Genomic DNA, 210,345 nt, shown 5'->3' on the forward strand with positions numbered 1-210,345 from the left:
TAGCCAGCGACACCCACATCCCATGAATGAATAAAAATTAAGCTGATTGTGGCCTCAACTCAATTTCCTATCATCTGCCAACATATTGACTGCCTTACAATCAAGAATCAATTTAAAATACTAAAGGATCTAGCCTCCATTACTGTCTGGGAAAATGAATTCTGCAGGCAAACACTCCTGAGAGAAAAGATTCTTATCTCCATCGTAAATGGGAGACATCTTGGAATCAGATTTTCCACTGGCCACACAGCTGTTTTGTGGGTGTAGATCAGAGTTACACATGGGAAACCTGCAGAATCCCCTTCATAGCACCCTCCAGAGGAATTGTCCGGGAAATCCACATTTCCTGTAGGCAATTCTTCTACACCTGGGACCTTCTGAAAGTCTCCACAAAAATTGAATATTTTAGATAGTATTTCACTTAATTCCATTTAAACTAACTCGGGAGAGGTTAAACTATTAAATATGTTGTCTAACTCCTGACTAAATGTTAAAGATTCCATATTTACCTCACACTTGATTCTTTTGCAAATCAATTCAAATCTGTGCCCTCTCATTCTTAATTCTTTTATGAGTGGAAACAGCTCTTCCCCACCTACTGTATCCAGTCCCCTCATGATTTTAAAATTTCTACCAACTTACCCTTCTTCTCTTCAAGGAGAACAGTCCCAACTTCTCCAATCTATCTCCATCTGAAGTTTCACATTCTTGGCACCATTCTTGTAAATCATTTCTGCACTCTCTCCAATGCATTCACATAGTTTCCATATTATGGCACCCAGGACGGTACACAATACACCAGATGAGGTCTAACAAATGTCTTATGCAAGTTCAGAATCACCTCTTTGCTCTTGTGTTATATGCCCCTGTTTCAAATATTGTGTGCAATTTGGGACGCCTTGTTTAAGGAAGGACTACAGAATCATTGCAATACAGAAAGAGGCCATTTAGCCCTTCATGCCTGCCCCAGTTTTGTTATCTAGTGCCATTTTCCTGTCTTTTACCCATATCCCCCAAAAAATCCAGTGTCTTCTTGAACTCCACAATCGAACCTGCTTCCACTATGTGTAAAATATTTTTCTCACATTACCCCTGCTTCATCTGCACATTACTTTAAATTTATGCACTTTGTTGTTTCTCTTACAAACAGAAACTAGTTCACACTATCTACTCTTTTCAGTCCACTCACTGTTTTGAAAATCTCACCCAGACCTCTTCTTAATCTTCTTCTCCTTGGGGAGAACAGTCCCAACTTCTTCAATCTATTTTCATAGCTGAAGTTAGCCCGGAACCATTCAAGTAAATCATTTCAGCACTCTACAATGTGTTCCCATCTTTCTGACAATGCTGCATCCACACTGTATACAATACTCTAACTGTGATCTAACAGGATGTAAATATAATAGAATCAGTCCAGAGGATTATGGTAGAGGTTGGTTAGGCCACAGTTTGAATATGGTGTGCAGTTCTGGAATCTGTAGGAGGGATGTGTTTGCATCGGAGAAGGTGCAGAGGTGATTTGCCTGAGTTGGAGAGTTTTAGTTATGTACAGGGATTGGATAGACTGGGGTGTTTACTTTGGAGCAGAGGAGAATGAGGGGGTCATGATTGAGATGTATATAATTACAAGGGGCATAGACAGGAAGAAGCTTTTCCCTTTGGTGGAGGGATATATGACCGGCAGGCATAGATTTAAGGTAAGGAACTGGAGATTTGAAGGGGGTGTGAAGAAATTTCTTTTCATTCAGAGGTTGGTGAGAATCTGGAACACACTGCCTGTAAGGTGGTAGAGGCAAAGACCCTCATATCATTTAAGAAGTATTTGGATGCACACTTGCAGTGCCAAGGCATACAAGACTATAGGCTAAGTGCTGGAAAATAGGATTAGAAAAACTAGGTGTTTTTGACTGGTGCAGACGCAAGGGGCTAATGAGCCATTTTCTGTGCTTAAAATTCTATGACTTTGACTTTTATATTCCATTTCCCTTGCAATAAATAACATTCCCATTGCTTTCCCAATTACTACCTGTAACTGCACACCAGTAATTGATATGAATCATGTACCAAGACACCCTCTGCACCACAGTTTTTAAAATTTTGCCCATTCAAATGTTCTGTTTTTCTAATCTACCTTGCTTTTTAATTTGATTTTATTTTTGCAGACGACACAGCCTGTAAATCTTGGTTGAGTGAATTGAGCAGAACTGCAAATCTGTGGGGTGGCCAGTGGCAAGACATTTGATAATCTTCTGATTGCAAAGATAAGTTGTAATGATCGGTTGCTTCAAATTGACAACCCACATGGGAACAGGAGTAGGTCATTCAGCCCCTCAAGCCTGTTTCACCATTTAATGAGATCATCGGTGGCACGGTGGCTCAGTGGTTAGCACTGCAGCCTCACAGCGCAAGGGACCCGGGTTCCATTCCAGCCTCGGGTGACTGTCTGCGTGGAGTTTGCACATTCTCCCCGTGGTCTGCGTGGGTTTCCTCCGGGTGCTCCGGTTTCCTCCCACCGTCCAAAGATATGCAGGCTAGTGGATCAGCCATGCTAAATTGCCCATAGTGTTCAGGGGTGTGTGGATTATAGGGGAATGGGTCTGGGTGGGATGCTTCAAGGGGCAGTGTGGACTTGTTGGGCCGAAGGGCCTGTTTCCACACTGTAGGTAATCTAATGGTGAACTGGGGCCTAAATCCATATACCTGCCTTTGGACCACCCAAACCCCACACTCTTGGAATCACTAGAAATCCCCCCTACACCTCCTGCTCACCAGCATTACCTGCTTCAATTCTGATGGTCTAAAGGTCCCTATTTTTTCCTGTTCAGGGTTGGTCACTAAAGGGTGAACAGCAGCAGATACTCCCCAGCCATCAGTGGCTAGCCACTTAGACCAATGAAAGGTCTAATGGGAGAGAGAGCGCGAGTGTACACTCCCCTGGGAACTTGCTCACATTGCCCAGAGGGAAAAACCAGTAATACTTGGAGATGAATGGACTGATCCTTCAATTTGAAATGCACAACACAAGCGCAACCAATATATTTCATTTGCTGGTTTGCCCATTTCTCCTCTTGCATGGAGCAGACTCCACTGAGCCCAGCAGCCATTTTGGCATTGTCTTCTCAGCAAACTGGGCAGACATCACAGTTAGGGATATAGGGAGCGCTCAGAGTTGTATTGATTCATGCTGGGATGACAAGACCATGGGGATGAAAGGCCATACTCTCCGGAGGGATCTCCCATCCACTCAGATGGCCCGATCAGTTCCAAGCCTCTGCACCTTTGAAATTATAAATCACGCTTCTGAGAGGTCTCAATATTGAGGCATGCTGTCTCCCCTTGCCAGAGTCAACCACAGCAGCTCTCACCTTCCCAAATCTGCAAGTTCTCTTATTGTGCTTTCATTCCAATTTAGGAATCTGCCTGCCCTCAATTTTTGGTCACTCCACTTCAGTTGACACCAGAGGATCAAGTATTGGCTCTTATAGGATCAGAACGCAGAAAAGGCCCTGAAAATATTCCATCAGCATCATTTACCTGACAAAGGAATATTGAAAAAAAAACCCGCCAACAAGACATGCTGCATGCTTGCTAGTTAAGAAATAATCTAAAGTACATAGGGCCTAAAGAAAAAGACAGTAATAACCGAATAAGACATTTACGGATGAGGCATTTAAAATATTGTTAACATTGCATGAACTTGGCATTTGTTTAGATGTTTAAATAAACCCCAGACGTATTTCTAAGATATTTATGATGCATGTTTGCTCCCCTTCAACCATGTCATGATTTTAAAACATCAATTATCTCTCCGCTGCAGGACAGATGCTAAAAATGATTGTACTTCGTGTATAACTGATACTATGATAGCAAGCGTTCATATGTCAGGAACAAGAGCACTGATCATTTATTAATGCATATTGGCAACACACCTTGTGATTACTCATGAATTGGCTCTTCAATGTAACCAGGAACTGGTTTATTATTTTTAGATTTTGTTTTAAATCATGCTCTTCAGACATGGTATGACAAACCTCTGACGCAGGTAGAATTGAACTTGACATTTCTGGCAAGTCTTGTGTATATCACTTACTTCAACGTGGGAATGTATTCTCCAAAACAGCAATCAAGCAATTTGTTGAGAATAAAGAATAGGAACAGGAATAGACCATATATGGCTTATTGAGCATAATCTGCCATTCAGGTTTAGCTCCACTTTCCCATGTACTCTTTATATTACTAAATTAATTCCTTGAAAGGTCAAAATGAGAAGCTAAGATAAAGGAACAGAATTAGGCCATTTCACCCATCAAATTTGTTCAGCCATTCAGTCCTGGCTGGTATGTTTCTCAACCCAATCTCCTGGCTTCTCGATAAAAGCCTTGATTCCCTTGTACCTTGCTCCTTTTATCTTACCTTATTTAGTGATATCCTTTGTAATGTTCATGTCTAAGGCCTTCTGAAAATCCAAATAGATCACATTCAGTGGCACTTCTTTGTCTAACTTGCTGATTTACTGCCTCAAAGAATTCTAACAGATTTGTCAGGCATGACCTCCTTTTGACAAAGCTGTGCTGACTCATACTTATTTTACTATGCACTTCTAAGTATTCCACAATCTCATTCTTTATATGGATTCTCAAATCTTACTAATGATTTAATTCAGGCATACAGGCCTTTAATTTCTTGTCTTCTGCCTCCCTCTTTGCTTAAACGGGGGTATTACAATTGCCATTTTCCAGTACTCTGGGACTCTCCCCGACTCCACCGATTCCTGAAAGATCACCACCGATGCCTCTTCAAAGTCCTCAGATATCTTCTTCAGACCTCTGGGGTGTAGTCCATCTGATCCAGCTGATTCATCCACCTTCAGACCTTTCAGCTTCCCCTGCACCTTTCTCCTTATAGATGGCCAATACACTCACCTCTGCTCCTTGATGCTCTTGAATTTCTGGTATTCATCTACTGTGAAAACCAATGTAAAGTACCTATTCAATGCCTCCGCCTTTGCTTTGTTCCCTATTACTACTTCTCCAGCATCATTTTCCAGCAGTCCAATATCCACTCTTGCCTCTCTCTTATCTTTTAAAATGTAAAAAGAACTCTTGCAAACTTCTTTTATATTACTGGCTAGATTAATTTCACATAGCATCTTCTCCTAGCTTATTGCTTTTTTAGTTATTTGCTATTGGTTTTTAAAGGCTTCCCAATCATCTTCACCACATTGTTATGCTTTTTGTTTTGTTTTTATGCTGGTCCTGACTTCCCTTGTCAGCTCTAGTTTTCTCATCCTCCCCTTAGGATGCTGCTTCTTCCTTAGGATGAATTTCTGCTGTGCCTCCTGAAATACTCCAGAAACTCTTGTCATTGCTGCTCCACTGTCTTCCTTGCTAGGCTCTGCCTCCAATCAACTCAGGCCAGATCCTCCCTCATGTTTTTATAGTTACCTTTACTCAATTGTAATATTGTTACATCTGATTCCAACTTCACCCTCTTGATCTGTAGGGTGAATTCTATCATAGTATGGTCACTGACCCCTGGGGGTTGGGATTTTTCACCTTCAACTCTCCAATCAAATCAGTATCATTACACCAGATCCAGAATTGCTTGTTCCCTAGTGGGCTATACCACATTAGATGCATTTGATAATGGAGACTCCATGACCTTTTAGTGTAGAAAGCTGCAAAGATTCATCAGCCTTTGGAATGAAGCAATTACTCCATATCTCAATTCTAATTGATCAGCCCCTTTTCCTAATATTGTGCCCATGATTTTTTATACACATATCAGCAGAAACAATCTCCTGGCATCTAATCTATTAGGGCCCTTTCAGAATTTTGTACATTTAAATAAGATCACATCTCATTCTTTAAATGCCCAATTTGCTCACCATCATAGGACAATCACTTCCCTCATCCCACAGAGTAACCTGAAAAGCCTTCAATGCATCGACTCTGGGGAAAATATATCCTTTCCTAAGTACGGAAACCAAAGCGGAGCACAATATTCACCAAAACCGTGTACACATAGCAAGGTTTCTTTTTTTAAACCTGAATTCCAGTACTCCTGCAATAAATGCCAGCATGCCATTTGCATTCCTAGTTGCTTGCTGCACCTGTATGCTAACTTTTTGCATTCTTTGAACATCAACACTTGCACATTTCACAACTCCTAAATATTTATTCTGCTTTTCTATTCTGCTGACCAGATTGAATAATTTCATTGTACCTACGATATATACTATCGACCATCATCTTGTTCACTTATAAACTGGCGAGACTTGTTTGCAGCTTCTCTGCATCCACCCTTTAGCTTGCTTTTCCGCTTAGTTTGGTATCGTCAACAAACTTGGGTATATTACTCTGTTTCTTGATCTAAGTCATTATAATAGACTGTAAATAGTCAACACCCCAGGACTGTTCCTTGCAGCACTCCATTATTTGCTGCTTACCAAACTGCAAACATCTCATTTATGCTCACTCTCCGCTATTTACGTCTTTCCATGCTAATTCTATCGTAACTCCTGCCAGTCAAATCTGTAACATCTGTTTACCTATGACTTAAATCTCCCAGATTCTGATTTGCATTCCCATGATGTTGTAGTCTCACTTTGCACAAGCCTGGTTCAATCTTCCTCACTAATAATTGCTAGAGTTCCATTAATGTACAAATTGCAGCAATAGCCAAATCCATTCCAGTGAAAGTGGGGAATGTGAAATGCACAAATAATGAAGACCATACAATGGCAGCATAAGACAGAAAACAAATTTAGCTTCAATTTCTTTTTATTGAAAATTGAGAATAGCCCATGTAAAACAACAGGAAGTGATACAGTTTTGCTGAAGACAGTCTCTTCATAGAAATCAGATTTACTGATTCAGAACATGCCTGAAATCTTCAAAGACTTCCTTGCTTCTAGTTAAGAATTGCAAATTTTCTGAAATACAGCAGTGTTCTCCAATTTATTTTAGCAACTGTAGCCCATGCATTCACTGTGTACAAGCAGTCTTTTCATACAAAGTACGCACCGAGAATTGCTAGCATAATATCCCTTAAATGTCAAGTTGAAATGTCCAGATTAGCCATATATAACTGTAGCATTTACTGTGTAAGCTTTTGAAGTACAGTAAGGCAAACAGGTTAGGTAGTGCTGCGTTATCACTGCAACTAATGGTTGGAAAAACTACAAATTAACCAGTGGCTTTCATGGCTCAATTCAGAGTCATCCCATACTAAATAGCATTCCACACGTTGCAAGGCCTTCAACATTAAATAATGCATTGTGCTACCATCAGTTTCTCTCACACTTGCAGCTAGTGCAGTCTAAGCAGAAATATTGCTTGGTCTACATTTGGAAAAAAAGCTTTTAAAATAGTCAATACTTTCATAGACATCCTTGCTTTTCTTCTTGGAATTCCTGACATTCCAGAAATTGTAATACACAAACAAAGACAGTCACACATTAGAAGTGTAACCTTGTCATACACAATCTCGTTCCCAACTCACTTACAATAATAGCCTTCTAAAGTTCTATCTGAAACCAGCAGCACTGGTATTAACTGTTAAACTTCCCATGTAACTAATTCCTGTTAAAAACATATTGCAAAGAATGAGGTTGTAGATAATTTGTTACATGCAGTACGAGAAAATAATCCTTGCAGTAGAAAACACATTTGTCCTGTATTGTACAATTTTAATATAAATTAAGAAACGTTGTGGGTTTTTAAAAAAAGTTCATAAGTCCATTTATGGACACCCTGAGTCTACAGTAGACAGACAGACAGACAGACACACACACACACACACACACACACACACACACACACACACAGATAATTGGGAATCTGGTGGTGTCTAAACCAGAGATGCCAATTCTCCTGATTCTGATAGGAATCCTGGACAGTTTCCTTTACAACTAGATTTCAGACCTGTCCATAAGTTTCTGCATGTTTTAGCAAAATTAATAAGCTTGCTTTCCATTTGTTGCTCGAAGACAGTATTCCTATAATTTTGAAATTCACTGATAAAACATCTCTTGCTGTCTGTTTTAGCCCTGCCTTTCTTTTATGTTAGGCTGCTAATATCCTTTGGTCAAGAGCTCAGCAAGTGGCATTCTACAGATACCACTGGGTATATGCTCCTCAGAATTCTACAGCAAGGTAGGCAATCAATCACCTCATTGCACCAGTGAGGAGGAGTTAACAACTGAGTCTCATTGCAAACACAGAAACATATTTTGCTCCTGATTATATTTTCGCTCATTAAAAATGGGAGGAAAATATCTGTAATAATGCAGTACAAACATGCTGGGAAACATAAGACAGCAGTCAAAACTTAAATTGTTCTGTTTTGCTCACCACAGCAAGACAATACCAGAGTCTAGATGCAAGAAAAAAAAGAAGCAAGCTAAATGTTAGGGCAGTTTTAAAAATAAATAGGTAAGTATAAGGAATCAAAATTAAACAAAAACAAAAGCACAACATTATACAAATGTGCAGCAGTTGACAGATTGCTTTTGTGGCTTTAGTCCATTGAGATCACAGTTTGGGGTTGGAAAGTTGGCATCTCTGTTAGGATTATGGGCGGGGGGGGGGCGGCACAGATATTGGGAAAAGTGTCAATTACTAAATCAGAATGGCAAAGATCATTCGCACTGCATTTGAAGCAGCTTTTATATAAAACTACTACCAGCAAGCTTAGATAGAAACATGTAGAGAGTGACCACTCTTTCTTGAGCATGCTTTTATACCCAATGTCTTGGACAATTATGTCTGTGTATGATAAGTAGGTCAAAAACAAATTACCTCCAATCCCGTTTGGGTTTGCTCCCACAGAGGCAGGACTGTCTGACTTTCTTTTGGCAAATTGAATATTCAGGTATAGACATACTGAAATGTGGAGTTGTTTGATTTAACATGCCCTTGGAGCACTGTTTAAAAACACAATAAATGCAGCAAACTGTGCACAATTTTATAGATCTCATCTGCTCATGCATCCTAGATCCTGATAGCCTAGTTGTTTTCTATTTGCTCAATGTCTAGTTCACCATCCAGCTGAAACACATCTTGTCCAGCTTCCTCCTTCCTCCATGAGCCTTTATCATTCTTCTCACTTGGCCAGCTTTGCTTCACAACTCCAAACCCTTTAGAGTTCTGCCTGCCAGTTTCCCCTTTGCTAGTAGAGGGCTTTTCTGAGTCTCCATGATGTTGTGGTTCTGGACTGCAGGCGGGGGTTGTGCCTGGCATGGGAGCTGAAACATAGACGTGTGGTGTCCAAGTCTTTGCTGCCATTGAGTTCGCTGAGATGGTCTGTTCCTGCTGGCAGCAATCATTCCCAGTGGAACCCACTGAGCAGGGGCTGTGAAAATTCCTGAGATTCTATAAAGAGAAATCACAAAACAGCAGATGAAAAGGTAATGCTTTTAAAATTCAAAAGCTTAGTGACCTCCAGCTTTACCCGGATATTTTCCTCTATTCCCAGCATGAATGATTAGCACTGTACAATGTCATACTTGTTAGTAAAATTACACAAAAATAGAATCTCTTACCAAAAATCAAATTGCCAGGTTTGATTAAATTCCAAAGAATGTGCCTTTGAGAAGATTGTATCTTTTTATTTTTTTCAATGTTTTTGGTTGTTGACTGGGGTGGGAAGTGGACTGCTTTGAAAACCAGTGATTGTAGAAATTATTGCTACGTGTTTCTTTACAAGCAGATTACCAACACTCCCTGTAAGTAGTGTTTGTATTGATATCTTTGTTCAACCACTTAATTACAGATGGGCTGGCACCAGAGGATGCACATGATAGTGAAATTAATAAGTAACCGATTGGAAACTGGTCACAACTCCACAAAATGATGACAAATACCTGCCAAGAAATAAGTGTTTGGTTCCTAGGCAGCTGAACAGCTTGTGGTTATGAACAAACCACCAGAAGCCATTAGATCTCTGAAAGGGGATGTGCTGCTTTTCTCTCTATAATAAAAAAATCAAAAACCTGAAAACAAAACAGGATATTTTTTCCTTCACCAATTGTTGTAAACTGTGGCTTTTAACTAGTAACTAACAGACTTTGCAAATTGTGACCCAGACTGGGCCTCCTACGAAGGAGTGAAAGTACCTTGAGAAAAAGATGAATAAGTTCTGACAGCAAAAGGATAATGTCAGGAGTGTGTGTGAGTGAATGTGTGCATAACTGAGTGAGTGTGTGTGAGTGAGAGTGTGCGCATGCATACATGAGTGTGTTTGCGTGTGTCTCTGTTTGTAGGGAGGTTAAGGAACTTAGAATTTTAACTTGTAGAGTTATATATCAACAGTTCATATGTTCTAGCTATAAGTAAGAATCTATTTATTTGCAATAAATAAATAGTAATTCTTGTTAAGTACTGGCCTCATGTTTTCTGTTAACCTGGATCTAAAAAGAAAGGTAAATTTGGGAATTTTGTGTACATTGATAAAATCCTCAACCTTTGCAACCGCATTGGGAATAGTGGGCCTTGATCCCTAGCATGCGACCCCAGTGAGATGTTCACCTTGGTTATGGAAAAAGGTAAAATCAGATTTACACAAACACAAACTCCTTCTGTCCCTTTCATACAACATTCTAGCCAGGGTACAGTGTGTCATGATTATATGGGGACTGAATACAACATGCTGAAGAGTCATAAAATGTAAATTGTACCAGCTACCTCTATTAGCCAACAATATTAAAAATTCCTACGATGCAACCTTAAATGTAAATGATCAGTAAGGTATTGCTTCACCTTAAAGTATTTGTTTCCTCCATGAAATAAAGTTTTGATGTTAAACATGCAATTTACTCAGGACTTCTGCATACTTCATCCCATATCATCACACCACCAGGCTGATATCTCCAATTGTATCAGAGCTCACTTTAATAGTAAGTGGCACTTTACAATGTAAAGAAGATAAATTTTTTAAAAAGTAGTTGATTAATAAGTGTTCTTGAAGGGAGTTGCACAAGAATTGAGATAAAACTCTTGCAAAACCAACTTTAATGGACTGGACACTGTTCAATTGGCTAAGAAACATGTCTCCAGCCACGCCCCATTTCTCAAATCTCATTCCAAGACAAGACATAGAAAACACCTCAAACACACTGTGAAGCTCTCCTTGAAGCATGGCAGCACTGGTGTTAATGACTGGGAAAAATTTGCTACCAAAATAGCAACTACTCATCCATCAGGCTTCATCATGTTTTGAGTTACAACATCTTAATGTTGAGGTTGAGCCACAGTAGAGAAGAAAATGCTGCAATCCAGATACCACTGTATTTTGGGACATCCTGCCACTTACATCTAAAGATCTGTGGATTGAGATTCAGCCTGTTCAGTCACATGAAGACCCATGGCAGAAACCCACATTCCTGAGTAGACATTAATCTTGACTTAAGGGTCAGCTGATTGTGTCCTTTTCCTCCCCCCCCCATTTAAAAAAAAAGTTTTAAAATAGAACATTGAAAAGTTTACAGAACACTCATGCCGACTGAGCAATTTAGTTCACCCCATTCCTTCACCTTACTCTATTGCCTTGCAAATCATCTCTGCTGGTGCTTGCTCAACTTCCTTTGGAAGACTACAATTAAAGCTGTCTCCAGTGCATTTTAGACCCAAACCACTTGCTGCGTAAATGTTTTTCTTCACATTATTGTTGTTTCTTTAACTTTGAACATTAAATTGGCATCCTTTCGTTCCCAGACCTATCACTAATGGGAATATAGATTTTTATATCTACATACTTCCAGATTTAAATACCCGTCTCAACTTTCTTTTCACTGAGAACAACCCCAGGCTTTTCTATTCTATCCATGTTACTTAAGTCCTTGATCTCTAGAATGATTTGAGTAAATCCTTTTTGCACCTTCTCAAAAGACTTCACAGTCTCCTAAAGTAATATGCCTAGAATTGGGCACAATATGCCAATTGAGGTTGAAACAGTGTTTAATAAAAGTTCGTCACAAAACTTCTTTACTTGGGTACTCCACGTTTCTTCTTATAAATCCCACCTTCAATGGGATTTATAAAAATAACTTGTGGACATACATCCACAGGTGTCTGTTTCTATATCCTTTCAAATTATATCCTTTACATTGCACAGTCTCTCCTTAGGCATAAAATGTAATCCATCATATGTCTCCAAATTTCACTGTCTACGTGGTCCTGAAGAGTAGCACCATCATATATTAGTGCGAACACCAAGGGAACCCCATTATGTGCCTTCCTCCAGTCAAAACATCAGCAGTTTACTACTGGCCTTTGTTTCCTGTCACTCAGCCAACTGCATACCTATGCTACCAATGTCCATATTCCTCCATAGGCAATAAATTTGCTGCCAGGTGTATCATGTGGCATTTTATCAAACATCTTTGTTTCAAAATTTAAGACCACTGTAAAACTGGTTGGATGAAATATTTAATTCAGCTGTGATAAATTAACCCAAATTCTATTCATTCCATTTTCTTGGAAACCACTAAAATCTGGTTCAGGTGATCTTATCACAGCTGAAATCAAACTTGAATTACCTCCAAAAAAAAACCAAAATCATATCTCTGATCTTGTAAAGGCAAAGACCCAAACAGACACAACATTCATTTGCTTCATTCTTAGTGTGATGTTTTTGGGTTTACGCACTGTCCTGGCATCATATTTTTGCACCAGAAGCATCTGTTTATCATCACAGTAATTTTTCCAAGATTACGTGAATCACTCATTGTAACAATTCTTGTCAATGTACTAGCCTAAAATAATTATATATTATTCACTATTATACTTTCTACACAAAATGCACTGCAAAATTCTTCAAGAATGTTTAGACAGCACCTTCCAAACCCATAACCGCTTGCACCAGAAGAAAAAGGGCAGTAGATACCTGGGAACACCACCATCTGCAAGTTCCCCTCCAAGCCACTCACTAACTTAGAAATATGTCAGCAGTCCTTCAGTGCCACTGGGTCAAAATCCTGGAATTCCCTTTGCAAGGACTTGTGGGTCTACCTACAGCATATGGACTGCAGTAGCTCATCACCACCTTCACGAGGGCTGCCAGGGATGGGCAATGAATGCTGGATAATCATTGATACGTATATCCCAAGAATGAATAAAAAAAATTATACTCCAAATATCTAAGAATTCATACAGAACAAAATGAACAAGATCAAGATTCACATTGTTAAGATTGGAAATTTGAGCACATGCTGCTGTCAGTTTCCTAGTCATTTAAATTAAAATAATCAAGATAGCTAATGGAATGCTGGGTCTTGAATCTACAGGATTGGAGTATATGGACAAAGGTAATGCTGCAAATATACAAGACACTAGTTCGACCCCATGTGGAGTCCTATGAGTAGATCTGGGCAGCTCAAAGGATATATTAGCCTTGGAAGAAGTACATTATGGTTCACAAGAATGAAACCTGGACTTCAGGAGCTAACTTATGAGGACAGATTATACAAATTAGGCCTGTTTTCTCTCAAATTTAGAAGGTGCTCTGATTGAACGCTTCAAGATAATAACAGGAAAAGGCAGAGTAGGTAAAGATAAACTATTTCTACTGGTAGGAGATGCTAGAACTAAGAGTATAGCCCAAAAATTAGGACCTGATCATTTAGGACAGATGTTAGGAAGCACTTCTATACACAAACGATAGTAGAGCTTTGGAAATGACTTCCTAAAATGGCAGTGGATGCTAGCTTAGTTGTTAGATTTAAATCTGAGGTCAATTTTTTTTTTGTCAAGCACAAGGTATTAAGAGATATGAGCCAAAGGTAGGTATATGGAGTTAGACCACAGATTTCTGTGATCTCAATAAATGACAGAAGAGGTTCAAGGCCTAATCCTGTTTCTAAATTCAAAAATTAGGTACTATGCTCAACCAAGTTTCAGGTAATGCTTCCAGCAGGTAACTGAGCACAGAGTCGAAAAATGTTCCTGTGCTGTCTCATGTACAATCTTCGGTTAACAACTTAAGTAAGGAGGTAATAGTAAGTATAATTCAGTCAGTGCTTTGCCTCAAAAACGAAGCACCAACAGTGTAGATTAGATGGGCTTCAGATCGGTATGACAGGTCGGCACAACATCGAGGTGCGAAGGGCCTGTACTGTGCTGTAATGTTCTATGTTCTATGTACCATTAATGGTGTTCTGGTCTTGTTGCCACTATCCTGACACTCTGATGGTGGCTGAAAATAAGTCCATAAGACATAGGAGTGGAAGTAAGGCCATTCGGCCCATCAAGTCCACTCTGCCATTTAAATCATGGCTGATGGGTGTTTCAACTCCACTTCCTTGCACTCTCCCCATAGCTCTTGATTCCGTGTGAGATCAAGAATTTATCGATCTCTACCTTGAAGGCATCTAACGTCCCGGCCTCCACTGCACTCTGTGGCAATGAATTCCACAAGCCCACCACTCTCTGGCTGAAAAAATGTCTCCTCGTTTCAGTTTTAAATTTACCCCCTCTAGGAAATGACATCACCAACCCAAGGAACCTAAACAGATAAATAGAAAGCAGGACATAACACCAGCGCTTCGTCGGAGGCTCACTGATGACGTTACCTAGAATGGTGACGTAACGTCTGAAAACTAACATTCCAGCTCAGCCAGCAAACTCACATCCAGAACCTCAACCTGAGCTACAAATCTTCTCAAAACTCGCTACCCCCTCTAATTCTAAGGCTGTGCCCACATGTCCTAGTCTCCCCACCTAACAGAAACAACTTCCCAGCGTCCATCCTTTTCAAGCCATACATTATCTTGTAAGTTTCTAATAGATCTCCCCTCAACCTTCTAAACTCTAATGAACACAATCCCAGGATCCTTAGCCATTCATTGTATGTTAAACCTACCATTCCAGGGATCATCTGTGTGAATCTCCACTGGACACGCTCCAGGGCTAGTATGTACTTCCTGAGGTGTGGGGCCCAAAATTGGACACAGTATTCTAAATGGGGCCTAACTAGAGCTTTATAAAGTCTCAGAAGCACATCACTGCTTTTATATTCCAACCCTTTTGAGATAAATGACAACATTACATTCGCTTTCTTAATCACGGACTCTACCTGCAAGTTAGCTTTTACAGAATCCTGGACCAACACTCCCGGATCCCTCTGTACTTCTGCTTTGCGAATTTTCTCACCGTTTAGAAAATAGTCCATGCCCGTAGTCTTGTTTCCAAAGTGCAAAAGCTCGCATTTGCTCACATTGAATTTCATCAGCCATTTCCTGGACCACTCTCCTAAATTGTCTAAATCTTCCTGCAGCCTCCCCAACTCCTCAGTACTACCTGCCCGTCCACCTATCTTCGTATCATCTGCAAACTTTGCCAGAATGCCCCCAGTCCCTTCATCCAGATCGTTAATATATAAAGTGAACAGCTACGGCCCCAACACTGAACCCTGCAGGACACCACTTGTCACTGGTTGCCATTCCGAAAAAGAGCCTTTTATCCCAACTCTCTGCCTTCCGTCAGACATCCAATCCTCAATCCAAGCCAGTAGCTCACCTCAAACACCACCTTGCTCAGCAGCCTCACCATATGAAAGGCCTTTTGGAAGTCTAGATAGATAACATCCACTGGGTTTCCGTGGTCTAACATACTTGTTACCTCTTTAAAGAATTCTAACAGGTTTGTCAGGCACAACCTCCCCTTACTAAATCCATACTGTCTTGTTCTAACCTGACCCTGCACTTCCTGGAACTTAGAAATCTCATCCTTAACAATGCATTCTAAAATTTTACCAACTACCGAGTTTAGGCTAATCGGCCTATAATTTTCCATCCTTTGCCTTGATCCTGTCTTAAACAAGGGAGTTACAGCAGCAATTTTCCAATCATCTGGGACTTTTCCTGGCTCCAATGACTTTTGAAAGATCACAACCAAAGTCTCTGCTATTTCCTCAGCCACCTCCCTCAGAAGTCGAGGATGTAGCCCATCAGGACCAGGAGATTTATCAATTTTTAGACGTTTTAGCTTTTCTGGCACTTTCTCTTTTGTAATGCCTACCGTACTCAACTCTGCCCCCTGGCTCTGCTGAATTGTTGGCATACTAGTCATGTCTTCCACTGTGACGACTGATGCAAAGTACTTATTAAGTTCTTCAGCTATTTCCTTATCTCCCATCACTAGCCTTCCTGCGTCAATTTGGAGTGGCCCAATGTCTACTTTTGCCTCTCGTTTGTTTCTTATGTATTGAAAGAAGCTTTTACTATCATTTCCAATATTACTAGCTAGCCTACCTTCGTATTTGATCCTCTCCTTCCTTATTGCTCTCTGTTATCATCTGTTTGTTTTTGTAGCCTTCCCAATCTTTTGATTTTCCAGTGCTCTCGGCCACTTTATAGGCTGTCTCTTTTTCTTTGATACATTTCCTGACTTCCTTTGTCAGCCATGGCTGTCTAATCCCACCTCGGATAATCTTTCTTTTCTTTGGGATGAACCTCTGTACTGTGTCCTCAATTACACCCAGAAACTCCTGCCATTGCTGCTCTACTGTCTTCCCCGCTAGGCTCTGCTTCCAGTCGATTTTCATCAGTTCCTCTCTCATGCCCCTGTAATTACCTTTATTTAACTGTAACACCATTACATCCGATTTTGCCTTCTCTCTTTCAAACTACAGACTGAACTCGACCACGTTATGATTGCTGCCTCCTAAGCGTTCTCTTATTTTAAGGTCTTTTATAAAGTCTGGCTCATAACATAGCACTAAGTCCAGAATAGCCTGCTCCCTTGTGGGCTCCATCACAAGCTGTTCCAAAAAGCCATCCTGCAAACATTCCGTGAATTCCCTTTCTCTGGATCCACCGGCAACATTATTCACCCAATCCACCTGCATATTGAAGTCCCCCATGATCACCGTGACCTTGCCTTTCTGACATGCCCTATCTATTTCCTGGTGCATCTTGCGCTCCTGGTCCAGATCACTGTTAGGAGGTCTGTACAGAACTCCCATTATGACGAATGCCATACAGTGATCAAATTATAAACTTGGTAAAACAAATGCAAATCACTTTCTATAATACAGAGAAATTGTACTCATCTATTTCCTTTTCCACTCTCTCACCATCCAATGATAGACAGCAAAACAGGAGCAGCTTTTAGCCTCACCAGAAGTTTTACTCAGGCATTTTTGGATGCTGAGCTTTCTCACTTTGATAATTTTTTTTGCTCTTTCTATATCACCACAGAAAAGTAAATAAATAAAGGGATAGGTTACCGGCAGGAAATCCCACAGACAAATGAGTCCTGAAAACAGGACTGAAAGGTAAATTGTTGGGTAAGAAAGAAAGAAAAAGGACATAGAGGGAAAATTAATTCATGTTTTAATGTCATTTTTAAATGTAATGTAACTGTGTTCAATAGCTTTCCCTCAAAATGATGCAAATAAGGGCCAAGTTTTTGTTTGTTCATGGCATTGTGAAGTTTTGAAAGTTCGTGTTCCACCCAATGTATCATTAGACTATGCTTGCACATTACATGGCCAGATATTTTGATGAAATACATGCTCCTTGCAAAAGTATTGCATTTGGACAGCTGGTACAGTCTGTTCTTGGCAAAGGTAAGCAGAGTAACATAAATCTTCTTTTAAAAATCAAAACAGGTGAAGCATTAATATTGCTGAAGAATTGGGAGGATATTAGTTAACCTTTCCTTCAGCTGGAAACTGTGTACAGTCTGCTGTAGAACAGCAGAGTAGGAGCCTGCAGAAAATCAAACTTCAAATTTTGTAAACCCTTCTTAATCCCACACGACATCTTCTGAAATTGAATGGCTCTCAATTCAGTACTTAAACGAATCCAAAGCAAGGAGGTCAAAGAGTTTATTTCCAAAGCCTGCCTTTCTAGACTCCAGACTCAGTAAGTTAATTTTCAATTTCCCAAGTTTTGTTATTAAAGAAGCTGGTTTGCCCTAGTTTTGGGGCATGGTTGTTGTGATTCTTCAAATTGAAATGGACAGTAGACTACCTTAGTATAGCCACCTCATCTAAACAATTTTATCTTTATCCTGCACTGATTTTCTATCCTCATGCCTGCAGCCTCTGCAATCTGCAAAAAGAGCTCTGACAAAATTGCCCACAGTCCATAGTCCAGTAAAACTAGCCTACACTGCTTAAAGGAAGGCTGTAGCTTATAGGAAAACTGCACTCAACAATATTGTTGCATTGTCAATTATTGCAAAGTACACACCAGGGCAGAGAGTGTGATTCATCATGATAGACCTAGGAGTGGGTGTGTCTGGGGTGCAGCTGGATAGGTGGAGAGACACCATGTTTCCACAAGGGCTTAGGAGACCCACAAGGAGAGGGTGCATGTGGAGGACTGATGCCAAGAGTCTGATCTCAAGATCTGGCAGAGACATTAAAAGAAATCTAAAGTCCTCATGGGGTAATCATGATCAATGAATAAATCCTCACATGACATCTTCTAAAAACCTCTTGTATTGTTCAGTCCACCACACGTTCAGCACCAGTCATTGCCATTTGGTGGCACTGGCAAAGTCTATGTTATCCAAAATTACATTCCTATCTTCTGTCTGTTCTCAGCTCCCAGAACAGACTCACCCTGGGGAACTAGTTGCAGATGGTATTACCCTGGACACTGCCCTTCCCACTCACACCAACCTTCCCATCATCAGTTTACATTTTCCAACACGCAAGAACCACCATCTGCCCAGCCACAATGATCCAGGCAGAGAAAAGAGAACAAACAAACACAGTCTGAACGAAGAGGCTGCATCATTTAATTTGACATTAACAGCCACTATCTCAGTTACAGGCACTGCATGAACTCTGGGGGCTAGAACAGGGTAGAGCATGTAGCAAGTCACTGACATGAATGAGCTGCAGCCAGGTCAGCAGTAAAAGAGTGATCCATTTTCCAGCTTGCAGGGAGCCAAAGTGTCAGATGAGTCCGGTCATACAGAACTCAGATATGGATCTCAATAGGGTAGCATTCAGGTGAGTGCTGATGGGCATACACACAGCATGCTGGGCATTCTGCCTGACCTACCAGGCAGTCTCCTGTCACTGCTAAGGAGTGTGGTGTAGTCCAGATCCAAATTAACACAGACTAGGGAGCAGACCTTGTTGCATAATAAATCCAGAGGCACTGGTATCCCTACTCCACACCTTTGTGTGCAAAAGGCCCCTACACCTTTGGCACCCACCAACACTTGCCTCATGTCCTGTAGATACAGCAGGATTATTGTGAAGACCTTGAACTCATCAACACACCTTCAATAACATACCACTGTCACTTTCCAATAGAAAACATGCCATAAACTTATTTAACCCATAAATTAAGTGCTGTCCTTTTAAGTAACTGGCAGTTTCAAGCTTGAAGTTTACAAAGTGAACAGTGAAGATACAACCTACATATCTATTATGCAAATTTGGGTTCTTGGAGTTACATCAGGTAATTGGGCTGTGTGACCCCAAGATAGTGGTCAAACAAGCTTTATGGTGGGCATGGTGGTGGTCACTATTCAGTGCCAAATAAACTCACATAAAGTGGCATAATATCTCTCCATAAAGTAGTGGTAAGCCTCAGAGTTGCTGCTACTCATGGCAACAAATTTCTTCCCCTCAGCCCACAAGTAGGCCCATACTCAAGGGGGAAAATATCAGACTTTAAATATTGTACAAGGAATCTCCACCAAATATTCTTAGCTTTCTCACCCGAGCTTTGGAAATTTCTGTCAGGTTGCCAACGGAAAAGGATGCTAGCATCACAAAAATTCCCATGAGGTGTATCCCAGGCTGCAGGGACGAGACTGCTGGGGGCCTTGGCAGGGATACTTCACTGTCCACAGATGAAATTCCAGCTGACTGGAGAATCGCCAATGCGGTTCTTGTGTTCAAGAAGGGCAGCAGGGATAGGCCAGGTAATTATAGGCCAGTTAGTCTGATGTCAGTGATAGGGAAATTATTGGAAAAAGTTGAGGGACAGGATTAATCAACTGTTGGAAAGGCAGGGATAGGAAGCACAATTTTTTTTTAAAAAGAGGGAGATCTGTCTAACTAATTTAGTTGAGTTTGGAAGGTTGTACCAAAAAGTAAGAACCTGTGGGATCCAAGGCAATTTGGCAGACTGGATCCAAAACTAGCTTATACATAGGAGGCACAGGGTGATGGTGGAGGGTTATTTTGTGTTTGGAAGCTTGTGACTAGAAGTGTACCACAGGGATTGGTACTGGGAACCTTGCTGTTTGTTATGTACATTAACAATTTCTGGATGTGAGTGTAGAAGATGCAAGTTAGGAAGAGCAATAGCAGACTGAATTTAATGAATGATAGGTCCCTAGGGAGTACTGAGGAACAAAGGTAACCTAGTGTACAAGTCCATAGATCCATGAAGATGTTAGCACAGGGAGGCCAGATGGTGAAGGCGGTATATGGGATGCTTGCTTTCATTAGACTGGACATAGAATATTGGAGCAAAGAAGTCTTGTTACAATGTTATAAAACATTAGTTAGGCCACACATGGAATACTGTGGAATTCTGGTGGCCACACTATTGGAAGCATATGGTTGTACTGGAGACGGTGCAGAGGAGATTTTCCAGAATGCTGCCTGAGATAAATGTCTCAATAACGAGAGGAGACTGGATAGACTGGGTTTGTTTTTCTTGCAGCAGAGGAAGCTGAGGGTTGAGTTGTACAAAATTATGAGAGGCACAGATTAGGTGGTGAGAATATTTTCCCCATAGCAGACATGTCTTAGACCAGACGGCATAAGTTTAAAATGAGGAGTAGGTGGTTTCGAGAAGATCTGAGAATTTTTCTTCCCACCCAGAGAGTGGGAGAAATATGGAATGTGCTGCCTGAGAGGGGGGTGGAATTAGGTACTCTGGCAACATTTATGAAGTATCTGAATGCGCATTTAAAATGCCAGGGCATAGTAGACTATGGACCAAATGCAGGTAAATGAGATAAGCGTAGTTTGGTGTTTGTTGATCGGCATAGTGGGCTGAAGGGCCTGTTTCAATATTGTATGATACTATGTCAAAGTTCATATGCAGCAACAGAACTAATCCACTCAAGAGTCAACAGATGGAAGAAATCTAACTATTGTCAGGATCCTATTTCAAAACATTTGCTGTGGAACAATATAGCAACTTCTCTTTTAACTTGGTCACTGTCAGGTTTTGTTAAGAGAAATAAAGTTAAAATATTACCACACCAGATGGGTTGCTCCTGGGGAAATGTAGAAAAGCACTTTAAATCTAAATTTTAAGCACAATTTACATATATAGACTGACAAAAATGGATAATAACGAGAATGCACAACAGGACAGTAGCATCTGAAAGCAAAAATGCTTTAGCCAAAATACTTGACCATAATAAAGCCTCAGAATACTTTTGCACTTCCAATTTACAACCTTCATGGCTTCTCCTCGTGTCTACAAATATATTTTTCAACATTGCCATTCAAAGTATTCATCCTTTGCATGCCTCAGCTGCTTTTAAGAAATATTCCAAAGAAAGATTTAAATAATGTCATATTTATGTGGACAACCAGAGCACAAACAAATGAGGCCTGGATTTTCCTGCGCCATTTGGATGATACAGAGTGGGGGGGGGGGGGGGGGGGGGGAGCAGCACAAAAGACATTGCCAACAGCTTATGTGCCAGTCTGCTGCCTCTGTTCCTGACCCTGATGGTATTTCCGAGGATGGGGAATAGTAGGGCCAGCCAGGAAAGTGAGGTCATCCAGTTAATTGGATGGCTTGAATTCATAAGGGAGATCATTAGAACATCACCTTCGAACATCCTGAGGTTATTATAGGAGCACGCATCCATAGGGAGCTCTTGTGCAGCTGACCAGATACAACTTGGCAGGAAGAGAGATGGCAACCCTGAAACTGCTTTACATAATGCCAAAAATTTTGCATGTTCAGATGGAAAACTACAGGGTAGCAATAAACTTTTACCGATGATCCTTTCCCTACCATATCCAGTCTCAGCTCTCCATGTACCCTGGCCACTTTAAGGATGAAGATCTTACCTTTAATGCTATGCAGACGGTTGTCAAATTCAGCCCTGAATTTGACCCACATTTTTGGTGTCTCGCCTCCATCCTGTACTCTTACTGTTTTAAGAGTTTTGTTACTTTAAGAGCCAGAGATGCTCATGACCAAAAAGGCCAGATGTAAACCACATGACCAACCTCCATGTGCAGTCCAGCAAAATGTGGTGGGATTTTTCTCAAAAACAAGGCAGTGATGCAAAGCTCGAGAAAAAAAACCGAGAAGTTTTCAGACATGGCATAAAGCAGTGCAGAAGTTACAGCTACACAGGAATCCCAGAAAAAAAATCACTACAGATACACTGAATACTTAATTTGTCTCAAAAAGAAAAGCTAACACTGCTGCTGAAAAGATGGAGTTCAAGAAAACAAACTCTAGACATTGATAGCGTTTGCAAAGATAAGGAGCACCAGAAAGAGTTCAAATTAGCTTGCACAAATTGGAAGGCCTCAGATGTCTTTTAAAAATCATACATTCACAAACACAAAATGACATTTTACTTTTTTGATTTCGCTATTGCAGAACTAGATGAGCAAGCAATAAAACTAAAGATTGCCATGGGAACAAGTGGTCAATGCCTCAGACATATCTGAAGAAGATCAGAGAGACCCTACTTAGATTTTGGAAATGTTGGAAGATCAGTTTCATGTAAAAGCACACTTTTGCATTCACCACTGAGAACTGATATCTTGCAGGCAATAGCCACAGAATCAATTCAGTCATTTGTTAATAGGTGCCGTGGCAAAGGTAAAGGAGAAAGGGTAAAGACTGATTATTTAGACACTGAGCTGTTTTAGAGGGTAATTGAGCTGGTTATAACTTCAATGCCTAGCAAAGTTTTCCAAGAAGACCACTTGGAGACAAAGAAAGGTCACTACAATGAGACACTGTTTAAAGAAGATAAAAAGCCATTGCAGTCAGACAATATCTGCAAACATTAAGTGCAGTTACCAACATTGGTACAGTAGCACACTTGCTTTCTGCGTCCTGGCTATGTGGCAAGAATAGCCTGTTGTACCCATAGCAAAGTTACCCTGTGTTCCAAAGCCTTTGAAAGTCATATAGCGCAAAAGAACACTGAGACCATCTATGCACAAAATATGGTACTAGAAAGTAATTGGAGACCACAACAGGATGTACCAGACAAAAACATGTGCAGCATACTGGTAGCAACAAGGATTGCATCAGAAACATGCAAGAAGCTACTGATGTTAACAGGAGGACAGACCAGAGTGAACATTTAGTGTGGAAGACCCTTAAATCAGAAGGTGAACAGGCTTCCCACGTTGTGAATGGGACACAGTGTGTGGATGAAGTCAAATAGTTCGAAGCTTTTCCTAAATAATATTACATACCCAAAGAAAATCCCAAAATTTGACCAAATCATCTGTATGTTAAAATCTTAAACACTTCATTCTTTCAATTCTTGTTTCTTTTTGTTAGTTACAAAACTATTTACAATACATACATAACTTCAGCATATGAAATTATATCTTGAAAAAGAGACGCATTATTAATGTAGGTGCTATGTTACTTTGACAGCTAAATATGTTAATGAGCCAAAGACAAAGAGGTAATGCACATGACCAACTGCCATGTAGACTCCAGCAAGAAGCATGCCAACAGGAAATTGCATACACAATTACCTGTAATTGCCTGTTTAGCATAGAAAATAGGAGCAGGACTAGGCCATTTGGCCCTTCCAGGCTGCTCTGCCATTCAATGTGATCATAGCTGATCATCCAACGTTGCATCCTGTTGTCACATTCTCTCCATACCTTTGAACTTTATAGACCTAAAAACTATGTCTAACTCCTTCTTGAAAACACGTCATGGATTGGCTTCACATGCTTGTTGTGGCAGAGAATTCCACAGGCTCACCACTCTCCAGGCAAAGACATTTCTCCTCATCTCAGTGCTAAAATCGCCTACCCTCTATCCTTAAACTTTGACCCCTAGTTCTGGACTTGCTGGTTATTGGGAACATTCTTCTTGCATTTACCCTAATCTATTCCTGTTAGATTTAATGGTTTTCTACAAGATCCCTCCAAATTCTTTTAAACTCCAGTGAATATCGTCCTAAGTTGTAGTCTGTAAATAGACTTGTTTGAACTTTCTGAGAAATGGAATCCACACTACTCGTCCTGTGTTACTTAACAAATAACACAAAAGAACAGAAAAGAATTCCTCTCCTACCCCATCCACTAACTGGATGTAGTCCTGTTTTACAGACGCTTCAATTGTATTAAGATCATAGTACATCGAAGATAGAGGCAAGTCCGTGACCCTGAACTGAGCCAAATCTCCCAATTCCCATTTCCAACTTGAAAATCCAGTCCATAGACTGTTTCATTGAGGAGTTTGGAAGTATTGGAAAACAAAGCATAAGACCCTACAATTTGTGTCCAGCATCCAGAGGCCCTCAGCTTCACAGCTGCAAAGTGTCAAGCAGAAATATAGTTTTATTGGATAGCTAACCTACCTCACCAGCTCAGACAGACAATGTGCAACAGGATGGCTATGGGGAAGTTAAAATACTTGTGCAATGAAATTTCACTTCATTTCTGCTTCTGCCCAACCCCAACTCTGTACTTTATAAGCTCAAGCTAATAGGTATAAAGAGCATAATGGAAGGGAAACTTAAAAAGCAAAATTCAAAAATTAAAATAGGTGTGGATTTATGTTGTAGTTGAGGAATTAGTGAAGGTTGAAGTGAGACTTACCCAAATAGTTAATTTTTAATAAAGTTTTCTACTTCTTCCATTCTTTATCAAGAAGAGCATAACGATGCACCATCGTCACATTAATAGTTTCAGTATCTTTCTTAAGTGGGCATTTTTTATTTACTGATCAGGAAATGAACTATTCCACCACAAACAGCGTCACAGTAAACCACTCACAATGGGGGAGAAAAGCAATGCTGTTAATGGTTACAAAGGAGACATGGTCAGGATCTCTCTATATTGACAACTACTCCCACTGCAATAAATATGGCACTCTTCAACTGGACTGTCCTGTCTCTTTGGTGTGAACACAGTCAACACACAAACCCAGTAGCATGCACTCCCTCAGCTGACAGCCAGATCGAGAATCAACTTCTCAAATTCTCCCAGAGTCAACAGTGGAGGTACCCAGCTGGCACAGGTTTAATTACTTACACCAAGAAGTGTTATATGCCAAATGTTCACAAGGAGTCAGTAAACAGCCATGAAGAATGAGAAATCTGTTCCTGAATATTCCCCTGCCACAGAACATGACTCTTGCTAGTCCAGGGACCATGAAGTAAATTGTAGGATCCCAAATGCTCCCTTGGTTGATCAGCTTATTGAACACAGACTGGGATGTTCAATATTACATTTCAAACTCTAGTTTACTTATTAAATCTTCGACTTGATTTTAAAAATATAATTTAAGTATTCAAGATGTCTCCCCATTGACAACACCACAGTGGGAATGACTGTCAGAGCTGCTGCTACCTTCACCTCAGCCATACTTCGAAATACTGTATGTGCTGCTCTCACTAGGGCTGAGACACAGACTGAAAACATCTAGTTCTTTATTTTTCCAGCATGGGTATTTCAAAGGGATTTATCTGTAGTTAATTTTAATAGTGGTAAATAATTAGAACGCCCACTGGCAGCTCACCACACAGAGTCTATAATTCACATGTTGATTGGTTCAGTAATGCCTGTACTAGCCTGAAGTAAACAGCAACATTGTTATTGGCACAACTTTAAACCATACCATGGAATACCGCATTTCAACTTATTCTGTGTTAGCTCGCCGAGTTCTGGCTTGCTTGGCTTGACTATCTGCAATAACCTAGGCTGATTTAGAACCCTTGCATTGCAAAACACCACAAATATGTCAGGACAGCATGAATTTATTAACATATTAATCTCACTCAAGCTGTAGCCAGTAACAATGTCATTATTTACTTCATGCTAGCATAAGGCACTTGTAAACCGTTCAACATATGAATTACAGATTGGCTGTACTGGGTGGAGTATAGACGTAGGAAATTGGGCAGTTGATTCCACTGTGTAAAATTAGCACCAATAATCATTATTTATTCCCCAGTGAAAGCAACCTTTAATAAACTTGTCACTCTAGAATTCACTCCACATTTATTCTGCTGCATCTTTTTTCACTTTCCTGTCAACATGCATCTCACACTCTCAAACAGAAAAAGGCATTTAATATTTTGCTCTTTTCAAAGCTGCAAGATTCGGAGGAATCGATGCTGTTTTCATCTCCCTGGTATGTGCCGAGTAATCACAGTTTCAAAGTTCTTGGCTGGAGGTCAAAGCCTGACTATGAAAATAAGTCATTAGCGCAAAATCAGTTTAGAAAGAGTAAAACATTTGAAACATACACACACTGCACTTTTATGATTTAATAGCAAAAATAATTGTTTACTTTAATGCTGTCAAACTTCTTACGGTTAGTTAGTGAAGGGGGAGGCCAAACATCATTCTTCACTAAATTTTAGATTTATTCACAAAAAGTGAAACATTACAAATCTATAGTTCCTAACTTTACAACCACCTACTACTAGCATCAATAGAGTCTCTTCATATGTTTTTCGGTGTCCCTCCCTGGAGATACTTAACTTTAAAGTTTATACCATCAACAGAAGAGGGGCCCTTGTGGCACAGTGGGACACTACCTCTGAAGAAGATGACAACTGGCTCGATCTCTCCATTGCCTTTCTTAATCCTCCCACTATCATGGTGCTCAAGATTGCTTGTCTGACATCCAATTTTGGATGAACTGCAATTTCCTCTGGTTAAAGCTTTCAAAAACTGAAGCTGTCATCTTTATCCGAGCTACCAATCCCATTAAACGCCACAGCCACTGTTAGACTGAACTAGATTGTTGAGAACATCACCATGCAATTTGACCTCAATGTGAACTTTTAATTCCACATCCTCCCCGTTACAAAAACTGGCCACATCCACCATAACCTGCTTTTACATTAACCCATCCATCATTAGAACCGTTATCTCTGTCTTTATCACCTCCAGATTTGATTTCTTCAGTTCTCTCTCAGGCTGCTGCTCAGACTCTGTAAATTCTGATCAATAAGTTTAGTCAAAACACCACTGCCCAGATCCTGTTGTATACAGGTTATGTTTCTCCTATGTGTTTTCATGATCTACATCGATTTTGCATGACGTCAAAATTTAACATTCTAAGCTTTGTGTTGGTATCACATGACCTTGTCCCACCATATCTCTCTTATTATAGCATTATAGCCCCACACCTTTGAACTTTGTTTGTGACTCTAGTTTCTTATGAACTGACTTTCCTTAGCCCATCCCACTAACTGTCCCATTTTGCCCTATCATTAGAGGCTTCCTCCAAAGACGCTTAAGACCTCTCAAGACCTGTTATTTCACATCGTCCTGTAAAACCCAATCTGGTTGATCAAACTTTTGGTTTAATCTTTTAATAATCTCCATCTTTGACAACACGGGAAGCTTTGATCACTGCAACTGTGTAAACTGATGAGGAAAAGCTTATTCTCAAAATTTAGTAGTTTTCATCACTGGGGGAAGAGTTGGTAGGATGCCATCTCTGGCCAAGATTAACCATCATGCAAATTTAGTGACTGTATAACACAAAGTTTTATGCAGTGTCCATGCCTTCACAGTTCCTTAAATGAATGACAGATTCAACACTGCAGTTAGCGGAAAGAACCATCAGGAGGCTGCCTGCTTTCGGATGTCTGTTAGCTTAAAAAGCATGTGGATTGAACACAGCAACAAGATTATGCCATTTACTCCCTCAAGTCTGTTCCGTCTCTCAAATGAGATTTCTGCTGATTTCCGAACCCAAGTCCATTCACTTGCCTTGGGTCTCCAGCTTCCAAGTCCTTCTTTAGCAAAACCCCATTGACCTCAGATTTAAAATTATTAATTGTGCTAACACCTGCTGTTTGTAGAGGGAGGAAAGAATCACAGTTTTATCATCCTTTGTGTGAAGTGTTTCACAACTTCGCTCCTGACTGGCCTGATTCTGATTTTAGAGTTATGTCTCCTTATCCTAGACTTTTACCACAAGTAGAATATGTTTCTCTCTATCTTAGCAGTTAATTCCAAAACACTTTTTAAAAAAAACTCTCAAATCACAACACCTTTGAGAAAATTATCTGGCATTCCTTTGGCCAGTGTATATAGATGGCAAAAGTTTATTAAAAATATGAGGATGGGCTTTGGAGTGAAGGAAAGTGTGTTGCTTGCACACCCAATAGAAAAGGTTGGTTGCAAACCAGCTGACTTTAAAAAAGGCTGCCCTCACGGCAATGTAACACTGGGGAGGCAATTGGGAAGGGTAATTGTGGGACTTCAGGCCCATTCCTATGAGCAGTCAGCTAATTCAATTGACCAACAGCTGAATAGTCACTGCTGCTTCATCACAATGTGGTTGGTGCTGGGACTACATAAGATGTCGAGGAGGGAGATCAACGGCAACCACACTTTACAGCCAAGTCCAGGGAGGAATTGTAGATGCAAAGGGGAGGAGTTTGGGTCCTTTCTCTCACAAAAGATACACTGATGTTGAAGGCAGTCCTCAGAAGGTTCATTAGACTGATACCAATTATGGAGGGACTGTCTAATGAGGGGAGGTTGAGTAGATTGGACCTGTGCTTGTTGGAATATAGAGAAATGTGAGGTGAACCTTATTCAAATATACAAGTTTTTCAGACAATTTCAGAGGAGAAGTTGGTTCCTCTTGCAGGACTAGACGGCATAATCTCCGAATATGGGGTTGCACATTTAAGACAGAGTTGAGAAGGAATTTCATCTCTGAGGATTATGAATCTTTGGATTCTTTACCACACTGGGCTATTGAATCTAGGTCATTAAGAATATTCAAAGCTGAGACAGTCAGATTTTAATTCAGTAAGGGAATGCAAAGTTGTGGGAAAAGGCAACAAAGCGGACTTAAGGGTTATCAGATCAGTCATGATATCACTCCGTGGCAAAGCGGACTCAATGGCCAAAGTAGCGTACTTCTGTTTCTATGTCTATGATCGAATGGATTAAACAAAAAAAAGTGGGAGGAGGTTGACCTTTGAAGACTCCCAGAAGAAACACAGAACCGGTTAATATCTTGGGGTGGAGTGTCCTCAGTGGATCCGGGCATACTCACAAAGAAGTAATCCCAACCCCTCCTTCCTTGCACTGTAGATGGTGAAACAGTAAGCTGACCATTTAGTCTGCCTTTCTCCAGCTATATGCATTACAAGCAGCAGAGACAGAATCAGGACCTTAACTGACCACTGCTCTCCAAGCCTAAGGTCAGGCAGGTTGGCTGACACTTTACCTGCTCACTAAATTACGGGGTAGAACTCAGGGGTGGGCAGGAGGTAGTGGGTAACCCACCCATCCTATTTTATGTGCCCCCCCACCCACCCACAAATGCCCTGGGGTGGGGGATGGGGGGCTGTAAACTGCCCCCATGATCTCCGAGACAAAGATAAATACAATTTGAGTTTTTGGTTTTCCTACTGCATGTTCCATTAACGTTGAATGCTGGGTTTATTAGCGTCCCAACTCTCTTGCAGCGTTTTAAAAAGACTTCAACACAATTGCTGAAAATACTGTTCAAACATGCTTATAAAATTCCTGAGAGTAACTAGAATAAGGCCAGCCTTTATTATTCATTCAATGTCTGCAAAGTAAGAATGAAAATTACATGAAATACATATTTAGTGGGTCTGACAGCATCTATGGAGAGAAAAGCCTGAAACAATAATTTTGTTCCTTCCTGGTGACATTTTTGAGAGCACAACACATGTTTTCACATACATTACCCACAGTCAGTGCTACCACCCTACCACCACCCCACTCGGATCCTCTATTGTTCTGATATTATTAAACTGTTGTGCTTACATCTAGTACTGGATCAGGAGAAATTTCCACCAAATAATCAAACAGAAAACTGAAGCCTGCCCCAAACTCCATTCCTTGCTATCTCGTGACACTACCTCTTTCCCAGTGTGAAGTTAAGCTAGTGTGTTCAAAGCCTGATGTTACATGTGAGCCTGAAATGAGCTTTCAACCCTAGTTATGCAACATCACTTAAGACCACCTATTCCATGTCTGTAGCTTCACTGGACATCACCCATTTGAGATGACATATCACTAAAACCCTCATTCTTGCCTTTGTTACCTCTGCATCTCAACACACTCCTGATCATTTCCCATATTTCTATCGCTGTAAACCTAAGGTTGTCCAAAACTCTGGTGCACATGTTCTAAGTCATGGCTACTGTTATTATGCTCACTGACCTCCATAGCCTTTTGAACAAGCAATCTCTCATTGTCAATTTCAAATCCCTCTACGGCCTTGTCCTGCCCTATTTTAAATCTCCTCCAGCTCAAAAACTCTCTGAAATAACTGTGGTCATCAAATTCGAGTGTCATGAGTATCCTTGATTTTAGTCATGCCCTCAGTTGCCTAGGCCCCCAAGCTTTGGAATTCCCTCTTTATGGGTCTCTGCCTTTTTACCTCACTTTCCTCCTTTAACACATTTCTCAAAATCTACAACTTTGACCAAACTTTGAGTCATCGTTTCAAAAATGTATTATTTGCCTTGGCATCATATTTTGTTTTATAATGGTCCTGTGAAGTGCCTTGGGGTGTTTCATTACGTTAGAAGCTTATACAAGTTATTGCAATTTTTATGATATTTTACTTATAAGTGATGTGTGCTCACAGTTTAACAATGTTAATTTGCTCAGCAATTTCATCCATGTCAATCACCAAGTACAAAGCTGATCATGCACAGTGAGCTGAGCTTCTCCAAGCTCTATGTTCGCAGGCAAATCAACAAAATGTAAATTGTAAAAGCAAGAAGGAAGGCAATCCACTCACCAGATTATTGCCTAAGAAATAAAGACAAAAAAAACCCCAAAATATTGTTAAAGCAATTGAGGTAGTGCTTTAATTTATCAATTAAAATTAAGCTATAGCTCATTGAAGGACAAAATCAGCACAGCAAAATTAAAACTGTTGTATGGAGGCAATAAATTGTTTTTTTTGTCTCTCTCTTTTAGGCTGTAATTTAAAAATCTGATAATGTTAAGCTTAACTTTACTGTTAAATTGTGCAAGATCAATGAGAAAAGCAGGGTATTTTTAAAACTGTCACTTTTGAGAAGTTTACAATAAAACAACTACAGCAGATACATGGGAACACCACCACCTGCAAGATCTCCTCCAAGCCAGTCACCATCCTAGATTGGAAATATATTGCAGTTCCTCATGGTCACTGGCTCAAAATCCTGGAATTCCCTCCCTAAGGGCACTATGGTTCTAACTACTGTACATGGATTGCAGCAATTCAGGAAGGCAGCTCACCATCACCTTCTCAGGGGCAACTAGAGATGGACATTAAATGGTGGCTAGCCAGCAATGCCAACATCCCTTCAGCGAAGGAAACAAAATCTTTCTCCAGCCTTGCAATGGTCTCCTTAACCGATATTGCCAACCTACCTTCTTTCCTTGATAATAAAATGTGAGGCTGGATGAACACAGCAGGCCAAGCAGCATCTCAGGAGCACAAAAGCTGACGTTTCGGGCCTAGACCCTTCATCAGAGAGGGGGATGGGGGGAGGGAACTGGAATAAATAGGGAGAGAGGGGGAGGCGGACCGAAGATGGAGAGTAAAGAAGATGGGTGGAGAGGGTGTAGGTGGGGAGGTAGGGAGGGGATAGGTCAGTCCAGGGAAGACGGACAGGTCAAGGAGGTGGGATGAGGTTAGTAGGTAGCTGGGGGTGCGGCTTGGGGTGGGAGGAAGGGATGGGTGAGAGGAAGAACCGGTTAGGGAGGCAGAGACAGGTTGGACTGGTTTTGGGATGCAGTGGGTGGGGGGGGAAGAGCTGGGCTGGTTGTGTGGTGCAGTGGGGGGAGGGGACGAACTGGGCTGGTTTAGGGATGCAGTAGGAGAAGGGGAGATTTTGAAACTGGTGAAGTCCACATTGATACCATATGGCTGCAGGGTTTCCAGGCGGAATATGAGTTGCTGTTCCTGCAACCTTTGGGTGGCATCATTGTGGCACTGCAGGAGGCCCATGATGGACATGTCATCTAGAGAATGGGAGGGGGAGTGGAAATGGTTTGCGACTGGGAGGTGCAGTTGTTTGTTGTGAACTGAGCGGAAGTGTTCTGCAAAGCGGTCCCCAAGCCTCCGCTTGGTTTCCCCAATGTAGAGGAAGCCGCACCGGGTACAGTGGATGCAGTATACCACATTGGCAGATGTGCAGGTGAACCTCTGCTTAATGTGGAATGTCATCTTGGGGCCTGGGATGGGGGTGAGGGAGGAGGTGTGGGGACAAGTGTAGCATTTCCTGCGGTTGCAGGGGAAGGTGCCGGGTGTGGTGGGGTTGGAGGGCAGTGTGGAGCGAACAAGGGAGTCACGGAGAGAGTGGTCTCTCCGGAAAGCTGACAGGGGAGGGGATGGAAAAATGTCTTGGGTGGTGGGGTCGGATTGTAAATGGCAGAAGTGTCGGAGGATAATGCGTTGTATCCGGAGGTTGGTAGGGTGGTGTGTGAGAACGAGGGGGATCCTCTTGGGGCGGTTGTGGCGGGGGCGGGGTGTGAGGGATGTGTTGCGGGAAATACGGGAGACGCGGTCAAGGGCGTTCTCGATCACTGTGGGGGGAAAGTTGCGGTCCTTGAAGAACTTGGACATCTGGGATGTGCGGGAGTGGAATGTCTTATCCTGGGAGCAGATGCGGCGGAGGCGGAGGAATTGGGAATATGGGATGGAATTTTTGCAGGAGGGTGGGTGGGAGGAGGTGTATTCCAGGTAGCTGTGGGAGTCGGTGGGCTTGAAATGGACATCAGTTACAAGCTGGTTGCCTGAGATGGAGACTGAGAGGTCCAGGAAGGTGAGGGATGTGCTGGAGATGGCCCAGGTGAACTGAAGGTTGGGGTGGAAGGTGTTGGTGAAGTGGATGAACTGTTCGAGCTCCTCTGGGGAGCAAGAGGCGGCGCCGATACAGTCATCAATGTACCGGAGTAAGAGGTGGGGTTTGGGGCCTGTGTAGGTGCGGAAGAGGGACTGTTCCACGTAACCTACAAAGAGGCAGGCATAGCTGGGGCCCATGCGGGTGCCCATGGCCACCCCCTTAGTCTGTAGGAAGTGGGAGGAGTCAAAAGAGAAGTTGTTGAGTGTGAGGACGAGTTCAGCTAGGCGGATGAGAGTGTCGGTGGAGGGGGACTGGTCGGGCCTGCGGGACAGGAAGAAGCGGAGGGCCTTGAGGCCATCTCCATGCGGAATGCAGGTGTACAGGGACTGGACGTCCATGGTGAATATGAGGTGTTGGGGGCCAGGGAATTGGAAGTCCTGGAGGAGGTGGAGGGCGTGGGTGGTGTCACGGACGTAGGTGGGGAGTTCCTGGACCAAAGGGGAGAAAATGGAGTCCAGATCGGACCTTCTTTCCTTCCTTGCTTATCTTGCCTTGAATCCTGCAACTTTTAAGACCTTGGCCTGCTCTTCCTTTTGACAGGTCTCAATTATAGCTACAACATCATAACGCCATATGGCAATCTGCATCTGTAATTCGCCAGTTTTATTTACCACACCACATGCATTCACAAACACACTCAGTAACCTGGATTTAGAATGTTTTAATTTCTCCCTGATTCTGAATTCATTAACTTCCCATTCTCTCGTGTTAACTATCTCTGCAATTGTTGTGTACACTGTGATATTCCACCTAGATATTCCCTCCCAGCTCTCGAATCCTGCCAACTTAACTTAAAGCTTTCCCAGCTAAATACCCCAAAAGGAACTCAAACTCTGCCTTATTTAAATGCTAACTGTCAAGCTTGTACAAGTTCCTTCTCTTCCAGAGCCAGTACTAGTTTAAAGCACTCCCTGCAGTACCATCTTTCTAGCCTTACATTGATGTGTCTCATCCTGCTAGCTCTGTACTCACTTGCAAACTGGCAAAGGTCTTAACAATCTGCCTAGTTTTCTTGGACTGTCAGTCAATCACCCGTTCCCCAACTGTCTGCATGCCTGAGAAGTAATTAAGGTCAGAGGTTATATGGAAGTGGGGAGGTGGGGCTGGATAGGGAGATAGCAGATGGGTGAGAAGTTTATTTGAAATTGGAGAACTCCTCTGGGCTGTAGGGTGCCTGGGCAGAAGACAAAGTATTGTTTTTTTAAAATTTGCATTCCGATTCACTGTGAAATTGGAAGCCACGGACAGACCTGTCGGAGGGGAAAATCGGAGTTGGGGGAGGCAGTTGAAATGGGCAATGACCATGTTAGGTTGGCTGTTACGGGCCAAGCGAAGATGCTCGACGAAACAGTCACCTAGTCAACATTTGGTTGTACTGACGTAGAGAAGACCAGATCCCGAGCACCGGATACAATAGACTAGGTTGGAGGAGATGCAGGTGGAGCTCTGTCTTACCTGGAAGATAGGGCTTAGCTGCTCTGATGGAAAGTTAGTGCAGCTGGCAATGCCAAAAAATTAATCTGAGCATTTGCTTCTCAAACAACCTTGTGAATCAATTACAATCAATTGCATTCAGACTTAGGATAAAGGAGATCCTTCATGGACGTATATATTTTTTCCCTTCACCGAATATTGAAATTAGCCCAGTGGTTTCTCATAGTAAATATACAAAAGGAAGACGATAAAAAGGTCACATTTTACCTTTGATATGAATTTCATCCTATTCTCATCCATCTCCCAGTGAAAATGACCAGGAATTTGAAGCTGGGCATACCCTTCAATAGCAAGTAATCTATACCTAAGATTATATCAACTTATAATTGAATGGCAGGTTTTCCAGGTATTGACCTTTGGTGAGGACCTCATCCATCAGGAAATAGCAGAAAACTGCAGTCAAGATGGATATTAAAAGAAACCAACCAGGTTTCCATGGTCATTCACCAACTTGGCAGAGAATTTTCTCTAAACAAACATCAATAAGTACAACAGAACAATATTGATTTTCATTGTAAAAGACCAAAAACAGCAATTTTGTGCATAGTTTTAAATTATACCCATTGATCTTCATCTGCTATCAATTCAGTGAAACATCAGTCAAAACTCTCATGACTCCTTAACCCTCATAACTCCACAAAACATAACTCTCCACCCACACAAGTACAGGTCACACAAGTTGTGCAAATTTACATAAATAGTGAAAGTAGGATTGAAAATCATTTTTCTGGTGTTTTTATAAAATTTCATGATGTTTTCTTCCTCATTAATATCTATATTACATTTTGTTTTATATATTCATTTAAAAACTTCCACAGCTAAACAACCTTTGTTATTATATTTCATATTTTCTTGAACTTTTTAAAAAATATATTTGTTCCCAAGACACGGCATCACAGAGTCAGAGTTACACAGCATAAGAAACAGGCCCTTCAGCCTACCGTGTCAATCGGCAAACACCAAGTTACATTAATCCCATTTACCTACACTTAGTCCATAGCCTTCTGTGCCCTGGTGTTTTAAGTGCCCATCTTGGCACTTCTTAAATGTTGCTCAAGTACCTGCCTCCACCACCCTCTCAAGCAACACATTCCACATTTCTACTACCGTCTGGGTAAAAAGGCTTTTCCCCAAATATCCCCTAAACCACTTACACCTTATGACCTCTGATCTTAGACACGCCTGCTACAGGGAAAAGCTTATCAGGATCTACATTGTATGTGCCTCTTATCATTTTGTATCTCTCAATTAGACCTTCCCACTGCTCCCCCTGTTCCAAGGAAAACAAACCCAGCCTATCTAGTCTCCCCTCATAGCTGAGACTTTCCATTCCAGGCAACATTTGGTGAATCTCCTCTGCACCTTCTCCTCCTTGTAATCACATCCTTTTGATACTGGATCACTAATGAATACCAATAAGAAGTATTCACTTAAGATCCACCCCACGTCCACTGGCTACATAAAAAGTTGCCTCTTCGGCGTCTAATAGGTCCCACCTTTTCCCTGGAAATCCTCTCACTCTTAATATACTTATGAAAAGCCTTGGATTTCTTCTTGATCCCATCTACCAAAGGTATTTCATGGCTCGTCTTTGCTGTCCTAATTTCTTATTTTAGGCAACCTTCTACACTGTATTTTTGAAGGAGTCCCCTGTTTTAGCACAATGTTCCTGACATAAGATTCCTCCTTTTTCTTTACTAAACCCTCAACATACCTTGACATCCAGGGTCCTCTGGACCTGCTGGCCTTGTCCTTCACTTATAAGAGGAACACGATGGCCCTGAACTCTCACTGTACTATTTTAACAGACTCCCACTTTCCAAAGCACAAGTAAATGCTCCCAGTCATATTTGTCAGACCTTGTTCAATGATATCAAAAATTAGGCCTCCCCCAGTTCAGGCATTTTATCTCTGCACTACCCTTATCCCTTTCCATGATGACTTTGAAATTTAGACTTATAGTCCATATCCCCAAAATGCTCACCCCACTGAAATTTCATTCACTTTTAGTGAAATAACTTCAGAGAGGCCGGTATCCCATAACCAAATCTCCCTTTATTTATATGTCGAGAGTCCTTGGCACTGATTCAACTCCCTCAGAGCCAGCTCTCAGAGTGAACAGAATGTCTGAGACTCCTGTTCTTATCTGTCAGCCAGGGTTCCCCGGTTGGACCAGATTAACAGCCCCTATCGGGGAACTCATTTTCTATGAGGTCCACTTGGCTGACCGCATTATAATCACTACAGATTGCCCTTTTTGACTATCACTAATTATTATCTAGAATATGGTAGTGAACAGCTTTCTTGAACCACGCATCCCATGTACTATATGTATACCCATGTACTGTTAGGGAATTTGAGGATATGGACCCAGCAATAGTGATAAGACAGTCATTGAATCATGTGCGGCTCAAAATGGAACTTTTTCCGTTTTAGTTATTCAAGATGTGGAAGCTGCTGAGCTAGCATTTATTGCCTGTCACTAATTGTCCTACAGACAGTTAAAGGAATCAACTCTATGGCTGTGGATCTGGTCTCATATAGGCCAGATCAGGTAAAGACAGGAGAATTTCTTCTCTAAAGGACATTAGTGAATTTGCAACATTCAACAATGGGTACCATTACACTAGTTTGTTATTAATCTCAGGTTTTTATTGAATTTGAATTTCACCATCTGTTACAGTGGCATTCAAATCTATGTACCCAGTACATTAGTCTGCAGCTCTCAATTACTTGTCCAGTAACATTACCAGTTCAGCATCATTTTCCCCTGTACGCAGCTCTTCTCGGTGGTAGAAATGATACTTTGGAAGATACTGTCAAAAGCACCTTAGTTCCATGAACTTCAGGTTTGCTTCGGCTCCTTGATACCACACTCAGTTAAAACTGCTTTGAAGTCAAGGGCAACCACTCTTAATACACTTCAGGAGTTCAGCTCTTTTGACCAAGCTTGGATCTAGGCTACAATAAGGCCAGAGCTGAGAGTTGCTGGAGGAATCCAAACTGATTAGCAATGAACTGATTATTGCTGAGCAAATGCCACTTGATAGCACCAACAATGTAGCCTTCCTTCACATTTTTGGGACAGTAACTGCCCATGTTGGTTTAATGTGATTTTTGGAGACAAGATAATTGTGGGCATTTGCTACATAACTGGGCAGATGCCAGTGTTATAGCTGTACTAGAACAACTTGGTAAAGGGCACAGTTAGTTCTGAAACAGAAGTCTTCATTCTTGTTAAATGATAGTGATGGCATCAACGTTTACAGTCTTAAGTGAAAGAGGCAGTTAAAAAAGCAAGGTAACAAAGTGTAGAGCAGGATGAACACAGCAGGCCAAGCAGCATTTTAGAAGCACAAAAGCTGACGTTTCAGGCCTAGACCCTTCATCAGAAAATGCAACAAGCCTTTGCTTAACTGCACACTCTCTGTGGGTTTATAGTCATTTCCACTCATTTAAGAAAGGATTTTAATGCTCCACAATATGGTAATGAGATCCTCAAGAAAATCTCAGGGTAACTTACCGAGTTTTAATGCAGGACATGGAAAGAGATTGCCTTTGGCTACTTTTCCTTATGTATTGACATGACTTGCAAGGTATTTTTATCACTTCAACAAGCAACTAGGATATTTGATTGGGGATATTCAGGAGTAAATCATTACTGTCGATTAACAGCGTATTGAAAATTTCAGCTTTAATCTAACTGTGTAAGCAGCCTCTTCAGACAACTAGAAAATTAACACCAGAAACTCTGGAAATAAAACACATACTTCTAAAAAGCTGGAAATGAAAATGATATATTAACCTTTTTATGGCTATGACTGACTGCATTTGTAACATCTGCAGCTGCTTTATAAAATTCAGTGAAACAAGGATTATCATTTAAATAACACACCTAGTAAAGGCACAAAGTCAATCGTATGCCATCACCTGTCCACATCACAGGCTCTAACTAATGTGCTTCTGAGCAAAGGAGTAATTATTGACATAGTATAACAACGGAAAACATCAGAAACTAATTCATCATCTGTAGTTTAAGTAAATGATTAAAGTAACTGATACGTATGGTGCAAAGGTTCCAATATGCAGCCTTCTGCACCCTCAGGGGATGGAGAACAGAGATGCATTCTGGCAAACCTCTCAAAGCAAATTTATATTATATAACTAATATAAATCCTCAAAAATATGAGCCAAGCTAGTATGTTCCATAACATTATTCACTACTCTCGCATTTCTCAGACAACACTTGTAAAATGTCTCAGTTCATGCAACGTGTTTAGACTGCGAACAGTAACTGGGCTAATCTAGACTTGGGTAAAACAAATCGTAAATAGCTGGCAATCTTTTCTCACAAAAGCTGCTTTGGAAGCCTTGATACTATTCCATGTAGAATGCTGAAACTACCAGAGTAAAAACAAGGTCAGAATATTTAAAAGAATTCACAATGAAACCATGGGCAAAGCATCTTTTGTTGTCAAGTGTCATTAAAATTTATATTTTACTCGCATCTCTTGGATTATTCTGCAGTTATTTCTGACCAGAGACAGCAGGAAAGGAGTTTCTCTCAGAACAGCTGCAAATATCAGTTTATGCTTCACTGCCCAAGAGTATACCATTCTGCACTGTTTTACTCAAAGTACGAGTGACCATCTAGAAAAACCTATCCAGTGATAAGCCACCAATACATTCCTGATATGAGAATAACATTAATCAAATTTCAGCAGCTTTGTTACAGATAAATTGATGGAATAGCAGTAATCTTTATTAATTAGTTACTAATTATTAATAAAAATGTGACTGCTCCTAACCAGAGAGAAATGTAAAAATCCTCTGTTGTCAATATGTGACTTATATTTTCAGCATGCTCACTGGAACTTTTGATAGAAGCCCATGAAATGCATTTCTCTATAGTGGGAGCACAGCACCAGTCAAGCACATGGAGCCTTGCTTTCTTACACATTTACCGACTAACAATAATGACAGAGTCACGGGAACTTTACATCTGGCTGTGCAGTACCTGACTGGGGAATGATTCATGGGCATTCAAAGTGGGAAAATGTTCCCTTCCTCAGCAATGAGATCCTTCATCTATATCAGCATAAAGTATACAAAGAGCAAATGAAAGTGCAGCGTGATCAGAGGTAGAGATTACAGAAAGCAATTCAAACACCAAAATACTGACTGAATGCCAGGCAGAATCAACGGCACTCCCAAAATATATTTTCTCTCATGTTAGTGAGAACAAGTTAGTGTATCAGCTCAAAGCGTATTTTTAAATTAACATTTAAAATACATTAAACTAAAATACATTTCTATTCGATACAGCCAGATGCAGCTTGGTCCCCTGCTGGACCTTCTACTACCTACACTGTCTGAATCTTTAAGAATAAATTAGGTAATCTGACTATGTAATTTATAATATCACATGATTGGAATGGTTACACGTACAATCAAATGTAAAAACAGGCTCAATTGTTTGGAATGATAATCCAACAAAAATTTAACATAATCTCAAGTGACATAATTAATTGCCTATGTTTTTAGAAGCAAAAGGTTAGAAATGCATCAGATAAATGATCTCCAAGTAATTCTGGGAAAAGCCTTCAGCACCTTTTCCCATCAGCAGGGAAACACTGCTGAAGGCTTAACACAAACATAGCTCAGTTACACTGCTTTTGAATTTGCTTATAAAAGTAAAATTGGAAACTTGTGTTGATTTTTATCCTGGGATTTTAGCCTCGGAGGAGAAGCTCTGTTCCAACACTTCTGAAGTTGAGATAAATTCCCATCCATGTGTTTCTTTTGGCCAAAACCTGGCCTTTTTTTAAAGTAACAAACATCAATCCCACTATAAGTATGCTTGTAACTCTTTCAGTACATTTTTGTTCTAGGGATTCTATGATCTCTTTGACTTTATGAAATATAGCGAATATATTTAACAGATGATGAATATGTATTGTCAAAGGCAGTGGATTATCTTTATGTTAAATCTTCAATAACATAAGAGACTAGGTGAGGCAAGGATATCTACTATCAGCAAATTTGCCCTCCTTCACATCCAGACAAGGTTAGTCAGAGAGGAGCAAATGCATTAAAATAACTTGTCTCTTTCACAGTTTCTGTATATTATCTGAAAAATCCATCTCTGAGGTTGTTACAAATTTCACAAGATTTATCCCCGTACAAATACGCTAGCAATAAAAGGAACAAAACCAGCAGTTTTATTTTCCTTAAACAGAAAGCTAAAAGGCGTCCCCAGATCCATGCCAATGGAAATTTCAGCTAATTTAGCACAGATTCAAATTGAATCTGGGAACTTCCTAGCTTGTATGCAACTCACTGCATAAAGTCACTCAGCCATCGGAGGGAGCTATGTTTTTCTCTGTTAATCCTTGTCCTTGATCACTCTGGGATGGGGACGTGTGGGTTAATTAGGTAAAGCTTAGATTAGGGCTGGAAATATCTGGGATTTTATAATCCAGGCTGGAGCAGTGCAAGGATGAGAACAACTCCTTCCATATACTGCATGATGCAGAGTCACATTAAGAATCTGCTTCAGGCTGCTGTCGTATTGTACACATGTAATCAATGATTAATTTTGGACCAGCACCTAGTAAAGAAAGATCACTGGTGTTAATACAATAATCTCAGCATGGCAGCCTGTGTACTAAAACCTCTTCAGAAAGAGTGTGCTTTTAATACTTTCAAGAAAATAGCTTGCCTAGATCTAATGAGAGAGAGTTTGTACTTGAATCAGACTGAGCTTTATAGTTAGATTTAAAAATCCTTATGACAAGCCATTATTGTGACTCTCAAAGGCAAAAAACGACATTGGAACATCTGCCAATTTCAAAAATGACATTGTCTGTAAGAAGCAAGGTGAATCATAGGCAAAACTGCACAAATTCATAAATGAGGAAAAGAAAGGTGCTTTTTTTTAATCCAAGGTAGCTGATTTTAAGAAGTGTCTTACCTTTGCAGTGAGCTACATGCACATCAATAAAAAAAGTACCTGAGGTTTGTTGATCCTCAGCAATATGCAAAACATATTGAAGAAAACATAAGGATTGCATTTTTATGACTCCCTCCAGTTTGAAGATTGATTTCAGAAAATGGTCTCTGCTAACTGAGGAATAAGTAGACAATAATTTTAATGAGTTTATTAGGCAATCAAATTCCAGAAGTAAAGTGCACATGCAGTCATGTTAGCTCAGGTTTAATTAAGAGTGAAGTCAGCGTCTAGTAAAAGCAAATCTTTCCTGAATCCCAGTTTGCTCATCAATTTGTCTGCAGCAGGTGGTGAGGCAGGGGCTCATAGGACCCCAGTCAAGTGAGTTTGCTCACAATTGGTTACTTTGTTCGGTTTATAACAAGTAACATGATGCTGTTACAACAGATCACAATCTAAAAGGGGGATATTGCAGCTGTAGCACATGCAGGAAAGAAGGCCAGAAAGACTAGACCTATGTGTTTGTTGGAGAATATCTAGAAAGTCCAGGACTACATGTTTATTAGCAAATATTTAGAAAGACCAGATCTAAGTGTTAATTGGAAAATACCTAGAAAGGCCTGGCCTCCTAATGTGGAACCAATGGACTAAACAACCTTGCGTGAATTCAATTGATTCACACATCATTCCAAACTAATTGAATATGTTTAAATAAGATTTTTGACATTGTGACCCCATGAAATTCTGCATATCTGCAGGAATTAAATATCTGCACTTAATTAGTTGTCTGATTTTCATTTTAATTTACACGTAGTAATGAAAATGTACAGAACAGACTTCAGGTTCTGCACAATTTACCTTGAGCATCCTGACCAAAGTTTTTCTAATTTCTTTTAGAATGCGCAGATGATTTAGTTAAGTGTGCAGCCTCGCATTTTGGGTTGTTAAACATTGGAGGGAACACCAATGTTGTCTACATGATAAATTACAGGATCACTTAGAAGAGGGTTTGCCGACACGGGGGTCCTCAAATAGAGTTACAAGCAAAAAATTCTGGGTTGCAAGATGAGAGGCAGTGATGACCACTATGGAGCTGACCCAAGCAGAACACAACAGCCATGTTCCCAGCCTAACAGACCCTCATTCACACAGTGCTACATGAAGGGTCACAATACCTTTCAAGTCTTGAAATACAGTCAAAGTGGGATAAAGTTTGGAAAACACTGGTTTAGAATGGCTTTGGGACTTTATAATTAAGAAAGTCAATGCAAAATTTCCTTGGATTGCCACTGCAACACCATGAGTTCTCCAGATGTGCAACAAAAACTTTGGTCAAAATTACTGCAGGAAAGCCACATAAAGCTTCAGAAAATTCAGGGCTTTAATGAAATCAAGCCATTAAGATTCACAATGAGTATAATTGAGTTATACAATGAACAATGAAAATCTGGACTATAATTATGTAAGAAATTGCATGATTGATTTACTTCACTGATTATGCTTCTGGGGCGCCGTATGGATCCTTTTCCTAATGTTAAACGTTATATAGATTATTCTCAGTCATGCTACTGTATCATGAGATTTCAAAATATAGATAGCTCAAATATCATGAAAAAGAGATTATTTACTCCAGTAGCATCAGGTCATTGAAAATATGAAGGTAATTTAGGGTTTAAAAAGAAGGCATAATATTTACATGGAATTAAGCCAATGTTTTACTTCTTGTTGAGGAAATCCTTTTCTTTCTGATCCTTCTCCCCTTGAGACCAGTTTTCCCCGAAGACACCCTTCTCTTCAGGGAGGATACATTTGACTGCTCCAGCTGTTCAGGGACCTCCCCAAAATCACCACATGCTGCTGATGCCCAAAACAACTGCCCAATCTCTCCAACACAGTGCCCTCCTTTCGCTGTTGCCACCTGCTGCTGGAAGCTCCATTACACTACAGAGCAGGATTCCAAATAGAAACTTTGCAATTTTAACTGGGCTGCCTATGACTGGTTAAGGCAAGGATAAGGTAAACAGCTAATAGGAGTTTAGTATATCTTCCTTCCTTTACAAATCCTGCTCCTGCACCAAATATCAAATATCTGAAGCATTAGATGTTCTAACCTTTACATCTCCAATGCAAGAAAGGGTTGTTTCCAAATAATGACCTTTCAGTTACTACCATGCAACTTCTTCACTAAGGATTCATGATATTTATTCTTCTGCAGCTGGTGCACAACTACTGGAAGTATGCTCGAGGGGACAGGATCTCCAACCTTTGTCAATATCTGAAGCCTAAAACACGCTGCAAATACTCAACAATTCAAAAAAGGAAGATGAATTTAACATTCAAAACAGCAAAATCAGTGGTGCCTTAAAAATGACCTTCTTTTCCTCTTTACAAGGCTGATTCTGGGTGGTGTTTTTTGGTAACTCATGATTTATTTCTTAATAGATTATGGTTTTTGGAATTTCTTGACTTAGCATGTTCTGGATGCAGCATGATGGACTATATTCAAGGCTGAAACTGACAGCTTTTTTGCAGCTTTATTTTCAATATGGTGGTTTGGAACCCAATGCCCAGATAGTTTGAAGAGTGCTAGCCAACAACTCATGCAATCTTCAAGTGTAGGTAACCTAATCAAAGATGGTAAGAACCACCAGAGGGCAGGAGCAGCAAAGCTGGATGCCAAGCATGAAGAGCGTACTGGCACACAATAGAAAGTACGGCTAAAATAGCCCTTCGAGCTCGCTCAGCATTCAACATGTCATGACTGGCGCTGGGTTACAACTTCATTTTCTTTTCACAATATCCCTTGATTTCTTGAGAGACCAAAAACCTGTTGATTTCAGCCTTAAATGTAAATAATGACTGAGCACTGATGACCCTCTGGGGGAAAAGTATTCCACTGATTCGCAAACATTTGAGTGAATGAATTTCTCCTCCTCATCTTGGTCCTAAATGATCAGCCCCCTTAATTCAAAGGCTGTGCCCCAAGTTCTGGTTTGCCCAATCAGTGCAAACTAACACATTGTGTAATCATGCCATTGCTTTGACCCTCTGAGAAGCAGATTTTAATCACCTTGCCAAACAGCCAAATTAAAGATATTGCACACGATCTATACCAGACCCTCCAAAGAACCTAATAATTTCGGTTGTGCACCAGACTATTCAGGTTTGGCAATTTAAAAATTGAAAATAGCCTCCTTGCACACTCTGACCTGTCAAAAACTCTAGTCCCAATGGGAAAGTTAAAATCCCAGCCTTAGTTTCTCCGGAAATTAAGGGAAATGGGGCATGGTAGGGAAATGAAGTTCAAATAGAAGATCAACTATGATGGCAGAGCAGGCTCAAGGGGCTGGACAATAATCTTAATTATTACATTCTTGTAAATGCTCATCCCCTGTACACAGAGATAATGGGAACTGCAGATGCTGGAGAATTCCAAGATAATAAAATGTGAGGCTGGATGAACACAGCAGGCCAAGCAGCATCTCAGGAGCACAAAAGCTGACGTTTCAGGCCTAGACCCTTCATCAGAGAGCTCTGATGAAGGGTCTAGGCCCAAAACGTCAGCCCCTGTACACAGTACCAGTCAGCACAGACACAATCAAGACAATTATTCTTGGTCAAAGTGCTGGTACATCTCACTAGCTATGATAAAACACATTATGGTACCTTTGCACTGTACAACCTGACCATGCTCAAATATTCAATGTAGGCTGACAGATGGTTAGGATAGGGCACTGAAGCTTTAGTTCTATTTATGATATTTTTATAATGATCTTATTTTAATGACTATTTTATGATCAATTGTATCTAAAAGTTAATTTAGAATTTTGATGTGCAGAGTCTTTTTGCAATTTATTGTCATTACGCAGAAAATCAGCTCATAAATCTCAAAACTGCTCTAATTTTTCCTTTCAGGTTTGTGGGCCTTATTTGTAATTAGTGCTTTATTACTCTATGTTTTAATTTGAATCTTAATTTATTTTAGCAGCAGTATAAATTGCAATAAAGCAATCTAGCTCCGAATAAAGAGTTTTAAGATTTATGCTTCTGTAACATTTGGGTTCATAAGCGAGATTACGACTGTCCTGTGTCCTGTGGTTAATCACGGTGCATTGTAAGTTTAAGACAATCTCATCTTACTCGTCAACAGCATGATTATAAGTGTTCATAACTGGTCAGGCTATCATAGTACATGAGTTTGACATTTTTGTTTCCCATGTCTCACTCTATCCCATCTCCTGACATGTTCATTCTTCTGGTTTTTCTGTATTGCTCACTTGGAAAGCCATCCAGCTGGAGATTACCATGATTTGGTATTTTGTATCCAAACTTCTCCATCTGCCTCTCACTTCATTAAAACCTCTCTCTTTGGCCTAGAAATTGGTCATTCCTTTTAATACCCCCTTTTCGTGTTGGTGCCCATTTGTTTCTGATTAAGGAAAAAAGTGTGACTTTTTTATTGTTAAAGATACCGTGTAGATTTAACTGATCATTATTGCTGTCTTCTGAAGGTGCTCCCCTCCATTTTAGGTGCAGAAGATTTGTTGTTGAGTTACATAGGAATACAGATCATCTGCTGTGCAGGAGGCAGCCATTTGGCCAATGATGCCAAGCTGGTTGAAAATCTATTATTCATGTTAATACCACTTTTTAGCATTTGGCTTGACATCCTGTCAGTTTCAGCACTGCAGGTCTCATATACAGGACATTTTACTAAAAGAAGTACGATGAAGAATTGTGTCTTTGGCACCCTTTCAGACAGTGGGTTCCAGGCTTCAGCACCCTCTGGGTGGGAAAAAAAAAATTTCATCTCCCTTTTCCCAGCCCCCTAGTCTTTTGGCCAATTAATAAATCATACACTCTCATTATTGAGTTCTCTGATAAGGGAAGTGAGTCCTTCCTATTCATGCCATATTCCTCTCCCTTCTATCCCAGTTCAGAGGCCAATTAAAGCACCAACAACTACTACAAAGGGAAATTAACTAATTCAACTCAGGCGAGAGACAAAATAAATGCATCACCCTAATTTTACGGAATGCCAAGCTTTAAAGCATTCCATTTTCTATTTCACAGAAAATAAAAATGCTTGTCCTTGTCATAATGTATTCAATTCTAATCCTCTCACATTTTCTTTCTGCTTCCATTTTAGGAAATTTTACAATCAAAGCTTGGAATCACAATTTGATTTGTCTTCTGGGTTTACTCATTTCAACCCGAGTGGTATCGTTCAGTGCAAACTCTCATCCTGCCTGTACTCTCCTTCTCATTTAAAAGGCCCTCCAAAGGCAACAACAGGGCCATTTGCTCCACTTTCACTTGAGGCATTATACTCGCTGCTTTAATAACAGTGTGTCAATTTTTCTGTTCTGTGCTTGAGTGTCAGTGCAGAAATTTCCTGTTCGGTGAGAAGCTCGTTTGTAAAAACAGTGTTTGGTTAAAACATCAACAAAGATGTCCTGTTGCACCAACCACACCCCCCACACCCAGCATTTAATTATTCTTTTTGTTGTGGTAAATTGTAAAAATATTACACCAGCTGATTTATACAGACGACACTTCTACCCTGTACATAATCTGGGGTGAAGACTGTACAATATCAGATCTGGACAAAAGTTTAAAAAAATCACATAATAGGAGCAGCTAACTGCACATTTCATTTAAGCTAAACCCTCTGTCAATAGAAACAGGGTTAGAATTTTCAGTTTTCAACAATTAGCAATTTTCAACTATTTGTGAGAGTATTGCAAAACTGACAGAGTGTATATGACAGATGTCAGGTGGATAATACAATTGAGCAGTGGACTGAACAGAGGGGAAGTGAGAAAACAGCTTGTGGAAGGGTCAGTATGAAAAGCAAACGATAACTGACATAAAGGGGAAATCAAAAAAATATGCTACAGCCACATAGTATTAAAAGGGTGTTAAAAGAAGTGGGACGAAGTAGGGGTTTACACATGGAGGCAGTGAGCTTTGCATCTGTATCTACCAAGGAAGCTGAGACTGCCAATTCATAGTGGTTACGGTGAACGAGGAGGTAGCTAAGATGTTGGATATAAAGATATTGAAGGGGTTATTGGATAGACTTGAAGTGTTTCAAGTTGATACAACCCCTCAACCAGTGGAGATTTATCCATGGAGATTTATCCATGGAGATTTGGAGAGGGCACTGGTTGCAATTTTCATTCCTCTTTTGATACAGGATTAGGGTCAGATGACCAGAAAATTGCAGATGTCACATCTTTATTCATTAAAAAGGTATAAAGATAAACCCAGTAACTACAGTCCAGTTTATTGTAGCCCCATGGTGAGAAAGCTTTCAGAAACAATAATCCAGGACAAAATTAACACGGTCAGCACCAACAATGGCTGTATCCAGCAGCATAAATGACACCAAATCCATCACAATCTGTTTAAAGTATTTTCACAATTGCTTCCAATTAAGTGCTATCATGAGCACTGCAGTCAGCTTTCTCTCATTGTGATAAACCACTCTGCATGGACTGCTCCTTACTTAAAACATTCTTGTCAAACCTTTTGCCACTGGAAAGTCAGAACAGGTCGGATATGTAAATATCATTTCATCAAAAGATGTCACGTACAACAGGTATGGTGACGTGTTTCAACACTTTTTATATAGTAATAGAGTTTAGGTGCTTAGAAAACTGACAAGAAATCCCTCCTTGCTTTAAACTACATCAATTTGTAGCTGAATGCAAAGGAAATGGCAACAACAAATCTCTCACCATCACTCAAATAAATAGGTGGTTGTACCACCATCCACAGGGCAAATGCAAATGGATTAATTAACTAAAAACAAATCTTAGCAACAAAGAGACGGTTGGACCTTGTGACTTTGTTGCATTTAATGCAGGGCTTACCAAAGTGCAGTCAAGACCATGACCAGGGTCTCAAGTTGAAATCTGGGGGTTGAAAGTTCTTATGAAAAAAATGGCTGATCATTCACCCCACACCCCTCACTCTCATAAAGGGTTCCCATTACCACCACCCTCTCCCATCACCCATCACTGCCACCATCATTCACATGGACTTGCAACAATTTTCAAATCGTAAAATTGGGTCACAGTGGGAAAAGGTTTGGGTAACACCGATCAAATGTTTGAGCTCACATAGTTCTTTCATATAGAGTCATAGAGTTATATAGAACAGAAACAGATCATTTGGGCCAACTTGTCCACGCCGAACAGATATCTTAAATTGATCTAGAACCATTTCCCAGCATTTGGCCTACATTCCTCCAAAACCTTCCATTCACATACCCATCCAGATGCCTTGTAAATGTTGTAATTGTACCAACCTCCACTACTTAATTCTCCTGTTGCTCATTCCATACACACATCACTATGTGTGAAAAAGATGCCCCTCTTTTAAAGCTTTTTCCTTTCACCTTAAACCCATGCCCACTAGATTTTGGCCTCACTATCCTTGTTGTATTGCTCATGTCAGGGTTTATAACAAGAAACTGCTGCTGAAATGGAAGACATGAAGATGCCCAAGAACATCAGTAGAAGAGGGATGCTAAATCAGTAAGAGGATTATCAAGTTTTATACACTGTACAGATGCACTCTATGTGCATTAGTTGATATTTGACAAATCCCTTCAATCTTCCTACTTCTCCGACCATTTAGCTGACTTTCTTATTTACAAGAAATAGACAATTCCAAATTCCTGAAGGCAAATGCTGCATAATGGAAGTATTGTCCATTTATCTAATGGCTCAGAAAGTAAAATTTGATCCTGCCAATGTAGAGTGTATCATTACAGTTCCAATCTGGCATTCACCAGCAAGAATTTGCTATTCATACTGACCTTGAGGCAATTCCAACATTACGACATGTAAATCGCTTAAAACACTGCTGCCAGATAAATGCCATTCAGTTTGCCCAGGAATGCCAGAATAGTTTTGTTCTCGTGTTCCCAGCCAATTTCATAACTCCATTATGAGCCTTGGAACCTGGCCAGAGCAAGAGTACTGATATCAGAATCCCACATGCCGCAAAATCTCAGCACTTACAGGGATCATTGTTGAGTTCTGTAGGATTACTATGGGATCAAAGTTGTTCATTTCCTTCAAAACGTTAACATGTCTATTTATAGTACCAAAAAAAGTAATAAATCTATGACTAAAAAACACAATAGGAATAATTTCCATCGCCTAGCATTGCCCAAAGGTAACTTAAAGGAGACATTGCATAATTCGACTTGGGATTTAATACTACTGCAGTCATCAAGAGCAGAGGTCTTAACAGTACCAGCTCCTCTAAAAGGTCAGGCTTTGTTACAATCTCAAGTTAGAGACAAGTGGATTTTTTTTTAAGCAGGTGGAAATTTATACAGCATCTTGGCATGGAAAACATCTCAAAACGTTTCACAAGTAATGGATTCAGAAAATCAATGTCAACCTAAAAGAGGGAATATCAAGGGGATTGCAAGTATGGTCAAACTGCTACTTTTTAGGGAGATTCTGAAAAGTAGAAGAGGGAGATTGACAGACAAATTAGGAAGGCAATTCCAGAGCAAGAACTGGGATTGGTGAGCAATCATACAGCAAAGACAGAAAGTCATGCACAAACAAAGAATTCAGAGGGGGTTACAAGGCTAGTGGTGGTTAAAAAAAATTAGGGAGGAAAAGAGCACAAAGAGTTTTGAAAATGAGCATGATCATTTTTGGCAAGGGGTTAAAGCAGGTCAACAAGGAGAGAGTTTGGGTGAAGGACAGGAATGTGCAGAGCGATTTGGATCAGACGAAGTTCATGGAACACTGAGGATTAGCGGCCAGGGAACATTGACAATAGTTATGGAGCAATTTCAGAAGCATGGCCATGGTTTTTAGCAACAGCTAGGCCAAAGTAGGGATACAGGCAGGTCCAGGGTGGACATAGCTGTCTTCAGTGATGAATACAATACAGAATCAAACACCCAAACAGATGAGTAAACAAAGCACAAGTTAGAAGCTGTGGGTTGTATGTGTTCATGTTTATTTTAAAGATGTCACCTTGTGAATGAGCTTGCAATACTGTGAAAGACGCTGAGCAGCGCCCCAGAAACAATAATCTGCAGTCTACCTTAGAATATGCTGATGACAAACAATGTTTTGAAGATCAGGAGAAACAGGTGAGAGTATCAGAAATGATGGTGCAGGGGGAGGAGGAAGTGGTGCTAGTTTGACTGTATCACTTTATTTCTAGTAATACAAGGCAGACCCACAGTCAAGGTGTACGAGATTCCCGTTCTGCAGCTGTAAACAATTGTTGCTTTGAGACATGCAAGCTAATGACTTCAGTTGGTCTCAAAGGGTGTTAGTGATTCTTTCCTCTCATTGAGGCATACTGGGAAAAATAAAGGAGGGGTTGCTGCAGTGGGGGACAGATTGCAGAGTATTAAACACAACTACCATTAATTGCCCGAATCTCCTTGAAGTGATAATCACTTTTGGATTGTTCACTGCTTTCCTACTTCAATGGAGTTTAACCAGCACAGAGCTATTATGCTAACCTCTTCAGAAATGCAAAGATGTCACCTTGTTTCACTGGAATTATTCTTTATAGCTTTGAAGTGTCAGGAAGCCATGCCATGCACTCTCTTCCAATTTACAGCTCTAGCTGCTGTCTTCTGATCTGCCTTCAGTCACTAACACACACTGACAAACTCTGATAAATTTAATCCATCTTTCAGTACAGCTGTGAATGAGTGTGGGTGAAGCAAATGGGTACGGGGGAAGGGTGGGTAAGGTAAGTGGGTAGGGTGACAGTCATGTGGGTAGGTAGGAGAAGTATGGTTTGGGATTTTAGGTCAGAGCATTGAGGCTTGGGTTGGTGGGGGGGTGCAGGGTTAGTGAGAGAATAATCAGGAGGTGGGCCAAGCAGGGTCAAGTTCACGGCACGCGGTTGGGTAATGGGATTTAATCACATCAGGTCAGGCAGTTGATCATTGTGGGGGGGGGGGCGGGGGGGGGGGCACGAGTTGGGAGTTGTGGGTGTTGTCTGTTGTATAGCTACCCAAGAATTAGAAGGTTTTAGTTTGTTTAACAGTTCTTGGACAAATATCCACAGAAGCAAGTCGGAATTGTACAGGGCCTCTGATTCTAACTTGGAGTTGGAGACATTTTTGGAAGGTCCTGGCAGGGGTGGTGCTGTGTCTGCTCAGCAGAAGTCCAAAACATCCCATGAATTCCCATGAATCTGCACACTGGGACTTCCATGGGGTCGCAACACGCATTTTGGATCACAGGCCAACTGAAAGATCTGGGCCAAGGTAAAATACTTAAAGGCTTTTTTAGAACAAGTACTGTAACAAAACCAATTTTCATTTATTTGAAATCTAAAATAAAAACCTTCCCTTGATGATATCGCTTGGAGCCATACAGTATTGTCACATTTTTAGTAAACGAGGTTTTCCCATCCTGCGAGGTGTTAGTAAAGAAAATGGCTATTTAAAATCCCCCTGATACTGATCTGTATTTAAATTGTACAGTTACACCCTTTTCAGATCTATAAGGTAAGAAGGAAGCAAGTTTAGATCAGTCATATTTAGGGACAGAAATGATGCAAAGGATTAAGCAACTATCCTTAAAATTGCACCCATTTGACAGCCACAATTTGGAAGGTTTAAAAGGTCACTAAGTGAACTGTATTGAAGTGATAAATAAAGATTTAATCAAGCATTGCACTCAAATGATACCTCAATAGAGGCGTTGCCTTAAAAGTCATTCCCATAATATAATGAGCAGGAAGTAACATTATAAAGCTCTAAATAATCTTTTCACAATCATTTGACTGTAGATTTTCAGCTAAAACGTAGGCTCTGCAGCAACATATGACACATCTTCAAGAGGAAGTGAATGCAGATGATCTTGTGAAAATTGACTCTATTATTGACAAGTTCTTTCCAGGTAAACTGTCAAATTGAATTTGGGGTGGCGGGTGTGCGGGGGAAGATGTGGGAGGTTCTCTGTGGAATTGAAGTTCAAATCTCATTGGTAAGTTTTTGCATTTGGCTCAAAGCAACATGAATTGATTCAAAAGGAAAGATTCACAAATTGGCAGACTCGCTGTCTCCCACAGATCTGAATATTGCAAAGTGCCTTTCGCTATTTGAATTATTTTGAAGACGACTTCAGAGAACATATGCTTAGTGATAGAGTAACATCACCACGTTCAACCAATTTAGTAATACAGCAAAATAGCTTATGTAACAAATTAAACTCATGACCATCGCGTGAATAATAAAAATCTCAAGACAAGTATTGTGAGTGAACAGTTTGACTCATACAAGCCTGCAGCACACATTTTCCAGAAACTCCTGAGGTTATACAAGGCCAAATAATCATTCTGTTTATTTCTTTCCAAATTGTGTCTCCAGGATTCCCAAGAAAGACAGAAAAAGATCTATGTGAAACACATCTCATTATTACCCAGTCCATCATGATGCAATTACTTTCAGATTCATGAACTTTTCTTAATTTTCTTAATGTAAGGGGAGTTTTTTAAAATTAAAAGCCACTGAAGTATATTAAGTTTACCCAAAAGCTCAAAATATCTTTGTGAAACTATGCAAAATCAGAAGTGGCTTGTATACTCACTTTATAGTGGAGGTGGTGTGAACTCTGCCAGTTTCTACCAGATAATCTTCAGATGGTTACGGTTTTTCAGACATGGGAGTAAAGAAGAGATTTTGAACATAAAACCCTGACAGTAATTATCCTTGCATGTGGTAAGGAGGGGCAGAAATATAGGGTCAGTATCATTGTGAAATATTACTATGGCTTTCTACATCTGGATAGATATTGTGCAAGATTATGTGACAATAAAGAGCGCTGTATGCCGAGTCTGTTGCATTGTGCATTCTGTTGAAAGGCACTGGAGAAAAATGCATGTTGTACAAATCATTGCTTTCGAATCCAAAACAACTGTTCGATACTTAATAGCAAAAAGGAGGCTGTAGCAGCTGTAATCTAGGTATCACATTCAAAGTTCAAAAGGATTGCAAAAGCCGAAGAAGGAAACAACAGTTATCCAAAGACAATGACAGAGCCTGGAAACCATGTTTCAGACAGTCATGGAAACTCAAACACAGCAACCCTTTTGTAGAGATGACAGCCCTGCACACATTGGCTTGAATAAAAAAAACACTGGAACCCATCAGCATTGCTCTATATTTCAGCTCGTGCTGCTGCCTTTAATTAACCATTTTTCTAATCTATTGTCTGCACATCGGTCAGCAAGTAACAAGGACTTATGATGCCAACACACAAACACATCAAGAATGCAACAAAATTCACTAAGGAGCAACCCATTACAGAGCAAACAAAAGTGACCTTCAAGTGGTATCACATCACATTGTGGTTGCTGTGAAGCATTAAATACTTGTCCAAAACAAAGAATACACTGGGCTGGGGAAGGGTTTTAAATGTCCTCAAAATTTTGTACTAAATGTATGTATTGGACAAATGGTTATGCATGTCTTAACAAGACAAAGGGATTTGCTGGATTAGCCAGATCAGATTGAAACCCTGGAAATACTCCTTGAGCTGGTCAGTTCCATAATCATTGCAATTATGTTTGTGTCCAATGACAGCTTGCTGCATTTACCCATTTAAATTTACAAGTTACACTAAATGTCAAGAAGTCAAAAACCTTTAAAATTATTTTTTCACGGTTACAAGTAGATGTCCGCTTGGCAATCAGAATCCCTGAAGAAAAACTCAGTTAGGGGTATTCTACACAGTATTTTGAGAAAGGTAACGCAGTTCACTTCATACTGAGCTTTGCATTCAGCACTTTATTGGGTTAAAAATCAAAACCTCTAATTGCAATTTTTTTCACTGATCCCAAGAGCATGTAATACAACTCAAATGCATATGGCTGAAATATCACAAACCAATTTTTTAAAGGATTAGTTTTTTTTAGTAATGGAATGGATAAAGTTAACAATCTATAAATATAAAATTAGCCAGGGGGGTGTCCAGCTGTACGTATGATTTGGCTTGCTGTTTAAATCCCCAGTTACACCTCACTTCATAAGGCAGAAAGTGTAAGTTCACATCAATTCAGTGATTTCGAATTGACTTCCATCAGCAAGCTCTTCAACAGGGTGTCCTGCTTGGGATTTCTGTGAGGTTGCACAGATACAGATGACAGAAGATGCTGTCCCTTTGTCAGTGAACTGAATATGTTCGGATGTGAATGTGTTATATGTCACTGAAATATATAGATAAGTAAAATGGGGAACTTGGAATGACAACATACAATGATGCACGGTAAATTCAAGAGTAGCTTTCTCTTCAACAGATTGCTTCAGACAAAGCTGATCAGCTGAAGGTTGTTATGAATACTCAACAACTTTTTATTCCCCTAAATTAGCAGTGAAAGGCTAGGCCTGCTTTGAAGGATTGTATGGCTAAACATGAGAAATCATTTACAGGTGCAAAGTAATTAAGGCAGCAACAACTGTCGATGTTGACTCAGCATTCAAAGACTTTCAGAACAAAGACAAAATAATAACAACAATCCTGAGCTCGACACTTGATGCTTCAACATCACCCACAACTCAGCACGAGCTGATGGACTGTAAATGCTCCTGGGAATGCAATTCGAAGAGTACATCCACGTGACCAACACAGCTCAACTGACTGTTTTTGTGCACATTGTTTTTTAGGACATAACAACTAAAGAGGATCTTCACTCCCTTTTGCTCTTAAAGAGAGAACAAGGGGTGAAGATATTCTACAATTAATTCAAAAAGATACGTGCTTGAGAAAAAAACATTCCAATCAAGAAATTGGTTTCCGTCACAACTGATGTTGTACCTGCCATGCTAGGTACAAACGTAGACTTTGTTGCATTTGCAACAATGATCTGGATTTCCACTCTTTTGTCAGTTACCATTGTATAATCCAACAGCAAGCATTCGTGAGTAAAGTTGTGAACTTTTCTCAACTCAAATGACTTGTCACTTTTCTTAAATCAAGGAATGAGTGAGCTGTTAGACAATGCGCAGTTGCTCAACCTTTAGATTCCTTCCGACATAGCATCAAAATTGAATGAGCTGAACAATAAACTCTAGGGAAAGGACGGAGACTTTGCACATATTATCAATGTAGCGAATGCATTCATATTAAAGCTGGGTCTGTGATCCTCCCCATTACAAAATAAAACATTTCAACACTTCTCAAGTCTGGAAAAAAACTCAGAAAAATAACAAAGGAAAATGCTTCAACCCAGAAATTTCTGTGCACACTTGAGGAAGTTAGAAGAGGAATCAAACAGATAATTTCAGGAATTAGATATGATGGAAAATACTGTCATGTCTGTCTCAAATCCATTCCTTTAAATTGACATTGATGAGTTGGCTGCTAATTTCTACAAGTGTTTGATTTACAAAGAGTTGGAGTCATACAGAAATAATCACTATGCAAAATTATATAGTGAACTGAAAGTCAGTTCAAGGTGCAGTGATTTTTGGGGACTTGTAAACAGAAAAGTATCCACTCCTATTAGCTTGTACTTTTAAAGCAAAAGCTTACTTCCACAAAGCTCTACAAGATAGCGTTCTCCCAAATGGAGATAACCAAGTCCAAGTATTACATCTTCCTCACAGCACTAAGAACAAACTAGGGTAGATCCTGAGTTATACATAAATTGAAAAAAAGTCATCTTATGCTGAAAAAGGTTGGAGACCACTGCTTTAAATCGACACTCTCAGTTAATACAGCAGCTGTTCACTTGGATAGCTAGCAGTTAGTTCTATAATCCCAGCAGCAGGTGACAGCAATAGTACTTCACCCCTAAAATCTCAAACAGGTCACAGGCAGCAGTAAGCCATTCGCTGGATTTCATGAACCTGCCAGTAGGCAAAGGTGAATTCCAGCCCATGTAAACCCCAGGAAGTGCACTTTATCCTAGAAGGATGCAGAGGCACATGCATTTCACAACTGTAAATGATTTATGGTACGAAAAATGTTGTAAAACATGAGTACTCTGATGTTTCAACAAACCAATTAACAACTGTAATGCCTCTTTCCCCTTTTGCCTGTTGCACACAATCCAAAAATTTCAAAAGTCCGTAGGCTACCAAGGAATTCCGATTAACGGTTTTACAGCACTCAAAGTAACCAGCACAGCCCGGAAAGGCTACAATGAGAAAGAACAACACTGTATGTAGTTCTTACATTTATAGCCATAGTTCAGGACTATTATACAGCACTAAATGGACCAGTAACCTTCGCCCAGCTTGTGGAATTTATAGAACTGGTGCTTTGCAAAATAAAAGCAACACAAGTGGAAGGAGACACAAGAATAGATGATGCCCGTGGCAAGGTCTTAGACATAGCTTTACTAGTAAATATATTGGGAATCAAGATTTTCATACTTGGTGCTTGCTGAATGAGACCTTGAATTCACTCAATATTACTACTCAAAGTAGACAGTATTGTCACAGCAGTTGAAGCTTTCAAACTTCATTGTTATCAGTTTCAAACACCTGTCACAAATGCTGAATTTTATGAAATTTCATTCTGCAATCTAATAATTGTATCATAATATTGTACTATATGGTGTGAGGTATGAAGCAAGAATGCTTTTAGTTACATTAAAGTTCCCTGAAAGGTTCCAGTTTTCATCAGATTACAGAATTAGCATCATTATTAGTCATATATATCCCACTTCCTACAGACCAAGGGGGTGGCCATGGGCACCCGCATGGGTCCCAGCTATGCCTGCCTCTTTGTAGGTTACGTGGAACAGTCCCTCTTCCGCACCTACACAGGCCCCAAACCCCACCTCTTCCTCCGGTACATTGATGACTGTATCGGCGCCGCCTCTTGCTCCCCAGAGGAGCTCAAACAGTTCATCCACTTCACCAACACCTTCCACCCCAACCTTCAGTTCACCTGGGCCATCTCCAGCACATCCCTCACCTTCTTGGACCTCTCAGTCTCCATCTCAGGCAACCAGCTTGTAACTGATGTCCATTTCAAGCCCACCGACTCCCACAGCTACCTAGAATACGCCTCCTCCCACCCACCCTCCTGCAAAAATTCCATCCCCTATTCCCAATTCCTCCGCCTCCGCCGCATCTACTTCCACGATAAGACATTCCACTCCCGCACATCCCAGATGTCCAAGTTCTTCAAGGACCGCAACTTTCCCCCCACATTGATCGAGAACGCCCTTGACCGCGTCTCCCGTATTTCCCGCAACACATCCCTCACACCCCGCCCCCGCCACAACCGCCCAAAGAGGATCCCCCTCGTTCTCACACACCACCCCACCAACCTCCGGATACAACGCATCATCCTCCGACACTTGCGCCATTTACAATCCGACCCCACCACCTAAGACATTTTTCCATCCCCACTCCTGTCTGCTTTCCGGAGAGACCACTCTCTCCGTGACTCCCTTGTTCACTCCACACTGCCCTCCAACCCCACCACACCCGCACCTTCCCCTGCAACCGCAGGAAATGCTACACTTGCCCCCACACCTCCTCCCTCACCCCTATCCCAGGCCCCAAAATGACATTCCACATTAAGCAGAGGTTCACCTGCACATCTGCCAATGTGGCTTCCTCTACATTGGGGAAACCAAGCGGAGGCTTGGGGACCGCTTTGCAGAACACCTCCGCTCGGTTTGCAATAAACAACTGCACCTCCCAGTCGCAAACCATTTCCACTCCCCCTCCCATTCTTTAGATGACATGTCCATCATGGGCCTCCTGCAGTGCCACAATGATGCCACCTGAAAGTTGAAGGAACAGCAACTCATATTCCGCTTGGGAACCCTGCAGCCTAACGGTATCAATGTGGACTTCACCAGTTTCAAAATCTCCCCTTCCCCAACTGCATCCCTAAACCAGCCCAGTTCGTCCCCTCCCCCCACTGCACCACACAACCAGCCCAGCTCTTCCACTCCACCCACTGCATCCCAAAACCAGTCCAACCTGTCTCTGCCTCCCTAACCTGTTCTTCCTCTCACCCATCCCTTCCTCCCACCCCAAACCGCGCCCCCATCTCCTACCTACTAACCTCATCCCACCTCCTTGACCTGTCCGTCTTCCCTGGACTGACCTATCCCCTCCCTACCTCCCCACCTATACTCTCTCCACCTATCTTCTTTTCTCTCCATCTTCGGTCCGCCCCCCCCCCCTCCCTATTTATTCCAGAACCCTCACCCCATCCCCCTCTCTGATGAAGGGTCTAGGCCCGAAACGTCAGCTTTTGTGCTCCTGAGATACTGCTTGGCCTGCTGTGTTCATCCAGCCTCACATTTTATGATCTTGGATTCTCCAGCATCTGCAGTTCCCATTATCTTTTAGTCAAATATACATGTTTTAGTGTTATCATTCTGCATTTGCTGCCCTTGTAAATAGCATTGGCACTTAAATTATTAATGGCTTTATAAATACTGGAGTTAACAGTAGTTCATAGTCAAAGCCTTTCAATGTGCATTTCTAATGTTTCCATCATTATCATAACCAGACGATAATTATTCAGAAACTACAGAAAGGTCAGCAAACAATTGATTACATGACAATGCTGCCCATTTCTGTTTACTGAGATAACAGAGTAACGTGTCTCCTATCGAGTTCCACAGGAATCTTCAAATGCCTCAGACCAAAGGTATTGATTAAAACCTTTTTAGCATGTGTGAAAACTAACCTTGACCCAATGAAACACATCTGTTGTGAATGCAAGCCATATACAAAGAGCTAACTAACTGTACACTCTCTGCACAAACATAACCATCATTTTGTATACAGATAAGGAAAAAAGTACAAGTGCATTTTACTGAAAAACGTACCACTATTGCTGAATTTCCAACCACTGTATTAATTTGACACCTTTACTAAATGTATTCGCTATGAAGAAAACATATTTTTGTTCAGCAAGACTTTTGACACATCAGAAAATATCTTTGTTCATAGTATACTCTAATCTAAAAAGCATTTGATGATGCAGTGATTACACTTAAACAGCAGTGGAAAAATGTCTTGGATAGCTTCAACAATGGCCTTAAAAATAGATGCACCTCTTTAAAAGAATACTGCAAACCAACCTAACTTGAACTGAATGAGGGGGAAAATTAAAACTATGAATATCTCTGAACCGTTCAACCACCCTCCGCCAACCATTGCCAAATTAGCTATGCCAATAAGAGGAGAGGCAAAATTGGAGAATACAAGCTGTGCTGAAAAGCAGACAGGTCTACATGAAAATCATTGCATGAGTGACAAGTTATGGAAAAGGATGAATTATTTCTGTATTTTCTAAACAACCATTAATAGTCCAATAATTTAGCAAGCCACGCCCAATGGAAAATACCCTTATGACTGTAGACCAGTAAATACAATGACATACAATGATGGAAACTTTATGACATTAAAGGACTTTACATTTCGGTTTGCTATTGCAGATTTTCCAATTCCAAGGTGGTTTTCTGAAGCTGAAGATTCAGAGGAGCCTCAAAAGGTGGAAAGTGCAGTCAAACCTGGAGCACAGGAACTGCTTTGGGTCTCTGAAGCTTCATTTTCATACAAATCTGGTGTAAAATATCTCAGATAATGAGTAATAAAATATTAATGATAAACTAAAAAGGTAGGAAATTATTCAAAAATGACAGAATTTTATGAGTTGCTATTGCAATATTAAATATCTGAACTTGAATGCTCCTTGAATACAAAATACATGGGAATTAACTTGAATCATTTTTAAGTATGAGTTCTAAAAGAATTTTGTCCCTAGGTGGGTCCATAAAGTGTTTTTCTTGGAAATGGTCATGAAAGTATTATATAAACTCAGCTTCAAGACTATCTGTTTCAATTTGATGGATCCAATTCATAAGAAATGTTGCTCACAATTATCACCTTGGTTACAAGCTCCAATTTCTTCTTCAGTTTTCCTTCCGCTGGTATAGCCACTTTTCAGGGAGTTTATAATCTACTCACATCACTGTTTCATGGAAAGAGCAAGAACTGCCGATGCTGGAGTCTGAGATAACACAGTGTGGAGCTGGAGGAACAGAGCAGGCCAGGCAACATCAGAGGAGCAGGAAAGCTGACATTCTGGGTAGGGACTCTTCTTCAGAAATGGGGAAGGGGGCTCTGATGGCACTTGCTACTCCCCATTTCCATCTGTACTGATTTTACTTCATGATCTTCTGAACAAGGAGTCTGGCTCTTTACTGTTCTGGTGTCAATCTTTACTAACAGAGCTAAACCTTCTCATATTCCATTTATGGATTTTTGTAATGTTGGACAAATTAGAATTGTTTTCCCCCCCAACTGTGGTCATGTGACATATGCAACATGGTTAGATCTAAACTGTTTATCCCTGTTATTTATTCTTCCACTAATTCAGCTGTCTTATTACAGATGTTTTTTATCTTCAAGTAAAAAGTATTTAATATTATTTTACTATTATTATTTCCATGGACCTTATTTGCTGATTGACTTATATTGTTAACTTTCTGCCATTTCCTATCACATAGCGCTCGAGTTTATGCATGTTGCACTCTCAAAATTTTCTCTTTGGCCTTCTGAAATTGCCTGTACGTGAGCTCTTCACCCAACACTAACTTAAAAGCCCTGTCCAAGCAGAAAGTTCAAATTGGAAAAGCAGAAATATGTAGGATTCCTTTATCCTAAGCACATTGCATAACCACCAACATGACTGACTATATTGTTTTGCAACTTTGCATAAAAAGTTTAACACGACTTACATATTTAAAAAAAAACTGTATCAGAGATAATGGGAACTGCAGATGCTGGAGATTCCAAGATAATAAAATGTGAGGCTGGATGAACACAGCAGGCCAAGCAGCATCTCAGGAGCACAAAAGCTGACGTTTCGGGCCTAGACCCTTCATCAGAGAGGGGGATGGGGGGAGGGAACTGGAATAAATAGGGAGAGAGGGGGAGGCGGACCGAAGATGGAGAGTAAAGAAGATAGGTGGAGAAGGTGTGGGTGGGGAGGTAGGGAGGGGATAGGTCAGTCCAGGGAAGACGGACAGGTCAAGGAGGTGGGATGAGGTTAGTAGGTAGCTGGGGGTGCGGCTTGGGGTGGGAGGAAGGGATGGGTGAGAGGAAGAACCGGTTAACCCCACCACACCCGGCACCTTCCCCTGCAACCGCAGGAAATGCTACACTTGTCCCCACACCTCCTCCCTCACCCCCATCCCAGGCCCCAAGATGACATTCCACATTAAGCAGAGGTTCACCTGCACATCTGCCAATGTGGTATACTGCATCCACTGTACCCGGTGCGGCTTCCTCTACATTGGGGAAACCAAGCGGAGGCTTGGGGACCGCTTTGCAGAACACCTCCGCTCAGTTCGCAACAAACAACTGCACCTCCCAGTCGCAAACCATTTCCACTCCCCCTCCCATTCTCTTGATGACATGTCCATCATGGGCCTCCTGCACTGCCACAATGATGCCACCCGAAGGTTGCAGGAACAGCAACTCATATTCCGCCTGGGAACCCTGCAGCCATATGGTATCAATGTGGACTTCACCAGTTTCAAAATCTCCCCTTCCCCCACTGCATCCCTAAACCAGCCCAGTTCATCTCCTCCCCCCACTGCACCACACAACCAGCCCAGCTCTTCCCCCCCACCCACTGCATCCCAAAACCAGTCCAACCTGTCTCTGCCTCCCTAACCGGTTCTTCCTCTCACCCATCCCTTCCTCCCACCCCAAGCCGCACCCCCAGCTACCTACTAACCTCATCCCACCTCCTTGACCTGTCCGTCTTCCCTGGACTGACCTATCCCCTCCCTACCTCCCCACCCACACCTTCTCCACCTATCTTCTTTACTCTCCATCTTCGGTCCGCCTCCCCCTCTCTCCCTATTTATTCCAGTTCCCTCCCCCCATCCCCCTCTCTGATGAAGGGTCTAGGCCCGAAACGTCAGCTTTTGTGCTCCTGAGATGCTGCTTGGCCTGCTGTGTTCATCCAGCCTCACATTTTATTATCTTAAAAAAAAACTGTAAATGGTTTTGCAACAGACCACAGATGGCATCTGGGATCCATTATAAACTGCCTGGGCCATTGATGATTTAGCCATTGGCTCAGTCAATCCACTTGCTACTAAATTATTACCAAAGGTCTAGAGATCATGGACTTTTTTGTTTTATGCTTGATTTTGATGGTTTCAGCTTGGTTTCCAAAGCTCAATCCAATCCAAGGAACATAGATTCAGCATCCACCCAGCTGAATTTCACTGAAGTCACAACACTGTGTTCAATACTTAGATTATTGTAATAAGCTTAGAAGGAGCAAAATTAATACTGAAGAAAGGAAAACAACTACAATTTTGACTGAACACAGAGTGAAGAACATGATTTCAAATGTACAGCAAGTGTAGTGTTTGAGGCAAAGGTATTATGTTTAGATAATACAAGGGTGAAGACATTACGCATTCCTTTCATGACATGGAAACCCAACTCAAAAATAAAGGAAACAGCGCAGTTTATTTCACACCTTTAGATTTGTTTGCTACCCAAGTGCCTAAAATAAACACTGATCCCCATAGGTTTTAAAATTCAAACGGTCTTTTACTTTCCTATTAAAAGTTGACATAATTGTCTCTTGGTAACTCAATGTCATCTTGGGAAGAAGTCAAGTGATCACAATCAAACTGTATATGTTTAATGTACGATAGAATTTGGTGCACAAATCATATTCAATAGCCTGGATTTTGCAGTCAACGGCAAACTAACTACACTTGCTGTTGACTTTGAAGAAAGTTGCTCACCATGATCTAGCAATATCTGAGGTGTAGATTTTCCCTTTCTTGACCTCCATTTGAATCAAGTTCTGAGTCACGAGAATCAAATGCCCAGCAACAGGAATGTAATCAAGCAAAATAAGCAGCCAATAATACTGAAGTATTCTCAAAGACAGCAATGCAGGAAGTAAAGATGGCCAAAATCTTTCCATTTTAATTTAAATTTTAGTGATAGCAGGATAAATAATCGAGATATACTGGTCAGATTAAGATAACAGTTAGGACAACGAGAAACTTTATAGGAGAAATGTTTTGGAAATCATGTGGACTTAGTTTTTAATCACAACAGAGGAATTTATCCTTTCCTAAAAAAATTATTCAGGGTCAATAAGACTGTTTCACAGTAACTAGTGATATTATTGCTGGACTATTAATCCAGAGACCCAGGAAATGTTCTGGGGATCGGGGTTTGAATCCTGCCACAGCAGATGATGGAATTTGAATTCAATAAATATCTAGAATTAAGAGTTTAATGATGACTGTGAATCCATTGTCAATTGTTGGAAAAACCCATCTCGTTCACTACTGTCCTTTAGTGAAGGAAAATGCCATCCTGACCTGGTCTGACCTACATGTGACTCCAGACCCACAGTAAATGGTTGCCGCTTAATTGCCCTCTGGGCAATTAGGAATGGGCAATAAATGCTGACTAGCCAGCAACACCCTCATCCCATGAACGAATAGAAAGAAAAAAAACTTAGTACACCAATAAACCTCAGTTCTAGCTCATTCAACAAGATGTTACTTTTCAGAAGGCTTTCATCGTGAGACAAATAGCTAAAATGATTTATTGTCATGGCGTGGAGGTGTCAGTGTTGGACTGGGGGACAAGGTCAGACATCACATGACACTAGGCTACAGTCCAACAAGATTGTTTGGAAGCACAAGCTTTCTGAGCACTGTCCCCTTTGTCAGGTCATCTCAGTCAGGTGATGAAGGGGCAGTGCTCCGAAAGCTCGCGATTTCAAATAAACCTGTTGGAGTATAACCTGGCAATGTGTAACCTCTGACCTGGTTTCTTGTCAGCTCAAGCATTTTTTTCTTTTATCAATTGCAGCCCAGGAGACCATCAACAGAGAACTACTGACAGTAACTTCTGGATATTTATATTTAACTCTACGCACATAGGCACCAGAGGCTGCAATTTCAGAGGAGTAAAGAAGGTGAACACCAATTGTCTTCCCTTATTACTACAATATAACATAGGCCAATGTGTTTATATCATGGCGTAATATAGACAGTAGCGTATACATCAATGTGCTTTATATTCCATTATTACTCCAGTTTGCTTTGTGCTTTTAAGAGTGAAAAGAAGTTAAAAATGAAAATCAGCCTGAGCCTATAGCCTGCCACATTGGCACCTCATACCTGAGTCATCTTGGCAAGGTCAAGTGATGGTCTTTGATCTTCATCTGGTCTACGGCGTTTCATCCCAACTTTCTGATCGTTGTGGACACATGGCTGTGACCTGCTGCGGAGCAGTCGGTTGGTCTGCTGCACAGGTTCTGGAGTTGCAGCAGATGTACTCATTGTGGACGGCGTGCCAAACTCCAGCACAGATATCTGCTCATGAGATAAGGAAAGGGGTCGCAGTAGATCAACCCCGGACACTACTCCTGAACTGGAATCAGGACGCAAATCATCTTGAAACCTTCCAAAAGTAGGTGTGGTCCAAAAGCCCTTTCCCTGGGGGCACACAGAACTGTTACTGGTAGCCAAGGGTTCACATGAGAATGAAAAAACATTGGATCTTGAAGGCAGACTGAAACTTGAGCTCCTCTGCATGGTAGAGACCCCATTTGAACAATGTTGAACACTGCTCCCACTGTGACAGCGCCTTTTGTCAACTGGAGTCCAGACCTTTGACCCACTAGGTTTCCATGGTGACCGACAGCTCGTTAGTTCATCTGAAAATGACAATGACCTACATTGCCGTTTGCTGGGAGGTGCTGATGGATGGCCATTTCGATCACTAAGACTGAGGTCTTTAATTAAACTGGTCACAGTAGATGCTGGATTTGAATCACTTGGCCAGACTGTATTCACTTGACAGTTCTCCGAACCAGTCAAACAAGTCCAAGGTGAATCCAGATTATTGGTGGTGTGCTCAAGGTCAATTTGACACTTCCTGCTGATGTCTCTCCACCGATCCCCCTCTTTTTATTTTAAATAAAACAAAACACAAAAGGTTTTCATTAGTCTGAACCCTGATGCCGCAGCATGGATTAGTTCTAAAAGGAAATAAATACGTCAAAATGAATGATACATCTTAATCTAAATCTGTTTTGTAAGCACAATTTTATACTTTAATCCTTCAAAAGAGTTTTATATAAACTAAGTAAGAATCAGGAAACAAAAGGAGGTCTTTATGTCCCTTGAGTTTGTACTTCCATTTGATCATTGATCTATTTGCTCCATATCCCATAATACTTGTGCTCACTGAAGATTTGATCAACTTCAGTTTAAAATTTAAGAACTGCTCAAACATTAAAAACTGTGTACAGATGAGAATTATTTTCTACCATCCTGTGAATAAGGGCTTCTTTATGTCACTCCTGAAAGGATTACCTTGAATTTTTGACTACACCACCAAATCTGATAGCTGAATATTCAGTCCTGGAAGCAAAGCCAAACCCCTTGGTGAATTCTGGGTCTGGCCACCAGATATGTGGCAGCCAGAGCTGAGACTGATTTCCAAGGAGACAGCCAGTCTCCTTGGAAATCACTTGGGTCCCTACCGCTGTGAGGCAGCAGTGCTAGCCACTGTGCCAACCCACCTCATACCCATTTCTTTCAATAGCACCGATCTGGATAATCAATAGTTCGGATTTGTGGCTGTATTTATTTGTTAATAAATATTGTGCTTGACATCCCTTAATAGAAATTGCCAGGTAAGACTAGTCACACACTGCTATTTCGATTATCTCTTCATTATTCCTGTCGCCTTTCAGCCAGCCAATTTCCCAGCACAGTCAATAATTTGCTTCTATTCTATGACCTTCAACTTAAGTTAACAGCTATTTACCAGGGACTTTGTCAAGCGCCCTCTGAAAGTTCTTATGAAAAATATCGAAGGACATTCCCCAGTCCACAACATTGAAAAAAAATCGAATCAGGTTCATCAGACATGATTTGCCACTCACAAACCAATTTGAATACTTAAAAGGTTAGGCTAATATTCTCCATGCTACATTCCACCAGCAAATTATGAATCAGATAAGGAAACTCACCACGTTAATTGTTTCATTGATCATCAGCAGCAAGCCGATAAATGACAGCAGTTGTGTTGAGGAAATGCTACTTATAAAAGTTCCTTCAAAAAGTAAATAGCTTCAGCCTACCCACACTGAAATGGGTTCCTTGGCTGAAAATAATTACTAAATATTTAATTTTCCTTTCCTAGCAACAGAATCTCCGTGTTAAATAAAAGCCAAAAGAACCGTGGATGTTGTAAATCAGGAAGAAAAACAAAGTTGCTGGAAAAGCTCAGCAGGTCTGGCAGCATCTGTGAAGGACAAAACAGAGTTAACGTTTCAGGTCTGGTGACTGGTGGTGGCTGGGAAAACGTCAGTTTATATGCAGAAAATAAGGAGGTGGTGGGGTAGGTAGTAAACGATAGGATAGAGCCCAAAGAGACAGAAAGACAGTTGGACAGACAAAGGAGTTGCTAATGATCTGGCTGGGAGCAGGAATAGTTGTTAATGGGGACTGTTAGTGACTAACAACGGCGGCGGCGGAGGGGGGGGGGGGGGGGCGCTGTGCTGTGTAATGGCAAGCTATGTGGTAACAAGGCCTGGTGTATGGGGTGGGGGGCTGGGACATGGGGGATTTCACGCCCTAAAATTATTGAACTCAATATTGAATCCAGGGGGCTGTAGGGTCCCAAAGCGGGAAATGAGGTGTTGTTCCTCCAGCTTGCGCTGGGCTTCACTGGAACACTAGCAAGCCAGAGACAGAGATGTTGGCCAGGAAGCAAGGTGGTGCATTCAAGTGGCAGGCAACACGCAGTTCAGGCTCTTTTTTGCAGGCAGAACGTAAATGTTCTGGAAAGCGGTCGCCAAGTCTACGCTTTGTTTCCCCAGTGTAGAGGAGACCCCATTGTGAGCAGCGAATGCAGTAGAGTGGATTCCTGGAAGTGCAAGTGAAGTGTTGCTTCAGTGTTAGTGGTTTTCCTACCAACACATCAACAAGCATACTATTCTTGGTTGTGCCACGATTTGGTGCAGGTCACCTTCACTGATTTATTTATTTTATAAAGGGAAGTACATTCCCCCCCTAACAATCCTGTGATCATAATACATCAATATGCTTAACAGCAGCTCTCAGTAATCACTTATTACCTGGTTTTCAGTTGTTTTAAAATTACTGTTAAACAGGATTTGGGACCAAGCATTTTTGCACAATCTTTTGCCACAACAGTGGTAGATACCTAGAAGCTACATTCATATTGCCATGATTCTAAACACTAGCGTTAATGTATCAGAGAAATAAGAAACAACGAAGAGATGCTGCTAAGTGTAAAGGCATTTCTCTTTATTACATTTAGAATTTTTAATTCAGTGAATGTATTTCTTCTTTTGGTGATCTCAATTTAACAGAATCTTAAATAACCCTGTCCTGCCAAAAGTGGCAGCTTAACAACATTTATGACTAATGGTTCTGTGAAACAAAACATTCCATAACCAACCCTGCAAATTTTGACACATGCTTTATATATTAAACTTGAACATTCAGAGTCAAACAGTATTTTAAAAGTCCCAAAGTGCTCTGAACAACACTGTTAGTTTGGACTAGTGACTGGACTCTCAGTTCCAAGTGGCTTCAACCTACACAATGGAGAATAATTTATACTAACACATCAGCGAAGTATTACAGGAGTCCTACATTGTTGAAAGTGTCAACTCTCAGAGGAGATAGAAACCAATGCCTCAGACATAAAAAGGTTGTATGGCTCTAGACAACGAATTTTAATGAATTCTTGTCTAAGACCAAAATAATTACAGTGAGTATTTGCTCACAACACAACAATAATGGCATACCAAACAGTGCGAAATAAGAGTATCATTTTTCTCCCTTATTTCTTGCAACAAAAAAGAATCATAATGGGCGAATATCGTGCCTGGAAGATGCTTTGTGGCGAAGATCTGCATTTTGAAGAAAGATTAGAGAAATTTAAGTTTTTCAAACTTGAAAGGAGGCATTTATGAATGTAAAGTGTTGTTAGAGTAATAAAAAAACAATATAGACTAAACCAGGTGCAGAACTTTATTCATTGTTTCATAAATCAAATCATTATGCTCTATTGGGTCAAAGTGACCAGCTGAGCTTCCCCTATAGAGAACAGCATTCGCTTGTCAGACATAGAACATAGAACATAACAGCACAGTACAGGCCCTTCAGCCCTCGATTTTGTGCCGACCTGTCATACCGATCTCAAGCCCATCTAACCTACACTATTCCATGTACGTCCATATGCTCATCCAATGACGACTTAAATGTACCTAAAGTTGGTGAATCTACAACCATTGCAGGCAAAGCGTTCTATTCCCTTACTACTCTCGAAGTAAAGAAACTGCCTCTGACATCTGTCCTATATCTTTCACCCTTCAATTTAAAGGTATGCCCCCTCGTGCTCGCCGTCACCATCCTGGGAAAAAGGCTCTCCCTATCCACCCTATCTAACCCTCTGATTATTTTATATGTTTCAATTAAGACACCTCTCAACCTTCTTCTCTCTAACAAAAACAGCCTCAAGTCCCTCAGCCTTTCCTCGTAACACCTTCCCTCCATACCAGATAACATCCTAGTAAATCTCCTCTGCAGCCTTTCCAAAGCTTCCACATTCTTCTTACAAATGCGATGACCAGAACTGTACGCAATACTCCAAGTGCGGCAGCACCAGAGTTTTGTACAGCTGCAGCATAACCTCTTGGTTCCGGAACTCGATCCCTCTATTAATAAAAGCTAAAACACTGTATGCCTTCTTAACAGCCCTGTCAACCTGGGTGGCAACTTTCAATGATCTGTGTACATGGACACCGAGATCTCTTTGCTCATCTACACTATCAAGAATCTTACCATTAGCCCAGTACTTTGCCTTCCAGTTACTCCTACCAAAGTGCATCACCTCACACTTGTCTGCATTAAACTCCATTTGCCACCTCTCAGCCCAGCTCTGCAGCTTATCTATGTGAATAGACTGAATGACCTTGTCTGTACTGTAAACGCTTTTTGATTCTATCTATCTAGAAATCTGTAAATTACAGCTTACAAACAATTTTTAAATGATTCTGGGGTTTAAATTTGAGTTCAGGATGAATTTATATTGCCAAACTAATAAAAAAACATAACTTTAGGGTGGATACCAGGAAGTTGTTCTTCAACCTACCCGGCAAGAATAGAAATAATGGGAACTGCAGATGCTGGAGAATCCAAGACAACAAAGTGTGGAGCTGGATGAACACAGCAGGCCAAGCAGCATCTCAGGAGCAGAGGAGCTGCTTGGCCTGCTGTGTTCATCCAGCTCCACACTTTGTTGTCTGGCAAGAATAGAGTTGGTTCAGATCTGACAAATTTTATGCTCCGTTGAAATCAGGTGAGGTGTAAATTTGGGCACCTAACCCAAGTCCACTTAATATTGCCTGCCTGGCAACAATACAAAGGTGGGCTTATGGAGCATTCAATACATAAAAATAATTCATATATTGGTAAAATATTAGAAGCAAAAACCCTGAAATCACTCAAGGTCAAGTTGCTTGCTCCAATTGACAAAGTTAAAAACCATTTTAGTTGGATGATCCAAAGTGGCCTGTATGGTCTTCCCTATCCATAATTATTTTACATCATTGCGAACAACTATTACTAATCTCATTATCAAGTGACATAGCCAGTCTTATATGCAAGAATACTATAAGACTGTTTCTCCTTTACTTGAATAGGAATTGATTTGTTTCAACAGCTGAATGAATGACTGACATACAACAATAATTAATGCCTTCAGCAGTTGTGAGTTCAACACAAGTTATTCTAAATCAAAGGCAAGATATTAGCTCACAATTGAATAATTTATTACATTGCTAATATTGTGTTTATTGGTTTAAAATAATAGTTATCATGAATGTTTCGTTTAAATATTAACTTCAATGAAGATGCATGGTGCTTTTATCATGCCTACTATCTGCCCTCGTCAAGTGTGAATTCAAAATTTTTCCAAACATTGATAGTGTATTCAACTCAGAAAGCTCTCTCAATCCCTAATATAATTTAGGAGTCAAACAAGAGGTTATTTTAAATTTTCTGCTCATCTGCTTAATTCAATTCAACAAATGGCTCTGAAACAAATTGATTCTAAAATTGATTGCAACATATTATAAAGAACAATCAAGTGGTACAATGTGACAAGTCAAAAAGGAGACAGGACACTGCAAAACAGTATTCTATTGCATTTGTTACTTGATCCAGAACAGAATTACAAGGTTGATTAATGTGTAACACAGCACACAGTGCATTCATGCCACAACATGTCCAAGCCTGTAACTATGTCATCATGTGGCAAACTGACAGTTCTGGATAAGCCACTGGAGAATGCACTAAATAAAGCTAAGATTATTCTTCTTAGAAAAATCAGTCCCAAAATCACCCTGGGCTACTCCTTTATACTGGCTGCAGATGGATTGGAAGGTATCTAGGAACAGATTACTTGCCTGCCAGTTAAAGCAGGGAATAATTCATGACAAATTACTGAAGTGACAAGGAAAAATGTGAATCTTGCACAGGAGTGTAAAAAGACAATCCAACTCTCCAATATACATGCATGGAATATAATCTGAATGGAAAAGTCGACAAAAATTATTCAGAAAGGATAGTAAAATTCACATTTACACTAGTGAATCACAAAATAAAGTGTGGTTGGATACTTTTCAAAATCTAAGCATGAATTTTAAATGTGAGATAGGTTAATTTTGTTGGCTTGTCTTTAACAGCAGAAAAGTAGATTTAGGTTTTATGGTATTACCCAGATTGTAACCACTGACATCTCATGGTATCTGCACCATTTGTGGTGTCTAGTTCAGACGAAGAGTTGTTTGAGGTAGTTTGCTGCCATCAATCTGCCCTTGCCTTTACTTTGTCCAGATTGATCTAATGACCAGTGGTACAGAATACATCACCATTTTTCGTTTACAAGATGGGTTAGTGAACAATAGCAATACGTGTACCTACATACTAGTTAAGCAAAATTATGAGAACGCCTAGCGTATAGAAAATACTTATGCTTTATAGGAAGGTTAGTGTAGAACACCCCACCCTTCACCACAGATTGTGACACGAAAGTAAATTCAGCATGACCGCTTTCAGAAACTAACTTATGGAGTAGTTTTAAAAGCAAGAGGAAGGGTACAAAATTTTAGTTCAGTTTTGTCCATTATTGCTAAGTTTCACTTACATTACTCAGCAGTGCCAAGTACTGGTTTCATAACACATAATTTGAAGGAAATTTTATATTGTTCCTATTGTTTTCTTCAATTTGGAATTTTATTTTCAAGCTGCATGGTCAGATGACCTAACAACAGAGGAGCACTATCAGAATAATTAAAGAAAACAGGGCACTAAACAGCATTAGATATTGAACCAATTTTGCTCCTTCATTTTAAAGATAATTTCCTGTCCGTTGATCTCAAAATCCTTCCTGGAGGAATGAAATCTACTTTATTAAAATGAACATACGATTGTAGGATAAATGTGATTAATAATTGCAGTACATAAACTACCTTACAAGCACTTCCATATCAGTGTTAAATAGCACAATGGGAATATAGTTCAAAACATGCATATCGATAAAATCAGCTTGCAGTATGAACATTTATGAAAATACATTTTAACATCATAAGAATAAGTTCAATTTTTAGCTTGGTTTCTTTAACTTTCCTCATAATATGCTTCCCTTCCTGATTGAGGTAGAGTTTTAGACTGCCTTCATGCATGCAGTCTCTATTTATGTCTAGAGTCCATTCAAACATCGAAGGCATCAGAATTGAACGCAATCTTCAATTCAAAGGTACATGCTCACTTCTCACAGAAGTCACTGAATAGCAAGTCAGAACTGGACGCACAGTTGATTTGCTTCGACCTAGCACAGACAAAAGGGCAATTGGAAGGTCTCATCTCACTGCTGCGGCAATAACAGCTAACTCAACTGTGATTGGGGTTTTGAATCTTTTTGCTGTGGCTTAACTGTTCATTGGCCCAATACGCAAAGCTAGTGGAAGTAAGGTGAGATAACAAGGTCCAGACCCGAAACATCAGCTTTCCTGCTCCTCTGATGCTGCTTGGCCTGCTGTGTTCATCCAGTTCTACACCTTGTTATCTCAGATTCTCCAGCATCTGCAGTTCCTACTATCTCTCAAGTAAACTTGGAAAGGCTTATGCACTGGTGCAACTCAAGTGCTTTCTAAGCAATTTCCCTTTGGGGTTGACTCCTGATCTACAAATAAGAAAGTGTTCTTTAAAATTGCATGTGTCCAGAGCACATTGTCACTTACAGCGCTTCAAAAGAAAACAGGCACTTTTCCTGACCTGTAACCAAGATCTATGGCCCAAGGAAACATTTTCAGGCAAAACAGAAGGATGTTTTTGTCATCATCTAGACAGAAACCAATTATATTAGTTGAATTATACAAATCCACCACATTCTATCAGGCCCTCTGCTAGGACTACTGATCACATCACACTGCAACATCCACCCTGAAACTCTCTTCAAGGTTAGAAAGCAACAACCAAAGCACCACTAGGAACCAAATGGAGTTACACTAATAATCTTGATACCAAACTTGACTTGGTTAAGATGCAGTCTTGATGTATACAGAAAACAGGTCCCAAAGTTGTAACACTGTAGAAAGCATGAGGAAATTCTTCTGGCTGACACATTTTGCCTTTTCCAGCATTAAATATTTTTTTCTCTCATAAGTAAATCAGTGCATGGTATAAACAGATGTTGTGCATATCTAGTTCATGATTCATGTGTTTCAGTATATGATGTTTAGTTTTAGGAATCTTTATAGGAAAGACATTATGCTGGTGAGGGCACGGAAGAGACCAACAGGATGTTGCCGGGTATGGAAGATTTGAGTTATAAAGAAAGGCTGATTAAGCTGGGACTTTCTTCACTGGAGGGAAGGAGGTTGAGCGTGACATTATAGATATATAAAATAACAAGAGGTATCAACAGAGTTAATGGTAGTCATCTTATCCCTAGGATGGGAGATTTCAAGATTGGGGCAAATTTTTAAGGTGAGAGGAGAGAGATTTAAAAAAGACACGAGGGATGATATTTTTTAAATGGAGGGTGGTTCATATGTGGAATGAACTTCCTGAGGAAATGGTGGATGTTGGTGCAATTACAAATGCTCAGAAGACATCTGTGCAAGTCAATTAACAGAAAGGTTTGGAGGGATATAGATCAGGGGCAGGCAGGTGGGACTAGTTTAGCTTGGAATTATGGTCAGCATGGACTAGTTAGACGAAAGCATCTGTTTCCATGCTATGACTGTATAACAATAGAAAGTAAGATAACTGCAGTTAAAGCACTTTGAAATCTAGTTTACTTAAAATGTTGGAGAAGTTACCCATGTTTAATAAGGTCAGGATAGAAGAAATTGTTTCAGGAGTTCAAGCTAACGCATCCAGTGATCTAAAAAGTTATAAAGAGATCATGGGAACTGCAGATGCTGAAGAATCCGAGACAACAAAGTGTGGAGCTGGATGAACACAGCAGGCCAAGCAGCATCTTAGGAGCACAAATACTTCATCAGATCAAAGTATAAATTGTAAGTGAGGATACTTAACACAAAAACTCAGGTTATGCAAAGCCCAAACCAGACTAAATTGTCATCACATTGCGTGGAGATTCTCGTATTTTAATTTATCTTTGTGACTGCAGGGAGCCACTAGTTGCAGCTTTGGAGTTTGGAGGGTGCTGCAGCAACAAGAGTGCTGTATTTGGCAGACTCTAGGCAGTTAGGGAGAAGAGGGGAAAAAAAATGATGGTTCAGTGCAGCTGAGAGTTATGTGAAGGATGTTCACAACCAGTATTTGCTTGGTCCAGCTGAGAAATATTGGAGCTTAATGAAACCCCAGGGGTAGTGTCAACTTAGTCAAGATAGCTGTCTGCAAAATAACTGGAATTGTATCCAGGAGTGGATACTGAAGTTTAATTTAGTGATTTAGTGGAATTTAGCCTGAAGGAAGCAGATCAAAATGCATTCACAGAAGCAGGCAATGAAGCAATCCATAGCAGAAGCATCTTGTGAGAGACGTTTGAAGCTAGATCTTCAAAAGTGAAGAATGAAATCTCCTGTAAAGGAGATGACATTTTAAAGAGGTTAGGTGTCACAGTGTCACTAAGCTCTGGGGGTTACTGAGAAATTCATGGGATGGCTTGACTGCATTTGCTATTTAATGTGCTCTGTGTGGTGTTCAACGACTGTTTATCTTACCAATATTTACTCATGTTAACTGTGGATGTAGAGTACATTATATAATAGATAGTTATATTGTTAGAATCTTGTATGGTTGTGAGTTTGCTCGCTGAGCTGGAAGGTTCGTTTTCAGACGTTTCATCACCTTTTTTTTAATTTGAAAAAATATACTTGATTTGTAAGATGTACAAAAAATAAAACATATTTACACACCTACCCAGTCATGCAAGCCGCTCCAGGTTACCCAGAGGGTACATACACCAACTAAAGGAAAAAAACAAAACAGAGAGAAAAAAAAACAAAGCAAAGAAACCACCCCGGCAGTCGTCACCCCGCACAGTCCCAGTTGGCCCCCTGACCAGTTGGGGAAGGCGCCAGCTGGGCCCAGTTACCAGATAGGGTTCTTTTTCGTATTTTGGGCGAGGGGGTTCATACGGTGGTCTTTCCCCACCACGCCTTGGCGGCGGCTGCCCCAAGCTTTAGCGCGTCCCTCAGCACGTAGTCCTGGACCTTGGAGTGCGCCAGTCTGCAACACTCGGTCGGGGTCAGTTCTTTCAGCTGGCAGACCAGCAAGTTGCGGGCAGACCAAAGAGTGTCTTTGACCGCATTGATGGTCCTCCAGGCGCAGTTGATGTTGGTCTCGGTGTGCGTCCCCGGAAACAGCCCGTACAGCACGGAGTCCTGCATCACGGAGCTGCTCGGGACGAACCTCGACAAATACCACTGCATCCCCCTCCAGACCTCCTGCGCATAGGCACGCTCCAGAAGGAGGTGATCGACAGTCTCGTCCCCCCCGCAGCCACCTCGAGGGCAGCGTGCAGTGGCGCAGAGATTCCGGGCATGCATAAAGGATCTCACTGGCAGAGCCCCTCTCACCGCCAGCCAAGCAATGTCCGTGTGCTTGTTTGAAAGTTCTGGCGATGAGGCATTCTGCCAAACGACTCTGGCAGTCTGCGTGGGGAACCACACGACAGGATCCACCCTCTCCTTTTCCCAAAGGGTCCCGAGGATACTACATGCTGACCACTGCCTGACGGCCTTGTGGTCAAAGGTGTTTCCTTTCGAAAATTTCTCCATGAAGGACAGATGGTACGGAACGGTCCAACTACTCGGAGCGTTCCGTGGCAACGAGGCCAGGCCCATCCTTCGCAACACCGGGGACAGGTAGAACCTCAGTAAGTAGTGACACTTGGTGTTTGCGTACTGAGGATCTACGCACAGCTTGATGCAGCCACACACAAAGGTAGCCGTCAGGGCGAGGGTGGCGTTTAGTATGTCCTTTCCCCCATTTTCCAGGTCTTTGTACATGGTGTCCCTGCGGACCCGGTCCCTCCTCGACCCCCAAATGAAGTGGAAGATGGCCCGGGTGACTGCAGCGGCACAGGTCCAGGGAATAGGCCAGGCCTGCGCCACATACAACAGTACCGAAAGCCCCTCGCACCTGACAACCAGGTTCTTACCCGCGATGGAGAGGGACCGGAGCGTCCACCTGCCCAGCTTCTGCTTCAATTTGGAGATACGCTCCTCCCAAGTCTTATTGCACGCCCCAGCTCCACCAAACCAAACACCCAGCACCTTCAGGTAGTCTGTCCTGACGGTGAAGGGGACGAAGGAGCGGTCGTCCCAGTTCCCGAAGAACATGACCTCGCTCTTACCCCTATTGACATTGGCACCCGAGGCCAGTTCAAACTGGCCGCAGATGTCCAATAGTCTACTCACCAACCGAAGATCGGTGCAGAAGACGGCGACATCGTCCATGTACAGGGAGGTCTTGACCTGAAGGCCTCTACTGCCTGGGATAGTCACGCCCTTCAGGCTCACGTCCTTCCTGATGGAGGCGGCGAAGGACTCCACACAGCACATGAACAATGCAGGAGAGAGCGGGCAGCCCTGCCTGACTCCAGATCTAACAGGAAAACTGTCTGATTCCCACCCGTTGATCGAGACTGCGCTAATGATGTTGGCGTAGAGCAGCCGGATCCAATTGCGGATGCCCTCCCCGAACCCCAATTTGGAGAGGACGTCCCTCATGTAAGCATGAGAGACCCTGTCGAAGGCCTTCTCCTGGTCCAGGCTAACGAGGCAGGTGTCCACCCGCCTGTCCTGTACGTAGGCGATCGTATCCCTGATGAGAGCGAGGCTCTCAGTGATCTTCCTGCCCGGCACAGCACAGGTTTGGTCAGGGTGAATCACTGACTCCAGGACAGACCTGACCCGGTTGGCTATGACCTTGGCCAGGATTTTGTAGTCCACGTTCAAAAGTGAAACGGGACGCCAATTCTTAATTTCTTCCCTCTCCCTCTTCCTCTTGTAAATGAGGGTGATGATGCCCTTCCTCATGGACTTGCACATTTCCCCTGCCCGAAGTGCTCTATCGTACACCTCCAACAGGTCCTGGCCGACTAGGGCCCACAGAGCGGAATACAGCTCGACCGGTAAGCCGTCGCTTCCGGGAGTCCTATTCCTCCCCAAGGACTTGAGGGCTCTGGTCAGCTCGTCCAGGGATATCGGCCGGTCCAGCCACTCCCTCGTGCCGTCATCTAAGACCTCCGTGATAGACGATAGGAACGACTCGGAGGCCGTGCTGTCCGTGGGCTTCGTGTCGTACAGTCCGGCATAGGAGGATCTGCTGATCCTCAAAATGTCGGGCCAAGACGACGTCACCGAGCCGTCGTCCTCCTTCAGCCGGCTAAGCACAGAGCTCTCTTTGTGCACCTTCTGAAAGAAGAAACGCGAGCACGTCTCGTCCTGCTCCATGGAGCGGATCCTGGACCAGAAGATTATCCGGGAGGCCTCCGCGGCGAAGAGCGAGGCTTGCTGGCCCCTCACCTCGCGGAGGTCCTCCGTGACATTGACCCCCATCAACTGCAGAAGGAGCAGGTTCTGCACCCTTTTCTGGAGTCGCGACAGCTTTCCCCGCCTCTCCCTTGCCTTCTGAACACCCTTGAGGACAAAGAACCTCTTGATGTTCTCCTTCACCGTCTCCCACCAGTTGCCTGGAGACTCAAAGAGGGGTTTCACGGTTCTCCAACCGGCCTACTCCCTCTGAAGCTCCTCGACGTTCTCTGGGGTCAACAGAGTCGTGTTGAGCTTCCACGTCCCCTTGCTGGCCGGCTGGTCGTCCTGTAAGTGACAGTCGGCCAGCAGGAGGCAGTGGTCAGAGAAGAACACTGGCTTGACGCCGGTGGACCTGACCGAGAACGTCCGTGACACAAACAGGAAGTCTATCCTTGAGCGGATAGACCCGTCTGGCCGCGACCAGGTGTACCTCTGCTGCGCTCCGTCTGCAGGGGTGCTGAAGACGTCGAGCAGCTTGGCGTCCGTTACCGTGCCCATCAGGAATCCGGACGTGACGTCCAGTTGACTCCCCCCACCCGCTGTCCCCACGCCGGATCTTCCATCTGCATCGATGATGCAGTTGAAGTCTCTGCCTAGGATGACTGGCCTGGATGTAGCCAGCAGGGATAGAAGCCGCTGCAGGACGGCCAACCTCTCACTCCATACCGCTGGGGCGTACACGTTGATCAGCCTCAGGGGAGCGTTCCTATAGGTGATGTCAGCCACTAGGAGGCGCCCCCCCCCACCACCTCCTGAACTTGAGAGATGGTGAAGTTGCGCCCCCGCAGCAGAATAGCCAGGCCCGAGGAGCGACAGTCATTACCCCCCGACCAGATCGAAGGCCCACAGTTCCAGGCGCCGGACCATTTCCCATACCTGCCGAGGTGCGGTATCCCGCACTCCTGCAGAAACAGGAGGTCCGCCTTGATGGTGGTCAGGTAGGCCAACGTGGACACACATCTTGCGGTTGACTTAACGCTGCGCACATTAACGCTCACAACTCGTACCCCCATTGTGGGCAGTGACCGCAGTACTCTCCCCGAGTCCAAGGTCCAGCCCCTCCAGCTGTCCCTTCATGCCCATTGCCCGGGCTAACTGCTGGATGCTCTCCGGGTTCAGGAAACCGTCCGTGCTGCCTTCCGGGTGGCATCCCCCCGTCAGCGGTGCGGAGGCAGGAGGGTCCGGCTCTGGGTCAGGCTGGGGACGCGCTGTTTCCTCCTTCCTGCCTGGAAGTTCCGGGGGCCCCTCCAGTGCTCCAGCGGCACTTGACTGGGTGTCAGAGGGAGCCTCAGGACGCCTCCTGTCACCTGGAAGCGGGGTGCTGCTTTCCTTCCTCATCGAGATCTTTAACATCTGCTTCGGGTGGGCCCTCTCCGAATCCCCCTCATCAGAGGAGCTCTTATAGCCCCCCGTGTAGCTGCCTCTTCCCGCCTGATGGTTGCGGTTCCTGGGCCCGCCGACGCACCTTCCTCCTCGCTTTCTGGACCGTCGTCCACTCCCCTGGGTTGCCTGTCGCCGCCTCCATCGACTCCGGGTTGTCGGGGGGGATCGGAGCCTGCAGGGGTGCTTTGCTGGCCTCGGGCCCATCCTGCGGGGCTGGGCCCTCCTGCACGGCCTGGCCCTCCTGCACATTAGTGGGGTCCTTGCTGGGCCCTGGTGCCTTCCTCTCCTCCGGGGGGGCTGGCCCCACATTGCCCCTGCCGGCGACCTGGGCGTAGGTGGTCCCCCGCCGCGGGCATGCCCGATAGAGGTGGCCCGCTTCCCCGCAAAGGTTGCAGCTTTTCTCTCGTGGGCATTCCTTTGCAAGGTGTCCCTCCTCCCTGCAGTTCCTGCAGATGGTGGCTTTGTAGTCGGCCGCCACGTGACCTGACCTACCACAGGCATGGCAGACTTTAGGTTGCCCTGCAAATGTCAGGTAGCCCCTGCTCCCGCCGATCGCGAAGCTGGACGGTGGGTGTACGACATTCCCGTCCGCGCCCATCCTCAGCGTCACCTTGACCTGCCTCTTACTGGTCCAGATGCCAAAGGGGTCCACGATGTCAGTTAGGTCCCCTTCCACCTTCACATACCTTCCGAGGAAGGTCAGGACATCAACTGCTGGCACATGCGGGTTGTACATATGTACAGTCACCATACGGCTCCTCTGTGCTGGCATCACAAACAGCGGTCAATACAGAGAGGGGGCCCTCACCTCCTTTCTCCTTGAAAACCTCCAGGAAGCACTCGCAAAGCTTGGCACTCCTGAAGGTCACGTCGTAAAAACTTCCTCCGGGGAAGTCCTGCAGGCACTAAATGTCTGCAGCAGCGAACCCACAACAGTCCAACAGGACCCTCTTCACGAAGAAGGTGCGGTCCACAGGTGCACCTTAATCCACCTTCTTTACAGAAACACGGATGGTGTTCCGGACCCCCTGACCTGGGGCACGAGCACTTGCCGCAGCCATCGTTGCAGGTTGGCTGCTCCCCTGAACCAGCGTTAGGCCGAAGCCAGCATTAAGAACCACTGGTCGCAAGGGGGCACAGCCAACCCGACGTCTTCCTTTCACCTCCAAGACAGCACTCTCCTCCTCTCGGTCCACAAGAGGTGTTCGAGATGTAAGCTGGTTCACTGAGCTGTAAGGTTTGTTCCCAGATGTTTCATCACCATTCTAGGTAACATCATCAGTGAGCCTCCGACGAAGCGCTGGTGTTATGTCCCGATTTCTATTTATCTGGTTAGGTTGCCTTGGGTTGGAGATGTCATTTCCTGTGTTGGTGATGTCATTTCCTGTTCTTTTTCTCAGGGGATGGTAGGTTGGCTCCAAATCAATGTGTTTGTTGATGGAGTTCTGGTTGGAATGCCATGCTTCTAGGAATTCTCGTGCGTGTCTCTGTTTGGCTTGTCTTAGGATGGATGTGTTGTCCCAATCAAAGTGGTGTTCTTCCTCATCTGTATGTAAGGATACGAGTGATAGTGGGTCATGTCTTTTTGTGGCTAGTTGATGTTCATGTATCCTGGTGGCTAGCTTTCTGCCAGTTTGTCCAGTTTTTTTAAAACACTACATTGGCCAAACTGGCAGGAAGTTAGCCACCAGGATACATGAATATCAACTAGCCACAAATAGACATGACCAACTATCACTAGTATCCTTACATATAGATGAAGAAGGACACCACTTTGATTGGGACAACACATCCATCCTAGGACAAGCCAAACAGAGACACGCACGAGAATTCCTAGAAGCATGGCAATTCCAACCGGAACTCCATCAACAAACACATTGATTTGGAGCCAATCTACCATCCCCTGAGAAAAAGAACAGGAAATGACATCACCAATGCAGGAAGTGACATCACCAACCCAAGGAAACCTAACCAGATAAATAGAAAGCGGGACATAACACCAGCCCTTCGTCGGAGGCTCACTGATGATGTTACCTAGAATGGTGACGAAACGTCTGAAAACTAATCTTCCAGCTCAGCGAGCAAACTCACATCCAGAACCTCAAACTGAGCTACAAATCTTCTCAAAACTCGCTAGAATCTTGTATTGTAAAATTTATTTTGTTGCTCAAAGCCATGGAATTTTGTGGCATAGTTGGTTCAAACCATGACTACATTAACCAAAAAAAGTTAACTAGTTCTTAACCAGGCTGTAACTTAAAAATTACAGGCACATCCAAGATCATAACACAGGGCCAGTGATCAATAATGGGAAGATGCTACAAATCCTCACTGCAACTTTTCAGTTCTGTTCTACTAAATGAAACATAATTGATTGATGGTGCTTCCATTGCTAACATCAGGTAGCCTACACATGGGCAAGCGAATGAACTCAATGACTGTTTGAGCATTCAGCCCTGCAGGTTCCATGTTGGTTTGTTTTGGTGATTTCAGCTGTGGCAGGAAAAGTGTGTTATAGTTAGGGTTAATGCTCCAAGAACAAGCAAATATGCGTGCAGGATGGAACAGCCAGAAACTGGGCAACAAATGTATGGAAATTAGACAAAAACATCACTGGGAAGAGCTTCCACTGTCAAATAGGGCAATGACACATGTGGCAAGTTCAGAAATGCATGACACGAGAAAGTTACTTTTGTGGGGGGGGCACAGTTCTGCTACCTATGGAACTATAGACCCTGGAAGGGAAAGTGCCTTCAGAAGAATGAAAATATAAACTTGACAAAGAAACAGATGATGGCTGAAATAGAAGAAGTGGAACCACAGCTGATCACACACACAAAAACAAAAATCAACCAGAAATCAAGATTGAAATGTTGTGAAAAAAAAGCACAGAAAGGGATCATTTTTTAAAAAAATCACAAGCATACATTTTCAGAAGGCAAAACAATGTTATAGAAAAGTTTAAAGGACTAAATTGTAGAAGAAGTTAAGTTAAAAAAAAGGGGTCAAATCATAAAAGTACACCAGGAAAACAATCAGATTGAAACATTGCAGTTAAGGGTTACACAATAGCTGAAGCAAAGTAGGATTTTGAAGGGACTCTGCTATTTCTCTTCGCTGCATTAGGGATAGAGGTAATCCTTCAAAATGTAGTTCGGATTTTCCCTGTTCATTCAGTAAGTCAAGATCGGACTAAAAAAACATTTCAGAGTTGCTGCTGAATTTGGAGGCAAAAAAGGAAATAAAATAAGAACTAGCGAAAGATTAAAAGCTAAAAATGACTGAGCACTATTTAATTTCATGTTCCATGAAATGTTTTCACTGTTACTTGACAAAAAATAACCAGCTGGGCTGTAGATCTAAAACTGCCTCAACCTGTCCACCCCTCTCACCCACTCCAACCTCTCCCCTCCGCTCCAATCCCAACCTCACCATCAAACCCGCAGAAAAGGGAGGCACAGTTGTAGTATGGCGCACTGACCTTTACAATCGCTGAGGCCAGATGCCAACCCTCCGACACCACCTCCTATTGTCCCCTTGATCATGACCCCACCCCCGAGCACCAAACCATCATCTCCAATACCATCCATGACCTCATCACCTCAGGGGACCTCCCACCCACAGCCTCCAACCTTATTGTTACCCAACCCCGCACTGCTCACTTCTATCTCCTTCCCAAAATCCACACACCCACCTGCCCTGGTCGACCAATTGTCTCCGCCTGTTCTTGCCCCACCGAACTCATCTCCATCTATCTGGAATCCATTTTCTCCCCCTTGGTCCAGGAACTCCCCACCTACGTCCATGACACCACCCACGCCCTCCACCTCCTCCAAAACTTCTAATTCCTGGGTCCCCAACACCTCATTTTCACCATGGACGTCCAGTCCCTATACACCTGCATTCCTCATGCAGATGGCCTCAAGGCCCTCCGCTTCTTCCTGTCCCGCAGGCCCGACCAGACCCCTCCAGCGACACCCTCATCCGCCTAGCCGAACTCGTCCTCACCCTCAACAACTTCTCTTTCGATTCCTCCCACTTCCTACAGACTAAGGGGGTGGCCATGGGTACCCGCATGGGCCCAAGCTATGTCTGCCTCTTTGTAGGTTATGTGGAACAGTCCCTCTTCCACACCGACACTGGCCCTAAAGCCCACCTCTTCCTCCGTTACATTGATGACTGTATCGGCGCCACCTCATGCTCCCAAGAGAAGCTCGAACAGTTCATCCATTTCACCAACACCTTCCACCCCAACCTCAAGTTGACCTGGACCATCTCCAACACATTCCTTACCTTCCTGGACCTTTCTGACTCCATCTCAGGCAACCACCTACGAACTGATGTCCATTTCAAGCCCACTGTCTCCCACAGCTACCTGGAATATACCTCCTCCCACCCACTTTCCTGCAAAAATTCCATCCCCTATTCCCAATTCCTTCGCCTCCGCCGCATCTGCTCCCAGGATGATGCATTTCACTCCCGCTCATCCCAGATGTCCTCGTTCTTCAAGGGCCGCAACCCCACAGTAGAAAAGAATGCCCTCGACCGTGTCTCCCGCATTTCCCGCAACACATCCTCACACCCCGCCCTCACAATAACCGCCAAAAGAGAATCCCCCTAGTCCTCACATACCACCCCACCAACCTCCGGATACAACGCATCATCCTCCGACACTTCCACCATCTACAATCCAACCCCACCACCAAAGACATTTTTCCCACCCCACCCTTCTCTGCCTTCTGGAGAGACCACTCTCTCCATGACTCCCTTGTCCGCTCCATACTCCCCTTCAACCCTACCAGACCTGGCACTTTCCCCTGCAACCGCATGAAGTGCTACACTTGCCCCCACACCTCCTCCCTCACCCACATCCTGGGCCCCAAGTTGACTTTCCACATCAAGCACATGTTCACCTGCACATCTGCCAATGTGGTATACTGCATCTGCTGTACATGGTGTGGTTTCCTCTACATTAGGGAAACCAAGTGGAGGCTTGGGGACCGCTTTGCAGAACACCTACGCTCGGTTCGCAGTAAATAACTGCACCTCCCAGTCGCGAACCATTTCAACTCCCCCTCCCATTCTTTAGATGACATGTCCATCATGGGCCTCCTGCAGTGCCATAATGATGCCACCCGCAGGTTGCAGGAACAGCAACTCATATTCCGCTTAGGAACTCTGCAGCCCAATGGTATTAATGTGTACCTCACCAGCTTCAAAATCTCCCCTCCCCCGACTGCATCCCAAAACCAGCCCAGCTCGTCCCCACCTGCCTAACATGTTCTTTGTCTCACCTATCCCCTCCTCCCATCTCAAGCCGCACCTTCATTTCCTACTTAATAAACTCATCCCGCCCCCTTGACCTGTCCATCCTCCCCGGACTGACCTATCCCCTCCGTACCTCCCCGCCCATACTCTCCTCTGCACCTATCTTCTCCTCTATCCATCCTCAGACCGCCTCCCCCTCTCTCCCTGTTTATTCCAGAACCCTCTCCCCCTCCCCCTTTTCTGATGAAAGGTCGAGGCCCAAAACGTCAGCTTTTGTGCTCCTGAGATGCTGCTTGGCCTGCTGTGTTCATCCAGCCTCACACTTTGTTATCTTGGATTCTCCAGTATCTGCAGTTCCCATTATCTCTGAGCAGGGTAAAATATTTGATGGTTTTTATAGCATAGGATGTGAACTACACTTTCAAATCTTCTTTAAGGGAACTAACATGTGCAATGTAAAAATTCAGAGTCAATATAACTTCTTATTTAGAAAATCAATTACTTTCTGTGAAATTGCCAATTCCAAACAAGAAATTTTCACACCAAAGAACCTGGGGATTGAGATTACATTTGATGACAATTTTATTCCTAACTTTTTCAATAAAATTAATAAATTTAGGTCTACCACTCTGGACATGAAATAGAATGAGAAATTCAAAAATTAAGAAGAAAAAAGCTAAAATTGAAAGTAAACAGAAATTATACTTCATATGTTTTACTACTATTGAGTTTAAACGTCAAGGCATCCTTTTGAAATTTTATCCGTTAAAAGTGTGAGCAAACTGCATTACTTTATAAAAGTTGATTTGTTATAATGTGGTAGCATTGTGTTTTTGCATTTTTCCAGCCTCTCCACAATATTTGGGGACAAAATCAAAGTTGATTATGCTATAGATTGAACGGTGTTGAAGACTTGCAAATGGGCAATTTTTGTAACCGAACTGAGGTGGGCCGCAGTGGCGTGGTGGTAATGTCACAGGATCAGTAATCCAAAACCTTGGACTAATGCTCTGAGGACACAGATGTGAATCTCACTATGGCAGGTGGTCACATTTGAATTAAATAAAACCATGGATATAAAAACAGGTGATCTCATGATGATCATATAACCATTGTCAATTGTCAATAAAACCCATCTTGTTCATTATGTCCTTTCAGGAAGGAAATCTACCATCCAACCCAGTCTGGCCCACGTATGACTCCAGACCTAGAGAACATGGTTCAATCAACCTGCATCTGAAATGTCATAATTTTTAATTAGAATTTTTTAAAGTCTATCATTAGATATTCTAAAACAGACACCAATGAGACTAAGCGGCCAGGCGTGTTCTGGTTAGAACAGCTTCCAAGCCAAAGCAGTGAGAAATCCAAAGGTGGAGTTTCTGTTTGCCCAGCATTAATTAACAGATTAAATTGAATTAACAGATTCCAAGTTTCCAGCAATCTCAGCTGTTAATTGTACTGCACTGGAATACTCCACAAAAATAAAAGAGAGCTGACTTCTATCATCAGAATATCATTGAGCAAAGCCCATTTCCCTCTGCGCTGACTGAAAGCCACAAATTAGCCATTTAACATGTGGTAACATTGGTTGTCTTAGCGAGAGAGGAGAATGATGTCCTACAGGAGTAGAATTTGCTGTTTTATGTGGAGAAATTGAGTGGACAGAGCCTATGCTGTCAGGGAAATGAATGAGATGATCGTAATGAAATGAATAAATGTCTCAAAAAGACTCAACAGGGTAACCAGGGCAGATGCCAAGGCACTAATTCCTGGACAATCTAACAGTACAGATGACAGTAAGAACTGAGATGAGGAGAATTTTTTTTTTAAAACTCAGAGGATTTTAAATTCTTAGAACATTCTACCTAAGAGAAGCTGTGGGTGATGAGTCAATGAGTGCAAGCTGGGCACATATGAAACTGAATAGGAAAACTCAGGTAAAAGTTCAGCCATGATATTTTTAAATGGCAGAGTAGGTTGGAGGGGCTGAATGGCATGCTCCTGCTCCTTATATCCATAAGGCTTCAATCTATTCTATTAGAATAGATAACTCTAAGAGTCTCTCACAACTTTTCACCACTTAGCTGGATGAGGCACCTCCAATCTCCTCAAGAAGCTCAGCATCTTTAACCTTCACTTTCTCCACCACTGACACATATACCAGTATCAATGTATACCGCTTACAAGAAATACTGCACCAATTTAGCAGGGCTCCTTAAATAGCACCATCTAAATAAACCAGTTCTACTGTCTAGAAGGACAAAGGCAACAAACACATGGAAACAATACCACCTTCAAGTTACCTTCCAATCCAGGTATCATCCTAACTTGTAAGCATATTGCTGTTGTTTCCTCACTGACTTGAAGACAGACTCCTACAACTCCCTCTCTAAAAGAACTTTGGTTGAACCTACATCACATGAACTGCAGCAGTTCCAGGTGGTAGCTCACTGCACTTTCTCAACAACAATGAAGGATGGGCAATAAATGCTGGTCTAGCCAGCAAAGTCTGAATGAAAGAATAAAAGTCAACAAAATGCATTTCGCATTCTATTCTAGGAGAGCAAAATGCATCTTTTAAAAAATGCGAAAGTGCATTGCAACTTTCAACCAAATCATTATGTAGCCTAAACACTGAATGATGAATTGCTTGGTTTGAGCCGCAGCTGCTTGACTTTCTACAATCCAATCCCATCAATATAGTGTTTTGTTACCCTCATGCTAAACCTTCAGCAATCCCTGTCAGCTAATCATCAGACAGCTGCAATCAGAGGGATAGTGGTATCTGTGTTGGGCAATATGGGTTGTTCAAGTTAGCTTGGTAGTTTAGATTCTCAAGTTGTGTTCAGTTTACCAAGTTTATTCATCTTTTGACAAACAGATATCCAGTCATATGCCTGGTTGCCTGGTTTCCCATCCATGCTACTAAGCAACTGCATGGCATTGAACAAAGCCCTCCCTCACCTTACAACCTTACCTGCTCTGCAGTGGCTGTAACCAGGTCAGCCAGGTGGACCTCATAGTGGTTGTTAACCTAGTCCAATCAGGTAGCCCTGGCCGACAGGGAGAAACAGGATTGTCAGAGGTTCTGCTCACTCTGACAACTGGCCTTAAGGAATACAGACCAGTGTCAAGTGCGATGCGCATGTAAATGAAGGGTGACCTGGTGACAGGATACTGACCTGTGGAGTTATTTTACATTCTTTACGATGATTTCCTTCTCATAAACTGCTTCTAAACCTTCAGTATAAACAAAAGAAAGCCCTAACACCATATCCCTTGAAGTTAGGAAAGACAAGAAGAATTAATTGGATGCAAGTCTGCTTTCTGATTGGATTAACAATCTAGCGATAATACTGAGACCCAAGTAATGTTCTGGGGAACCACCACAGCAACTGACGGAATTTGAATTCAATAAAAATAAATCTGTAATTAAAAGGTCTAACGATGAGCATGTATCCATTGTTGATTGTGATGAAAAACCCATCTGGTTCACTAATGTCCTTCAGGAAAGGAATCTGCCACCCTTACCTAGTTTATCCTACATGTAACTCCAGCCCCACAGCAACGTGGTTGACTCTTAATTGCCCCTCTGAACAATTAGGGATGGGAATTATATGCTGGCCTAGTCAGTGATGCCCTTATTCCGTGAATGAATAAAATAAAATTACTGGGACTCTGGGGAGCTGTACAGAATGCGCCTGTTCCCTGTGAAGGTTCCTGTAGAACTCACCATCTCTACTTTCAGGCTGTGTAATGACATCAACAGAATCATGGAGCTCAATGACACATGAACATCAACTCTCCAAAACCATTACTGAATATACCAGAAGCAGGGTACTTGGTGGTTTGGGGCGAGGGGAGGATGCGGTAAAAGGAAGATATCATGGTACATCTCTTCTTAGTGCAATGACAGCACGGTTTGTGCCTGGACTTTTGCAATCTTGGCAATTAGAAGGATGTAAAAATGAGTCAGGTTGAGAAAAGGACAATTATTTTATTGGAGTTACAATTTTTAAATGACCATTCCCCCATGAAGGATGAAATAAGAGTGACGAGAATACTAAATGAGTATTTTGCACAGAAGGGCATAATCAAGGTGAAATGAGAAGATTCAAGAGAAGTGGAACAATTAGATCAGAAAACTGTAAACTAAGAGGTTGTAATCCTATAACATTTTGTTGAAATTCAAATACGAATAAACATCAGGCCATGACAGAACACACAAGAGGGGGAATGGAGATAGCAAATATTTAGATCCCAATCATTCCAACATTCTCAGCTATGGAAGCTGTGCCAGTTAACTGGAGGGCTACAGTCATAAGTTTTGTTAAGAAGTAAAACATTGATCAATAAGTTTGCAAATGACACAGAAATTGATGGTGTGATAGACAGTAAGGAGGAAAGCTTTATACTACAGGACGATATAGACAGGCTCATCAGGTCAGAAGAGTAGAAGGTGAATGTAATCCTGAAAGGTGCAACATGATACATTTTGGAGGATTAACCTGGCAAAGAGTACACAACATATGGCAGGACCCAGGAAATATTGAGGACCAGACAGACCTGAGTGTGCACATCCCTAGATCCATTATGGCAACAGGTCAAATAGACAGGGTGATTAAGAAGAAAGCATACGGGGTACTTGCTTTTAATTAATCAAGGCATTGAATAAAAGAGCAGAGAAGTTACAATGAAGATGTACAAGATGTCAATTAGGCCTCAGCTGGAGCACTGTGTGCAGGTCGTGTTATAGTACGGGTGTAATTGCCCTGGAGAGGGTGCAGAGGAAATTCACCAGGATGTTGCCAAGGATGCAGCTTTTCAACTAAGAAGAGAGATTAGATTGGCTGGATTTTTTCCTGAAGAAGGGTCCAGATCCCAAAACATCAGCTTTCCTGCTCCTCTGATGCTGCCTGGCCTGCTGTGTTCATCCAGTTCCACACATTGTTACCTCAGATTCTCCAGCATCTGCAGTTCCTACTATCTCTTAGATAGGGTGGTGTTGTTTTCTTAGAGCAGAGAAGGCTGAACAGGGAGATGATTGAAGTGAGCAAAAGTTTGGTGGCATAGGTAGGTTAGATAGGTAGAAATATTTCCCCCTATTAGAGGGATCAATTACCACAGGGTACAGATTTATGCAAGGGACAGGAAGTTTACGAGAAATTCGAAGGGAAAGTCAAAAGTTGATCCAGTGTGTGGTGGATATCGAGAACTCAGTGCCTGAGAGGGTCGTAGAGGCAGGAAACAATCACAATATTGAGTAATATTAAAGATGAACATCTGAAACACCATAACATACGATGCTACGGGCCAACTGCTCGGAAATGGGATCAGAGCACATAAGTGCTTCAATGGCTGGTGCAAAATATTATGCAAGAGAGACCCTTTCCATACTGTAACACTGATTTTGTCACTAGGTGTGAGGAGAAAAAAGCAGCAATAAAGGGATGTTGGTAGCATAGACAGAAGGAGCACAGAAAACAGCCATTAATGAATGTTTCTCAGACTTGGGTGATATGGACAATGGTAGTCAATGGATGTCAGTGTTAAGACTATAATGCTTTTACCCTTTCTACATTCAGCACTGTATTTAAACTTGCAATGTTGCATGGACATTTACATTCAAAGGGCCATAAGGAACTGGCACATGGAACAGTTTGGAGATTCTGGATTAAAAGGTTTTTCGAGGGACATGATTTCTTGAGATGGTTCAATAGTAAGGTGAGCCATGACCCACCTAATTAATGAAAAGTCAATAAAATTGGAAGGGAGACAAACAAAGTTTGAGAGAGAAAGGGAGAAGGACACAGACACAAGGAAGTATTTCTATGGTTAAAATGCTGGACAGACTTGTTTTGGAAAAGATGAGGCTTAGGTGCTTAAAATTATCCAGCAACACTCTTCCAGAGTAAATTTCTGTTTTTCCAGGACATGTATATGTTAATAGATGAAAAAAAAACCATCGAAGTATGCAGTCGACAAGTCTCTCTCTCTCTCTCTCTCTCTCTCTCTCCCCCCTATAAAAAGTAAGAAACAATTTTAATGTGTAGAAATGTGAAATGAGTCAGGGCAATGAAAGGAAATGATAGCCAGTCCTGTCAGCTAGCCCTGGTGAAATCTGCTACCAATGCTGCTTATGGTCATTGATCCTATATCAGAGACCAACTAAATGACACCCACCATTACCAATCTTTTTATTTTAAAAATTGCTAAATCACAGTTTCTGCTCTACTTGAGTTCCCAGACTTCATTCAATATTTATTATTTGGTTATTATTTTGCATATTTCCATAGATACCATTATCATAGAATCCCTACAGTATGGAAACAGGCCCTTTGGCCCAACAAGTCCACACCGACTCTCAGAGCATCCCACCCAGACCCATCCCCCTTTAACCCCCCTAATCTAGGCATCCATTGAACACTACAAGCAATTTAGCATGGTCCATCCACCTAACCTGAACACCTTTGGACTGGGGAAGGAAACCGGAGCACCCGGAGGAAACCCACGCAGACCGGTAGACAGCCTCTCAAATTCACCAATTTTACATTGCATCATTGACCAAGTTATTTGACAGAAGGTAAAATCACTCCATCTTCTCCCACTTTTCTTTATACAATAATACATTGAAAAGGCTGGGATTTCAGAATGCATTATGACAAGGATTTAACTTAAACATGGGAATCCATTCTGTTTCTTTGTGACAATACAACTGCAGCTCTTGTATGGAAGCACACAGCCTGTTTTAAAAACTGAACATTATCAGGATTGCCTGTGTACACACTGTAGGAGCCTCAAACATTGCAAAAAATTCAGCCCGTCACACTCCTTGAAACAAGGCTTCAATTTTCATGCAAATTTAATTTCTTTTCTAAAATAAAGTTATATTTTTGAAACAATTTTATTAAGATATAAAAAAAATTTCTGAGTATATTCCTGAACCAATGTGCTCCTTCAACCAGTTAATAGAGGTTAAGTGTTCCTTCCTCAAAAGGGTATCACTAATAAACTACTGAAACACATAATTTAAAGAAAACATCACTCAAAGGGAATATTGTTGGGACAAGCTGATTTTTGAATCTTTTCCGCTGTCCGTGACTTACAGAGGAAGTAGGTCTAAGTTGCTGCCATCTTGGTACTTCTTCCCCATTCTCAATGAGCAGGCATTTGTCATTTTATTTTCCTGACCAGGAATGGTGCAACTTGAGGTGAAGCAATAACTTTCAAACGCTGGCTTGACTTCATCCAGCACCCACTTCCCAATTGTTGGAGCTGACACCATTAGCATCATCACCTACCCCACCCCAACCTTCTCCAAGCACAGGTTCATGTACATGGCACCTTGGCACCCTACCCACCTGATACCCAACCTTTTCCAGCTGGCATACTACCCCATGCTTATCTTACATACTTACCTTTTCACAAAATGTGCCAAAAAGTGTCTGGCTGTGCTGCTGGACGTTTAAAATCATGGTGTATGCCATGGTGACTGCTGTAAAAAGGGGGCACAGATTCCACAGTAATTCTCTTTACTACTGGATTTATCATTTACTGAGCAGGTTTGCAGAAGGAGGCCCCTATCCAGCCCAGAAGATATCTGAAGGCAAGTGGGTCATTTTTAATCTGATAAAAGGTCAGAAATAGTATTTCTGACACTGATTGGAATATCTGGGCCATTGACCTATTTTCACATTAGCTCAGAATTGGCTGATTTGATTGCGATTCCAGCAGCACATTAGATAGTTACAAACACAGTCAATAGTTTACGCTTAGCAGTTGATGAGCTTAGACAAAGCTAAATGCACACAACTGTCAAGAGAACCATTATGTGTCTGATGAAATCCCATGACTTTTAAACTAATTAGGTGCAAGTTCCTCTTCCTATTCAATTAAAGGGATGAGATAGTTACACCCTTTGTTCCTTTCAACACAGTGGTTTTACATTTAGAGGTTATGTTACATCCAGTTTCAGGAAAGCAATTATGCTGTACCTCTTATCCATTTTTCGACCCGGGTGTGGGGCTAGTCTCTGTGAAATGCTAGGCTCTGACTTTATACAGGAAAACAAACTTACACAAGTAGCTCCCTGCATTTATGTTACTAAAATCAGATTACTTACCTAACCGACAGGATTATCAAGCCCTATTTTAATTGTTTCATTGGGAAACAGGAGGAGGTGGGTTTATATCCTGGACTGGATCTCCCTCTGGGGCCTACCATCACCAAACAGCATCTTTAGAGACGCTGAGCTCCCAACAGCCACCTCAATTTGAAGGTAACAATCCAGAGTCACGGCTGCAATACTATAAAACTAATTCTGATTCACATTTCTACCCCCACCCCAAGCTCAGCTCAAGTCTGGAAGTACAAGACTGAAAAATTTATTCTACAGTTTAAAAACCGCCCCATGACACTTTCCACATTGCCACTGAGGTCTTGAAAAGATCTAAAGCAGTCTCAAAGTAATTGTAATATATTACATGTTTCATTAGATAACAAGTTTTAGAGGTATGATTCCAAGCTTTTAAAAAGGGCTTGATCATTTCCTTTCAGCATTATAATATTGCTTTTGGAACTTACGTCCATAAAAACTTCCCTTACCAACAACTGGGAAAGCTGACTAAACTCCAGAGAAAACATCATGTGCACAATCCTAAATCTGTGGAATTAGCCTCTCTAATAAATCTTATTAAAGAAATATCAGCCTCCTTAGTATTGTGTCCTAGGAGATCATTACTGACATATGTAATGCCTATTTCATTAGCTTACCCATGATTCCACATGAGAGGAGGGTAGGCCCTTTACTCATCTTCTTTGGATGGTGCTGTAAATAATTTTTAAAAAAAGATTGTTAGGCCAGAATTTACAACAACTATCAGTTAAGGCACTTTTAAAATATCAAAAAATGCACTTACCGAGAGCTGACTAAAAAAATGCATTAAAAAATATTATTACAATTATGTCATGAAGTAAACCAATCACAACTCAGGAGAAAAGACAGGTAATTGACAAAAATCCTGATGTAATTTGACATTTTACAGCAAGTGAAATTACCCAATCACAACAAGCGAATTGCATCATGTGATGATATGACATTATGACACCACTAACTGACTTGATTTTGAATATCACCAATGTGAGAACTTTTAAATAAACAATTTTTTTTAGCTTGAAAGGCAAAGCCACAAAAGATCTTTCAAAAGATAAATATTTCCTTACTGAGCACAACTGTACAGTCCTGTTTAGAATATACATTTATTTGTATATTATAGATGTTAAATAGTTGATACTTTTTAGTATAGCTTTCCTGTGTAATTCATTTAAATGGAGTTAGTCTGTCCCCTGCGTTCAAAGCATTGCATACGCAAAGAAGCTAACAATTACGCCTGATCATTTGACTACTAGATTTAATTTGGTACTGCAGCACAAATCTACACTATTTTTGACATGGCAAATATTATAACACTGGAGGTGTAGAGACAAAAATAACTAATATCTTAATTTACAAAGGTAGCACTATGAAGCACAGTAATCAACTTGTGTTAGTGTTATATATGAATACAACAAGAATTAGTAAAAGATCAAATATACTTCATACATCAGCTTCTAAATGAGTGCAGGAATCTGTTAATTTGTTATGGTACATGGAATTTGACTTCTTCCTGTTCTGTGTCATACTGCTGGACTCTTGAGCACTGCTTATTTTTCCAAGGTCCCTTGTTTAGTTCAGTCAACTTCTGTTGCAACAATTTGTGCGTGGTTTTAAGCTCACCAAATGATATATTCTGAGAACTAAAACCAGCACCAAACTGCTTCGCGATTAGAAAATCAAGAAACTGGATTAGCTGACCTATGCCAGACCAGAATCTATGGCCTTTTGCCATGGATTTTGCTGAGACCAGGACAACTTGACAGCCCTTTAAAAATGGTAGGTGGGACAAGGTTCCAGAATTCCTGTTCCCATTCCGAGCACAGGATTAATATGCAGACAGCCATCTGGACACAGCACTCACATTTTGGAAAGTTTAAACACCCCCATCCCACAATCTTAATGACGTTAAAGCCCTTATGGAAAGAGATCTGGCTCACAGCTTGTCCAAGGAGGAGATGTCAAACATGAGGAACCCCAGACCTGAGTAAGGGCCAAAAGAAGTCACCTTCTCCTGGAGTTCTCAGAGTGACAGAGGTTAAAAATACAAACAGTGTTCTTTCATTTGGAATGAATAGGTGCTGTACTGTGAGATGTATTTCTTTAAATTTAGAAACTGGGATAATCTAAAATGCTTTAAATTCTCAGAGTCCTTTCAAAATAGAATAAGCCTTCATCAGCTGGAAGTAGAGAGAAAACAAAGATCTCTACCGGATCTCTATTTGGTAGCTCATCTGAAGTACTTTACAGATAATAACCATCAGCTTTTGCAATTTCAATAAGCACCAATGTTTGTGACAGTGAATGACTTGTGATCTGGAATAGATTTTTAATGACAACTGTGCCTATTATGAATGCTTGATTAAATTTCAATAGGTCCACTTATCTCAGCAGGGACTGCAGACATTTGGCTTGAAAGTTGAGAAACACTGAAAGGTTAAACCACTTTTATGCGACTAGCAAAACAGTGTTGGCATTTACAACAGAATGGCCATTTGACAGCATTTCTTTCTCGGAAGGGCATTTTGAAGAAGCGTCCTTTTTATAGCATTATGTTTTTAAATTAGATTGTTTGAAGGTTATTGATTTTAAATGTCTAATTCAGACATCAAACGTTTTCTTCGATTTTAAAGAGAAATAGAAAGAGAGATGGAAGATGGAGTATGAGGGAAAATGCACGTATGAAGGGTAAGGGTCCGAAGGCCTGCTATACATAAGTAAAACTTGGCCAACATTCCAATGAAGAGGGTTCTCTCATTCCAACCCAGCGATCTATCCGGCTACATTGCCACTTTTGGCCTGCCCACAGAGGTGATACACCCAACTCCATCCCACTCCTGCCCTCATGCTGCAGAAATTTGCTGGAAGGGGACTGTTTCAAAGTTAAAAGGATCTTTTGGGTCACAAAAGTTTCTGACTTGATCTTCAAGCCTCCTTTATTTAAGTCCAGCCATCTTCCTATATTTTCCAGGGTAAGATCCTTCCATTCCTCTAAGCTGACTACGATCTTATATTTAAAATCTAAATTCTGAATCTTGACTCTATGTCTCATACACACACAAAACACATTCATAACACGGACTGTTACTGAATCAGTCAACATTGGTTTCATTGCTGAACAGCAGCTCAAAAGTAAACATATTGTGTCGTAAAGGTAATTCGCTCACTAACATGAGATCAGCAGCGACTGGGAGTACAAAAGCTGAAACTCTTAGAAATTTCCCAACTCATCACATGCTGCATCAACCTAAGCTTGTCATGTGATGGTTATCTAATGAGATGCTTGACCACAGAGGACAATTCTAGCTGGTTGCATCATCTAGAAGGTGGCACCACAAGGTAGCCCATATCTGAAGCACATTTCCTTACATCTGTACACTCCCTTGTCTGAATTGATTTAGGATGATGGGGTGAAGTCATTGCTTCAATGAGGTGAGAAAGTGAAATCTATCAAAAACTTGCCAAAGGTTAACATTTATAGAGTCATAGAGAAGTACAGCATAGAAACAGACCTTACGGTCAGACTCATCCAGATGTCCTAAATTAATCTAGCCCCATTTGTCAGCATTTGGCCCATATCCCTCTAAACCCTTCTTATTCATATATCCATCCAAATGCCTTTTAAATGTTGTAATTGTACCAGCCTCCACCACTTCCTCTGGCAGTTCATTCCATACATGCACCATACTCTGCATGAAAAAGTTGTCCCTTGGTCTCTTTTAAATCTTTACCATCTCATCTTAAACATATACCCTCGAGATTTGGACTCCCCTACCTTGGGAAAAGACCTTTACTATTCACATTATCCATGCCCCTCATGATTTTATAAACCCCTATATAAAGTCACTCCTTAGCCTCTGACGCTAACAGGAAAATAGCCCCAACCTATTCAGCCTCTCCCTATAGCACAAACCCTCCAACACTGTCAAAATACTTGTAAATATTTTCTGAATCCTCTCAAATTTAACAACATCTTTCCTTTAGCAAGTAAATCAGAATGGAACATAGTATTCCAAAAATGGCCTAACCAATGTCCTGTACAACCACAACATGATCACCCAACTCCTATACTCAATGCATTGACCAATAAAGGCAAGCATGCCAACTGCCTTCTTCATTATCCTGTCAACCTGCAACCCAAGGTCTCTGCTCGGTAACATGCCTCAGGACCTTACCCTTGAGTGTTTAAGTCCTGACCGGATTTGGTCTAACGATATGTAGCACCTCACATTTATCTCGATTAAACTCCATCTGCCACTCTTCGGCCCTTCGGCCCATTTGATCAAGGTCTTGTTGTACTGAGGCAACCTTCTTCGCCGTCCACTGTGCCACCAATTGTGGCATCATCTGCAAATTTACTAACCACACTTTCTATCTTCACATCCAAATCATTTATATAATAAATGACAAAAAGCAGTGGATTCAGCATCAATTGCATGCAACTTTAACAAGAGCTAACTTAAACTAATACCTTAGCACTTCAGTTAAGTGCTATGTTAGCATCCCGACTACTGTTATTGCTGAACAAGTCAGATCCCTGACTGAAATCAGGCTAAATAGACTTTTTAAAACATTAATAAGGTGGTCTTTTTCAGTAAAACATAAACATACAAAACTGTAAATTTGTTTCAACATCATATAATTATACAAGGAAAAGACAAAAAAATAGAATAAAACAAGCAATTTACACATACACAATTGGAAAGAGTTTGAACCACATACTTGGAACTGCATTTTTACTATCTGAAAACAAAAATTTCACAGCACTCAAACACCAGACAGAATCTGCTTCTCTGTCACAGCTATAGAAATACTTAACTATTGCTTTCAATTTCCAGACTTAATTTTGTAACCTCTTCTTTGATTAGTCACACAAATGAGCTTAGACTTTCTCAATTTCAAATAAACCCTCAATTTTCACGCTAAACTCCTTACACTGAAGTAACCTATGCCATGACAGTTCTAAACTGACTACTTTCTTTGGGAGAAATGGTCTTGTACATCTATCTTCAATCAGGAGCTCTGAAGTGAACAAAAAAGAAATGCCAGCCTGTAGGGTCTCCCCAGCAGATATAAAATAATACACAAATCTTTTAACCAGAAAATGAGACAACTCTCCTCAATGTTCACCATGCTCAAAAAAAGTTTTCACTCACATTAGCTTTAAACAAAGTTATGACCCCAGAAATGCTGCCAAGTTAATCATTAAACTCTTTCAAACACAAAGACCAAAACCCACTTGCTGCTAGTTCCAAGTCCAATATCCAAAATAAATTACATTAAAAAGATACATATACACATCACAGCTGGGCAAATGAATGTCAAAGACACAAATTAAGTTCTTCTTTATTATAAACACAAAATGTAATTTCTAAATTATGTCTAACCGCAATAAACTTAGCAATGAGAAAAACCATTTAATCCTTTCGGATAACTTCTGAAACCAAGCGTGGATACCGTTTCATTAACTGGGGCATGTCTTCCATGTCCAGGCTTAACAGTTGGCAGAGCAGAAATGTTCATTGCAAACTAGGACACAGGCAGCTGACAATTTAATGAATGGAAAATCATGAGCAACTTGTGCCCAAATTTGTGATAAATATTTCCACCTTGTCAAGCCTTGCGCCAAGGCACTGAAGAGGAAAATCTGCTCTGTTACAAACAATCAAAAGATTTTCCATGATGTGAGAAGTGCATCAGCAATGTTATTCTTGTCTGAGTTAGATGAGGGTGACCTAGTCAAATCTCCTGGAGCTGCTGAGCAAAATTATTAATTCATTTTGAGTTCCAATCGCTCAATTCACCAGTCTTGCTGAGTTCACACACTTTGAGATGGGATATCTTGTTCTGCTGCAAGTATTTGAAGGTCTGCAAAATTCTTTTGAATGGAAGGGACTGGTGTCTGGCAAAAATGAATTTCAGAGTTTTTGCAGCATATGTACAAAGAACGAATGAGTTCACATTTCGAGTAGTGTTAACAATCAAAATGTAAACTGATCTATTTATTGTCTCGACAGATGCTACCTAACTGCTTAACTTTCCTAGTGTTTTACCCTTTTATTTCACATTTCCAGCATCAATAATTGTTGAACCAAAGAATGCTCAAGTTAAAAATAGATTGGTTAAGGAATACATAGAAGCAAAGGAGGAATAGAAGATTTTCCCTGATTGATGCTTCACTGCACACTTGCAAACTGCTATGACTGATGTACATCACTTTTAAATTTAACAGGAATTCAATGGTCATATAGATTCAGATGTTATACCACAGGTTTAGTCCATTGTGTCTATGCAGATCAACTGAAGGCCTGATTACACTATCACTATTTTCTAATTTTTGGCTCATAGCCCTGGAACCTACAGAAATGCAGTCTTATACATCTCTACTAGGTCTCCTCTAATGCCTTTCGATGATCCTGTTCAATCTTTGCTCATTGCACAGATCCTCCAGTCCAGACTGCATCCTAGTAAATCTCCTCTGAACCCTCTCTAATGCAAACACATCCTTCCTATAAATTGGTGACCAGAAATGCATTCAGTACTCCAGTTGTTGCCTAACTAGTGTTTTGTACAGTTCCAACATGACCTCCTTCCCTCTTGAAATCTACTCCTTAGCTAACAAAGGCAAGTATTCCATATGCCTTCTTAACTACCTGATCTATCTATCTATCTTACTACCATTTGCGCATATGCACACCAAGGTCTTTATGATCCTCAATACTTACTGGAGTCCTATCATTTATGGTGTAAACCCTTGCCTCGTTAGCCCTCAAGTGTATGATCTCACCATTATTTAGCTTGAATTAACTTGCCACTACTTTGTTCACCTAACTCGCCCATTGACATTCTACTGCATTGCATGGTTATGCTTCGTCATTATTGACCAACTTAATAATTTTCATGTAAGCTGTGAACTTCTTAATCACACCATCTACATTTAAAGTTCAAATAATTAACGTATGCCACAAACATCCAGGTCCCCAGCAACAGTCACAGAAGAATACCACTGGAAACAAGCTTCCTGTCACAAAGGGCTCTTACTTACTTGACCAGTCTGCAATGAGGGACCTTATCAAAGATCTTGCTAATGTCCATGTAGATCATATCAATGTCTTACCCTCAGCAACACTACTGCTTACCTCCTCAAATAATTAAATCAAGTTTGTCAAAACTGATCTTCCCTGAGCAAATCCGTGCTGATTATTCCTGATTAATCCCTATTGCTCTAAATACAAATACATTCTGTCCCTCAATTCTTTATAATAATCTCACCACCGCTTAGGTTAGACTGACTGGCCTCTAATTTCTAAATTTATCCTGTTCTCTTCTTTTTTAAGTAATTGGACAATGTTAGCAGCCATCCAGTCCTATGGTGTCTCACCTATGAGCAGAGGGGATTTGAAAGTTATTGTCAAGGCCCTCAATGCGTCTTCTTTTGCCTCCCTCAACAGCTTGAGATACATTTCATCCAAGCCTACAAGTTTATCCCACATTTAAGGCTGCTAAACCCGCAAGTATCTCCTCTGTGGTATTTTCTTCTAACATTTCACTGTCCAACACCCTATATTTATACCCGTGTCATCCTTTTCCATTGTGATGACTGTGTTCATGGAGGACTATGCCCATGCCTTCTGGGTACACATACACATGATCTCTGTGGTCCCTAATGTGCACTATTCTTTTCCTCTCAGTTTTCTTTCTCTTTATACATATATTTTCTTCATTCTATCTGCCAATAATTTACTATACATCTCTTATTTTTCCTAATTTCTTTAAGTTCCACCGGCTCTTTTTATGCTTCTCCAGGGACTCTATTGGCTGTTGCCGTAAGAGCTTTTTTGCTTAATTTTACCTTTAATGTCCCTTGACAGACAAGTTTTTTTCCTGTGTTGGTCCTACCCTTTGTCATTATATGAACATATTCACCCCAAGATAATCAAGCTCTTCTGGAGATACCTACATGAACAGATGGGACTTGAACCCAGGCCTCCTGGCCCAGAGGTAGGCACACAACCACTGCACCAGAACAGCCCTCTGCATTTACCTTATGCTCTTGTTCTTTTCTACTTGAGTGCCTCCCACAGCTGACAGTTTTACCTGCAAATAGCTGCCATCGGTCTACTTAAGCCAAATCAAATCTTGTCTTATTAAAATTGAGCTCTCCCCAGTCCAGAATTTTTATTCCCCTCACACCATCTTTTCTGATAACTATCCGAATTTAATTGAATTACAGTCACTATCTCTAAAACTTGCCCCTTCAGTTATGCCTTCCCATTGGCCAGGTTCATTTACGAATATTCAATCTAGAGCTACCTCTCCCATCTTTGGCTTTTTACATACTGGCGAAAAAGCTAGGCACTCAGCTTATCTGTCTTATTCCTCAGGCTACATGTATTAAAATATATTACATTTAGCCTTACTGACTTCATTACTTTCTTATCCACCCGGTGTATCCTCTACCTTCCGGACTCCCTCAGTTATATTTTTACATCTAATCTCACTTCTGAACTATTTGGCAGGATTGGATACCCCTGCCAATCTAATTTAATTCTGCCCAACACATTGGCAAACCTCACCATGAAAGTTTTGGTCACATTTCTGCTCAGGTGTAATTTGTCCACCCGAGAAACAGTCCCAATATCTCATGAATCTAAAGTCCTACCACCTGCACCATTTCTCCAGCCATGCATTTATTTGCTGTATGCCTCTACTCCTATACTCACTACTCCTTGGCACTGGAGATTCCAAATGTGGTGATCACTACCTTTGGAAATCTCGCTTTTCAACTTGTCAACTAATTTCCTAAATGCTGCTTGCAGGACCTCATTTCCCTTTCTTTGTTTGTTATCAGTCCTAATATAGACATCTAGCAGTTTACCTTCCCCCTTCAGAACGCTCCTGTTCATGACATCCTTGATCTTAGTATCTGGGAAGCAACAGACCGTCCTGGAGTCACATCTATAGCTGCAGCATCTCCATTCTCATTGTTTCTTCTAACCTCACTGGTGCTACTCCAGGGTCCCACACAGCTCCAACACTGTTAGTCAGTTTCTGGCACCACTCTGCATTGACTACTCCTTTAAACCTTGATACCAGCATTCCCAAATCCCACAAAACTCCACCACAAGTCAGTTTCTGGGACTTCTCTGCTTTGGCTGCTCATTTTAACTTATAAGGCCCTATGGTCCTTGGACTCATGGTCCTGAAAAGTGCCATGTCTACCTCCAGTTACCCAACAGTTGTGAACAGATTGTGGTGCTCTTGTGGATATTGGAGGCTACGTATGTTAATACAAGCGCCCTGTTCTTTTCAGGCTCAAAGACCATGTACATGCACTGCACCTGTTTACACTCAACAAAATAGTTGACAGCTATTTGTTGATTCAATTCTCAGGGAAATGCCTGAACCAGAGTTAACCTGCCTGGTTTAACTACCAACGCATCATCCTCCGACACTTCCGCCATTTACAATCCGACCCCACCACCCAAGATATTTTTCCATCCCCACCCCTGTCTGCTTTCCGGAGAGACCACTCTCTCCGTGACTCCCTTGTTCGCTCCACACTGCCCTCCAACCCCACCACACCCAGCACCTTCCCCTGCAACCGCAGGAAATGCTACACTTGCCCCGACACCTCCTCCCTCACCCCTATCCCAGGCCCCAAGATGACATTCCACATTAAGCAGAGGTTCACCTGCACATCTGCCAATGTGGTATACTGCATCCACTGTACCCGGTGTGGCTTCCTCTACATTGGGGAAACCAAGCGGAGGCTTGGAGACCGCTTTGCAGAACACTTCCGCTCAGTTCACAACAAACAACTGCACCTCCCAGTCGCAAACCATTTCCACTCCCCCTCCCATTCTCTAGATGACATGTCCGTCATGGGCCTCCTGCAGTGCCACAATGATGCGACCCGAAGGTTGCAGGAACAGCAACTCATATTCCGCCTGGGAACACTGCAGCCTAATGGTATCAATGTGGACTTCACCAGTTTCAAAATCTCCCCTTCCCCTACTGCATCCCTAAACCAGCCCAGTTCGTCCCCTCCCCCCACTGCACCACACAACCAGCCCAGCTCTTGCCCCCCACCCACTGCATCCCAAAACCAGTCCAACCTGTCTCTGCCTCCCTAACCGGTTCTTCCTCTCACCCATCCCTTCCTCCCACCCCAAGCCGCACCCCCATCTACCTACTAACCTCATCCCACCTCCTTGACCTGTCCGTCTTCCCTGGACTGACCTATCCCCTCCCTACCTCCCCACCTATACTCTCTCCACCTATCTTCTTTTCTCTCCATCTTCGGTCCGCCTCCCCCTCTCTCCCTATTTATTCCAGTTCCCTCTCCCCATCCCCCTCTCTGATGAAGGGTCTAGGCCCGAAACGTCAGCTTTTGTGCTCCTGAGATGCTGCTTGGCCTGCTGTGTTCATCCAACCTCACATTTTATTATCTTGGAATTCTCCAGCATCTGCAGTTCCCATTATCTCTGGTTTAACTACCAAACTCTATTTAAATGTAAACTGTTAGTCATCATTAATTCTCCATGGTAATTTCTCTACAAAAAGAGAAAACCACATGCTATCCAATCAGCACTCCCCTCATGCTATTTCAAAATTGGTTTTCCCCTTAAATTCCCCTTCAACATCATGTACCTTTTTTTTCCAATGATATACAGGTAAATTCTAACTTATGCTCGACCATGCCAAACTCACAATTGGTTAAACACTGAGGAAAGGAATGTTAGACATGAGTTAAGCTTTTCTCCATTAATATTATGAAATTTAATTTCTAAATATGCCTACTTAAAGATAAATTACTCACTCGATTTGTTTTGTCATGTATAACCTTTTTTCAGAAACTGGGAGACTATAATTAAAGAGTAAACTTATACTAAAGTTTTGACAAGTACAAAGGTGTTCTTTACCTGCAAACATTTGAAACTGGATTTTCATTGAGTAAAATGGTTGCTACAGATCATGATTCAAGAGTAGGCTACAGTTCTAAAAACTTCCAAGTAGACAAAGCCAAGCCATTGCCTGTATGGAATTTCACATCTACAACTGCACAAACATTGCAAAGACAGCAAAACAATGAAGGTACAGACTTTCCATCTTTAAACCTGAACTGCTAACATAAGAGAGACACTGAAATGTCATTAAAGTTGTGAAGGTGCTCATGGCCACATCTTTCTCCTGAGATGAACAACAGATCCTTGACTAGAGAGATAGGGACTTGTTATAAAGTTAAAATGGACTCTTTAGTGGCACAGTAACATGACCAAAACTCTTCTAGTCTTTGGAATAATTTTAAGTTGCTACATTTCTGAACCCTTGTCTTACTTTAAGAGTCTAATGTGCTGATAATACCACAGTCAGAGTCCAGGCAAGCAAGAAGTCTGCCTCAAGTCTCAGACAACAAGGTGTAGAGCTGGATGAACATTTCTGAAGGGTCTAGGCCAGAAACATCAGCCTTCCTGCTCCTCTGATGTTGCTTGGCCTGCTGTGTTCATCCAGCCCCACAACCTTGTTGTCTCAGATTCTCCAGCATCTACAGTTCCTACTATCTCTGCCTCAAGTCTTAGTCCGCTTTTAACTTCAGAACAAAAATAGTAGGCAGCACTCTGACTTATAGATAAGCCTATCTCTAGTCCATAATTCATTGTAACCTAGTCACAAAAGGTCCTGTATTCACCTGCAAAGTGGGCCAAATCCCTTAAATCAAGATCATCTTGCTATTCTATCACCATTGTTCAGGTAATGATGTAACTACTGCCATTATTCCTCTGGACACTCAAAATCTTAAGTCATAAAAGGAAGGGGCATTCACTAGACTCAAATCAATATGAATAAATAGCTACACTTCTTGGTAATATTGTTAGATATGAAACTCTTCTTACTGGTGTTTTTCCTTTGTGCATTTTTGCATATCTAGGAAGTCATGATGGCTTCACAGGGTTTGATGAATGTATGAATAATACTCGGTTTAAAACGGAGTGTTTTCTGAAGGACCAAATTTGTTTTTAAGAAATTACTTTACAAATGGGATTTGTGATAGCTAAAACAGTCTATTTGAAATTAAACCACTCTGCTTAGGCAGAAGATGAGGAGAATAACAAATTACAATTATCCTGTCTGCCCATAACTATCTCCCATTTCTGACAAAGGGACTAGGCCTGAAACGCTCCTCTGATGCTGCTTGGCCTGCTGTGTTCATCCAGCTCTACACCTTGTTATCTCAGTTTGCCCATAACAAGACTCTTTTTCTTTCTTTTTAAAAATAAGGCTTCTCCATTGATATCCTATGGCTGCAGGGAAATGCCATTTGCAGTTGTTGAGTGAAGTATATCCTCCCACCTCAATTTAAGTTGAATTGCTGTAATATTGGAAATTTATTGAAACAATCTGGTTTGTCTTCTTCAGTCTTTGAGACTTATTCTTAGAAAGCCAATACATAAAGTGGATTTTGGAAATATTCATACTCAGAATTATCATTGCAATATCCCTATGGGATAATAATGAACTCTGTTTATCTATTCAGCTGTAACTGAAGAACACAGCTTAGAATGTACAGTGGAATACCCACAGGACCAGGGAGGATAAGCACACAGACTTACCATTTGGAGATTGGATAAACATACAGATTTTGTGGGAAAACGCATGTTGACCAACTCTCAGAAATGACTGGCAAAATTGTCAACATTAAGTATTTTCTGCTGCTGCAGACGGAGCTTCAGCTCTGAACAACATTTCTGCCATTGTTATACGTTCATCTGCGAGTTCAAAAGGAATACCATATTCCCCAGAAAGCACACATGAAACCTTTGTGATGCTTTGCTTAAACTATGGTAGTGTTTCCTCATATACAACGATCTACAAATTAGAAACTTAGTTTGAATCAACTTTTATAAACATTTTATTTCAGAAGCTGTTCCAAGAAACAGGGCAGCAACTGTATTTAATACATGGCTTCTCTTTTGATTACAAGAATAATCTTCAATATCATTGTTGAATAAGACTCTTAAAACAAAACTGCAGCCAATTCAATGAAATCAAATTAACATTGTCCAGAAGAAAAATAACAGATTGGAATTAAAATGTACATATTCAAAGAGACGCGATGTAAGGAAAGCCGGAGAAAGAACTTATGAGGAGTCCACAGAATTGAAATGAAGTTGCAAAATTACACAATTTTACCTACCTATAGAAGTTAACCTCTGAAAGATTTATATTGCAAGCACAAAGCAAGCGTTTCCTTTTTTTAAAAAATCCACATAATTTGCTTAATTAACAAGCTTACCAGTTCAGAGCTGAAGGTGTTGCATGTACCATAACCCAAGTTCTTGTTTTCCAGACCTTTGGTTAAAAGAGTCACCATGGTAACTCTTTGGATCCACTACATTGGGGACAATAGTCAGTCAGTATCATTTTAGGCTGCATCTTCCATTTTAGGTCCGCACGAAAACTAGCTGCGAGAATATCACTGTCTTCATTACTATCCAATACCACAAAGGAGGAAATAAAAACAAAGAGGGGCAGATTAGTTTAGTGTTCAATAAATCAAGAACTCAAAAAATTAAGTTATCTACTGAATATTGTCTAAGAATCTTTGGTGAATTTCTGCCGAGAGCCTGTAGATAGTACCCACTGCTACTTCTGAACTTTGGTGGTGGAGGAAGTGGATGCTTGAGGATATGGTGCCAATCAAGTGGCCTGCTTTGGTCTGGGTTGTGTCACACTTGTTTCTTGAGAGTTATTGGAACTGCACCCGTCCAGGCAAGTAGGGGAGCATTCCATCACACTCCTGACTTGTGCTCTGGGGAGTCTGGAGAGGAGTTACTCGCACAGTGTTCCCAGTCTCTGCCTAACTCTTGAAATCAACATGTGGAGATTCACAAGTGTGAACCAGATACAACACTCAATTCCATGGCATTGTAAATGATTAATATGTTGTGCCAAATAATGTTGAATGGAAAGAAAAATCAAGACTAGCTGCTAAATAGAAACAATGGAAAATATTGGCATTAAAAATTTGCAATACATTGTATTTCATGTGACTGCTTTGTATGTGACTGCAGGGGCAAAAGTTCCAAAAGGATTACGCAGAATAAAGATCATATCTTGCATCCAATTTCTCTTCCAGTAAACTAACATGAGAGTAGATTGTTTTACATGCACACAACATTTCATAATGGTTTAATATTCTTTAACAGATCTGTAGCTAGATTTTCTTGAGGAAGTATACAGCATAGAACATAACAGCACAGTACAGGCCCTTCGGCCCTCGATGTTGTGCAGACTGAATACTTTGCTTATGCAAGAGGTTTGGCATCTTTTGTGCAGATATTTAACCTACAATAGAACAAAATATGGCAACTCCGTTATGTAATTAGCTAAAATGTTCTTTTTCCCTACTTAACTGAGGTTAATGAGTTCAGTTAAGTGGTTAAATTGAAGCACTACTACCCATATTCTTAAACTCTTTTCCTCTGTCACCTCGACCCACTCGGCCAACAGGAAATGTGAGCAGGTCATAGATTTCTTTGCTCAGAAAAAAACATTTCACCAGTTACCTCTACTACTTCCCCTTCTCACTAGGCCAAACTTTAAATTTTCCCTGCTCTAGCTCTGAATTTGCATTTTTCTATTGTTTCTTTCCAATCTAAGAACTCATCTTGTCTATGAGACAAACCTCCTTGCTCTGTTGTTCCTATTCCCAATGTTGATCACTCAACTTCCTTTTTCCCATGTTAGCTGACAGTGTTAAGAATGATAACTACCGCCAAGTATTATTCCTTTCTCTTAAATTCAGGCAGCCATCACCCACTCCTCAAGCAAAAGGCTCCAGTGTCCACCTCTAACATCTCTTTCTTCTCCAAACCCTTAATGTGTTGTTGCCCACAAATCTGTACCCACCTTTCCCAGCATATTTGAATCCCTCCAGTCAGATTTCTATATATCGTAGTATTCAAACATCTCTTATCAAAGTTATGAATGACATCCTATTTGACAGCAAAGATAAACTTTTCCTCCTTATCCTTCCCAAGCTTTGGCATAGTTAACAGGCCATTCTGCTCAAATGCCTCTCAACTGTGATCCAGCTGCATTGAACATCTCTCTCACCTTGTACCAATTTTCATAGCACATAGGGGAGGCAATGGCCTAGTGGTATTATCACTGGACTGTTAATCCAGATACCTTGATAACATTCTGGGGACTTGGGTTCAAATCCCACTGCAGCAGATGGTGGAATTTGAAATCCATAAATATCTGGAATTAGGAAGCTAATGATGACCATAATCCATTGTCAATTGTTGAAAAAGCCCATCTGGCTCACTAATGTCCCTTAGGGAAGGAAACTGCCATCCTTACCTAGACTGCACGTCACTCCAGACCCACGACAATGTGGCTGACTCTTAACAGCTCGCTGGGCAATAAACGCAGCCTAGCCAGCAACGCCCTCATCCCTTGAATGATTTTTTTTAAAAAATCCAGCGTATTGACGTCTCTTCTGGCACAGAGGTAGCATCCCCACCTCTCAACCAGGAAAGCTGGGGTCCAGTCCCACCTACTGCTGAAATGTGTAAACATCTCTGTTCAGGTTGATGGGAAAATGCTCAGACTATTATTTGGTGGTCTTGTGGCACAGTTGGAAAGTCCAAACCTCTAAGCTAGGAGGCCAAGGTTCAACTCATATCTGCTCCTGTTGTATGTAATATCATCTCTGAACAGGTTGATTAGAAAATATCAAGTATTATTTATGGGTCTCTTGTGGTGCAAGTATTGTTCCTATCTCTGGGCTTTGTAGGCCTGAATTCAAGTCCAACCTGCCCCAGAATGTGTTGTAACATGTCGAACAGGTTGATTAGAAAATAAACAGAATATTGTTTGTTCTAACTTCTCTTCCTACTCCTTTACCAGATGACCTCCAAGGAACTGTCCTTGGTGCCCCACCCTTTTTTCTCATACATAGCATTCGGTTATTGACTTTGTCCAACTTTACAGCATCAGCTTTCTCCTATCTGTTAGACACCACCAAGTTCTATCCTCCGCTGTCACTAAATTATCAGACCGCTTATCCAGCGTCCATTACTAGATGAACAGAATTGTTCTTCACTTAAGAATAAGGAAGACCCAAGCCATTATTTTTGGCCTTGGTCCAAAGGTCACTCCCCAGCTACTGAATTTATCATTCTCCTTGCAATAGTTCAAAACTAAACCAATTTGCTAACCCATTAATGTCAAATTTGACCCAGATAGGAGCTTCCATCCACATATATGTGCTATCACTTAGACTGACAATTTCTACCCCTCTCATATCAGACAAATTCATCCCTAATGTTGGTATAAATTCTGCAGAAACCCGAAACTATATCTTAATTCCCCCTGGACTTGACTGTTGCAATGTACTCCCCACTGGCCTCCCTAATTCCCATGGGGTGAGGGAAGATGTGAGTGGAAAAGTGGTGACAGAGCCCAGAGCGAATATAGAGAGAGACAGGCAAACAGAGACAGAGAGAGACACAGAAACGAAAGGGGTAGGCAGATGAGGGGATTATCGATAGAAGACCAGGACAGAGAAACTGAATACATGATATGACAGCAGACAGTGGGAGAGAATGGGTAGGCTGTGTTGAAAGAAATGTAATGTGATAATAGGACTAAGAATGGGTGAAAATAGATTGGTTGCCTAAAAGTACTGCCTGTCGTGACCAGTACAGGATGCGGGTAAAAAGACGTGGAATGACAGAGGCAGGCTACAAAGCTGTCAAACTCAATGTTGAATCCAAGAGGCTGCAGGGTCCCCAAGCAGAAAATAAGATGTTGCCCTTTGAGGTTGCGCCGCAACAGCAATGTCAGCCAGGGAGCACGAGTGGTGTGTTGAAGTGGCAGACATCTAGAACTCAAGGAATTATTTTTATTGACAAAACACGGGTGTTCGACAAAGTGGTCACCCAAGCTACATTTCTTCTCCCCAGTGTAGAGGAGACCACACTGTGAGCAGTGACTATAGTAGACTAGATTGAGTGAAGTGAAGGAAGGGGTGTCTTGGACAGAGAGGAGGGACAAAGTAAACGGGTAGGTGTTACACCTTCTACAATTACATGGCAAGATACCAAGACAGTGGAGGAGGAGCTTACTACAGTGTCCCAGAGGGAACTGTCCATGCAGAAGGCTGACAGTGAGGGGGGAGGAATATGTCTGATGGTGGCATCCAGTTGAAGGTGGTAGAAATGACAGCTTACGATCCTTTGGATGCAGAGGTTGGGAGGGTTGATAAGTGAGGACCATGGGGACCCTATCGCTGTTGTAGGAGCAAAGAGAAGGGGTGAGAACAGAAGTGCAGAGGATGGGTCTGTCACAGCTAAGGACCCTATCTACCACAGAAGCAGAGGAAAGGAGTAGACACTTCTGAGGCACCGCGAGGAAGGTGGCATCATCAGAACAGATGCAAAGAGGACGGAAAAACCGGGAGAATGGGATGGAATCTTTACAGGAAACAGGGTTTGACGATGTACAGTCAAGGCAACTGAGGGAGTTTGGGGCTTGTGATGGATATCGGTGGCCAGTCTATCCGCAGAAATGGAAACAAAGAAGTCAAAGGAGGGAAAGGGAGAGTCAGAGGTGGACCAGACGAAGGTGAGAGCAGGGTGGAATTTGAAAGCAAAAAATAGATAAAATTTTCCAATTCCAGACAAAAGATTGAAGCAGCACTAAAGATGTCATCAACATACCAAAGACAATGTCGTGGGTGGCAGCCAGAGTACAGCTAGAACAAGGAATGTTCTACAGAGAGACAGGCATCACTGGGACCCATGTGGGTACTTATGGTCAGCTCTTTGATCTGAAGAAAGTGAGAAAAGTTAAAGGAGAAGGTGTTCAAAGTGAGGACAAGCTCAGTCAGGCGGAGGAAGGTAGAGGTGGATGGGAACTGGAAAATTTGGAACTAATGTAATGCAAAGTGTCAGAAGTATCACAGATTTAACTGGGGAGGGAGCGAACAGGGAAGAAAAAAAATTCAAGTTGAAGTAAGAGGAAACAAGTTCCACAGGGCAAGAGCAGGCCCTTTTCACTGATTACCCCTATCGCTTGCTGGCCTACATTGGCTTCCAGTCAAGCAACATCTTGATTTGAAACTCTCATCCTCATTTTCAACCTCTTAAATGGCTTCCCCATCCCCACCTCTCAACTTCTCCCAATGCTATGACCCTCTGAAATGTCTACACTTCTCTAAATGTGGCCTCTTGTGCATTTCAGATTTTAAATGCCCCATCATTGGTGGCCAGGCCTTCAGTTCCCATGGCCTCAGGATCTGGAATTCCCTCTTTCCATCTTTTCACCTCTCTGCTTCATTTATCTTCTTCAGGAGGTTTCTTATAACCAACCCCCAACCAAATTTTTTCGTTCTCTCCCCTAATATCCCCTTGTGACTAGGTATCATACTTGCTGTTTTTAAATCCTTCTGTGAAGCATCTAGCGGAACTTTATAATAAAGGCTATATACAAATGTAAGTTTTTGTTATGGGATTTCACACTGAAACATAGAGGAATGAGTTGCCACCTCAAAATGTGACTGAACTCCAATGGTGAACTTCTGCATGATTCAACTTATAACAAGTTTGTTAAGACAATATTAGGCATTTAAGTTTTAATGTATAAAGATGTTTCACTGTATACATGATTTTATCAGAAGAAATACTTGTCAAATTCATGACATTGTGTATCGTGCTTGTTGCTTACACCACATGGAGATACCAAATCACTGTTTATACTTGAAGTAAATACACAACTTTTGAACAGAAATTCTACATTAAATAGATGCTAATAGATTATGTTGCTTCTTTTCAATAAAAAATGTGCAACAAAAAGGGTTAGTTTTTTTGGCAGGATGTGTTAACAGTGTCAATGTAAATTGATCTACCATTTATAAAGAATTACCTTCCACATAAACCATGCCTTATTGAGGAAAACTTGGGACTTCATACTTATTCTACCCAATACTGGATTGGTCAGTTTTATTTGAAAGTGAAAAGAAACACACATGGTGTTTTCTAACCAATCGCTAACAAAGTAAACAGAAAAGCCTGAAGTTTTTAAAAACATCATTCTGCCTTCATAGGAAAGCACCCAGCTATCCACCAGAGGTTAAATCTGTCTGTTTGTATATTCATGCATATTTGAAGGGCTTCCAGGAAAAACATGCTGCTCGTACCTCCACTGGGATTCTGCGCCTTGCTAGGATAAGATTTCATTTTTCACTCATTAAGTACTAGGATTCTTCACTGCAAAGCCACATTATTTAGGTACATGATAGACACAAGGAATGCCAGAACTGAAGAATCTGTACACATAATGGGCAAAAATGGAAGATTTTGACTTGGAAGCAAGATTCTTGAAACACTCTTTCCTTTCGCACACTGTCCTGCTGCTGGAAGCGTCCAATGATTTAGCACAATACTCAGGTAACTGCAGTCATTGATGATACTCATGCACTGATAGACATGACTATCAGGCAAATTATAAAATGATCAACAGGAAGAAATTCTCCTAGAGTGAGCGAGGCGAGAACCCTGTGACAGAGCATCATTGAGAGGAAAGGACAAGGTGAGGACTCTTGCAGTGAAGTAGCCAGACCAGCAGTAGATCTGTAAGGGATGTGGGAGCAGTGGCAGAGAGAAAATAAAGCAGCTGGGAGTAAAAAGGTACCTGGAAGCAGGCCAGGCCAGCGGCTCATTTAGGGAGGACTCAGGAGTGGCAACAGCGTGTGTGAAGAGGTCCCTGAAATAAATGGGCTGACAATGGAGCAGCAAGAATGGAGAAGTCCCTGTGACAAACTGGCAATAGAGCTGCTTCACAAAATCAGTGACAGGACAGCAGGGAGGTAATTGGTGGTCTTGTCTCATGTGACTGGATATTGGTTTAAGTTAAGGTTATAAGTGCCACTTAAAACCTTTATGTGGATAATTAATATTTTAGAACTTCAAATACACAAATAAGACTTTTCTAGTCTAAATGTAAGTAGAGTAAAGGTAAAATAAGAATGTCAATTTTCTACGTTGTTAACACATGCCTGGGGAGGTCAGGCTTGAGAATTGTACATGCTGTGGGAAATACTAGATTCTCCTGGGGGTCTGTATGATCACATATGCAGGAGGTGTCTTCAGATGGAGCAACTTGAGCTCTGGGTTTTGAAACTTGAGCAGCAGTGAGGGCATTGCTATACATTCGTGAGGCTGAGAGGTTTGTGGATAACATGCCTGAGGGCAAGGTCACCTCACAGCTAAAGCAAGTACTCACCTGCAAACTGCTTTTCTGCTTCAAGAATGCTCTGTGGGAGCCAGCCAGACCAAAGGCTTGGCACTGTGTTGGTCCAGCTGCTCAGGACAGAGAGATGAAGAAGCATGAAAGGGCAGTAGAGGTAGGGAATGTGTTAGGGAGGTGGGTATGCAATTGAAAAGCAGGACTTCAAAAGGTAGTAAATTACCTCCAGATTACACTTAGTGCCATACAGTAGTGAGTATAGGAGTTGAAGGATAATAAATGAACATGTAGCTAGAGCAATGGTGCATGAGTGAAGGCTTTAGATTGCTGAAGCATTTGGACTGTTTCTGTTTCTAGGTGGTATCTGTACGTTCCCGTGGAGAGGTTTACTAATGCTGCTGGGAAACAAGTTAAACTAGTTTGGCAGGAGGATGGGATGCTGACAAGTAGATCAGAAGGGAGTGAAGCTGATATGCGATTAGAAACAAAAGCATGAGAAAGTGATGCTGGAAGGCAGAGGGAACGTAAGTTAAATAAGAAAGTAGTGAGTTCAGCAAAGAACATGACGAGCAAGATAGACAAGGTAAAGTCACAGACAGCTACAATTGCATATTCCTACGTGGCCATGACAGAGGCTCAGCTGAAAGATGAGCAAGACTGACAGCTCAACTTTCCTGATGCGATGAGACAGGGTGCGGAGGACAAAAAGTCAGGGGTTGCACTATTAATTGATTCCCTGATTAAAGCAGTAAAGTGGGATAATATCTTGGAAAGATCATCAACTGAGGCCATACACATAGAAGTAAAATGCACAAAGAAGCAAAAACTCTGTTGTATGTGTACTATAGGCCCTCAAACACTCAAAAAGAGAGGATCAAATACGTAATCAAATTTCAGAGAATTGAGAGAAAAGTAAACCAGTAACTATAACAGTACAGAATTTTAACATGGTGGCTCAGTGGTTAACACTGCTGCCTCACAGCACCAGGGACTTAAGTTCAATTCGACCTCGGGCAACTGTCTGTACGGAGTTTGCACATTCTCCCTGTGTCTGCGTGGGTTTCCTCCCATTGTCCAAAGATGTGCAGGTTAGATGAACTGGCCATGCTAAATTACCCATAGTGTCTGGGGAATCATAGAATCATGGAATTCCAAAGTGTGGAAACAGGCCTGTTGGCCCAACAAGTCCACACCGAACCTCAGAGCATCCCACCCAGACCCATCCCCCATACCCATTTAACCCACCTAATCTACACATCTCTGAACACTATGGGCAATTTAGCATGGCCAATCCACATGCCCTGCACATCTTTGGACTGTGGGGGAAAATCAGAGCACCCGGAAAAACTGACGCAGAGACATGGAGAATGTGCAAACTCCACACAAACAGTTGCTCGAGTGTGTAATCAAACCCAGGTCCCTGGTGCTGAGGTAGCAGTGCTAACCACTGAGCCACTTTGGCGCCCTATAAAGATGTACAGGCTAGGTGGGTTAGCTATGGGAGATACAGGGTTACAGAGATGTGGTGTTGCCGGGGGGGTGGGGATGAGTGGGGTCTGGGTGGACAGCTCTTCTGAAGTTCAGTGTGAATTCGATGGGTAAATGGCCTGCTTCCAGACTGTAGAGATTCTATCATTCTAATATTTACTGGGACAGTTCCGTGGGCTTAATATTTGGAAATGAGCCTGAACAGGTGGAAAGTGTATCAGTGGCGGGGGCTTTCTGGAGATAGCGATGACAGAACTTAGTTAGACTTAGGACAGTTACAGAAAAAGGTAATGATGTGCTGGGAATAAACATTCTAAACAGGGGAGAGGCTAACTTTACTAAAGATATGACACAATTTCGCTTGACTGGACCAGTAGCAGTTACTGGGGAGCAGAGAAAACTATGTCAGAGATTGGGAGACATTTGAGGAGGAAGAAGTGAGAACATCAGGTAAATATGTTCCCCTAAAGATAATGAAAAAGACAAAGACCAGAGAACCCTGGATGTCAACAGACCTAAATGTTATGAGAAAAGAAAACAGAAGAATACGGCAGATAGTGAGGGCTCAATACAGCAGAGTCCATAGACGTTGTTGGCTGGTTCATTCAGCTGACGAGTTTGAATGCAAATGTTTCATCCCCCGTGCTGTCTAGCTTCCATTGAAGCACTGTTGTTCTGTCCCGCTCTGAATTGATATAGTCCGGTGTGTCACGGTGGGTAGTCCTGCTTCTGGTTTTGCTCTGCAAATGGTTGTTTATCACCCCAGTCATTGAAAACCAGGCTTCCAGGAATTCTCGTGCTTGTCTTTGCTTTGTTTTTTCTAGTACTCTTACATTGTCCCAGTTAAACTACTGTCCTTCTGTGTCGGAGTGTATTGAAACGAGGGTGAGTTGGTCACGCTGTTTTGCGCAAGTTAGTGTTCATGTATGCTGGTGGTGGGTTTTCTGCCTGTCTGTGTGGTGTACAGTTTCTCACATTTGCTGCATGACATTTTCTATATCACTTTTGTCTGCTCATTGTGGGCATAGGATCTTTCGCCTTTGACAATAACTGGCAATGCGTAGCTGTTGGTTTGTGTGCTATCAATATTCCAAGAGGTCATAGGAGTCTGGTATGCTGGGGCTTACAGTGTCTTCCTGGTATTGATTATTTGCTAGGCATTGGCAGATGAAGCTATTGGGATACCCATTGTTCTTAAAAACTTTGTATAAGCGATCCTTTTCGTTTTTGCATAGCTCTAGGTGTTGTAGTGTGTTATCGCTTGTTTAAACAGAGTCTTGATACAGCTCTGTTTGTGGATGCTGGTATAATTCAGGATTTGGTCTGTGTGTGTAGTCTTTCTGAATATACTAGTAAGGAATTGACTGCTGTTCGTTTGGTCGTTCCACCAGTACATATAGAAATGGGATTTGATCGTTGTTCTCTTCTTGCTTGGTGAACTTGATCCTGATGGATGCGTAATTAATAAGGTGGTGTGTTTCTCCTAACTTCACTTGTTTAATAATCACAAGGCATCGCCCACGTACCTGAACCATAGTTTAGGCTGGATTACAGCAGTGACCACCCAGCGTCCACAGAGCTGTGTCAAGGCTCCGTTTAAATGAACGATAACACACTGCAACACCCCACAGCTACGCATAAACCAAGAGCAAAACCTGTACAAAGTCCTTAAGAACAATGGGTATTCCAACAGCTTCATCTGCCAAAGACATAAGCACCACAAAGAAGACACTGTATGTCCCAATACATTGGCACCGCACCCTTTATTAGAAACATATCGGAATTGACTATAAGATTCTTATGATCTCTTGGAATAATGCTAGCACACAAACCTACACCCACACGTCGCCAGTCATTCTCAAAAGTGAAAGGCCCTATACCGACAAAGAGCAGAACAAATGTGATGTACAAAATACTAGGCAGCAACTCCGAGAAACTTTACACAGGACAGATGAGCAGGAAATTCGCCGCCAGTATATGTGATCACCAATTCACAGCAAAATGGCAAGACCAACTCTCCCTTGTTTATATTCTCTCCAACAAAGAAGGACATCAGTTTAACTGATACAACATAACAGGACTAGGACAAGCAAAACAAAGACAAAGACAAACACGAGAATTCCTGGACGCCTAGTTTTCAACAACCGGGGCGATTAACAAACATGTTGAAATAGATCCCATCTGCATACCGCTATGCAGCAAAACCAGAAGCAGGACTACCTGCCATGACAGACCGGACTGTATCAATTCAGAGTGGGATAGAACAACAGCGCTTCAGCGGATGCTAGACAGCAGTGAAGATTTCACTTAGAAAGGAGATGAAAATGTTTGCTCGAAAACCAGCCAGCTCAGCAAACCAACCAACACTCTAGCCACAACCCGAGTTACAGATCTTCACTATAACATTAAAGAGTCTATAGGAGTTTAGAAATATGTTGGGGGTAGGTGGAGAATAAAAAAGAAAATTAGGAAAGCTAAGAGATTGCATGAGAAAGCATTGGTAAGTAGAATAAAGGAAAATTAATGGTGCTTTTTAAATATATAAAGGGGAAGAATAGGGTCCCATTTGATAGCACTGTGGCTAGTGCAGAGCCAAAGAACCTAATATAAAATGTTAAATGGAGAGCAACAGGTATAAAAGAGATTACTGGGGATTATTTCCACTGGGAGAATCATGCTACTAAGTGCACAGAGACCAATTTTGCATTGGTAATAGGGCGAATATCACTTATCTACAGCACATCTTCTAGTTTTTGCTAGCGTTAAATATCACATCATAACGAACTGAAGTCCTACGCTGCCAGATTCACTGAAGTTAGCCATTCTGGGATGGAGATACTAGGAGATGCTGATGATATAGTTGAACCACGATCTTGTTGAATGGTGGAGCAGACTCTAAACGTGAAATAGGCTATTCCTGCTCTTATGTTGTGTTTCAATGATTCAACAATTGTAATGGGAATCTCTCTCATTTTCCAACAAGAAATACAGATGGACCTTGGAAAACACTCCTATTGAGCTATTTACGTAACTTTTCCCCTTTATGCCTTCCTAGGTATGGTTTATTAGGTTTCGGAAATAACTACTCCAGACTAGCCCTGATAATTGGATGCCCATATGGGTTAAATACCAATGCAGGGATGTTCAGGGCATGAGAGCTAACCCGATGTTTACTTCAAGACATTTTTGTTCTTATCTATTTACCCCACATGAACTGGTGCTACAATGGTGTCTGCAATGCACTAAATCAGTGTTTGGCATTTATTACAATACCAGTGGCAAATTTTACCCTTGATAGTGTGCTCTACTGAGAGAATGCAATCCAAGTTAGTACATGTACAGCGACTGAAAATTTTTTTAAAATGTGTTAAACTTATTAAAAAAAAAACAAGTTTCCAAGAAGGCCAACAGCTAGATATTTTCAATTAAAGGATCATAATTTCCCTCTATCTTGTGCATTCTACCTTGGACCTATCCATTTACTCATGCTTACAGTATACTTTCAACAAGTTTTACGTTTCTCTCATACAATTTAGAAGTATTCTCCGCAAACAAATACAAAGTAATCTTGTATTTTGCCTTCTCTAATGTGAATGAATGAGTTTCATAATGATGAATTTGAGCTTTATTTCAAAAGGTATTTTGTGTCCTACCAAGTCATAAGGGTCATTTTTTTTTGGTAAATGGAATTGCCTAGGAACTCACGAAGGCAATATTTAATATCATACACCACTTTCTGGGAACTAAATTGCAGAGCTTCCAGGGTTTGAGATTCTATTACTTTGTTATCATGGGCTAATGAAATATGTTCATTGATAGCAGCAGTCTGCATTGACAAGTGTAGGAAATCTAATATTCATTGCACCTTAAGCATCTAAGACACGAGCATGGTGTTGTTTGAAGTAAAGCTGAGAATCAATGAATAAGAATCTCCTCCACCTGGAGAAGAACTATGCAATATCAGTTTGTGCATCTTCAACAAAAATACACAGGAAGCAGATATTGTTAACAGCATAAAACTGGTAATCTCAAAAATCAAGAAAGTCCATAACATGTTTAGTGTGGTACCTGGAAAATTCTGCACTGCTACAAACAATGCTGCCCTTCAGAGCTAGAGACTTGTGCAAGTCACACAGACCGGGCCTGGTAGTGCTTAATTTGGACGTGGGCTGAATTCCCAGCACTAGCAATAATCATCTGAATGACTGTTAAAAATTACTCACTCTTTGGAGCACAGTTCTAGACTAGCCAATAATCTCAGCTGGTGGAGGCCACCATGGGAGGAGGAAATAACTGCTACTAATATATTATAAAACTGATGTACATGACTACAGCTTGCTTCTGATTTAGGTGGTAGAGTATTTTGCTGATTTGATTATCAAGGAAAATTTAGAATCCGGTCAAAACTTTATTGTATATCTTTAAATTAATTGTGGTTTTTTATGGATTCTATCAGTATATTTTTGTTTCTGCTAATTAGTATATTGCACTTTAAACCTGCTCATACAGCAACATCAATATCCAGCTTCAGGGGAAAGCCAGAGATTAATGGTACTATTGTGTCGAGTTGTAGTTGTGGTCTAGTTTCATGCTGTAGTCAGCCCATATGTTGGTTCTTGTGACGTCAGAATATTTCCATTATTTGAATGTTAAGAACAGTAGCATTTACAGCTCCAATTCTAGTAATCGTCCCAGTCTGCTTTAATTTATTTTCTCCTACAAGCCACAAGTTTATAATGTTTAATATCAGGGTGATCAAATTCTATTTTTTAACATACCAGAAACATTTATCATTTTCAGACATACTTTTTGGAGGGTGTAAGGATATATACACTTTGTAGGGGCTTTGTTTGAAATAAAAATTGCATCAGTTTCCATTTACAAAAACTCACACGCTCAAAGTGAATATTCAATGTGGATGAGGTCAGGAGGTTTAAATCTACCTTGCTAAAATAAAAGAAGTTGGTTAAAGCAGTAGATATTGATTTGCATTATCAGGTTTTGCCTTACCATGATTGAAATCAACAAGGAAATTAGCTATGTGCATAGACAAAATCATATTGTAGTTATTAGCTTAGGAGGCGGTTGGTATTAATTGCCTAAATAATTTCATCCTGCAAAGCTGGTGGGGGTCTTCTCTTTGAATCAGAATTTTGAATGATGATATGTGAGAGCACCTTACTACAGTTCGCGCTGACTGCTCTCCTATAACTTTCCCAATTGTCTAATATTTCTTGACAATACAAGGATATTCAGGTTTTCCATCTAGAGTTACCTGAATATTTGCATAAACCTGTTTTAATTGAATAAGTGACAGCAGTTTGAAATCTAGGTTGAAGCACTGGTAGGATTTCCAACTCTATTCCATTACAAACTATTGTTTTTCAGAAAAATCTAATAGAGATGCTGACGGCCACCTGTAGTGTTCCACACATTACTTGTGTTGTGTCCAGCTGAGGATCAAAGCTAAAGCACATGTTGAGAACACTACAGTCACAACATGTAAAAAAAAAGTGTTCTTTATACAAGATAACAAGGTGCAGAGCTGGATGAACACAGCAGGCCAAGCAGCATCTTAGGAGCAGGAAAGCTGGCGTTTCAGACCCAGACCCTTCTTCAGAAATCAACTCTGCTTTTTTGTACCATTCTCCAACCAAGAATAAGAGAACCTATTCCTAGACTGCAAAGTGTGAAGCTGGATGAACACAGCAGGCCAAGCAGCATCTCAGGAGCACAAAAGCTGATGTTTCAGGCCTAGACCCTTTTGGAGAAGGGTCTAGGCCCAAAACGTCAGCTTTTGTGCTCCTAAGATGCTGCTTGGCCTGCTGTGTTCATCCAGCTTCACACTTTGTTATCTTGGATTCTCCAGCATCTGCAGTTCCCATTATTTCTATTCCTAGGCTGTGCTGTTTTGAAGATTACATGAACAAGACAGTGTGAGTGAGCAGCAATTTCCTGTTCAGTAACTAATCATCTTGCCTGTGACAGCACTAGCAGTTTCTGCGTGCAGCGACAGTATGGGAAAATCACAGGTCAAGCTAACTTGTCACTCAGTCCAAAATGCAATGTGCTACACTATCATATCTTGCTCAGTTTGCAGGTGAACAAATCATACCATGTATGGATTGAATTCTGGAAACTCTGTTTGGATTAAAAATAACCCATTTACTATTAAATATCTTGAGTGCTCGAGGCTCCTGGAGGGGCTTCCTGCTATGAACCTTTCCAGGAATTCACAAATTCAGCAATGAGAAAGCATCCTCCTAGAAATCAAATCCCCTTTTGCAGCAGTCAGTGTGCCACATTATGAGATTTTAAATGTCCAGCAACACAGCTGGCCACATTAACTTCTGGAATGAAAGTGTAAGTATATAAGGTTAATGTCAGATTAGAGTGCCAGTCGGGTAGGTGCCATGGAGGTCAGATTGGGAGTGGGGGTGGGGGGGGGGGGGTGCGGGTTTCAGTAGTGGGCAGTGGTGAGTCAAGTGACAGCTGAGAATGGTGGACCCAGAGGGGATGAGGGAGGTTGGTGTGTTAGGGATGTCCAGTCTCTAAACTGGTAGTGGAAAGCTTCTAGTCTGTGGGATGGAGGATGAGGGGGACTAGGCTGGCATTGGGATGCTCATTCAGTGGTGAGTGGATGTCAGATTCCTGGCTGGGGATAATCAAGTCCAGGAGGGAGGGGGAGTCAGAAATCTTATCTGGGTGGGGGTGGGCATCTGCAGCTGGCAGACAGAGATGTGTTATGTTCATGGCTATAAGGCTGGTGGCCGGAGGTGTATTGTGTCGGGAAGCTAGGGGTTGGTTTTGGGGCTGGGTGTGTTGGACAGCTTTGGAATGTGTTCATTGAGGATGGAACAATGCAATGAGGTTGGATTGGTAGAGGTTTCATCGTGCTACAGTTACAGTAAGGGTAGGTGTAGTGTGGAAGTATTCCAGTGGGCAACAAAAGGGCCAATTTAATAATTATCCTTGACAATTTAATAGTCAAGACAGGTTTTCAATTTAAAATTTTCCTGGGTAACTATTAGATTAAATAAAGCGTAACTCTTCAATAGACTCAAAGGGTTCCAGAGCTGGAGAATTGCACATCAGAAAATTTAATCTCCTGGATAATTCCCTTGGACTCAGCTGTGTTAGAGATTCCATACGATCACGATGTGCAACTTCATTCTACATTACAGAAACAATTCTGGCCATCAGAATATCTGGACCAAAGTGTCTTAGATTATGGCTGAGATAGACAGATTTTGAAACAGTAAAGGGAATCAAGGGTGATTAGGTAAAAGGCAGGAAAATGAAGTTGAGGGTTATCAGATAAGCCCTGAACTTACTGAATGGTGGAGCAGATTCAATGGGCAGAATGGACTATTTCTGCTCCTAAGCCTTGCCTTTTTATACAAGTTTGACAGAAGGATCTCCATTTTCACACCTATCTCTTTGAGCTTCTACGTCACACCTATCCTCATGGCACATATAACCTAACATTTCACTGCATCAGGAATCATAAGTTCATACCAAACAGATCACATTATAGAACCAGCATGCCCTGATAACTACTACAAATTTCATATCTATGATATACAGGCAATTCTTAAGAAAGATATATTCCCTGGTGGTCAAAGTCACAACCTCATCTGTAGGATTTGACAAGGTATCGCTTGCAAACTGTTTCAGTGGTGTGGACCAAGCTTAAATCACCTCCAGGTGTCCAACATTATATGGAAATGTCTCATGTCCCAAACATTTATCCAATGCTGTTGAAACTTTTCCCATTGTGACCTTTTGAGATTCGAACAATTTGTGTGACCCCCTCAGTGAGAATTGTGAGGCTGTTTGTTGGGGCAGAGGGTGGATGGGATTTAATACCATAAGACATTAGGACGTAAGGCCACTCGGTCCATCGATTCCACTTCGCCATTTAAATCATGGCATATGGGCATTTCAACTCCACTTCCCTGCACTCTCCCCGTAGCCCTTGATTCCTTCTGAGATCAAGAGTTTATCGATCTCTGCCTTGAAGGCATTTAACGTCCCGGCCTCCACTGCACTCCGTGGCAATGAATTCCACAAGCCCACCACTCTCTGGCTGAAGAAATGTCTCCTCATTTCCATTTTAAATTTACCCCCTCTAATTCTAAGGCTGTGCCCATGGGTCCTAGTCTCCCCACCTAATGGAAACAACTTCCTAGCGTCCACCCCTTCTCAGCCATACATTATCTTGTAAGTTTCTATTAGATCTCCCCTCAATCTTCTAAACTCCAATGAGTACAATCCCGGGATCCTTAGCCATTCATCGTACATTAAACCTATCATTCCAGGGATCATCCGTGTGAATCTCCGCTGGACACGCTCTAGCGCCAGTACGTCCTTCCTGAGGTGTGGGGCCCAAAATTGGACACAGTATTCTAAATGGGGCCTAACTAGATTCGCGGAAATCTGTTTGTTCAAGTGGGAATTGTTACATTGCTACCTCAGGATTCTTGATCCCAAAATTGGAATCTTCACCCCACTTTGGGAAGACCCACATTAATCATTTTTTATTTCCTCTCTTTACAATTAAAGATTGGCATTACTGTAATTCAGCACTCACTTACTTATTTTAATTTCAAGTATTTGCAGTGTTTTAAAACTATGTCAACAATTATTTCAATTAATACTAATTCCTGAAAAAGCCTTGCACAACCTGCAAATGAAATACAGGAGTTAATGAGTGGAACAAACTAACATGACGTCTTTATTTTAATAGTGTGGAGGTTTGAAGCAATAGGTTAATGACCAGGTAAGCACAGCACTGTACCTCAACTTGACTGTTTAGTAAATTTGCTTGAGACAGCTTGTTTAGGCAGACTTAGTCTGAAGAAATTTCCAAAAATCCCATATCATTTCTGCTGCACTTGCCGCTGGTTGGAGTATTACTTTTGCTGTGCCTGTAAACCAGGAAATTTACAAAATGGTTAGTTTTTTTGTGAAAACTAAAATAAATGAAAATCTGACAGTGAACTCAATGGTATCATACCTATGATTGCAATGTGCTCTCCACCCTGTTAAAAAAAAGACAATGCACCTTGAGAGACAAGTTGTAATGGCTCGCATTGATCCTTTAGAAATTATCAAAATAGAAATCTCAAAAAATGTCATCATCAGCCTCCATCAAAAAGTGATTTTTTTAGTTTGAAGTCATTTTGTTACAAAGCTATTCATCTGGAATATTTTTCATGATGAAAGTTTTATTTAGGACAAAGGGCCTATAATTATTGCTTCCCATAAATTTTTAGGTTCTGTAACTCACAAAGCTAAATGAGACAATACAAAATGCTCCATTGTACTTTTGCCTCAATGCATTGCTAATTGTTTTTACTCTGCGGCCACATGAGTTAGAAATAAGCTTCTAACTGGCAGATTACTTCAACATGATGACTGGGAAGTCATGTTATTGTAGTGTAAGTTCACAGATCCCATGAATTAGAAAATTTCAAATTACAACTGTAATAAACCTTGGATTCTCATAATAAACACTTGTCTCCCCTGCTCCATCTTGTTATATAGAAAATGCAGACTTACTTTACTCCAAAAAAATCCTCAGCTTGTAAATACATTTTCCATGAATAGATTTCAATGACTATTTCTTAAAAATAAGTTGCAAATCATTATTCCTTTTTTGTGAAGGTCACAGTATAATAGAACTTATATCTGTATGTTTCAGAACCATCTCTAACTTAGGAACCAAAAATTGTGATCTATCTTAGAGTATGTCTGACAAAAGGCCTTGTGACATGGAAGGTAAAAATTAAAAGAAAGCCTGGATATTTTTCCCTCTGGAAGGAAGGAATGACATGTTTACACATGGAGACAATAGAAGCTGCGTCTGTGTTTCCAATGTTACTTTGCAAAGTCCCACGAAGGTGTTTAGATGTTAGATCGTAAACAGTTACATGTTATCTTAGAAGTGAAGAATCAGTTTAGAATTGGGGTCTAATCAGCATTTCCACCTGGATACGAGGGCCACATGATTTGCAATGCAATGCAATGCAGATGAACTTTGGCGTTGGACAATCCTCATGAACCACTGAAGGATCAAATTGCGTGCTTTCCTGAAACATCAATGAACTCACATATCAAGCTAGTCTGATAGGATCTGAAAATGAGAGAGCAGCTCGAGGCAAATTGTGCATTTCAGCATGCAGGATTATGGATAAAAGCTCACACAGATAAAATGGATAATATTCATATTCAGCAGTTATCTGGAATTTTACATATCATTGGTAACAGGGATTGCAGCATATTAAAAAAAAGTGTTGCAAGTTGCTTTGATGTAAAGGCAAGCCAAAAACAAACCCAGAATCAGAAACAACATTTACAGCTCTTAAGTAATTCCATATATTGAATTATTGACTGATATAATTGATTAATTGCTATCAAAGTTTATAATGCAGACCTTGATTATATTATTACCTTTCAATCACTTCCAGGTATCTACAAAATGTGCTTTACTGTTTTGTATGTTAATTCAAAAAGATTAATATGGGAAAGGGAAAATTTCCAAGAAATAATTCAAAAATCTGGAGACAAGGAAGTATTATTTTTAAAAAAACAAGAAATCATCAGGAAACAAACCTGCAATACAGTATGTCTTGTTAATGAATTTGCTGTCTGTCCCCACTTATACACATCAATAAGTACAATTTAGCAGTGCTTTTTCAGTGTAGGAGAAAACCTGTGTGGGCCAATCTAATTCATGTACAATTGTGTTATCCAGACTTATAAAATTTCAAACAAAGTTTTAAATTTTCTGCTTACATTCTGAAATAAATTCTCGGTTAGAAACAATGTTCACTGGGGACTGCCACAAACTCACCCTTTGAAATTGCTTGTAGGGGGTCTGCCGCTCTTTGTTTCACTTTGCAATTGCTTACCTGACAGTGACAAAACGACACTAGCTGTGACACGATCAATTCATTTTTAAATCTACCATGATGGTTTCTTATCCAGAGTAAGTTAAGATTTTGCAACGAATCAATACATGTGGTTTTCTAAGAAATCACTTTGAAGCAACTGCTACTGTAAATGTTCATGAAAATTCACAAATGGAAACTATTACAAATAAAAAGTGTTTGCAGATGAACAACGCAAATCATTGCCAAAACATGTTGTTACTTCACATATGAGTAATGTTAATGAATGTAAAAGGTGTTTCTCTCCCTGACATCTTTCATCCTAAAGGAATATTGTCAGTCAATAACATCACATAGAGATGGTGCCTATTTAAATGAAATCCTAGCATCCACTTCCAAAGGACTGTCATGGCTTAAAATCAAATGTCACAAAAGTTGGTAATAGTAGACTTGGTTAATGCATCTACACTTTGACGGCAGCATGAAAACTGGGATTCATATCTGGAAAACTGGAAGCAGCTCTGCAGAAATGACATCTGCTTTCCTCACTCCACCTCCTCCTTTCTGATACAGATCCACAAATAGGGATTACAGCTAGTCAGTCAGGGGTGGGCATTCCAATTGAATTTCTTTTTGCTGTCTGAGGGGAACTGCAAACAATTCGTGTGCCTTATTGCTTCCCAGCTGGAATCAACTATCACAGCACAGTCCAGAAATTCTATCTGGCATCATCTTAGTTTATAGTCATCAGGGTGAGGAACTCTTATTGCTAATATTAGAAAGCAATTTATCCTTTGCCAGTCAGAACTTAAACACTGCATGTAACACATCTCACTGCCTTTTAGCTGTAGCAAAAAATTTGAGAAAATAAATCCACTGGAATATGTGGGTAAGAATCTGCTGCTGGTGATTTGATTAGGAAAGAATAGGTCAAGTCAGAGGACTGGATGGATGGACAACATTAGACACTTGGTGGAGGATGAATTTGACGATGGTACACAGAATTGCAAAGAACAGTGAGAAACATTTACGGTCCCTTATGAATTGTGACAACTGGCAAAGATAGCATGCCATATGCATTCTAAAATCACAATCCAAGATTTTTTAAACATTTTCTGCTTTGTTCAGGGATGAAAATCTTCAGTTGGGATTCAGAGCTGGCAATTAATAGTTCCAGTTGTAGCCTGTCTGGCACATGCCAAGTCTTTGGCTACTTTGAGCAAAAACATGGTATTGAACTTTTTTTTGAGACAGCACAATATGATCTAATGTCAGCTTTGACAGTGGTATGTACTGCCTCTAACAAAACTGCCGCCTGTTTGTTCCCATTCAGTTGATTGGCCGCACACTGTCATTAGTGAAGGTAAAGTAAATAACGTGTGAAAAAGTTGACCAAATTCCTATTAGCAAACTAAAAGAGATGAGACAACTGGCCCAATGCATCAGCTAATTATTTTACTCCAAAGTTCCTTCCAAGAGAACACAACCAATATGGTGATCCTTCAGTTTAATGGCATTGATGAGCAAGGGATGATTATTCTTTGTTATTTTCACATTGATAATTTCTAAGTATTTTCATCTTGCAACGCACGCTGCGCAATGCTCCAAAAAAAAGCCTTAAGACTACATTTCAACATCAGGAAATTCCCCTGAAATATGTAAAATTATGCAAAAATTTAATATATGTGTAGAAAAAATGGCATGAATATTGTCAACCGATCAAATTCTGATAGTGCTCAAGTTTGTTTCATTTCATACATCACCCAATCCATCGAATTGTTCTTAATTATGCATATGACTGAGGCAATGACTTTTGGCAAAAAGCTTGTAGACTTGAATATTGCTTTCAGTGCTTTAAAACTCGACTTTCAGGGTTAAAATTATTTGTTGCTTCAAAATAATCTGATATTCAGCACTGCGCAAAGAAAGATTAAATTTTAGAGGTGCTCTCTTTCAATGAGGTGCCTTATGCTTTCTCAGGTAGACATAAAAAATTCTGTGCCTCTATTAAAAGAATAGATTCATTTTCCCAGTGCCCTGATCAATATGTTTCCTTTAACCGACATCACAAAAAAAAATTACTTCGCAATTTAGCTCACTGGTGTTCATAGCATTTCCATATTTGAAAATTAGTTATCTTACAACTGTGACTAAACGTCGAGAATGTTTCTCTTTTTGTGAAGATGTTTGTGACATCCTGAGGCCCTGAATGGATGTAAAAGTTTCATCTTCAAGTTATTTGTTGAAGCACATCAGAACATTTTACTAAGCTAAAAGGTGCTATTGAAATGAATTTGATTACACGTAAGTCAGAATCCCAGCATCTCACTGCCTTTTAGCTGTAGCGAAAAATTGAGAAAGTAAATCCACTGGAATATGTGAGTAAGAATCTGCTGCTGGTGATTTGATTAGGAAAGAATCGGTCAAGTCAGAGGACTGGATGGGTGGATAACATTAGACACTTGGTGGAGGACGAATTTGACGATGGTACACAGAATTGCAAAGAACAGTGAGAAACATTTACAGTCCCTTATGGATTGTGGCTAATTATGGAAGGATATAAATGAAAGTTCTTGCGGTTTGAAAACTGGCTGAGGCTTGATGCCATGCATTAAAGTAACATATCAGGTTACTCATTCGGTAACTCTCTTGCTCCCGAGTCAGAGGTTGTGGGTTCAAGCCCCATGCAAATATCTGAGCATATAATCTAGGTTAATATGTTAGTGCCATGAAGTAATGCGAAAATGTTGGTGAATGAGAAGTTGAATGGATTTTTTTTTCAATCAAAAGGTGGGGGAGTTCATCAAGTCTACAGGCCAACATTCCTGCTTCAAGTAACATCAAAATTGATTATCCACAAAACAAGTGAATACATTTCACAAATAATCCATTCTTGGTACAAATTCTTGGCACATCCAAAAGACACAACATGTGCTTGAAATATGTCAGTTCTGTGTAAATGTTTAAAAAATTAAGTATTTACATGTAAAAGATTGATTCTTGGATAATGAGTTACAATTTAATTGTGTAATCATACATCTCTTAGTGCTCTGCATCAACTCGTGCAAAGTTACACTTATTAAAAGTGGTTTTCAATGTGGTCCTCTTTGGAAAGGGTAATAAATGATGTATCTGCCAACTCAAAAGAATTTGTAATCCTTTTCCATTGTTCTCCAAAACCTATTGAAACGAGTGCAGCACTGAAGTAAAAATAATAGGGCATAGTATCATGCTTTCATTGGAAAACGTTAGACATTGTAACTATTGAGACTCCAAGAGGGAAAACAGAACTTTAGCCAATGCATTGTAAGTGATATGGAACAAAAGGGAACAAGTACAACTCGTATTAGAAATAACAAGCTACAATGCATTGTTACCAACTGCTTTCATAAAGGCGTCCAAATGTACTTACTGTATACTGTACAGGGTTCTCTATGTGACACCAATCTTAAACCTCAAAATACCTTACGCATTCCATTCTCCCAACTAGGAACAGTCGTGTTGTATAGGACTAGCCTGTACAGGAGGAATGTACTACAGCATCAGATCTTGGCAGCAAGTCATGCCTTCATTTGTCAACACAGTTAAAGAGGAACATAATCTGTACTTTGCCTTACGACATCAAAAAGCCCAGTCAACTGTTTAACAAAACAAAATCAACAAGTTCTGTCGGAACATCAGCAAATATGGTAAAAAAAAGTTTTACACGCTCGCAAAAGCTACCCAGGTAAAACAAAAACGCGTAAGTTACTTTTAATTGCCATCTGATTCTCTTTAGAAAGCAAAATAATCTTGATTGGTACAGGGTTGTTCAAAACGAAGATGGCTCAGTAATGATCTACACAGTTAGTTGTCTTTTCCTGAAGAGTGTAAGAAATCATGCCTGTTAACCTTGTTCCCCACCCCTCAAAACAAAACTTGAAGGACTTTCCCTTTAATACAATCGTGACAACGAGGAAACAAACACGCGGAGCAAAAGTCCCTGGGATAACTGGCGTTTCCCCAAATCACTGGTGTACTGCAGGGAATACGATCTTGCCATGGCAGCCCTCAAGGGCAGACGAGCGAATCGAGCCCTCGCCATGTGCAACCCAGCAGTGCGCTGGCAAACTGCACTAAATGAGCTGGAAAGGAATCGGCCAGAAACAGAGGCTCCAAAGGCTGAAGCTCTCACTAGAAATACCAATCAGCGTCTCCTCCAAACAAATAAAGCACTTTCCTCCTTCTTCAAACTCCACCGCATGATTTCTTAATAAATTAAAAATCAAAGTTAAAACTATTGAGCAATAGGTTTAGGCATCATAAAATGTAAATGAGCATTTGCCCGTTCTTGTTTATTTAAATATTACTTTTGGCACGGGCTGGATATGAAACTACTGTATAGTCACATGAAAATTAATACCCACAGGATCATCCATCCTTTCAGAATGAAGAGGATGCGACGTGCTGGATCTTACATTTTTCTATATATACACACGCAAGGTATATCTTTTTTTACTCCGACGTTATTTCTTCAACTCAAATTCCGCTCTTTTGAGCGTCTTATTTTTTGCCCTTACAATTCCCGGTGGTGGTGCGAAGCTGAGGACATGTTCACCCCAGCAGAAAGGTTTCAGCTGTTGTTCACGCTGCTTCTGCCTGGGCTGCCTCAGCTCTGTCACAAACTCAATATCAGAGCTTGGATGCTACACATTGTAACAATATCCGCACACAGCCCCTCCACTTCGCACCAGGACAGGGAAGGACCCACTGTATCAACTTGCCCCAACCCATTCCCTGCAACGCCTCGTCCTCTCCCTAAGCAAATACCTTGCCCAACTTACCTGGAATCTCCTGTGCACACACCCTGCAGTCTTCAGTCACTCCGACCTCTCCTCCACTGTTAGACTTTCCACTAAAAACCCCTCTCTTCTTGATGTGGAGTCGTCCACTCACAACTACTGATCAGCTGAAATTGCAAAGGGAAGTAGGTTTGTCACTTCCTGGACGGTCTGTAGTAGGGAATCTGTGCGTTTCCTTTAGGGAGGGAATTGTTGTTGTTGGACGGCTAGCCGTGCAAAATAGGAACGTTCTAAACAACGTGAAATGCCGGTTTTATAAAAAAAATCGTTTTCAGACTGAAACTCCTCCCTTCCACACCCGAGCCCTCAGGCTTTGAATCAAGAGTGATTTTCGCGATATCATGCTAGATGGCGCAGCGACCCAAGAGAAACAGGCTCCCAATACTACAATAAAGAAAATTGGCTTAAAAAACGGGTATTTGTCTACAGAAGGAACCGGGCAGCCAAAAGAAACAGCTATGTGTGTACATGCAACAGCCATTTCTTTTACATAAGTGTGTCTACAAGACAGATGTGAATCCCAGCCCTAGCACGTATAGCCTGTGCTCGTGAATAACGTACCTAAAAACTGCATAAAGCATAAAGTATTAGGTCAAATGCCAACTGCAATTTTTCCTTAGCACAGTAATTCGCCACCGATTAAATATGTGTCACTGGGCCCATATAGACCAGGAAATTCCCAACGTTGATTTTTGCCTTCAGCTGGACAAGTATAGGAGTGTCTCAACAGCCATGTCATTTGCATGGCCTTGACATGATAAAAATATCTTTCATTAGAGCTCTTTTCACGTTAAGAATAATGAACACTTAATAGTATCAAACTATTAAGTTTGAAGAGATAACCACAAAGGCATTCAAAGAGTTTCAGAGGAAACTTTTAAAGTGACAATAAGAAGGAGAAATTTTGGCGGAAATTATGAAATGTAGCCAGGGCAACTGAAGACTCTTAATGGATCAGATTTTTAAGAATGGGAAGAGCAACCGTCACAAACATTGAGACAGGGAGAAGAGGAACCAAAAAGAAGAATCTCTGAAGTGGAGATTGAGTTGAGACAATGAGGGAGGCTGAAATGGGAAGTGATGAATGGAAAGAATTCCAGGACAATATGGGAGGTTACAATTGTAAACACAGTGGCTATTGTTGATATTGTTGAGTTAGAAATACAGCTTCTCTGTAGATCCTTTAGAACCACATACTTAACTGACTCAGTAGAGATTATATTTGTGTAGATCATGAAATACAGAGAATACAGCACTTCCTCACGTGCATGGATTATCTTCTGGTGTAGTTGCACAGACACCAGCAACCTTATATCAGAGATAATGGAAACTGTTATCTCAGATTCTCCACCATCTGCCAAGTGTGGAGCTGGATGAACACAGCAGGCCAAGCAGCATCTTAGGAGCACGACAGCTGACGTTTCGGGCCTAGACCCTTAATATTGAGGGTCTGAGGTCAGTTTCAGTCACATGATCTTTGGTCTAGACCCAAAATGTCAGCTTTTGTGCTCCTAAGGTGCTGTTTGGCCTGCTGTGTTCATTCAGCTCCACACTTTGTTATCCCAGAAACCTTGTTTATGCTTTTCCCAATTTACCAATCTTCATCTATGCACGTGAGCATATTCTATTTCCTATGTTTAAGGCTAGAGCCTCCACTGCTCTCTGAGGTAAAGCCAAAAGTTATCACCACTCTCTGAGCGAAGACATTCCTCTACCTCCAAGTCCAAAATGACCTCCTTTTCTGAGATTGTGTCTCCTGTACCTATACATCCCAACCAAGAGAATCATCCTTCCTGCTTCTTATCCCGTCAAACCCTGTAAGGACTTTATATGCTTCAATTAAATCACTTCTCATTCCTCTAAGTTCTTCAGAATATAGGCCTAGTCTCCTCACAGGATAACTCAACCTTCCCAGGGATCAGTCTGTGAACCTTAATAAACACCCTGTATGGTAAGTAGATCCTTTCTTAACCAAAAAGCTGTCTCAATAAGATATCAGACAGGGGGTAGAATTATAGCTGCAATTGATTGTATCTCCTTCCATCATCTTTCTGCTACAAATTTGTAAGTGGGTCATTCAATTGCAACAAGGAATAGGAATCTTAAAAATGTTACTACTCTGGTTCACGTGTGCTAAAGTCATTATTAGTTATCCTATTCCTCTATCAAGCTGATGTGAGTAACTCAGCAAACAGAAGGGATCGTTGCTAAGAGGTCCAGATTGGTGTAGTTTTGACAGGGCATTCATCAACTGAACCATTGAAACAAATGATTTATTCCAATAAGATTAGGTAGCTTGATCTTACTTGTTTCAACAAGTTTGCAAAATTTGCAAAAAGAAGTCATAATTCTGAAAAGTGAGAGAGTTCAGAAGAATCACAGGTAATTTTTAAACATAATGATTTCATGTGATTTATGTTTTCAAAATCTGCTGACACCTTCCTATCATCATTAGTAACCATTCACACGTGTGCAATAAACAATGAAAAATGGCCTAATTGTTTTCAGAGCAGCAAAGCCCACTTACCCGACTAATGATTTGTATTGATCAAATGCTTATCAGAAGATCAATTGTACCTGAAGTCCAGATCAATGTGAGTACATATCTGATGTAAACAGCTTTTTCTCATTGTTCATTCAAGCAACATTGAAGAATTGATCTAATATAATTCCCATTTAGGATGTATACTAATTAGATAAATCAACAAGAATTTTGTTTAATGGAGAGTTTATAATATTTTAATAAATTATTCCAATCATAGGAAAATTGAAAATGCAGTTCAAGAATATATTCTAACAATTGTCTATAGGGTCATTTCTTACTGTACATATTAACTCACATGGTTAAGTGTGGACTTGTAACTGGCTGTTTTAAAAAAATTTGAAATTATTATTCAATTGACAAAGTATATTGAAGGATTTTATGGACAGGAAAAAGGATATGATGCAGAGACTTTTGCCCTCTTTTCTCACCTCTTTTCTGCAGAAATATGTCTGTTGCAGAGAGTGTTTTACCTTTTCCAATATTATGATTTATAGTAAAATATATGAAACAGATGTTCAAGTAATTTAAATCAGAAGAAGAGACATACTTCACTCAAACAATACCCCAGAATGAAATTGCAACAAACACACTTACTTCCTCATGCAAACAGACACACAAGTAAAAATGGGTTCTGAAGAGCATAGTAGGCAGCTAGATTATTGACAGAATACAAGAAGCAAATCATGTTCAAAGGGTCATTCAAGGTGTACATGATGCAGGCTTGGATAATGTTCCCACTTAGAGGGAAAGGAGTTTGAGAGGTTTCAGGATTTCCAGATGAGGTTTTGGCCAAACAAAAATAACTGAACTGTCCTTGAAAGGCGAGAGGATTGTCACTCTCTCTGCTTGTCTTGGAATAATGAGATTCTGAGGTCAGTTTTAGTCACATGACCAATACTTCTATTTACCACCAAGAATGATTTCCACTTATGAAATTTTCTAATTTGTGGTGTTTGGCTTTTGTTTCTTTATTGTAGGAAATTCTCGCTAAATAGGTTCAAGTACAACTCCCCCATCTTGTGCTCTAGATTTCATGGTACATTCATCAATTTCACATTCACCTCAAGAGTATAAAACTCATTCTTTCTCATATATACTTAAAAGCTTTGATGACCTGACTATATGTAATATATTGATAGTTGCCTTTAAAGTTACCAAAGGAGATGCACATAAACTTATACATACCCCACTCAACTATTTTAGCACAATTCAAACTGTTAAATAAAGCAAGGAGTCTATTTTGTATGATAAACCTGGTGTGATACTCTTAACTTCACTCTAGTGAGTTTACAAACTCTGGGCACCATTCCTGATTTATATATATATACCACAAGAATCTTCTTGTTGCTGGCATTCAGTGGAGAATTGAGAGGACATGCTGATTCTCTTTCAATTGACATTTGTTGATAGAATAGTACTTTGGTCACAGCTGGGATTTTGAAAGCTAACACTGGGAAGCAACGAATCATCATTAGGCATATATCTATTTCTCTTTATAAAATTAAAATATATGCAACAAACAAATAAAATAATAACCTCTCAACAGGATCAGGGTTAGTTTTTTGAATTCAAACATAATGAATTTTTTTTTAAAAATCCCAGCTACCATATGTCCAAACTGAAAATCTGTCAATAAATGCTAAATGAAAGAAAGAATCTGAATTTATGCAGAGTGCGGGTAGGACTGTTGAACCTGTAAAATGACCAAGTCAGGGATGCAGCTACATTCCAGGATTTTGGACATTCTTGCTCTGAGAAGGTGATATCTTTCTAGTGCTGTGGAGGTGACTTTGGAACCATTGGGAGCACTTCTGAGAAATGCATTGTCAAGGAAGATTCCCCAACACATTTCCAACTCTGGACATTTTTGATGGGCTGGGATCAGCCAAAAGATAAAGAATGTCTCATCAGTGCTAAAACTGCCCAATTAGAGGAAAATTGGGGACTTTACTGGGAGAGAGGCCAATGCTGACGTCAGAGCCAACAGGTAAGTGGAAGCCGCATCCATTGGCAATCTAGGATTCCCCCTCCATAATGATAGCCTGGCTATTATGGTCACAGTTTCTTCCCCCCCCCCCTCTTTATTCATTCACAGGATGAGGGTGTTGCTTTTTAGCAGTATTTATTGCCTACCCAAGTTGCTCATACGGCAGTTGGGAGTCAAACACCTTGCTGTGGGTTTTGGGTCACATGTAGACTAGACCGGGTAAAGATGGCAGTTTCCTTTCCTAAAAGACATTAGTGAACCAGATGGGTTTTTCCGGACAATCAGCAACAGATTCTTAGTTATCACTAGATTCTTCATTCCACATGGTTTTCATTGAATTCAAAATCCATCATCTGCCATGGCGGGATTCAAATCCAGAACAGTTTCTGGGTCTCTGGATTAACAGTCCAGCGATAGTACCATTAGGCCAATGCTTCGCCTCTTAGAATTTGTCTTATCTTCTACTGAAGTGTACAAAAAGCTCTCACCTTAAGGTGCATTCAATGTTTATGACCCACAATGTCAGTTTCGTCTTCACCTGGTGGAACTGCCAAACGTTAGAGCCTTGAGCACTCCCATTGGCATACCACCTGCATAAGCAGTTCCTTGCCTTTACTGGACATTCCTAGGGAACTTCAGGTCATCGGGGAACTGGCCTCTCTCAGAACACATTTGAACAAAATAGGAACACCAGGTTTTTTTGCAAAAATGACAAGAATGGATTGTTACACAAAGTGAAATACATTACTATCTAATAATCCAGACCCCAACTGCATAAACCTTATCTGATCATTTAAGGTCTGCCTTAAAGATACTTCGCTCCTATAATTCATTTGAATGCTAACTGAAACCAGACATTCACCTGCACAAAATTGCTTTCTTTTGTACTTTGGAGTTCTAAAAAAAAGTGAATTCATTGCAAATGTATGTTTCTTTTTCCACAGTCTTTCATGTTGGTGGTGCAAGTGAAATTAACAATACTTATCCCAGGAGTCATTGCAGGGTCAATAAGCAATAGCACATCCACTCACCACAAAAGCAAATTGGATAATAAGCCCTCAGCCCACTGGTGTAATGCCAGAGTAACAATGAAATGTTCATAGAGCCGTTTTATGTAGACAAGGCTCAATTGCAGCATTTATGCAAGTATTAAATTTAGAATGCAGCTATAACCTCAGTGCATCTTTCTGATAATTGACAGAAAAATTGATATCCTTGAACTGACAATGATGCCCTTGGCTGACAGGACGAGCACAGACTAGAAAATACAGAAATTTTAAATCAAACCTTTACACTGGGCTTTCACGCGTTTATGTATTGTTCTTGCAAACTTATATCATTTTTCCAGCTTGTTTGCAACAAATTGAGGGAACGCTTTACATGTAGGGTCTCCTGTTTTCTTTATATATGTGTGATTTCACACTGAAAATTTAAAATAAATATAATTCCCAAATTGTAGTAATTGCAATTAGGAGCTCAAGAAAAATTTATGGATTTCTTACTCTTTTCTCTCCTGTTTTCTCGGCGTTTCTGCCACACATTAGAAATATTTATTGCAAGTTATTAATAAAAGGATGACACAATTTCAACCATTAATGTACGCATAATTTGCAACGTCATGGTCCAGCATATTCCCCACCAACAATCACCATTAAGCTGGGGTCAACTTTGGTTCAATGAAGAGTGCAGCATATCTGGAACAGCACCAGGCATACTTAAAACTATTTGAAGTATCAACCTAGTGCAGCTACAAGACAGGGCTTTTTTCGTGTGAAACAACATAAGCAACCATTGATTGACAGAGCTAAACAATCACACAACCTACAGATCAGAGTTCACTGTAAAGGATACAACCTACAACAGCAGCATCTTTTCAAGCCACAACCAATAGCATCTAGAAGGAAAAAGACAGCAGAAACACAAGAACACTACTCCCACCTGCAAGTTCCCCTGCAAACCACTCAACATCATGACTTGGAAATATATCAAGGCTCCTTCAGTGTCACTGGATCAAAATCTTTAATCTCCCTCCCTTTCAGTATTGTGGGTCTACCTACACTAAATGGACAGCAGTTGTTCAAGGCAGCAGTTCACCAACACCTTCTGAAGGGCAAGTAGGGATGGACAATAAATGCTGGACCTGCCAACAACTACTACTACTTCCCATGAATCAATAACTGCCAGCTTTTTCTTCCTGTTTTACCCAAGTCCATATTAGCAATTATTTTAATGTTTGAGGATAACTTAAATTCTCGGGTCCTATTTTTAAGTTCATATGGTAGCAATTTTGCAAACCATCAAAAGTACACTGAAATAGTGTTTGATGTTACAGTGTAATATCCATTCCTAATTTCTGACCTTAATTTCAAAAGCTGCTTCCACCTAGAATAATTATCTGTCAAAATAACTTGACAAAATCAATTTGGATTATCCAAATATTTTCTCAACCATTAATTTTCCAGTTCATCATGGTATAATTCTGTGTGCAACAGCCAGTCATTTAGAAAGATTTAATTTCCATTTCTGATTTGGTTTTAAATACAATTTAAAAATGAAAAGTTTGTTTTACAAACTAATATTGGAAGAATGATATTGATATCTAAAAATTGCTTCTCACATATTGATTCCTGGAAACAAATATTATGAGAAAAGTAGCCTGAAACCAGATTGCACTTTGATGGATCATTTGCAACTGTCTTCAGTTAGAAATTATATAAAACTTCTTGGCTTTTTATTAAGGTCCCTAACATTTGCCTGGCAATGTGAATATTTACACTGGCATGTTCTATAAACAAAAAGCAATTAAAACAAATTCAAACTGGCCAAGCACTGCCCAGTTACTGTAATTCCAGTCATCAACTGATGGAAAGAAGTCATCAATAGCACTATCAAGTAGGCACTTCCTCACTAATGAACATTGTTTTGCTTTGGTTCGACCATTACCATTGTGTTGCAAAACCTATCCAAACAAAAACACAAGACGTAAGGTCCAAGGGTCAGGTTAGAGTGACTGCCTATTGCCTCAAAAGCCCCCCTTGATCAGTAAGTGGATCAAGAGTTACGGAGAGAAGACAGGAGAATGGAATTAAGAAAATTATTAGCCTTGATTGAATGGCCAAGCAGACTCAGATTGGCCAAATGGCTTAATTCTGATTCTTTATCTCATAATCAAAATACCTTTTAATTAATAATTCAAGAAAGCCTATTAAAATTGAGATCAAGGAGGATCAAGGGAAAATCTCACTAGTGGCTGAAATCATATTTCACACAAATGAAGATGATAGTAGTTATGAGGGGTCAATCATCTCAGCCCCAGAAAATTACTGCTGGCAATGAGATTCTAGAAAGACATTCCTACCACCCACTTATGCCCACCCAACTTGCTTCAGCTGCTTTAACAATAACCTTACTTCCATGATAAAGTCAGACATAGGACACATTGGTGACAATTGTGCAATGTTTACTTCCATTCACAATTCCTCAGCTAATGAAGCAGTCCATATCTACACACACATAGACATGGACAACATCCAGAATCTTGATGATCGGCAGCAAATTACATTTGTCAGACAGGGAACAAGGAATATTCATTTCTAGCAAGAGAGGGCTTAACCATATCATCTGTGTATTCAAACACATTAAAATTACCAAGCTCCTCACCATTGGTATCACTATTGACAAGGAACTCAACTGGACCATGTATGCCTTGGCTGTTAGATTATCTGCAGCAAGTGGTTCATTTTCAATCTCCATAAAAGGCCCTATGCCAGCTACAAGGCACATGATAGACATGCGATGGAATAATCTTCATTTTCCTGAATAGGTTCAATTACATCAAATTCTAAAAATCCAACAGCAACAAGATCAAATGAATCTGTTTAGTTGGCGTGTAAGAGATTAGCTGAAAAAAATTGACCGCTTGTGTACCATGTCGCAATGATGACTATCCATTAAATATACTGCACTAACTCCTGAAACACTTTCAGCAGCACCAACCAAAGGCCATTCTTGTCCCAACTGGAAAGACAAAATATATAGGAACAGCACAACCTCCAATTTCTCCTCCATGCTTCATGCCATCTGGACATGGATACATACTGCTGTTTCTTCATTGTCACTGGATGAAATCCTGGAAATCCCGATCTTGGAAGTGTGAAATCACAATTCACTACATGGATTGCAGCAATTAAAGAAAGCTCACAGGCACTTCTTCACAGGTAATTATGCATGCCATGTAAATGCTGATCTTGCCAGAAATGCCCATATTTTGAGAATGACCTGTAGGTTGGGTTAAAATTTACTGATTACTGAACTGACTACAACAACATGCAAATATAACTCATGTTTCTCTTCTGTTAGATTTTACAATGAGCTATTAGGGTAGAATATCCGCACGTGAAATGAGGTACCTAATTCTAAAGGTAGTGAAGAGCACTCTAGAAATAATCCAATTTATTCTGATACTACACAAAGTCATTTGCTAATATGAATATATGACAGGAGTACACATGCACATTTGGCTGTTATGACAAGTGGAACTCAATTTATGGACAACACAGTATGGAGAATTTCTGAAGAAGGGTCCCGACCTGAAACGTCAACTTTCGTGCTTCTGTGATGCTGCCTGGCCTGCTGTGTTCCTCCAGCTCCATACTGTGTTGTCTCTGAATCCAGCATCTGCAGCTCTTGCTATCTCTGAACTCAATTTATGGCGTTCTTTGTGGTAAAAACTAGAAAACCCGAAGGAGTAGAATGCTCATCAATCACAGGAGGAATTAGTCAATTTTCTTTCAATGAAAAACTACTGCAAAACTTCACAGGCAATCAAAAGCTATATCAAAATCACATGAAAAAATTGTGGCAATTCAAGTAAGTTATGGATGATCATGAGGTTGCCACCCTGCTGCTGATCTTCTGCCATTTTCAGCCAAGTATAGATGATTTCTTGGATTATCCAACAGGAAAAATGTGGTTTCACTTGTGATTATTACATTGCAGTGCAATAAAAGTACAGAACTCAGGGCACTGGTAACTGAAAAGAAATCTGGGAAGATCTATCCTTTCTGTGACTATCTATGCAAGTATCTCTAACAAACTAATAACATTTAATCATAAAATTCTTTTCAAGTTCCTTAAAGGTCTTTCAGAAGTTCATGGTTTCCCTTTGTAGTCTCTTTCTTAGTTTCACTAATCTTTTGCCATTAGTAGTAAATAAAACATTTTGAAAGGTACTTAATATCCTGTTTGCAATACATTTTGGAGCCAACCTTACAAAATCAATTTACGTTTCAACGTAAATCTTTCTGAAAATAAATTGGTTTAAACATCTGACATTTGTTTTCTGTATTCTTTTCTGCAATTAATGACCAGCTAAATAGCATCAATGCCAAATCAAGATTGTTTTTCTTTTCAAGCTTTGGTTTCATATTACCTTTCAGTGTGATAAAGTGCCACTTCAATATTTGTGCTCATGCGAGTTTTGAGAAGATTTGTAGCTCAGGTTGAGGTTCTGGATGTGAGTTTGCTCGCTGAGCTGGTAGGTTAGTTTTCAGACGTTTCGTCACCATTCTAGGTAACATCATCAGCGAGCCTCCGGTGAAGCGCTGGTGTTATATCCCGCTTTCTATTTATATGTTTAAGTTTCCTTGGGTTGGTGATGTCATTTCCTGTTCTTTTTCTCAGAGGATGGTAGATTGGCTCCAAATCAATGTGTTTGTTGATGGAGCTCTGGTTGGAATGCCGTGTGTCTAGGAATTCTCGTGTGTGTCTCTGTTTGGCTTGTCCTAGGATGGATGTGTTGTCCCAATCAAAGTGGTGTCCTTCCTCATCTGTATGTAAGGATACCAGTGATAGTGGGTCATGTCTTTTTGTGGCTAGTTGATGTTCATGTGAATGGCGCTGAACATCGCACAATAATCGGCGAGCATTCCCACTTCCAACTTTATGATGGAGGGAAGGTCACTGATGAAGCAGCTGAAGATGGTTGGGCCTAGGACACTACCCTGAAGAACTCCTGCAGAGATGTTCTGGAGCTGAGATGATTGACCTCCCACAACCATGACTCCAACTGGAGCATTTGCCCCAATACCCATTGATTCCAGTTTTGTCAGGGGTCCTTGATGTCACACTCAGTCGAATGTAGCCTTGATATCAAGGGCTGTCACTCTCACCTCACCTCTGGAATTCAGCTCTTTTGTCCATGTTTGATCCAAGACTGTACTTAGGTTAGGAGCTGAGTGGCCCTGGTGGAACCCAAACTGGGCACTGAGCAGGGTGTTTTTGAGCAGGTGCTGCTTGACAACACTGTTGATGGTGAATGGATGTGATTTGTTGGTGAGAGATACTCTCCGTTTTCTTGCCCTTCCTCCAGCACTTGACCTACTTCATGTGGCCTCTGCTCATTGCCCAAGCATGCTATATCCCAGAGCTAAACATACCAGAGCACCCGTATGTGGGAGCAATCGGATCTTTGACAGCAGAAGGTTCATCAAGACAAAGCACATCATTATCTGTAGGCAATAGGCAAAAGGATGAAAGGTGGAGAGTCATTTTTTAAAAGAAGAGCTGTTATGACCTATCTGATTGCATGGTGGAAACAAATTGAAAAGTAAGATTTCAAAAGGGAATCTGAAAAATACTTACAAGGAAAGAAATTGTGCTACAAAAAAAAACATGGGGGAGTGGGGCTAATTGGATACCCTTTCAACAATGGTGGCTCAAGCGTGCTGGCCTTATTTTTGTAGCGGTACATGGCCAAGTGTTTGGAGCCTATTCAAGCAGGGGAATGGGGAGTGGCAGACATCATTTGGAATAGAAGCACATGATTTAGGCGTAGAACTGCTCCACTATTCAAGAAGATTGAATCATTGTCTCAATTTCATGTTCCCAACTACTCTGCTAATCTTTGAATGTACTTCTATACGATGAAGTACTATGTTGCCTTGATTGCTGAAATTGTTAGTTTCAAAAAAAAGCACTGTATCAAAGATTTCTCCTGTTGACGTTAGTCACCGGTGAAAGAAGGTGTTGACCGATAACAGCCTCATGTGTTTGGAATATGATTATGGTGCCTATGTTAATGAGTCAATTGTTACATGACATTATAGATAATGTCATATTTTATCTCACATTTAAACTTGTTTAAGTAAAACATCTACATAGCGCTTTCCATCAATTCTAATTTGCTACTTTCATTAAAAGTGTAACATGTGATGACATTACCTCAAAGTCCAACCATTGAAATATTACTTACCTAGGTTCTGAGCCCAATTCTGCCTCACCCAAAATCTACAGGTGACCTATGTAGGATAGAACTGTATACAATAATAAGTAGTCTGAATTTTGGTTAACTGTTCTTTTCCTAACATTGGGACTTTGAAGCCAAAATAGCACCCATGTTACCTGTGCAGCTATGAGTAAATAACATAACACAAGACAGAAATCAAATCTATGACCTTTCTGGTTTAATTGAACACATTTTTGTAGGAAGTATTATTAACTGCTTTTAACTAGAATGCAACTCTTACATGCAAACAAACATGGTATTCAAGCGACATCCAAACAACACAAATGTTGCCTTGTTCCACTAACAATGTTACCTTGCTGCATATTAAGATATGCTGAACGGGTGTTCCTTTTCAATATCTCATTTTAAAGGCTTTGTAAAGCAAATGGACTTAATACAAATCCAGCCACAAGCTGCTCACAATACATAGCATATTAAAAGCAGTTAATATATTTTAATTATGTGTAGCTAGGTGTTAGTATTTGGGATTAATGTTGCATCACATATGACCATATTTAATTGTACGTGAAGGGGATGAAATTTATAAACTCCATGTTATAGCCAGTTAGTGATTGTCAGTATCTAATAACTTATGCTATCTTTATATGGAAAGGTTACATCCTCTATCTTCAGGCAAGGTCGCAAAAGTAAGACAATTTGAGTTGCAACTAAATATTGATAAATAGATCTGATTCTGATGATATCATAATTATGAGCATATTAGGATTTTTTGGAATAAGCAAATAAGATACAACAAGGCATGCACACATTTTGTTGAAGATTTTTCTCTTCATCAGGACAATTCACATGGATGCCAATGTTAAATGGGAGCAACAGGACTATACTGAATGAGAAGTACAAGCTTATTGTTTTAGCTGAACAAAAACAGGTGACAGCCATTCTCTGGTTCATTCCTCAGGGCAATGTTTTGGCCAGAGTTGACTTCCATAGTTTAACTGTAAACAAAACTTGGGAGTCAACTGTCAGGCATCATTCCTGGCAGTGCCTCAACCAATCAGAATCCAATTGTCAACCACCTAGTATGGTTTTCTCATATAGTATAAGCATATTGTACCCATTTGCATTGGCATTACTTGAGAATTGTTCTGACAAGTGCATGATTAAAAGTTTTGACAAAATGAAATCACTTTTTCCAGTAATACGCAGGTCCTGTACTACCAAACAACTACTTGTGCAAATACAGTTCAAATTGCATATCTCAGATGGAGGCTTCTTTGCATTAAAACTGCCATCAGCATCCAATAATGTCAAAATCACTGGTACCAAATTCTGTGCTATGTGACCATTCCATATAACTTTACTCTATTTTAATCATAGAACAACTAACATGACTGCTGTGTTCAAGGTGTTCTCCAGATACTTTATTTTTCATTACTACTGCAAAGAATCATTTCAATATGCAATCCCATACTTCCCAACAAATAAAATATTATTCATGAGTCAAGCTCAATGCATGCCTAGAAAGGATATGGATAGGTACTGTCAACACATTCCCTGTTAGCTCCTGATGTTTAGGAATGAAAGTCAGATAGCACTCTGACTGTGTATCTCATATTACACACTATCAATTTGGTTTAATTGAGTAGAAGTAAAATAAAATGAAAGTAAGGGAAATCACAGCAAGTAAAATGATTTTAATTTCTGAACTGCTTTTTCAATATATAAACATCTAAAGGCTTTAAAACACCTCTCAAACCAGCAACTCACATGTGGAAAAAAAAAGCCTGTGAAAGTGTATATTTGCAGAGTAGCAGAATTAGCTGCCTGATGAAATGTAACACTAAAAAACTGCAGCTATGCACTTTGAAGTTTCAATGAAATCACTGAAGATCAAGCACAGTTGTCAATCACAAATAACATACAGAATGCCTCTCAGCCAGTATTCCTGAAATGACATTCATAGCTTTGAAGTAACAGCTCTCACACAAATTGTATTAACTTTATTCCCAATGAGTGAGCAGCTCCAAACAGTTAGTCATTTTTGCCTGGTATGGTGTTTAAAATGACCCAATTCTAACATCTGGCTGACCTGTGAGAATGGAATTGATTGTGGGCAAGGTATAAAATAGGCTGCCAATCTCATCTTGCCCACCTTGTACTGCTCCTGAAGCTCAATTTCATTCTCTTTGTCTCTAACACTGAAACATACAGACAGCAGAAGCTTCTTTACAACTGAAGGAGCTGTTCTACAAGTTAATGATGCTCATTCTTTTTAAGACACCAAATTTGAAGAAATTTGCCCACAAATTGCTCTTTGGAAGAATCTATCGTAAAATGGGTAGATACGCTTGATAGTTTGTAGAATCTTCATTCAGTGAAGTTATGAATGTACAACATCTCACTACTGGGCATGGGAAGCATATTTTGTCACAGTGGCCTTGTCATGGGCTTATGAACAGCAGTCATCTTTGCTTCTATATGATTCCAAAATAAATCATTTTCCTTCCCATCCATTGGTTGTCTCAATTTCCAGAGATACTGAAGATTAGGCTGACAAAATTGAAATCAAATTGCCTGTGACACCAAACCAACCTTGTTACACAATTCATGAATTCTTGTGAATTTGTTGACAAAATAACCATTCTTTTCTTGAGTTTATAATAATAACCTTAAAATTAAATATCTAATTTCTTTAGCATTGAAAGTAAAAGTTCATATTCTAAAATGCATACACTACTGTGGCAGTGAGCTATCAAAGGGCAGGTGCTCCGCCAAAAATTCCATGCATCGCAGTCTTAGGCCTTCCTCTTCAATTGATCTTAGGAGTTTCCCATTTTCAATTTCAAAAAGCAACATGACTAGGAAGATAGTGTGAGGTGGTTTCCTGTTTTTTTTTCCCCATGTGTACCTGAAGGAAACATAAGTCCCCTTCCTGAAAGATCCTTTGTGTGTTATTAGAAATTCTAGGCCTGTTTCCATCACTACCAAAAATTCATTAGTTCCACCACCACTGGCCAGGGCTCATTTACTGGAGTATAAGATCCTTACGTGAGTCTGGGGCAAATCACAAAAGGGCATCAATGAATTACTGACCATTATAAATCATGAAAACAAAAATATCACAGTAACGTTATTTAAATTAATGCAAAGAAACTGATCGATATTGTTTACAAAGTTAGGGCTTAGGAGCAGAAAGAGGCCAGATTGGCTCTTCAAACCTGCTTTAACATTCAGAAAGATCATGACCCATTTGGTCCACTTTGCTCCACTTTCCTGCCTGCACCACATAGCCTTTGACTCATTTATATATCAAAAACATATCTTAACCAGCTTTGTATAAACTTAAAAATCCCACCTCCGCAAACACTGGAGAGTAAAAATTCCAGTCTGTTGACCCTTTGAGAGAAGAAAAATTCTCAGCTCAATCTTAAAGGAGAATCTCTTATTTTTAAGCAATGTTTATGCTTTCAGACTGTAGTAAGAAAGAACAAGCTTAAGGCCTAAAAGGCTAGGCTTATAACTGGTAACTACTGTCTGAAAATTAGGTTGACTGTAATACATATCATATAGTGTGAAGTTGGAGGAACACTGCAGGCCAGGCAGCATCAGAGGAGCTGAAAAGCTGACATTTCAGGTGGGGATCCTTCTTCAGAAAAAAGCAAAGGGTCTGAAGAAGGGTCCCGACCAAAAACATCAGCTTTCCTGCTCCTCTGATGCTGCCTGGCCTGCTGTGTTCCTCCAGCTCCACACTGTCATCTCAGACTCCAGCATCGCTAGTTCTTACTATCCTTGACTATAACATGACCCTCTTTACAATTGGATTGCATTTTCTTCACTTAATTCAGGAGGTGAATTTAATCAGCCAGAGCCATTAAAGCAGCAGTGTGCAATTCTATAAGTAACAACCTGATTGCCCTCATTGCTAAGGACCTAGGTGAGGAAACGTCAGAGGAATAACCATCATGTTTAGACCACAGCCCACTCATGGATCATAGTTAACCCTGAAAAAGACTTTGAACAAAAGGGGAGGGGGAAGTAAAACAAAAACTCCGTGAAATTTAGAGTTAAATGTTAAGGTGCACAAACTCATTTAAGGAAAAACAGTATACCGTGTATTGAACTGAATCGGTTCGGCTGACTCAACTGCTCTCTAGAAAACAATCAGATCAAAGTAAGGCTCTGAAAAATGTATTACTCATTGAGCTAATTTGGTACATCCTCTCACTACACACTGCTATGCATGATGTACTTTTGCAGTAAACAGAGTATGGGTGCCAGAAGTAATATTAACTTAATAGGATTTCACAGTGACCCGCATTTGCCACAGCATTCAGTAGGATATTTATGAATTCTTATCATTCAGTTACATCTGTATATGTCTGTAAACTATCTCCACGCAATGTTACTCATCTCTGTAAATTAATGGTAAATATATATTCCTAATTTCCAAAATGCATCCTAGCTCCTGAAAATATTAGGAATATATTAAACATTTCTCAATGAATCATCTCAAATTAATCTTTTTTTTAAAAAGTCTAACTTTCAGTGGTTCTACAGTTCTGTAGCTTTTAGAAACATCCAGAGTAGCAAAGCATGAAATGCAATTTCAGATAAATTTAATTTAGCAATTAGAGTTTTGATTTCCACCTTCACAAGGCACCAATTGCTTCTTTCTCTGTTGATCCAATGCTTGAGGCATGTACTGACTCCAAATGGATGTAATGGCTGGCTGGAAATCTACAAAATTGTAATTCCGTGTCAATATTCAACATTTATGGCATTCAACGAAATATTGAAAAGATTTGTAAAATGTTGTATTTATTTGCGCTGAATTGTGCTGTAAGGTGATTTAAAATACTTCTCCTTTGAAAAACCGAACAAGCACACAGACACACTTAATCTGGTTGTACATACAAACAGAGGATCAAATTAAATAGCAGAAGAGCATTGATTAGGCTACTTTTCTGCATTCAATTCTGATCTCCCTACTAGAGGAAAGATGTTGTGAAACTTCCAGTCAAGATCGTGGCAATGTAGGATGCTCCATCCATAGCTCCTCTGCTCCTTCATTTATTTCCTTCTCTTTTTTTCCTTTTCTTGTTTTTCTCCCCCTCTTGCAGTTCACCCACCCCGTGGCAGTTCCCAGCCTGGTCTCTTGGCAGCTCGTGGTGGCTCTTGGCCTCATCTCTCAGCGGCACGTAACAGCTCTCGACTTGGTCTCTTGGCGGTATCTTGGCTTGGCATGCAAGTGGAACCTGCATGTTCTCAAGGTACTGGGGGAGATTGGAGGGACGACAGTTCCAGCAGCACCAATGGAATCTGCTGCGGCAGCGTTGAGAACAGACAGCTGAGTCTCCCCAGAGGACAAGATGTGTGAGGGACTCGTCAAAGACTTTTGAACTTTTAATTTATTTCTTTATTTCCCTAGTTTAAACAACGAAAGACTTTGGTGTAAACTATTATCTATTCCTTTATTTTTCTACAAATCTAGGAAGTAATGCTTAAATTTTTGACTTCTGTTTCTCTTACTACTTTGTACCTAAGTTTGTTTTGTATCTAGGTTCCTTGGTACCTGAGATGGGACCATGTGAGACAACATTACACACTTTTCACTGTACTCCTGTACTTCTGTGCTTGAGTACATGTGACAATAAAATTTAAAATCTGAATCTAAAAATTGAAACTTGAAAGAATTCAGAAGTAATTTACAAGGATGTTGCCAGAGTTGGAGGCTTTGAGCTATAGGGAAAGGCTGAATAGGCTGGGGCTATTTTCCCTGGAATGTCAGAAGCAGAGGGGTGGCCTTATAGAAGTTTATAAAATCATGAGGGGCGTGGAAAGGGTAAATAGTGAAGATCTTTACCCCAGGGTTGGGAAGTAGGAAGAGGAAGTAGTGGAGGTTGGTACAATTACAACATTTAAAAGGCATCTGGATGATCATATGATTGGAATGGTTTAGAGGGAAATGAACTAAATGCTGGAAAATGGGACCAGAATAATTTAGGATATCTGGTTGACATGGATGCGTTTGGCCTGAAAGATCTGTTTCTGTGCTGTACATCTCTGTGACTCTGGAAGTAGGTCATTTGGATGCTTGAACCTGCTCTTATGTTCAATAAGATCATGGTAGATCTGTTGGCATTGTGAAATTCACATTCCCATCTACCTTTGATTACCTTGCCTGTCAAGAATCTTTCTATCTCCACCATAAAAGTATCCAAGGACTCTGCTTCCACTGTCTTTGGTTCAGAGGAGGTTTACTAGATTGATACCTGGAATGAGTGGGTTATCTTATGAGGAAAGTTTGGAGAAGCTGGGCTTTGGAAGTTTAGAAGAGTGAGAGGCGACTTGATTGAAGTGTATAAGAGCCTAACTGGTCTTCACAAGGTGAGTGCTGAAACGATCCCTCATGTGGCTGAGTCTAGAACTAGGGGGGCTCTATTTTAAAACTAGGATCTACCCTTTTAGGTCAGAGGTGAGCGGAAGTTTCTTTTCATTTCTTTCAGAGATTTGTGCAAGCTTTGAACTGCCTCAGAAAGTGAGGCAATTAAGTAATTTTAAGGAGATGTAGATAGATTGTTGTTACACACACAATTAAAGGCCATCTGAGGTAATTGTAAATGTAGAACTTGAAACACAAACAGATCAGCCATGATCTTATAGAATGGCAGAGAAGGCTGGATGGGCTGAATGGTCGACATCTGCTTCTACTTAATGTTCATAAAATTACACACAGTATTCAAGATGTGGTCTCACTCCTGACCTACATAACTGAAGCATAACATCTTTATGGTTATGTTCAATTCTGTTCATAATAAAGGATAGCATCCCATTAGCCTTCTCGATTACATGTTGTGATTTATACTAACTTTTTTCTGACTTACATTCTCTGCTAAAATTATAATCTGCTTTTTCATCCTTCCTTCTAAAGTGAAGAACTTCACATTTGCCCACATTATACTCCAACTGCCAGATTTTTGCCCACTTACTCAACTTTGCTTCATTTCTCACAACGAAATTTCTGACTTTTCTTTGGGTCATCTGTGAATTTAGCAATCCTGTCTTCCCTCCCTTTAGTTAAGTCACTGATGTAAATTGAAAATATTGAGGTATCAGCACAGATGCCCTGGAGCTCCACTTGTAACATCCTGGCACAGACCCATTTATGCATATCCTTTGTGTTCTGTCATTAGACAACCCCCTACCCATGCTAATATGTTATCAGCAAAACAAGAGCTTTAGTTTTAAGCAACTGGCTCTATGCAGCACATTATCAATTGTCTTCTGAAAATCCAAGAACAGTGTGTTTGCAGGTTTTATTTTATCCACACTACTTCAAAGTGCATCACATTTTTCCATTACCATGTCATCAGGTTCTAAAGAACTTTGCTCATCAGAAGGAAAAAACTATACTCTTTTGTTCAATTACAGTATTCAAACAAACAATGGAGCTTCAAGCAATGACAGACAAAGAGACCATATTTTAATGGCTAGAGAAGTGAGTTACTTTTTACTATTCATTCTCATTTTTAAAAATTCATTCACAAGATGTGGGCATTAGTTATTGCCTATCCCTAATTGCCCAGCGGACAGTTCGGGATTAACTGCATTGCTGTGGATCTGGAGTCACAAGTAGGCTAGACCAGGTAAGGATAGAAGTTTCCTTTCTTAAAGAACAGTAGTGATCAACAGTTTCATGGTCATTTTAATACCAGATTTTTGTTTAATTAAAATTCCACCATCTGTTACGGGTGGGATTTGAATCCAGGTCCCCAAAACATTACTTGGGTCTCTGGATTAATACGTTCTAGTGATAATACTACCATGTCATCACCTCCTTACATTGATATAAAGGATTTTCAATTGCATAGAATTTTATTATTTGGCCAAATATACATCACAGAAAAATATTTGTAACTTTGAAAGACTACAAATACACAGATAATCAGAGAAATCTGGAAGTTGCAGTTGGAGATACTTTTTCCTCTAAAAAGCTTCTTACAAAATGACATTTCATGGAGTGATTTCCATTCAAATATAAAGAGTGGTACAAGATTGCTCTAACAATCTCATATGTATGCAGTAAACCCACCACAAAAGAATTGAAAATCGGTAAATTTCAGTGTAAGTACCCTTTAAATGGCACAGTATTTCTCAATTATTGTCAATCAAACCCCAGCATTGAAAATATTCGATTACTGCTGTGAACACTCATTCCTTCAAGTGTTAATTATTATTGGAAGTATTTTTAAGAAGGAGGTTTTTCTCCCTTTTATCTCCTTAATCCAATATTTAATTCTCTCTATTTAATTTTCTGTACCTGAATATATACTTAATTCAATCTTCAACTAAGTGACATTTCCATACGTCATTAACGATTCATTATCTGATTGGTTAGGGAGATGAGTCATTCTCCAGTCAGGTCCCAGATGAGACATACTTTAATTCCAGTTGGCTGATGAGAACTTGTGCTGTGAAAGCCAATTAACATTCACTGAACAAGTGCAAATGTAACAAATGCATTTACTCACAGTGATATCTGACTGTTGTCTATTTCTGTCACTTTTTGCTGATCTGTGAGAGATTAGGAAATGTTATATGCCCCGTCCAATTTGAACGGCTAATATTACAAGTGTGCGATCTTGGTAGGTAACCTCATCTACTGAAACCAAATACCAGTAAATATCAGTTGCACACTCAATTTTCTAACTATGCATTATGAGCTAATCTTCAATCAGCCCTTAAAGCATTATCAGGAAAAAAATTGAATCTGCAGAAACATAGTGAAGCTGAGCCCAAGGGCCATCCTTGCATTTTGCACTACCTGAGCAGTAACATAGAGCAAGTTACTTCTTTTAAACTTTGGCAGAGATACCTGAATCTTCAATGAAAAGAAAAATCGTCATTAAGTCTATTTGGGATACTGCAGTGGAAGATTTAATTAAAGCGTACTGGCAATTCAAGTTTCGTGGTTTTGATCACTTGTTCAACTGCTAATTGTGACAGAGACACCACTTACTTTTAGTTTATGGTTTAGAGTGAATTATATGTAAGACAATTGGAGCAGATCCCAGTCTATAAAATCAGTTTGAAACAGATTCTATTCGATTGTTACTTCTCAAACAGGTAGATCAGAAGTTGAAGAAAATGTCGAACCAGCTAGTTTCATGCACTATTGGCCAAAATGGCAATTGTGGTAAACACAGGAGTGATATTTGCTACAATTAGAAATGCACCAAACACCCATTAATTGGTGTTGGGGGAGGAGTAGGGAAAGGCAGTTGTTTGAATAAATCTGTATAGATTGAAATTTTGTTTCCAACATCCTTGACTGGAATGAATATATAGTGAATAAAATGCTGTTTAAATGTACTATTTAGAAACATTAATTAATCAATGTATTAATTAAAATACAAGGAATTAAATATCTGCTGCCCAGTGTAGTATCCACTCTGACTCCTCATTCACCTATAATCTATTTGACTAATTGCAAAATGAAGATGAACAATAGTTAATTCCTAGATTCCAAATGTAGTAGTTTTCAATAATGCTGTGCATATTTTTTTGAACGAGAACGTTGCAAGACATGTTGTCAGACCTAGATTTAAAGGCAATATTTTTATCTTTATACATTAATACTAATATTGCTATATGTGCGATCTTAGATATGCATAAGCTCTAATATATTTTTAAGGACTAAACTATCTTCTTTGAGTGATCATAGTCAGCCAGAGAGTGGTGGGCCTGTGGAATTCATTGCCACAGATCACAGTGGAGGCCGGGACGTTAAATGTCTTCAAGGCAAAGATTGATAAATTCTTGATCTCACATGGAATTAAGGGCTATGGGGAGAGTGCAGGGAAATAGAGTTGAAATGCCCATCAGCCATGATTAAATGGCGGTGTGGACTTGTTGGGCCGAATGGCCTTACTTCCTCTCCTATGTCTTATGGCCTTATGGTCTTATATCCAGATGCTCATATAAGTCTTCCAGACTGAAGTGTCTGGTACTGTAATAGTGTTCTAACTCCAATCATACTGTATGGTCTTTCCTTAGTGATGTGCAGCTTCATGATACCATCACAAGTTTACTCCTTAGACAGCAAATTGTACCAAAATAAAGTGTCACAAACTCACAATCTTAGGTGTCATTAAAGTGCTATCAAACCACTCACTGAACAATGGCTCAATATGCTCATTAATGTTCCATTTGGTTCTGCCAGCCCCAGCTTGCATTATTGACTTGGTCCAAACAGGGACTAAGAAGTTGAACTCAGGAGGTAAGATGAGAATGACTCCCCTTGGCATCAAGGCTGTATTAGACCAAATGTGGCATTAAAGAACTTTAACAAAACTGAACACTATTAGAATAAGGGAAACATATCTCTACTGTTTAGAGCCATTCCTACCTTAAATGGAAGATGGTTGTGAATCCAATCATCTCAGCCTCAAGATATTGCTGCAGGAATTTCCTCTTAACAATGTTCTGAATGACCCAATAACACAGGCCTGGGGATAGAGAGGTGGTCAGTACTTGAGTCGGGTAGAATGGGGCCACAATGATTGGATTTGGGGTGGGGTGGCCAATGTCAAATTGCTGGGTGAGAAAGTTGTGCTCTAGTTTACAAGTAGGGCCAGCAGGTTTTAGTTTGGATCAGGACTGCTGTGCTCAGCTTCAAGTTTGGGGGACACAGACCAGGAGCAGCACTGCAGCTTTTGCCTTCTGTCCTTAGCCCTGGTTCTAAGCCTGAGCACCTTCATGCCAAGGCTTCATCAATGACCGTCTTTTCATCATAAGGTCAGAGTAGGATGTGTGCTGATGATTGCACAATGCCATTGACAACTCACCTAATGAAGCAGTTCATTCATTCCTGCAGCAGCACACTGGAGTTGATAAGTGGCAAGTAACAATTCCTCAAACTTGCCAGGCAATGGACATCTCCGACAAGACAGAATCTTATCCACTTGATAGTCAATTGCCTTAATATCTCATAATTCTCCACCCTCAATATCCTGGGAATCACTTTTGACCAGAAACTTAACTGGACTGGCCAAATAAATACTGTGGCTGCAACAGCAGATCAGAGATTGGGAATCCTGCACTGAGTAACTCACATCTTGACTATTCAATGCTTATCCATCATGTACAAGGTATCAGTCAGGGATGTAATGGTGTAATCCCCACTTACCTGCCGAGGAGGCTCACCAGGATGTTGTCTGGTATGGAGGGCGCTAGCTATGAAGAAAGGTTAAGTAGATTAGGATTATTTTCATTCGAAAGACAGAGATTGAGGGGGGACCTGACTGAGGTCTACAAAATTATGAGGGGTATAGACAAGGTAGATAGCAAGCTTTTTCCCCCAGAGTGAGGGGCTCAATTACTAGGGGTCATGAGTTCAAAGTGAAAGGAGGGAAGTTTATGGGAGATATGCATGGAAAGTTCTTTACGCAGAGGGTAGTGGGTGCCTGGAACGCATTACCAGGGGAGGTGGTCGATGCAGACACGATAGTGTCTTTTAAGATGTATCTGGACAGGTACATGGATGGGCTGGGAGCAAAGGGATTATAGACCCTTAGAAAATAGCTGACAGGTTTAGACAGAGGATCTCGATTGGTGCAGGCTTGTAGGGCCGAAGGGCCTCTTTGCGTACAGCTCCAATAACACTTAAGAAGCTCAAGAACATCCAGGGCAAAGCAGCCAACTTGAAAGGGTCAGCAGACCTGAAACGTTAACTCTGTCTTGTCCTCCACAGATGCTGACAGACCAGCTGAGCTTTTCCAGCAACTTTGTTTTTGACCAGTCCTCCATCCACTACTGCAAACAATCACTCCCTTGGTGTGGCACAATGTGACTGCACTGACTGCAACAGAACCTACCAAACCAGTACTCTGTACCAGAAGGACAAGGGCAGCAGGCACTTAAGAATATCACCATTTTCAAAACGGTCACCAAAAAAAAAACAAAAACATATTATCCTCTGACTGGGAACTACATCTTCATTTCTTAATTGGCACTGAGTCAAAATCCTGGATCCACATCTTGAAGAAAACTGCGGATGCACTTATACCATGTGAACTATTACAGTACAAGAAAGCAGCTCACACCATCTTCTCAACCACAACTAGGAATTGGCAGTAAATGCTGGTCTTGCCACTGACACCTATATCTCTTGAACAAATTTTTAAAAAGTGAACAGCAGGGATGTAAATAAATTTGTCTTGTTGCACATTGAAGACACAAACGAACCAATATGAAATTTGGTTAAAGCAAAGGGAGGGAGCAAGAGATAAAAAAAAATCCAGATGAAGAGGAAGAGAGCATAGTGGCTAGAATGAAAAGCTGAAGAGTATAGACAAAGAAGTGAATATTGAGGCCTTGAAAGGAATCCAAATCTCTCAGCCACAGGAGCTAAGTTGAGTGTAATTGAGAGGTATTGTACATTTATACATTTTTTTGGGATGGGGCTTTCAAAGGAAAATAATGCCATTGGATTATATGTAGAGATAGCAGTTGTTAATCAGAAAAATGGGATAGAATTTTAGGGTTACTTGGAACAGCTGGAACGATACTCTCAGCAAGTCTGTAATCAACTTGCTGTCAGAAAGCAGATTGTTCATGACAAAGCCAGCAAACACTAAGTGAAAGAATATCCATGTGCCTCCACCATAACCCCAGGGCTACTCATTTCCATAGATTGGCTTGTTTACAGCACTGTACAGGAATAATTGAAAACACACTACTTCACAAATCACAGCTTCAAAACTGTCATTTTTACCACAGTGGTAAATGAGGATAAAGAGCAGGCACCAAACAAAAAACACACTGTTGTGAAAAAGTCATTGAGATTTTTTGGTTCAACATAAAGGCAACACATGTTTAGAAAACAGAAAGGTCAAAGCTTTCTCAAAATAACATAACCACAAAGCTGCAAAATGAGGTGCAGTCATCCATATATCAAGGTTATTGATCATCAATGAGAACATTTAAAAATGGGTTAAAAGCTATTCAGTAAAATTTACATTTCAGGAATCATCATTTTCCCATCAGTAAATTTGTTACATTTCACATATTATTCAATACAGTTTTACTTGTTTTGATTTTCAGATTCAATTAGCTTTACTACTATCAAATGCAGTATATTCTACATAGTAGGGACAGATTTCAAGCAAAATTCGAAGGACAAAATTTTAAGTGTATTGCAGACAGAGTTTTTTTTCTGAGGATAAGTAAGCAAGGAAATCAATTCCAGTACATCTGGTAAGAATAGGTGTGGATGGTTGACATAGGAAACTCTGTAATTGCACGCAGGTTGGCAACATGGTTCTGTGTGACACTGAGACATTGTTATGTAGCAGGCATAAAAAAAACTAAATTAAGTAATCAAGAGTAACATATTCCATACTCTGTACTTCATTCTATTAGGCAGACACCAGATTCTTTGACTTACACTTAAGATTTTTTTGACTCCTGTAGGGTGCAGGATTAGTTTACTGACCTTTGTTCAGACTCTGGTTTAATGTGACCTCCTTGCAGGCCACAAACTATGCTCTGGCTTCCTGACTGATCATGACTCCTGACTGTCTGAACTATTTCCTGCTTCAGGCACTGCATCTTTCACCAATCCCCAAGCTTAAACTCTCAGCTTGCTGTTTGATGTTTACGTTGCAAACTCTGTTTAATGTTTGAAATTCTGCTGCTCTCATTTGCACTGCGATTGCAAAAGGATGCCAAATCCAGGTGAAAGCTCTTTTGCTTTTCCACCCTTCCTCTCCCTGCACTAGCTTTTACACTCCCACTATTATCATCCTCTCACACTTTTGATCTTCTTCAACAAATAATTCCAAGATCTTACTGTCTCTCTCTACTCTTCAGTCAAACTCCTGTATGTATGCATGGTCACATTGCTCCTGTGTGAACTTACAGTCACACGCTGTCATCCATAACCTACCAAACTAGACATCATACAGCATCTATTGTCAAAGTTTTCCCTGTAATTGTCCTAATTAACTCAATGATTTCGTTTATCAAGCAGTTTCCCTGGAGGTAATATCATTAATCTCCCCTCTATCCTATTCAACATTACTCCCTTTTCAAAGTTTGAAGGACTTCCTGTGAGATGAAAGAAATTCCTTTCAATATTTTAATGGACTGTCTGAAAAGCAAAAGGAGATTTGATCATGAGTTGCAAAAGGATTTGGGTTTATACTTGAAAAGGAAAAATTTATTGGACTCCAAGGAAAGAAACAGGGAGGTGAGAAAAATTGGTTAGCTCAGCAGTACCCAAGTTCTGGAACAGGCAGGATAGGCTAACTGGTTTCCCCCAGTGCTGCAAAATTTCATACTTATTCAGTCCTTGAAATCACTGTTTGGCATTGCCTTCCTTATCTGTCGTTCTCTCCTAACTCTGTCCCTTTACGTATATCATCTGCATTGCTTCCACTATCCTGCTTCTCTTTTGCCACCCCTTAACTTGAATTCCCTCCTTCAGTGTCACTGCCTTATCATTTCCTTCTCACCTTCAAAATGATCCTTTAGAACCTTCTATTTAGAGTCATAGGCCTGTATAGCATGGAAACAAACCCTTTGGTCCAACTCATCCATGCTGCCCAGCAATCCTAAATTAATCTAGTCCCATTTGCCAGCATTTCCCACTAGACATTTGCACAAATATGACTTAGCTTGATACAGTATTTGCCACCTTGCTGATAGGAAGTCATTGAAATTTGACTGCCAACCTGATTTACTTAACTCTGAATATCTGTTACTTAGTTTCGATGTTTAGTAAACATTTATATTTTGTTTATTAAGAGACAAAAGATTTAAAGGAAGATGTTACATAATTCCTTCAGTTAAAGAGCATATCACTCTGTCTCTGGCTAGTCATATTTTCTGAGAGTGATCTGGGTGGCTATCTGTGTGACAAGGACCACCACCTACCGTTTACTTGACAATTCTGCAGTCAGGAGAATACAACAATTCCCATTATTTATTTTTAAGAGGTCTGTGTGGATGTAACCAGAAGAGGGGCAGACAGCAAGCTGCCTAATCTCCTCCATGGCCTCTTGCTTGGACCAAATGACACCCACCTTGGCCAGACCCAGGAGGTGGACTTCTGATCAATCTTTCCGCTCTGCACATGGGGTAATCATTGAGGAGCAGCGTCAAGCTGAAATCCAACCAAAACATCTAAAGGCAGTTCCTTTAAGTAAGGGAAAAGTTCAATATTCATTAATTGAAATCAAATTCCACCATCTACTATGGTGTGATATGAACCCAATGTTCCTCCTAAACTGTTGATGCAGGGTTCCTTGCACGTGGACAGGTGTGACTAGCTCATTGACAGACATCAGTGTTCCATGCACTGAAGAAACTATGAGGCAGTATTGCCCATGCCCAAGGGCATTCTTTGTTTCTGTGCTCTTGCCATCTCTAATTGTCCTTGAAATGTTACAGTGAGCTGCCTTTTTGCACCACAGCAGTCCATCTTCAGTTGGTACACTCATATTGACATTAAACCTCCAGATTATGACCCAGTGCCAGTGAAGCAATGGTAAATGTTCCAAGTCAGGGTGGACTGTCACTTTATGGAGAACCTATAGGTTAGGCTTTCCAATAGACACCCTGCAGGGCACAGTATGCAACAGTCCCACCTCCCAAAGTCTAAAAGGGAGATATTGAACAAAGTTGATCCAGCAACCAGATTAAAATTCTCACTTGCTTTTGATAGGCTTTCTGATGAACCCATTTGCAGCAAATGTGCTTTTGGTGGTGTGGGGAGCAGTGTGGGTTTGGAAAAATCAGCAGGCAGTACAATATAAATGATTTAACTCAGCCAGAGATTTGGAACCATGGCAGAGAATCTGTGGAACAACTGGCAGTTCTTCTGGCAGAAAGACATGGGCTTGAAGGCAAGAGAAATGGTGATTATATCACAGGCAGGTTGGGGGAAGAGAGGATGAGCTCTGACTGGCCATCAGAGAGTGAGGGGGAGGATTAAGTCTCAGGTGGACTGTTCGCTTGGGGACGTAAGAGAGTTGGGCAGTTGTCAGGAGCAGGTCAAGAGTCTTTTCAAAACTTTGAAGCTCTTTGTAGTTGATTATTAGCCTGTAAATCCTTCCAAATGCCAACAGTGGAAGTTTCCTGCAGGAAAAGCACTACGTCATGGACCCATCCAGTGGAAGTCCAATGCCCTCTGACAGAATGGTATGAACAGAGAGAAAGAGTAGTGAATTGGAAGATAGTGGAGGGTTGATTATCTAATGATGTACCTTCCTAAAATTAACACTTGTGACTTGTATCCCAGTCAAAAATAGCCCCTTCAGGGAACAGGAAGATAATAGTCAAAAGGAAATGAGGAAAAATAAGATCAGGAATGCTTGGGAACAAAAGAAAACATACAAAGGACAGATATTAACATCACTGGACTAGCACTTTATTGTGCTATTATGCTATTGTGCTATTATAACAAATCAAAATTAACATAGAGCTGTGATTTTCTTCTCCAACTTTTCCATTCCAATTTATGCATTACTCTTTTTATCAGGAACTTCCAGCTTCTCAAGTGTCGATTGTAAATCATAAGTCAGCATTTAAAAAAAAACACAAAACAAACAGAATGATGGAGAAACTTAGCAGTTCTGGTAACATTTATAGAGGGAAACAGGGTTAACTTCTGATTCTTCTTCAGAATTGCTTAATGTAGAAGAAAAATTCCTTATTTATGAAGGTCATTGGCTGTCACCCTCAATCCATGTATGCCAAGGTGTATTAGCTTGTAAATATTTACATTTAAATATGCACACCCCATGCATATTAACACATTGCATTGGCTAAACCTGTAAGTTTGAGAGCAAATGTTCTAAATGGGTTTCAAAACACCCTCAATAATTCTGAAATGTAACATGCACCAAAACAAAACAAACAGACCTCGGAAAAAAACACAGCAGGTCTGGCGACATCTGTTGAGACAGAAAACAGAATTAGTCCAATGACATACTGAAGTTGAAACACTAACTCTGTTTCTCTCTCCACAGATGCTGCCAGACCTGATGAGCTTCTCCAGCTGTCTGTGTTTGTTTCAGATTTCCAGCACCTACCTTTATCCACTAAAACAATTTCCGAAGTCTTTCAATACAGATTCTGAATGTGATGCAAAATAAGGCTTGAACTCAAAGCACTTTTGGAATAAGTGACTGAACTGCAATCTGTTTTTTTGGCATCAAAGTTTCTCCCAAATATGAGCAGGCTCAACAGGTGAATGCCCTACTTCTATGGCTAGGTACAGGTGGCATGAATGTGATTGCACAGATTCATGTACTCCCAGCTTGCTGCCACTAGAGGCCATTGGTGCACTTTGTGAATACTTTGTGTGGTGTTTGTAATGGGGCATGGAAGGGAATAACAATCTTCATTTAAAACGTCACAGATCAGTTCAAACTAACTTATCACAACTCTTAGTCATCACTTCAGGTTTTGGTGAGTGATTGAGTTCGTACTGAAAATGATCATTTCCACAATGAAGGGCCCATTAAATGGCAAGATTGTGAAATTAAAATGTATTAATAATAGGGATGCTCAACTCATGCGATCAGCTGCAGCTTGTTAAAGTAATTCTGGTCTGCGAAAAACGGCAGTTTGGAGCTGACCACTCAGAGAGTCTTATGTTCTGCAGTTATCCTGGCTTATCATTTCCACTTGAAAACCAGTGCTGTTACACTATGTCCAGTCTTGCCTCCAAATTGGAATTTGGGTGTCGGTAGCTCCTGCAGCAGCTCAAATCCTGGAATAAAACAAAATGCTTTATTATTCATAGCTATTATCTTTAAAAGTTAATTTGGCAGTTTAAAGCATACTTCTCTAATACATAGCCCATTAAATCCTTTAAGAGGATGTTCAATGTAGGACTGGAGGTCAGGAATAGCCCAAGCCTGATACAAGTTAACGACAGTCCACATTGTTAGTATGTTATGGTACAGTGTCCTCCAGAAGTCAGACTTTCATTTAAGTTGGTGTAGCAGATGTGCTGAGGGATCATCTTGCAGTACTTATGCTTCACAAATACTGAGGGAGATAAACTTAGTTCATAAGCTAATGAAATCTGAGGGAAGCAACAGAAGGCTCTTTCTTGCCACTTGATCGCTGTCAGCAGTCACTGGAGACATGGCAAAGGCAGTGTCCCTAAAGTTTATAGCTAGGAGGGAATGTTCTGTGGCACTGAGGAGGAACCAAATTAAGTGACAGAAAGGTAAAAGAAGACTTGTAAATCAAAGCTGTCTTAGCATCTGGCATTTACACACTTTTCTTTCATCGTCCATATCAAACACTGCTCTTCCGACAATAGTTATAATCAGTTTCACAAACTTCACAGACACCGTACACAGCAAGAAATAAAATGCCCAAATAGCAAATTATAATTTTGAAGCTATTGTTTCTTAATTAACCAATAGCAGAATTGTGCTTAAAGACAACAAAGCTGGTAATTTAAAACGCCAATGAAATACTGATAAAAATATTTTGCCTTCGTGGAAGTGACTGACAAGTTCCTCTTTGGTCCAGTTACAGCTTGTTATAAGGAAAAGGCCTCCATCCTTCAGGACACTATGCAAGGCTTGCCGATATAAACTCAGTTTTTCAGTTGAATGGTCAGGGCTAAGGCTGATGGCATCAAAAGTACCTTTGTCAATGCAAATTTCATACTGAGAAAGATTAGGAGATGGGTGTAAAAAGTCTTCCACCTAGAAGCAAAGGGAAATTATGTTCAGAATAGAATCTCATTATGTTACCAGCAATTAACTTCAGAGTAATTACTCTGTACAATGTATGAACCAATTACACCCAAAGATCTATTTTAATTGCATTAACTCTACATTCCAACTAACCAGATAATCTTCCTAAAATGGGATGTACAAGCCAACTCCCTTTCCCTCAAAATACTTGACAGCATAATATTCAAATTCCTTTCCCCCATGGCTCACAGTCTCACAGATTAACCTCCCCATCCCCAACCCAGAGCCAAAACATGAGGAACTCACTGAACTCTAAGATCAAACTTGAGACTGACTACATCAAAGCTACTGCCTTCTCTGAACATTCCAAACTTTGCCCTCTCCTGGTTCTCCCCAGCTATTCTTCAAATACGTTTTGCTTACTCTTTGCAAATACTTCACTACTGACTTAATCTCAATTATCCATGACGCCCATCACCTTGTTCAAGTCCCTTCCATTCCAGCTTCTGAATACTCAACTTCACGCCTGATAGCTGATATCCTGGGCTCTCTTACTTGCAGTTTCCTCAAAATTGCCGCTTATCTGCCTGCAAAACTCACTTTGTGCAGATCAATAGCCTAATGGTGTTGGTACATAAACTGGATTCCAGAAATTTTCAATTCAAATCATACCACACCAGACTATGTCAATAAACCTAGCAATTTTAGCGCTAGCACCAGAAAACTGCCATCAAATTTGCCAGATTGTCATAAATATTTGGCTGATGATTAAGGGTAAGGAATGTGTTCCACCTACTCCTCTGACCTATATCTGACTCCAGTCACTCATTACGTTTGACTTTTAATGCCCACTGGGCAACTGGAAAGGCAATTAATTTTGCATTGCCATATCACAGGTGCAAACAACAAAATATTTAAACCCCTTCACTTGTTTTAAACAGCATACCATTCTTGTACTGGTTCCTTTGTTTGCAAAAGTCCTGGAGTACCTTCTAAATAGGCCCTTAACTCTGGCGCCATTTCTTATTCAAATTAACCTAATTTAGCTTTTGGTCCATCCACAATACTGAGACCACACTAATCAAAGTCATAAATGTTATCTTGTACATTTGTGATTGTGACTACTTTTTCCCTTCCTTTCGTCCTCAGTTTCTGATATCTTAAATATCAATAATTATTTCATTTCACTGCATACCTCCTCAGCTATCCAGTCTGTGGAACTTCCCCTTCCTCGTTCTCCTGTCAGCTAAGGCAATGCTGTAACCAAATTGCTTCCACATACACCTTATCTCTGCTTGGATAACCATCTCAGTTACATCCTTCTCTTCACTATCTATGTTGCTGCCCTTTAGTGACATTTTCTTCAAACATAAATCAGCGTCAACATGTAAGATAAGAACAACCAGTTTTATGTCACTGACCCCACCTAAAAATCTGAAGTTTCTTTTTAATTTGTTCATGGGAAATGGGTACTGCTGGCTATACCAGCACTGATTACCCATATCAAGGAGAAGATGGTAACAAGTTAAACATCACATTGTGTCTCAGATAAAAGATACTTTATGTGCCAAAGCTTCCAACTGCTTGTTGGTAAAATAAAGTCAATCCCTCAGCTGCAAACAGCATCTCTAACACATTGATTACCAAATTCAGCTTTCTCCCCTATGCTTTCTCTATTCCATTTCAATTTACTCCATGTTTGTAACATTCTCCACCTTTCGTCCATGTTGTCATCACCTTAAAGCTAGACTGCACTATCCTACATCTTAACATTAATTTACCATAAACTGCGACTTATATACAGGAAAATTCCCAAGTATTCTAAGTCACATGCTCCCATCATCTTATCTCCCCAGCATCCAATGCATCATTACAATGAATTCAAAATTCTTATTCTTATTGCCCAGTCAACCAGCCCTCCCTTATCCTACTCCTGTCCCTCTGCTTCAGGTTCCTGCATAATCTTAAAGATTGGAATTCTCCTCACACCCTCTTCTGTATCACTTTCCTCTCTGCTTTCCAAACATCTCTTTGTTTCACAATGCTAACCTAGCAATTTCTCTCCATGTGATTCCACCTGATCCCTTCCCTCCTTCTCAGAGGTCTTCTTGCATGGAAAGAGTGATATTTCCAAGCAAGTTGCTCCTATCTTCTTTAGAAAAATAACACACAAATTTGGAAGAGGATGAAACAGGAATCAATCTTTAACTAGAGCCTTTTAGCCTCCACTTTTCAGCTATCAGGCTATATTTCAGTTTCATATCACACAAATTTCCTTTCTCGCCAATTGTTCTCTCATGTAGATTAGTTGGAGCTCCTCAAATATCAAGTAATGATTTCCATTCTTGAGACAGAGATGACAATATAACCAGTTTTGGCCGTTGCAGCAATATTATGGGCAAACATGGAGAACTTCATACTCCATATATCATTCCCGTTTCCACCAATGAAGGAAGTGGTGAATCCAGCAGGAGAAAAGAGAGTTTAAATGCATGAAAAGAGTGCAGCAGCCATTTCCCAAGAATTTCTGTTGAGTATTTTTCATAGTTTAAAAACTGGAAAGTTTAAGGCATTACAATGAAAACAGCAGACAATTCAATAAGCAACTGGGTCACAAAAAAAATACACAAGCAGATTGACAAGTAAGATGTTATATCATTGGAGCCACAACTCTGTCACAGTCATCAACAGGTGAGGGGTGAAGGGAGGGCTAGCTCATGAAGGGAAATTATCTTCTAGTCACAGGTTATGACAAGTCAGAAATTTATAAGGGACTAGCCTTGTAACACTGCACATCTATGTTTCAACAGAGGAAGTAAGATGCGGGATTTTGTAAGTATTTTTGAGCAGTGAAAATTCCCAACCTTCTTCAAACCATCTGAAAGAAAACACCAAAACGTTTATCCTTAGCCAGAATAATTATTTATTGAGTCAATGCAGTTATGTCCACCCCTTTCCAGCTGTCAGTCAAAATGTGATATTAGCAGAGACATGAGGGAAGTTGCTTGCTGACTTCCATGTTTCTGAATGTCATAGAGTTCTTGTGGGGGATAGGAAAGGTATAGAATTAAAAAGAGCAAAAAAGAAGAAAGATAAATTTGATGAGCATAAAATTGACAATCATTTGAAGGAAATGTTCGCTAAAATCCTAACCTGTAATTTCAAAGTCACAACGTGTTCCTTTTCAGCAATAGCTTTAGCAAGCTCTACTGCAGGAGAAGAATTATCAATTCCAGTCAGGTTGGTAAATCCAGATTTTGCCTGAAATAAGGAAATAGAGTTACCAACAATCAGCTCAGAATGTATTTAATAATACATAAAATGGCCTGCTTCTGGCTGCCTTCACTTGCATGTCATGATATAATTGATAGATTTATCCTAGATCTGACAGTCCAAAATAAGCTAAACAGCAGGCTCGAACTAAAAATGCTTTGGAAATTAGTATTTACTGTGCAATTTTTTAAAAAGTAACTTACATATTTATAGTATTTATTACAAACATAAAAATGTCTCATAGCTCTTTGCAGGCAAGTGGATAGCTAGTAGACAGGTCTAGATTTAGGGTTCAGAGGAGGAGGTGGTATCGAGCAAAAAACTTTGTCAAAAGGAAGATGTGCGTGGAGTCTGAGCAGATAGGGGAAGCCCTAAATTAGTTTTTTGCTTCGGTTTTCACAAAAGAAAGGGACCTTGTTGTGAATGAGAACTTTGAGGAGCAGGAAAACAGGCTTGAACATATCAAGATTGAGGAAGTTGATGTGCTGGAAATTTTGGCAAACATTAAGATTGATAGGACCGCAGGACTAGACCAGATTTATCCGAGGTTGCTCCTGGAAGCTAGAAAGGAGGTTGCTAAGCTGCCGGCCAAGATAATTGCTTCCTCACTCTCCACGGGAGTCGTACCGGAAGATTGAAGGGAGGCAAATGTTGTTCCTCTTTTCAAGCAAGGGAATAGGGAAATCCCTGGAAATTACAGACCAGTCAGTCTTACGTCTGTAGTCAGCAAGGTTTTGGAAAGAATTCTGAGGGATAGGATTTATGACTATTTGGAAAAGCATAGTGTGATTAAAGGGAGTCAGCATGGCTTTGAGAGGGGCAGGTCATGCCCCACAAATCTTCTTGAGTTCTTTAAGGAGGTCACGAGACAGGCTGACGAGGGTCGAGCAGCGGATGTGGTGTACATGGACTTCAGCAGGGCATTTGATAAGGTTCCCCACGGCAGGCTCATTCATAAAGTCAGGAGGTATGGGATACAGGGTGATTTGGCCTCTTGGGCCTTTTTATGAATCATAAAAGGACTGCAAATCCCTTTCATAAGCATGATCCCAACTATAATAAGTCATTATAAATGACTTGGATGAGGAGGTTGAGGGGTGGGTTAGTATGTTTGCTGATGACACAAAGATTGGAGCTGCCGTTAATAGTATCGAGGGCTATTGCAGGCTTCAGCAAGACATTGACAGAATGCAGAGTTGGGCTGAGAAGTGGCAGATGGAGTTCAACCTGGATAAATGTGAAGTGATACATTTTGGAAGGTCGAACTACAATGCTGAATATAGGATTAAAGGCAGAATTCTCAGCAGTGTGGAGGAACAGCAGGATCTTGGTGTTCAAGTTCATAGCTCCCTCAAAGTTGCCACCTAAGTGGATAAGATTGTTAAGTTTGCATATGGTGTTTTGGCTTTCATTAACAGGGGGATTGAGTTTAAGAGCCGCGAGGTTATGCTGCAGCTCTACAAAACCCTGGTGAGACCACACTTGGAATATTGTGTCCAGTTCTGGTCGCCCTATTATAGGAAAAACATGGAGGCTTTGGAGAGGGTGCAAAGGAGGTTTATCAGGATGCTGCCTGGACTGGAGGGCTTGTCTTACAAGGAGAGGTTGACTGAGCTCGGACTTTTCTCTCTTGAGAGAAGGAGGAAGAGGGGTGACCTGATCGAGGTGTACAAGGTAATGAGAGGCATGGATAGAGTCGATAGCCAGAGACTTTTCCCCAGGGCGGGATTGACTGCCACGAGGGGTCATAGTTTTAAGGTGTTAGGAGGAAGGTATAGAGGAGCTGTCAGAGGGAGGTTCTTCACGCAGAGAGTTGTGAGCGCGTGGAATAGTTTGCCAGTGGTAGTCGTGGAAACAGAGTCATCAGTAACATTTAAGCGACTGCTGGACATGCACATGGACAGCAGTGAATTGAGGGGCATGTAGGTTAGGTTATTTTATTTTTGGATTAGGATTATTCCACGGCACAACATCATGGGCCGAAGGGCCTGTACTGTGCTGTACTTTTCTATGTTCTATGTTGAGGAAGTTAACAAAGCTGAAAATCCAGGGAAGGAGCTTCAAATGATGAGAGACAATGCAGCCAAAAGATTTACTGAAACAGAAGCAGAAGCAGACGATGTATTGTAAGGTAAGGTTTTCACATTCACAGCACTCCAGCAAAGATATGGGTAATGGGTAGGTAGCTGGAGTGTGGGCAGGACTAAGTTAGGTTTATGGTGACACTTAGATTTTAGTCATTTCTTTTCTGATTTCAAAATACACTTACAAGTTCAATCAAAAAATACCCATTTCCTGTCCCAATATCCAGCAGGGCAGCAGCTTTGGGAATTTTTTGCGATTCTAACCATGTTATGACACGATCCACGCTTTCTTCACCAAACCTAGGAGGACAACAAACTTTGCGACTTTTAATCAAACATTATTTACTATTCGAGATGGATTTATTTTGCGAATAACATAAGAGCGAAGAAAATAAAGCAGGAAATTATATTTCTGCAAGACTTACAAGGTAATGACGGTGGACCATGTAAGATGCTAACTTAACTAAATTGCATTTACCGTTCACAAGCTTTGCAGGTTTACTTTTCTCACAAACCATATATTTGAAGTTAAAAGACACTAATTTGGAATATGAACGAATTCAATAATCTTTAAAATTGATGTATAAATCTTCCATGCAAATACACAAACAGATCACTGAATCTTTGCCAAGAGTGCCCACTCATTTATGGTGTTTGAATATGAGTAGCAGTGACCATTCCAGTCACAACCCAATAAATTCCAACCTTTGCACAAACACAGTGGGCCAAATTATCAGTGAGGTCAGAAGCCCAACACCACGATGCATTTCAGGTCCTAAACCTGAGTCACAACAGTCTCATGGTCTGGACACTATTCTTAATTTCGAGACTGCAATTATTCTCCATAAGTCAATGTCCGATTAAAGATGCTTAGTGCCTCAAGGTGGTGGGAGCTGCTTGCCTGGAACCTGTGCCAAAGGCCGGCAGCAGTCACTTTTGGCCTACAGCATATGGGCCATGAGAAAGACAGTTGCCAGAACATAAGAGTGGCCATATAAAGAAAACAGATAGCTCACGGCCATGCACTATCCATCAAGCATCAGCCTGACGAAAATTCAAATAAATTGTCCTCGTCTCCACAATGAACTTGACAGCTGGGCACTAATATGCATCACACTATGTAAGAACTCTTTTTTAATTGTTTGAAAGTATTTGTTCCATTCAATAAAATATCCAAGAGAGGGCTGGCTAAGGGGAAAGAGATAGAATCTAGATAAGAATCTTTCATTTTTGGTTCTTACCAAATCTCACCAACATCGCCTGAATCATAAAAGGACTGCAAATCCCTTTCATAAGCATGATCCCAACTATAATAAGAAAAAAAAGGACTCAGATATATAAAACTAAATGTTCATAGCAAAAGATTAGTGTAAGGCAGAAGAGCAAAATAAAACAATTTAACAAGCTCATTTATTTAAGGATGAAATGCCATCATGAATGCTTTTCTCAAAAGAACTATAGAATGGGGTCTTCAAACCTGTTTTCATCATTACTATTATCCACATTATTGTGAAAGAAGTGTACATGAGCAGTAAAGATGATGCCAATATTCAGTCATGTGATTCTGTTGCACAGATACTAAAATAGTCAAGCTCAAACAACTATTATAAGGATGTATATTGAATTTCTCAAACATATGTAGCTAAAAACGATACCAAAAAAGTGATTTTATAGTTACCAGGAATGATAGCATAATGGTAACATTAACGGATTGTAATCCAGTGGCTCGAACTAACACTTAACAACCAGCATGTGAGTCCAGCAGGACATCAGATTTAACGAGGTCAGAACTCATAGTCCAGTCAGCACCCAAACTAAGCATCAGTAAGCAGTCTTAAATGATCTTTGATTGCACTGTTGATGTCACCCGCTCCCATTACTTTGCTGACAATTGACAGCAAATTGATGGAGCCATAATCAGCTGGATTGGAAACATCCTTTTTTGTAGACAGGACATAACTGCGCAACTTTCTACGTTACTGGATAGATGTCTGTGTTGTGGTTGTACAAAAACAGTGTGATTAAGAGTGCAGCAAGTTTCAAAGTGGAAGCCTTCAGCTTTATTAATAATGAAGTACTGCAGACGACAGAGATCTGAATCAAAATCAGCAAGAGCTTGAGAAACTCAGCAGGTCTGGCAGCATCTGTGGACAGAAAGAAACAGAGTTAACAATTTAATTTCATTATGATTCTTCTTCAGAACCCTCCAGTTCTACACTTGGAATATTGTCAGGGACCATAACATTTGCTGTGAGATAGTAAGAACTACCGATGCAGGAGTCAGAGATAACACAGTGTGGAACTGGAGGAACACAGCAGGCCAGGGAGCATCAGAGGAGCAGGAAAGCTGATGTTTTGGGTCGGTCCCAAGATGTCCTGACCCAAAACATCAGCTTTCCTGCTCCTCTGATGCTGCCTGGCCTGTTGTGTTCCTCCAGTTCCACACTTATCTCTGACTCCGGCATCAGCAGTTCTTACTATCTCTGAGTGAGTTATAACTCCACTGCAAAGCCTCTTCCAAAGATGCCCACCTTAAAGAAGTCCGCTGTCTCCCGCTGCAACCCTCTGGTCATCTCTTCGGCCCTGAAACTGCTCGACCACATACTGAAGAAAACCAGGTATTACAGCCACATTGCCTTTCTCAGTGTCTGCCTATGGAACTGGATCATCCCAAATGGACTGCAATCTACATTCCGGCAATCCCAGTTTGGCCCTGACCACAACAACCGCTACATACACAACATTCAAATCCTCCTACAACCTTTGCTGTATCATGTTTCTTGTTTTTATACGATGTGAATCAAATGGGCTGTAGAATGGTCAAGGGGAGGCTGAGGTATATCACCCATTCTGCATTTTCATGATATTGAATGAGAATACAGAGATTGGGTGAACATTTAAAAAGTTCTTAATGTCCAAGTAATATTATGAGTTTACATTCTATCTATCAAAGTGGATAATCTCACATTTCCCCATATTATAATCTGTCTTCCTCTTGCGCACTTATGTAACCCTGATATCTCTCTGAAGACTCTTTGCATCCTCCTTACTGCCTACTTGCTATTCTTGTATAAGGAAACTCAGATATTCTTGGCCTTTTATCTGAGACATTATTACAAATTACTGAAGCCAAGTACTAATCCATGCTCCACCTGACTATTTACTGCCTGCCAACTGGAAAATATCCTTCATTACCTCTAAGAGAGCAACTAGTTCCACAGCAATAGGCTTGACAACACAACATACGGCTTCACACATTCTATCCTAAGGAAACCTGAAGTCATCCAAAACTCTGCTGCCCATGTGTTAACGTGCACCAAGTTCTGTTTCCCAATCACCACTGTACTCACTGACTTAAATTAGGTCTCAATCAATTAAAAAAAGTCAATTTTAAATTTCTCATCCTTGTCTTCAAATCCCTCCATAGCTTCACCCCATCCCTATTTCTGATTCTCCATTTCCGCAATCCCTGAAGATATCTGCACCCCTTTAATCCTGGCATCTTGAACATTTCCAATTTTAATGAATCTATTTTGGTGTCGGTGCCTTCAGTTGTCTAAACCTGAAGTCTGCAATAACTAACCTCTCTCCACCTCACTTTCATACTTTAAGGTTTACGTTAAAACCTACCAAAAGCATCCAAATACAGCATGATGTTATACTACGTTTTAAAACTGACCTTATATAGTGTTAAAAGCGCTATATAAATGCAAGCTGTTGTTGACCTGTAGCTGTAAAATTTAATGGGTTCGCGAACTAGTGGATTACTCCAACTTCACAATTATCAGTGTTTTTCCATCTGGTCTATCATCTTGCCAATGGGATGCTGACCATAGAATCTGGGAAGTATACAATTCATGTAGGGCTGTTGCTTTACTTTTCTTTGGAACAGTTGCCCATCTGCACCCACCTACGAATGCAGATTATTTTAGTGTCGACCAGCCTGCAGTTCTCTACGTTTTGTCCCAATTCAATACCTGGGTGATTGCCAATTAAGGGCTTCGTCCCACTTTTAGCTTATTCAAGATTGTTCATAAAACAGTAATTTGCTATAGGTTTTCAGAAGGCGTGTTATTGCCGCGAAGGATAGCACTGGAGTTACCTCGATCAATTTTCAATATGAGTTTCCATGAAATGTGCATTCGATGAAACATCTGATGAATTAGTTTCATGAAATTTCGACAAGTACCGCGCTAACTCGTCACTTTCCACTCACTAGCTGCATAACGCAGGTTTCGCAATTGAAATGCAACATAATAAAGAGCAAGTAACAAATTTATTACATACTATTCTTTAGTTCCTAACTTAGAAGGCTGGAATTCATCACTAGACGAGAACTGACTCTGAGAAGGAGCATCCTTTTGCCTTTCACAGCCATGTGGATTCCCAGCATCTTCCATTGCAACCCTATTGACCCAGGAAGTCCAGCTTATCAAGGCTGAAAAGTGCCTGTGTTAAGCACTAAGTGTGACTTACCAGGCGGACGCCATATTTATGACTGGCAAAATTTAAGGTTTCGCCGCCTCCTTTCTTCGATAGATCAGCTGGTGTCGTGAGATTTCTGATCTTGTCCACCTCAGTCCAAAACTGGCACCTCCACATCATCACTCCCATGAAACGTTAGAAGTTTGTGTTCCGATCATTAGTCAAGCACGTATAACACATAACCAACAAAATGACCGATTGATCGAACTGTGCCAACAACCGAACACAAAGCAACATCTATTCTGCTTATTAAATCATATATTGATGTAAACTTGAAGCAGGGAGGCAACTTTCAATTTGCACTGTCAATAAATGCCCCAGAGCTGTTGGAGAAGATGATGGGGATTCAGTTTCCTTTCATAAATGCTGTCCTTCAGTGGAGATGGTCTCACATTCCCTCTCATTTCCTTTACTTAGTTCATTCTCAAAACATGATTGTCATGTCTGGCCAGCTTGCCCATCTCAACACACACTTGAAAACATGACTTGAGCTACCTTTATCACCACAGCTTGTTAGACCACAGCAAAAGGCAGCGGCATTGTGGGTTTGGAGTCACATTCAGGCTAAACTAGATTAGAATGAGAGATTTCCTTAATTAACTTGATATATATTATAATTACAATCCACAGTTTCATGATCACCACTACAGACACTAACTTTTTTGATTCCAGATATACTTATTAATTGGCTTTGAATTCTCCAACTGCTAGATTTAATTCTGGTTCATTGGATCAGATCTGTGGTTAACTAATCCAGCACAGATCGGCGCCATTATTTGGCATTGGTTAAACATGTACACGAATTTGCAACATGCATATATCAACATCATCCAATTATTTTATTCACATACTGGAGTTTCACAAGATAAACAAAATATACTCTTCAGAACTTTCAAGTTGAACATCAATCCTCTAAAAGTCATATCAACATCTAAAATCCCCAAAAAACGCTAAAAGAAATATCCTCAGAGATAGTAGGAACTGCTGGAGAATCTGAGATAAGAAGGTGTAGAGCTGGATGAACACAGCAGGCCAAGCAGCATCAGAGCTCTACACCTTGTTATCTCTTAAAGGAAATACCCTCATCGGACTGCAAAGATATTCGGGGCAGATTAATTAAATAGTCCTAGGTATAAAAATATAATGCTTCATTCAAGTTCAAAATTATATTCACATCTTGTTCAAATGTGAGAATACACATGCATACCTAACAAGTGACCCCATTTACTTTTAATACAGACTTCTGATCCCAATCTGTGACTTGTATCTTTGGCTAAACCGGAACGGAGCAATGTCTGACATTCACAGCAAGTAATAGCAAATTCGAGGAACAGTCGAGAGAGTTATAATCAGATCATAGATTGGACAAGCTGGTCACTGGTGTCATTGTTTATTTACTTGGTTTTTCGCAACTGTAGCTCCAAGGGCACTGCTCAATGTGAGAGACGGCGCTGAGTTTATATAAAGAGCAAGGGGTCAGCGGGGCGGAAATGAGGACGCTCTGGGGGCGGAAGCTGTCCACCTTCAGTGTGGTCCGTGCGTCAACCGGAAGTGCCCGCGCCGCGGTGGGGTGTGGGTGGGAAGGTTGTAAAAAAGATGGCCGCCTCCGTCTCGGGCTACACTTTCAGTTCTTTAGTTTATCATCACGCTAACAGCCCCTCGGACCATGTAGGTAACAGCGCTGTCGCCGTTTTCCCGGTTTCCCCGGAGCACAGATGCCGGCAGCTCGTTGGGAGCGGGTGTTTTCGGGCCGCTGAAGAGAAAGGCCGAGTCGGCGGCTCTTGTCGCTCAGACCCCGGCCTTTGCTCGCTGGAGGGATCGGGGTTTGTTTAATACGACGGTCCTTGAGCCTACAGAGCCTGAGTGCCTGGGTATTGTGATCGGCCCCGGTCAGGACTGCCAGCGATAGCTGTCCTACCCTCCCCATGCCCCAAACGCCGCTGCGATAAGGTCACCGCGGCAACCGGTGATTAAACCATGCGTTTTGCAGCCGGTTTCTGGGCTATGAGTCTAATCCCGGACTCATCGCTTGAGGCGAATACAATCCTCTTCAGTGGGTTTATTCTCTATTCTGTTTTCTCAAGGGTTGTTGTTTTCCTTTAAAATGTTCTTCTCCAAGGGTTTTCTTCAACGAAAGTGACAAATGGGTGTTAAGTTTTATGAGTGATACATGCGTCTTGACGAGGTTTACCTTTATAGAACTTGAATTGCTTTTACTGTCAGTTTGTTTCGATCGATTGGACCCTGTTTTCTGGATTCAGAACGAAAGTTATTGTGATTACTCAGCGGGTCTGGCAGCTTGTGTGAAGAGAGGAACAGAATTCATGCTTCGTCAGAACTTCATTTTCTTGATGTATAAATTGTTGGCGTAGAATTGTCACCGTAAACTTATAAGGTCGTGTAGAATTTAACAGTTGAAAAGATAATATTTGAGCCTCAAGTGTTTCAAAGGATCAAATCTCATAGTAAAATGTTCATAAGCGAATTATACTTACCTAGTTGTTAGAAATTACCTTAATCAAACAATTCAGCTAACAAGTGTTTTTACAGGATGTCGTTAGTCTTTTTATTCTCATGTTTATCTGCTGTAAAAGTTGGGATCAGTAAAGTAGATTGTTGAAAGCACTTTTTTTTTAACTGCCCTTATTTCTGTAGTTTATAAAGTTTTACTTTGGAGCTTTGCGTTTTGTTTTCATTGTTCTAATTTAACTAAGTTCTCCACTGCAGGAAGGTTTTCTTTTGGGAGATGTGAAACAACTCGAGACTTTCAGTATTAGTGATTCACAAATCAGCAACACAGAGCTTCTGCAAGTAATAGGTAAGTCTGCTAATCTTGTACATGGGGCATGTCAAATTGGGAGTAAGAAGTTTGGAATACAATCTGGTCTGCTGAAAATTAGGAATTTCGGATTTTTATTTCTGTTGATTTTGATATTACTGGTGCAATTTTTAAATGCAAATAATCAGAACAAGTAAGGTTTAGCAGGCAGCTTCTGATGAAAAGGTGGAGAGTGGTCCTGTTTCAATTTCAGATTATGTCCAGGCTTCCTGAAAAATTAGAACCTGTGTCACTACTAATGGTGCATTACATTGAACTTTTAAAACTTAGAAGGAGAGCACTGAAGTATTAAAATATGAAAAAAATTGGGAGTAAACACATTTGGCTTTAGCAGTGTATTAATTTTCCTTTGCAACAAAGTACTTCATGTTTGCAGAGAATATACTGAAAGTAAATGTGATGCTTATGTTACCTTTGAAACAATTGTATCTTGACTGAGGAGTAACACCTGTAATGTTTGGCCAAGAATAAGTGAACTGAATCTATCTGAATGGTATCGTTTTTCCATGGATGCTGTGGGATGTCACAAATTAAGATGTGCTTGTAGAAGGTGACATTATTGCAGGGCTTTTGTTGTAAATGTACTTTTTAGTATTGAAAGACCCTAATAAATCTCAAATAATCTTTTCGGGTTAGTATTTCTGATCTACGGGTGCTATCAATCTATTGCAGAAATATCACTCTTTTTGTTTGCTTTATCAAAGTGATCAAATCAGTTGTAGCACACAACCATATGTAGAATTGTCAGTATGTGCGCTGCAGTCAAGGTTTTTGTTTCTCCTTTGGTTCTTTTTAAAACTAGAGTTAGCATCTGTGGTGATTATAAGGCTGTTTGATTCTTCATTTGGGGTGTCAATCTCATGGCCTATCTTTAAGTTTAATCTAGTGTAATATAAATATGCAAAGTGCAGTCCTGCACCTGTTTAGCTTCCAGGTGCAAAATCTGTGGGAAACCTAAAGTGAAGTATGTGCCGTGAATGCTCATGACCAATTTTCACGCACTTTGAAACGAATGTTAGAGGTTGCAGAAGAAACATTGGGACAAATTTATTTTTCATGCCCCTCCATTGTGGTTTAATAGACTTTTGAATAGTAAGTTGTAACTGATTCAAGTAAAAACAAATAAGCACCTTGCAGTGTTTTCTGCAATTAATGCTTTCTAACATTGATTTAAAGGCAAACATTGTGCTGTAGAATGGCTGTTTTTGCAAGAGGAATTTGGGAAAGTGTTGAATTTATTTACTGTGTTTTATTGAAACAAAATGTATGCATAGAAGTTTTGTTCAGAAAGCACCGAGTTGTAATATGGTTTAAAATACTAATGACCTAGCCATTATGTTGTTTCCACAGTTACTGAGACCAATAAGAATTTGTGTAACTGACATGTCTTGGATTCATTGTGTTGAATATTGCTGGTTGCAGGTGCTTGACTGGTTTGTTTCAACATTAAATCCTCCCCTGTGGCTGTGAATACTGAGCCTAAAAATAGGGAAATAAACATCCACAGACCAGTTTTAAGCAGACATTGTTAGGCAGGTTTTAACCAGACTCAGTTGAATAGAATGCTGGAGAACATTTTAAGGTTACTTTATATTGAACAAGATAACCCAATGTAGGGAAGCATATTCATTATTATGCAAAAATAAGCTCTGATTTAGTTGAATTGCTTGACAGTGCAGAGAAAAACCAAGTCTGCTTTTTGTTGGCCTGGTCTTGATATTTTGGTCAGCGTATGATAGAATTGAAGAGTTGTACATGTAAAGGATGTAAATATTCAGGTTGAAATGAATTCAATTATTGTATTCTTGTATAACACTAGTGTATAATTAAATATTAGGCAGTATGTTTGGCTCGCTAATGGAAGTAACCAATACGATTGCACTTAAAATACCTGAGGCAATATTCAAATTTGTAATGGGAAATATGGTCCCAAGTTAATTGTTTGACAAGTACGCTGAAGACTTCAACAATGAACTGGTTTTATGGAAATTGAAACAGCATAACAGGTTATTAAAGATAGCTTTGATCATATTAAAATTCACCATTATCATTTTCTCATCAATAATATATCTGTCAAGTCTGTACAACAAGGTTGATTATTAATCTGATAGTTAATATTGTACAGTCAAAAGCCAACATTTCCAAGTGCAGCAAAGCTCTGAACTTTGTTTTTATCAAATAAAATTTGATAATGAATTTGCATTACATCTTAATAATTTTTCTCAAGTATTTGTGTGTTTACTGTTGAACATTTAAATAACAGTTTTTACTTAGGATATCCAAGACAGTTCACAAGAAAATTTCTGAAATAAAGCTTGTATTCCATATCGAGTTTGTCTTGAAATGTTCCACATCGTACAATCAGATAATTTGATCAGAGATTCTTTTTGGGGAGCATGGTATTCTTGTAATAGTGATGCCTGACCTTTATTTCACTAATTCTTGAAAGCTATTTGTGGGGTGTGAGCTTCAAACGCAAGTGCGTAATTATTGAGCCTCCCTAATTGCCCTCGAAGATGCTGGTGAGCTGCTTCTTGAGCTGCTGCAGTCCAGCTTGTGTAGAGACATCAAGAGTGCTGCTAAGGAGAAAGTTCCAAGAATTTGACCCTCTAACAGTGAAAGATATCTATCACTGAGTTAGGATGGTGAGTAGCTTACAGAAAAACCTGCAGGTGATAGGTTGTTTCCGTATATTCGCTGCCCTTGCCGTTTTTAGGTAATAGAAGTCACTGGTTTGGAAGCTGCTGTCGAAGAAACCTTGATTGGTGTTGCACTGCAACTTATGGATGTGACTGTTGCTGTGTGTTGGTGGATGGGGCGCTAATGAAGTGGGCTGCTTTGACCTAGGTGATGTCAAGCTTTTTGAATCTTGGAGCTGCAGTTCGTCCAGGCAAATGATGAATATTCCATCCCGCTCTTGATTTTGTGCCTTGATGAGCAAGTTTTGAGGAGTCAAAACATGAGCTCTGTTTCAGAATTCCCAAGCTCTGACCTGCTCTGATGTTCTCAATATGATTGCTGCAGTTTGGTTTGGTGAATGGTAACCCATTAGGGCAAAAGATGTAGGAGCACAAGTAGGCCATTCAGCCTGTGATGTCCGCTGTGCTGTTCAGTAAGATCACAATTCATCTGGTAATCTTTGACTTCACTTTCTTGCCTTTTCCCACATAACCCTCGATTCCCCTCTGATTAAAAATCTGTCTATTTCAGCCTTGAATATGAATAACGACCTGCTTTGACAGCCCACTGCGGTAAAGAATTCCACAGAATTCAACCTTATCAGAGAAGCAATTCTTCCTTCTCTGTCTGAAATGTGCAATCCCTTATTCTGAGATTATGCCGTCAAGTCCTACACTCATCTTCCACATTGACCATGTCAAGACCCCGAAGAATCTTGCATGTTTCAATAAGGTCACCTCTCATCCTTAAATTCCAATAAACACAGGTCCAACCTACTTGATCATTCCTCATAAAAGTGTTTTCCAACCCCCCCCCCCCCCTCCCCACCACCCACCCACCGTGCCTGCTATCAGCTTAGCAAACCTTCTCTAGACTACCTCTAATGCCAATATGCCTTTCCTTAGATAAGGGATCCACAACATTTCACAGTATTCCATCCGAGGTCTGACCAGTATAATTTTAGCAAAACCTCTCTACTTTTGATACTGTAATCTTTTTAAAATAAAGGCCGGAGTTGTATTTACTTTCATTATCACTGCTAACCTTGATTCACATTTGAAGACTCAAAAATCCCTCTGTGCCATAGATTTCTGCAGTCTTTCTCAAGTGAAATTATGTTCAGCTGTACTATTCGTCCTGACAAAATGCATAACCTCACATCAATCCACATTACATTTCTTCTGCCAAACTTTGGCTCACTCGCTTAACCTGTCTGCAGACCTCTTGTCGTCCCACTTAGTTTTGCCATCCACAAGCTTGACTATAGTACATTCACTATCCTCATCCACGTCATTCATATCTATGGTAAATAAGGTGGCCCCAGCATTGGGCCCTGTAGCGCATCACTATTACAGGTTGCCATTTTGAAAATGGCCCCCTTATCCTACCTTCCTGCATTCTATTAGTTAACTAGTCCTCTTTCCTTGCTGATATACTACTTGCCCACAACGGACTCTTGTCTTCAGTGGCCTAATATGTGCCCCCGGATGTTGATGATACTGATAGTCATCCATCTGAGTCGGCAGTTTGCACTTTGTATGCAAGTCACATGTATAAGTTTATAAAACAGCACTAAGTCACATTGAAAACCTGTCAGCTAATCTTCGACTGCACTGAAGAAAGAAAAGTTTAGTCTCCATCATTACAGAAGTTCAATGTAATTTATGGATAGTGCCAAAATATACAAATGTGTGACAATTTTCTGGTCTTGGATACAATTTACCTGAAAACCATGGAAATGGAGGATTTTGGCAGTGCAACTTAAATTTTTTTGAAGATGTCTGTTTCATCTGTGACATGAAAATTTAATTCCATTATTATGTACGTTTTGTGGAAGGTTAATGATTTCCATCATAAGTACATTGGTATTAGAAACGAACCTTTCCCAACAAACACAGAAACATTCCTAGTATAGCACTTGCAAAAGGCCCTGGGATGGAAGGATTAATGATTTTGAGGAGAGATTGGAACAACTCTGCTGTATAAAGTTCTGACAAAACTGAACAGAATCAATGCAGACATGTTTCACCTGCCTTTGGAGTCTAGAGTACTGGACAAAAAGGATGTTCCAGATCAAAGGAATGAAAACCTTGGTGAAGTCTATAAGACAATGAGCTGGGGGAACAATATAAAGGAATAAATCTGGTGGGAAATTAGAGGTGCAAAGTTTTAGAGAAATTACAATGGTGGACTTCAATTATCCAACTTTAGACTGGCCAGTAGTAGTGTAAAGGGGCACAGAGGGGTAAATGTACCTAGGTTGTATTCAGGAGGATATCCAACAGCATTGTTTCCAGTTCAACAAGAAGGGATGTAGTGTTGTGCCTTTGGAAACAAGGTGGGCTAAGTAAATCAGATGTGGGTGGAGGACCATTTTAGGAGACTGTGATCATTGTATGAGAAGGATGACTGCAGCAAAGGACAACCACATTGGAAAGACTGGAACAAAACCTTGGCAGACAAATCTGTAGCTAAATAATGGGCGACTTCGAAAAAAGAAATGGTTTGGGTATAGTCAAGGCCCATTCCCTCAAAGGAAAGATTGCAAACAAATCCAGAGCTGTCTGGGTGAAAAAGAAGTTAGAAAGAAGAGACTAATCCAAGTGTACTTATGACAGGAGTAAGGTAGTAAATAATATTGAGAACCAAGAGGAGTTCAGAAAATTCAGCAAGGAGTTGAAAAATCATGACAGAGAAGTGGAGGGATTTTAAGAAAAGACTGGTACCAACAAAAAGGAGAATCTTAATGTCTTCTACAGTCCCTATAAATATTAAAAGGAGACATACGAATGGCTGAGACATTAAATAGTTTGTAAGTAAATAGTTTGCATTTGTCCTTACCAAGAGGATGGATGCTACCCACACTGTGGTGATTGGAGGAAGCTATCACTAGAAGTGTTCAAAATTGAGCAGGAGGAAACGTATAGCTCGTCATACTTAAAGTTGACAAGGCACTGCATTTGGATGAAATGTGGTAAGGCATATTAAAGAAAGTGAGACTAGCCATAAACCTTCCATCTTCTTGGGGTTGGGATTAAAAACAGTTCAATCTGACTGGTAAGAAGGCTTCTGGAAACCTTTACTAGAGATAGAAATGATAGATATGCAAAAAAAAAGTGGGTTGATTAGGGTGAGTTAGCATGGATTTTTAATGGAGACATTGTTTATCTAACTTAGTGTAGATTGTTGAAAAGATAGTGGTATGGGTTCATCGATGCAGAGAAGTAAGGTGGTGCCTTATTTTGGTGGGAAGTTCGTGACAACAAAGTAATGGGTGAAATTCTTAAGGGAGTGCAGGAGCTGATGCACCTGATGTGCATGTTTGCATAGATATTGAAGGTGGCAGGACAGGGAGAACATTTAATGAAGCATACACTACCTTAGGCTATATTAATAGGGGCATAGATTACAAGATCCTTGGAAATAGCCTTGATCAGAAATGAATTGGATTAACTAAATAGACATTGTGATGACAAACGCAGATCAAAGGCAAGGAATAACTGATGTCTTGACTCCCAAAACCTGTGCTCCATCTATAACACTAATGATGAATGTGATGAAATATTCTTTACTTGCGTGGCTCAGTGTAGTTCCAACAGCTCTTAAGGATCTTGACACTGCTCTGGACAAAGCAACTCACTTGTTTAACATGAAATCTACAAATGTTTCCTCCTACCACATCGACACACTGTCTACAAGGTGTTCTGCAGGAATTGACTAAGGCTCCTTAGACAGCACCTTCTACCCACAGCAATAAGCAATAGACAGAAAGTGCTGGCAAAGCCAGTGAACACTTGTAAAAATTATTTCAGGAGTTATGCTGAAATTGTACAAGACACCTCGATTGAGGTTTTGTGCAGTTTTAGATGCCAAACAAAGGAAGGATGTGAACGCTTTGGAGAAGGTGGTGAAGTGCTTTACAAGTGTGTTTCAAGAAATGAGAAACTGCATTTATGAAGATAGATTGGAGAGAAGACAAAGGGCAAACTGATGTTTTCAAAATTGAGGTCTGGATAGAGAAGAATGGGAGTACTTGTACTCACTTAGAACAGGAATAAGGATGACAGGGTACAGATTGAAGAGATTTGCAAAAGTAGCAAATGTGATGCGAGAGGGAAAAATGTTTATACAAGTGATTTGGACAAAATGCACTGCCTAGAAGTGGAGGTAGGTTCTTTCCTTAGTCTTTTTCTCTTGGGATATGGGCATCACTGATTGCTCGGCACTTATTGCCAGTCTGTAGTTGCCTGTGAGAAATTCTTGAACTGCTGCAGTCCGTGTGTTGTAGGTAGATCCACAGTGCTCTTAGGCAGGGAATTTCATGATTTTGACCCAGCAACAGTGAAGCAGTGGAAATACATCACCAGGTTAGAATGGTGAGTGGCTTGAAGGGGAACTTGCAGGTCATGGTGTTCCGATGTGTTGGGAGCCCTTGTCCTTCCAGAGGAGTGGTTGCGGCTTTGGATGATGCTGTCCAAAGATCTTTGGTGAATTTCTGCAGTGCATCTTGCAAATAGAACACACTGATAATGTGAGTGTCAGTGGTGGAGGGTGTGGATGCTTGTATACATGATGCTAATCAAATGGGCTGCTTTGTCCTAAATAGTGTCAAGCTGAACCCATCCAGGCAAATGGAAAGTAGTCTATTACACTGCGAACTTGTGCATAGTAGATGGTAGACAGGCTTTGGGGAATCTGGAGGTGAATTACTTGCCACAGTATTCCTGGTCTCTGATCTCCTCTTGTAATCACTGTTTGTGATGAGTCCATTTGAGTTTGTGGTCAATGGTAGTCCCAAAGATGTTGACACCATTGAATGTCAGTGAGTGGTAGTTAGATTATCTTTTGTTGGAGATGGTCATTGCCTGGCATTTGTGTGGCCACCTGTCAGCCCAAGTCAGGATATTGTCCAAATTTTGTCACATTGAACATAGACTGCCTCAGTATCTAAGGAGTCATCAGTGGGGCTGAACATTGCACAATCATCAGCGAAATCCCCACTTCTGACCTTATGATGGAGGGGAGGTCAGTGATGAAGCAGGTGAAGATGATTGGGCCTTTACATTACCTTGAGGAACTCCAGCAGCGATGTCATGGAGTTGAGGTGACTGAGCTCCAGCAATCACAACCATCTTCCTATGTGTCAGGTATGACTCCAGCCGGTGGAGATGCCCATTGATTCCAGTTTTGCTAGAGCTGCTTGATGCAGTCAAATGTAGCCTTGTTGTGTTGGGCTGTCACTCACCTCACCTCTGAAATTCAGCTCTTCTGTCTAGATTTGAACCAATGTTGTAATGAGTCCAGGAGCGGAGTGGCCTTGGCAGAACCCAAACTGGCTTCACTGAGTGGGTTGCTGCTGAGCAGGTGCTGCCTCATTTCTCTGTCGATGACACCTTCTATCAATGTTTGAGTATAGTCTGATGGGGTGGTTATGTACTGGACAAACCTGGGTAATTTTCCACATTGTTGGATAGATTCCAATGTTGTAACTGTACCGGAAGAGCTTGGCTAGGGGAGCAGCAATTCTGGAGTATAACTCTGCGGTACCATTGCCAAAATGTTGTCAAGGTCCATAGAATTTGCAGTGTCCAGTGATTCCAAATGTTTCTTTGTATCATGTAGAGTGAATCGAATTGGCTGAAGACTGGCATCTGTATTGCCAGGGCCCACTGGAAGAGGCCAAGATGGATCATCAACTCGGCACTGCTAGCTGAAGGTTGTTGTAAATGCTTCAGCTTTATCTTTTACACTGATATGCTGGGTTCTTGTATCATTGAGGATGGGAATATTTGTGGAGCTGCCTTCTCCACTGAGTTGATAAATTGTCCATCACCATTGATATGTGGCAGGACCTCCAAACTTAGATCTGATCAACTGAAACACTCTGGTATTAGACTATTATTTATATTCAAGTACCGTATAACGGAACAGGAAAAATGTAGGAGAATGGCACAGTCATAATGCTAATGTATGAAGTTGATAAAGACATGATGAGTCAGATGGTAATCTCCTACACCATAACACTTCTACAGTTCTGTGATAACAAAGTGTGAAGCTGAATGAACACAGCAGGCCAAGCAGCATTTCAGGAGCACAAAAGCTGACGTTTCGGGCCTAGACCCTTCATCAGATTCTGTGATGTTCACTTGAATCCTTTACACTGCTCTTCATTGTCTGAAGTGCTCTGGTTCAGAGGTTTAATCTGAATTTATGTTTGTGAATTCTGTTGTATCAAATGAACTCAAAGTACAATTAATAGCATTCCTAATATATATCAATTCTCTGGCGTAGTCTGAAATCTCTAAACTTGTTAGTAACTGAGAATGTAACATTTGCAGTTTAATTCGAAAGCATGAAGAGTATTCTTCGTGTACAACTGGTCATTTTTTCTTTTTTAAAGCAGCCAGAAAAGAGTTAGCATTTTAATACTCTTAAGGCCTGTAAGATTAGACAACATCAGTGGCTAATTGTGAATTAACACAGTCATAGAATCCTTACATTGTTAGAAAGCTTAAGTCTGTTGGGAGACTGAACAGAAATAACTTGGTTTCTAAATACTTACGTAAGACATGGGATAATTCAATCTGTTGGACAATACTCATTTTTAAATTTGTACTTAAATAGCTTAATTAAAATGTTAGAACTTGCTGTTTGATAGGTTTGAAAGGTTTTAAAAAAAATTTTGAAGGAATTTTACCAGTTAATTTATTTCATCTCCCTTTCATTTTCTTGGTGTTAATTAACTTTTGGGTATCATGTTTTCTTTCACCTCACCACTGATCATTTGCTTTGATGCTGGACACTTGGTGCACAAGAATAGCCTTAAAATGACTTAACCATCTTGAAGAACGGAGAAAGGATATTATCAGTGAATAAACTCTTTGCTGTCTTTTATCTCTGTGGCGCAAAGGCATGCTTATCTGGAAAATGCCTGAAATTGCGGGAGTACCTTCTGTTCGAACACTAAGTGCGTAACATTAATAACTCAGACTTGAGCATAATGTGTAATGAGGTGTTGAGAACATGTTTTAACTGGTGGGATTCTCTAGCTAGGGGGCATTCATTTAAAACTGAGATGTGAAGAAATTTCTTCTGAGAAGATGTCAATGTCTGGAATTCTCCACCCTAGAAAGTTGTGACAGCTGGATCACAAAGTATTTAAATAGGAGATCACTCTTGTACTTCAAAAATCTGAGTGTATCGAGGAGTTGCAACTAATGAAATGAGACCTGGAGACAATCAGTGATCTACCTTGTAGAATGGTGAGGCTTGCTTGAGGGTACTAATGTCCTAATCCTCCTCCTTCCTTATGTTCCCTGGTGAGACTGCACCTGGAATATGTAGTTCTGGTTCCTTGACTAAGAAAGAATAGGTTTGCAGAGGGAATGCAGTGGAATTTCACCAGACTAATTCCTGGGATGATGGGATTGTTCTGAGGAGAAATTATGGAGACTGGGCCTGTATTCTCTGAAAGAAAATCTAATTACTTCACTCATTTTACAAAATTCTTAATTGCATAGATAAATTTAGTTACAAAAAGGATGCCCCTGGCTGAGGGATCACAGACTAAGGATGGGTAATAAATGCTGGCCTATCCAGTGACACATACATCCCAGGAATGAATTTTTTAAAGAACAGTCTTGGTATAAAAGTCAAACCATTTAGCACTGGTGTGAAAAAACGTCTTCACTGAGAGAATGTCTATGATTTGGAGCTCATTAGGTTCAAGAAAACATTTGACAGATTTCTGATTCATGATGATATCACGAGTTTGTAGTTATAGCATAGGGATATGGCACTGAGGTGATCAGCAATTATCTCAAATGGCGGAGTAGGCTCATGGAGCTAAATAGCCTACTTCTCTAATATTGCTATTTTCTGACCTAAATGTAGTTTTTTTTTTACAGTTGCCACATCCAATAGCAAAGACATAACTTGTTTTGACAAGCAGATGTTATAAATTGCTTTTTGTAGGTTCAGGGAACTTTTACAAGGGTGATGGCTGAAATGTGGATCAGTATTAAACTAATTTTCTGTGGCTAAAGGCTATTAGGTGGCTAATTTACAAAGGAATTTTCTTCCATTCTTTATATTACTTAGCTCTGTTATTTAGCCCTGTGCTCCAGTTCTAATTTATGGACATTGCAATCATGATTGCTTTGTGCATCTTGAGATTTGTGAAAATAGATTGCCGATAAAATAATGTATTTTCACCCTTTTTTTGGGCAGTACTGCTGCTTCAGATATTTCTCCTTCTATTCATTGGCAATGTAATTTATGCTGAATGATAAACAGTTAAACTAGGGGAGTGTGGAAATTGCAGAATTTACTCGTGGGTGTTATGAAGGAATTGTTTCATTAAAAGTGTAAACAACTATGTTGCACAAAAGAGTGAGGTCCTTACAAGATTGTTTAAAATGGCGAATAATTGACTGATTAGATTTTAAAAGCAGTAATCTTAGATTGTAATGTGAACCATAAGAGCAGGTGTAATTCATAGGCAAAATGGCTCACAGAATTGTGCAAAATGTTAATTCTGAAATATTGGCAGACAGCACAGTAACTGTCTTCCTGAGTGACCTGTAATACGCCACCACACCTTGTCAGAAAAACAGGGAGCTCACTTAAAACTTAGGAAGTGCAAATCTGGGTCGGATACAGAAACCAGGAATCTTAGAGCAGAACCCTCTCCCCATCCCCCTTCTCTGATGAAGGGTCTAGGCCCGAAATGTCAGCTTTTGTGCTCCTGAGATGCTGCTTGGCCTGCTCTGTTCATCCAGCTACACACTTTGTTATCTTATAGCAGGAATTTTTCCAATCATTTTGAGTTACTACAATTGTTTAGCAAGACCACTTTTTTAAATTAAGAAGCTAATCAATCTTTGAACTTAATCCTAGATGGCTAGAATTGTAAAGTAGAGATGTTGTGGTAAGCCTGTATTGAACCTTGAGTTGGACCATAGTTAAATATGTTTCATGTCATTCTAGTCACCATATAAAAGTTTATAGGGTCACTGGAGAGGGTGTAGGGAAGATTTACAAGGGTGATAGCTGAAATGTGTGGATTTAGATATTAGATATTATAGCTATAGAGATTTTGCAGCCTGGAAAGAGGCTGCTTGGCTTATAAAGTCCATTCCAGTGATCAAACATCCATCAATTCTAATCCTATTTTCAGTTTGAAGGCTTGACGAGTTTGTGTTGATTAAGCCAATGGAACTCCATCAATGTTTTGATAGCGTATTTAGAGCATGTTTCTGAGAGTAATAAAGATGTGCAGCATGGAAACAGACCCTTCAGTCCAACTCATCCATGCTGACAAGATGTACCAAATTAATGTAGTCTCATTTGCCAACATTTGGCCCATTTCCCTCTCAACCCTTCCCAGTCATGTTGCCATCCAGATGCCTTTTAAATGTTGTAATTATACCAGCATCCACCACTTCCTCTGGCAGCTCAATCCATGCCTGCACCACCCTCAGCATGAAAAAGTCGTCCCTTAGATCCCTTTTATATCTATCCTGTTATCCCCACACCCCCCCCCGCTTCCCCCGCGCACCCCCCCCCCCCCCCCCCCCCCCCACACACACCTTAACCTCTGCCCAGTAGTTTTGGACTCCCCTACCCTGGGGGGAAAAAAAGGACCTCGGTTATTCATCCTATCCATTTCCCTCATGATTTTATAAACTGAAATGAGGTGACCCCTCAGCCTCTCCCTATAGCTCAAACCCTCCAACCCTGGCAAAATCCTTGTAGATCTCTTGTGAACCTTTTGAAGCTTAACAACATGCTTTGTATTAGCAGGGAGACCAGAATTGATTGCAGATTCCAAGAGTGGCCTAACCAATGTCCTGTGCAGCTGCAACATGACATCCCAACCCCACACTCAATGCGCTGACCAAAAAAGGCAAGTGCTTCAAACACTGCCTTCACTACTCAGTCTACCTGTGACTACCCTTTCAAGGAGCTATGAACTTGTACCCCAAAGTCTCTTGGTTCAGCAACGCTCCCAGGACCCTACCATTAAGTATTCAAATCATTTATATAAATGACAAAAAGTAGTGGACCCCGCACTGATCCTTGTGGCACACTACTGGTCATAGCCCTCCTTTCTGGAAAACAACTTTGGTGGCACCATCCTTTGTGTCTTAGTTTCAAGTCAATTTCATATCTAAATGGCTAGCTCTCTCTGGATTCCATGTGACCCAACCTTGTTAACCAGTCGATGACACAGATCCTTGTTGAGCAACTTGCCGAAATCCATTTGGACAATGCCCAAATGCTCTGACTTCATCAGTTGTCTTTGTCGCTTCAAAAAACTAAACAAATCAGTGAGACATGCCTTCCTGTGCACAAAGCCATGTTGACCATTCCCAATCAGCTCTTGCCTTTCCAAATACACACACATCCTGACACTCAGAATCTCCTCCAACAACTTGTCCACCACTGATGTCAGGCTCACCAGTCCATAGCTCCCTGGCTTTTCTTTGCTATCTTTCTTTACCACATTAGCCATCCCTCCAGTCTTTCGGCACCTCCCTCATGGCTACCGATGATACGAATAGCTCAGCAATGGGCCCAGCAATAACTTGCCTAGCATCCCACAAAGTCCGGCATATATCTGATAAGGTCCTGGGGCTTTACCCTCCTTTTATACATTTTAAGATGTCCAGCACCACACCCTGTAATATGGAAACTGTTTAAGATATCACTCTTTTTATTTCTCCAAGTCCTGTAGCTTCCAAATCCTTCTCCATAGTCAATACTGATGCAAAATATTTGTTTAGTATTTCCAAACCCCCATTCCTGCAGTTCCACCTGTAGATAGCCTTTATGACCTTTGAGGGATCCTGCTCTCTCCTTAGTCAATCTTTTGTTCAACAACGGTCAGGATTTATCTTAAACCTTGTTTTGCTATGGATTTGGCAGGAGAGATTATTCAAACTGCTTTCCAGTCTGTTATATGGTTTTATTTTTCTCAGAAGTCTGATATAAATGGGTTAAAGGAGAGGGTGGGGCAAGCATGGAACAAATTTTAAAAGATGGAATGTAGAACAGAAAATCTCAAAATGGACTATACCATGAGTAAAACTTTGTAATTTGTACAAAACAACTTTTTGTCAAAGTAGAACTAAATAATTATCTCTCTCAGATGGTAGGAACTGCCGATGCTGGAGAATCTGAGATAACAAGGTGTAGAGCTGGATGAACACAGCAGGTCAAGCAGGAAAGCAGACGTTTCAGGACTGGACCCAAGAAGGGTCCAGACCCGAAACATCAGCTTTCCTGATTCTCTGCTGCTTGGCCTGCTGTGTTCATCCAGCCCTGTACCTTGTTATCTTTCGTTATCTCTCTGGTGTTTGTTAAATCTGGAATAATGTAAAGCTGGCCATATGTTGTCGTTTTTAAACTAATTCCTAGTTTTTTTAACATGGCTGTATACAGCTCATTTGTTGCAAGGTATTTGTCAGCATAGCAACTGATGATGCAGTGTTGTTTTGCATAGAATGCACTTTGATAGTTCAAAGTAAATTTGGAATTAACTATAAAATAAGTGTTAATTTTTGTAATCTTTTAAAACTAGCATGGGAACTGTTCTGAATGTGAATGAGCGGTTCATTAATTAGGCAAACAATACAGTCTTAAAAAGAGTATAGGTGAATAATGCTTTCACAGCAATCTTTGGTGAAATGAGTCTTCATTTTCTACAGACTCACTTGAAACAAAACCGATCAATGAAGCCAAACCAAGTTGATTTTCACGAACAAACGTTCAAAAATTGAAAATGACAGTTCTCCAATTGTGCTCTGTGCTTAGCAATTATCTGTAATACTGGATTTGATAAAAGTATATAGAATGTTAAGAAATTGCACGTGTGTATCTCTATCTGAAGTGTGGCAATTATTGTTTATACTCCTAGAGATTCTAAGTCTGTGTGCAGATAGGTTAAAAATATTAGTTTGCCGTCCTAGGATTTAGTTTTCAAATATTTATTTCTGTTTTCATTACAGAAATCCATAACCATGAGCCTGGTTACCAACTCTTTAGGTAAGCAATTTTAATCGTTTGACTACTTATTTTAATTACTCTGATCATAGATTACCTGTGAGTAGTTATGGTTTCAAATGCCAGAGTTACTTCACATTCTAATAGTTAAATCCCTACTTGTCTTTCAGCTTTCTTAGTAAATTAGAGTTTGGTAGTTAGTGATGGGCAATAAATGCTGACCAAGCCAATGATGCCCACATACCTTCAATGACTTTTAAAAAGAGACTGCCTTGGGAAAAGGGGCACAAAGGTAAGTTTCATGTGCCAAGATGAAGACATTTTTCATTTCCCATTCTCTACTGATGCCAGTTAATTCTTGCTGGAGCCAGTTCCATTGGTGTTTATTTTTCAATGTTTCTTGTTAAAAATATGACAGTACATCAATTACAGGAATTTGAGGTAGTAGGCCAAGGCATTATAGCATCTCTCCACATGCACACCAGCAGAAATTGGAAGTACAGCCTACTGTCTGTGCTGACACAGTGATAGCACCTCCACCCATGAGTGAGTTTGTTTGTTCAACCCCTGGCACCCAACTTCAACACACATTCAAGTATGATGTTTCAGTGCAGTACTGAGGATTGACGCACTGTTGCAGCTGCCGTCTTTTGGATAAGATGTTACATTGAATCACGATCTGCCTTTTCAGCTACTTGTTAAAGATCTCATGGAACTATTTGAAGCGGAGCAGGAGAGTTTATTCAGTGTCCTGGCCCATACTTATCCCTCAAGCTCAAGTTACTGCCCAAAGCCTAGCAGATCACCTATTTATTTGTCATATTTCTGTTTTCTGGATGAGGCCTTGTGCATATTGACAGTTTTCCAACAGTGACTGCACTTCTGAAGTATTTGATTGGGTATGAAGCACTTTGGGATGTCCTGAACTGGGACCTTTGTGCAGCAGTGGTGGTGTCCCTACCCTCGAAACAAGAATGCCTGGCTTCAAGCCCCATCTGCTCCAGGGGTGTGTTAATAACGTCTCTGAACACGTTGATTTGAAAATATGTAGTGTTGACAGACGCATAAATTGTGGTGGTGAGGGGGTGATTCAGGGCCAGTGGAGTTGGTTATGTTAATTGTGAAATAGAGAATGTGAGTGATAAATTGGATATGGAGTGTCCTGTCACTGAGCGGTGTCTCAATTGCATGACGGTATGCAGTGGTAGAGCTGGCATTCAGACTTTGCAATTTAACTGTGCTTGTATACTGAGTTTCCGGTAGGAGCTGACCATGGAGATCAGTCCTTTGAGGTTACAGCTTCTCCATTACTTGACATTGGAAGGATAGTCACCAGTTCACTGATAGTCATGAGTAGTTTTGGAGCAAGAGAGCTAGATATCGGCACATGAGTGATAGTTGATGGATAAAGAATTGGGGCTCTGAGAACAAAATATAAAATGTGGCAGAAAAAGAGAAATTGTGAATACTGTAGTGTTTGATTCGAAACAGGTATGTGAGAAGTAATTTACAAGTATCTGTATCCTGTTCACAGCCCATTTTCCTACTTGCATCCTGTAAACTGTCAATTCTAGCTGCCATCCTTCATTTCCATTCATAATCAGTGGCAGATGCTTGTGGCCTCATTCCTTTTTTCTACAAAGTCCTCTGCCATGTTATGTCTTGGCTTCAAAATTTCTTGATTTATCCATTGGCTGTGTCACGTCATTCCTGTTTTTGTATCCATTTAATCTTGGAATCTGAAGTTTACTGGCATATTCTGAAATGTCCAATACAATATACATCAAATGAAATTATTTTGGTCACAGGACGACATTTCAGTGAAGGGGGTTAGATAATAAAACAATAAAGCCCTATTTCTGCAGCTCATACAATGCTGTGCACCCTATATGGCTGCTAACTTAGAAAGGTATGACACATAACCAGTGTGAAAATATTATGGCTTGAAGAGGTGTGTTTTGTTTTTATTTTGAAGAAATGTTTTGAGCCGCAGGCACCAAGCGAATTAAGTAAACAGCTGTGAGGCCTTGGGATTTTTTTAAAAGTTGGAACAATAGAAGCAGCATGAGTGGGTGGACTCAGTTTCCCACAGAACCAGGATTTTAGTTCAGCTGTCAGTATTTATTAGGGTTTTGAAGTTGGTTTTGTAAGATCTCTTTGCTATTGGTCTTGCTCTGTCTGCTGCTAGAATTGCATGTAAGACAATATGTTTTACTGACTTTGCCTTGGCCAAGGGTGTGTTTACGGGAAGTTAGTATATTGGAGTGGTTACTGTTCAGTAGTTAAATTATTTAATATTCTGTTCGGTTCTCTAATAGATTTAGTTATACTAATTCTTTCTTTGTATTTTAACTGTGGTGTAAGAACAAAGTGGGCCTTGCTTAAAGCCTACTGGTGTGATAAATTGAATCAATTCTTAGAACGCCTTACACTTGTTTATAAATAAAAGTTAGGGTCTAAGTTATCTCCTTTATATATTTTGAGGACGTTTGGTCTGGTCCATAACATATTTCATCTTAATCTTTTAAGATACAAGAATACATTTGCATGTCTAGGCAAAATGAATTAATGTTTGAATTAGTTTAGGTGTATGTCTGATTCTTGCACCTTCATAGACTTCATGTTGACTTTTAAGTAACTTGATGTTAATTTCAGTCTAAGCAGAGAAATTGGGACAGCATCCTGCCCATGTGAAGTCATTGTCTAGGACAGTGTTTTCCAAATTTTTTTCCTATTATAACTTCATTTGGTGCTTGGAAAATTGCACTGCCCCCATACTTGGGGTTTTGGGGGAGGGTTGGCGGGGCCAAGAGACCTGCAAAGGAGGGTGGGTCACTGGAAAGAGTGGGGCAGGTGAGCTACAGAGATTTTAAGCAAAAAACACTTGCCTTTTGTAGGTTACAGTTTTCAGACTCAAATCCCAGTGTACTGAGATGGTAGGAACTGCCGATGCTAGAGAATCGGAGATAACAAGGTGTAGAGCTGGATGAATACAGCAGGCTAAGCAGTATCAGAGAAATAGGAATGCTGACGTTTCGAGTCTGGACCTTTCTTCAGAAATGGGGGATAGAAAGGGGGCTCTGAAATAAATAGAGAGCGAGGGGAAGGTGGATGGAACTTGAATAAAGGAGCAGATAGGTGGAATGGAGACAGATAGGCCAAGGAGGCAGGAATGGAGCCAGTAAAGGTGAGTGTGGATGGGGGTTGGTCAGTCCAGGGAAGACAGACAGGTCAAGAAGGCAAGGATAAGGCTGGTAAGTAGGAGGTTGGGGTGGGGGTTGAGGTGGGAGGAGTGGATAAGTGGTATGGTTAGTTTGAGATTTTAGACAATAAGGCGACAGGTGACAATCTGCAGAGCAAACTTGGGAAGTTGTATTTTCATTATAAAGCAATATTTATTAAAGCAAGGAAGCAACTTTGTAGTTTTACTATGGTTCATGTTTTCAGGTTCAGCTTGGGATGCAGTGTCAAAACTTTGTCTAGTCTTCTGCTTTTGACTGAACAATGGGTTTCCCTAATTTCTGTTTCAGACCTGGAGCAAGCGCTTTGGTTAGTGAAAGTTGGTGCTTATAAACACTTCATAAGCCATAATCAATAATATAATAGTATTGATTGGCTTAGGTAAAATATACTTATTTCTAATTGGTTCAAGGAGTGCTTGATCAATCTGTGATTGGTTCCTGAGAGTTTTTACTCCGAGCTTCCTTTAATTCAGCCACTTATTAAGAAATCTCACAGACATTCAAGTACTGATACACTGATTTAAACTTTATTGCATGTAGCAATCAAAATATGACCATTCCAGTAAGCAGGTTAAGCCTCACAAGTCAACTTGTCTATTAGCTGATAAACAGTGGAATTCAGCTATGATTCCAATGGTGTCTGTCTCTGAATGTGCCCAGGGTTCGATCCTTGTGCAGTATTGTTCTTAGTTCTGTCAAGGGAGCGTTTTGAATTTGCTTTCAATACAGTTTTTCATCCTTTAGGTCCATGATGTGATATTAGTTGTGATTCTTTTGGTTTCTTACATCCAAAATATTGATTACCATTTTTGGAGTTTTTAGGTGTGCAGTTTGCTTCCTTATCAGATGTAACCCCTCTGTCCTTGGTACATTTGGCCTCAACAGCCTATTTGAAGACACATCCTGTCAAATAAGGCCATAAATTTTTCAGCAGGACAGTCATTTATCCTTGTGGCGTAAGGCATCCAGTTATCCAACAGGAGGTCCTCCGCCTCCGCCGCATCTGCTCCCACGACAAGACATTCCACTCCCGCACATCCCAGATGTCCAAGTTCTTTAAGGACCGCAACTTTCCCCCCACGGTGATCGAGAACGCCCTTGACCGCGTCTCCCGCATTTCCCGCGACACATCCCTCACACCCCGCCCCCGCCACAACCGCCCCAAGAGGATCCCCCTCGTTCTCACACACCACCCTACCAACCTCTGGATACAACGCATTATCCTCCGACACTTCCGCCATTTACAATCCGACCCCACCACCCAAGACATTTTTCCATCCCCTCCCCTGTCTGCTTTCCGGAGAGACCGCTCTCTCCGTGACTCCCTTGTTCGCTCCACACTACCCTCCAACCCCACCACACCCGGCACCTTCCCCTGCAACCGCAGGAAATGCTACACTTGTCCCCACACCTCCTCCCTCACCCCCATCCCAGGCCCCAAGATGACATTCCACATCAAGCAGAGGTTCACCTGCACATCTGCCAATGTGGTATACTGCATCCACTGTACCCGGTGCGGCTACCTCTACATTGGGGAAACCAAGCGGAGGCTTGGGGACCGCTTTGCAGAACACCTCCGCTCAGTTCGCAAAAAACAACTGCACCTCCCAGTCGCAAACCATTTCCACTCCCCCTCCCATTCTCTTGATGACATGTCCATCATGGGCCTCCTGCACTGCCACAATGATGCCACCCGAAGGTTGCAGGAACAGCAACTCATATTCCGCCTGGGAACCCTGCAGCCATATGGTATCAATGTGGACTTCACCAGTTTCAAAATCTCCCCTTCCCCAACTGCATCCCAAAACCAGCCCAGTTCGTCCCCTCCCCCCACTGCACCACACAACCAGCCCAGCTCTTTCCCCCCACCCACTGCATCCCAAAACCAGTCCAACCTGTCTCTGTCTCTGCCTCCCTAACCGGTTCTTCCTCTCACCCATCCCTTCCTCCCACCCCAAGCCGCACCCCCCGCTACCTACTAACCTCATCCCACCTCCTTGACCTGTCCGTCTTCCCTGGACTGACCTATCCCCTCCCCACCTCCCCACCTACACTCTCTCCACCTATCTTCTTTACTCTCCATCTTCGGTCCGCCTCCCCCTCTCTCCCTATTTATTCCAGTTCCCTCCCCCCATCTCCCTCTCTGATGAAGGGTCTAGGCCCGAAACGTCAGCTTTTGTGCTCCTGAGATGCTGCTTGGCCTGCTGTGTTCGTCCAGCCTCACATTTTATTATCCAACAGGTGTCAGACAGTTTTGTTAATGTAGCCTTGAATCTTCTTATCCCAGGCATGGCTAATTGCTATCAATCTGCTTTGTGACAGCTTGTCTTTGTCGCTTAATAGTTTATTTCAGACACCGTTATTGCTGATCTGTGCTTGTAACAGTTTATCTTTGATTCCTTCAATCCACAAACAGTTATTAACGTATTGAAGTTTTATAACGTCACAGCATGATGGACATCGAATTCACCTTGTAGTATCTCCTGATTTGATTACTTAGGATTTCACTTATACATTGAATCCTTTCAGTGTGAAAGCAGGCCATTTGGCCCATCAAGACAAAACTGACCCTCCAAAGACCCACCCGTATTCCCTATCCCTGTAACCCTGCATTTCCCATGGCTAACCCACCTAGCCTGCTCATCCCTGGACACTGTGCAATTTAGCATTGCCAATCCACCTAACCCCCACATCTTTGGACCGTGGGAGTAAATGAGAGTGCCTTTTGGAAACCCATGCAGATCTGGTGGGGTTGACGGAAACGTGCAAACTCCGCACAGACCATAATCCAAGGCTTGCATTGAATCCCTGTTCCTGATTCTGTGGGGCAGCAGTGCTAATTACTGAGCCACCGTGCTGCCTTTCATCATATATTTTTGGTGGTATGGACTTGAAAGGCTGAAGGGACCGTTTTGTACTATATGATTTTATGATATGGTATTTGATTCTTGCCATTATATCTTCCTTAATTCTCCATTTGTCTGGCTTATGCCCAACTACTACCACCACCATCACCCCCATTTTAAAACTTTACCTTAGATAACCTAAGTTAACAACATTATTTTGGAACGATCCATTGATTGACCAATCCTCTTAATTCTGATTTGTTTTGATATTTTTCTAAGGTAGGAAGGTATTTTATGATATTTTCCATGCTCACTTGTTTTGAATAGAAGTTTGAATGCTGCTGTGTACTTAAGTTTAATATTCTCATCTCAATGGCAGGCTGGGGTTATTTTCCTTGGAATGTCAGATGATGAGGGGTGAACTTGTAGAAAATTGAGGACCCTGGATAGAGTGAATAATGAAGGCAATTTTCCTATGGCAAGGGAGCCCAAAAGTAAAGGGCATAGATTTAAGATGAGATGGAAAAGATTTAAAAGGGAGCTATGAGACAAAGTTTTCATGCAGCAGGTGGTGTGTGTATGCAGTGATCTGCCGGAGGAGGTGGAGGCTGGTACAGTTAGAGCATTTAAAAGGCATCTGGGTAAATGAATAGGAAGAGTTTAGAGGGATATGGGCCAAATGCTGGCAGATGGGACTTCATTGATTTTAGTGTCTGGGCAGCATGGACACATTTGAACAAAGAGTCTGTTGTACATCTCTAATTGGTTGTATGTCTCTAATTAGTTAGTCCATCATTAAATTTTAAACAAAAAAATTGTCAGTTGCAAATATTATGCTGATATATAGTGCAAAGGACACTGGCTGCAAATAGTGCAGCATTGCCAGTGAAACCAGAGAAGGCTGTGGGGCCACAGTAGGAGAATGGAGTTGAGAAACACATCAGCTAGGATCGAATGGCAAAGGAAACTCGATGGACAGAATGGCCTAATTTTGCTCCAGTATCTTATAATCTTACAGAAACTATTTATCTCCTGTAATGCAGCTCCAGTGTTGTCTCTCAAACCTATCATGACTGTAAGATTAAACAATAGCCATAAACGACAACATCACTAAGCTAAGATTTTAATGTGTGGTTATTTCAGTCAGTTTCCTGTGTGATTTTCTTGAATGTCAATAATTGAAAATATGGTCCTCACCATTGATATTCCTGTCACTGTGTGAACAGATGGTCAAATCTGTGATTTGCATATAAATTTAGAGTTGCCTGATGGCATACACATTTTAATCTTAAGACAATGAAATGCAACTGTATTTTCATACTTCTTGAAATTTCCTGGTCCAGTAAATTCAAAATGTGCACTCCCTTCTACAGCTACACTCTGTGTCTGCTGTGCTGTGTTTCTGATGGTGTACCTTTTTGGATATTTTAATCCCTCTCATTGTTTCTTGTAGTCATGCAGTTCAAGATTTTTAACTTGAAAAATTTATGTCTCAATTCCCTAATGCATGAAATGAAATCAGTAGGGGTGTTGCAAAGTAATATGTAAATCAGTAAATGGCATGAATGAATGAGATTTTAAAAACTCTTAATAAACTGCACAAAATAATTGGAACACAAATACATTCTTAAACAATGCCTTTACAATGGATTCCTGTAAGCTTGACAAATGGTAAATGCAAATTATCTATTTGTAGTTGGTTGTCCATCATGAGCACAGTTGGTATTAATAGTACTAGACCTTCGTCTTTGGTCTTTGTAAGCACACTGTAGCTCTGACCTGAGTGCAAGTAATTACAAATGTTTTTCTAAAGCCATCTTTCCCTCGTAAACCAATGTTATTTCTTCAAACAACTTAAGCTCTCCCCAGCATTTGTTTGTGTTGTGATGTTAGTATGTGAGATTTTATAATAATGTTATAAGGACCACACTCTCTTAATCTATAATTTGTCACTTACAGCTTTTATGACTATGCAGGAAGAGTTGATGAAGAAAGCCTGGATAGAATCCTGAAAGGGAGGAGGAAAGTAAGTGCTCCTTTTTGCTGGTAATTTTCTAGATTCTTCCTTTTTAAATAAATGATTGGTTGCTACAAAGATCAGGATATGTCATTCAGCCTTGAGATGTTTACCCCATTCAGTTTGATTTTGTTTATTTTGTGATTTTTAGTGTGGCTTAGTTGATAGTGCTCTTGCCTATGAGGTGGAAGGTTCTAGGCTCAAGTACCAGCTCAGGACTTGAGCACAAAAGTCGACACTGGCATTCCAGTGCAATACAAGGAGGATGGTATGCTGTTGGAGATGCTGTCTTTTGGATGAGATGTTAATTAAAGTCCTGTTTTGTTCTGGTGGGTGGACATGGGAAATCCTGTACTATTTTAAATAAGAGCAGCATACTTATTTGATTGTCCTGCCCAATAATTATTCCTTAATCAACAGCAAAATCAATTAACTGATCACGACGACCTTTTAAGTTTGCCTTTTGTGCACAAAGTAAATGCCCACAATGTGCCACATTTCCTATATTACAAATTGATTGCACTTATTTCATTGGCAATGAAGCACTTTGCAACATCTTATTGCTATGAATATCAATGTAGAAATGGAAGTCTTTATCATACATTTGCCAACTGACAATCTATTTGTCATTCTTGAAAGTGCAATCCAGCATCAACCGTTTTTGTTTTGGAAGGTGACCTTCTCTGCACTCGTTTTTGTGGGTGAAAGTCTTCTCATTTCACTACAAAATTACCTAGCATTAACCTTAACATGGTGTAGCTTTGTTCTGGATTTCTGTCCAATGTACATAGCTGGTTTGTGACAACATCATTTGCTCCTTTATTATTTTAAATGCTTCAATTAGATTGCCCTTCAACTGTTTCAACTCAAGGCAATACAAGCCAAGTTTATGCCATCACTTCTCTTAATTTATTTAAGAAGGGTATCTGCTTTGAGGAATCTGTCATATTCTAAATGCTGATGTATCTTTTCTGATGCTCGAAATTTAATGCACTTCCTTAGATTATCTGATTCAAGGGTCTGTATAACTGAAACATATCCTCTTTCTGTGGCTGGTTGGCTCACCGAGCTGGTTCATTGTTTTTCTGCAGGCGTGTCGTTGCCCTGCTGGGTAACATCATCAGTGCAGTCTCCGACGAGGTGCTGTTGTACTTTCAGCCTTGTTTTTAAGCTCGAGTCCATTGAGCTGGATTACTTCACTTCTGGTTCTCCTTTGCGGTGGAGTGTATATGGAGTCTGGCTCTGTGTTTTTGTTTGTTTTCTTCTTGGAGTACCAGGCTTCTAGGAATTCCCATGCCTGTCTCTGCTTTGCTTGCCCCAGTCAAATTGGTGGTTCTCCTTGTCCATATGGATTGAGATGAGTGAGTATTGGTTGTGTCTTTTTCCAGCCAATTGATGTTCATGTGCCCTTGTCGTTAGTTTCCTTCCTGTTTGTAGTGTTTGTCACAGTCGCTGCAGGGCATCTTAGATATGACATTGATCCTGTCCGTAGTGGGTCTTTGGTTTGGGTGAGCAGTTGATGTGGGATTGTGTGCCACTCTGATGCCCAGTGGTTGTAGGAGACTTGTGGTTAGTTCCGATGTGTTCCTGATGTAAGGTAGCATGATGTGTGTGTCGGGGCATGTAGTTTCTTCCTGGTGCTGTTCGTGTAGGCATTGTCTGACCCAGTTTTTTGGATATCCATTAAACAACCAATACTCACTCATCTCTATCCACATGGGTAAGGAGAACCACCAGTTCGTCAGAGACAGGCAAGGGAGTTCCTAGAAGCCTGGTACTCCATGAAGAAAGCCATTATCAAACACTTGGAGCTAGACCCCATATACATTTCACTGCGAAGGAAAACCAGAATTGAGGTAATCCAGCTCAATGGATTCCAGAGTATAAAAAAACAGGCAGGAAAAGACCACGGCACTTCATCGGACGCTGCACTGATAATGGTACCCAGCAGGGTAATGAAACGTCTGTGGAACAAGAATGAACCAGCTGAGTGGGCAAGCCAACCAACCAGAACACCCACAACCCGAGCTACAAATCTACTCCAAAACCTCAGATATCCCGTTGCTCTTCGTATTCCAGCTCCTTTGAGTTAAAGGCCAATATTTCATTAGCTGTATGTTTTTTTTAATGCACCTGTGTTTTTTTTTAAGTTTTCAGTGATTTCTGAGGTAAGGCCATGCAACTTCCTGTTTTCCACATGTCTTAAGATGCAATCTTTTTTCCTCTGCATCAGACTGTAGTATCCTAAAGGCTTTGATTCAATTCAGAAATATAATTGTACACAAAAGATCTAAGCTGATTACAATGGTATGTGCTCTTCACTCATGGTTTGTGTTTTGTTTTTAGTACTTTGGAATAAAAGAACAATAACTTCTGGACTTTTTGGAAGTGTAAATTTCCAAAATTTGTCAAATCTCAAGTAGAAATTCCCTCCCTGCCTTCCCTTGGAAGATTTGAATGTTTGAAGATAAGTATTGCAGTGTAGTAGTGTAAAATGGATTTGTTAACCATGAAAGTCCTCATAAGTTCCTTCTTTTTCAGAATGTTATTGGCTGGTACAGATTTAGAAGGAATACGCAGCAGCAAATGTCCTACAGAGAACACATTATCCATAAGCAGCTGACAAACATCCTCGGAGTGCCTGATCTAGTCTTCCTTCTATTTAGCTTCATCTCCACAGCAAACAACTCAACACATGCATTGGAATATGTGCTCTTTAGGTCTAATCGCCGGTACGCTATTTGAGCTTTCTAAGCCTACTGTATGTTACATTAAGGTTTTAGAAGTCATTGAGCATTTACTCTATAAAAACAAAATAAAATTATTCAGTTTTAATAGTCATTTCTTTTCAAAATTTTCCACTTGGGAAGTTTACACTATGATTCATTATTTGTGCTTTGTATGTAACGTGACCATTTTAATAAGTTTTTTTAGTATATAAATCTGTGATGTGGATTAACTAGAACCATAAGATAGTAAAGTTATGTGTCTGCTCAAGTTTGTGGAAAATTTTGCTTTATGAATTCTATTGTTGAGTCTATTTAATATACCCACATGTAGCTGTTTTATGCAGGACCATTTGAGGTTTTTAAAATATCCTATGTTTTTTCTGAAGGTATGATCAGAGAGTTTCACTCGCTATTCCAAATTTGGGGAACACTAGCCAACAAGAGTATAAGAGTTCCTCAGTGCCAAACACATCGTGGAATTATGACAAGGTGGTAACAGAACATGGGTGAGTATTAAATTACTAGTCTGAAAATATATCAATAAAGGATTATTTTGATGAATGATACAGTGAGCTGAATTTCAAAATCCTGCATTGGAGTTTACCTGTGTCTCAAAATTTGTCTGCAGTAACTTGTAGGAATTATTGCATGTTATTGTGGAATACGTTAAGTATTGTGACGCTGATTTCTTGGACATTTTCTTATGTCAATTTGAACTAATGTGAGAGATGCATCTTAAGAAAATCTCACTGCTCAGTGAAACACATCTATTCTCAAATTTGAAGTAATATTTATGATTTTAATTTAAACTAATGGTTCTTTGCATTGATCGGTTTCTAATTTCTGTTAAGCAGTAGTCTAATGTCAAAAGAAGTTGAGCGTCTGATTTATACAAAAACAAAATGCTGTGGCTACTTGAAATTTAAAACAAAAACTGAAAGCACCAGAAATGTAAGAAGGGATTGATATCCGTGGGGAGAGAAACAGCAAAAAAAGCTTTTGCTTTCGTTAACAACTTATGCTGTTTTGAGCATTTTAGTTTATTACTACCCCATACATTTTTAAAAGGAAGTGGTTCTGCTAATATTTGATATCAGTCGCTATTGATATTTATATGGATGCATAGATTATAAAGAAACAATTTAGTTTCAACTTGTCTGATGATTCATTTATCCATTTTCAGTTGTTGCAAGAAAATGTTGCTTTCCCATGTGTGACAGGATTCCTGTAAACATCAGGGACTGTCAAAATGAGTTTGAAATTGACGTTACTTGATTTGACATGTGACCTAGAGATACGTGAGCTTGTCATGCTACCAGTCATAATTTGATCATCGTCTGTTGTGTATCTGCAAAATTACATTTCCTGCCTTTTTACAGAGTTGAGACATGCTACAATTCAAATCTACAATGAAGTTAAGTAGATGAGTTACATTTCAAAATGAAAGTCCACACATTATCTCTTGCAAACTAAACGTGGTGGCCTGCTCATAGATCAAATTTTGATCAGAAGTTAGGAATAAAATTGTGTTAATCTGGCTTTGTTACATAATAAAAAGTTGAGCTGTAAAACCAGGAATGTTTGAAGTACCATTCTGCCTGAATTGAATATCTCCCAGTCAGCAGGAGGCAGACTAAGACAACAAAATGTGAGGCTGGATGAACACAGCAGGCCAAGCAGCATCTCAGGAGCACAAAAGCTGACGTTTCGGGCCTAGACCCTTCATCAGAGAGGGGGATGGGGTGAGGGTTCTGGAATAAATAGGGAGAGAGGGGGAGGCGGACCGAAGATGGAGAGAAAAGAAGATAGGTGGAGAGAGTATAGGTGGGGAGGTAGGGAGGGGATAGGTCAGTCCAGGGAAGACGGACAGGTCAAGGAGGTGGGATGAGGTTAGTAGGTAGATGGGGGTGCGGCTTGGGGTGGGAGGAAGGGATGGGTGAGAGGAAGAACAGGTTAGGGAGGCGGAAACAGGTTGGACTGGTTTTGGGATGCAGTGGGTGGAGTGGAGGAGCTGGGCTGGTTGTGTGGTGCAGTGGGGGGAGGGGACGAACTGGGCTGGTTTAGGGATGCAGTAGGGGAAGGGGAGATTTTGAAACTGGTGAAGTTCGCATTGATACCATTAGGCTGCAGGGTTCCCAGGCGGAATATGAGTTGCCGTTCCTGCAACCTTCAGGTGGCATCATTGTGGCACTGCAGGAGGCCCATGATGGACATGTCATCTAAAGAATGGGAGGGGGAGTGGAAATGGTTTGCGACTGGGAGGTGCAGTAGTTTGTTGCGAACTGAGTGGAGGTGTTCTGCAAAGCGGTCCCCAAGCCTCCGCTTGGTTTCCCCAATGTAGAGGAAGCCACCCCGGGTACAGTGGATGCAGTATACCACTTTGGCAGATGTGCAGGTGAACCTCTGCTTAATGTGGAATGTCATCTTGGGGCCTGGGATAGGGGTGAGGGGGGAGGTGTGGGGGCAAGTGTAGCATTTCCTGCGGTTGCAGGGGAAGGTGCCGGGTGTGGTTGGGTTGGAGGGCAGTGTGGAGCGAACAAGGGAGTCACGGAGAGAGTGGTCTCTCCGGAAAGCAGACAGGGGTGGGGATGGAAAAATGTCTTGGGTGGTGGGGTCGGATTGTAGATGGCGGAAGTGTCGGAGGATGATGCGTTGTATCTGGAGGTTGGTGGGGTGGTGTGTGAGAACGAGGGTGATCCTCTTGGGGCGGTTGTGGCGGGGGCGGGGTGTGAGAGACATGTTGCGGGAAATACGGGAGACGCGGTCGAGGGCGTTCTCGATCACTGGGGGAAAAGTTGCGGTCCTTGAAGAAGTTGGACATCTGGGACGTGCGGGAGTGGAATGTCTTGTCGTGGGAGCAGATGCGGCGGAGGCGGAGGAATTCGGAATAGGGGATGGAATTTTTGCAGGAGGGTGGGTGGGAGGAGGTGTATTCTAGGTAACTGATTTTTGTGCCCCTTTTGTAAGGAGAAGAGAAAAGAGGCATGATTGCTATGCATTGCCCCTGCTGGTTGTATTGAGAAACACTGTCTTCTTTCCTTGCTTCCATCACCCAACTCCTCCTCACCTCACAAATAGATTGTTGACACCTGGCTGAAGCTCATCTCTGAATAACAAATGAGTTGGACAAAATATTCGTGTGCATGCCACCTATTAAACATGTTTCAACAAGAATAAAGGGGAAAAGACAAAAATGCATGTTAGAAGTTGTAAAGGTAACAGAAAATGAATTATTGAGTTAAAATTGTGCAATGGAAGGGTTGACTGTGAGTATATACAATGCAATGGCTCTTTTGAATCACCCAACTTTTTGTCTAATGGTATTTAAGAAAATTTACATGAATGATTTCTCAGTTGTTACAAAGTCCACTTAAGATAAACTGCTAGTTGTTGATTACAGAACAAAGCCTCAGTGTTCAATTTTGCTATCCAATTCACACAGTAAATATTATCTTTACAAAACTTTATTTGCCTACATCTCAGCCAATTACTTATATAATACTAATTTTAAAAATCGCATTTCCTTTCCAAAGCTTAATACTTGAATTTATTTTCCCATCAGCGTTGAAAACAGACTTTAATTTACAAAATCCTGTGGAATCACATGGTTCTCTTAAACGTGGTGCATTATTACAATTCCTGTCTTGAGTTATTGAAGTGTTTTTTATCTTCTCTGCACAGGGCTGAGTTCTTTGACAAAGATGGGGTGATTAAAGATATCCGGGCCATTTATCAGGTGTACAATGCACTTCAGGAAAAACTGCAAGTAAGTTAGATTGTTGGCAGCTGTGAGGAATAACTATGCATGATCTTGCTTGAGTGATTTAAAGTTAATTCACTCACTATTAATTGTGGGGGTGTACATTTTAGAAACTGTACCCCATTATGGTTTTGTTCTGACCTTGAAAGGGTGCTAATTGTTTAAGGATTATTGTCGTGGATGCATGGCATGATATCCAGTTTTGACATTTTGTTTAAGTCACAATGTTGCACATCTGAGACCTTTTGAGTAACTTGGGTATGATTTAGTCCCTTTCTGCATATGTCTGAAACACAGGGCACACTGCATTTAGAATATCCTGATTCCAGTTTTCCTACTTACCTGCTCCATAGGTTTTATTGGCCTTGTTTGTACTTGTGTATTGCATTCTGGGATAAGAAAACAGTAATTGCCTTCATAATTTTCACCTTCAGGTATCAAACACAGCTACCTCCATCGTGCCCCACCATTACATCTATCTTAAAACCCAAGTCGTCCTCTTCAGATTCCACCTTACCTGACTTTTACCTCCTTTGTAACCCCATTGGCTCCTCTGACTCCACGTAATATATTCTCTTGTTGGTGCCTCCGACAGAGAGTTTTCATCACTGTGCTGTATATTCTGGAACTCCTTTGCTAAATCCACGTTTGATGAGACATCTTTTGAAGAATCTGATCCTCAGCTTTCGATAGCATTTCAGCGCTGTCTACACTCTCCTCCATGATAATGCCTATCTCTGCCCCGATTCAGTCCATCTACAGCTGAAACCCTCATTCATGCTTTCATTAGGCCCAGATTTGACACTTCAAAATGCACTATATCTCTCGCCTTCCATTCTTGATAACTTCATTCAAGTTCATTAAAAATTCTGCAGCCTGTACCTTAACTGATGCTATCTTCGTTCACCCAGCATCTTTATCTCCCAATCCAGAAATGCTTCAAAATTAAAATTCTTGCTTTGTTTTCAAATCCATCTGTTGTCTCCCCTCCCTTTTGTTTATTAAATCCTCGCTAACTCAGAGCTGCTCCTCAATTCTGGTTTCTTTGTGCATCTATGGCATCCTTGACTGTGCCATTGGTGACTGCATTTCCAACTGTCCAAGGTCTGTTGTTAAGAGCTCGCTGTCTCGTTTGAAGATGCTCCTTTCAAGCTTACCTGTTTGCTCAAACTCTATCGTTTATCTGAATGCCTTCTTGAGCTTAATGGAAATTATTGTCTGGTATGCTCCTGTGAAGCACTTTAAGATGCTTTGATATATTAAACATGCTTTATAAATGCAACTTGTTGAACTAAACTTAATGCAGTTTTTTTCTCCTTTTATTTCAACCCTCCTGCAGACTGTATGTGGAGAAGTGGAAAAAAGTGAACGAACAGTTGAAAGTTATCTACTCGAAGTGGACAAACTGAAAAAACAAATAGCACGTCGGAAAAGAGAGATTGCAGATGAAAAGAGTAAGTGTCTGTGATACATCAGAATTTTCTTTAATGTTGAGTGGTTTTCACCAAGAACTGTTCATGAACGTACTTTTTAAAAAAAAGTGCAAGTGAGCAGAAGGCTGGCTCTTTTTTTCATTGTCAGCAGAATTCCACAATGAGTGTGCAAAATGCAATAAAGTAGAGCTAAAAAGAAAGTAAAATGTTTTAAAGCTATAGGGAAAAACAGGTGAAACTGTTTGCAATATAATGACATGATGTAAACAATACTTTTGTGGACAACTTGTTTGCTCATTCACTATGCAGATGGACAGCAAAGTTAATCAGAGTTCTACTGGCCTATACTGTTGTACTCTTCAGTGGAATGCCAATTTGAAAATGGTCCTCAACAAGGTGTTGAAACATCAGTTACACAGAATTGAAATTGAATGTAAAAATCAGTCAGCTCAATTTTTATATTTTTGCCTGAATTTCCAAGAAACAAGATTTGTTTGAACAAAAAAATGCTAAATGCAGTTACACATGGTTACTTACCTGAACAGCATTGCTTTTGAAATCTGAATATGAATGTACGTGCTTTCAGCTGGCTTAGAGCTGCTCTTTGTTTATTTTATAAATCCAGTATGTTTCTTCTTGCCTCAAATGCATGTGGGTGACAGAGAATAAAGATTTTATAGTTGGAAAGAGAATGTGGGTAGAAAAGTTGTGATCAAGCACGAAACTAAGGGGAAGAGAATTGAGGAGACAATGGATGGCCAGATAAAATTAAAGATCTGTGTTTTAGAATTTCAGGTTTAATATGTGAAGCCATTGTGGAATTTGCTTTATTACCATAGTATTGTCATTACATAAATTGAAAATTGTAAAATCAAATGACCGAAGGAGTGAAGGAATTCCCTAAAACATTTGCAATCTAAAGGTTAAAATTTATTTAATGGAAAGAAATTGGCCATTGCCAACTAAAGTATTTTGCTGTAATTCAAAATGTATCCTGCTTTGATCCAGTCAAATCTGACAACTAGACAAATAATCTTTTAAACCAACATTTAAAAATCTGTGGTGCTTTGGTGCCAAAATGGTGACAAACTTGCTGTTTGCAACATGGTATTCAAAACCCTCCCTTCTGAATAATTCTGTATGCAACTTATTGTTCTCTAGCACTACTGTATTTATATTGTAGAACTGCATCGGCCAATAACTCCAAATCTTTGCCCGTGTACCAATGCACCCAGCTATATACTGTGAAAGCTTCTGGAACATGTTTAAACTGCATATACAGGTTATTTTCTTGGGTTAAAAGCAGAAGTTATGAAAATGCATGCAATACTTTTTTAAAATTCATATCTTTCCACATAGAACTTCAAGAAGCTGCACTGAACAGAGGATTAGCTGAAGAAAATTCAGCACATGTGCCTACTCCGAGGTTCTGTCCTGGACAAGCAATGGAAGTGCATATGCAGGAAAGCTCGGACTTCCCTGTTGCTCTATTGCCTAATTCTGATCATTCTGATGTTACAGCTAGGGGCAATTTGCAGGTGATTAGTAGCGTTTATGTGCCTCGGTTACAGGGTGTGGGTTCTACTGGTAAACCTTCAACAAGCGCAATTGCACCTAACTATTATGGAATCAGAATTGGGAGTCCCCAGTCACAAAAAGCACATGGAGACGGTCTTAATAAAGAAGAGGACAATTATGAAAGCTTACACGAACCTTCAGAAACATCTGACAATGAACATGCTGCATTGGGTGACATGTGTCTGAATTCACATCCAGATGAAGATACAAGTGGCCCTCAAACTTCACAAATATAACAGACTCTTAGGCACTAATTTTGTGATGCACATTAATTTGGAAGAAATGAGAAAGATGGTGTTCAGGCCAAGCAATTGAATTGATGTGTCACAGGAAGGTTTCTGTGCGCAGAAAGCTTAAATATTCTACATGTGATGGCCATTGCATAGTGAAAAGTGTGCTTTCAGATAACTGGGATGTAGGATTATTTGTCTGTACTATTTGGAAAGATTCACATGTAATAGCCAAAAATTGCTTCCAATGGCACAACACAACTGTTGGCACACAATGTAAGCACCAGATATTTTGTTTTTTTTTAAAATGTGGTATCACAGGTTAAACCAATCGCTGCTGGGTCTGTACCTAATGAAGAATTTGTTTTAAATTGACAATACTGTACCTCTTGCACTATATTTTGTTTTGCCTTTTTTGCAGGCTCACAAAAGGGAATGTTGTCAGTGGTCTTCAAAATTTATCCCATTAAGAGCCAAATTAGTGCTTGTTGAATTCTTCATAGCCTAATTGGAGCAAAAATGATTATATGGTTGCTTTAGCTTGCACGCAAGATTATCTGTGAACAAAACTAATTTGAAAATTTTGGACTGGTGTAAGTGTACTGCATTACTACACTGAACCATCCAGTCCTTTTAAAAATGAGAGTGTAAATTGCCAATTATATAGTCTGAAAGACTTGGTTTCTTCATCAATAATGTGCCTGACTGGTGTTAGTAAAGCAAAATTTGTATATAAAAACATTCACTGCTCCTGCTTACTAGAATTATTGCTATATTCCATTTTGAGTGCTCTAAATTTCTTGATGTTATTGCAATTCATTTTGCCAAATTTTGTCTTTTCTAAGAAGCTGCAGAGAGGTTTCACTTCATAAAATATGATCGTCACAAATTTGCTCATGGATTCAGTGATAAAGGAAAATTGAAATTAATAGAAGCATCCCTTACAGGAGAAAATGAAAAATTAAGTGTTTTGATTTACCAGCTCCTTATTTTACCCAAATGGCATTGCCAAACATGAAAGCTATCAAGTTAACTTTATGAAATCCATTAAACCTTTGTACATTGGAGTAGTTGTTTAATCTTGGAAAAGGTGACAATCTTTTTTACAACTTGTGACAAGGATTTATGGAGAATTTCCTTTGCGCTATATTTGCCAATCACAGGGAGCTTTGACATTAATGTACCCAATCCTGTACTCAGGAATTTCTCATGTGCACAAATGTACATGTATATATAGAATGTAATGCACTGTATCTGCTTCAAAATGAGAGTTAACTCCAAGCCAGTTTTGTAAATCTGAAGGAACCCACGATGGTAAATTTCTGGTCAAGATTTATCTAACTATATTTGAAACACATTTTTTCTTAAAGTTTGTGCTTGATGAAGAAAGTGTACTTTACCCAAGTGTGTTTTAAGCCTTGAGTAGGTTTTCAACCTGTACAATACCAATTTTATTCTCTCCCTTTTTTTCCCCCTGTAACAAATCTGATTTGGTGTGCATTGCAACTGATTAGTTTGCTTTTATGAATGTTTCAGCTTGACATGCCAACAAACATGAAAGGAAAATATGTTAGTGATTGATGTGTTCTTTTTCTTCAGTATTTGGCTGATCCCTGAATGATGCTATATTTTTGTATAACCAGAACAGCGCCAATATTTATATTTTCCAAATTACAAGAGTATGCTTGTTGCCATCTAATGATAGGACTTGTGGTGACAGAATTTTGCACAAGATTTAAATTTCAATGTTGCTATAGCTTGCTGAATTCAAGTTTGTGATATTTGGGAATGGTGATTACAGAAAGTTTGCAAGTGAAGCATTTAAAATTGGACAATGTAAATTTTATCCTAATCAAAACTAATATAAATTTAGATCTAAAAGATAAGCTGTTACTGCAGTAATATGATGAACTGGAAGAAATTAACCTGAGCTTTAGGGTCCCATTTTATTTGCAAAAAAAATTATAAAATTAGTTTTTTGAAGTCCGTCAAGGTGCATCTAGTTTCAATGGTAGATGTACTAAAATAGTTAATTTGAGATTAAAAATAAATGTTTCAGAATCTAATTTATCCTGTAATATTTGTTCCGTAACTTCTAAATTGAGGCTCTGCACACTCGCAGCTATCAAATTGTTACAGCTTGGTTACAGTGGTGCATTATTTTATGCACTCTCAGATCGGTCAGTGTTGCCTGTTAGTGATGCAGAAAGTGGTCTGAATATTATATACAGTGTAATTCTGCCACTGTGTGCACATTTGGAGACAGATCCTTTCTCCACCACTGTCATCCCTTAAAGCATCAACTTTCAGTTTTAAATGGTGCCTGTTTTAATTTTCAGCAAGCTTAAGTTCCATGGTTCCAGAAATGTTAAGAACCAGTGTTTGTGGCTGTAAATATTGCTTGGGACCTATGTAAATGCAAATCTCTGTTCATATTTTTCCCAGTTAAATCCTAATTTGTTAAATTTAAATTCATGTTTTTAGTTGTGTCAACCACATTTTTCAGCATTTGTGAACTATAAAGTTGTGTTCCCCCACACCCCTCCACTGTATACAAAAACTTTGAACTCATTGGTATTAGGGATACTGTCTCTTTTGTGGACAATGACTGCACTCTCATTTTGATCTAAGCTGCAGGAACAAAATTAAATATAAGTGTTGAATGCACCCATTTAACATTCATTTCAAATTGTATTTGCTTAATCCATTATTACTGGTTTTCTGAAACACCGTAATTTCTCATTTTTAAAAGCTGCGCAAATGGCAGCTATTTTACAAAGCTGTACTGTCACAGAATATTTAAGCTACAATTGCAGTAATATTTTGTGGTGTTCATAGAACTGTACTAAGAATGATTCCTGGTGAAGTTTTGGTAATAAATGTTTCATGTCTAGAATCCATACATCACTGACTAACCAGTTTCTGATGATTGATATCCCAAAGATGCTCCCATAAAATCAGACAAAACAGTGATTGATCCTCATTGAGGACCAAATCTTTCTCTGAAATTAGTAAAGCTAACCAACGTGGAATATATTCTAGCCATTCATTTGTGCTCAGAATAGTTTTGAGGGAGAAGCTGAATACTTGCACCATTTACTATTTTTAGAGAAGGAAGCTCCAATAGTTACTGACCCAGCTTGTGGTATAACATTGGAATGTTGATAATGACAGTGGTGATACCATGTCCAGTGGCCATTTCACCAGAGAGGAAGGTTCTCAATATCATATGCTACATAATTTTGAATGCCAGTGTTGGTATTTAGTAAAATGTACTTAGGTTAGATTGATTCAGAATTATAAAGTATTCACTGGCAGTTTAGAAAGTTACAGTGAACAAATCTTAGCATTGCACTGTCTGAAATATCTGGAGTCAGCAAGTTAGTGCTAAATGATAATGTGGAAAGAATGAAGATTGTTAATTTTTTTATAATATGCATATACACAATATTGTATAGAGTCTGTAAAATAAGTGGCAAAGGAAAATGCTTCATGGATATTATCTTCACTGTCCTTGGAAATTATTGAACAATTGAAAATAAAAAAAAGTGAAATGCCACTTAGCCATTTGATATCCTGTTTTTATCTTGAACTTTTATCCCCATTTGCGACTTTGTATATTGTATTCATACGGTATGATCTTTGCCTGTTCTGTGTTCACTGACCAGTTTGCATCAAAATTATAGTCAATTGCAATCTGTGCCAGATTTTGCTGATACTGCACTGTAATCTTATCACTATCATCAAATCAACAGTCTAAGGATCCAGTTGCAGTCTCACTAATTCCAATTCCTTTTTTTTTCCTCTGTTCCCAACGATCTTCCAATGGAGTTAACACAACAAAATGTGCTTTTGCAGTTATTTTATATATATTTAACTTCCCTTGTCCCTTCCCTTTTGGGGAAAATAGCAATGATCTCTTGTCTTTCTTGCACGTAACCCACAAGCTTGAGACCAATAATCTGAGCAGTTCTTTTATGGAATCACAAGTGATCTGGAGAAAATATTATGTGGCCTTTGCTCTTGGTTCTTGGGATACCTCAGTTATTTTGATAGGATTGTTTTAAGAATCCTGAGGCATATGGTTGTATCCTTGAGTAGTTGGCAGTACTGTGCTACTTGGGAACCAGTGGTTTGCGTGTAACATTTGTATTGCAGCACTTAGAATGATATTTCTGTCAGATAAAATGGACACTGATACAATAGGATGGGAAGTAACTAAAGGCTTAGTAGAATAGTTAAATTTTTGAGGAAGTTCTTTACAAGGACAGGGCAAATATTACCTAGTTTTAAGTTCTACCACTGTTAGACGTTAAAAGCGGAATAGAATGAGACCGTGCAAACATTTTAACTTAATACAAAATCCGTGATAAGATGAGACAAATAATGGCTATTTGTCAATTGCTGGTACTCTTCAGACAGTCCCATTCTATCATTTCCGTCGTGTTGTGTTCAGGATCAGCTTGCCCTTGAGCCATCTCTGACTGAAGGCACCAAAACCAGAAAATGAACTGTTCCAGGGCAAATCCACAGAAGTTGATAGCATTGCACCTGAAACATTCAAGAATGAAAGAAACTTGTGGTTGAGAAACTTGGTAGCCGTTCTCTTTTATCTTTAAAGCTATTGTGTCCCAAATCACTAACGATGCTTCTGTTCCCCAACTGTACACATGGAAGCAAAGCAAGCAATCTGTGACAACTATCATGGTATTCCTCCTCACAATTGTAGCCACAATTAGCAATACATCTCCCACATCAGCTCAGAAATTCTGA

The 210,345-nt window shown here is 40.6% G+C and overlaps 3 protein-coding genes across 19 annotated transcripts; 1 reads left to right on the plus strand and 2 right to left on the minus strand.

Annotated features, from left to right (window-relative positions):
* Positions 1 to 6,764: 6,764 nt before the first annotated feature.
* Positions 6,765 to 130,070, minus strand: fam53b (family with sequence similarity 53 member B). 13 transcript variants are annotated; one of them, XM_048551181.2, is made up of 9 exons: positions 129,434 to 129,685; positions 128,440 to 128,543; positions 124,991 to 125,048; positions 123,152 to 123,176; positions 122,933 to 123,062; positions 105,683 to 105,877; positions 93,006 to 93,060; positions 64,636 to 65,423; positions 6,765 to 9,374 (listed from the first exon to the last, which is right to left on the minus strand). In XM_048551181.2, exons 6-9 carry the CDS (start codon positions 105,758 to 105,760, stop codon positions 9,009 to 9,011), a joined length of 1,287 nt encoding a protein of 428 aa, XP_048407138.1. In that variant the 5' UTR covers positions 105,761 to 105,877; positions 122,933 to 123,062; positions 123,152 to 123,176; positions 124,991 to 125,048; positions 128,440 to 128,543; positions 129,434 to 129,685; the 3' UTR covers positions 6,765 to 9,008. The 13 variants fall into 13 exon arrangements, with proteins under 13 accessions (XP_048407138.1, XP_059509060.1, XP_048407139.1 ...); XM_059653077.1 differs by lacking the exons at positions 124,991 to 125,048; positions 129,434 to 129,685 and adding an exon at positions 129,851 to 130,070; XM_048551182.2 differs by lacking the exon at positions 128,440 to 128,543.
* Positions 130,071 to 158,069: 27,999 nt separating this feature from the next.
* Positions 158,070 to 171,646, minus strand: eef1akmt2 (EEF1A lysine methyltransferase 2). Of its 5 annotated transcripts, none has more exons than XM_048550685.2 (6): positions 171,421 to 171,646; positions 166,970 to 167,035; positions 165,914 to 166,044; positions 163,525 to 163,632; positions 160,164 to 160,380; positions 158,070 to 159,425 (listed from the first exon to the last, which is right to left on the minus strand). In XM_048550685.2, exons 2-6 carry the CDS (start codon positions 167,025 to 167,027, stop codon positions 159,331 to 159,333), a joined length of 609 nt encoding a protein of 202 aa, XP_048406642.1. In that variant the 5' UTR covers positions 167,028 to 167,035; positions 171,421 to 171,646; the 3' UTR covers positions 158,070 to 159,330. The 5 variants fall into 5 exon arrangements, with proteins under 5 accessions (XP_048406642.1, XP_048406640.1, XP_048406638.1 ...); XM_048550683.2 differs by having other exon boundaries at positions 165,914 to 166,028; positions 171,421 to 171,645; XM_048550681.2 differs by lacking the exon at positions 171,421 to 171,646 and adding an exon at positions 170,016 to 170,172 and having other exon boundaries at positions 165,914 to 166,028.
* A 134-nt stretch (positions 171,647 to 171,780) lies between these two features.
* On the plus strand, positions 171,781 to 209,124 carry abraxas2 (abraxas 2, BRISC complex subunit). The gene is made up of 9 exons (XM_048551399.2): positions 171,781 to 171,881; positions 172,941 to 173,031; positions 187,743 to 187,779; positions 195,785 to 195,851; positions 198,384 to 198,574; positions 198,958 to 199,077; positions 202,253 to 202,337; positions 203,671 to 203,785; positions 205,124 to 209,124. The coding sequence occupies exons 1-9, from the start codon at positions 171,810 to 171,812 to the stop codon at positions 205,576 to 205,578; spliced, it is 1,233 nt and encodes a 410-aa protein (XP_048407356.1). The 5' UTR covers positions 171,781 to 171,809; the 3' UTR covers positions 205,579 to 209,124.
* The last annotated feature ends 1,221 nt before the right edge of the window (positions 209,125 to 210,345 follow it).

This window comes from Stegostoma tigrinum, chromosome 20 (assembly GCF_030684315.1).
Source record: "Stegostoma tigrinum isolate sSteTig4 chromosome 20, sSteTig4.hap1, whole genome shotgun sequence".
Lineage (NCBI taxonomy): Eukaryota > Metazoa > Chordata > Chondrichthyes > Orectolobiformes > Stegostomatidae > Stegostoma > Stegostoma tigrinum.

Coding starts and splice junctions, on each gene's coding strand:
- fam53b (XM_048551190.2), bottom strand. CDS start 105,760: ATGGTGACTCTTTTAACCAAAGGTCTGGAAAACAAGAACTTGGGTTAT. Junction 93,061..105,682: donor ACACCTTCAGCTCTGAACTG/GTAAGCTTGTTA, acceptor AATTATTTACAG/CACCATCCAAAGAAGATGAG. Junction 9,375..64,635: donor ACCTTGCCAAGATGACTCAG/GTATGAGGTGCC, acceptor TTCTCTTTATAG/AATCTCAGGAATTTTCACAG.
- eef1akmt2 (XM_048550681.2), bottom strand. CDS start 170,128: ATGGAAGATGCTGGGAATCCACATGGCTGTGAAAGGCAAAAGGATGCT. Junction 166,029..166,969: donor GGCGATGTTGGTGAGATTTG/GTAAGAACCAAA, acceptor TTGTCCTCCTAG/GTTTGGTGAAGAAAGCGTGG. Junction 160,381..163,524: donor TTGTGACTTTGAAATTACAG/GTTAGGATTTTA, acceptor CTTTGCTTCTAG/GTGGAAGACTTTTTACACCC.
- abraxas2 (XM_048551399.2), top strand. CDS start 171,810: ATGGCCGCCTCCGTCTCGGGCTACACTTTCAGTTCTTTAGTTTATCAT. Junction 187,780..195,784: donor CCTGGTTACCAACTCTTTAG/GTAAGCAATTTT, acceptor TGTCACTTACAG/CTTTTATGACTATGCAGGAA. Junction 203,786..205,123: donor AGAGATTGCAGATGAAAAGA/GTAAGTGTCTGT, acceptor CTTTCCACATAG/AACTTCAAGAAGCTGCACTG.